The following is a 288,358-nucleotide window of genomic DNA, read 5'->3' on the forward strand; positions in this document are numbered from 1 at the left end:
TTTGTGAACTTCTGTTATGAGGGATATGACACACTGAAAGGCACCAAAGGGAGACATCTATCAAAATGATGCCTAAAGAGGAAGGAACTTCCAAGGGAAATGGTTTCTGTTCAAACTCTCCATCTGTACTTGGGAAAAATATAGCAAACAAACTCAAGCTCATGATACTTGCTCCTCAATGAGGTCCAGGTAGTAGCACCAGGGGCAGTAAGTCCTCACCCTGGGGTAATTATGACAGTGGTTGTCATTGTTTTTGTTGGTTTGCACACCTTCCCTCGGAGAGCAGTATGACGCAGTGGAAGGATTCGCAAGCTGATTAACAGACTGATTGGCTGCAACATGAACTCTACTTTCATGGCAGCAACCGTCTCCATGCCAGCTGATAGGGTGGTTAGTTCTATGCAGGAGGAAAGTTTTATGGGCTTCTCCATATCCACATGAGGGGGCAGGGGGTGGGGGTTGGGCTGCACCCAGCACACACACACACACACACACACACACACCCAACACACACACACCCAACAAACACAGACACACACACCCAACACACATAGACACACACACACACCCAGCACACACACACACACACACACAAACACACACATACACACACATCATCATCATCATCATAGGCAGTCCCTTGGAATCGAGTAAGACTTGCTTCCACTCCTAAAGTGAGTCCTTTGGTGGCTGAACAATCCAATGCGAGAGCCACAGACCCTGTCACAGGTGGGACAGACATTCGTCGGGGGAAGGAGGGTGGGCTGGGACTGATTTGCCGCACGCTCCTTCCGCTGCCTGCGCCTGACCTCTTCACGCTACTGGCGTTGAGATTCGAAGAGCTCTTTCTCTTTCGAGGGCGGTCTTCGGCCAGAGTCTCCCAGATGTCAGTGGTGATGCCTCACTTTACCAGGTAGGCTTTGAGGGTGTCCTTGTAACGTTTCCACTTTCCACCTTTACCTCGTTTGCTGTGAAGGAGCTCCGCATAGAGCAATTGCTTAGGGAGTCTCTTGTCTGGTATGCGAACTATGTGGCCTGCCCACTGAAGCTGGTCGAGTGTGGTCAGTGCTTCAATGCTGGGGATGTTAGCCTGGGCGAGGACACTGATGTTGGCCTGTCCTCCCAGAGGATTTGCAGGATCTTGTAGAGACATCGTTGGTGATATATCTCCAGCGACTTGAGGTGTCTTCTGCACATCGTCCATGGCCTCTGATACATATAGGAGGGCGGGTATTACTACAGCCCTGTAGACCATGAGCTTGGTGGTAGATTTGAGGGACTGATTTTTGAACACTCTTTTTGATACGTACTTACTATACAGTATAAATGCACACGAGGCCCATGCTTGAGAGAAGGTCAGTCTGTTCTTTATTCCATAGCACTCAAGTGATGGAAGTGGGTGGAGCTTGCCCTTTTATATCTGAAGGTCCAGGTTAGGAGTGTCTCCCACAAGTTCACCACCTAGTGGTCATTGTTCTCACAGTGTACAACTTAGGTCAGATTATACATGGGTTACAATGCTGGTTGAATACATGACACTTTTCCTCAGGCGGCCAAAGGCTGCACTGACGCACTGGAGGTGATGTTGAATCTCCGCATCAATGTCTGCCTTTGTTGACAAAGGCTCCCGAGGTATGGGAAGTGGTCCACGTTGTCGAGGGCCGCGCCGTGGATCTTGGTGTCTGGGGGACAGTGCTGTGCGGCGAGGACAGGCTGGCGGAGGACCTTTGTCTTATGGATGTTTAGCGTAAGGCCTATGCTTTCGTATGCCTCAGTAAATACATCGACTATGTCCTGGGGTTCAGCTTCAGAATCTGCACAGACGCAGGCATCGTCTGCGTACTGTCGCTCAACGACAGAGGTTGAGGTGATCTTGGACCTGGCCTGGAGGCAGCGAAAGTTAAACAGCTTCCCACTGGTTCTGTAGTTAATTCCACTCCAGCGGGGGAACTTGTTGACTGTGAGGTGGAGCATGGCAGCGAGGAAGATTAAGAAGAGGGTTGGAGCGATGACGCAGCCCTGTTTGACCCCGGTCCGGACGTGGATTGGGTCTGTAATGGAACCGTTGGTAAGGATCACGGCCTGCATGTCGTCGTGGAACAGGCGAAGGATGTTGACAAACTTTTGGGGCCATCCAAAACTGAGGAGAAGGCTCCATAAGCCTTCAAGGTTGACAATGTCAAAGGCCATTGTAAGATCGAAAAAGGCCATGTATAAAGGCTGGCCCTGCTCCCTGCATTTTTCCTGCACCGCACTAAAAACAATATAACAAGTAACGCTATAAATAGATTTGTAGATCTGTTTACAATTATGGACAGACAAAAATTGAAAATAAAATATTAAAATTGTTCTGTGTTTTATACAGTTATTATACAGTTATCTATTAAATAATAATTTTGAGCTAAAAATAATGCTTGTGATTAGTAATTTTTCTGTCATTGAAGAGCATTGATATTTCTACTAGGGCTGGAGGGGAGTTTTAGGAGGCATTTTGATGCTTAGCATGGGCTCTTCCAAACCTTGCCAAGAACAATATCTGTCTGAACAACCATAATCAAAGCTCCTGCAGTGTGTGTGTGTGTGTGTGTGTGTGTGTGTGTGTGCGCCTATGTCTTCTTATCACTGTGTTTTTCCTTAGTGCTTCTACAATGTGATACTTCAGGCCTTTATGACAGCAGTACTGGAGGCAAAATTGCCCTCCGCACTGTCTTGGGCGGATAATTAGAATAATTTGAATTATTACGGCGGGAGGCAGGGTAAGTGGTGGGAAATTGGGCTCTTTAAATCAACAAATGCCTCCCAGCGCTTTTGCGCACTGTTGGAGGTGGTTAGCGGAGCAAGGTCGGGGCAGGAGCGGTGCGGTGTCCATCACTTAAAGGGGAGGGATGCTGAGATGCCTAATGAGGCCTCCCTGTCACCCATTGTGCCACCAAGGAGGCATTTGTCTGGGCCAGTGGTCCAGCAGCCAAGAAGGTGTGCCAGGCTACCTGTTGGCGGCCCGGCCGAACCAGCGGCCGCCATTGTTGGGCCGACTCAGGAGTCAACCAACAATTAAAACAAAATGGTGGCCACATTGGTACGCCTTCCCCTTTAAGGATGGCTGCACCGCCCGGCCACCGGCAGCTTCGTGCCCCTCGCCAACTGTGCTCCCATGGGGCAATTCCCCTGCGGGGTGCAAAAAAGGATCGGTGCAGGGCAAGGTGGTAAGGGGTCGGCATGTACGGTGGTGACATCATTGGCCTGGGGCGCTAATCGCGGGGCACGGTGCAAGTGACACAGCGCCCCCCCCAAACCTCCAGAGCAATTTCCCCGGAGGTGCTATTGACACCGTCCCCTGGGCAATAACCTCATTGCATCCCATTAGTGCTCCAAGAGATGCTAATGGGCCTATAAAAAAGGCTAATGTCGCCCCTTCAGGGCAGAAGCCTGGATCGGCCTTAGAGGCTCTGTCATGAGACATAGAAACATAGAAACATAGAAACTAGGTGCAGGAGCAGGCCATTCAGCCCTTCTAGCCTGCACCGCCATTCAATGAGTTCATGGCTGAACATGAAACTTCAGTTCCCCCTTCCTGCTTTCTCACCATACCCCTTGATCCCCCGAGTAGTAAGGACTTCATCTAACTCCCTTTTGAATATATTCAGTGAATTGGCCTCAACTACTTTCTGTGGTAGAGAATTCCACAGGTTCACCACTCTCTGGGTGAAGAAGTTTCTCCTCATCTCGGTCCTAAATGGCTTAGCCCTTATCCTTAGACTGTGCCCCTGGTTCTGGACTTCCCCAACATTGGGAACATTCTTCCTGCATCTAACCTGTCTAAACCCGTCAGAATTTTAAACGTTTCTATGAGGTCCCCTCTCATTCTTCTGAACTCCAGTGAATACAAGCCCAGTTGATCCAGTCTTTCTTGATAGGTCAGTCCCACCATCCCGGGAATCAGTCTGGTGAATCTTCGCTGCACTCCCTCAATAGCAAGAATGTCCTTCCTCAAGTTAGGAGACCAAAACTGTACACAATACTCCAGGTGTGGCCTCACCAAGGCCCTGTACAACTGTAGCAACACCTCCCTGCCCCTGTACTCAAATCCCCTCGCTATGAAGGCCAACATGCCATTTGCTTTCTTAACCGCCTGCTGTACCTGCATACCAACCTTCAATGACTGATGTACCATGACACCCAGGTCTCGTTGCACCTTCCCTTTTCCTAATCTGTCACCATTCAGATAATAATCTGTCTCTCTGTTTTTACCACCAAAGTGGATAACCTCACATTTATCCACATTATACTTCATCTGCCATGCATTTGCCCACTCACCTAACCTATCCAAGTCACTCTGCAGCCTCATAGCATCCTCCTCGCAGCTCACATTGCCACCCAACTTAGTGTCATCCGCAAATTTGGAGATACTACATTTAATCCCCTCGTCTAAATCATTAATGTACAATGTAAACAGCTGGGGCCCCAGCACAGAACCTTGTGGTACCCCACTAGTCACTGCCTGCCATTCTGAAAAGTACCCATTTACTCCTACTCTTTGCTTCATCTGCTGCAGATCTATCTGGGGCTGTTGCATGTTCCCGAATGGACTACAGTGCTGCAAAGCCATCCACCACAGTAGCACACAGCACACATACAAGAATTGGAGTCATCCACTCTCTCGCTATCACCTGCAGTACAATCTCTGGCATATACAATTGATGCATTGCAAAGCATCCTTCTTTTAAAAGCAGGACTCATGGAATCTGCATCCCAACTCTGGCTCCTCAACTCTGGCTCCTCAACCTGAGATCAGCAATGTCTTCCTCTTTACCCCAGCAGCTTCAGCTCACTCATGCTCACTGTGTTTTACCTAGTGCACTTCCCTCTACCTCACTCTCACATTTCCCTGGGTGCATGTCTCTGGGCTGAAGGCTGGGGGAGACTTTTGGTGATGGCAAGTGCCCTTAGGTACTACCATTGCTGGATGCAACATGGGCCGCTGTTTCTTCCTCTGCTTTGAGTACATCTAGAGAGGGAAACGACGAGAAGATGTTTGATGGATTACCGAGGAACAGAGCTTGCATGTCACATTCAATATAAGGAGCGACATGAAAGCTCCATGATATCATTTGCTGACAGGCAATGGAGGGTACAGTGGAATGAGAAGGAAGAAATGCAGAAGTTCACCGCAGATCTACAGCTGGCACCTACCCTCTTATTTCCTCTTCTCAGACTTGCACTGTGGCCTTCCTTCCCAGGATCCAATGAGCTTCACTCGTAGGGAGTGATACCGTGGAATGAGGGGTCGTCCACCACCAATCGCTCTCTGATATTATGGATTATTTTGCCCTTGAAAAGGAATTCAAAAAGGAAGAAAAAAAAGACTTGCATTTATATAGCGCCTTTCACGACCACCGGACATCTCAAAGCACTTTACATCCAATGAAGTACTTTTGGAGTGTAGTCACTGTAATGTGTGCCAACATGTGCAGAGCAAACTCCCACAAACAGCAATGTCATAATGACCAGATAATCTGTTTTCGTTATGTTGATTGAAGGATAAATATTGGCCAGCACACCAGGAATAACTCCCCTGCTATTCTTCAAAATAGTGCTATGGGATCTTTTACATCTACCAGAGAGAGCAGATGGGGCCTTGGTTTAACATCTCATCTGAAGGACAGCACCTTGGCACTCCCTCAGCACTGCACTGTCAGTCTAGATTTATGTGCTCAAGTACCTGGAATGGGACTTGAGCCCACAACCTTTTAACTCACATACAAGTGTGTTACGCACTGAGCCACAGTTAGCTTTGGATGCCAGACGATAAAGTACAACCCAGGTGTCAGTGTGTAGGCCACAAGAGTTGTGATGACAGATGCAAGCAATTTCATTCCCCGTAAGGCTTTTAGTGGGGTGCTTGCATGTATGGCTGAGAGAGAAGGAAAACTTCCAAGTAAGGTTGGGGGCATAAAGGGCACAGTGCAACCTGAGGGTACGTATTCAAGGACTTTAGCCTGGCATAACCAGGCCACACTGCACAATAACAAGCCACAATCTGTGCCAAAGGGTCGTTCCAATAGAAGGCAGGTTTGCTGATCAGGCTGTGGTGTTCAAAACAAAACCAGGGTTTGGAACTTGAGACATTTCAACAAAATAGTGGTAGAGCTAGTATACCAAAAACAGTTACTAAACATAGCTGACGCCATTCCGTTCACAGACACCGGGGTGAGCAATACTAAGGGATGACTGCTACATTTTTATTGGCCAAATATTTTTGAGGACGTTGCGTACTGCTGTAAAAAGTGTGAGCTGTGCCAGAGAATGGACACGGTCCTTGACCATAAAAGGGTGGAGGTTAGATATTGTGTGTCATAATTTAAAAAGAGGACAATGATACCAATTTCACTGAGAATCTTAAAAAAAATGATGAAAGCTGACATTACATTTTTAGGATGATTTCCTGACGCAAAACCTGGGTCACCTTCCAACTTCCGAAATTGGAGTGTTCCGTGGATGCCCCGGAAGAGATTGCATGGTTGGCTCCAAGTGAACACATGGGGGCAGTGACGTCTGTTTACTTACACTCAGGCTTCAGGCAGCATTAAGTTAGTGTTAAAACTAAATGAACACCACTTTAATTTTCAGGTGTATTTAAGCGGGCGAGGATCCATTATGCTTTATCCTGGTTCAGTTTTCCATTGTCGCTTCTGGTGGACGGTGGGACTGCCTGGCCGAAAACAGGACGATAATGGTGTGGTGCCATAAAGGGCTGAATCTTCCTCTGCGATCCCAGCCAAAATTGTCAAAAAGATAAAAGATTTCATGGCACGCACAATGCTGCTATAGCTTTCAATCGAAAAAAAAAGGACTTGCATTTATATAGTGCCTTTCATGACCTCGGGACATAGAAACATAGAAACATAGAAAATAGGTGCAGGAGTAGGCCATTTGGCCCTTCGAGCCTACACCACCATTCAATAAGATAATGGCTGATCATTCCTTCAGTACCCCTTTCCTGCTTTCTCTCCATGCCCCTTGATCCCTTTAGCCATAAGGGCCATATCTAACTCCCTCTTGAATATATCCAATGAACTGGCATCAACAACTCTCTGCGGCAGGGACTTCCACAGGTTAGCAACTCTCTGAGTGAAGAAGTTTCTCCTCGTCTCAGTCCTAAATGATCTACCACTTATCCTAAGACTCTTTCCCCTGGTTCTGGCCTTCTGGGATTTAATAATGGGAAATGTGGAAATGGCTGAGACCTTAAACAATTATTTTGCTTCGGTCTTCACAGTGGAAGACACAAAGACCATGCCAAAAATTGCTGGTCACGGGAATGTAGGAAGGGAGGACCTTGAGACAATCACTATCACTAGGGGGGTAGTGCTGGACAGGCTAATGGGACTCAAGGTAGACAAGTCCCCTGGTTCTGATGAAATGCATCCCAGGGTATTAAAAGAGATGGCGGAAGTTATAGCAGATGCATTCGTTATAATCTACCAAAATTCTCTGGATTCTGGGGAGGTGCCATCGGATTGGAAAGCAGCAAATGTAACGCCTCTGTTTAAAAAAGGGGGGCAGACAAAAGGCAGGTAACTGTAGGCTGGTTAGTTTAACATCTGTAGTGGGGAAAATGCTCGAAGCTATCATTAAGGAAGAAATAGCGGGACATCTAGATAGGAATAGTGCAATCAAACAGACGCAACATGGATTCATGAAGGGGAAATCATGTTTAACTAATTTACTGGAATTCTTTGAGGATATAACGAGCATGGTGGATAGAGGTGTACCGATGGATGTGGTGTATTTAGATTTCCAAAAGGCATTCGATAAGGTGCCACACAAAAGGTTACTGCAGAAGATAAAGGTACGCGGAGTCAGAGGAAATGTATTAGCATGGTTCGAGAATTGGCTGGCTAACAGAAAGCAGAGAGTCGGGATAAATGGGTCCTTTTCGGATTGGAAATCGGTGGTTAGTGGTGTGCCACAGGGATTGGTGCTGGGACCACAACTGTTTACAATATACATAGATGACCTGGAAGAGGGGACAGAGTGTAGTGTAACAAAATTTGCAGATGACACAAAGATTAGTGGGAAAGCGGGTTGTGTAGAGGACACAGAGAGGCTGCAAATAGATTTAGATAGGTTAAGCGAATGGGCTAAGGTTTGGCAGATGGAATACAATGTCGGAAAATGTGAGGTTATCCACCTTGGGGAAAAAAACAGTAAAAGGGAATATTATTTGAATGGGGAGTACAGAGGGACCTGGGGGTCCTTGTGCATGAATCCCAAAAGGTTAGTTTGCAGGTGCAGCAGGTAATCAGGAAGGCGAATGGAATGTTGGCCTTCATTGCGAGAGGGATGGAGGACAAAAGCAGGGAGGTCCTGCTGCAACTGTACAGGGTATTGGTGAGGCCGCACCTGGAGTACTGCGTGCAGTTTTGGTCACCTTACTTAAGGAAGGATATACTAGCTTTGGAAGGGGTACAGAGACGATTCACTAGGCTGATTCCGGAGATGAGGGGGTTACCTTATGATGATAGATTGAGTAGACTGGGTCTTTACTAGTTGGAGTTCGGAAGGATGAGGGGTGATCTTATAGAAACATTTAAAATAATGAAGGGGATAGACAGGATAGAGGCAGAGAGGTTGTTTCCACTGGTTGGGGAGACTAGAACTAGGGGGCACAGCCTCAAAATACGGGGGAGTCAATTTAAAACCGAGTTGAGAAGGAATTTCTTCTTCCAGAGGATTGTGAATCTGTGGAATTCTTTGCCCAAGGAAGCAGTTGAGGCTAGCTCATTGAATATATTCAAATCACAGATAGATAGATTTTTAACTAATAAGGGAATTAAGGGTTATGGGGAGCGGGCGGGTAAGTGGAGCTGAGTCCACGGCCAGATCAGCCGTGATCTTGTTGGGTGGCGGAGCAGGCTCGAGGGGCTAGATGGCCTACTCCTGTTCCTAATTCTTATGTTCTTATTAATATTGGGGAAGTCCAGAACCAGCGGTCACAGTCTAAGGATAAGGGGTAAGCCATTTAGGACCGAGATGAGGAGAAACTTCTTCACCCAGAGAGTGGTGAACCTGTGGAATTCTCTACCACAGAAAGTTGTTGAGGCCAATTCACTAAGTATACTCAAAAAGGAGTTAGATCTAGTCCTTACTACTAGGGGGATCAAGGGGTATGGCGAGAAAGCAGGAATGGGGTATTGAAGTTGCATGTTCAGCCATGAACTCATTGAATGGCGGTGCAGGCTCGAAGGGCCGAGTGGCCTACTCCTGCACCTATTTTCTAGGTTTCTATGTTTCCCCAACATCGGGAACATTCTTCCCACATCTAACCTGTCCAGTCCCATCAGAATCTCATATGTTTCTATGAGATCCTCTCTCATCCTTCTAAACTCCAGTGTATAAAGGCCCAGTTGTTCCAATCTCTCCTCATATGTCAATCGAGCCATCCCTGGAATCAGTCTGGTGAATCTTCGCTGCGCTCCCTCAATAGCAAGAACGTCCTTCCTCAGATTAGAAAACCAAAACTGAACACAATATTCTAGGTGGGGCCTCACCATGCCCTGTACAACTGCAGTAAGACTTCCCTGCTCCTATACTCAAATCCCCTTGCTATGAAGGCCAACATACCATTTGCCTTCTTCATCGCCTGCTGTACCTGCATTCCAACTTTCAATGACTGATGAACCATGACACCCAGGTCTCGCTGCACCTCCCCTTTTCCTAATCTTCCGCCATTCAGATAATATTCTGCCTTCGTGTTTTTGCTCCCAAAGTGGATAACCTCACATTTATCTATATTATACTGCATCTGCCATGTATTTGCCCACTCGCCTAACTTGTCCAAGTCACCCAGCAGCCTCTTAGCGTCCTCCTCACAGCTCACACTGCCACCCAGTTTAGTGTCATCTGCAAACTTGGAGATATTACACTCAATTCCATCATCTAAATCACTAATATATATTGTAAAGAGCTGGAGTCCCAGCACTGAGCCCTGCGGCACTCCACTAGTCACTGCCTGTCATTTTGAAAAGGACCCGTTTATCCCGACTCTCTGCTTCCTGTCTGCCAACCAGTTCTTTATCCACGTCAGTACATTACCCCCAATACCATGTGCTTTGATTTTGCACACCAATCTCTTGTGTGGGACCTTGTAAAAAGCGTTTTTAAAGTCCAAATACACCACATTCACTGGTTCTCCCTCGTCCACTCTACTAGTTACATCCTCAACAAATTCCAGAAGATTTGTCAAGCATGATTTCCCTTTCATAAGTCCATGCTGACTTGGACCAATCCTATCAGTGCTTTCCAAATGTGCTGCTATTTCATCCTTAATGATTGATTCCAACATTTTCCCCACGACTGATGTCAGGCTAACCGGCCTATAATTACCCGTTTTCTCTCTCCCTTCTTTTTTAAAAAGTGGTGTTACATTAGCAACCCTCCAGTCCATAGGAACTGATCCAAAGTCGATAGACTGTTGGAAAATTATCACCAATGCATCCACTATTTCTAGGGCCTTAATACTCTGGGATGTAGACTATCAGGCCCTGGGGATTTATCGGCCTTCAATCCCGTCAATTTCCCTAACACAATTTCCCGCCTAATAAGGATATCCTTCAGTTCCTCCTTCTCACTAGACCCTCGGTCCCCTAGTACATCCGGAAGGTTTTTTGTGTCTTCCTTTCTGAAGACAGAACCGAAGTACTTGTTCAATTGGTCTGCCATTTCTTTGTTCCCCATTATAAATTCACCCGAATCCGACTGTAAGGGACCTACGTTTGTCTTCACTAATCTTTTTCTTCTCACATATCTATAGAAGCTTTTGCTGTCAGTTTTTACGTTTCCAGCAAGCTTTCTTTCGTACTCTATTTCCCCCCTCTTAATTAAACCCTTTGTCCTCCTCTGCTGAATTCTAAATTTCTCCCAGTCCTCCGGTTTGCTGCTTTTTCTGGCTAATTTGTACGCCTCTTCCTTGGATTTAACACTATCCTTAATTTCCCTTGTTAGCCACGGTTGAGCCACCTTCCTCGTTTTATTTTTACTCCAGACAGGGATGTATAATTGTTGAAGTTCGTTCATATGATCTTTAAAGGTTTGCCATTGCCTATCCATCGTCAACCCTTTAAGTATCATTTGCCAGTCTAATCTAGTCAATTCGCACCTCATCTCATCAAAGTTACCTTTCCTTAAGTTCACGACCCTAGTTTCTGAATTAACTTTGTCACTCTCCATCTTAATAAATAATTCTACCATATTATGGTCACTCTTCCCCAAGGGGCCTCGCACAACAAGATTACTAATTAGTCCCTTCTCATTACACATCACCCTGTCTAGGATGGCCAGCTCTCTGGTTGGTTCCTCGACATATTGGTCTAGAAAACCATCCCTAATACACTCCAGGAAATCCTCCTCCACCACATTGCTACCAGTTACGTTAGCCCAATCAATATGCAGATTAAAGTCACCCATGATTACTGCTGTACCTTTATTGCACACATCCCTTATTTCTTGTTTGATGCTGTCCCCAACCTCACTCCTACTATTTGGTGGCCTGTACACAACTCCCACTAGCATTTTCTGCCCTTTGGTACTCCGTAGCTTCACCCATACTGATTCCACATCATCTAAGCTAATGTCCTTCCTTACAATTGCATTAACTTCCTCTTTAACCAGCAACGCCACCCCGCCTCCTTTTCCTTTCTGTCTATCCTTCCTAAATGCTGAATACCCCTGGATGTTGAGTTCCCAGCCTTGGTCACCCTGGAGCCATGTCTCCGTGATGCCAATGACATCGTATCCGTTAACTGCTATCTGCGCAGTTAATTCGTCCACCTTATTCCGAATACTCCTCGCATTGAGGCACAGAGCCTTCAGGCTTGTCTTTTTAACACACTTTGACCCTTTAGAATTTTGCTGTAAAGTGGCCATTTTTGTTTTTTGCCTTGGGTTTCTCTGCCCTCTGCTTTTACTATTCTCATCTTTTGCTTCTGTCTCCATTTTATTTCCCTCTGTCTCCCTGCATTGGTTCCCATCCCCCTGCCATGTTAGTTTAACTCCTCCCCAACAGCACTAGCAAACACTCCCCCTGGGACATTGGTTCCGGTGCTGCCCAGGTGCAGACCGTCCGGTTTGTACTGGTCCCACCTCCCCCAGAACCGGTTCCAATGCCCCAGGAATTTGAATCCCTCCCTGCTGCACCACTGCTCAAGCCACGTATTCATCTGAGCTATCCTGCGATTCCTACTCTGACTAGCACGTGGCCCTGGTTGCAATCCTGAAATTATTACTTTTGAGGTCCTACTTTTTAATTTAGCTCCGAGCTCCCTAAATTCATCTCGTAGGACCTCATCCCGTTTTTTACCTATATCGTTGGTACCTATATGCACCACGACAACTGGCTGTTCACCATCCCTTTTTAGAATGTCCTGCACCCGCTCTGAGACATCCTTGACCCTTGCACCAGGGAGGCAATATACCATCCTGGCGTCTCGGTTGCGGCCGCAGAAACTTCTATCTATTCCCCTTACAATTGAATCGCCTATCACTATTGCTCTCCCACTCTTTTTCCTGCCCTCCTGTGCAGCAGAGCCACCCACGGTGCCATGGACTTGGCTGCTGCTGCTCTCCCCTGATGAGTCATCCCCCTCAACAGTACCCAAAGCGGTGTATCTGTTTTGCAGGGGGATGACCGCAGGGGACCCCTGCACTACCTTCCTTGCACTGCTCTTCCTGTTGGTCTTCCATTCCCTATCTGGCTGTGTACCCTTTTCCTGCAGTAAGACCGACTCACTAAACATGCTATTCACGTCATTCTCAGCATTGTGGATGCTCCTGAGTTCACCCACCCGCAGCTCCAGTGCCGCAATGCGGTCCGTCAGGAGCTGGAGGTGGATACACTTCCCGCACACTTGTCGTCAGGGACACCGGAAGCGTCCCTGAGTTCTCACATAGTACAGGAGGAGCACAACACGTTTCCGAGCTGTCCTGCCATGACTTAACCCTTAGATACACTTCATTTGGGACGTCCCAAAGCGCTTTACAGCCAATGAAGTACTTTAAAAGTGTAGTCACTGTTGTAATGTCAGAAACACAGCAGGCAATTCGCACACAGCAAGGCCCCACAAACAGCAATGTGATAATCTTTTTTGAATAATGGTAGTTGATGGATAAATATTGGTCAGGACTCTGGCATTAACTCCCTCTGATCTTCCTGAAAATAGTGCCATGGATCTTTTACGTCCACCTGAGAGAGCAGACAGGACCTCAGCTTAACATCTCATCTGAAAGACAGCACCTCTGACACTGCAACACTCCCTCAGCACTGCACTGGAGAGTCAGCCTAGATTTTGTGCCCAAGTCTCAGGAGCGGGTCTTGGACCCACAACCTTCTGATTCAGGAGTGAGAGCGCTGCTCACTGAGCCAATCTATATTCCTGCTTTGCTTGTCTATCCTCCTCTGGGTTTCTCTGAACTATACATCATTCTCAACATGACCTTCTCCCAAGCCCTCAGCCATATGTACCATCCGGAGTAGACGTGTAAAACTCAACAAACATCAATTAATTTCCTCCCTATCGGTTAAGAAGTGCCCAGCTGTCATTTTCACTGCCTCTCCCAAATGACTCATTCTGGATTAGAACCTACCTGTACAGAACTGTTATTGAGAAGACACGCTTCTCAAATATTGAATACTTATATCTCTGTAATGTTAGCAAATATAGTGGTTGCAAAGCTTAGAAATTATACTTTAAAATCAAGCTGTCAATGTTCCCAGCAAAATGATCCCATTACCCTTCGGAGACTGGGTACACTGCACAATCTGAATGTAACTAACAGCTTTTGCAAGTTTGAGGCCTTCAAGGGAAAATATTAATAAAGGCATTAAAAGACCCCAAAGAAATGGATAAATTGTGGAAAAATGCAATTTTGTTTAAACTTTATTTTGGACATAAACGTTTTAGTCGAAGAAAAAATGTTGGTAGGAAGCATTTTAAGCAATCTGCAGGGAAAATATAATAAAGTGACACCTTGTGGCCAGTGCTTGTAATTACAGTGACAATCAGGATCCAGGTTATACATTATAAATTAAAATTAAAATTATAGATATAATAATAACAAAGTTGATACAAAAATGGGACACATGAAGTAAGGTTTTTTTTTAGTAGAAAGTGTGGTCAGACACATAAGATTTTTAATATCTATAAGGGATGATAATGTTTCTATTCTGTGGTTTTCAAAAGGGAATTGGATAAGTATCTGAAGGAAAAAATATTTGCAGGGCTACGGGGAAAGGACGGGGGAGTGGGACTAACTGAGGTGCTCTTGCAGAGAGCCGACATGGGCTCGACGGGCTGAATGGCCTCCTTCTGTGCTGCAACCATTCTATGATTCTATTATTCTCCCAGAGTGTACAACAAATTAAAATGGTGCAAAACCAATTTCCTGTAAACTGATAAGATACAAAAGTTAAATATTTTCAAAATGACATATATTTGCATCAATGCCACCAGCGCTTGAATTAAAACCAAAATGGTGTCCAAGTTGGAAGAAACGGTTTGTAGATTTGCTTCACATCGATTGGACAAGTTGTACAGTTGAAGTGTGATGAGCTTACATAGACTGTTTCCATTATAAATGTGGACATAGGAAGTTAGGATGGATAAAGTCAACACAAAAGCCTGACAAAAATTGTCACAACAGGAAATGGTATTTAATAGACAGGAAGAAGGTGCAGCAGTAAGACTTTGAATAACATAGATAGAAAGATAGACTAGCATTGCTCATGTAGGTCAGATATCTCTGTCAGTGTGAAGAAAACAAGAAACACAGAGCTTTGCAGGCACAATATTGAACAATCACAACAGAAGAAACAGAATAGAAAGACTAGAAAGGATCCTGGGAGATGTTAAGTGGCTTTCTGACATTTTACACACTGTAAATAGCCACCAGACACAATGGTATGAAACTAATTATTTATTTTCCAAAAATGTAAAAAAAAGGAGCCCTGAGCACAATTAAGGCAACAAACTGTAAAAATCTGAGCAGGAGAAATGCAATTAATTCGGATTCTAAAGCCTCTCTGTAAGACTCCAATTATTTGCCTGAAGATTTTTTTTGTTGCACACTACAAGCAGCCAAGAGACAAGGCATTCCGCTATTTATTTAGTTCTCAAGAAGCGCTGAGCAGATTTAAGACACCAGACTGTAAGCTCTGAGTAGAAGAAACATATTAAAAAGGATTTAAAAGCTCAATGTGCTTTTTATAGTCTGGAAGCAGGCAAAGAAGCTGAAGGCAATGAAAGAAATGTAGCAGCACCACCTACTGTTGGAGGAGTGCTTTAAGTCAAGGAAAGGTGTGATAAGAACATAAGTGTTATGAATGGAGAAAGAGTCAGACTGAATACTGTGAGCTCAAAGTAAAGTGTGACCTTAGTCTTTTATTGCAGGTCCCCAGATGCCTCTCCAACCTGTGAGGCCTCCTTAAATACCTGTGCTCCCAAGAGATTATGGGATCCCTTGGGACTCCAGGGGATGAGCCCTCTGGTGGCTGTACAGAGTATATACAAGTTTACATATATAACAATAAGAACATAAGAAATAAGAACAGGAGTAGGCCATACGGCCTCTCGAGCCTGCTCCGCCATTCAATGAGATCATGGCTGATCTGATCATGGACTCAGCTCCACTTCCCCGCCCGCTCCCCATAACCCCTTATCCCCTTATCGTTTAAGAAACTGTCTATTTCTGTCTATTGAGCAGACTTTATAGCCCCATTAAATGTGGTGTAAGCAAATCTTCTGACTCGAAAATCAAAACAATCCTGTGCCAGTCCTATATGCTGCCTTAATTCCAACCAGACCATCAGGTTATGGGTTGGCTACTGGGCGACAAAGATTATCCCCTTCAGACTTGGCTCATGCCTACTGTTAGGACCCTGGGCACTGCTGCAGAGCTGGCCTACAATGGAAGTCATGCTGCCGCCGGAAATGTCATCGAGCATACAGTCAGCATTCCACTGCCTTGACCATTCGGGAGGAGCTTTTCAGTAATAGTACAATATGAGCGGGTATCCAGATGTGTGGCTTTCTGTTGCATGCTGTATAACTTTGCTATCATGAGGGACCAACCCTTACCACTACCTATGCAGCAAGAAGTGCAACAGGAGGAAAAGGAGCAAGAGGAGGGGCCACATAAACAACAACAACTGGTATTTATATAGCGACTTTAACATAGTAAAACATTAAAGAGGAGGAAGAGCAGGAGTGGCATCGACCACCAGTGCCCCTAGCTGCCAGAGCTCTCAGGGAGCAGCTCAGCCAAGAGCACTTCACCAATACACCAGCAGTCCCGCAATCCCATCATCACCATACTTACTACCATATCCGATTGCCTTCAGTCAGTCCAGCCTTATGGGTCTTGAATATAAATATAACATCAAATCCAGAACAGTAAAACCTTACTCAATAACTTAACTAATATTTGCATAACAATTAACTTACTGAATAACTGTGTAACTTGTGCAAACCCTTAGTTCCTGCCTTCTGTGCTCGTTTACTGATCCTGCTGCTTCTATGAAGTTTACCCCCAGTGGATACAGCTTGGGAGGTGAAAGACTTCTGAGCTTCCATTGAGGACACTTCTGATGGCCATGGTGAGTGACCGCGAGCAGCTCAGGGCTTGGAGAGGCTGATTGCAGCATCATGGCTGTGGGCCGGGGCAATCTGGTCCAGCTGGCTGTGTGGCAGTGACAAGGGCACTGGCGGAGTGGGTGGCGAGGGCACAGGCATGCTGTTGCCCTGAGAAAGAACAGCAGGTGCCTCTCCATGGAGCCAATGCCACTCTGCTAGGGCGGCACCTCAGCACTCCTACGGCTCTGCACGATGAACGGAACGCAGAAATGATGTGATGCTCCGAAAGCCCCTGTCAACGCTGGCCCCCCAGTGACAAAATTGCAGCTATTTGACATTCCATGGAAGAGCATGTTGGAACCAATGTTCCCGTCGAGCTGCGCAGCCTCTGCAAGGCCTCACGCTGGCCGCTCACCGGCTTCTCCATTGTAGATACCGAGCATGCGCAAAAATTTGAATGGGCCGCACATTGGGGGACGCGGGCCACGCAGGAGGCAGAGCAGCTAACGGAGGACATTGGTTGGAACTGGACTCTTATGTAGAGTCTTATCCCCCTGCCCTACCTCCTGCACACTTGTGTTCACTAATTCACCATGTGGAGACCCCTCCTCTAATATACCCTCTAAAGTACTTGTAGTGCCAATGTCTGTGCTGCTGCTTGCTATGGGCAGAGTGAGTGATGCTGCATCTCCAGGAAGGCTGTCCCCTTTTCCTGAAGTGCCACAGTTGTCTCAATATTTGCAGCACTTGGAATGAAACAAGGGTTATGTTTTATTATGAAGGGAGAGCAGAGAGAGGAGAGTGGCTGCTGAAAAAATCTGCGGTTTGTCATGCAGCGTGCATAACAACAATGTAGTGAAATATCCCAAAGCGCTTCACAGGTGTTTTTGCGATAAAAATTTGACACCAAGTCGCATAAGTAGAAATTAGCGCAGGTGACCGAAAGCTTGGTCAAAGAAGTATGTTTTAAGGAGCGTCTTGAAGGAGGAAAGAGAGGTGGAGAGACGGAAAAGTTTAGGCAGGGAGTTCCAGAGCTTGGGGCCTAGTCAACAGAAGGCACGGCCACCAATGGTTGAGCGATTATAATCAGGATGTTCAGGAGGGCAGAATTAGAGGACCGCAGATAATTTGGAGGAGGTAGGGTGAGATAGAAGTAAGAAGGGAAAAGAAGAGGCTGCAGAGATAGTGGAGGCATTAGTTGTAATCTACCAAAATTCCCTGGATTCTGCGTCAGTCCCAGCGGATTGGAAAACCGCAAATGTAACGCCCCTATTTAAAAAAGGAGGCAGACAAAAAGCAGGAACTATAGACCAGTTAGCCTAACATCTGTCATTGAGAAAATGCTGGGGTCCATTATTAAGGAAGCAGTAGCGGGACATTTGGAAAGGCATGATTCAATCAAGCAGAGTCAGCATGGTTTTATGAAAGGGAAACCATGTTTGACAAATTTACTGGAGTTCTTTGAGGATGTAATGAGCAGGGTGGATAAGGGAGAACCAGTTGATGTGGTGTATTTGTATTTCCAGAAGACATTCAATAAGGTGCCACATAAAAGATTACTGCACAAGATAAAAGTTCATGGGATTGGGGGTAATATATTAGCATGGATAGAAGATTGGCTAACTAACAGAAAACAGAGAGCCGGGATAAATGGGTCATTTTCCGGTTGGCAAACAGTAACTAGTGGGGTGCCTCAGGGATCGGTGCTGGGTCCTCAACTATTTACAATCTATATTAATAACTTGGATGAAGAGACTGAGTGTAATGTAGCCAAGTTTGCTGATGATACAAAGATGGGTGGGAAAGCAAATTGTGAGGAGGACACAAAAAAATCTGCAAAGGGATATAGACAGGCTAAGTGAGTGGGCAAAAATTTGGCAGATGGAGTAGAATGTGGGAAAATGTGAGATTATCCACTTTAGCAGAAAAAAATAGAAAAGCAAATTATAATTTAAATGGAGAAACATTGCAAAGTGCTGCAGTACAGAGGGACCTGGGGGCCCTTGTGCATGAAACAAAAAAGTTAGTATGCAGGTACAGCAAGTAATAAGGAAAGCAAATGGAATGTTGGCCTTTATTGCAAGGGGGATAGAGTATAAAAGCAGAGAAGTCCTGCTACAACTGTACAGGGTATTGGTAAGGCCACACCTAGAGTACTGTGTACAGTTTTGGTCTCCATATTTAAGGAAGGATATACTTGCATTGGAGGCTGTTCAGAGCAGGTTCACGAGGTTGATTCCGGAGATGAGGGGGTTGACTTATGACGATAGGTTGAGTAGGTTGGGCATATACACAACGGAGTTCAGAAGAATGAGAGGTGATCTTATCGAAACATATAAGATAATGAGGGGCTCGACAAGGTGGATGCAGAGAGGATATTTCCACTCATAGGGGAAACTAAAACTAGGGGACATAGTCTCAGAATAAGGGGCCACCCATTTAAAACTGAGATGAGGTGGAATTTCTTCTCTCAGAGGTTGTAAATCTATGGAGTTCTCTGCCCCAGAGCTGTGGAGGCTGGGTCATTGAATATATTTAAGATGGAGATAGATAGATTTTTGATAAGGGAGTAAAGGGTTATGGGGAGTGGGCGGGGAAGGGAGCTGAGTCCATGATCAGATCAGCCATGATCTTATTGAATGGTGAAGCAGGCTCGAGGGGCCAAATGGCCTACTCCTGCTCCTATTTCTTGTGCTCTTATGTAACAACATGAACCAGTTATAAATGTTAGAGGGTGTTAGAGGGCACCCCAATATTTGCAAGCAAAACAAGAATAAACAGTTGAAAGTGCAGAACTTCAGTGAATTCTGCAATAAAAAAAATCGATATGCATTCCGTGATACATCGTGAGGGTTACCAATGCAATCTGTGTTTGAAACACACAGCAGGTCAGTTAGCATCTGTGGAGAGAACAGACAGGTTAATGTTTTGCAGGCGGATCCTTCTTCAAAAATTAAACATAAGAGGCGTACAGGCATATTGATACAATCAGTAAAAGAGAAGAATGAAAAAACATATGTAAAACACCCACAAACAGGGAGGGGCTCCTGAGTGGAATGAAATAGCAGATTATCTCCGTCAAGTAACACATAAAGAAATGAAGGCCTAGAGATTCGTTTGGGCAGTTCAGCACGAATGTGGCGCAGAGAACAATTGCTGCGTCAGAACCTGCTGGGTGACCCCAGGCAGCTCGCTGGCGAAGACCTCTGCAATTTCAGGATGAGGTAGCGGCCCACAGGTAAATCTTAAATGGGGGGGAGCGATCGGAAGGCTTGGGCAGGGGGGAAATGCAAGGGGGTAATTTGGATGACCTGGAGGGAGATCGATCGGGGGAGGCGGTTTGTGGTCAATTGTGACGTCAAGATGAGGGTGGATTGGGATGGGGGTAGATCAGGACATTGGGGTGAGGGCCGGGGTGGGGTGATCGGGACATCCCATTTCAACCCATTGTTTTCACATCCTTAACTTCCTCTCCCACAGTGGTTGCCTCCACAAGCAAGCAGCCATGACAGGAGAATCACATCAGTCCCATGAACCTGTTGTAGCACAGGAGCAACCTGCTATCGCTCAGGACACTGCCCCTCATCTTATACCTAGGAGAAGCACAAGGATAGGTGAAAGAAAGCCATGTGTTGCCACCCAGGTGTTAGGAAAGAGTATGTTGGTTTGTGTTCATTGAACCTTATTGTAGCAAAATAGAATGAGCATTGTCATTGTCATTAGATTCATGGAGGAAAGGATGTCCTTATTTGGTGTTGACATTCAATCAGGTCATCATTATTGGTGTAGGGGTGAAGAAGCCTGATATGTTGTAACATTTACATAGTCATAAACAATCTGTACATTCGGGGAGTGGAAGCTTTTTCTGTTGAGGGAATTGACTGTAAGAGCTTGTAACGCAATTTGGGTGGCATCTATTGTACCCTAGACCTTGGGAAAGCGAGCAACCCTATGAAACGGAATGGTCCTAACTTGCAGTTGTCTTGCTGTGATGCCAAACACAAAGAATTCTTCCAGCTTTCCTTAAAAGTACGTCAGTCATCTGATCAATACAAGCTGGTTCTTCACCCTGGCTGGTATTCAGCGATCCCCCTTGGCTGCCTGATATAACCTGTGCTGTAAAAGATGGGGGCAGTTGTCAGCTTCATAGCCACAGGTAGAGTAAAGTGGCCAGGTGGCTGTGACTTTAGGTCCTCATGCAGTAACTGGCACAGCTCCATTATTGGTGAAGCGCAGTCTTTTAACATACATCAAAGGTCCTCATAGGACATGTGTTGTCTGTATATTTTGGGGAGGATCATTTCTGATGGGACGCTCTCCTTGAGTGCTGCCTCACTTTCCTTCCCCCGCCTCTCCTGCTCCTCAATAATGACATGCAAAGGTATTGCCATGGGAAACGCCATATCTGCTCCTGAGAAGGCTCGCTGTGGGTGGAAGGGGTCAATATCTCCTGGTGTTATCACGTTCCTACAGGTTTTATAAGCTCAATGCAAAAAGGAATGCTCTAAAATGCCATTCCCAGGTGCGGTAATCGCTACTCAAGCTTCCAGTAGCCTCCATACTTAAAACATTTCTCATTTCCACCTATCTCAGATGACCTGGCAACAGTTGCACCTTGTATTTCTCATCCCAACTCTCCCATAGTGTAACTCCAGGAACTTTGAAGTGGCAGTGCCTCCGGCTATCACTTTAATATATGATGATTAGGTGGCCAGAGTCTTGTTGGTGTGGGGTGGGGGATACTGCAGAAAGGGTCAACTCCCACTGGAACATTTTGGAGGAGGATCAGTTCCAAAATACAGGAAACAGCTTGTGCTTCAATGTGCCGGCCAGTTTTTATAAATACTGCACACTCTACAGCTGGATTGTTAATTTTTCATCATTTATATCAGTTAAGTGGCTTATTAGCTGATTGAGAAGTGGTGAAGAATCATTATTACAGGTGTGTACTTTTTATTGTTTCTGGTACAAAAGCATATTACATGAAATCCTGTTTAAAAATTATACGGACCGGCCATTTTGTTATTGGGTTCTGAATCAACATACAACAGTGACAGGCAGGAAAAGACCACCTGGTTCACCCAGCCTGTCCCACACAACTGCAATGCCTTGTGCATCATAATACATACATTCCTCACCACACCTGCAAGCCATGTTATCTCCTGGCAGAGGCAGAAAATCTGATCAAATCCAGGCCAATTTGGGGAAAAAATGTGGAAAATTCCTCTCCAACCCCTTTAGGCAATCAAAATTAGTCCAGGGAACCATTCTGTCCCTGATTAATATGATACAGTACCAACCTTTTATATAAGGTGATCTTCATCTTCGCCAGAAGAGATCCAAATCTCGATTGAAAGAATTCTGCGAATCAGCGATTACCACACGAGACGGCAGCCTGTTCCACAGGTCCATTATTCTCTTGGAAAGGAACCACCTCTGAATATCTAACCTAGTTCTGGCCTTACATAACTTGGGATTGTGACCACTGGTCCTCCCGAACCTACTGAGTTGAAACAAAGTGTCAATTCGAACACAATCTACTCCCTTCATCATCTTATAAACCTCAATCAAATCACCCCTGACTCTAGGCTTCTCAAAGTGTAGAGTCTCAGTACTTTGAGCCTATTTTAGATGCTTTAAACTGGCTATTAATCTAGTCCACCTATTCTGCAATAAAAAGGGGTTGTTGTCTACACAGAGGATTACAGCACATGTTGGAAACATGGTTTAGAAAAGAATCATGTTGTGTGACAAGTAGTTTATTTTTTCAAAAAAAAATTGCTCTCCTGTTACATTTTTTTACATATATATATATACTTTGAACAAGTTTTGAAATAAAACAAATTATTGCCATTAGAGTTGGAAGCACTGTCTGTGGTTGAGTAATGCTTGTTACGAGTGATGTCAAGGTCCCATTGCTACGACACTTGCTCATACTACAAACAATTGGCAGAGCCACATATATGTTGTATAAAAGTGGTTGATTAATTCTGGATATTTTTGTAATTCATTCAGTTGATATTCATATAGTGCACAACAGCAGTGTGGAAAAACGCTTTAATGGATTGCAATCAATTTTAATTTTTTTCACTGCTACTTGAAAGTTACTTTTAAACTAATATAATTTATTTTAAAATGTACTACTTCACATATGTGCTAGCTCACCTTAACATTTCTGTATATTATGTCAATGGAAAAATATAATCTGTTCCCTTATTTTGAGATTTCAGTGTCTCTTTTTGAATAAACAGCTGTTCCCCTCTTTTCATATTGCGATAATTTATCTTTATGATCATCTGGCTACAGTACACCATGATAAATGGCTTGTTTGCAGAGTTGGTGAGGCATCCTGTGCATTGTAGATAGGTACATAAAATCCCATGCCTTGCACAGACTCAGCTTCATCAAGACAGTAAGATTTTTTTTGACGTGAAAATCTTTGTATATTCAAAAGCATTAGTATTTGTCTTAAATGAATTAATTCCTTTTTCTGTGTTTGAGATAGCTATTACTTCCTGGGGTAAATTATAACAATGCCATTAGACAAGGCTATTCAGCTTTGAATTTATTTGCTTATTAAAGCATATTGTACTGTGCGTGTAATTTGTATATTATGATTGTTATAAAAAGATGTAGATGGAAAGAAGTACACATAATTGCTTTAGTAATAGAGTTTTTTGATGAATTGGGAAATAAGTGTTTTTTTAGCTTGTGTGAAATGATGCGGAGAACTACAGGAACATTTAGCAGGTCATTACTCATGACATAATAATATCTTTGCAAGGACATCCTTTACAAAACACAATAAAAACATTCAGCAAAACAAAATTACAACAACGGCATAGTATCATTTTTTTCTTTTTTTTGTAAGCAAAAGTGATTGTGATGTAAAAGAGAAAGTCCCAAACAACATGTTTTTCATATATATATAAAAAAACAAAATGTTCATAAATCAGTTTCTTTTTAAAATTAAAATACAAAGTCGCTTCAAAGAAGGCGTATAAAGAAATAATGTACAGCCACCTTAGTATCTGATAACAGGGCAATAATGCAATATGGGCAAACCCGAGTAGTTGTCCACTTAATTGCCTATTGAAGGAGCTGCACATTCAGGTGAAGATCCAAACAGGATTTGATTATATACTATCGTATGTGAAATGATCCATCAACATAATCCATAGAAATATCTGAATTATGTTTCCAAACAATGTTTCCAATATTAAAGAATGATTTAAATATTCCATTTCTCACAGAAAAGAACTACAAATTTTCATAGGCACATATAACTGATTGGCTGGGAGTGTTTCGAACAAAGGTCAAATACTCGCTTGACACAACTCCATTAGACCACTGTGTATTAATAAGTTGAGCACTCAGCATGTTTGAATTTTAAAGACCATGTTCAGCCAACTGGTGATAGGGTCATGGGTAAATAAACCGGCAAGAAATTGCTGGGCATTTATGTGTTATGTGCTGCATATGTGGCATTAAGAAACATTCTTCTCATTTGTCAATGCCAATGGTAAAACACCTGAGTGGAATGTCTAGAGAATGGATGGGAGTGAAATTGGACCTTGCTTTGGCTGTTTTTTGGGCTTGAGACGGGTCCACAAACTACCAATTTTGTTGCCAATTGCACAGAAAGTGCATTGATCGGCATATTGGTTAGGGGTCCCTTAGTTGTTCTGGATACCTACCTGAAACGAGTGCTGGATTCATTGCCCATGCAATGACGGGCCTAACAACCGTTTTAGGCCCCTTTGCTAAATTGGGTCATGTCTGACTGCAACAACTGTGCTGCAGACAGTTTTCTTATGCCTTGAAGCAGCCAAACCAGCAGTCAAAAGGGCCGCTGGAACTATAAAGGGATTTTACTTGCCTGAATGTGGAGTCGGAGGAACAGGAATGATTTCACCTGGTCCTCTTGCATATCCGTTTCAGAGTGTCAGTCCTTTCTGCCACTGAGTTTATACCCGAGCTTAGATATGAACCAATTTCTACCACCAATATGTCAAAAAACTTTCAGCAAATCAAGTAGGTAACAATGCATTTCGATGGGCCATACCAGTCAAAGGACTGAAAGACTATTTACAGCATGCAACTCTTATCTGAGCCATCAGTGAAGATGAATTCATACTAATAATATTGAGTATGCTTATTATAACATTATAAACAGAAGTTTGTATGATTTAAATGATCAATCAGCTTATTGACTATGAAAACTTGTAATCAATGAACCCCTAGTTAATATGTAGGATCCATAACATTGAGTTTCAAACTCTTGACTCAAATCATCTTCATATTGAACTTCCTTGCACCTCCTTGTCCGCCACTCACTGCTGGGCCATCAACCTTCCGAAATGAGTATTCAACTGAGAAATTGTTTTTGTGATGCCCTCTTCCTCTGCTCCACACAAAAAGAAGCAGAAAGCAGAACAGCACCACCCCTAGAAAGGTGATGCAGCCCATTGCTGTGGACACCAGGATGGTTTTCAGGTCAAGTGTAAACTTCAGGAATACCTGCGTGTCGTTGAACGCAGTATCGTTGAACTCTGTTAGGTATGCAGTCCTGTTCGCATACAGGGCTCCATCTGAAGGGTATCCCTTCACGGTCAGCACTGCAAAAGAGGTGTCGTTTCCCCCAGCGTTGCTAGCTATGCAAATGTGGGTGCCGCTATCGTGGACTTGCACAAACCGGATCTCCAGAGTGCCTCCAGGCAGGATTGTCATTCTGCCGATACTTTTACTTGTGATCATCCTCCGTTGAGGAGAGACCCACATTATAACTGGAGCCGGCTCGCCATCAGCTCGGCAGGTAAAATAGACAGTCTGTCCTTCGCCAGCTGTGATGCGTTGTGGCTTTCTGTCCCGTATTTTGGGCTTTTGGCATGTAAAGTAGTCATGGAGGGCAGAGTCCTCGAAGACTTTTAACTCGTTGCCCTGAATATCTGCTGGAGTAGCGCAAACTGGCTGATTGTCATCAAAACTGAGTGTCTTTCTCTTCTGCAAAAGCCACAGAAGGCGGCAATCGCAGGAGAGGGGGTTATTATCCAAGCGCAGTACTGCCAAGTTGCTTATGGATTGTAAAGCATTTTCTTCCAGTGTCACCAAGAAATTGTTGGAAATATTTAACACTTTTAATTGCCTCAGTCCAAGAAAGGCATGCGGTTCTATTGTAGTAAGCAGGGTGCTAACCATGTACAACTGTTGAAGTCGTATTAAATCACGAAACGAGCCAGATTCAATGGTGGTTATAGGATTATAAGACAGATTCAACAATTTGAGATAGACCAAATTTCTGAAGGCTCCAGAGGGCACTGAAGAAAGATTTGTGCTAGTTATGGAGAGATATGTGAGGTTCAGCCCGTACAATGTTGTTGGGGTAATGGTCTCCAGCAGTGGCCAGGAGTCAATCTCCAGTTCTTTCAAGTTGTACAGTTTTCGAAAGTTCTGTTCTTCCAGAAAGCTGATGCTAAGGTAACGCAGCCGAAGTGTACTCAGGTTTTGGAGATAGGAAAGGGATTCTGCAGAAATTGAGGTCAGGTTGCATTTCTCAATGGTAAGCTGTTCGAGGCCAAGTAACCCGCTGAAGGCCCGCTGTGAGATATAAACAAGATCATTGTCTCCAACTTCTAGATGCTTCAAGTTCCTCAAATCCTGGAACATATAATCTAGTAGAATCACAATTTTGTTTTCACTAAGATCCAGGCGTGTTAAGTTGGTCAGCCTTGTGAAGACTCCGGTGGGAATCAGTTTTAGCTGGTTGCTGCGCAGCTGTAAGGACCTCAAGTTGAATAAATTGTTGAACGCTCCGGGTTCAACACTTGTGATTATGTTTTCGCTGAGATCAATTTCTTCCAGAAGGGGAAATGTTGCCAAATCCCCAGAACTGATGCATCGAAGTCTATTTTTGCTCAGATCAAGAATCTTTGTTTCTATGGGAATGCCTTCTGGAATTGCAGTCAGACGTTTCCTGTGGCAGACCACTGATTTAATTTGGGCAGCACACTCACACCGAGCTGGGCAGCTGACTGTTGATCTTGTAACGAGAACCATCAGGGTCAGACCCAGAAACTGTTGCCAGCATGATGACATTGTGTAAATCATGATGTTACTGATACAGTCTGTCATTCTCCCATGCACCTGCATTAGAAAACAAAAAAAGACATTAGAATAATTCATGCTGGATCTTAAAGGTAGCTTGGATATAATAGTTGAAGTAGTTAAAGTAACATGTACATGTCATAACTTTTCTGATTTCAGTTATGTGCTTCTTTAAAATGGAAGTTTTATCATACATCTATTTAATATATTAAGGCTGGGATTATCGTCCCTGTAGTCGGGCAGAACTTCGGCCCACCCTCCGACACTCACGGAACCTCCAACTCAGATTCCAGGGTCAGGATTGCTCCGGTTTAAATGGTAGGATTCTGGCCATTGTCCGGCTGTGAAACACTGCAGCACCACGAGAAGGTGGCCGGGTGATTAAAAGCACAACAGTGCCCGGAATTTTTAAAACATTCGTTCACGGGATGTGGGCGTCGCTGGCAATGCCAGCATTTATTGCCCATCCCTAATTGCCCTTGAGAAAGTGGTTCTTGAACCGCTGCAGTATACTTCTTTGTAGCGGTTTGGCACAACTGAGGGGCTTGCTAGGTCATTTCAGAGGGTGGTTATGAGTCAACCACATTGCTGTGGGTTTGGTGTCACCTATAGGCCAAACCGGGTAAGGATGACAGATTTCCTTCCCAAAAGGACATTAGTGGACCAGATGGGTTTTTACGACAATCAGGTAATTTCATGGTCACCATTACTGACACGAGCTTTTTTTATTCCGGCTTTATTTAATTTGCTGAATTTAAATTCCCCAGCTGCCATGGTGGGATTTGAACTCACGTCTCTGGATCATTAGTCCAGGCCTCTGCATTACTAGCTTAGTAACATAACCACTATGTTACCTTACCCAAAATGGGAAAATTGGCATCCTGGCAAGCTTAAGACTACACAGAAAGGTAAGTGGGTGCCAGCAGGGAGGGAGTTAAACCTTGCGCGGAAGTTTTAAGCTCGAAGGTATGCTTACCATTATACTTGCCTTTCAATCCTTCAAACACTAGATGGCACTGCTGCTCCTGCAAGCTCCATTTTCCAGGTAGCACTGCCGGTAAGCTTTATTAATTTAATATTTATTTTTTTCCCCTTCCTGGGTCAGTGTACCCTGCAGGTAATTTATAAAACATATAATTTTATTTAATTTGTTGTCAATGTCAGGTTCGTGTGATGTTAATTTTAAATGTGTTTAAATTAATTGAAACTGATGCTATTGACTTCAGCAGCCTTGAGGATCTCCATTTTCCACCTGCATAAACCAGGCGGGTAGGCAATAAAAATGGCTCTGGTTACTTTTCCTGCCGGAAAACCGTCCTGATCCCGTCTTCACTGATTTTAACTAACGCATCCAGACAGGTGGCAAAGCAGCCCACCCTAAGCCAGTGGGGTCCTAATTCACATATGCTAATCGGGATCTGAAGCCATCTCTGGGCCCGACGGTGATTTTAATTTTGACCAGAACAGGGTCAACCTTTCCCCCACACAACCGCCCCCCAGCAGGAGGCCAGGGTGAAAAGGATTGGGAAGCTGAAGAGGTCCGAGAAATAAGTTTTGTTTTAAACTTTCCTTTGTGCAGCTAGGCAGAGCAGGATTATTTGAAAGTAGGATTAATAGGGTGGTGGTTAAGTATACAACCACAATGGATATTTCTATACCAAATGCTCCTCATGTTAATGAATTCTACTGAATATTTTAAAATTCTTATTGTTGTTTTCAAATCCCTCCATGGCCTCGCCCCTCACTATCTCTGTAATCTCCTGCAGCCCCACAACCCCCCAAGCTGTCTGTGCTCCTTTAATTCCAGCCTCTTGAGTATCCCTGATTTTAATCGCTCAACCATTGGTGGCCGTGCTTTCACCTGCCAAGGCCCTAAGCTCTGGAAATCCCTCCCTAAACCTCTCCGCCTCTCTACCTCTCTTTCTTCCTTTAAGATGATCCTTAAAACTTAACTCTTTGAGCAAGCTTTTGGTCATCTGCTCTAATTCCTCATGTGGCTCGGTGTCAAATTTTGTTTTATAATGCTCCTGTGGAGCGCTTTGGGACATTTTACTACGTTAAAGACGAGATATATATAAAAGTTGTTGTTGTAAATCTGTATTATGGCATTGGAGTTAGAATGGGCACTCTGCCATTACACAGGGAAATGTCCCATCATGGTGATAAAATGGGATGTTTGTTACACACCAGATATGCAAAAGAGAATATTGCATCAACAGCAACATATCCCCCTCTCAGAGCCCTACTTAAAACACCACGAACGTCTATATATTCCAATTGCACAATATATCCTTTCAGCATTGTTTTGAACTAAGAATAGCTCTGGGGACCATTTGCAGTGATAATGGATGTGTGACTGGATGCCAAAAATTAGAATGGGGTTTGTAACCAGAAAAATAAAACAGCAGATGTATGTACAATCAAAAACTGTAAACGGTATTATAATTACTTCATTATTACACAGACAGGTAAAGTGCTTTTAATGTTACTCCATTAAGGAGCCCTGGAGGAAATAAAATCCCTTGGGGTAGATCTTGACTTTGTGTGTGATAATGTAAAACGGGTGAGGTGAGTCAGCAGCTGGTTTTACATCTCTCCCGACTGACTTCAATGGACATCAGAATCAGGAGAGATGTAAAACGGATGACTGACTCTCTGTCACCCGTTATACACAATTGCACAAGGTCAAAATAACCCCCTTCCTTCAAAGACTTGCATTTTTGAATTATTTCTATGGATATGCATGTGGGAGAAATAGCAAGATAAACGCAGAGGTATGCATTCCTCTGTTTGCGATTTCTAGGAAACTCGTCAGAGCATTCTAAAAAGAAATAGTAATTAGAGGAAATGTTTTCCCATTAAACTTAAATCTGTGCACTATTGAAAGGAAAAATCTGTCTGTTGTAGAAATATAGAAACATAGAAAATAGGTGCGGAAGTAGGCCATTCAGCCCTTCGAGCCTGCACCACCATTCAATATGATCATGACTGATCATGTACTTCAGTACCCCATTCCAGCTTTCTCTCCATACCCCTTGATTCCTTTAGCCATAAGGGCCACATCTAACTCCCTTTTGAATATATCTAATGAACTCGCCTCAACAACTGTTGCCACAATAACTGTTACTATATTGAATATCAGCGCAATGCTGAACGTTACCATGTTTCACACACTCCTTCTGCAACTGTAATATTGGTTTCCATGATCATTGCAGATGGTTATCAAATGCTTCTGTAACCCCAGCAGTCCTATTAACTGAATAGTATAGAAGCCTTTGAGGGGAAGCTAGACAAGCATGCGAGGGAGAAGGAAATAGAGGGTTATGCTGATAGATTTAGATGTTGAAAGATGGGAGAAGGCTTGAGTGGAGTATAAACGGCGCCATGGACTGGTTGGGCTGAATGGCCTGTTTCTGTGCCGTGTATCCTATGTAAAAAGCATTATCTGTGATGCAGTGCAGGATATTGTTTTGAAAACTGTGAGTACTGAACAATACAGACAGGGGAAGGGCCAGATATGATTCCCGGTCCGAGTTAGCCAACCTGAGCCAAGTAGTACTTGGGGCCGAGGAGCACTGTAATTGGACTTTCTGCCAAGGTTGCCATGGGATTTTACATAAGAACATAAGAAATAGGAGCAGGAGTAGGCCATTTGGCCCCTCGAACCTGCTCCACCATTCAATAAGATCACGGCTGAATTGATCTTGGCCTCAACTCTACTTCCCTGCCCATTTCCCATAACCCTTGACTCCCTGCATCGCTAATTTTGCTTCTGATTGCTATCCCTAGTGGAAGGTAACAATTGGATGGGTCTCGGCAGTGCTGTGCCCCATGGTATTCGCTAGGGTTGTAAATTTTGCACAGGTTGCAAGCATTGCACAGAATTCAAAATGTTCTACAAAGTCAGTAGCATCCTGTAAAAATTATCAGTCTCTTAAAATAAATGCAAAAAGTGTATAAAATCCATTGTTGAATTTCCTGCCCCCTCAACTTCATAGACAATGTCTCGGCTCAGATCTAAAGAATAGCCATTTGATAGTAATCCACGGGTTTCTGGCAGCAGTGAAGCAATGGCCCAGTACAAGTCACTCAAGCAAGATGGAGCAATGGTTGAAAATTGGAGGAAGAAAAGAATTTCAAAAATATTACAATCATGGAATTATTCGATGAGTCACAGTACACTCACATTGCCAGAGTAGGTTGTGCTTGAGCTCTGGCAAAAGACCACCATCCTACGTGTCATATGTTTGCCATGAGTCTTGACTACACAATGATTGGCCTGGAGTTTCCACAAGGTTGCACTCTTTTTTTCAGTGCACTCTGCCCGAAATCGGCCAAACCAGCGCAAAGGATTACGGAATTTTAAGCGCAAATTCCGTTCAGCGCAAATCGAGTTTCCGGGATCTTTTGCGCTAGTTTAAAAAAACATGGCGCTGGAAGCCAGCCCTGCCCACAGAACTGGCCATGCCCACCGGGACAAATTAATCACCATTGTGAGTTTCCGCTAACTGTGCCCATTTGCGGGCCTTCGAGGCGGTTCTTAAAATTAAGCTTTTTTTTTCGGCGCAATGACACTAATAGGCACTTTTTGAAAGCTTTAAAAAACTGTTTATTAAGAAACTGACTACGCAGGCTCGAGGGGTCAAATGGCCGACTCCTGATCCTATTTCTTATGTTCTTATGTTCTTATACACCAATGTAACTAGTAAATGGTTCTATATAGTTTCTTAAAATCATTTTCAGTTATTTCAAATCCAGTTACTCACAGGTGGTGAACTAGGCACTCGGACTAAAAATGCTTATTTTTTGTGATAAACCCATTTTAAGCTGTATTAATAAAGGTGCACCAGGTTACTGCTCTTAAATACATCAAGGAATATTTTTAATGCAAATGTTAAAAATTTTAAATTATGTTCCAAAACTCTGCCTGATTGTATTGGTTCATTGCAGGATTTATATTTGGTGATATGCAAATGAGTTTGAGCCGAAACTTGAGAAAATAAAAACACTTTCCAAAACTCACGCAATATTGAATTTTACCTGGATCGCCGATTCCACCCAGAGCGGAAACTCTGGGCCAGTACCTTAAATGCAATACCTGGAAATAATGATGGACAAAAGTTGCTGCTTTCCTAAAAATGTTCATGTCACAAGACTTGTCAGTAACGGTCACAGGGTCATTTCTGGGTTGCTAAGCTCATTTGCTGAAACGTGTTCAATTTATTTTTGAGTGGCTGGTGAAATCAACTGCCGAACTGATAAGGAAAATGAAACAGTATGACAAAATCACTAAACGCGATTGCTGTGTGTGATACTAGCAAACAAATTTTTAGCAAATCCGTCTCTGCTCCTATAATGGAGGTGTTATCAAATTTAAAATCACAAGTTAACTAACCCCCAAATTTAACTAACGGAAAGAGCGGGTTATGCATTTGTTTTTTCGTAGTAATTTCCAGGTTTTTGGTACCAAAAGGAAATTCCAATCACTTGAATAATCATTGTAGATAAATAATAGAATTCTTATCTTTAAATGGAACACACGTTAATTCTTTTATAATACAGGAAATTTGCCAGTACAAACCTTTAGAAAATTGCACCTTGATACTATTAACTAAAACCATAAATAGTCTGGTTACAGAGGTAGAGCAGCGGTAAAGAAGCAAATTCTAAAGTATAAACATTTGTACTAAATATCTTATTTGCATTGATGATTATAATTCTTAAAAGCATCTAACTGTATTGAAGTACTATGTGGGAGAAATTTCCTAGCGTTCTGTTTGGGACCGGTAACCCAGTCGGAGAGGGACTTCCTGCGCCCGGCGCACAAGTCCAGCCCCGGCTGCAAAATTGGGGTTACCGCACCTCACAGGAAGTGGAGCACAATGTCACGCACTCCACTTCCTGTTGGGGCGGTATCCAGGCCGCTACTCGGATGGGATTGACAGCATGATGTGGCCTCTCTGCATAATACTGACACATTTCAATACACCTCCCCTTTCATTAAAGGGGGAAGATGCTGAGAACTCTGCAGGGCCTCTGATGGCCTCCATTGGGCTACCGCGGTGCCGTGGTACTGTGGCCGCAGCCCGGCACCGACACAGAGAGCCGGGCTGCATGATGGCGGTCCGGACCACGCCACCGACCATCAAGATGAGCTGACCGGTGAGTCGACCAAAACAATAAAATGGCGACGCGCACACCTCCCCGTGAGCAGAGGTTGGCCTGGTTTGCGACTTGCGAGGCTGGCAAATTTCCGCCGTGGGTCAGAAAAGGGTCGCCACGTGGTGCAAAGGGGTCAGCGCGCATGGTGATGACGTCATTGCCGGTTGCGCAGTGGCCCGGGGCGCCATCAGCAGGGCGCCGCACTACCGTACTCGTGCCTCCGCTAACTCCTGCACAATTTAGCGGGAGCCGGTAGCTCCCCCCCCCAGGCGAAAACAGGTTCGTGCCCCATTAGCGCTGCGGAGGCACTAATGGGAGGTGCACAACGGGGGAATTTCACCCTCTGCATCTGGATAAGGGAGAACCAGTAGATGTGGTGTATTTGGATTTCCAGAAGGCATTCGATAAGGTGCCACATAAAAGATTTCTGCACAAGATAAAAGTTCACGGGGTTGAGGCTAATATATTAGCATGGATAGAGGATTGACTGACCAACAGAGAGTCAGGATAAATGGGTCATTTTCCGGTTAGCAAACAGTAACTACTGGGGTGCCACAGGGATCAGTGCTGGGGCCTCAACTATTTACAATCTATATTAGTGACTTGGATGAAGGGACCGAGTAATGTATCCAAGTTTGCTGATGATACAAAGATGGATGGGAAAGCAAATAGTGAGGAGGACACAGAAAATCTGCAAAGGGATATAGACAGGCTAAGTGAGTGGGCAAAGATTTGGCAGATGGCGTATAATGTGGGAAAATGTGAGGTTATCCACTTTAGCAGAAAAAATAGAAAAGCAAATTATAATTTAAATGGAGAAAAATTGGAAAGTGCTGCAGTACAGAGGGACCTGGGGGTGCAGGTACAACAAGTAATCTGGAAGGCAAATGGAATGTTGGCCTTTATAGCAAGGGGGATAGAGTATAAAAGCAAAGAAGTCCTGCTACAACTATACAGGATATTGGTAAGGCCACACCTAGAGTACTGTGTACAGTTTTGGTCTCTGTATTTAAGGAAAGATATACTTGCATTGAAGGCTGAGTAGGTTGAGCCTATACACATTGGAGTTGAGAAGAATGAGAGGTGATCTTATCGAAACATATAAGATAATGAGGGGGCTCGACAAGGTGGATGCAGAGAGGATATTTCCACTCATCGGGGAAACTAAAACTAGGGGACATAGTCTCAGAATAAAGGACCACCCATTTAAAACTGAGATAAGTAGATATTTCTTCTATCAGAGGGTTGTAAATCTATGGAATTCTCTGCTCCAGAGCTGTGTAGGCTGGGTCATTGAATATATTTAAGGTGGAGATAGATAGATTTTTGAGCAATAATGGAATAAAGAGTTATGGAGCGTGGGCAGGGAAGTGGAGCTGAATCCATGATCAGATCAGCCATGATATTAAATGGTGGAGCAGGCTCAAGGGGCCAAATGGCCTACTCCTGCTCCTATTTGTTGTGTTCTTATGTAGGTGGATGTAAAAGATCCCATGGCACTATTTTGAAATAGGAGAGTTATTCCCGGTGTCCTGGCCAATATTTATCCCTCAATCAACATCACTAAAAGTACAGATTATCTGGTCATTATCACATTGCTGTTTGTGGGAGCTAGCTGTGTGCAAATTGATTGTTGTGTTTCCTACATTACAACAGTGACTACACTTCAAAAGTACTTCATTGGCTGTAAAGCGCTTTGACACATCCTGTTGTTGTAAAACGCGCTATATAAATGCAGGTCTTCCTTTCTGTGGATGAAGAAGGGTGGATGGAGCATAAACACTGGCATGGATCTGTTGGGACGAATGACCTGTTTCTGTGCTGTAAATACGATGCAATGATTTATCGATCTGTTTTTTAAAAACTGTTATAGATATTGCTTCCACCACTGCCCTTTGGTATCATCTTATGAAGCTGAAAATAAACTAGTCCATTTGTACTATGTGGAACAGAAAGGGTAATTATTGGCAGAGAGAAAAATATCTATTTTAGTGCATTCTCCTCCATTGACTGCACTGCCTGTCCTTTGCAAATGTCACCAGCTAACTTTAATTTGTTAAATGTTTCCTATATATAAACTCCATTTTTCATTTTTCTGCCTGTCACACACAGCCGAGTCTAAATTAAAGTCGTTCAGTGTCATGATTGATTGTTGTAACTTCCATTCAGACATGACAGATTTAGTAGTTCAAGTTTTTACCGGGTATCGTTCAAGATCCAGGAAAGGAAGACGTGTTGCTAGAAATGAATAGAGCAGATGATCCTCTGCGGTTATGTCAGCTGCCTGACGTATCTGCAGTGAGTTGGAGAGGAAAATAAGGCGAGGAGACATTCTCCCCACCGCTCAAGGGCATTCCCATGATTTCCCACCAGACGTAATGTCGAGAATATATATCCACCAAAATATGGGCAGATGGAATGAGATACAAACGACTGTAATATGTCCTGTGTACTTTGCAAATCACAACGTAATTTGAAAAAAAAACTTAAGGTGGGAAAGAATTGGTCACTTTAATTAATTTAAAATTCAGAACATCTTACATATCGTAATTACCTAGAATCATAGAAATGTACAACACAAAAGGAGGCCATTCGGCCCATCGTGTCTGTGCCGGCTGAAAAAGAGTTCTCCAGCCTAATCCCACCTTCCAGCTCTTGGTCCGTAGCCCTATAGGCCACAACACTTCAAGTGCACATAGAAACATAGAAATTAACAGCGCAGAAGGAGGCCATTTCGGCCCATCATGTCCGCACCGGCGGACAAAGAGCCACACGACCCTTGGTCAGCAGTTCTTAAGGTTACATATAAACCTATGAACAATGGCGGAAAGGCAAAGAACACCAAAGGGCAAAAAACGCTAGTGGGAGTTGTGTACAGACCTCCAAACAGTAGTAGTGATGTTGGGGAGGGCATCAAACAGGAAATTATGGGTGCATGCAATAAGGGTGCAGCAGTTATAATGGGTGACTTTAATATGCACATAGATTGGGCTAACCAAACAGGAAGCAATACGGTGGAGGAGGATTTCCTGGAGTGCATAAGGGATGGTTTTCTAGACCAATATGTCGAGGAACCAACTAGGGGAGAGGCCATCTTAGACTGGGTGTTGTGTAATGAGAGAGGATTAATTAGCAATCTCGTTGTGCAAGGCTCCTTGGGGAAGAGTGACCATAATATGGTGGAATTCTGCATTAGGATGGAGAATGAAACAGTTAATTCAGAGACCATGGTCCAGAACTTAAAGAAGGGTAACTTTGAAGGTATGAGGCGTGAATTGGCTAGGATTGATTGGCGAATGATACTTGAGGGGTTGACTGTGGATGGGCAATGGCAGACATTTAGAGACCGCATGGATGAACTACAACAATTGTACATTCCTGTCTGGCGTAAAAATAAAAAAGCGAAGGTGGCTCAACCGTGGCTATCAAGGGAAATCAGGGATAGTATTAAAGCCAAGGAAGTGGCAGACAAATTGGCCAGAAATAGCAGCGAACCCGGAGACTGGGAGAAATTTAGAACTCAGCAGAGGAGGACAAAGGGTTTGATTAGAGCAGGGAAAATGGAGTACGAGAAGAAGCTTGCAGGGAACATTAAGATTGATTGCAAAAGTTTCTATAGATATGCAAAGAGAAAAAGGTTAGTAAAGACAAATGTAGGTCCCCTGCAGTCAGAATCAGGGGAAGTCATAACGGGGAACAAAGAAATGGCGGACCAATTGAACAAGTACTTTGGTTCAGTATTCACTAAGGAGGACACTAACAACATTCCGGATATAAAAAGGGTCAGAGGGTCTCGTAAGGAGGAGGAACTGAGGGAAATCCTTATTAGTCGGGAAATTGTGTTGGGGAAATTGATGGGATTGAAGGCCGATAAATCTCCAGGTCCTGATGGACTGCATCCCAGAGTACTTAAGGAGGTGGCCTTGGAAATAGCAGATGCATTGACAGTCATTTTCCAACATTCCATAGACTCTGGATCAGTTCCTATCGAGTGGAGGGTAGCCAATGTAACCCCACTTTTTAAAAAAGGAGGGAGAGAGAAAACAGGGAATTATAGACCGGTCAGCCTGACATCGGTAGTGGGTAAGATGATGGAATCAATTATTAAGGATGTCATAGCAGCGCATTTGGAAAGAGCTGACATGATAGATTCAAGTCAGCATGGATTTGTGAAAGGGAAATCATGCTTGACAAATCTTCTGGAATTTTTTGAGGATGTTTCCAGTAGAGTGGACAAGGGAGAACCATTTGATGTGGTATATTTGGACTTTCAGAAGGCTTTCGACAAGGTTCCACACAAGAGATTAATGTGCAAAGTTAAAGCACATGGGATTGGGGGTAGTGTGCTGACATGGATTGAGAACTGGTTGTCAGACAGGAAGCAAAGAGTAGGAGTAAATGGGTAATTTTCAGAATGGCAGGCGGTGACTAGTGGGGTACCGCAAGGTTCTGTGCTGGGGCCCCAGCTGTTTACACTGTATATTAATGATTTAGACGAGGGGATTAAATGTAGTATCTCCAATTTTGTGGATGACACTAAGTTAGGTGGCAGTGTGAGCTGCGAGGAGGATGCTATGAGGCTGCAGAGCGACTTGGATAGGTTAGGTGAGTGGGCAAATGCATGGCAGATGAAGTATAATGTGGATAAATGTGAGGTTATCCACTTTGGTGGTAAAAACAGAGAGACAGACTATTATCTGAATGGGGAGGTTCAACGAGACCTGGGTGTCATGGTACATCAGTCATTGAAGGTTGGCATGCAGGTACAGCAGGCGGTTAAGAAAGCAAATGGCATGTTGGCCTTCATAGCGAGGGGATTTGAGTACAGGGGCAGGGAGGTGTTGCTACAGTTGTACAGGGCCTTGGTGAGGCCACACCTGGAGTATTGTGTACAGTTTTGGTCTCCTAACCTGAGGAAGGACATTCTTGTTATTGAGGGAATGCAGCGAAGGTTCGCCAGACTGATTCCCAGGATGGCGGGACTGACCTATCAAGAAAGACTGAATCAACTGGGCTTGTGTTCACTGGAGTTCAGAGGAATGAGAGGGGCCCTTATGGAAATGTTTAGAATTTTGATGGGTTTAGACAGGTTAGATGCAGGAAGAATGTTCACAATGTTGGGGAAGTCCAGAACCAGGGGTCACGGTCTAGGGATAGGGGGTAGGCCATTTGGGACCGAGATGAGGAGAAACTTCTTCGCCCAGGGAGTGGTGAACCTGTGGAATTCTCTACCACAGAAAGTTGTTGAGGCCAATTCACTAAATATATTCAAAAAGGAGTTAGATGTAGTCCTTACTACTAAGGGGATCAAGGAGTATGGCAAGAAAGCAGGAATGGGGTACTGAAGTTGCATGTTCAGCCATGAACTCATTGAATGGCGGTGCAGGCTAGAAGGGCCGAATGGCCTACTCCTGCACCTATTTTCTATGTTTCTATGTTTCTAGTCCAACCAATCCGCCTCACCAAAATTGCGACACCCCTTATACTAAAACATTCTACACTCCACCTAAAGTACTTTTTAAATGTGCTGAGAATTTCTGCCTCTACCACCTTTTCAGGCAGTGCGTTCCAGACCCCCACCACCCTCTGGGTCAAACAAGTTCTCCTCAACTCCCCTCTAATCCTTCTACCAATTACTTTAAATCTATGGCCCCTGGTTATTGACCTCTCTGATAAGAGAAATAGGTCCTTCCCATTCACTCTATCTAGGCCCCTCATAATTTTATACACCTCAATTAAGTCTCCCTTTGGCCTCCTCTGTACCAAAGAAAATGAATTGAAGGTGGTCAGTAAATCGTGTTAGCAATGTAATGAAATTGTTTGTTAAATATAATGAGAGGTTTTGATGCTTTTACATTTGTGTGCTGACCGCCATTGTTCTCGGTGAAATATTGAAACCTCCTGTGGATTTTAACCACGGGAATCAAAATAAAGCCAGCCCATGGACTCATTGTCGGAACCTGATTTTATCAGTCTTTCCTATGTTGGGCCTGCTACTATTTCAACAAAAATCCTGATGCCCTTATTGTTTCCACCAAAAACTGCAGTGTGCACTAGCTACAAGGTGCACTGCAGCAACTCGCCAAGGCTTCTTTGGCAGCACCTTCCATGACTGCCAGCACCTGGAAGGACAAGGGCAGCAGGTGCATGGGAACATCACCTTCAAGCTCCTCTCCAAGTCACACACCATCACAACTTGGACACATAGTGCCATTCCTTCACTGTCGCTGGCTCCAAAATCCTGGAACATTCTACCTCACAGCATTGTGGGAGTATTTTCACCACATGGTTTGCAGTGGTTCAAGAAGAAATCTCACCACCACCTTCTCGAGAGCGACTAGGACTGACCAATAAAATGTTGGCCTTGCCAGCGACGCCCACATCCTGAGAATGAATACAAAATAAAAAGGCATCCAACTTATACTTTAGGACTAACTTCTTTTTCTGATTGTTCTTACCCAGTTAGTTGCCATCAAATGTGTGCTTATTGCCCTGCCGGTCTTCAAACTCTCGTCTGTGAGTCTAAGGGGAAGAAAGAAGGCAGCGGCAAGGGGATTATGAGCTCATCCGATCTATACTGGGGTTAGGCATACCACAAGCTGTGCGCAAAGTGTCTTCAAAATTTTGTATTCTATATTTTTCTGTATTTGTTGACTTAATTAGCAAGTTATTTCTGCAACTAAAATGTTCTAATTTTAAAAAATCTGTAATGTTGTCTTTTGAGTAGACGTTTAGAACTAAGGGTAGGAGGTCCCCAGGACTGCCAATATTTATAAGAGGCTTCTCACTCAGAATATGTTGAAAACCACTGTTGAGCGGTCTCATAAATTTGATGGTCCGTGCAGCAGAGCTGGTCTCCACTCGTCTTGATTAATCCTTGCCTCTGTCAAGTCCGTGTGGTGGCTGGTGTGCAACGGCCACCATACGCTAAAAGATTCTATACACAGGCAACTTCCACCCTTCAACATGTAGTTCACGACCTGGAATATTAGGTCCTTCATTGAAACACTTGTGAACTTATCCCTTTGTAGCGTGGAAGCAAGTCATCCTCGATACGAGGGACCGCCTATGATGATGATGAAACTTGATGGATGCTCTAGATTGTGATTCACCAGTTCCAGGCTTGTCAATCAAATCTAATGCTGCTTTACAATTTCTTGTCGACAAAATGGCAAAGATGCAATTTTTATCGTACAAGGAAGTTAATGAACTGTTGAAGATAAGCTCAGTTCTGGTTAGGTGTGACAGAGCCATATCTCTTCATGTTAGCTGAGTGTGTTATCCTGATTTTGTGAGCATCACTCATTCCAACATATTATGGAGGTATTGGTACAGAAATTGCGGTTGGAGGCTTCGACCTGAAAAATATCTATGAACTTACCTGGTGGTCTGGGAGGTTCGGAGACTTAGGTGCTTCACACGCGTCCCTGGGATCACGTGGGCCGGCCCAACCAATCAACGCAGGGGTATTCCCATTCATACTTATGGTGATTCCGTACAAGTATGAATGGCAATACCCCCCAAAATACAGAAACACTTAAAATAAATAAAATAAAAACATTACATATTTAAAATTAATCAAAATGGAATTTATTTAATTAAAACAAAAATTTTATTTTTTGAAAAATAAATACATATTTTAAAGGGTTTAAAAATAAACATATCTTACTTCACAGGTTTTTAAATGTTTAAATTATTGAATAAAATGTATTTTTCTGTCCTTTAAAAGTCTTACACTGTTAAAAGCAGGCCTTACGCCTGCTTTTATCATTCGTAATAATTTCACAGGCATTCGCTGGGCACAGAGGCCCTTTTCTTCCGAATGCGTGCAATCTGTCAGACGATTCTTGACAGATCGCAAGTTTCAGGATTAGGCGCATGCGCTGCGCTTGCCTAAACGTGGAACTTGCGGGGCCCCTACGAGCACGTGCACACCACGTACGTGCCCATAGGGGCCACGAATTCAAGGCCAGTATACTTTTAGAAGTAAGGCCTTATACATACAAAATTTAAAACGTTGTTGAGCTAATGGTCTCTATTTTTCAAGAATAGTTTGAACATGTTGATGAAGTATAAAGTACGACTACTACTAAACTCCCCTTCGTCAGCTCAGCAGTGACGATGGGGCCGAGACATATATAAGTTGGGCTTTGCAGTGTGTTTTTTGCTCTCCTTTTTGCAATCTGCTTGAAACATAGACATAGAAACATGGAAAATAGGTGCAGGAGTAGGCCATTCGGCCTTTCGAGCCTGCACCACCATTCAAGATGATCATGGCTGATTATGCAACTTCAGCACCCCATTCCTGCTTTCACTCCATACCCCTTGGATCCCTTTAGTTGTAAGGGTCACATCAACTCCCTTTTGAATATATCTAACGAACTGGCCTCAACAACTTTCCACAGGTTCACAATTCTCTGAGTGAAGAGGTTTCTTCTCATCTCAGTCCTAAATGGCTTACCCCTTATCCTTAGGCTGTGAACCCTGGTTCTGGACTTCCCCAACATCGGGAACATTCTTCCTGCATCTAACCTGTCCAATCCCGTCAGAATTTTATATGTTTCTATGAGATCCCCTCTCATTCTTCTAAATTCCAGTGAATATAAGCCTAGTCGATCCAGTCTTTCTTCATATGTCAGTTCTGCCATCCCGGGAATCAGTCTGGTGAACCCTTGCTGCACTCCCTCAATAGCAAGAATGTCCTTCCTCAGATTAGGAGACCAAAACTGTACACAATATTCAAGGTGTGGCCTCACCAAGGCCCTGGGAAGAAACACGGTTGTGTCATGTTACCTCCACCATACCCTCCACTAGGCACGGTGCCAGAAGTGCTATATATGGCACTTATTTGCCATCTTACAGAAAAATAAATGTCATTCAACAGAAAGTTGATTTAAAATTTAACCTTTCCTTTCTGGTTTGTTAGACCACTGGAAGACTGCAATCTTTCCTGAATCCCAACCTACGTCGATCTTGTTTGACCATGTCAGTTGAATGTTTTTTCCCTGAGGACTTTTTCAAGGCTGCACAAATGATGAAGCTTCACAATTTATCCTGAGCATTAAGCGGCCACAAGAAAAATGGATAATCTATTTTTAGCTCAGCAGCTGTCAGGATGATGTAAATTCACTGCAGGGGAACATGAGCTCAATTTTATTTTCTCTATCAGTATTAACTTTAAATTAAGTCAATAGAACAGTGAGACAATGTTTTATAGCGGACTAAGCTGTATGCTGAGCTCAATTGCTCTCCATAAAGTAAGATCGATGTATGATGTTCTGAAATTTGATATGATAGCTCTGCCTAATCCTGAATCTATTTTATGAAATCAAAATTAGATTAGAATTACCGCTACATAACATTATCCGCTAATGCCTTCTGGGCCCCAAATTTATTTTTGTCAATAAAAGTAGCAGTTGGTACAGATCAATGGTCAGAAAACGTAGTTTGAAACAAAATAGCACACTAAACAAAATATAGCTCATATCGGCCCACCGGGAAATTAATCTTCGAAACACTTTTTATCCAACTTGTCCAGGTTTTTTGAATATTAATATTAATTGCCCTGTAATGATCCTGAGGGCCTTGGCTAATATATAATATGGTGTACAAACCATATTTCAATTTTCATTTGGAATTTAAATATGTAATTCTATTGGAATTCTAAATGAAGGTTGCCATAATGATATCTGTCTGCCCGAATTCTGCTTAATGTAATGTATGCTGTATTCTCATGTTTGGGCAGGTATTGGCTGTTATGATTCGGGCAGTATCCAATTACGTGTCCCATGCAAAGGATGACTTCCACAGGTAGGTCCACGCTTCCTATGAACTGAATTGCGCAAAGCATTCTGGGAGGGAATGTGTTTAGGGTAAACTTATATCCTCTGGGTCTTTCGGAAAAATAACACTGACAGACTGCGACCCAGATATTTACAGGAAGATGGGGAGGGAGCAGGGGTTAAATGTGGCCAGGACCACCATGATAATTAGGTTATCCCGGAAACATGTTACTGGACAGTAATCCAGGGTACAGTAATGTGGGGGTGATGTTACTGGACAGTAATCCAGGGTACAGTATGTCATGTTTGGACATCCCGGGAACATGGTGGTCCTGGCCATGTTTAATGGCAGTACTTAATTAGCAATTTTTTATTCTAATTCCCGCCCGGCTGGCCAGCAGGAAGCCAGCAGTAGAAAGCTGCAGCCGGGGACCATTGGGGACAGACTCCGGTAACTGGGAAAGTTTGGGGTTGATATTGGGAGGGCAGAGATGGTCGGACGGGCAATTGGGAGTGATGGGTGACTGGGAGAGATCACGGGGCTGGAGATGGGGGCAACTGATCTCAGTGGATGATTTGCGTGAGAGGAGGGTGAGAAGCACTCCTGCTCCTCCTGGCCCACAAAGAGTGTACTAAAAGGCACTTACCTGCTGGATTCAGTTGCTCCCTTTAGCTACATGGGTTTCCTGAACCTCGAGAGACCCATGCAGGAGGCGTTAAATTCAAATTGCTGCTCCATGTATCAGGAACAGAGTGTTATATACTAAAAAATACAGACCCACTTTTCCTGAGCGGGTTACTCAGACGTCTCAAAACCCGTCGTGGTTAAAGCAAAAGCAGAGAGTTCCCGCCAGATTGGGGTTAGGTTTTGCCAATTTAAGCCCCCTGACCCTGTTCTGTCCATTGTGTGTTTTGGGGGGGGAGGGGGCAGGGGTTAAAATCGACCCCTGTATGTGTCAAATAGTGCCAAGTTGTGGCTCAGTGGATAGCACACTCACCTCTGAGTAAGAAGGTTGTGGGTTCAAGTCCCACTCCAGGGACCTGAGCACATAAATCTAGGCTGACACTCCAGTGCAGTATTAGCGGAGTGCTGCACTGTCAGAGGTGCCGTCTTTTGGATGAGACTTTAAACCGAGGCCATGTTTGCTCTCTCAGGTCGACGTAAAAGATCCCATGGCACTATTTCGAAGAAAATCAGGGGAGTTATTCCCGGTGTCCTGGTTTAATATTTATCTCTCAATCAACATAACAAAAAACAGTTTATCTGGTTATTATCATATTGCTGTTTATGGGAGCTTGCTTGCGCGCAAAGTTGGCTGCCGCATTTCCTACATTACAACAATGACTACACTCCAAACGTACTTCCTTGGCTGTAAAGCGCTTTGAGACAACCGGTGGTGGTGAACGGCGCTATATATGAATTGAGTTAATGAAGAAATAAAATTAAAAGCCAAAACCATGAAGACATCTCAAAGTCCCTGAACTTATCTGTGATAACACATAACGTAGTCTTATATTGCCATTTCTGCATTGTCGCTGGGTAAATATCCTGGAAGTTCCTACTTCACACCATCACCACATGCACTGCAGTAATTCAAGGAGAACGCCCAGCACTGCATTCTTGGGGTCACTAGGATGGACAATAAATGTAGCCAGCAATGCCCAATCCTGAGACCAAATTAAAAAGGACTAGAACCTGAAACGTGATGTTCATATGTGAAATTTGGTATTCACAAAGTGTTCCTGATAGCCACACCATTGACAAACTGGAGGTAGGTATAGCAGCCTATGTTATATCTGCTGCCTGCTTTGAAATTCGAATGAAGACAAAAATATGACAAAAAGAAGTCTTCTACAATTAAATATAGCTGTTGGTTGCAAGCAGGTTCTGCAGCACAGAAGCTTTCTGACTGATCTTACTTCTCCTGAGAGCAAATTTCAAAGGTCATGGATAGATGAAACCCATTTAATGCTTCAGTGATCACCATTAACAGCGCCAGGAAGGCTAGAAGCAATGAAGGTAATTTAAATTTTTGGCGATAGTGTAAAATAGGCGAGATGGAATCGGCTGCTGGTTATAAGAGATGTTTAAAGGGAAGCCAATCCAATATTGCCAGTTTTACTCCATCATTAAAAATTAAATGAATCATTTCTCCCTTGCTGCATTGCCATAAAACTAAAGAGAACTTTATAATCTAGAGGACGCCGCTGATTATGAACTGGATTCAATGAATATTGGAGCTTTGCATAGACAAAAGACAAACATAATTTGATGCTCTTGAACCAAGTTTTCAGGGAATGTCGGAACTGCTAGTAATCAGCTGGTATCATTTCTCAATTAATTGTTAGAAGGCTCCTGTCATCCGCATACTAGACAGTCAAGAATTGGAGCTTAAGTCAATCCTGGTTCAATTGAAGTACTGATTACATAGGTTTTTATTACATTTTTGTTTCATCTGAGTGCAATGGCGTCAAACACCTTAAGAAACTACTACCGCTTTTTGATGACATTTTCTTTGTGGCATTGGGACTCAAAAGATTTCTTGCAAAATACAGCTCAGTTGGAGCGGCAGAGTGAGAGGGGCCAAAAGGCCTCTGGCCACCTGAAAGCCAGAATGGCCGTCGACTCTCTGCGGAGGGGCTGCCATTTTGTAAATTGCCCTACCTCAGGTTTGGAGCGGTGTCCGGTCTCACCGCAACGTGCACACGCCGACCCCTTTTCGACTGGCGGACACACCCTCATGAAATTACCCCTCGGGAAATTGCCCCATCGCAGTTCGGTGCCACTGACAGCTTTTGCTCTCGATACACACTCTGTAGCTTGTTGGTGGGCTGCCCTTAAAGGGGAGGGTGCACTGCCGTGGCCACCTTGATAATTTTTTTTGCTGGCCGACTGCCAGGTCGGCCCGACAATTATGCTCCCGGCAGGCAGCCTGGCACACCCTCTTGGGTGCCAGGCTGCGAGCCCAGCCAAAAACCCCCTGGTGGCCCAGTGTACCTAACTTAAAAGTATGTAGAGCTCGCAGCTCGCAGCGGCTCTCCCCTTTAACTGAAGGGGAGAGACGTTGTGAAGCGTTAGTGCGACGCGGATGTCTGTGTCGTGCTGATGACTGGTCGGAGCGGTGGACCCACTGCAAGGGCACTCCCGCCCCTCAGCCGCCACGACATCTGCCCCGGAGTCTATTAGCTTTGTTTGGAGTTAACGTTACTTTGGTCCCTGGCTCATCGATACACAAAACTGATCCAAGTCACATTCAACTTAGTGGTGTGGTGTCCCACAAGGATCAGTGCTGGGACCACTGCTGTTCACAATTTACATCAACAATTTAGACTTTGGAATCAAAAACACAATTTCTAAATTTGTGGTTGACACCAAATTTGGGGGGTTGGGGGGGGGGTGCGGGGTAGTCAATACTGAGGAGGACTGCAATAAATTACAGGCCGACATTAATAAACTTGCAGAATGGGCATATCATTGGAAAATGAAGTTCAACACAGATAAATGTGAGCTATTACATTTTGGTAGGAAGAATAGGGAGGTCACTTATTACTTGGAGTGTACGAGTCTGGGTAGGGTAAAGGAACAAAGGGATCTCGGAGTACAAATACACAACTCACTAAAAGTTGTGACATAGGTTAGCAAGGCCTTAAAAAAAGCGAACCAAGCACTTGGGTTTATTTTTAGAGGTATAGAATTGAAAATTAGGGAAGTTATGCTAAACCTGTATCAAAACTTGCTTCAACCACACTTAGAATACTGCGTACAGTTCTGGTTATAAAAATATAGAGGCACTGGAGAGGGCGCAGAGAAGATTTACAAGGATGATACCAGAAATGCGAGAGTATACATATCAGGAAAGGATGAACAGGCTGGGTTTCTTTTCTCCTTAAAAATAAGACTGAGAGGTGACCTAATAGAGGTCTTTAAAATTATGAAAGGTTTTGATAGAGTGGTTACGTAATGTTTTCACTTGTGGGGAAAAGCATAACTAGAGGCCATCCATATAAGACGGTCACCAAGAAATCCAATAGAAGAAAATTCTTTACCCAAAGAGTGGTGAGAATATGGAACTCGCTATGACAGGGAATGTATAGATGCATTTAAGGGGAGGCTAGACAAGCGGATGAGGGAGAAGGGAACAGAGGTTAATGCTGATAGATTTAGATGAGGAAAGACAGGAGGAGGCTCAAGTGGAGCATAAATGCCGGCATAGACTAGGACCACTAGAGGGCGTAACTGGTGGAGACCGGGGTTTCCTGTCCCTGTGGCAGAGACTGTCCACCAGAGGGCACTGTGGAGGGAGACCATAGGTGTGCAGGGCCCAGTATAAAAGGCTGCTCACTATGCTTGTGCCCCACTCTGGAGTTACGAATAAAGGACCAAGGTCACTACAGTTTGAGTACAACACATTACCTCATGTTCATTCATAATTGCATTACAGACATAACAGTTTGGATACTGTGCCACACATTATTGGAAGGCTTGGATTAGCAGACAAGCTCCTGGGGTGGACTGAAAATTGACTAAACCAGAGAAAGCAAAGCGTGGTTGTGAATGGAGCTGTGTTGACAGGCAAGAGATCAGCAGCTGGAGAATAGTGCTGGGGCCATTGCTGTTTATAGCATGTATAAATGATTTAGAATTGGGGAGTTTAAATTTGCAGATGACATCAAATTAGGAGACAGGCTTCAAACAATAGGGAAAAGGGAAAACAAATATAAAGAGATCTGGGTGGGTTGCAAATTGCTTTTAACATGGACAAATGCAAGGTAATGGGACTAGGGAAAGGAAATAAACAGAGGGGATATAAACTAAAATGGCTGTAGCGCGAGAGACACAGAACAGGAGAGAATGGAGGAATTAGTGGATAGCTCACTGAAACCAGTAGAGCAGTGTGTGGCAGTACTAAGGAAAGCTAACCGGATCTTGAGACATGTAGCCAGAAGGATGGAACACAAATCCCAAGAGGCGATAATGAGTCTACAAGGCATTTGCATAGCTACATCTGGAATACATCTGGAATACAGTGGCCGATTCTGATCGATGTACTATAACAAAGATATCCAAACATGGAAGTAGTATGGAAAAGGTAAACAAACTGATAACTAGCTTGAGGCTAGTTGTCTAAAGAGAGGTCGAATAGTCTGGGATTGTATACTCTGGAGAAGTAAAGGTGCAGCGAAATTATTCTTCAAATACTCAAGATTCTTAATGGAACAAATAAATGGAACCCCGAGACAGCCACAAACTCCAGAGTCAGAGGGCATGAACTGCAATCTCTTTTTTGATCTTAATGGGGGTGAAATTCGATTTGGGCGGGGAAGCAAAGCGGGCGGTTTCGCAACTGGTGGCCATTATTCATCTGGTACAATATTCATGCCCATTGACTTCAATGGAACTGAATATTGGGTGGGGACTGTAACTAGCGGCAGACGCGATGCCATCTATTTTGCAACCCCTCCCAAGTCAAATTTAACCCCCATCGAACAAAGTCCTTCACCGTGTTCCTTGTAGACTAGTTATACTACATGGTGGGGCCACTCCACTCCGAGTGGACCTTAGTTGGCAGTGTGATTGTGCCATCTACCCAATGTCTTTAGCAAGAGTCCCAAGCCATTTTGATGGATGGGCCTCATTTACCCATTGATAAGCTGCAGGTATTGCATCATCACTAACAGGCAGCCCGCCCATTAGGTGGACGGGTGGGGTGGGGGGGGGGCAGGAATTTATAATGGAAAAATGTTGACATGAATTTCTGCAAATGTAGGATTATTCAATATTACATAAAATGGGTAGGTGGAGAAGCAACATATAAATGGATCGAATTTTATCAGATCTGACTGGCTCCCTTTATGGTCGTTCATTGGTTAATTATTTTAGTTAATGGATATGTTTTCAAGAAACAGAAACTTTTTTTTAAACAGATCATGGTTTAGAATGCTTGGGGCCAAAATTGCCTCTTTCCTTAAGGAAATTGGCAGACGCGCTGCGGAATGGAGTGGCCGCCGACCTTTGGTGGAATGCCCGCTGCTAGCCCAATTACACTCCCGAGTTTTCCTGGCGGTGCCCCGATACCCCCCCTTACCGCTCCCCTGCTGCCGATCGCCGTTAAACATGTCATCACCATGCGCACCACCTGTCTAACCCCCCGACGGCGACATTCCCCTCGGAAAATCTTTGGCCTGCCAAGCGGTGCCAAAACAAGCTTTTCCCTGGGGCTCCAGTGAGGCTGAGGCCTTTTGCAGCAACAGTGCGGCTTCCCTTAAAGGGGAGAGCTCTCTGTTGCTGCCGTAATTTTTTTATTTGTCGGCCGACTGTCAGGTCAGCCTGACAATTATGTCCCCGGGTTCGGCCGGGCTGCCAACAGGCGGCCCCCTCTTGGCTGGCCCGGCCGAAACCTTCCCCGGTGGCCCAGTGGCCCAGAGTTTAAAAAGTGCGGAGGCTCTCCCCTTTAAGTAAAGGAGAGAGCTGTGGTGACGCGGCGCCTTGATCATGTCATTGCGCCAATGAATATGCACCGTCCCCAATTTCAACCCCTCAGTTGCTGTCACCGCCCCGTTTTTGCCCCTCAGGTGTAGTCACTGCCCTCGGTATGACCAACTTCCGGATCAGAACAAAAAAAAAACAAAGAGCGCAATTTCCCGAAAGAATGGACTTGAACCACAGCTGCAGTAACAAAACATCGAAGCGGGGGGGTGGGGGCAATTTGTACCCTCTTGTTTTTTTTGTGATTTGAGCTACTTAGCATGTGTATTCGACTTTATAGTCCCCACCCAGAACCAACAAAGCCCCTCACTACTGGCAGGGTCTCTTAAAATCAGCGCCCAAGTTTTGCTCTGCTAATATTACCACCAGTAATTTGTAGCCTTTAGTATTTACACGCTACAATAACTGATTGCATGGTGTCCCTGGGCTAATAGGGCAATTGTCAGTTTTCTTTAATCTGCTTGCTATGAACCAATAATGATCCTATCGAAACACCAGAATAGTAATGAACAGAGTAAAGATCCTTGAGAACTGTTACTTACTATTTGAGCGTAACTGACATGTCCGTTGTACCCCATTAGTGGACGGAATCCGCATTGTGATTCTGGGAGGAGCTCTTCAGCCACAGGGAGAAGGCGGTTGAGGCGGATTCTAGCGACGACTTTCCCAGTGGCCGACGACAGGGAGATTCCTCTGTAGTTGCCGCAGTCGGACTTGTCCACCTTTTAAAGATGGTCACGATTACTGCATCTGAGATCTCCCGGCATGCTCTCCTCCTTCCAGATGAGAGAGATGAGGTCATGCATTCGCGCCAATATTGTCTCTCCGCCATACTTTAGTGCCTCAGCGGGGATTCCATCCGCCCCCGTTGCCTTGTTGTTCTTGAGCTGACGGATGGCCTTTTCTACCTCGTGCGGTGTTGGGGTTTCACTGAGGTGGTGATGGGTAGCATGCTGCGGGATGGAGTTGAGGACACTCGTGTCAAAGGTAGAGTCTTGATTAAGGAGATCTTTGAAGTGCTCCTTCTAGCGGGCCCTGACTGCCTCGGTGTCCTTGATGAGTGTCTCCCCATTCTTGGTCAGCAGTGGAGTGCAGGCTGCAGTGATACCGCCCTCCGATATGGCTCAGAGACGTGGACCATATACAGTAGACACCGCAAATCTCTTGAGAAATACCACCAATGCTGTCTCCGCAAGATCCTACAAATCCCCTGGGAGGATAGACACCCAAACGTCAGTGTTTTAGTTCAGGCCAACATCCCCAGCATCGAAGCACTGACCACACTTGACCAGCTCCGTTGGGCGGGCCACATCATCCGCATGCCTGACACAATACTCCCAAAGCAAGTGCTCGACTTGGAACTCCTACACAGCAAGCGATCCCCAGGTGGGCAGAGGAAACGTTTTAAGGACACTCTCAAAGCCTCCTTGATAAAGTGCAACATCCCCACCGACACCTGGGAATCCCTGGCCAATGACTGCCCCAAGTAGAGGAAGTGTATCCGGGAGGGTGCTGAGCACCTCGAGTCTCATCGCCAAGAGCATGCAGAAATCAAGCGCAAGCAGCGGAAGGAGCGTGCGGCAAACCAGACTCCCCACCCACCCTTCCCTTCAACCACTGTCTGTCCCACCTGTGACAGAGACTGTAATTCCCGTATTGGAATATACAGTCAGCTGAGAATTCACTTTTAGAGTGGAAGCAATTTGTGAAAGGGAAATCATGCTTGACAAATCTTCTGGAATTTTTTGAGGATGTTTCCAGTAAAGTGGACAAAGGAGAACCAGTTGATGTGGTATATTTGGACTTTCAGAAGGCTTTTGACAAGATCCCACACAGGAGATTAATGTGCAAAGTTAGAGCAAATGGGATTGGGGGTAGTGTGCTGACGTGGATTGAGAACTGGTTGTCAGACAGGAAGCAAAGAGTAGGAGTAAATGGGTACTTTTCAGAATGGCAGGCAGTGACTAGTGGGGTACCGCAGGGTTCTGTGCTGGGGCCCCAGCTGTTTACATTGTACATTAATGATTTAGACGAGGGGATTAAACGTAGTATCTCCAAATTTGCGGATGACACTAAGTTGGGTGGCAGTGTGAGCTGCGAGGAGGATGCTATGAGGTTGCAGAGTGACTTGGATAGGTTAGGTGAGTGGGCAAATGCGTGGCAGATGAAGTATAATGTGGATAAATGTGAGGTTATCCACTTTGGTGGTAAAAACAGAGAGACAGACTATTATCTGAATGGTGACAGATTAGGAAAAGGGGAGGTGCAACGAGACCTGGGTGTCATGGTACATCAGTCACTGAAGGTTGGCATGCAGGTACAGCAGGCGGTTAAGAAAACAAATGGCATGTTGGCCTTCATAGCGAGGGGATTTGAGTACAGGGGCAGGGAGGTGTTGCTACAGTTGTACAGGGCCTTGGTGAGGCCACACCTGGAGTATTGTGTACAGTTTTGGTCTCCTAACTTGAGGAAGGACATTCTTGCTATTGAGGGAGTGCAGCGAAGATTCACCAGACTGATTCCCGGGATGGTGGGACTGACCTATCAAGAAAGACTGGATCAACTGGGCTTGTATTCACTGGAGTTCAGAAGAGTGAGAGGAGACCTCATAGAAACGTTTAAAATTCTGACGGGTTTGGATGCAGGAAGAATGTTCCCAATGTTGGGGAAGTCCAGAACCATGGGTCACAGTCTAAGGATAAGGGGTAAGCCATTTAGGACCGAGATGAGGAGAAACTTCTTCACCCAGAGAGAGAATTCTCTACCACAGAAAGTAGTTGAGGCCAATTCACTAAATATATTCAAAAGGGAGTTAGATGAAGTCCTTAATACTCGGGGGATCAAGGGGTATGGCGAGAAAGCAAGAAGGGGGTACTGAAGTTTCATGTTCAGCCATGAACTCATTGAATGGCGGTGCAGGCTAGAAGGGCTGAATGGCCTGCTCCTGCACCTATTTTCTATGTTTCCATGTTTTTTTCCCTCGATTTCGAAGGACTGCCTATGATGATGATGATAACTGACAGAAGCATAAAGCTTATCTGGATAGATAGAGGACAATGTTAGGTGTCACTTTGATAATCTTGGATGGCTGCCTTTCTTTTAAAAATTGTTTTACACTGGCCTACATTAACTTTGTTTTAAATACTGCTTTGAGGAGGAATTTTCATTGCTCTTTGGACTACAAGTTTTCTTGTGACTGGATTTTAATTTGCTCTCTCTCTCTCTCTATATATATAAATATATATATATATCTATACTATATATATATATTATTCACAGTTGATAACTACACATCTCCAACAGTTATAATTCACACAGTGAAAATTAAATGACAAGTATCCACCAATTTGGGTTATCAAAAAAAGGAAAATGCTCATCTTTGAGAGGGACAAACATTACATTGCACTCATTTATGCATAAATTAAATTCTCTGCCAAGCAAAGAAAGAACTTGGGGCTAGAACCTCCCCTGAGATCGCTGCTGCCGGATTCTGAGCAGTACGTCTTTTGAACCGCCAGAATACCGCTGCTGTGCGCTCATGCGATTTTCGGTGGTTGAGTCTCGGTGGTGGCGATGTGTTGCAGTAGCGGGCTGGAGCGAGCTGTGGTGAAGTGCCTGAAAGTGGCGATCTGCCAACTCTGGAAAACACGCGATTTTTCTTCTCTGTGCATGCGCAGGCATTCTCCCGTGATTCGGGGTCAAAGGTGATCCTGCGCATATGCAGAGAACACTGAGAGAGTGGTGGACATTTTGCAAGTGCAGAGGTGGGTCAATCTGAGAGAGTGAGGAGTTGTTGAATAATGTGTATAAAATGATTTTGAGGAATATATTCACTATTAATTGATAATATAATATCACTGTTAATAATAGTACATCATAAAAAATAATACTAATAATAAATAATAAATAATAATTTAAATTTAAATATATAAATCAGTATAAATAAGCTGGAAAATCAAGCCATGGAAATGGAGAGGGAGGTAGGTGGGAGGAGGAGGGCAGTTAGTTTCTGCAAAAAGCCCAGGAATCGTTGGTCCATGAAGTGGAGGCCCGCTGGGATCAGCTAACACGGGGTGGGCGAGAGAAACTGTCACCATTCGTGTATCAAAGGTTATGGCGAGAGATCGCTGAGGCGGTGTCCTCTGTTGCGCCCGTGATGCAGGGGCCGAACCAGTGCTGCAAACGGTGGAATGTCATCGTTGGGTCAGCGAGCGTAAGTAATAACTTTTATCATGCATTGACGATTTACTCTTAAGTAGTGCCACGTTTTATTATGCTGTAAAGCTTGGTGACATTTTTTATTACCCATCATCGATCTCATTTTGTTAGTCCTCTGTATTTTCATGTGTTCATCGTGCAACCCTTGCGTGCTAACAGAACTTAAATGGCGCACTCGCTGACAAAAAGACTGGGGACGGTTAATTGAGGATGTGCACCGATATATGTATGTGTGTATGTATGTATGTATGTATGTGTGTGTGTATGTATGTATGTGTGTGCTCTGTATTAGTAGCTGTGAAATTAGTTGACACACTTTTGTCACCTTTGCAGAAAAAATTAGCCGGCAATAGGGCGGAGCTCCGCAAAACGGGCGGTGGTCTGCCAAAAACTATTCCCTTAACAGACCGAGAGGAATGCGCTGCAGCCCTGACGGGAGCGTATGATCTCACCGCCAAGTGTGTTGGCGCCAAACCAATTTTCCCGGAGGGTAAGTCTGCATGATCCCTGGACTGTACTGTGGTCATGTAATTCAATCTTATGGCAATATAATGTAGAATGTAATGCAATGCTGGGAGCAAGAAATGTCGTTAGTTCTGAAATTATTTTTTTGGGTTGATCACACTCTGCTATTTGGAAAGCAAACTGTTTCGGACTCGAGTTTTGTTATGTCAGGTAGTTTCTGTCTACTTTGCTTATGATAGTTTCATGTAATGATTCTCAGTAATATATGGTTGTTCTCCACATAAGCCTGCGCAAAGCGAATTGCTCTCATGTTACCTCTGACCCCTCCCCTCCCCTGTCGCCAACCATTTATGTTATGTTTTTACAGTTGCACAAGTGGAGCCGCCTGCCCCTCCCAGAGAGAGGTCATTGAAAGGAATAAGGAATGAAGAGATGGTGGTGGAAGAGACGGAAGAGATGGTGCTGCAGGAGCAGGAGGAGAACAGTCCTGAAAACTTTGTCACGGTGGTGGTGCAGGAGGAGGGAGGGGTGGCGGGTCTTCAAGGGTCCTTTCTACCTGCGGCCATCGGTTCCTCGTCGGAATACAACTTTCCTGGATTCCGGTCCGAGGAAGCGGGACCAAGCGGCATGCAATGGCGCACACCGACCCCCATGCTGAATCCGCGGCGGCTGATCCGGAAAGGTGGGAACGCTGCGAGACAGGCAGGTGCAAGTCTGGACATGGTGGGACTGTCCAGGATGTGCATCGACTTGAGTCGAGAGCTCCTCCAGGCCATTGCTGGGTTGTCCTCAAACATCGCGGCTTTAGCAGCCCGTCAATCGGAGGACATGGCAGAGCTGATTGCCGTGGTGAGGAAGAACACCTGGACCGCCAACGCCAATGCTATGCGGCAATCGACGGTCGTGGGATATGGTACTGCACCCCAAGGTGCCATACCACTAATGATGACAGCACCTGATCGTCGGGAGGAACTAGTTTCTTACGACTTTGAAGATGGGTCCTCAGCACCCCCATCTTTTCCAGAGCCCCCACAAATAGCGCTGCCATTGTCGCCCCCCCCCCTCAGCAGTCACGCTCAAGGTGCTCTGCTGGTGCATGACGTACTGGTCATGATGTGGGCAGGGCGGGGGTATTGTTAACGGGAGGAGGAGGAGGGGGTCAGGGCCAAGGGTCAGGGGGAGATTGGGGAGGAAAGGCGTTGGGAAAGGTGGTCGCAGGTAGAATCGTGGGAGGGTGCAGGGATGGTTTGAGTGTTGTTTATACTGTTGTTGATGTTGTTGATAATGTTTTGTTTCATTCAGAAGAATGATGTTATTTTATTAAACTTTAACAATGTAATAAAATATAATAGAAATTACAACTTTTATGAAAAAAAATGATTCAACTAAACCATTCTTGTACTGTGTCTCACTCATTTCTGGGAAGGGGAAAATATGTCCCATATGACAACTTTTAGGAAACACAACTTTAAATGTGTGATTGCTGATGTCCCTGGTAACTACTGTTTAGGATTTACTGTTTGCCACATCTTAAGTTTTTAATGCATCTATTAGAAACCAACCCAGCAGTGGGGGTAAACAATCCAATATACAACGTAAAATGTGGGAAAAATGCAATAGTCAGTGAAAATTTGCAACGAGAAAATATAGTTTATTATACTTTGGATGTGTCCCTTTCACTGGAACTAAAAACTGAAAAATAAGTTTAAAAAACTTTCTTTCTTTCATAAGGTGTAGCATTTTCTGGTAATCATCTGCAGATTGTCATTTGTTAAATCTGCAGTGATTTAACAATTTGTCAAGGCTTCAACTCGTGTCCAGTAACTTCCCCCACACTCAACAATGCTCAAATAGCCTGTCAACACTGACCATCGAGGCTCACACATCAGAATGTCCTCTTGGCTGAGGCAGTAGATGGTTCACTGTACCCGTGGGGTCATACTCCAGCAAGATTCAACATTTTCCGAACATAAAAGGGGGTTTGGGGGGGTGGGGGTTGGTGGGAGGGGGGTCGTGGAGGGGAGTGCGTGGAAATATTTTGAAGCAGTGGAATTTTACTGATTGAGACATTAATGTTCTCTGAATTGTGAGTGAATAGTAACAGTTGGGAACCCTGCAAAAGCAAAGGAGGGTTTCTATAAGATTTCAGGGTAATAATACATGTTTGAAAGCACTGCAAAATAAAACAAGAGACAGGAAACAATTTGAAGAAGCCAGAAATTTAAACCTCGCTTGCAATATTTTCTAGGAGGCCTCGAGATTGCTGGGCTGACTGATTATTGTTTGTTTCTCATTAAATGCTCCTGTTTCTTCTTGTCCTCCTTCAATGTACATTGGAAATGAAAGAGAAACTAAAAATGCAGCCATTTCCGCCACAGAGAAAAAACAAACAAAATGGAGGCATAACGCTGGGCCCAAGTAAAGTAAATACCTAAAAAATGGGCGTTTTCGATCCTGAGCGATAATGGGCGGTAGCAGGCGATAAAAACATTTTTGTGGAAATTTGCGCTGCAGGGGAATTTTGGTCGATTTTTGGGCGGGAAACATGGGCGGGCGATATGTAGCAACGCCAGTGGTAATGGTAGGCCGAAATTATGGCCAGCAATAATCGGGAGTAAAACAGGCATCAAACGGATGGTACAGGATGGTAACTGGGCGATTCCAGGGGAAATTCTAGCCCTTTGATTTATATGTCCCCTTTCACATCCTGAGGACATCCAAAAAATGCTTCCCAGCCAATTAATTATTTTTTTGATGTGCAGTCGCTGTTGTTATTTACACAAAGTTGGCAGCCAATCTGTGATCAGCACCAGCCCACAAATAACAAATATGATAAATAACCAGTTTTACTAATAGTGGTTGAGGCATCAATGTTTTCCAGGACACCAGGCGAACTCCTTGTTCTTCTTCCAATAGTAGCAGGAGATCTTTTACATCCGCCTGAACAGGCAGCTGGAGCCTCAGTTTAATGCCTCATTCAAAAAGATAGCACTTCCAGCAATACAACGCTCATGTTTATCTCATTTGCATTGTGCTGAAATCCATCAAGCTCAATTTGAAAAATTCTCATCAAAGAACAACGGTAATCTACTGTGAACGATATGTGTTTTCAAACTTATTATTTTCCGGATCTCTTTGGCCGGCACACTAAATGGGCAGCTCACGATGAGCATTGATCTAGTCTTGTCCATTTGGCTGCACATGGGAAGTTCTGTTTAGGCTCTCCCACAATAATACAGCTCAACTGACCAATTTGAGGCATCACATATTAAAGCACCAATTCTCAATGCTACTACATCACCCATAAGCGGATAATTTAGATTGAAAGCATAAATAAAATAACTTGAAATGTAGAATGAAAGTTCTAATATTGGCCCGTAAAGGCGTCGCCGTTGACCTCGAAGAAAGCTGCCCACAGAGATGATCTCTGTGGCGAAAACTTGAGGCTTCTCGACGTGTAATTGAAGTAGCACTCGGAATATGGGATTCCTGGAGCGATGCTGCCATGACATCATCAAGCTGTTTAAGCAGCCAATCACGTTAAGGAATTCTCACAGGCAGCAAATCAGGAAATAAAAAGCAGCTTTTATCCGTACTTTTAAAAAATGCTACAGAGGGTGAAATAAAGATTGGGACTTTCACATGGTGAAGGGGGTGCAAAATTCACAAGAACCTCCCCCACCCCATCCCCGCAGAGTTTGGGCTCATTCAAAAGGAAATTTAATTTGGGACTATCTACCCAAAAGTTTGGAACCCTAAAGTGCTTATGGAAGAAACTACGAATTTGAATCGAATTTTGGACTTTTACAAAACAAATTCAAGGCTGTGTCGGGCCTAAAGAACTGACAGGAGACAACCTGATTAGCGAGACTACCTGGGTGTGAGGACTAAAGTAACCTGTCTGGAGAAATGGGTATTCGAGAATCCTTCTCCACAAGAGACATTAACATTACAACATGACCCAGAGATAGCTAATCATCAACTTGAAACTGGAAAACCATTTCAGCATATGCATCACAAAGAGGCCCAAGCCAGCCTGTATGTGAAAAACTAAGCATAAAGGGACATTGCAAATACCAAGCTAATATTTCGATCAGGAAACAGTTTTCGAACATCAACCCCCCCCTAAACATATCAACTTTTAACGAGCCCGCCAAAATATTACAAAGAAGAGTCAAGCCCACCAAATTTAAACAAAGAATTCTGAACTGATTTGGCACCAAGATTAGAACCACTGAAATCATATAACTGGCCCCCTGTTTCAACAGAGGGTATGCCATATTACACCAGGTGCTCTACTGCGAGTATGCCATCAAGACAATGAGAGAAACCAACACAACAGTTGTAAACTAACTTCTCCAGCCTCGAAGTCCTTAAGTCCTGAAGGAAGGAAGAACATCACCACCGCAGCAGCAATCGACCACAACCAACGTGGTATCAACGAAAACCACCGCGATCGACCAAACTCGAAACAAAACTCCAATGGGGAAAAACGAAGAATCGAAAAGTTTCCACTCTACAATCTAATCCTGACCTACTAATGGGTAAAACATTACCTAAAAGACTGTAGAATCTTATTTCTAACGAAGAAAACCGGGTACTTACCCCATAGATCCAAAAAGCGCCTTACCGCATCAGCGGACTCAACCCAACTGAAGATTGCGCAGCAAGAAATCTTCTCCAACACTCGGGTTACGGCAAGCAGACCCTACCACATCCAGTGAACCCCGAAACCGCGATCTACTGCTAACTGTCAAAAGGATTGGTAGCAGAGTCCCTGCCTGCCCTGGAGTCCAACCTAGCTAGAATTAAGTATTGGGAGGTGGGAGGTGTAATTCTACTGTAACCACCTTTGAATGAAATATGTTATTCTCTATTAGAGTCATTATAAGCTATTGTAACCCCCTCTGAGTGTGTAAGGTATTGTTCTTTAATAAGTTTGAATAAGTTTTGATATTGTACTTTCTTATTAGAATAATTCTAAGTTTGTAATTTCTTGACTGTAATAAAATCAAAGTTCTTTTGCATCAAACCAGTGTCCTTTGCACTTTGTCATATCCCCCAAATAAATCCAGAGTCTAGAACCCAAGGGAGTGGGAGCGATTCGAACTGCTCAAGTTGGTCAGAAGGGAACCTGACCCCCTCATAGAGACCACCCCTTACAATGGGGATAAGGTAGAAGCTGAACTATCATGAACAAACTTTTAAAAAAAAGATTTAAAAAAATGTGATTTTATCATAATGAAGAAATTTGGCATTCCACAAATATAAAAATTAATTTTTCAGGGTCAGACCAGTTGTTTAGCAGTCAATATGCTGTTAAATCCCTAGTGACACCTATTTCAACAAGGCTGACATTTAATGGGGTATTTAACAGCGATAATTAGGCGGAAAAGCTCAATATTTTGTCAGTTCCACTGATTTCACTGCTTGCCGGGTTTTGGTTGGAGGACAGGGGGTCTACAAGGAAGCCAGTGTCAGGGCAATGTATGACTGACTGCGACTTCAGGATTCCACGTTTAGATGCGCGTGTGCTATATCCTGAAGTTGCGTCAGTTTCAGAGGAGTAATGACAACGAGCGCCGACAATTCCCCGTCATTGCCCACCCAAAATCCGGGCAAAAATTGTGGCAAAAAATGAAGCTTTTTGTTTAGCTTTGTCAAAGTTCCTTTGATTCAATCGCTAGTCAAAGAAGTTTAAAAACCTGCTACAGCCAGAATCTTATCTCAAGCTTAACTCAAAACAAATGTTGCAAGTTTTGTTGGTGAGAGCGAGCACCCAACCTGCTTTCTTCCGTTATGTGTGTGACAGCCAGTTTTTTTGAATGTGGTTGACAGTGATTGGTAACTGCTTTCTGGGATATTTTAAGGTCTGCAGCAGTTTAAATCTGAGAAAGTCAGTTTGGAATTTCCAAGAAATGTCAGACGCAACTTTCAACGTCGGTAGGGGCGTAAAACGGGCGGAATCGGATCAGCCGCCCGTTATACACCTTGCCTGATTTTCATTTCCTTTGACTTCAACAGAGATAAGAGAAGCACTGATACTGGAGCTAAGAAAACAGCACTTACACACATCAACACACATAAACGTGGGTCTGCAGCACACATGTCGCACAAGACACAAGGATATTTATATGGAGGACACAAAAGGGAGCTGACATGTACAGATTAAAACAGGCCCACAAATTGTGCATACACAGGACTCACTGTGAGCAATGCCACACGAATTTACCAGTATACATCTAAAATCTTTGCGATAGTGATGCCGCCAGTTCATTGAAATCAATAGATAATGCTGTAACAATAACTATAACATCTGCTATTTTTAATTCCTCCACATTCCTGCTATTCTTGATTGCTCTAGAAGTGATATTGTAAACTCTTTCAACCTGTCCAAAAAAAACACTCATAACTTGGCCTGAAAATTGCGGTCAAAGGTTTTCGGCAGGCGAGTGCCTCCGAGCAAACTTTTTTTCCCAAAAGTGGTCTTGGAGGAACGTATACTCCCGGTACGAAGCCTAGATGCACAGCCTAGCGCAGAGGCCCTCGCATCCCAGGAAGGTAAACGCAACCTGGGATCATGTGGACCTGGACCACAAATGAACATGGAGTATTTTCATTGATAGTAATAGGAGCTCGGTTTGTATAAGCTCCCATTACTATCAATGAGAATATCGGCCAAAACACAGAAACACAACACAATAAATAAAAAAAAACCCTCACATATTTAAAATTAATTGAAATTGAATTTAATTAAATGTTTTAGAAAAAAAAATCTTAAAATGTTTTTTAATATGTTTTAATAGAGTTAAAAATAAATTTACCTTAATGGACAGGGTTTTTAATATAAAAATGTGTGATACAATTTAATTTTTCTGAGTTTTAAAACTCTTAGGCTGGTAAAAGCAGGCTATGTACCTGTTTTTACCAGGCGTAAGAGTTTGAAGGACATTTGCTGGGCATGAGTTGGGCAAATAGCCCAAATATCTGCGTGCGGATGTCCTTCTCCCGGGGATTTGTGCGATCTGTCAAAAGACAATTTGACAGATCGCAAATGCCGGTCCTCGGTGCGTGCACATTGCGGGCTGAAAACTGGCACTTGTGGGCCTCTTCGGGCGCGTGCCCACCCGGAGAAGCCGCAATTTACAGACCAACATATCCTCCAACTAACTGTGAGCACCACGACAGGAGATCACCATAACTATTATATTCTAATATTAGCCATTCCCTTTATCTATTCAAACATCTTGCTGCTGTACTATCGTCTTCACACCACGTACCACTCATTATGCACGAGTTAGAAGGATCCCATCTTTCGTTTCATTATCACCTCCTTTTGGCCTGCACCATCATCACCTTTGTCATTGAATCCCTCCATGGCCATCGCAGACCTCTCCTGTTGGTTCTTTGCCTGCCCACTCTTCCTTGGCTCTGTTCCTCTCTAACAGCATCCAATTCTGATGTAAAGTCATCACCCTGAAACTTTAAATTCTGTTTCTCTCTCCACAGATGCTGCCTGACCTACTGAGTGTTTCCAGCATTTTCTGTTTTTATTTCAGATTTCCACCATCCACACACAGTATTTTTCTTTTTATCACATTGCTGTGTGTGGGAGCTTGCTGTGCGCAATTGGCTGCCACGTTTCCCACATTACAACAGTGACTACACTCCAAAAGTACTTCATTGGCTGCAAAGCGCTTTGGAAACATCTGGTGGTTGTGACAGGCGCTATATAAATGCAAGGCTTTCTTTTTTTTGGTTCAAAAGTAATCCTTATTGTTTCACTTCAGAATATGGGTCATACAACTGTTTCAGCAACAGAAAAGGAAATCTATTTCAGTTAACAAAGACAGGAATCAAGCATCAATCCTTGAAGACAGCACAAGGCTATCATTAGCATTAAATTAACTTTGTGTTATAAAGGTCAGTTTAATTCCCAAAGTGGATGAGTTCAGATTCAGCTGCAAGTTTCAATGCTAAAGTTGTCAGATAGTTGAAGAATATATTTTTTCCATGTTGACTCAATAAATGGCCGATATGTCATCACAGGCTTGCTACCAGTATACCAAATCTGGCTGCCAAGATTGACAATAGAATGATACAGAATCATAGAATGATACAGCACAGAAGGAAGCCATTTGGCCCATCATGCCTGTGCCCACAATGCCGGTGTCTATGCTTCACGTGAGACTCCTCCCACCCGACTTCACCTCATCCCATCAGCATACCCTTCTATTCCATTCTCCCTCATGTATTTAGCCAGCTTCTCCTTAAATGCATCTAGGCTATTTGCCTCAATGGCGGCAAATGCGGTCGCAAGTTCCACATTTTAACATCCCTCTGGGTAAAGAAGTTTATCCTGAATTCCCTATTCGAGTGTGAATGTCAAATTACTATAGGTAGTGTGTTCTGTTGTGATAATGTCTAGAGTGAAACCTGCAATCTGCATAAGCAAGGAAATTATTAATCACTAATGCTCCAGAGCACACTTACTGGACTGAGCAATTATCCCCTTAATGAGAATGTAACAATGCATGTATTCTCTGAGGGATTTAGAGATAATTCTCTTACTGGTACTTTCTAAATAATTTAATTTTACTATGAGAAGCTCATGCAGGTCCAACAGATAATGCATGACCTGCCTCTCTCCATAACGATATTGAAATAATGTTCAGGAATCCACAATATTTTGTGAGTTATTTAATTTCATTGATGTGGGGAATAAACACTGATGAAATGAAGTAATTATTTGTTTAGTCTCCATTGACAAGAATTATAAAGATGACTTTCTTCTCCCCCAGCCCCGTGCTGGGTGTTAGACAGGTGCAGTATGCCCAAAGTGCACTGCGCCTGTGATGGTCTCAGTCAGTGTGCTTTAGCATGGCCTTAATTAACACAGTTTTGTCCCTGGTTGGTCCTGGTCCTGAGAACCGGAGAACAGCAGCCAGAAGGCCCTGTGGCCTGAAGATCCTGTTGGGAAAATAAGATAAGTAACTTACTTGCTGCTTCTGTCCTTGTGCTGCTCAGAACCTCCGATCAGAGGATGATCCTGGTGCAAGAGCCACCACCAGCTTTTCTGTAGGTACAAACCTGGCAGTTATGTTCAGCTCATGCCCATCGTGGAATTGCATCACTGACCTCATTAAAGTTGGGAGAGGCAGGGGAAGGACCTCCAGCACCGGGCCTTTGATGGTGTGACGAACACCTACAGTGCTTCTCTGATGGAGACCTCATAAGCACAAGCCAAAGCTAACTAGCCTGGGAGGGGTTGCAGTATGTTCCTTCCCACCCCAGAGAGTAATCTAATAATAATCTAAAATAATTTTCTGGACCCACTGGTGGGGCTCACTTCTACCTTTCAGTTTTGTGCAGTTTTGGTCTAATCTGAGGAAGGACGTGTTTGCTATTGAGGGAGTACAGCGAAGGTTCACCAGACTGATTCCTGGGATGGCAGGACTGACATATGAAGAAAGATTGGATCAGTTACGCTTATACTAACTGGAATTTAAAAGAATGAGAGGGGATCTCATAGAAGCATATAAAATTATGACTGGACTGGACTGGTTAGATGCAGGAATAATGTTCCCGATGTTGGGGAAGTCCAGAACCAGGGGTCACAGTCTAAGGATAAGGGGTAAGCCATTTAGGACTGAGATGAGGAGAAACTTTTTCACCCAGAGAGTGGTGAACCTGTGGAATTCTCTACCACAGAAGGTTGTTGAGTCCAGTTCAATGCCAGGGTTGGCAAGGATACAGACCTCTGGGGGGGCGTGATTGGCAGAGAGGGGGTAGGGAAAGCCAACTCCAGTGGTACCCTACTCCTGACAAAATGTCTCGAGCACGAACTTATCATCACCAACACCTTGTTCCGCCAGAGGGACAAATACAAGGCATCGTGGCAACACCCTCGGTCCAAGCACTGGCACCTGCTCGACTATGTCATCACCTGAGCCAGGGATCCCAAGGATGTGCACATCATCCCGCGCCATGACAGGAGCCAATGACTGCTGGACAGACCACCGCCTAATTCTATCCATCATCGACATCAACATAGCCCCAAAGCATAGAGGGCAGCAGAAGCATTGCCGCAAAAAAGTCAATGCTGGAGCACTTAAGCATCCAGCTAAGAGAGCCCTATACAGCCAGCGCCTCACAACTAACCTGGCGTGCCTTGACAACCCCGAGACGCAGAATGCCCACAGCGCTTGATCTGCCCTCGAGGCTTCCATAACCAGTGCCTGAAAAGAGACACTCGGTTACTCAACCAGGAAACACCAGGACTGGTTTGATGAGAATGATCAGGAGATCCAAGAGCTAATAGATCGCAAGCACAGGGCGAGGGTCTAGGGAGCGTCCTCCTCCGTTTTGGATGCCCCCAAAAGTTCGGTACTATCCTCCGCCTGCTCTACGATGACATGCAGGCCGTGATCCTTACCAACAGATCCATCACAGAACCAATCCATGTCCGGACTGGGGTCAAACAGGGCTGCGTCATCGTCCCAACCCTCTTCTCAATCTTTATCGCCGCCATACTCCACCTCACAGTCAACAACCTCCCCGCTGGAGTGGAACTAAACGTACAGAGGCTGAACTCCAGGACATAATCAACGTATTTACTGAGGCGTACGAAAGCATGGACCTTACGCTAAACATCCGTAAGACAAAGGTCCTCCACCAGCCTGTCCTCACAGCACTGCCCCCTAGTCATCAAGATCCATGGCGCGGCCCTGGACACCGTGGACCACTTCCCATATCTCGGGAGCTTCCTATCAGTAAGAGCAGGCATCGACGACGAGATCCAACACCGCCTCCAGTGCGCCAGTGCAGCCTTCGGTCGCCTGAGGAAAAGAGTGTTTGAAGACCAGGCCCTCAAGACTACCACCAAGCTCATGGTATATAGGGCTGTAGTAATACCTGCCCTCCTGTTTGCTCAGAGACATGGACCATGTACAGCAGACACCTCAAGTTGCTGGAGAAATATCACCAACGATGTCTCCGCAAGATCCTACAAATCTCCTGGGAGGACAGGCGCACCAACATCAGCATCCTAATTCAGGCTAACATCCTCAGCATTGAAGCACTGATCACACTTGATCAGCTCTGCTGGGCAGGCCACATAGTTCGCATGCCAGACACGAGACTCCCAAAGCAAGTGCTCTACTCGGAGCTCCTTCACGGCAAATGAGCCAAAGGTGGGCAGCGGAAACGCTACAAGGACACCCTCAAAGCCTCTCTGATAAAGTGCGACATCCCCACTGACGCCTGGGAGTCCCTGGCCCAAGACCGTCTTAAGTGGAGGAAGTGCATCCGAGAGGGCGCTGAGCACCTCGAGTATCAACGCCGAGAGCATGCAGAAATCAAGCGCAGACAGCAGCAAACCAGTCCCACCCACCTCTTCCCTCAATGACTATCTGTTCCACCTGTGACAGAGTCTGTGGCTCTCGTATTGGACTGTTCAGCCACCAAAGAACTCACTTCAGGAGTGGAAGCAAGTCTTCCTCGATTCCGAGGGACTGCCTATGATGATGATGATGATGATGATGATGAGTAAGCAAAAAATCGAGAGGTTTATGAGTTTATACAGTACAGTAAATATACCAGTTTGAAGCAACTGCCTTGAGGATTTTGCCTTTTTGGTACAATAAACAGATACCATTATGTGAACTTTGATAGCAGAGATTTAATAATGCAAAAAAAGTCATTTTATATCTGCACAGCAAGAGAATATGAACTGATGTATTATCCATCTTATTATAGAAAGAAATGAACTGCCTTCATCGGTTGAACAATGATAATTAGGCCTCACCTTCCCTAAATTTGTTTCCACACCAATGACCATTTATATACTTAGAAAGATTTGATAGGCAGTGAACAATTCAGCCTAAATGATAAGGCCAAAGAAACATATAATTAGTAATTTTAAAAGGACAACTATTACAAGGATTTTAATTAAATCATTTTAGTGATTTCATTTCTACTATCCCTAAGCATTGTAATGGCAACCTTCAAAACTAATAGGTTTCAATTCCAGTCATTATAGCAGATAAGAAGTGCCATCGTGCTTGTTTAGTGTAACTGTCACAAAGTAATTAATAATTATGCTAATATACAATACAATGCAACCATCTTTCAGGTAGGTTTCACATTCATCATATCACTTTCTGCAGATCTAATAGTTTTCATGATATATAATTATCAAATGAGGGAAAACTAGACAATGCAATTGTCCTAGATTCGATGAATTAGAAGGTATTGATAGGCCATGATAATATGATATAAGTATTCTTGCTGTATAAATAATGGAGTAGCTCCATTATAAGACAAATGATAAACTGCAGGATGGCCCTACCTTGGGGTCCTGTGCAAGGCTAATCAGTTTTTGTAACTCTCTCTTTGGAACAATACAAAATCCACGCACGTTGTGGTTGTGTGTGGCTCCTTATTTTGAGGAATTCTAAGTATCTGTACAGTTCTTTAGGTCTTTGTGACCTTTTAGACTTGCAACTTTAATGACAGTAACATGATTGCATCAATAACCATCTCATAATAATAGTCAGCACATACGAAGGAGAAGTTCTCCAACACCAACTTCATACAAGTTGTTTCCACCATTTCAGAACCATTACATAGCTTACACTCAAATTTCTTGGAATTATAGCTAATAACTGTGGTTCAGCACTGAGAGGAACATTTAAAAGGCTTTTTGATCAGCAGGAAAAACAAACATATTTTTTGGTATACTTTTTGGTCCGGGGATACTTGACGATCGCGCACACCAAAAATGTTTAGGAATAAACAAATAACAAACCTAATTACAATGAAGTCTAAAATATTATATATCTGCACTGGTATATAAATGATCTTACTATACGAGGACCTTCGCACCATTTTCACAATCACAGCAGCATAAAGTCAGCGTGAAATTCTGAATCGAGAACTGTAGAATCTGAAACAACCTCATCTGTGTTGTCTTCTGTGATGGCCGCGATTTGGCCAACAGTGGTGAGACTGGTGTGGCGTGTGGGGAACGCACCACTGGCTCCTTTCCGCCCTCGCAACATGATCTTCGGTTGATGGGGCTTGTTAAGCCCGCCCTGCGAGGGTCCCGGACAATTAACAGGAACTGGGTCTGATGACGTCAATTTAATGACGCGTCATCAGTCAGTTTCCCTAAAGAGATCATGGTCAGCTTTTTTTTGACAGTTGTTCTGTCAGTGTTCTACAGCATTTTTGGAAAACGGTAAGTGGAGAGGTTAAATCCTTTTAAATAGCTTTATCTATTACCTCTTAAGCATCTTAATTGACTGGCCCGCTGCTTGGTGTCGGGTCTGCGATCCGCACCCAGACCTGACAGTTGAGAAACTGACACGGAGGCGGGTTCAGAACACACTACCGCCCCGCTTTCAATCAGGGCCATTTTGATAGCAGGCCCGCCTCCAAACCCATAATCGCAGGGCTGGGAAGATTCCGGACAAACGTAGTGGTCTAGTTTTCAGTGTAACACACCATCCCATAATTCCACACCTGTCATGACCTGGTGATTTGCATGAAAATAGCCATTTGTACCTACCTACTAACATGATTCCTCACGTTAATGGGCAGTACATTAATATGTACAATTCACGTCACGCGTAAGTCACCTGACCATTTTTAATTGGCCACCCGCCCAGCTTCCGCCGGGTGAGTAGGGTTAAAATTGCCCTTTCTGTGTTTAATTAAATCTCTTTTCTTTTAAAGTAAAGATACAATACTTCAATAAATGCTATTGTTTATTGCGATATGACACTTTCATAGGGAGGATTTTGTTTGTTTGCTATTGACAGCAAAGACAAAAATTAGATCTTTATAAACATTTTTACAATTTTGTTACAAGTAGCCAGCAGAGGAAATCTCCCCCTAAATATCTGTGGCTTCAGCACTTTTCCACCTTAGCTTTGGAACTTTGAAAGCAGTGTTAATCACATGGCGCATCAGAGTTCTGTGCATCATAAGAACATAAGAACATAAGAAATAGGAACAGGAGTAGGCCATACAGCGCCTCGAGCCTGCTCCGCCATTCAATAAGATCATGGCTGATCTGATCATGGACTCAGCTCCACTTTCCCGCCCGCTCCCCATAACCCCTTATCCCGTTATTGTTTAAGAAACTGTCTATTTCTGTCTTAAATTTATTTAATGTCCCAGCTTCCACAGCTCTCTGAGGCAGTGAATTCAACAGATTTACAACCTTCTGAGAGAAGAAATTTCTCCTCATCTCTGTTTTAAATGGGCGGCCCCTTACTCTAAGATCCTGCTTTCTAGTTCTAGTCTCCCCCATCAGTGGAAACATCCTCTCTGTATCGGGAAACATCCTCTCTGCATCCACCTTGTCAAGCCCCCTCACAATCTTATACGTTTCGATAAGATCACCTCTCATTTTCCTGAACTCCAATGAGTAGAGGCCCAAACTACTCAACCTTTCCTCATAAGTTAACCCCCTCATCCCGGGAATCAAACTAGTGAACCTTCTCTGAACTTCCTCCAAAGCAAGTATTTCCTTTTGTAAATATGGAAACCAAAACTGCATGCAGTATTCCAGGTGTTGCCTCACCAATACCTTATATAGCTGTAGTAAGACTTCCCTGCTTTTATACTCCATGCCCTTTGCAATAAAGGCCAAGATACCATTGGCCTTCCTGATCACTTGCTGTACATGCATACTATCCTTTTATGTTTCATGCACAAGTATCCCCAGGTCCCACTGTACTGCAGCACTTTGCAATCTTTCTCCATTTAAATAATAACTTGCTCTTTGATTATTTTCTGCCAAAGTGCATGACCTCACACTTTCCAACATTATACTCCATCTGCCAAATTTTTGCCCACTCACTTAGCCTGTCTATGTCCTTTTGCAGATGTTTTGTGTCCTCCTCACACATTGCTTTACCTATCATCTTTGTATCATCAGCAAACTTGGCTATGTTAAACTCAGTCCTTTCTTCCAAGTCGTTAATATTGATTGTAAATAGTTGGGGTCCCAGCACTGATCCATGCGGCACCCCACTAGTTACTGGTTTCCAACCAGAGAATGAACCATTTATCCCAACTCTAAGTTCTCTGTTAGTTAGCCAATCCTCTATCCATGCTAATATATTACTCCCAACCCCGTGAACTTTTATTTTGTGCAGTAATCTTTTATGTGGCACCTTGTCAAATGTCTTCTGGAAGTCCAAATGCACCACATCCACTGGTTCCCCTTTATCCACTCTGTTCATTACATCCTCAAAGAACTCCAGCAAATTTGTCAAACATGACTTCCCATTAATAAATCCACGCTGACTCTGCCTGACCGAATTCTGCTTTTCCAAATGTCCTGCTACTGCTTCTTTAATAATGGACTCCAACATTTTCCCAACCACAGATGTTAGGCTAACTGGTCTATAGTTTTCCTGCTTATTGTCTGCCTCTTTTTTTAAATAGCGGCGTTAAATTTGCAGTTTTCCAATCTGCAGGGACCTCCCCAGAATCCAGGGAATTTTGATAAATTACAACCAATGCATCCACAATCCCTGCCGCTACTTCTCTTTAGACCCTAGGATTCAAGCCATCATGTCCAGGGAATTTATCTGCCTTCAGTCCCATTATCTTACTAAGTACCACCTCCTTAGTGATTGTGATTGTGTTAAGTTCCTTTCCCCCTATAGCCCCTAGACTATACACTGTCGGAATATTGTTAGTGTCCTCTACTGTAAAGACTGATACAAAATATTTGTTCAGAGTTTCTGCCATCTCCATGTTCCCCATTACTAATTCCCCGGTCTCGTCTTCTAAGGAACCAACATTTACTTTAGCCACCCTTTTCCTTTTTATATACCTATAGAAACTCTTGCTATCTGTTTTTATACTTTGTGCTAGTTTACTTTCATAGTCTATCTTCCCTTTCCTAATCATTTTTTTAGTCGTTCTTTGCTGGCTTTTAAAAGCTTCCCAATCTTCTGTCCTCCCATTAGTTTTGGTCACTTTGTGTGCCCTTGTTTTTAATTGGATACCATCCTTTATTTCTTAAGTTAGCCACGGATGGCTATCTTTTCTCTTACACCCTTTCCTTCGCACTGGAATATATTTTTCTTGAGAGTTGTGAAATATCTCCTTAAATGTACACCACTGTTCATCAACTGTCCTACACTTTAATCTATTTTCCCAGTCTATTTTGCCAACTCTGCCCTCATACCGTCATAGTCTCCTTTATTTAAGCTTAGTACGCTGGTTTGAGATCCAACTTTCTCACCCTCCATCTGAATTTGAAATTCAATCATGCTATGATCACTCATTCTGAGGGGATCCTTTACTAAGAGATTGTTTGTTAATCCTGTCTCATTACGCAGGACCAGATCTAAGAGAGCCTGCCCCCTGGTTGGTTCCGTTACGTACTGCTCAAGGAACCCGTCCCTTATGTACGCTATGAACTCTTCCTCAAGACTACCCTGATCAATTTGATTTGTCCAATCAATATGGAGTTAAAATCACCCATGATTATTGCTGTTCCCTTTTTACAAGCCCCCACTATTTCCTGGTTTATGCTGCGACCAACAGATTTGCTACTGTTAGGGGGCCTATAAACTATGCCCACGTGACTTTTTCCCCTTATTGTTCCTTATCTCCACCCAAACTGGTTCAACACCCTTATCATTTGAGCCAATATCGTTTCTTACTATTGCAGTGATTCCATCCTTTATCAATAGAGCTACCCCACCTCCTTTTCCTTTCTGTCTATCCTTCCGGATTATCAAGTACCCCAGAATATTTAATTCCCAGTCCTGGTCACCTTGCAACCACGTCTCTGTAATGGCTATCAGATCATACCCATTTGTCTCAATTTGTGCCGTCAACTCATCTATCTTGTTACAAATGCTACGTGCATTTAGACAAAGTGCCTTCAAGTTTGTTTTTTTACCCTTTTTTCCTGCTTGTTTCCTCTCTCTTTCAAACTCACTTTCTTTATTTTTGCTTTCTAATTCCAGCTTTTCTCCCCTCCCTACTGAATCTAGTTTCAGGTTCCCATCCCCCTGCCAAGCTAGTTTAAACCCTCCCCAACAGCAACCCCCCCCACCCCCTCCGCGAGGATATTAATCCCAGCTCTGTTGAGGTGCAACCTGTCTGGCTTGTACAGGTCCTACCTCCCACAGAAGCAGTCCCAATGCCTCAGGAAACTAAAGCCCTCCCACCTGCACCATCTCTCCAGCCATGTATTCATCTGCTCTATCCTCCTATTTCTGTACTCACTAGCTCGTGGCACTGGGAGTAATCTGGAGATTACTACCTTTGAGGTCCTGCTTATTAACCTCTCTCCTAGCTCCCCAAACTCTGCCTGCAGGACCTCATCCCTCTTCCTACCTATGTCATTTGTACTGATGTGGACCACGACCTCTGGCTGTTCTCCCTCTCCCTCCCAGAATGTCCTGTAGCCGCTCAGTGACATCCTTGACCCCGGCACCAGGGATGCAACAAACCATCCTGGAGTCACGTCTGCGGCCGCAGAAACGCCTATCTACTCCCCTGACTATTGAATCCCCTACCACTGTAGCTCTTCCATTCTTCTTCCTCCCCCGCCCCCCGTGCAGCTGAGCCACCCGTGGTGCCGTGGACTTGGCTCTGGCTGCACTCCCCAGAGCCACCATCGCCCCCAACGGTACTCAGAACAGAGTACTGGTTGGAAAGCACGATGGACTCAGTGGACTCCTGCACTACCTGCATTGTCCTCCTCTTCTGTCTGACGGTCACCCACTCCCTCTCTGCCTGCACACTCTTAAGCTGTGGGGGGACCGCCTCTAGAAACGTGTTATCCACGTTTCTCTCAGTCTCGCGGATGCACCGCAGTGACCCCAGCTGCTGCTCAAGCTCCGAAACACGGAACTCGAGTTGGTGCAGCTGAAGACATCTCCCGCACACGTGGTCGCCCTGACTGCGCGAAGCACCAGGGACTTCCCACATGCCACAGGATGTGCAATCCACGGGACTGAGCTGTCCTGCCATCCCTCTAGTTACACTCGGAACTGTCGAGTAGAACTAAATTCTAAACCTTAGCACAACACATCCAGCCGCTACTCAGCAAACAGCCGATTTAATTAACTGGCACTCCTTAGATAATAAAGATCACATCGTGCTGTCTCAGATTATATTGATTGTATTGGTAGGTGATTAAGTCACGTATCAGTGGCAGGCAGGTTGGAATTCAATCTTTGGTCCAGCAACGATTACTCTGTAGATCCTGTTCCACTGATAGTCTTGTTTTTGTAGTTCAGTAAACTAAGATACGTGACTTGGTATTGACTTTGGTTTTCTGAAAAAGACTTTTGGAACTTTTCACTGTCTATTCAGCCAGCCCATTAAGATTGAAGGTCGAGTTCTGAACTGGCTTTATGTATGTGAACCCTGTTTGCTACCAAACTTGCTGCCTTGGTTTGGGAGCCATGCTGGCGTGTCAATCTCAGAAATTCCATGTCAGGCAACCATTGACTTAATGCGAGTTATTACCGCATCACTTTTGGTGTTGCTGAACTGAACCAACTCAAAATACCAGCATAACTAATCAACGACTGAGAAGTACCCCTTGTTGTTCAATGCGAACATTGGAACCTAAGAAAGGAATTTCTTCAAAATTAGAGATTTTATGTAATCGTACAGCTCCTCGTACATTTGCACAAATGGTTAAATATTTTGCCCACAAAGAGGGAAAGAGAGAGATAACCAACAGTATGCAGAGGAAAGGATGTTCTATGAATTGCACAGATCAGTGTGCAAAAACGCTAAAGTTATTCACAACATTTATTGGTAACTTGTAGTAAAGAGTACTTAAATAACATTAGAACCTGGTCAGATGTTGAAAGCCTTTTTCCTTTGACTTACAAAAAGTGTCTTTCATTTTAACTTACGGTACAGAATTCCCTTTAGCCCTTAGGTAACTGGCAACAGCAACAACAACCTATATTTATATTGTGCAGATAACACAGAAAAATATACCAAGGCCCTTTACAGAAAACAAGCTGTCCTTAAGCAAGAGTTAAGAGAGCTGACCAAAAGCATTGTCAAATAGATAGGTTTTGAAAAGGCATTTAAAGGAGGGGAGAGAGGAATTGAGGTGGTGGGCTTTAGGGAGTTCCAGAAAAGCTCTCCTCGACAGTTGCAAGCTCTGCCACTGGTGGCAGGGTGGTGGGAGAAGGTAATGTGCAGGAAGCCAGATTGGAGGCTCACAGGGCTTGGGATGTTGCACCATGGAAACGGTCACGGAACTAGGGAAGGATGAATTTGTAGATAGCAAACGAGGGCGTTGAAATTGCTGCATTGAAGACAGGGGTCTTGTATAGACTAGTAGTTACTGGCAGTAATGGGCAAGTGGCACTTAGTGTGGTACAGGATGCAAATGACAGAATTTTGAATTCATGTCACTTGGATCTTGGCATGTTGATGTGGAGGGTTTTTGAGAAATCAGTTCTGGAGGTGACTAAAGCATGGATAGTGGGTCCAAGGTTGGGGTAGAGGCAGGCGCTTTACAGAGGTCATTGGCGCAGAATTTCCTGGAACTTTTTGTCGTACCTTTGGCATAAGAGTGGCAGTGCAGATGTTTTTTCTGAGGACGTTCATGGGTAACTAATTAATGTCGGTTTTACGCTGAAACATTGGCACATGCAAATTTCTTCGAGCGTTTGCTCCGCTTAGAATCATAGAAAAGTTACGACGCGGAAGGAGGCCATTCGGCCTATCGTGTCCGTGCCGGTGTTTCTGAGATATGTTTGCTGAAACCCTCTCATTTGCATAGCTTCTCCTCATGCAAAAGACCAGCTCATGCGAGGTTCTTGCGTTGATGCCCAATAATTTAGGTGTAGCACAATCAGAGGTCACCTGATATCAGCGTAACTAAGAGCAATGGAGGTTGATAATGATCTCCTTCATGATTTTTGTTTTGAAATTCTCTTACTGGTGCCAGTCAGAGAAATTCAAAACAAAAGTGCATTTAGTCTCAGTGCACCTGAAAGTTTTCAGATCCCTCGCCCCCACGTGTTCAGAAGGTCGAAGCAGCTGGATGGTCTTCCCACTGGGGATAGCCCTGCTCGACATAAAAGTGGAAGAGAAAAAGGAGCAGTAAAGGCAAGGGGTCCTACGAGTGAGACATTATGGGAGATGGCAGCAGCCCAGTCTCTATTGGGAATGGTGCTTGGGAACACCATCACCTCCAGGTTCCCCTCCAAGTCACACACCATCCTGACTTGGAACTTTATTGTCGTTCCTTCATTGTCACAGGGTCAAAATCCTGGAACTCTCTCCCTAACAGCACTGTGGGAGTACCTTCACCACAAAAACTGCAGTGGTTTAAGGCGGCGGCTCACCATCATTTTCTCAAGGGCAATTAGGGATGGGCAATAAATGCTGGCTTTGCCAGTGACGGCCACATCCCATGAGCGAATAAAAAAAAAAGTACCCTTTAGTGTCGAGGTTTCATTTCTGCTGGTTTTACCATGGTTTTGATGTTCGGTTGTCGGTAAATGTTAGTTCCCGTTGGCAAGTTTGACGTAGAAACCGGCATAAATTTCTGTGTAAGTACGATCCAGGAAATTCCCGGCCATTGAAATATCTAAAAAACGTGAATTGTGCATTGAGTATCATCTGTACTCCTTGCACCTTAATAGGTGTGTCCATGGATCCACAATTGCAATTCCCGGCTTTATTTCCCTTTCACTTGCAGATGCTTGGATTTAACCCGAGCTGTAACAGATGACAAATGGCTTGAAATGTACGCGTGATGTGCAGCATCACATTAATTTGCAATAAACACAGCTTTTCAAGTCAATGCTGATTGCACGTTGGTTTGCAATCAGTCACACAGCCATATGAACAGACAAGACCAGTCAGTGCATCAGATTGTTGCTCATTCACTATCATCCAGTGACGTTGCTGAGCCTTTGATCCGCAGTCTTGAATATTATAAAACTACATTGAGTGGCAAGAGTTAGTAGTTAATCTAAATCAAAACCTATGAGTTTCTATGCTAGCCTATTGCAAATCATCATGTGCAGATGAGATCTGTGGCGTTGGATCAAGGCAATTTAGATCCCGTTCAATGAATTGATTTCTATTCCCCATATAAATGGATTTTAGTGACTGCTCCATTTGCTCGTTTTTTTGAGTAATGTGTGTCATTACATTTTGAGCTTTTGGGCACCAAGGAAATTGAATGGAAAAACAGCAAGCTCTCTGATGATGTGCTGTCAGGTTTTGATGAATATGCATCATGATCAAGACAAATTACAACAATGAAACCGCCACCTGCAATGTTGTTTGTATTTGCACCTGTCATATTCTTTAAAAACTCTGCTCTGCCTGGCAGCTTTACTGTGAACTTGGGAAATATTTCCGGGACTAACCCTAGTTCTAGATCGTATATTGGAAAATAAGTATAAAACTGCTTCTCTCTGGATAGAAGGCTGTCGTTAAAATAAAACGGCTATACTGCCCCCAGTGCAATGAAACATTTTATACATTTACAAGCAAAAGTACCTGGACTGGCCAATTATAGTGAGCTTTATATTTGTACAGAATGTAATGAAAATGTAACCACTAACAAAGAGTACTATAGTCTCAAATACTGTCTCATAAAATGTAGTTTTCCATTTCACTGTTTATTTTAAACTTGAACAGTAATAAAGATTTCTACATGATGTGTAGTTTTCTATTTTTTTTTAAATCAGAGGATATCTACCAATATATGCATTGTGTGGCAGATTGTCAATCTGTTGCCTTTATTGTCCGAGAATATTACATTTTTTTGAATGTAAAAGCAAAATAGGCCTAAGTTCCGGGGCCGGGGGGGCGGGGGGGTGGGCGGTGGGTTAGTGGAGGGAGGGAGGGCAGAGAACTAGTGGAGTCAGAATTTGGGATGGAACGTCGATCGGCTGGATATCTGCCCCTTGCAAAGTGCCCCCTAAATTCCAGTTGAGGAGGTGGGAACAGATGCGTCTTCACTCACCCAAGGGGTGTGTCTGGAGGTGTTTCTGAGCTATTTGGGAATTTCTCTACTTATGCCTGCATTATGTCCACAAACATTATTAGGGGCATAGTGGTTATATTACTAGACTAGTGTTCCAGAAACCTGAACTAATGATCCAGAAACATGAGTTCAAATCCCAACTACTGCAGCTAGGGAATTTAAATTCAATTAAGTAAATCTGGAATAAAAAGCTATTATCAGTCACGATGACTACTCGATTGTCGTAAAAACCCATCTTGTTCACTAATGTCCTTTAGGGAAGGAAATCTGTCATTCTTAAACCTGGCCTATATGTGCCTCCATCCTGCCTTATATGTGACTCCAGACCCACAGCAATGTGGTTGAATCTTAACTGCCTGTCAAGCCATTCAGTTGTATTCTAAAAGGCGGCTCTCCACCACCTTCTCAAGGGCAATTAAGAATGGGCAATAAATGCTGGCCTTGATAACAACACCCACATCCTGAACATGAATAAAAAACTCTTGCCTCTCTGAAAATGGCAATGGGGGGTCTCAGGAGCTTTCAATTTTGTTTAACACCATTGACATCTGATGCTTGCTTTTATTCAGGCAAAGATCTTCAACTGTGTCAGCATCTTCATTCCTCAATTTCAATCCTTAGTACCTCATCAGACAAACATTTTAATTTTGCATTTCATATTTTTTAAATCCATTCTTTTTACTCAGTGGAAAGGAAAACCAGAGGAAGAATGCCGCTTTCACGGAGTCGGCTTCGCCATCAAAAATGAGCTGGTCGACCATCTCAAAGACTCCTCCTGCGGGGTTAACAAACGCCTCATGACTCACCGACTCACCCTATCCCAGAACCAATGCACCACAGTCATCAGTATGTACGCCCCAACACTCGATGCAACAGATGAGACCAAAGAGGGTTTTTATTCCAACCTCGAAACATGCCTGTCCCGCATCCCCGCGGGCAACAAATTGATCCTCCTAGGTGACTTCATCACCAGGGTCGACAAAGACACAGACCTCTGGGGAGGTGTGATTGGCAGAGAGTGGGTAGGGAAAGCCAACTCCAGCGATACCCTACTCCTGACAAAATGTCTTGAACATGAACTCCTCATCACCAACACCCTGTTCCGCCAGAGGGACAAATACAAGGCATCGTGGCAACACCCTCGCTCCAAACACTGGCACCTGCTCAACTATGTCATCATCCGAACCAGGGATCGCAAGGATGTGCGCATCACCCGCGCCATGACAGGAGCTGATGACTGCTGGACGGACCACTGCCTAATCCGATCCATCATCGACATCAACATAGCCCCAAAGCGGAGGGTCAGCATAAGCAGTGCCGCAAAAAAGTCAATGCCGGAGCACTTAAAGACCCAGCTAAGAGAGCCCTATACAGCCAGCGCCTCACAGCTAACCTGGCGTGCCTTGATGACCCTCTGATGCTGAATGCCCACAGCACTTGGTCTGCCCTCCAGGCCTCCATAACCAATGCCTGTGAAGAGACACTTGGTCACTCAACCAGAAAACTCCAGGACTGATTTGACGAAAATGATCAGGAGATCCAAGAGCTAATAGATCGTAAGCACAGAGCTTTCTGGGCCTTAAGCAACAACTCAACTCGGGAGAAGCAAAGCAATATTACAGACAGCTCAAGGTTGAGGTCCAACAAAAAACCCGGGACCTAAAGAACAGGTGGTGGATGGAGAAAGAACAGGAGATACAACAACTGGCCGACAGCCACGATATGCAAGGATTCTTCATCGCAGTCAAGAACACCTACGGTCCAAACTCCCAAGGCCCCACCTCACTGCTGGCCAAGAACGGGGAAACATTCATTAAGGACACCGAGGCTGTCAGGGCCCGTTGGAAGGAGCACTTCGAAGATCTCAATTGAGACTCTGCCCTTGACTCGAGTGTTCTTGACTCGATCCCGCAGCATGCGACCCGCCACCACCTCAGTGAAATCCCAACATTGCACGAGGTAGAAAAAGCCATAAAACAGCTCAAGAACAACAAGGCTATGGGAGCAGATGGAATCCCTGCTGAGGCACTAATGTAAGGCGGAGAGGCGCTGTTGGCGCGGATACATGACCTCATCTCTCTCAACTGGAGGGAGAAGAGCATATCGGGATATCTCAGAGATGCAGTGATTGTGACCATCTTTAAAAAAGGGAACGTCCGAATGCGGCAAGTACAGAGGAATCTCCCTGCGATCAGTCATTGGGAAAGTTGTCGCTAGAGTTCTCCTCAACCCTCTTCTCCCTGTGGCCAAGGAGCTCCTCCCGGAATCACAGTGCGGATTTCATCCCCTACAGGGCACAATGGACATGATCTTTGCAGCGCGACAGCTGCAGGACAAATGCAGGGAGCAGCGGCAGCCCTTATACATGGCCTTCTTTGACCTTACAAAGGCCTTTGACACTGTCAACCGCAGGGGTTCATGGAGCGTCCTCCTCCGTTTTGGATGCCCCCAAAAGTTTCTCAACATCCTTCGCCTGCTCCACGACGACATGCAGGCTGTGATCCTTACCAGCGGTTCCATTCCAGACCCAATCCATGTCCGGACTGGAGTCAAACAGGGCTGTGTCATCGCTCCAATCCTCTTCTCAATCTTCCTCGCTGCCATGCTCCACCTCACAGCCAACAAATTCTCCGCTGGAGTGGAACTAAACTACGGAACCAGTGGGAAGCTGTTTAACCTACGCCGCCTCCAGGCCAGGTCCATATCACCCCAACCTCTGTCATTAAACTACAGTACGCAGACAACGCCTGCATCTGCGCACATTCTGAGGTTGAACTCTAGGATATAGTCGATGTATTTACTCAGGCATATGAAAGCATGGGCCTTACGCTAAGCATCCGTAAGACAAAGGTCCTCCACCAGCCTGTCCTCACCGCACAGCACTGTCCCCCAGTCATCAAGATCCACGGCGCGGCCCTCAACAACGTGGACCATTTCCCATACCCTGCGAGCCTCTTGTCAACAAAAGCAGACATTGATGTGGAGATTCAACACCGCCTCCAGTGCGCCAGTACAGCCTTCGGTCACTTGAGGAAAAGAGTGTTCGAAGACCAGGCCCTCAAATCTACCACCAAGCTCATGGTCTACAGGGCTCTAGTAATACCCACCTTTCTGATGGCTCAGAGGCATGGATGATGTACAGAAGACACCTCAAGGCACTGGAGATATATCACCAACGATGTCTCTGCAAGATCCTGCAAATCCCCTGGGAGGACAGGCGCACCAACATGTTCTCATTCAGGCTAACATCACCAGCATTGAAGCACTGACCACACTCGATCAGCTTCGCTGGGCAGGCCACATAGTTCGTATGCCAGACACGAGACTCCCAAAGCAAGTGCTCTATATGGAGTCCTTCATGGCAAATGAGCCAAAGGTGGGCAGCGGAAATGTTACAAGGGACATCCTCAAAGCCTCCCTGATAAAATGCGACATCACCACTGACACCTGGGAGTCCCTGGCCCAAGACCGCCCTAAGTGGAGGAAGTGCATCCGGGAGGGCGTTGAGCACTTCGAGTCTCAACGCCGAGAGCGTGCAGAGATCAAGCACAGGCAGCGAAAGGAGCGTGCGGCAAACCAGTCCCACCCACCCCTTCCCTCAACGACTGTCTGTCCCACCTGTGACAGGGTCTGTGGTTCTCGTATTGGACTGTTCATCCACCAAAGAACTCACTTCAGGAGTGGAAGCAAGTCTTCCTCGATTCCGAGGGACTGCCATTGATGATGATGATGGTACAGTGGTGTAATACGATAAATATTTGCGGCTGCACTGCCAGATAATGGATTTTGCCCTCATCTTTCATGCAATATCAGTTTGCTTGACCTCAACCTGTGAGGTCATATATCATCGTCTATATATTTCTATTTTCAATTTAAAAAGGAGGGCTCCAAATTGCTATACTCAAATTGGTGTAAAAACACCCCAATCATGGAGTGTGGGGTACAGATAGACACATTACACAGCCAGGCCTGGTCCCCATCTCTTTCATTGCCTGTCCGAATCCGTGGTGCATTTGGTGGGTGGGCAGGAATATTAAGACGCCATGCAAATAAGGAAATGCATCATGTGGCATAGTACTTGCCAGTCATGTACTGGGTACAAAGGACATGGGGTCTTTACATCCACCTGAGAGAGCAGACAGGGCCTCAGTTTGACATCTCAACTGAAAGATGGCATCTCCAACAGTGCAGCTCTCCCTCAGCACTGCACTTGAGTGTGAGCCTAGATTTAAGTGCTCAAGTCCCTGAGTGGGACTTGAACCCACAACCTTCTGACTAAGCGGTGAGTGTGCTATCCACTGAGCCACAGCTGACACATTATAGAATCATTATAATCATGTTCTTTTATTAGACCAGTGATTACCTATATGACTGCTGCATGCGCTAAAGGTGATACTGGGTGGATTTTTTTCCTTCCCATCAAACTCCCCTGCTCTCTGAATACATTTCACCAAGGTACAAAAGAAGGTTTATCTGCTCCATCCTAAGAAACTGTTTTATTCCAAGAAAAGCTGGAAGATGCTTTTGCCATGACTGAAAAGAGGAAATGAACTCTTTGTGTAATGCTTCGAGATCCTCCATATAGTTTTGCAGTCCTCTGTGGTGTTTGCTTAATACCCTTACTTTTGTAAATCATCTAACTGTAAACTGATTTGATCAGTCATTTTAGACTGATTTGATATTTTGATATTTGATATTTTGATATTTCCAGCCTTCTGAATTGAGAGGCAATGTATTGTGAAGACTACCTGAATTCTAATGTGCTGTGTTACCACTAAGTAACATTGTTATCCATAGGCTAGCTATCGTTAGACATGCACTTGGGGAATAGCATGGCCTGCTCAAGGACAGTCTGGTACAACCATTGAAAACAGAATGGTGTGTAACCGGCCTGAACCATAATGTTCACCGACTCTGCTGAAGAATATGACTCATGTTAGATATGCAAGGGTAGTAGGAGCTATCAGATGTGTTGACTGAATGAGCATGTGACTATAGACAGCAAGTGATGACAGGCTATTTATTTCTGGACAGCATCACAGCTATCCCTTTCTCTTCTTGACCAATATGCACATTTTTTCCTTCCTTCACTTAAGTGAAGTTAGCCCTTTTTTTAAGGAAGGGCAGATTTTGTCTATAACCTGCTCCTGCTTTTTCAATTATTGAATTTATTGGCATTGTGGACAAGGTAAATGAAATTCTCAGCACATCTTTCGATTTTGAAAACGCTTTTGTAAAGGTTCAACATTAACAATTAATAAGTGACGTAAGGAGTAACGGAATAGGAGGTCATTATAGACTGATGACTGTAAATATAATGGGGAGGGGGGTGTCTTATCCTTTGTGGCAGTCTGCATAATACATATTCCCCCTAGTGATCAAACCTTAGTATGTCTTTGACATCTCCAAGAATCAAATCATGTGGGGAAAAATGTGTGCGTGCTAACAGAATTGCCTGTGTCACCAGCAACTCAAGTTAACGGCCACTGAAAACGGCTACTGGTGAAAGATTCGCACTGGGGGTTGCTGTTGTGGAGCACAGTGCTAACTTACTATGCAACGCCCTCCTGGTGGTGTTAATGGAGGCGTCCAACCCGAAGTTTCCATCCACAGTCGGCGTTTCACTACTGACAGCCTCTAGGAGTATGGCTGTGGAGATCGCAAGGCATTGTGGGCAACTAAAGGAGCTATGAATTAAAGGGGCAATACATTCAGAACTATTAAAAATTATAATACAGTGAAAAAATGCAGCGGTCAGCCCTTACTGCCTTTCAATAAATAAATTACCATTAAAAAGAAGTCCCAAATAGTATTCTTCTGTTCTTAAAGCTGAATTCGCTTCCGAACCTCAAAAAATGGGAAAAGTGCTTCAGCATTAACACAAATGGCTCAGCAAGCCAGGGAAGGGGCACCCAGGATCACGCACGCAGCACTCCAGCTTTGTGCTGGGGGTCAATACTGCAAGAGATGTCTTCTACCCACAGGGGCCAGGAGGCCCTCCACCAAGACCAATGTGGGACCACATCACTGAGGCCGTCATTGACATCAGTGTCACCCCCAACACCTGACTCCACTGCACAAAGCAGCTTCATGACCTCAATGGTCAAGGTCAGTGAATGCATCTTCAAAAGCCGTCTCCTACCAACTGCATCACTAACCTCGCATACTGCTCATTGCATGACCCCCCCATCCCAGTCATCACCTACCAATAATCTGTACCAATCACGAGGCACATCTGACATTTCGAGCCTCACCGAACCCACTTGGATGAGGCAGTGCTGGCCATTCTTGGCAGGGGCATGGCTGAGCCCTTGGCCAGCAGTGGGTCCGAAAGGATACAAGATACTGATTTCCTCATATGTTATCCTCCTTCTGGCATGCACCTCTTCCTTTCCCACCTTCCCCTCACCACAACTCCACCTTTGTGCCTTCCTCATTTCAAACACCCAAGAAATGCAGCCTGTCCAGCTCATGATTGACCAAGAAGAGGGAGAGGCGAGTGAAGAAGAAGAAGATGACAATTGATTTGACACTGCCAGCCGCCAGGTCCTCAAGGTCGACCAGCAAGGCCATTTGCAGTGTCCCCCACTGAAAGTCAGCAGCCTTCCACCAGCCATGCTGCAGCCACTGGAGTATCACTAAAGAAAGACAGACTTGCCTTTATATAGCCCCTTTAACTCACCGGACATCCCAAAGCGCTTTACAGCCAATGAAGTACTTTTTGGAGTGCAGTCACTGTTGTAATGTGGGAAACATGGCAGCCAATTTGCACACAGCAAGCTCACACATAGCAATATGATAATGACCAGATAATCTGTTTTTTTGTAATGTTGATCATTGCGTGACATTAGTAGGATAGGCAAAGGCACACACAGGACAGTCACTAAGAGAATGCATAAGGGTGATGAGTTGATTCTTGAGGTCATATTGGATGGATAGATGTATAAAGTTGGATTGGAAACTTTGCTTTGTGGTGGCTTTTATTTTAGCATTGTGGCCAAGAGGACACTGTGATGGTCAGTAACTGATGGCAGGCAAGATGTGGGACTAATGTTGAAAGGGGAATTGGGGTTGTGGTTACTAGATGATTCCATCCCGGATATCCCAACCACAAAAGGTCTGTCTGGGATGCATCCTTCCGTCTACTTCCTCCTCTTTTGCTTCTTCCTCTTCCCTCTGTGAACGGATACTGTAAATCTGAAATGACGGCATAAAATGCTAGAAATACTCAGCAGCTCAGGCGGCACCTCGAACTGAGACGTGAACTCTGTTTCTCTCTCCATGGATGTTGCCTGATCTGTTCAGCATTTGTAGCATTTTCTGTTTTCTCAGAGGCCTTCCTTTACCATCCAAAGCCTTCAAAGCATCCAGCTTACACACTTAAAAAAACTATGTAACATGTATTGCATCAAGTCACCACTTCAATAAAATCAAAAAAAAACCAGTCCAAAACATTAAATGCAAACTTACCTGAAAGATGTGTGTGTCCTTTTAAGAGATGCTGATAATGTCTCTTCATATGCTGGGCTTCCCTGGCGTGGTGATGACCCAGCACTGAACTCAGTACTAGTGTCGAAGTTGGCCGTGGTGACGTTAAGTCAGTGTTGCATGCCAACCGATGTCACTAATCTGCCAGGTTGTTATTTGCAGGGCGCTAATACTTACCGGCAGCGCTATGAGGAGGACCAAGATAGAGGACGCTGTGGGACCTGCCACCCACTGGCAAAAACTTTCGCCATTTTTTGATGGTAACGGGTGGCGTAAAGCCCCTGAACCTTTCGCCATTGGACTTTCTGTAGCCTTAGCTTGAGTTTGAATAAACCCGTATGCTTATTTTTTAGCCCATCTTCTGAATTATATATGAAGATAATACAAAAAAATATTTTGTGATGACAGAAAAATCAGCACAGCTTAATCAAATCTTTTTACATCCAATAGTGTTCAACTTCTCTTTTCACCTATTTTGAGGATTCTTGTTTGGAACAAATCGAACAATTCTCCAAATGGTTCCAAAAAGGACCGCGAGGTTTAGGTGTAATATACAAGAATGGCAGGGATGAAAAAAACCTGCAAATTTGTATTAAGAACAGCAAACAGTAGCAATACATGAGAGATCTACCAACAACTGAAAATAAAAAGGTAAGTTACAACTGTGCTGGTGTTGAATCCTTAACTCTTAAACATAATCACACGAGGCACGTACTGCAGACACAGTCACTCTGTGACCTTCACCTTTATTACCTGGACCAAGGAGTGCTGGCCCTGCGAGGGACCTCCCCTTATATACCTGAATCTCCAGGTAAGGAGTGTCTCCCACAAGTACACCCCCTGTGGTCAAGGTGTGCATTTCTAGTAAGTATGTACAGTATGTAGTGATTACACAAGGGTTACAAGTGTATAAGGGTTACAGTAGTATGCTGGTTACATACATGACAGCTGGCATCAATCACAGAGGGTCAGTTAATGGATTTAGCAGCCTGTTAACATGTTTCTTCACAAAGCTGAAATACAGACAGAATGGGGATGTTGGGCAAAGTGGTCAACCAATCAGTGTTTGTTTTCTCCACTGTAGAGAAGAACCCACTGTGAGCAGCAAATACAGCGCCTGTTGCCCTGGATAATGATGCGACAAGTGGGATTGGAACAGCTGTTCCATCTGCTGTAGTTACATGGTAAAGTGACTTGGGAGAGACAGCCAGGCATGGGGGTGATGGAAGATAGAATGAGGATATCCCAACAGGAGAGATGCATGTGGTGGTTCATGATAGAGAGGATGGGTTGCACAGAATGGCAAGAGCAGTGGTCAGGGTAATATTGAACAGCACATAGATATGGTTGATTAAAATGTTTGTGAAAAATGAATGCAAGAAACCCAACTGTTTGTCAACACTTCAAACTGAATCCTTTCAATGTGAAGCAATTTGGGACATCTTGAGGATATGAAAGTCTTTCTTTATAATGAAAGACTTGCTTTTATATAGTGACTTTCATGACCACCGAATGTTCCAAAGTGCTTTACAGCCAATGAAATTTGTTTTGGAGTGTAGTCACTGTTGTAATATAGGAAACACAGCAGCCAATTTGCACACAGCAAGCTTCCACAAACAGCAATGTGATAATGACCAGATAATTTGTTTCAGTGATGTTGATTGAAGGATAAATATTAGCTAGGACACCAGGGATAACACCCCTGCTCTTCTTTGGAATAGTGCCATGGGATCTTTTACATCCACCAGAGAGAGCAGACGGGTTAACATCTCATCCAAAAAACAATACCGCCAACAGTGCAGCACTGCGTTGGAGTGTCAGCCTGGATTTTTGCACTTAAGTCTCTGGAGTGGGATTTGAACCCACATCCTTCTGACTTAGAGGCAAGTGTGCTACATACTTTACATAAATGTGAGTTCTTTCTTATCATGTACCATGTGAGAGGTTCTGGATTCTCAACAGTGGTCAATATTAACTGAGCTCTTCTTACCTGAAGCTAATAATGCATATGAAAATAAAGTTTTAAAATATTTATATTCTCTTTGCATGCCACAGAAAATCTCAAATAGTGTCACAGGTGGCTAAGGTAACTTTGATGTATGACCGTATCTGCTTAGGAACTAATTAAAGCTATTTGTTTTTACAGTGAACTGTGACCAATTGGCAAATAAATGCATACAGGACAAAAGAATTAGTGGCTACTTCATTTTCACCTTATAAATTATTCTGTAAGACTGCATGAATAGATTCATGCTTTCACATTGCATGCCATGAAATGTTTGTACCATCAGGTAATGGACAATATATAATTGTGCCAAATAATGTTAGAACAAAGGACGTAATATTAGCAGGGGAAACTAAATCTGCAATTCTTCTGAAAAATGTATCCAACCATAACCCTTGCTAAAGCTACATAATTATTTTTCAGATAGGCACTATAACTTGTCCTCCTCCCTCCCCCCTGCCCCATCCGGCCCAAAATGTCATCTTGTCTTTCCCCTCCTCTCCAGCACTGTCACCCTTTTTGCAGAAGCTGCCAGTTCCAGAAAGCTTCATCATGTCCAGAGGATTTGGTAGCTGGTTTCTTTAGCTGCTTGAACCAATTTAATGTGGGGAATTAAAAACATTTTGGAATGATGTAAAAGGCTGCACCATAGCTGAAGGGTTATAAAGATGTCGTAAACTATGGAAGAGAAACTTGAATATTTTATATAAGTACTCAGAAAAAGGTCGATTATGTAATACACTTTCTGAAATCTATGATTTATTTTACTAACATAGATATTAGAGGTACTGACATGATGTGGCAAATTGAACCACCAGCCTTTCTTATTTGGGGCCTGGTTTTGAATACAGCCTGGACTAATGAGATGAAAAGATTCTTATTTCTTCAATGAGTATTAACCCAATGCCTGTGGGTCTGATTCCACAAAACATACATAGCCACTTGGCATTGCATTACAGCCTCACTCAGAGCCTGGAAGATTGGTTGGTGAGGAAGAGAGAAGAGTAGTAGCCATGTTCAGCCAGGCCCACTCTTCTGAGGTTGTTTTGAGGTACATTGGAGTGACAGGTTTAGTCTGCATCTAACCCAAGCTATAGCAAATCTACAAGTGGTTGATTCTGGTACAACGTACAAAATGTAGAGGTATGAGCACAAATTCAAGACTGCTGCATTTCCAGAGCTCAAAGGGAATGCGGTCGGAGATAGGGCTTCATGCTCTGATGCTGATCCTTGGAACTGAGCTCCCATCAAGCGCAGCTACTCGCTGGGAGTGCGGGAACTCTGAATTTAGAAATTAATAATCTTCTGTTACGTTTCATTGACATTTGTAACTGCCACTGCCTTTTATGCAAATAATTATTCACTATTTTGTCAGTGAGTTGCAAATGTAATTTTAAATTAATAGGAAGGCGTTTTTAATTAGAAAATAAATTACGCGAGCACTCTTTATTCCACTTCCCCAACCCACGGGGAGGAATTCCCTTCTCACTGCCAGTCCAGGGTCTGCTTTGCAGTAGAAGTGGACTCTGATGCACGTGGCAATTTCTGATCTGGATAAAAAGGATTGGAAGATGAAAATTTCCATGAGCAATGCACAGCAGAAATTTTACTCCCAGAGCGAGGCAACAGTCTCAGAGATGAACTGTAGACAATACTGGAAGTGGGAAGAACATTGGGGAGTCGAGTCTCCCAGCGTGAGCTCTGATTGCAATGCTCAATTTGCCACCTGAAAGGGCTAAAAAGTGCGCATAGTTGTACATGTTCCCCTGTCAATATCAGAGCACCTTCCAAACCCTTCCTCACACTCTCCCCATCTAAGCCCCCACCTCCCCCTTCCCAGTCGAGCTGATTAATCATCATTCACTGCCAGGCTCAGCGCAGCACCTGCCTAATGCTGTTGCTTCTCCCTCGGTCCATACTTTGTGCCGTGAGTTGAAATTCCTAACCTAGCGTGTTCTTAGGATGTGGGCAACACTAAAAAACCTAGTTATTGTGCAACCCTACGTTAAGAGTCAACCCCAGATTTTCCGGGGCCTATGACTGTGCACGCACCGCAAGTTGCAGGTTTTTGCGTGTGCTGCGCATGCACGAAAACCCGGAACTCGTGGTCTGTAAAGTTCCAGCTTGACAAATGGACATTCAGTGATGTGTGGGCCTGTTTGCCCAACTACTGCCCAGCGAATGCCTGTGAAACTCCTACACCTGGTAAAAGCAGGCAGAAGGCCTTCTTTTACCAGCATACAAGTTCAAATAAATATTAAAATATTTTTTTAAAATTATTTAAACATAAAAGAACCTTTAAAATTAGTTTGGATTATTTTTGGCCCCTTTAAAACATTTACATTTATTTTACATAAAATTACATTTTTGTTTTAAATGTTTAATTAAATTGTATTTTAATTAATTTTGAACATGTAATGAATACTTTTTATTTAACTGGTGTGTTTGTTATGCTTATGGGGATTCCGTACATAAATGGAATCCTCTTAAACATAATGAAGAACCCGCTCTTTGATTGGTTGGGCCGGTACATGTGATCCCTGGTACGTTTGCGAACTGTGTGCGTCCCTGGGATGCATGAGCCTGTACGCAGCGTAGAGGCTCAGGAGCGCAAGTGTCCGAACCTCCAGGACCATCGGGTAGGTTCGTACTTGTCTTGCGGTTCTAAGGCATCTGACCTCAAATTCTGGCTCTTTGTGTCAGACTGGGGTCGTGTGTGTAGGCCAGAACAGGTCGGGATTGTAAAGTCCTTACACAATACCACAAATCCACACGAGGCACATTCTATGGACAAGGTCACTCCATGACCTGAGCCTTTATTCACAGGACCAAGAAGTGATGACCCTGCATGGGACCTCCCTTTATATACCTGGATGACCAGGTGAGGAGTGTCTCCCACAAGTTCACCCCCTGTGGTCAAGGTGTGCATTTCTTACGCATATACAGTATTGCAGTGTTGTTACATAAAGGTTACATACATGACATCACCTCCCCCTCAACATCTTATTGGGATCATAGGTTAAGTCTCTCGGGTGGTCTGCACTCTCTCGTGGAGCGCCACAGTTGGGGCTCGGTTGTTGAGCCTTGGTATGCGTCTCTGTCATCTGTGGTGATTCCGGCCTGTCTGGGCTGACCGCAGGGACTGTGCATGCTGCTGAATGTTCTTGTTGCTCGTTCACTGGCGGTGGTGTGAATACCATCTCATGATCTTCCTCAGATTCCTCAGTGTCCATGCTGAATCTTTTTTTTTAAACTTGGTCCAGATGCTTGCGACATATCTGCCCATTGTTAAGTTTAACCACTATGACCCTGTTCCCCTTTTTGTCTATTACAGTACTCTCAAGCCATTTGGGCTCCAAAGCGTGATTGAGAACAAATACGGGGTCATCAATTTCTATACATCTCCCCCTTGAGTTTCGGTCATGGTATTCGTTTTGGGACTGGCACTTGCCCTCAACAATGTCGGACAGGACTGGATGAATGAGGGAAAGCCGAGTTTTGAGTGTTCGTTTCATGAGTAGCTCTGCGGGCGGGACCCCCGTGAGCGAGTGCGGTCGGGACCTATAGGCCAGCAGGAGGCAGGATAGGCGGCATTGAAGGGAGGGTCCTTGAATCCGGAGCATGCCTTGTTTTATGATTTGGACCGCACGTTCCGCCTAGCCATTGGAGGCCGGCTTGAACGGTGCTGTCCTGACATGATTAATGCCTTTACCCGACATGAACTCCCGGAATTCGTAGCTTGTGAAACATGGGCCATTGTCGCTTACAAGGATGTCCGGAAAGCCGTGGGTCGCAAAGACCGCACGCAGACTCTCCACGGTGGTGGATGTCGTGCACAAATTCAAAATGATGCACTCGATCCATTTTGAGTACGCATCAACCACAATGAGAAACATTTTTCCCATGAACGGGCCCGCGTAGTCAACATGAATGCGTGACCATGGCCTGATGGGCCAGGGCCACGGGCTGAGTGGGGCCTCCCTGGGGGCATTACCTAGCTGGGCACACGTCGTGAACTGTGAACACAGTGTTCCAGGTCTGAATCAATTCCCAGCCACCACACATGTGACCGGGCAATGGCCTTCATCAGCACAATACCTGGGTGCTCATTGTGGAGTTCCCTGATGAATGCTTCCCTGCCTCTCTGGGGCATGACTACCTGGCTGCCCCATAGTAGGCAGTTGGCTTGGATGGAGAGCTCATCCATCCGTCTGTGAAACGGTCTGACCTCCTCAGGGCTTGCTCCGTGTGCAGGCGTCCAATCCCCAGTCAGGACACATTTCTTAATCAAGGATAGGAGGGGACCATGAGATGGTCATGGCATTGACAGCCATGACCATCTCAGCACTTTGCTCTGCTGCCCCCTCAGTGGTGGCCAGTGGAAGCCTGCTGAGCGCGTTAGTGCAGTTTTCGGTGCCGGGCCGGTGCCGGATGGTGTAGTCATATGCAGCGAGTGTGAGAGCCCATCGCTGTATGCGAGCTGACGCATTGGCATTGATGGCCTTGCTGTCTGACAGCAGGGATGTTAACGGCTTGTGGTCCGTTTCTAATTCGAACCTCCTGCCAAAAAGTAACTGATGCAAATTTTTCACCCCATAGACACATGCGAGTGCCTCCTTCTCAACCATCCCATATCCCCGTTCAGCTTGAGAGCGCGACCTGGAGGCATAAGCGACAGGTTGTAGTTGGGCCTCAGCGTTACCCTGCTGCAACACGCACCCAACCCCATAGGACGATGCATCACATGTCAGAACCAATTTCTTATGGGGGTCGTACAGGATCAACAACTTATTTGAACAAAGTAGGTTTCGCGCCCGATTAAAAGCCTGTTCCTGACAGTCCCCCCAAAACCAATTGCAACCCTTACGCAGGAGCACGTGTAGCGGCTCCAACAATGTGCTTAAGTTCGGCAGAAAGTTCCCGAAACAGTTCAAGAGTCCCAGAAATGAACGCAACTCCGATGTGTTGCAGGGCCTGGGCACTCGTCGAATCGCCTCCGTTTTGGGTTTGGTAGGCCAAATCCTGTCTGCAGCAATTCTCCTGCCCAGAAACTTGACCTCGGGAGCCAAAAACACACATTTAGACTTCTTGAGTCGCAGGCCTACCCGGTCCAGTCGGCGTAGCAGCTCCTCCAGGTTGTGGAGATGTTCCTCGGTGTCACGACTAGTGATGAGGATGTTGTCCTGAAATATGATTGTTCCGGGAATGGATTTGAGCAGGCTTTCCACGTTCCTTTGAAAAACCGCGGCCACTAATCGAATGCCAAACAGACACCTGTTGTAAACAACAGTCCCTTGTGCGTGGTGATGTTGGTCAGTAGTTTAGATTCATCGGCCAGTTCTTGGGTCATGTCGGCTGAAGTGAGGTCCAGCTTGGTAAACAGCTTGCTGCCTGCCAGCGTGGCAAAAAGGTCCTCCACTCTCGGTAGCGGGTATTGATCTTGTAGGGACACCCGGTTGATAGTGGCCTTGTAGTCGCCACAGATCCTGACCGAGCCATCCGCTTTTAGGACCGGAACGATGGGGCTCGCCCAGTCGCTGAATTCAACGGGCGAGATGATGCCCTCTCTCAGCAACCGGCCCAACTCACTCTCAATTTTCTCCCGCATCACATACGGCACAGCCATGGCTTTGTGGTGCACTGGTCTGGCGTCCGGGGTGATGCGTATCACTACTTTGGTACCTTTGAACGTCCCGACGCCAGGTTGAAATAGTGATTCAAATTGCTGTAGGACCTGTGAGCATGAACTTTGCACCACAGATGACATGGCGTGCATATCCCCCCCCATTTCCAGTTCATCTCAGCTAACCAGCTCCTCCACAACAGTGCGGGACCATTGCCCGGGACAATCCAGAGCGGCAGCCGGTTCACTGATCCATTGTGTGTGACCGCCAACATTGCACTGCCTAGCACTGGAATGATTTATTTGGTGTACATCCGTAATTGCGTCTCAATGCGTTCTAGTTTGGGTCTGCTGGCTTTGAGTGGCCACAGCTTTGCGAATTGTTGAACACTCATGAGTGACTGGCTGGCCCCAGTGTCCAGCTCCATGCGTACAGGGATGCCGTTTAATAGGACTTTCATCATCATAGGTGGCGTTTTGGTATATGAGCTGTGAATGTTTGCCACATGAACACGCTGAACTTCAGCATCCATTGATTTTCCCCAAGCATCATTCTGCCTCGCAGACCCCTCATCTGGTTCATCTGCCTCGTATATTAGCCTGGTTACAGGCTTTCTGCACATTCTGGCTAAATGGCCACTGAAGTTACAATTTCTGCAGACGAACTGTTGAAACCTGCAAGTCCTGGCAGCATGTCTGCCCCCACACCTCCAGCATGAACTGAGATTCCCATTGTTGTGGACAAAAGAGCTGTTACAAGGCATTTCTCACTGATTGTCCCTTTGACTGCTCGAGCACCCCGTTAGTGGATGTCAATGACCTCATCCTGGGCCGCATTGTCCACTGGGAGGGCGTAAATGTCCGTTCAGCCTGCCATTGTCTCTGTTGGAGACTTACTCTTGGGTCTATTGCTGCCTGCGGTGTCTTGAACTGCCCTTGCCTGCCTGTGGGGCTCTGTGTCGCATTTATGATATTGACTCCCTGATCCATCGCCACGTTGGAGGCAGAATTGCGCGTGAATATTATCTTGGTTTCCTCCTCCCCCGCCATAAAGGTCTGAGCCATCAACGCCGCCGCTTCCAAGGTCAAGTCCTTGGTCTCAATTAGCTTTCTGAAAATCTCAGCATGACCGATGCCCTCAATAAAGAAATCCCTTAACATCTCCCCCCTGCAGGCGTCTGTGAACTTACAGAGGCTGGCAAAGCGCCGGAGGTCCGCAGCGAAATCCGGTACGCTCTGTCCTTCCTGACGTCGGTGGGTATAGAATCTGTGTCGGGCCATGTGTACGCTGCTCGCCGGTTTGAGGTGCTCACCGATTAGAGTGCTGAGCTCTTCAAAGGTTTTGTCCGTCGGCTTCTCGGGTGCTAGCAGATCTTTCATGAGCGCGTAAGTCTTAGGTCCACAGCTGGTCAGCAGATGAGCCCTTCACTTGTTGGCCGCTGCGTCTCCCAGCTAGTCCCTCGTGACAAAACTCTGCTGGAGCCTTTCAATGAAATCGTCCCAGTCCTCACCAACACAGTACCATTCATCTGTACTGCTGGTGGCCATTCTCGTGGATCGTTGATTCCCGTTTCTCGTCGCCAATGTAAAGTCCTTACACAATACCACAAATCCACACGAGGCACATTCTATGGACAAGGTCACTCCATGACCTGAACCTTTATTCAAGAAGTGATGACCCTGCGTGGGACCTCCCTTTATATACCTGGATGACCAGGTGAGGAGTGTCTCCCACAAGTTCACCCCCTGTGGTCAAGGTGTGCATTTCTTACATATATACAATAATGCAGTGTTGCTACATAAAGGTTACATACATGACAGGGGTGGTAGGTTCTCTTCCCTGAAGGACATAAGTGAACCAGTTTTTACAACAATCCAGCAGTTTTTATGGTAATTTTCTGTTGCTAGTTCGCAAATGACCAGATTTGTCAAATTCAATTACATAATTTGCCATGGTGGGATTTGAATCGCAACCTCTGGGTTACCAGTTCAATAGCATAACCACTCGGCTAATGCAACACAGAGCTAGTGCCAAAAGCCAGGCAGCAGCTGGGATCTGCATTCAGACAATCATCAAGAGTTAAGGGGCAGCAAATTGGCTGCTGGATTGTAAACCTTCCAATTTTCCACCCTTAGGGATAAAAGGTATGTCGATTTGTTTAAAGTGCTTATTACAAAAATACCCTTATGTTGGATTATGGCATGCCATTTTAATATTTGCTACCAAAATACAACAGCAGAGGGTGCTCTTCTGAAGTTGGAACCAAGGCACATTTTTGGGATAGAGTAGGGGAAGTTATACCTGGACTGCCAGTGCTCGATTCCAACTGTTTCATGTCTGTAACATGCACCGTGTCCAAAGTAGAAACATGTTCAGTGATAGTTGTTGGCTTGTGTGGATACAGATCAAAAAAGCCAGCTTTCATTCGACTTCATGGGGCCGAAATTCAGCCTCTTGCCGTCGGAAAGTGGCAGCCACGCGGTGGATTCGAGTAGCCACCGATTTGCGGTCGAATGGCCGGCGCCAGCGAAATTCACCTAGTTGATTTTTCCAGCGGTCCCCACTTCCCCCCGCTGCAGCTGACCCCTTCTACGTGCAGCATCAAAGAGCGCACCGCCGATCTACCGCACCGCTATCGAAATTCAGCATTAAAAATCTTTAGGCCGCCGAGCGGTGACCCCGACAGCTTTTTCTGTCGGTTCACTGTCTTTGCAACGTGTGCGACATGGCGGTGCGGCGGTTATTCAAGGGGAGGCGCACTGCCGTGGCCGCTATTTTATTTATTTTGTCGGCCGACTGCTAGGTCGGGCCGCCAATTATGCCCCCGGGCATCCCTCTTGGGTGCCAGGCTGCTGGCCAGGCCGAATCCCTCCCTGGTGGCCCAGTGGACCTACCGTATATACTCGCGTATCCTACGATCTCACGTATCATGCGACCCCTAAATTTCCGGCCCCAAAACATGATTTTATCATATATCTCATGTATCATGCGAGTCACTTTTTTGAGATACCAGATGCCACTAGGCTAGGCTTTCAAACAAGTTTAACAAGTACCCAACACGTAACAAGTACCCTAACACATAACAACGATCGAATACAGACCTTAACAACCGAATCATGAAACATCGAGTGGATTCTGTTGTGAAAGCTGTTCGCGAATCGAACACTGATATAGCAATCATTCCAGCTGGCTAGACGAGCGTCGTTCAGCCACTTGACGTATCCATTAATAAGCCATTTAAAGACAATATAAGAAAGAAATGGAATGACTGGATGATGGAAGGAGAGAAATCATTGACGAAGGGAGGGAATATGAAGGCTCCGGATTTGCCTCGACTGTGTTTGCGGGTAAAAGAAGCATGGGCTGAGATAGATGGAGATTTGATTGTTAAAGCCTCTAATAATGCAGCAAACTTCAGAGGGAGTTGTGGGTGGCGATCTCTAGACCACAGCAAAGATACAGTACAAGTGACAATAGAGGCTGCAATCCAGCCCAGGAGATACCTGCCGAGATTCAGCGTGGATACGGTCTGCTTAACAGCCTAATCTTGGCCAGCACTTCACACCCGCAAATTTTGTATCTCGCGTATCATGCGACCCCCCAAATTTAGGTTACAATTTAGGTCTTCAAAAGTCGCATGATACGCGAGTATATACGGTAACTAAAATAATCGCAGAGCTTGCAGCGGCCCTCCCCTTTAAGTGGAGGGGAGCGATGTGGTGACGCAAATGCGTTATGACATCATCAGCGCCAGGCTGATAACTGACAGTGCGGAGACTCAGTCCCGCCTCCACTTCCGCCCCTCTAGCGTGCTCATCACTGCACTTCCGCCCTCATTATGACCGACTTCCGGTCCGCTCCAAAAAACAATGCCAAAGAGCTGAATTTCGTGCAGGAGGCCACCTCATCCGCCGCGGCGGTGAAAACACATCAACAGGCCCAGGTGCGACCTGTTTCGGGCAGCGCAGAATTTCTACCCTCATGAGTTTCATACCACCTGACAATATTAACCCTGTTTCTATTAGTTTGTTGTTTGGAAACATTATTGATCTTTAAAGAATGATGAGTTATTTTAATAGCTTTTCAACATTCTTCCTGAATTTTTCAATGTGATGCCAGACAGTGTGTTACTGATTAACTGCCTGGGCATGTAAGCTACAGGCCAGCTGTAACCCACCTGATTTTCATTCCAGTGTCACTCAACTCCTTGACGATTGCTAAGGAAGTGTCATAATCCCACGGGATCCCAGTGATCGCTGCACCAGTTCAGACTGGAGAGCTGAATCATCCGATAGTTTCTATGTTGGAAATATTTTCTGGGACCAGATTTTGTTGGACCGGAAAATGGATTTTTACCAGTATACAATATCACTTGTCCAAAGCCCATTTGGGGAGAAAATCCACTCCAATATCTCTCGGGATCATTTGTCTTCTGCCATTTTTACAGTAAATTTTATAACGTATTTCAATAGTTTGGCATGGCCTGCAGTTTCTGCATGATTTTCGCCCAGATATCAGCTTAATCTGGGCGTAATAAAATGAAATAGCGCAAAAGGTCACGGAATTTTAAGCGTAATTGAGTTGCGCCTATATCCGCTTTACGCTGCAGTACCCATGATCTTTTACACTGGTTCAAAAGTCCTTTCACCCAAAGCAGTCCTCGCCCACAAAACTGGCCATGCCCCCCCCCACTCCCAGGTCAGAAAGGCTAGCTTTCACAATTGTGCTCGTTGGGAGGTGTTCATCACATTGTGCCAAAAAGAATCCAGCCTTAATCACCTGACCAGCAGTCAATTAAAGCCAAATAAAAAGTAAGACCTTGGGTTCATTCTTGCCCTGTTTGAGTGCGGTAACTTTTGACAGCTGGGAAACTTAGCACCAGGCGCTAATACTTCCCAACTTTCAAAAAATTCGCTTTAGCGCTCCAGGAGGGAAGTGGGGCTTCAAATCAACTGCTCCACTTCCTTCTTGGAGCGTTAAAGGATGCGGGCGGGGCAGAAACCTCAGCAGCGTGCACACTGGGCCGAGCAGCACTGCTGCGTACAAAGGGCCCTTCCCTCCTTTAAAGGGAAGGGCCATTGCTGCAGGCTCTGCAATTTAAAAGGCACCTACCTGGACCACCAAGGCTGCAGTGAACCTGCGCGATCAGCCCGGTACACAAGCAGAGTGCCGGGCTGAACAATCGTGGGCAGGAATCCGTGAAGAAAACAGCATCAACAAAGGTAAGGTTTTTTTTTTACTTACCTCAGCCACCTCGCCTTTACTCATCGCCCCGGTAGCGGCCGCCCACCCAATCTACGCCTCCTGCAGCTGCCGGTGTTTTCGTCAGGCGCTGCTGCAGGGGGTGAAAGTGAATTTTGGGTCCGGGGTGCTAACGGGACGATGCACACGGTAATGACTTCACGATCTCCGGGCTCAGGAGATTGGGGTGCAACACTGTAGTGCCGCCGCTAAACTCCCGCCCAATATGGCAGGAGACGTTGTCAGTGGATGCTAACGAGAGGCGCAAATGCACTCAATTTCTCCCCCAAGAGTATTAAATTAGTCAATTGATCTGCTCTGCTGCAGATCAATTAGTTATAAAGGTTGAAGAATAGTAATCCCACTCCTCTTTGTGATGCTGGAGGATGCCCTGTGCCAGGCATGAATTGATTACAATTGATTACGCTGCTCAATTGCGCTGATTCATGGGAGATTTTACATTCAGGCTTATGCTAATAAGTTTATGCAAAAAACCTCACCACAGCAAAACTGGTGCAGTGTCCAGTGCATTCTGGGAGTGGATTTTGCCAATAGCGCCCCTAGAGGAAACTCCATGTCTTACAATTCGCAGAAATTTTCAACGGTGTCTGATGTTCTCGGAGACTATGTAAGTTTTCCTGGTGAAAAGGATACCAGAACAGCAGGTAAAGTAAATAAATGCCTATTAAATTAAAGGGTTAATAATCTTAGCATTTCAGTGCCATTGAACTATTTAATGTTATACAACCTGCAAACCCAAAATATTACAAGTGTTTTGACTTGTTTTCTGATCAATGGTATGGAACCATATTGATTCCATTGTTTTATCTTCATTCATCTCTTCTGCAGCCATTCCAATGTTAATATAAGGTACACTGTATTCTTGTGATGCTGATACAAATAGCAACTGGTAAAACTCCACATGAAATAAAGCAGGATTGTTGATTGGATGTGAAACATAATCGCCATAGATATTCTGGAATCAGTAGAATGGAACTAAGCCCTGGAATCACTAATGCTGTTTGCAGCAGACGAATGCTTAATGTGATATTCATTTGTCCGCCATTTTAATGTAAGCATTAACCCCATAGTAGAGTAATGTCATATGAACACATTAAATGTTTGATTGCTAATATTAACAGCAATTTCTAGTCTTAAATATTGATCATAAACACAATAGGGCTACATCATTATAATACACCAAGAAAAGCATGCTTTTATTTGGAGTGTTCATTTAAAGTTACCATTTGCTCAGGTATTAATTTCTTTCATGTACAAGTTAAAAGAATTGATGGTTTATGAGGACTGTTTAGACAAAGATTATTAGGGTAAACATTGTGGTCCTAGTGTTACAAGCAGTGAGTGCAAAGCCCACCAGATTCCCTCTGGGCTGAGCTCCTGGGATCGGGACTAATTACTATTGGACCTGGCCCAGGTCTCACCCAACCTTACAGCTCTTTCACTGCTTTGTATGCATGCACATACTCCATCGAGGCACACACTCAGCTGTCATTTACAATAAACACACTCACATCTTCAAAAGGCTGAACGCATATATAAAATCTTTGTAATACAACCTGCAATTTGATTAAACAAGTTTAAAATAATGAAGGGACTAGACTGTCTTTGTACAGAGAGATTATTTCAGGTCGATAGGTTCGAGAGAACTACTGTTGTGCGTATGGGTTATGCACAGGTGGAACGCAGTTAGATGTCAGGAGGTTCTTCTTTGTCCAGAGGATCGTCGATTTATAGAACGAGTTGATAACCAGTGCACTGAGTGCAGATTGGCTGCATACCTTGAGAGTTCGACCGTTTCCTAGCTGGATCGGAAATCAAAGCCTACAAAAGGTAGGTGAGATACTAAGCAACGTAAAACATGGTCAATGTGGTCTCCGGGACTGGTTTTTATTTCCTTAGGAGAGTGAAGGGAACTTTCCCAGATTTGTTTCTCCCTAAATTGGCCATAGGTTGAAAACAATATTTGTTATTGCCTGTCCCAGGACTGCTGCCTGTCCCAGGACTGCTGTTTGGGCCTGGCTCAATGGACCAGCTGTTTTTTTTCCTGTCCGTCATCTCTATGTTTCATATGCAACTTAGCCACATGATGCCCGAACACACAGGAATGGTTGCACAATGGCCACGTGCCTGCCATCAATGACCCATAAACAATGCAATGAGATTGAGCAGTGCCAGGTTGCTGTTGTTAGTCAGTGGAAAGGGATGCTCTCAAGAGTAAAATTCAAGCGCTAGGAATAAAGACCAAAAGTCTCAACAGTAAAACTTTGCTCAGGTGAGTGGAACATGACATTTTTCTTACTCATTCCCTCACTTTCCTGATCCAGAATTAGTCACCATGGGGCAGTACTGTAAAACCGGCTAATGGTTGGCAACAAATTGCTGATGCTCAGCTATCAGACTATCTATGTAGGCAGGCCCTGTGAGGCCTGAATCCATGGACTCAGCAGTTGCTGGAGCCCTCGAACCATTTCAGCCCATCATGTCTACACCAGCACTTAGTTGAGGAGCTCATTGGGCTCAGCCACCTCCTCCTTGAGCACTGAGAGAAGCATATTTTACAATGCTGGGTAGCAGGTTGCATCTCCTCCAATTCCACCTACACATGTCCCTCCTCGCTCATTCTCTATGCTTCACTAAGTTCTCTCTCCTTTAATTCACCAATCTGGCCCCCAATAGCACAGGTATCTGCAGTTGTGCTTGCCACTGTGGAAGTGAGTGGTGCAGGCTGCTGTGAGATACTTATCATACAATCATAGAAATATACAGCACGGAAGGAGGCCATTTCGGCCCATCGTGTCCACGCTGGCACTTGGTTGAAGAGCTCATTGGGCTCAGCCACCTCCTCCTTGAGCATTGAGAGAAGCATATTTTACAATGCTGATAGTAAGGCAGCCTTTGAAATAGACACTGTTTTGCTGCAGTTTTGCAGTGTGTTTCTGTGAGTGACTGATTGAATATGGAGATCATAAAAATGAAGGAAGAAACTATCTGTCAGCTTGGACAGGCTTCCAACCTCCCCAAAACATTCCATGCCCAAATCTCCAGAGCCCTCACCTCAAAGGAGTTACGGGTCACACGCACACCTTAGTTAACCCCTGCTTGCCTGCATGTGCTGATTATGTATGACTTTTGACAGCACATAGGTAGAAAAGGAATATATTTTGGAATAACAAATGTGAAATATGAATGTTACCCAAGTGCCCAGACCAGCAGCCACTGTATGTGAGGGACATGCAGCATGGAGGTCCCTTCATTGGGCAGCATGCTTGGTGTTGGTTAATTGCTATATTTCACAGGTATGCCAATGCATTTAGAAAGTGTTTCCTTTTAATCCTTTTTCACCACTCTCCAAAACGTCCTCCCTAAATCTCTCTTCGCCACTCCAATTTTAAAAGCCTTCTTAAAATCCATGATTTTGACTAAGCTTTTGGTCACCTCTCTTAACTCTCCCACCATGGGGCAGTGTCCATTCTATTTTAATTTTCCCTCTGTACAGCACTTTGGGATGTTTGTCTATAAGAAAGACATGACACAGTTGTTGTAACTGTAGAGTTGCTAGAAGTCTCTTTCTGTGATGCTTGCAGTGAAACGCTATTAAGGCGCTTTGTGTAACATTGACAGATTATACAAAACGTGAGCACACTTACCTTGGCAGCTATCTTCCTCACTTGCTTCCAGATTCATGCCATGGCTGAAAAAGCATTGAATGTCTGTGCCACTTTCCTCCAGGCTGCTCTGATAGTAATCTTGACTAGATGGTGCCCCTCTCCAAAAAATATCCACTCTTCTCTGTAATCCTTCCTGCAGAAACAACTGCAAAGCAGTATCTTGGTATGGTGCTGTTCTGCTATGTTTCAAATTTGGAGCCAAATCCTCATGATGGATGATCCCAGCATTTTGAGAGAGATTGTTGACAGATATTCCACCTTGAGCCCTGCACGCTCTCAGTGCATCATGCAGTGTGCGGTGGGAGTGTGGATCATTTATTTCAATCAATTGACCATTTTATAACGCAAGGTCAGCAATGTGCACAACAGGCCCAAGCAACAGTAGTGGCAGTGCTTCTGCACTGGGATTGCATATAGTGAGACTTTGCTGTTCTTTGACAGGAACTTTATAATATTGTACTCCACTCACCTCAGCAACCTTTTCTTTCTGTATAGACAATTAATAAAACATAATAATGGCCCGGAATTTTCAGTCAGCGGCGAAGCAAAGGCGCTCGCCACTGGCCCTGAGGAAAGCTGCCCACAGAGATATCTGTGGTGAGAGGTTTGCTTTTTTCAATGTTCAATTGATTTCAGCGCTCCGTAGTGGGAATCCCTAGTGCAATGCTGCTGTGACGTCAACAAGCAGCCAATCACATTACAGAATTCTCACAGACATGAAACCAAGAAATGAGATGCTGCTTTTATCCAGACTTTAAAAAAATGTTAGAGAGAACGTAATAATTGTTATGTCTGTAATGTACCTATGAATGATTCCACAAGGCAATGTGTTGTACTCAAACTGTAGTGACCTTGGTCCTTTACTCATAACTCCAGAGTGAGGCAGCCACATGGTGGCTCCCCTTTTATACAGCCCCTGCCACCAGGGCAGGAAACCCCAGTCTCCACCAGTTGCACCCTCTATCTACATGTATATACACAGTGTAAACCTTATTGACAGTACATCAGGTAAACAAGTCTTATGCAACTATACAGTGACTACACAGAGAGTATATCTATAGACTGCATATATAACAATAATTAAGATTGTGAATCGCACATGGGGATAAGATAGAAGCTGAAATATGACCAAACTTAAAAAAAAAACTGTATGAGTATTCCAAAGGTCTGAAAGAATAACCAAGTGAGCATATCTCTCTGGTTATCTGGCCATTCATCCATTTGCTGTCTGTGGGACCTTGCTGTATGCAAATTGTCTGCTGTGTCTACACAACAACAGTGGCTACACTTCAAAAATAATTCATTGGATGGAACCAGACTGAGGAATCCAGAGAATCTGATAAGCCACTTATATAAATGCAAGCCTGACATCGGTAGTGGGTAAAATGATGGAATCAATTATTAAGGATGTCATAGCAGCGCATTTGGAAAGAGGTGACATGATAGGTCCAAGTCAGCATGGATTTGTGAAAGGAAAATCATGCTTGACAAATCTTCTGGAATTTTTTGAGGATGTTTCCAGTAGAGTGGACAAGGGAGAACCAGTTGATGTGGTGTATTTGGACTTTCAGAAGGCTTTCGACAAGGTCCCACACAAGAGATTAATGTGCAAAGTTAAAGCACATGGGATTGGGGGTAGTGTGCTGACGTGGATTGAGAACTGGTTGTCAGACAGGAAGCAAAGAGTAGGAGTAAATGGGTACTTTTCAGAATGGCAGGCGGTGACTCGTGGGGTACCACAAGGTTCTGTGCTGGGGCCCCAGCTGTTTATATTGTACATTAATGATTTAGACGAGGGGATTAAATGTAGTATCTCCAAATTTGCAGATGACACTAAGTTGGGTGGCAGTGTGAGCTGCGAGGAGGATGCTATGAGGCTGCAGAGTGACTTGGATAGGTTAGGTGAGTGGGCAAATGCATGGCAGATGAAGTATAATGTGGATAAATGTGAGGTTATCACTTTGGTGGTAAAAACAGAGAGAAAGACTATTATGTGAATGGTGACAGATTAGGAAAAGGGGAGGTGCAACGAGACCTGGGTGTCATGGTACATCAGTCATTGAAGATTGGCATGCAGGTACAGCAGGCTTAAGAAAGCAAATGGCATGTTGGCCTTCATAGCAAGGGGATTTGAGTACAGGGGCAGGGAGTTGTTACTACAGTTGTACAGGGCCTTGGTGAGGCCACACCTGGAGTATTGTGTACAGTTTTGGTCTCCTAACTTGAGGAAGGACATTCTTGCTATTGAGGGAGTGCAGCGAAGGTTCACCAGACTGATTCCCGGGATGGCGGGACTGACATATCAAGAAAGACTGGATCAACTGGGCTTGTATTCACTGGAGTTCAGAAGAATGAGAGGGGATCTCATGGAAACGTTTAAAATTCTGATGGGTTTAGACAGGTTAGATGCAGGAAGCATGTTCCCAATGTTGGGGAAGTCCAGAACCAGGGGTCACAGTCTAAGGATAAGGGATAAGCCATTTAGGACCGAGATGAGGAGAAACTTCTTCACCCAGAGAGTGGTGAACCTGTGGAATTCTCTACCACAGAAAGTTGTTGAGGCCAATTCACTAAATATATTCAAAAAGGAGTTAGATGTAGTCCTTACTACTAGGGGGATCAAGGGGTATGGCGAGAAAACAGGAATGGGGTACTGAAGTTGCATGTTCAGCCATGAACTCATTGAATGGTGGTGCAGGCTCGAAGGGCCGAATGGCCTACTCCTGCACCTATTTTCTATGTTTCTATGTTTCTATTTATTTAATATAAAGTTTAGTATTTAGTTTAGCAATACAAATGGTTTAATTAAATACACTTGAGCCAGAAAAGCTATGTAAATATTTAATTAATCTTTTAAACTCTGCAAGAAAGTTGCCTGCCATGTCACTGCTACTTCCAGAGAACAATACCACGTTGCAACTCCATCTGACTTTCAATTACAGATTCAGTGTGGATGTCTCAACTTGCCCTAAAATGTACAGAGCTCATTTAAATCCGACTTCAACAGGGTCCAAAGGAACTGACATGACCACTAATAAAGGGTTTGAAAATGATTGTGTTAAAAGGCAGCAGATGAGAGACAGACTGCCAAGCACAGAGAGGAAGTGTAGAGAATGTTTGTTGATAACGAGAGGCCTACTTTGCAATAATGTAAATTGAGTTGCATGGCTATTTTTGAAGTGACTGAAGCATTATCATCAGCAGCAGCAGCAGCAGCAATGAATGAGCGAAACATTCTTCTGCAGTTTTTCTCTGCCTCCTGTTATTGGATAGTGATCATTGTCAGTCTTCTTTCAATGACAATAATTGATGGGTCATTTGTCGCCGCAATTGTAAATGGTGAAATAGTGTCACTAACGGTGTAAAAGCAGTGAGGACAGAATGGATTTGAGGAAGATCCCAAGTGTGAACATTTGGTCCACGGTGAATTAGCTGATCACTGCAGGGCAGTAAAGGTTCTACGGTTGGCCTCAGTGCCCCTAGGCTAAGGATGGGAAAATTGCCCAGAGTTCCTAATACTGACTGCTATGGAGCCTCGAGGGTGAGATATTGGAGGGTGCTCATCGCACCAAAAGCATCAATGCCTCAAGAAGAGAAAAGGAGAGGAGTGGAGAGAAAGTTTTTGAGAATAAAGTGAGAATGGATCTGTTTCATAAATTTTGACTTAAAAAATACCTTCTGATTTGTGTACTATTTTACACAGATTCATTTATGATAAAAGAGCTTCTTAAAGTGTATTGCGTGGTTAACTGTCTAATTCAATTCCTACTCTGTAATAAAAAGACACATAATTTGAACTGTAGCAGCAAAAATTTCTTATCCAGGTATTTCCAAGAGTTTATATTTATACATCAAATTATATATAAAAGGTAGCTACTATATATTTCTAATTCAATTTGGCATTTAAACAGTGTGTAGAGTCAATGCTGCAGATATGCTCAAGTAGGCGATGCATCCATGACAAACAAATAAGGGGGATTGTAGCACAAATACAAGATATTTATGGACATTTTAATTATTATATTAAAGTATGAATTTAAAATTTAACATCCTGGCGCTAAATTGTTTTTCATTTTTGACTAACACCGAGCTCGATCTATTAATGCACGAGGGATTTGAAACTATAAAATAACACCAGAATATTATACTACATTGGTTCGTAGGATTAGAATTGCTTTTTATGCTTAATGATGCATAATTTATTAGGGAGAAGGCACAGGGCAGTTAATAAGAACATAATAAGAACATAAGAAATAGGAGCAGGAGTAGGCCATACGGCCCCTCGAGCCTGTTCCACCATTTAATACGATCATGGCTGATCCAATCATGGACTCAGGTCCACTTCCCTGCCCGCTCCCCATAACCCCTTATCCCCTTATCGTTTGAGAAACTGTCTATTTTTGTCTTAAATTTATTCAATGTCCCAGCTTCCAAAGCTCTCTGAGGCAGCGAATTCCACAGATTTACAACCTACTGAGAGAAGAAATTTCTCCTCATCTCTGTTTTAAATGGGCGGCCTCTTATTCTAAGATCATGCCCTCTAGTTCTAGTCTCCCCCATCAGTGGAAACATCCTCTCTGCATCTACCTTGTCAAGCCCCCTCATAATCTTATACGTTTTGATAAGATCACCTCTCATTCTCCTGAACTCCAATGAGTAGAGGCCCAACCTACTCAACCTTTCCTCATAAGTCAACCCCCTCATCCCCGGAATCAACCTAGTGAACCTTCTCTGAACTGCCTCCAAAGCAAGTATATTCTTTCGTAAACGTGGAAACCAAAACTGCACGCAGCATTCCAGGTGTGGCCTCACCAATACCTTGTATTGCTGTAGCAAGACTTCCCTGCTTTTATATTCCATCCCCTTTGCAATAAAGGCCAAGATACCAATGGCCTTCCTGATCACTTGCTGTACCTGCATACTATCCTTTTGTGTTTAATGCACAATTACCCCCAGGTCCCGCTGTACTGTGGCACTTTGCAATCTTTCTCCATTTAAATAATAACTTGCTTTTTGATTTTTTTCTGCCAAAGTGCATGACCTCACACTTCCCAACATTATTTTCCATCTGCCAAATTTTTGCCCATTCACTTAGCATGTCTATGTCCTTTTGCAGATTTTTTGTGCCCTCCTCACACATTGCTTTTCCTCCCATCTTTGTATCGTCAGCAAACTTGGCTACGTTATACTCAGTCTCTTCTTTAAAGTTGTTTATATAGATTGTAAATAGTTGGGGTCCCAGCACTGATCCCTGTGGCACCCCACTAGTTATTGGTTGCCAACCAGAGAATGAACCATTTATCCCGACTCTCTGTTTTCTTTTTTAGTTAGCCAATCCTCTATCCATGCTACTATATTACCCCCAACCCCACGAACTTTTATCTTGTGCAGTAACCTTTTATGTAGCACCTTGTCAAATGCCTTCTGGAAGTCCAAATACACCAAATCCACTGGTTCCCCTTTATTCACCCTGTTCGTTACATCTTCAAAGAACTCCAGCAAATTTGTCAAACATGACTTCCCCTTCATAACTCCATGCTGACTCTGCCTGACCAAATTTTGCTTTTCCAAATGTCCTGCTACTGCTTCTTTAATAATGGACTCCAACATTTTCCCAACCACAGATGTTAGGCTAACTGGTCTATAGTTTCCTGCTTTTTGTCTGCCTCCTTTTTTAAATAGGGCGTTACATTTGCAGTTTTCCAATCTGCTGGGACCTCCTCAGAATCCAGGGAATTTTGGTAAATTACAACCAATGCATCCACAATCCCGGCCGCTACTTCTCTTAAGACCCTAGGATGCAAGCCATCAGATCCAGGGGATTTATCTGCCTTTAGTCCCATTATCTTACTGAGTACCACCTCCTTAGTGATTGTGCTTGTGTTACGTTCCTCCCCCCCCTATAGCCCTTAGACTATCCACTGTCGGAATATTGTTAGTGTCCTCTACTGTAAAGACTGATACAAAATATGCAAATATTTTGCCAAATGTACTGTGGGGGTTTCATACTGTAACATGGAAGTTTAGGGACAATGCTATCACCTGCAACAAAAATGTTACTTAATTAAAATAATATTGAACAGAAATTAGTTGTAATAACATTTGAAATGTGATTGTCTCTGAGTTTCGCTAGTTGGTAAAAATGAACTCTCTGTTGCTTTGAGAAATTTCAACTCAATTGCTTGTTGAGTGTAAAATTCATCATTCCTCAATGTTCTATAGCACATTAAATGTTGGTGTTCACAAGGATTTAGGTGTCCTTGTACTGGAAACACAAAGTTAGCATGCAGGTACAGCAAGCAATTAGGAAGGGAAATGAAACGTTGACCTTTATTGCAAGGAATACAAGAGCAAAGAAGTCTTTCTATAATTGGACAGGGCTTTGGTGAGAACATACCTGGGGTACTGTGCACAGTTTTGCTCTTCTTATCTGAGGAAGGATATTCTTGCTTTAGAGGCAGTGCAATTAAGGCTCACAAGTTTGAAATGAGGAGAGATTGAGCCTATACTCTGATGTTTAGAAAAATGAGAGGTGATCACATTGAAACATATAAGATTCTGGAGAATTGACAGTGTAGATGCTGAGAGGTTGTTTCTCCTGGCTGGAGAGTCAAGAACTAGGGGCATAGTCTCAGGATAAGGAGTTGGCCATTTAAGCCTGAAATGAGGAGGAATTTTTTCTCTCAGAGAGTTGTGAATCTTTGGAATTTTCTACCCCAAAGGGCTGTGGATGCTGAGCTATTGAGTATGTTCAAGGCTGAGATAGATAGATTTTTGGACTCTAGGGGAATCAAGGGATTATGGGGATCGGGTGGGAAAGTGGAGTTGAGGTTGAAGATCAGCCATGATCATATTGACTGGTGGAGCAGGTTCGATGGGCTGTATGGCCTACTCCTGCTCCTAATTCTTATGTTATATTTTAACATTTTATAGTTACTTACTGTGAAATATTATGCATTCAAAATACAGTGCACGGCAGTTAATGAACACTCTGCTTTACTTATTAAAAAAACTGTCTTAGCATCGGTGCCGTATAAAAAAAATCATAACAGCAATAATTTCACATTCAAAAGGACGTCTCAGAGCCAGACAGGTGGATAGCAAGCAGGACTTTAGGGAAGGAGACCAAAAGCACAGTCACAAAAATGGGAAGCTCAGCCTTTTGTGGACTTCTGAGGAGGTGGGAATGTGACGAGACAGAATTTTCCTTGACCAGCTGGTGATCTTGTCCCTAATCTCAAGATTGAGGTGATTGAGATATTCGAAGCATCTGTCCAGTGTCTGTAACGGACTCTGTTAACGGAGGGAACCATCCCGCTGAGGAGGCAAAACTCAGAGCAGCATCCTGTCCCTCGGAGGGGGCACCCGAGATCTTTGTTAGGCCAAAGACTTAAAGAAGAAGGGAACAACAAATCTTCATTCCTCAGAGGGATTGGAGGGGCAGAATTTGTTTAATGTAATTGATCCCTCTGGGATAGATTGGCTTTAGTTCTTTACTTCTTTCAGGCTGTCGGGGAGCCCAGAATGAAATTGACATCTGATTTCAGCATGTGTCAGATCGGCTAGATTTATCCCAGGTGAGCTGCAGCCTGGGACTGCCCCCAGCCACACCCTCAAAGGTGTAAAGGGATTGGACTTAAGGGGATAGAAATTTACATGGGCCAGTTTACAGGCCCAGAATCAGTGCTACACTGGCAGCGTGGGTTCAATTAGCAGACTAAATTGGTAAGGGGTGCTCATTATTGTGCAGGTTGATTGCGCTCGGCCTACTGTTGATTAGAAGCTTGCCTAATGAGGAACTTGAATATCCATCCTCCCCGATGGTATTTGAAGGCAGCCTTTTGGGTGCAGGCAATCAGAAAGCAATTCAGGAAATGTCAGGCAACGGGGAAGCTTAAGGGCTTCTTGGATGCAGCACTAGATATCCTGGTGGACGAGGAGGGCAGGAAGAGGGATACCCTTTTCACACCAAGCAGCAGGAAGTTATCCCATTAAGTTGCTCGGTAGCGTGGGCACAGGTGGCAAAGCGTGTCAGTGGCAGGAGCATCAGTCCCAAGACATTGCTGCATTGCAGGAAGAAGTTCAATGACCTGACCAGGGTTGGTAATATAAAACTCCTAACTCCAATCTTGCATCACTCTCCCCAATTGAGTCCTCCCCCCAAATGAGGAGTAAATATAGAAACTTGTTGGGATGGGCTGTGTCAAGGGCATGGCGAGTGGCGAGACTGAAAGATACATCCTGCAGGGCTATTGGCTATCTTACACTCTGTCCCTTCTCACTGAAATCTAAAATGTAATCTAAATATATAACCGAGAAAATACATCACATTTGAGTATGCAACATACTAAACCGACCACCATTTCATCAAAAGCTACCACTTCCCAGGCTCTTCAATCTTTCCTTACAGCTCAGATGCCTTAAAGTAGGTATCAGTTCAATTGTCCTTTTCTGCACTGCCTCTGTTGCCTGGATAGCCTTGCTGTAGTGCAGTGACCAGAACTGTACACAGTACCCCAGGTATAACATTATGAGTGCCTCACACAGACTCATTATCACCTACTAGGATCTGTGTTTCTGTGCTCTATCCTCTAGCTGTATATCCCAAGATCCAATTAACTTTCCTTGCCCCAGTGCACACTGTGCTGTTGGTTTCAGTAACCTATCAAGCAATACCCCATGAATGATCCATCTCTTATGTCATGCCCTGTAGACTAGAGATATTCAATCAGTATTCAAACAGATTATTTATCTTCCCTAGTCGCATTACCTTGCATTATCCATAATAAAAGCCGTTTGACAATCCTCAATTTAATTTTGATGACGTGCGGAATTATGACAAACTTCCTCACAAAATTATGTTTTTCTTCCTCTGTGGATGAAACTAATATTTATTTAAAAAAACTTCAAAAAGTAACTTTGGATATTAGCCTCTGTAGTTTTTAACACCATCAAGCACACTGGAGGTCATAGATATATGTTGGAAAGTCCATCACTCAATTAACTAGCAACAGAAAGGTGAAACTCTCGGTGTTCCTATGAGTAATTAAACAAGATGCCTATAAATTTTAAAGGTACATATGTGCAGCTTAAATTCCACAAGGTTCCACTACCGTGCATGAAAGATGTGCAGCCTGCAATAACATCTCCTTTGTATTTTGGCTCACTTATTTGTTCTGTGGTTTTGATCGAAGACCAAGACCCCAGCTAGAGTATGAGCTTTCACATCAGCTGTAATTATGCTGTCACATTGCTACAAATCATATTTATTATTTTGTTGGAAGAAATGTTTTCTTGGCCGACCTATACTTTCACTACAGGGATTGGAACGAAGAATATAATTCATGTCTTGATTTTATCTCTGATTGGTTGCTTGCAGTATTAGTCAAGATGTTTCCATTATTTATTTAAGACTCTGGGAAAGGCTGGAAGATTTGCTTATTAAGGAGCATAATTTCCTGGAATGGAATTTTACAACCTTGGAGAGCTGTTTCAGTATTCCTGTGTTTATCCCCCGGAGCCAATTAAAATTTCATTTGGAGCTAAAAAACAACACAACAGTTTGATTTCCTCAGCTCAGATATTGTTCCTCATGTTGTCCACTGTTGATAAACTTCTATTCATTTGACTGAACGCTGACATTAGTGTCAATCTCTCAGTCAATACCGTGCTCTTGCAGTTCCTTTACAGTTTTGCCAACTATAGGCTGTGCTCTGGTTTTGCTAGTTAGGGACTAAAAATCATCAGGGTAATCATTGAGGAGAAGATTTGAATTTCTTTGTGGAGTGATGTAAATTGCCATCTTTACTAATTATCAGATATTCGTACTCAGATTTCAATGTTTACTCATTAATTCAGGGATTATATAAATACAAGTTGTTGTTGTTGTATTATTTCCTATTTGTAGTTTATTTTACATTTGGAATCGAAACATTAGAGTCGAGTGGAATATAATGTTTATGCCACAAGTAACTACATTATTGTGCCTGACAGGGTCACAGGTGGGCTAAACATTGGATTAACTTGATCCAAATGTAATAATTCTGACTTAGCACCAAAACACAAAGGAGGAACTCAAACTGAGATCAATGTGACTGGCAGTCTAATCCCCCATGAGCACTTCCCTCTGGTTCTGGCCTTTCCTGTTAGTTATAATAATTTTGCTCTAATATTTTTTTGGCAGGGACTTAATTCAACACTTGGTGTGATAGCTAGGAATTTGAATGGGCCTGGGCCTAAATCCCAAACACAGCAGAGCACAGGCAAAACTACCGTCAAATATGAAACGATAGTAGGTTACGTAGTATGTTTGGTTCATTAATGCCATTACATTCTTTGTACCACAACACCAATACCAGAGATCCTAGACTGGTACCATCAAAGACCAGTTGCTCACCCTGATGGGTACTGAAAGATATTTTTAGTTTTCCAATTACAGTCACCGTTTCTACAAAAAGATTGATTTTTCTTTAATTTAGTATTAAACTCAACAAAGTTTTGTAACAAAAAATGAGAGATATCTCTTGTCTGAAGCATTGTTCCAGTCACAATGCCAGTGATGTTTCCTTACTGTGGCGGTGAATTTCCATATGATGAGTTGCTGCCGCGGTTACGCTCATGGAAAATAATTACTCCCGCTGATGGTCTGGGGAGACATTTGCACGGGAGTTTCCGAGTTCCGCTCATTTCCATATCTATTGGAATAGTGATTTTTTTTCATATCTTTCATATTTATTTGTGTACAAAGTCCATATAAGATTCAAAAGAAACTACCGTGGTCTGAAAAGCAAATATAAACTGAAGCTGTAGCCAGAGCTGATGGAATACACCTTACATTGTCTTGCTATCACTGGAATGTCACCGCTTTGATAGTAGGTGTAGACTCCTTTTTAAAAAATAAAAATCAGTGATTTGAAGTCTTGGTTATTAAAGGGAAAATTAAACCAAGATTATAATTACAAGCAGGAAGGTCCCTTTCTGCTGCAGTCCCTTTGTGTTTGTGTCTGGTTGGAAATGTTTCCAGGAATATGCACTGGGCGATTTGAGATCCAGCTGTTCACCAGTGCATCTTTTTGTCTCGATGAGGTTTACAAAAAAAGACAGGACATCAAATAACTACACCAAATTGATTTTGGTGTAGATCCCAGGAAGAGCTGCACCTTATAATTATCGTGGGTAGACTGAGAGTGTAAAAGTAGGAAACTTTTGGCCCCAAAGTATGGCCCCAAGTTTCCACATGATTTGCTCCTGATTTTTAGGAGCAACTGGAGTATCTTAGAAATCGGAATTCTCCACATTTAGTTTCCTCCAGTTCTAGTCAGGTAGAACAGTTTCACTTTGGAACAGAATTTTATTTTCAAAAGGGGGCGTGTCCGGCCACTGACGCCTGATTTCAAAGTTTCGTGAGTGAAAACGTACTCCAAACTAACTTAGAATGGAGTAAGTGAAGATTTTTGTACGCTTGAAAAAACCTTGTCTACACTTTGAAAAAATCAGGTGCAGGTTACAAATTAGGCGTAGGGAACGAGGTGGGGGGAGGGGCGTGGAAGGGAAGTCATTAAATTCTACAATCAATCCTTAGTTATACTTATACAAATATTATACAAATAAATCCAACCTGAACAAAAATTTATAAGCAAAGAAAAGATTAAATAAACCATGTTCCTACCTGTGTGAAAGTGCTTCAGGCAGGCCTTTCAGACAGCGGTGTGGCGTCAGTGTCTCGACGGCAGCGGCAGCAAGCAGCCTTCGAGCTGAGCTGCAGTGCTTGAGGCAGGCCTTTCATGTTGGAGACAGGCAGCGGTGTGGCATCAGTGTCTTGTCTCGACGGCAGCGGCAGGCAGCAAGCAGCCTTCGAGCTGAGCTGCGGTGCTTGAGGCAGGCCTTCATTCCCCGCGAAGATGCAGCACCCGGACGGACTTGAGGCCATTCGGCCATGGGATTGCAGCGGCGTCAGTGGCTGGCCGGGAGCCGAAGAATGAACACAGGACACATGCAGCTGCAGATTTAAAATTCTTTAAGCCGTTCGGCCACGCTTATGGGGCGGCGTCAGTGGCTCGAAGGCAGCCGAAGAATCAGGAGTGGACATGAGGCCATTCGGCCATGGGATTGCAGCGGCGTCAGTGGCTGGTCGGGAGCCGAAGAAAGAACAGCAGCAGCCTTCGAGCTGTGAGGAGGACTGACTGAGGCCATTTGGACAGGGAGAGGCAGCCACATCGACATCTTTATATTTAAATTTGCAGAATGGGTGCACCACATATTATGCAATGGTTTGCTTCCTCATGCAAGAAATTCTTTGTTCTTGGTGGAAGTTGATCCATTGCAAAGTTGAATTGGCACTTTTATTTCTCCAAACACACAGTCCTTAATTTGCAGGCACCGGTTCTGCAAGTTTAGCAGTGAAAAGCTGAACTCACTGATTTCAGCAGGTGATTTATTCAGCAGTGCTGCTAAAAGCACTCCCTCACACACAGAAATATCAAGAAAATTAAAATACAAGCCTTTGCAGGGGTCCAAGAAACAAATCTTCACTTTTTCTGCAGCACTTTTAAAAATGGCCAAGTGCCAATGTTTACTTCAGACTGCGCGTGCGCGAATGCTCCAACGCGCACGCGCAGGGTTGCCGGCACCAAGAAGCCTCATTTCAATTGTACCCGCCCCCTCCTACTTACAAAATCGGCGCGAGTGGTAGGCTCCGCCCCCTGTGCGCCACATCAAGCAGACAATACCGCACTTTTTTTCCGGCGCCGTTTTCGGCGCAAAAAACAGGCGCCCAGCTCTGAGGTGCGCCTTTTTCGCCGCGTGTGGAAACTTGGGACCATAGAGCTGCAGCTCCATGGCCCATGCTGTCATTTTTGAAGTGAAGACACTCAGGACTCAGTGGGCAGATTGTGGCAAAGGCCAAATGTTCAAAAGAGCTCAAGGTTTAATGGTGATAAACCGGCAGAAAAGGATTCTGCCTTATATTCTTGCCACAAAAATATACTTGCCCTGATTATGCAACTGAAATATGCAGCATGGATTATAAAATGCACCCTGTTGAACAGAAATGTGTTTAATGCTATTAGAAAGAGTTTCAACAAGTCAAAAATGCAGGGAACAAGTAATATGAGAAAATAATATAAAGCAATGGGAACAATGCAAGTATTCAGAGATAGGAATTAAATAATAATATCTACAGATTCATATCCCATAGTACTGTAGCTTTTTTTTTAAGGTACAAGAACAAGATCATCTTTTGAATTCACTTCTGCTGTAGGCAAAGTTGACACACTGGGCCCTTGTGAAAGGCCAGCTCGAATTAAATTGATTAGAGTTAAGAAGAAAGCTAAAGTTACGGCACATAAAACACTTGTCATTTAATACCAGGTATGCATTTGTTCATCACAGACTGCTTCAGGCAGGTGAAATACAAACCACAGAGAAAACACTATCAGCTATTCTTATTCAGCTATTCTGTGATCGCTAAGCATGAGCAATTTTGTTGACACAGTAAATAGGGTTTATATTACAGTATACTGGATCCTAACTGGGCTGAATGCCAAAAAATCTTCACACTCTTTTACGCATGATGTACAGAGAGCGTAGATGTGTTTGAAAACATGCTCTGGTTTGGATTAGTAAAATTCATTTGTATCCAAGTACCTTTTGATGGTATTGGGATAAAACAGTCACACCTGTATTTCATTTTGTGTTCCACTTTTTCTCATTAATTCCTTAAGTTTCTCTATTTCATACACCTTTCCTGACAGAGACGAATAGAGAGACAGGCCTTTGCCAACATTGTTCTCTAACCAGCTGCCAGCAAATGCAAGGCACAACTCATGGTGACTGCACTCTTTTATTATTGAGTTCCATGTAGGGAAGCAGCTGATCTGCATTTAGCCCAACCCTACAATATATGGCTGAGATTAGGCACTCATCAAATGGCAGAAACAGCCCATGTGGTATCATTGCACCAAAGAGCTGACCACATATCTGTGCACATTTATATCTGTGTAACAATTTAGAATGGAAAACCTTTCTTCGTTGCACTCAATGACAACTTCTAGAGTCCTTAGTAGGCATATAGGGGGCAATTTTTATGTTGCATGGATATCAGGATGGCCACAACGCCTGCCGGATGATGTTGGCTGAAGGCTGGAATCACTTAAGGAAGACACAAAGACGGCAAAATTTGCACCGTTTGTACCTCCCATTAGCGCCCACCGGGGCACTAACGGAGCGCAAACGATTTCTCGCTGGGAGGGGCGCACCTGCAAAATTGCGCGGGAGTTAGCGGAGGTGCAAGCCGGCAGTGGCCCTTTCCCGCCGGTAGTGCCGGGCCGCTACGTCTCCGACAATGATGACCTCATCGCCGTGCGCAGTGACCTGTTTTTGTTCAGCAGCAGAAATTGGGTAGCGCCACGTGAGCGATGTCAGCGCCAGCTTCGTGGGTCGCAAACTGGGCCGCTCTCTGATTGCGGGGTAAAAAGTAAAGGGGAGGTCCGACCTTCCGTTGTCTATTGCGCGGGGTCCGTGCCACGATGGTGCGGTTACGGCACCCCGCATCCCCGGTGGCCTAGCGGAGGCCCCTCGCCCCACTGCAGAGGTCGCAGTATGCCCGCCCCTTTAACGGAAGGGGAAGGTCCTGTGTTCGTGCTAACGTTACATGGAGAGGCCGCATTGTGCTGCAACATTTGTGCGCTTACTGCCCCAGTCCCGCTCCCGAAAGGAAGTGGAGCACCCGACACATTGCGCTCCACTTCCTCTCGGGGGTGGTAACCCCAATTTCACAGCCGGGGCGGGACTTCTGCACCGAGCGCAGGAAGTCCACTTCGCCTCGGTTACCGCCCCCAAACCGGGTGATACCGAATTTTGCCCCGAAAGAGGCTGCAAAGGGATATAGCCAGGTTAAGTGAGTGGGCAATAAGGTGGCAGATGGAGTATAATGTGAGGAAATGAGCGGCCATTCACTTTGATAAGAAGAATAGAAAAACAGAATATTTTTAAAATGGTGAACAACTGTTAAATGTTGGTGTTCAGAGAGATTTAGGTGTCCTCGTACAGGAAACACAGAAAGTTAGCATGCAGGTACAGTAAGCAATTAAGAAGGCAAATGGCATGTTGGCCTTTATTGCAAGGGGGTTGGAATACATGAGTAAGGAAGTCTTACTACAATTCTACAAGGCTTTGGTGAGTCACACGTGAAGGGCTGTGCACAGTTTTGGTCTCCTTATCTGAGGAAGGACATGCATTTGAGGTGCTGGAACAAAGGTTCACTAGAATGATTCCTAGGATGAGAAGGTCATCCTATGAGGAGAGATTGAGTAAGTTGGGCCTATACTCTCTGGAGTTTAGAAGAATGAGAGGTGACCTCATTGAAACATACAAGATTCTGACGGGGATTGACAGGGTAGATGCTGAGAGGTTGTTCCCTTGGCTGGAAGGTCTGGAACGGGGGGGTGGAGGGGGAGGAGGGCATAGTCTCAGGATAAGGGGTCAGCCATTTCTTCCCTCACAGGTTTGTGAGTCTTTGGAATTCTCTACCCCAAAGAGCTGAGTATGTTGAATTGTTGAGTTTATTCAAGGCTGAGATAGTTAGATTTCTGGACTCTAGGGGAATCAAGGGATATAGAGATCGGGCAGGAAAGTGTTGAGGTTTAAGATTAGCCATAATCTTATTGAATGGTGAAGCAGGCTTGAGGGGCCATATAGCCTACTTCTGCTCCTAATTCTAATGTAGTTATGTTCTGATTTTCATGGTTGGGCCTCATTTTAATATCAGGGTATTAAATACAATGGTATTCGTGCTCCCAATAGGCAACTCCACCATTGGGTGGGGGCTAATTCCAGTGAGGCTGCCGCTATTTAAAGGCAGTCTACACCGCTTAAAGGAGAGGTACACATTTTATATGGAGAACACTGCTGCTAGTTTTTCAAACTCACTGAGGCATTCCTGTACTCTCCCCCAGCCCGACAACGGTCCAAGATATCTGTGCTCGTCTAATTCTGCCCTCTTGAGCGTCCCTGATTTGAATCGTGCCATCATTGGCGGCCGTGCCTTCAGCCGCCAAGGCCTTAGGCTCTGGAATTCCCTCCTTAAACCTCTCCGCCTCTCTACTTCCCTTTCCTCCTTTAAGATGCTCCTTAAAACCTACTTCATCTAATATCTCATGTGGTTCAGTGTCAAATTTTGTTTGATAATGCTCCTTTGAAGCGCCTTGGGACGATTTACTATGTTAAAGGCGCAATATAATGACAAGTTGTTGTTGTTGTAGCCAGGACTCCAGGTTGTCAAAAGGATTCGCAGGAAGGAGTTCCTCTTACCCAATGATGGGCATCAGGTGCCCAGACAAACAGTGCAGCAGCAGCAGGACGAGGTGGCTGCCAATATCAATGCAAGCAGCACTGAATACGTACATCCACGGAAAATGCAATAGTGGTGCTATGATGCTAGGATTCTATCTGAGAAGAAGCTCAATTGATGATATCTAGTTACTTGAACATTATTACCACTTTCAATACAACAACAACAGCTTGAATTTATATAGCGCCTTTAATGTGGTGAAACGTACCAAGGCACTTCACAGGAGGACTATGTGATAAAAAAGAAAAGTTCCTGTGGTCACTACCTGTAGCAACTTCATAAGTCATTTGCTAGTTGCAGAAACATTGGAAGCACATTCAGAAATCTGTTTGTTGTTGTTCATTTGATTCTAACTTGAGTCTGGATTTGCTCCAAACTAAAAGCTGCAATATAAACAGTGCTGTTGGCGTGAGTGAAGTGGAATGAAGCCACAGTGTACCGTGATTCCGGCTTGTGGTGAACTGTTACTATTTACATTGAAGCAGATTTGAAGAAAGGTTGTTGTATGAACCATTTGTGTTATGACATCTGTAGCCATTCACCGTTTATGGAACAACCTGAGCTTTTAGTTGTAAATAATGAGCTAATAGGGTGACTTCTTCATGAAGTTCACAGAGTACACGACAGTTATAAAAGGAGGATGACATTTCTCTGCAATGAATACAATTCTGGAGAAAACTGAGCAGAGAAATACCACAGAATACTACGGAACTAAGATTCACTGATGATTCTGTAGAAGTGCTGCTGGGTGGAGTATGCAAAGGAAGGTGGCAGTGTTTGGCATCTAAAGGCACATTCCACAAAGTAGAGTGCATGGGAGGAGCTGGGGTTACACTTTAATGCTGCATCAACTACCCAGAAGTAGTGAGGAAAAAGTTCAGAAACCATACCAGATTAGATGGTGTTTGTAGTCACTCTGATTCAACAACAAACCAGAAAGCATTTTCAATTTCGATAACATGCACACTCAGGCAAGGTATCATTACCTCATACCAAGTAGCTGGGCAAAGTATGCAAGAGCAGGGACATGCTGACTGGACGACTTGCTCCATCCATTTTCTCTTGCTACAAAATGAAGGTATAAACAAATTACATTTCTCAGCTTGCACGAGTGGTTGAGGTGCTTTGAAAGGTGTCAATAACTTACTAGAGGGCTCTGAACTTTGTACTTTCTGAATAGATGCTTTGACACACTCTGAAGTGGAATGAATGTTGGTGTTGTGAGAGTCACTTGATTGATTGACAGTTATGCTGAACTCTGAGCAAGATTTCCTTTGTAATGATATCGAATGATGATTCGCCTACTTATCTCTGATTGGAAGCAAATCCTCCATGATCCAGGAAAAGCCAGGACACTTCCACTTAAATAATGGCAGCAACAATGTCTGTGTGACGCTTTAATTTTCAATCATCCATGCAACTTACTGTTAATATCTGGTCTGAATGGGCAGAAGTATCACTGGTCAAGCTCACTGAATGAACCTACTGCTAAGAACAAGTGGCACTGAGTAACGTGGGCATAGAGCGTGGATCACATGATTGCAACTAGTGAGTTTTAAGTGGTATCCATGCCCAATTCCCTGCCTAAACCATGCACCCACAACTTGCCAATTGGAAAAAACCCCTGATATATTTTCGCTGTATTTTCAGGTTACGAGAATACATGTTCAATCATTCTGAACGGTTGGTAAAATTAATATTTCTGGGAGAAAATAATCATTTTGCTATTTTTTAAATTGATAGTAGCACCAAAGCCTCCAGCTTTATGCAAGAATAAGTGTCCAACAATAAATCATTTGAAAGTTAATGTCAGTCAGTAGTTTGAGACTAATTGGTTGCGTTTCATCATCATGACTTAAATTGGGGCGAACTTGGCATGCTGTGCACCCGTTAACACCTCCAGGTTTTTCCAAAATTGCGCGTGAGTTAGCGGAGGTGCAAAACTGGCAGCGCCCTGCCCCCGCTGGGTAGTGCCCGGCCCGCTGCACCTCTGGTGATGACGTCATCGGCATGCGTGGCAACTACCTTTTCGCCCCACGGCAGAAATTGGGCAGTGCCTCGTGAGACTGCCGTGTGTGATGTCAGCGCCAGTCTCGCGCTCCGCTCGCGGGGCGAACGGTAAAGGGGAGGTGCGCGGCACCATTTTCATTTTTCGGCCGACTTACTGGGCGGTTTTCCGCGGGGTCCGTGGCATGACGGTGCAGCCCCGCACTCTGCTTTGGCACCGGGCTGCGGCCACGGCACCCCGCATCTCCGGTGGCGTAGCGGAGGCTCTTCGAGACCCCTGCTGAGCACACAGCGTGCCCTCCCCTTTAATGGAAGGGGAGAGCCCTGTGAATCCGCTTCAAATTGTGCGCGCTTAGCGCTCCTGAGCCGGCCCTGAGAGGAAGTGGAACACCTGACATTGCTCTCCGCTTCATCTCAGGGGCGGTGAACCCAATTTAGGTCGTGGGACGGGACTTTTGCGCCGGGCGCAGGGAGTCCCGCCTCCCAAACAGGGAGCTCCTGAATTTTGCCCCCAAAGTGATGGATTTTACTGAACCTGCCTGGACAGGATCTGGGTGAGACTTCCACCTGTTGCCATGATCCTGGCCTACTTGTCAGGACACCAGAGAAGAACTACTGGTCTCATCTGCCATATAGATCCATGTCCTTAAAACATTTTCACAAACGGGGATAATTTATCCTGTTTGCTAATGTTAACAGAAAGGTCAGCATGAGTGTAAAGTGGTGGCCTTTCTGTTATTAATGAACAGAGCAATAAATCCCCACAATTATTATTAAAGCTGTTTTATATCCCATTTCTGCCCTAAGGTCATACTGAAAATAGAAAAGTCAAAAAAGCAATGATAATCATTCCATGTCATAAATGATAAAAAAAAAGGTCAATTCCCAACATTTTAAAAAATAATTGTGAAATCAATCAAACTTGTCTTAAATCTCATTGAGTTTTCGCATATTTTTCTGATTCATACCACCAATAGGTGATATTAATAATTTAGATTTAAATAGCGCTAGTTTACAAAGGTTATCAAATGAATAAACATGTAGTTTATTTTTTAGCTCAATCTTGAGCACACTTATTCTAAAATTAGGAACATCCATGTTAGTTCAATTTAGCAGTGCTCTTTTAATAGCAATGTGTGCTTTTAAAAAAAATTAGATCCTTTTTTATATTTTATTTCCTATTTTTCCTCACTTTTCTCCTGTTCTCTCACAGTGATGACCTTGTATTGGGAAACAGTTCCATGGCATCTCATCTGTTAATTATGTGTGAACCTAAGCAGAGTGTGCCCATCGGCTATTTTACATTGGAGAGTCCTCACTCAATGTCCTCACTTGCATTCTTTCTTCCAGGAATTTAGGAATGGGAATTCTGGCAGATTTCTTTCTCCCTCCCTAACCTGGAGATGCTTAACCAGATTTTACTGCGACTTTGAGATACGTTAACACTTCACTTAAAATTGAGCTATGAGGGAGCTCCCTGTATTAACATTTCCAGGCTGTGTCGCTTTGGTGCATCTCCTGGCATTACATGATGGAGCAACAACAATTGTATTTATATAGGGCCTTTAACATAGTGAAATGTTCCAAGGTGCTTCACAGGAGTATTATGAGATGAAAAAACTTTTAGTTGAACACTAAAGCATCTGCAAAATGGTCCAACTGTCAAATGACAATGGTCAGATTTCAGATCCAGTAAGAACTGCTTGGCTGAACGATGTAACATGGTCAAGGAGACGAGCAAGAATAACTTTTAGAAGAGATCTGAAAGCGAGAAGAGGCGCTATTAGAAATGACTTACTAATGGAGACGAATGATTGCATTGTGTGCCCAAGATGAGCGATCGTTACTGTATGTTCAAGTAAGGGCATTTAACTGTTTATTATACCAACGTAGTCAATTCTCCTTGAATCTGGGTCCAAGCGTGGGCATAACACGCATAGCCATGTGTACAGCGTTTAACAAATAAGGAAAAATGATGTGTTGACTGTTAGTACTCAACAGAGATGTGGTTCGTTGAATATTACTTGATGGTTTTGCAGATAATACAAATTACATAATGACCTTAATACAAAAGCAAAGTACTGCGGATGCTGGAAATCTGAAATAAAAACAATAACTGCTGAAAATAATCAGCAGGTCAGAGAGCATCTGTGGAGAAAGAAACAAAGTTAAAGTTTCAGGTCGATGACCTTCCATCACAACTGGAAAAAGTTAGCGATGTAACAGATTTTAAGCAAGTACAGAGTCAGGGAAAGGGGGGGAGGGGAGGAAAGAACAAAAGGGAAGGTCTGTGATAGGCGGGCAGGAGAGATTAAATGACAAAAGTGATAATGATGCAAGGCAAAAGTCCATGGTAATGGGACAAGTAAAAAAACAAACGTTTTTCTGGAGGAGGTGTACATGGAGCGGTGGTTATGATCTGAAATTGTTGAACTCGATGTTGAGTACAGAAGGCTGCAAAGTGCTTAATCGAAAGATGAGGTGCTGTTCCTCGAGCTTGCATTAAGGTTCATTATAACAGTGTAAGAAGCCAAGGTAAGAGAAGTCAAAGTGTGAGTGGGGTGGAGAATTAAAATGACAGGCGACTGGAAGCACATGGTTACGCTTTCGTATTGAACAGAGGTGTTCCGCAAAGTGATCACCCAATCTGCGTTTGGTCTCCCCAGTGGAGAGGAGACCGCATCGTGAGACAAAAAATGTTGTCTCAATACTCCTGTGAAGTGCCTTGGGACGTTTCAAGTCATTAAAGGCGCTATCAAAATACAAGTTGTTGTTGTGAGCAGCAAATACAGTATACTAAATTGAAAGAAGTACAGGTAAATTGCTGCTTTGCCTGGAAGGAGTATTTGGGGCCTTGGACAGTGGGAAGGGAGGAAGTAAAAGGACAGCTGTTGCGTCTCCTGTGCTTGCACGTGAAGGTGCCGTGGGAAGGGGAGGGGTGTTGGGGGTGACTGTGGAATGGACTAGGGTGTCGCGGAGGGAACAGTTGCTTCGGAAGGCTGAAAGAGGAAGGGATGGGAAGATGTGTTTGGTGGTGGAATCATGCTGGAGGTGGTGGAAATGGTGAAGGATGGTCCGGTGAATGTGGAGGCTGGTGGGCTGGAAGGTGAGGTCAAGGGGAACCCTATCGTGGTTCTGAGAGGGAGGAGAAGGGGTGAGAGCAGAGGTGTGGGAAATGGGACAGACATAGTCGAAGGACCTGTCAACCATGGTAGTGGGAAATCCCTGGTTAAGGAAAAAGGAAGCTATATCGGAATACTGGCATAGAAGGTGGCATTGTCAGAATAGATGCAACAGAGACAGTGAAACAGGGAGAATGGAATAGACGTCTTACAGGAAGCGGGGTGGGAGGAAGTGCAGTCAAGGTACCTGAGGGAGTCGGTGGGCTTATAGTAAATATTGGTCGACAGCCTATCCCAGAAATGGAGATAGATAAGTCGAGGAAGGGAAGGGAAGAGTCAGAGATGGACCATGTGAAGGCATGGGTAGGGTGGAAATTGGAAGCAAAGTTGATTACATTTTCCAGTTCTGGGTGAGAGCAGGAAACAGCACCAATACAGTCATTAATGTAATGCAAAAAGAGGAGAGGGTGGGAGGGGACCTGAGTAGGACTAGAACAAAAAATGTTCCACATATACCACAAAAAGGCAGGCATAGCTATAACCCACATAGATTCCCAAAGCAAAACCTTTTATTTGGAGGAAGCAAGTGGAGTCAAAGGAGGAGTTGTTCAATGTGAGAACAAGTTCGGCCAGGCGGAGGAGGGTGATGATGGATGGGGACTGGTTGGGCCTCTGCTCGAGGAAGAAGCGGAGCGCCCACATGCCGTCCTGGTGGTGGATGGAGGTGTGGAGGGATTGGACGTCCATAGTGAAAAGGTGACGCTTAGGCCCAGGAAACCGGCAGCTGTTAAAGTGGCGGAGAGCGTCAGAAGAGTCGCGGATGTCGGTGGGAAGAGACTGGACAAGGGGAGAAAAAAGTCACGAGAGGAAGAAATCAGTTCCATGTGACAAGAACAAGCTGAAACAATGGATCTACCAGGGCAGTCCTGTTTGTGGCACGTGGGAAGGAGGTAGAAACGGGCTGTGCAGGGTTGGGGGACTATGAGGTTGGAGGCCATGGAGGGAAGATCTCCAGAGGAGATGAGGTCAGTGACAGTCTGGGAAATGATGGCTTGATGTTTGGTGGTGGGATCATGGTCCAGGGGAAGGGGTAGGAGGATGTTTCAGAGTTGTTGTCTCCGCACTTCTGCTCTCACCCCTCACCCCACCTCCCCAAGAACACGACAGGGTTCCCCTTGTTCCTCACCTTCCAGCCCACCTGCCTTTATATTCACCAGATCATCCTCCACCATTTCCGCCACCTCTACTGTGATGCCACCACCAAACACATCTTCCCTTCCCTTCCCGTTTCAGCATTCCGAAGGGACTGTTCCCTCCGCGACACCCTGGTCCATTCCACAGTCACCCCCAACACCCCTCCCCTTTCCACGGTACCTTTACGTGCAAGTGCAGGAGCTGCAACAGCTGCTCTTTTACCTCCTCCCTTCCCACTATCCAGGGCCCCAAACATTCCTTCCAGGTGAAACAGTGATTTACTTGTACTTCTTTCAATTTAGTATACTGTATTCACTGCACACGATGTGGTCTCCTCTACACTGGGGAGACCAAGCATAGATTGGGCGATCGCTTTGCAGAATACCTCTGATCAGTACGCAAGCATGACCCTGTGCTTCTGGTCACCTGTCATTTTAATTCTCCATCTCACTCCCACTCTGACCTCGGCCTCCTACATTGTTCTAATGAAGCTCAACGTAAGCTCGCAGAACAGCACCTCATCTTTCGATTAGGCACTTTATAGCCTTCTGTACTCAACACTTGCCATTTATACTTTTTCTAGACCCATCCCCTTTTGCCTTGCACCATCACCCCTTTTATCATTTAATCTCTACTGCCTTCCACCCTATCACAGACCTTCCCTTTTGCTACTTCCTCCTCTCCCCCTTTCCCTGCCTCTGTACTTGTTTTAAACCTGTTACATCTCTAACTTTCTCCAGTTCTAATGAAATGTCATCGACCTGAAACACGAACTTTGTTTCCTTCTCCACAGATGCTGTCTGACCTGCTGAGTATTTCCAGTATTTTCTGTTTTTATTCAATAATGACCATTATGAGCCTTTTTATACAGTTTTTACTCAGACTTCATTCATATATCATCTGTTACATCCTCAAGTCATACAAGAGGACTTCACAGCCAATGACAAACTTTCTTGAAGTGTACTCACTTTGTGAAAAAGGCAGAATCAATCTGCACACAGTGCAATCCCATGACTAGCTTGTGAGATAAATAACCAGCTTGCTGAGCGATGAATGTTGGCCAAGTCACCAAGGGAAATCCCTGCTCTTCCTAGAAAATGTCTCTCAGCAACTTCTGCATCTACCCAAACAATTGGAAAGGGCCCAAGGTTAACATCCCATCCAGAATGCAGCACTCCCTCAGTATTACATTGAAGTATTAGGTGCTCAAGCTCTGGGGCGTCAAACTGATATTTAAAGAGAGATTTTTTTTAAGTTAGTAAATAGAAATGTAATTAATTCATGAAATTGTAATAGGCTAAAATGTACATCTTATGCAACTGAATATTTTGAAATGGTAAGGTTCTCTGATTTTACTAATAATTGCCTTCCAGAGGAAACTTCTAAATAAAAATAAAAACAGAAAACGCTGGAAATACTTATCAGGCCAGGCAGCCTCCGATCCGCAAGAACTGTATGCACTTACCTGGTGAGTCCGTACCTTTGGACTAAGGCCCATGTATCCCAGGGGTGCATGCTGTTCGCAAGCGTCCCTGGGATCACGTGAGCCAGGCCAACCAATCACAAAGGGGATTCCCATTATGGTTATGGGGATTCTATTTACGTACGGAATCCTCATAAGCAGAATAGGAATCCATAAAAAGTACACTTTCACACACCTTCATAAAAATAAATCACCAGATAGTTAAAATTAATTAAAATACAATTAATTAAATATTTAAAACAAAAATGTAATGTTTTGAAAAATAAATGTAAACATTTTTAAAGGAGCCAAAAATAACCTCAACTAATTTTAAAGTTTATTGAATGTTTAAATGATTAAAAAAAATATAGATTTTAATTATTTATTTAAACACATACCCATGTAAAATAAGGCCCTTCACCTGCTTTTACCAGGCGTGGCAGTTTCATGGGCATTCTCTGGGCAATGGTTGGGCAAGTAACCCAATGTCGGCCAGCGAATGTCCATTTTCTGCTCATGTGGATGAGCTGTCAAGCTGAAACTTGACATATCGCAAATTCTGGGTTTTCACACATGCGCATCGCATGCGGAAAAACTTGTGGAGCACTTACGCGGTCATAGGTCCTGTAAGATCAGGCCAACGTTTCAGGTCGCTGACCTTTCTTCAGAATTCTAAATAATCTACTTTGCAGCTGGTCAACTCAAAAGAAGGAAGTTATGCCAATTAAACTAATTGTTTTGGGCACCAGTATGCCTAAAGAGGTGAAAGGTTAAATTTGCTCTGACCTTCCTGGCCCTACACTGCAAATCACCTCCTTGGTGACAGACTTGGAATTAGTTACTGTGAAGGAAGTCATCTCTGGAAAACATTCCTTGACAGAGTTTGATTGGCAATATCCAGGAATGCTGCTATAGAGAAAATGTAGCTTTACTGGACAGTCTGTGATGTGTACTGTACTTGACATTCTGAGCTGTGTCTTTTTCTCTCTCTCGCCAGAAGTAACAAGGTATTAAGTGCATGTATTGATTTGAGGCCAAGACATAGTCTGGGAATTTCCTCAGTGGAGGAGTTTCCACTGCACTTCTGTTAAAGTTATGATAATAGGAGTGAGAGCAGCTCAGAGTGTAAGAATAAAAGTGTTTAGTAATGATAAAATTGATTCTATATATATATATACATGTTAAAAGTGTAGATTATATGAAAAGACAAGTTTGAAGAGACAAAATGGATACCTTCCCCAAGTTCATGTCTCCTGGCTGGGCAGAGCTCAAGTTACAAAGGAAGCATGGCTTTGAAACTCACCAAACTAGAAAGAATAGAAACATAGAAAATAGGTGCAGGAGTAGGCCATACGGCCCTTTGAGCCTGCACCACCATTCAATAAGATCATGGCTGATCATTCCCTCAGTATCCCTTTCCTGCTTTCTCTCCATACCCCTTGATCCCCTTAGCCGTAAGGGCCATATCTAACTCCCTCTTGAATATATCCAATGAACTGGCATCAACAACTCTCTGCGGCAAGGAATTCCACAGGTTAACAACTCTCTGAGTGAAGAAGTTTCTCCTCATCTCAGTCCTAAATGGCCTACCCCTTATCCTAAGACTGTGTCCCCTGCTTCTGGACTTCCCCAACATCGGGAACATTCTACCCGCATCTAACCTGTCCCGTCCCGTCAGAATCTTACATGTTTCTATGAGATCCCCTCTCATCCTTCTAAACTCCAGTGTATAAAGGCCCAGTCGATCCAGTCTCTCCTCATATGTCAGTCCTGCCATCCCGGGAATCAGTCTGGTGAACCTTCGCTGCACTCCCTCAATAACAAGAATGTCCTTCCTCAGATTAGGAGACCAAAACTGAACACAATATTCCAGATGAGGCCTCATCAAGGCCCTGTACAACTGCAGTAAGACCTCCCTGCTCCTATACTCAAATCTCCTAGCTATGAAGGCCAACATACCATTTGCCTTCTTCACCGCCTGCTGTACCTGTATGCCAACTTTCAATGATGTTAATTGGGAAGTCATTAACCTAATCAAGGAATGGCACCGGCCTTCCAGACAGACACATGTATGAGGAGAAGCCAATCAGGAATGGCCCTGGAACCAAGACCCAATCCTGAGGCTTTCTGAGAAACTATGGCCTTGAGGGGTATAAAAGCTGAAGCCAAAGATTGCTCTCTCTTCTCCTTAGCACATGGCAAAGCAGGAACCTCCCTCCACAGCAGAAGTAAGGACGAATGCCATGGGCTTGTGCTTTGCCAGAGGGAAGTAAAGTATACTTTTTTATACCTTTTTTAATTGTAATATCATTGTATCTGTTGTAAATAAGTAGAGTCCGTAGGATACTAACAGACAGCTATTGTGTTCGATAGACTATTTGCATGTGTGTGTGTTTAATAAACTTATTCCAAATTGTTTTAAAAGAATTGATCTTGCTGTCAATTTAATGCCAGAGATTTAGAAATGTTACATGAGGAAACTCCCAGAGTTTCAGAACAGAGAATGTATATTGATAGCAATATGTGGCTTTGCAACAAAATTGTATTCCTGCCAGTAACTTAAGATGTGCATGTAACAGTTCCATGTGATACTGAACAGAGCTCAATCAAACACGCCTAATTTGTTTATATGGCTGAGATTGCCCGTGCCCGATATATCTGAGTGATTTTGCAGCACGGCATGCAGCCTAGGATTTACTGAATGATGATCTAGCATTTTGTATCTAAATAAAATGCTTTTGTTTCAACCGAACTATGCAGCATTCTATTTAATGTCCATGTCAACGCCACAGTCACAGAATAAGGGGTCGGCCATTTAGGACTGAGATGAGGAGAAATTTCTTCACTCAAGGGGTTGTGAATCTTTGGAATTCTCTGCCGCAAAGAGCCGTGGATGCTCAGTCGTTCTGTATATTTAAGTCAGAGGTTTATCATTTTTTTAGGAACTAAAGGGATATGGGGATAGTGCAGGAAGGTGGCGATGAGGTAGAATATCAGCCATGATCTTGTTGAATGGTAGAGCAGGCTCGAGGGGCCAAATGGCCTACTCCTGTTCTTATTTCTTATGTTCTTCTTTTCAAGCTTGGTTACAAGAAAGGGAGTTCAGCGATGCAGTAGGCATTAAGAGTACCTCTGTTACTGATTTGTGCTCCAAATTTTCTTGGGGCCAACAATGCACCTGGAGCAGATTTCCAGCAGGCAGAACATAACATAAGCGGAAAATGGAGTGGGACCCAGTAACATCAAATCTCCACTGCTCCCATCTCCTGAGGTTCAAGTGAACTGGATGCTGGTAAGATAATGGCAACTAGTCAGTAGAGCAGTACAGGGGTGTTCTAGGCCATGGTCATGGCTTGGTATTCTCCAGGTAATAGGCTTTCAAATTTAAATCAAACTTCTGCTAAAGGAATCCGATCTTACAATTAACTGAATGTTTATGTTCGTCCTGCTGGATTTCTCGCCATGTAGCTTTCAAATACTATGGCCCAGATCTTGCGGTGGTAATGACAGTGAAACGGTCAGCATTCGCCGTCATTACCCCTCTGAAACTGACTGCAACTTCAGGATTTAGCGCTTGCGCATCTAAACGTGGAAATCCTGATGTTGCGGTCAGTCATTCCTTGCTCCACCACAGGGTGCGCTGTGGAACGCCCCATAACCAGCAATCAGTGAAATCGCTTCAACTGACGCAAATTTCCCATTTTCCGCCCTAATATCATTGTTAAACACCCCAGAAAGAGTTAAGACTTGTTGGAATAGGTGTAACATGGATTTTGACAGCGTATTGAGTGCTGAATATCCGTCCTGGCCCTGAAAAACTAATTTCACATTTGCGGAATGTCAAATTTCTCCACTGACAAAAATTACTAGATTTTTAAAATAATAAAAAATATATATATTTTTTTAAGTTTGTTTATGCTATTTCAGTTTCTACATTAATCCCATGTAAATGTCCCAATCTTTATTTCGCTCTGTCATTTTTTTAAATATCAGTGCTTTTTATTTCTTGCTTTGCTGTCTGTGAGAATTTTTCATTGTGATTGGCAGGTGATGAAATCACTGCTAATTTATGCTGGGGATTTTGTTTTTACAGCGCTACAATCAACTTAAGGTTGAGAAAGCTAGAGCTTAATTTTCGCCACCATTGGGCGCTGCTTTTTTGGCGTCTGCTGATTTTTTTTGGAGCAATTGTGAATTTGCAACTTTCCTCAAAGTTTGTATGCTGGTGGTGACTGTCAGCGCCGAATCGTTCGGCGTAGGTCTGGGTGAAAACTGATTTCCGTGCCATTTTTGGCCCTTTAAACGATTTTCGCCAACACCAATTTTTTTAAGGACGGCATAGAGTGGTCTTAAGTACTGATCAGAAAAACCCCACGTTAACTTAAGGAAATCGGCACGGAGTGTATTTCTGTGTTTATAGAGCGAGGGAAGAACACAATTTAAAACACAAATTCACGATGATCTTTGTAGAGGGAACTTGGAAAATAACTCAAAGTTAATTTTTCCCACAGAATGTTAGAAATTTAATTTTTTCCACATAATGTTTAGAACATGAGAATGTTATGTGAGAAGGCAAATTGCGACTCCACCCCACCACCAGAATCTCTGCTCACGGGGCTCCAGGCACGGGTCGGAGGAGTGCCGGTCGGCGGTAGGATCGCTCCCTCGGCCAGACACAAGCACAGGAGCTCGCCACTTGGATTCCTCCCCCCCCACCAACCACCTCCCCGGGCTTCCTTCCAAGCTGAGCACCGATCTCCTGTGTTTCGGAGCGGCTGAGGGAGCGATCCTGTCGGCCGACATTCCGACTTGTGCCCCGAGCCCGGTGAGCATCGGAGACGGCACTAAAGTTTTGTGCACAACTGCAAACGTACACGTTTTGCCCAAAGTTATCATTAAAGTGGCATAAATCATTGTGCGTCACATCTCCATAGAAACAGAGCCTAGTGTTGCGCATGCACAGACCAGGTTCACAAGCTCTTGATCCAGACCAGGAAGTTAACTGTGCATGCACGGGCACACTCATCATGTGGAAAAAGTGATTTTTTTTTTCCGGCGCATGCTCAGAGACCTTTTGGCGCACACTTGAAGCTCCGCCTCCAGGCTTAACTTTGGGTATTGCAGCGCCAAAATGAAATTTTACTTTGATGAAAATTGCAACTTTTTCCCGGCGCAATCGGGCACAAAAGAATTGGCCGTTAATCGTCCTGGGTGCCAAGAATCAGCAGAGAGGAAAATTGAGCCCATAATGTTTACACCAGAGAAATCGCGAGATCTTTGCGGATAGCTTTTTCGACTTCAGCGGCAATCGCTGCCACTTTACCGCTGACTGCAAATTTTGGACCAATATTTTGCTCCCACTGAACCTCAATGGGTGCCCAAGATCTGATAACATATAGAATGGCACTCAGAAAATAAAATAATAATTGCAATAGTTGCTCCGATCACTTTCAAACCTAATTCTTGTTTTCCCTTGTAACATAAAGTTTAGTGGAAATTTACAAATTAAATTGTTTGCCCATATAATGAGTGGAAACAAAATAGAAACCAGATTTTATGAATGAATGGATTTTATTTCAGTTCCCTTTCTCACATTATTAGGAAAGGGATTGTTTCATGGCCTCAGCTGCATTGTTCCAGAGTGAACTAGTAGCAGGAACATAGATCCAAAATACAGGCGTCATTCTGCGTATTGTGATAATTCACTAATGATCTAAAAAACTGCAGGCAAATTACAAATATTGGTAAATGAGTTAGAGAGGGCAATTCAATCTTTATTTGAGTTTTACAGACTAATGAGAAAAAAAACAAGGTGAATCACAATAATAATCAATTTATGTTTCCTGCATCTCAGAACCATAGCTAAAACTACCAACTACTGTCTGAATCTCAAGCCTGTGCTTACAGGATGTGAAATGAATACAGATGATGTGCTTATGCAATTTGACACATTTAACACTTTAGCAATTGAAAAAAATACTTAGGTTTGTAAAAAATGGAAACATGCTTCGAATCAAATTCCAAAAAATAACCATTCAAAAAAACAATGCTGAATATTAACATTTACAGTGCAGATGAAGTGTGTTTATCTATATTCGGGGTAGCACACACAGATGCATGACCATGGGGCAATGATGTAATTGCAGATCATCTTCAGCTATATCCGTCCTGATGTAAACAGATGGTGAGCATCCGCAGAGACTGATGCTTTAACTGGTCAGCATTTCCAAATGGGATGGATTCCAATTGTCATTTATCCCCCCCTTCATGTTCAAGTGACTTCACTTTTAAATATAATTGTGGAGAATGGAGCTTGAGATAAAAGAAAATCTACAAATGAATGGTCTTGACTCTGAATGATATGTACTTCCACATTTCAGCACGGCAGTTAATAAGCAGCATTTCCTTACATTGCCTACACTCTCATGTTCTGCAAAATAAACTAAGCTTTGCATTGGAAATGCAGATTAGGTATTTTATTGGTAGCGCAATCATCTCTTTGACCTACTTCATTCATGACAGGCTGGTCGTGTCCTAACTATAATTGCAAAATATTTCACCTCTGCATTATTACTGTGAACAAGCCTATGCTCACTGACACAAACTCATCTTGACTATCTATTCCACGGCATAAGTATTTTGTGGTTGGTATTGCACTTTGCTGTACTTACTTGTACTATTAAACGTTTTTCTGCTTTTTACTTACAATTATCTCATTATCTTCTAAGGTAGACATATTATCATCAATCTGCAGCTTTCGTGACAATGCTACACTTGTCATCAGCCACTGCATTAAGTCCTATTTTGCCCTTGCTAATACTACAAGCCAGACTGACTGTTTTCCTACCACTGCTGCATATTTAATCTCTGAAATGAAAAGTATGGAGGATTATTCTTGATTATAAAGGTCAACATAAAGCAACACGAGTCCCTGTTTAACATAACTTTAGCTACTGCAAAAATTGTTTTAATTTTATATGTGGTATTATGTAAAGAAAGGCTAAAAGACATGTAAATGCTGCATTGGATGCTTTATAATAGTTCCAGAAACCCATAAAAATAGATACTGTCCTTGTAAGGTACAGATTACATTAAATCTTTCTAATTAAACCACGGTTTAAGAGATCAGATAATTAGATTGTGTTATTGAAGAAGGAAAGTGTATTATGTATGTATTGTTACATACCCATTACAGAGTGCAAATGTTATTTTGAGTTGAGTTTCGATTTCCTGTTTTGCAAGAAATATAAAAGACAGTGTTAATAATTTGAATTCAAAAGAGAACATGAAAACATTGCTAAATGAAAAGGCTTTCAATCAATAGGGAGAAGACAAGTCTCTTTGCCATCCTCGATCTGAATTTCCTGGAAAGAATTTTCCAAAAATAAGCTTCAAGTAAATGTCACTTCATACTTGATAGAATTTTACTGCTACGTGTAATTTGCTGAAGATAACTCGTTATATAATAACGTGTTTTAAAAAAAATTAAAAAAAATTTGTTTCACACCAATAACTGGAACAATATTGCAAGGATCCTCAAAGAACTGAAAATAAAATCGGAAACAGGAGCCAACATTCTTCAGAGTAGGAGATGCTGTCTGAGCAAAGGCCTTGACTTTTCTAAGGAAGTGACGACCCAATTTGACAATGAAAAGTTGGGATGTGACTTTTGTCAGCTATGACATCTTGAAGACCAGATGCATGTTTTGCCTAGACTAGGATATTATTTATGATAAACATACCTAACATGTATGGGTTTGCTTATTACTGATTTATGCTAACATAGACACTTACAGCATAGATGGAGGCCATTCGACCCATTCATCATCATCATCATAGAAACATAGAAAATAGGTGCAGGAGTAGGCCATTCGGCCCTTCTACCCTGCACCACCATTCAATAAGATCATGGCTGATCATTCCCTCAGTACCCCTTTCCTGCTTTCTCTCCATACCCCTTGATCCCCTTAGCTATAAGGGCCATAACTAACTCCCTCTTGAATATCTCCAATGAACTGACATCAACAAATCTCTGCGGTAGGGAATTCCACAGGTTAACAACTCTGAGTGAGGAAGTTTCTCCTCATCTCAGTCCTAAATGGCCTACCACTTATCTTAAGACTATGTCCCCTGGTCCCTCGGAATCGAGGAAGACTTGCTTCCATTCTTAACATGAGTTCTTAGGTGGTTGTACAGAGAGCCACAGTCTCTGTCACAGGTGGGACAGATAGTCGTTGAGGGAAGGGGTGGGGAGTCTGGTTTGCCGCATGCTCTTTCCGCTGCCTGCGCTTGATTTCTGCATGCTCTCGGCAACAAGACTCGAGGTGCTCAGCGCCCACCCAGATGCTCTTCCTCCACTTCGGGCGGTCTTTGGCCAGGGACTCCCAGGTGTCGGTGGGGATATTGCACTTTATCAGGGAGGCTTTGAGGGTGTCCTTGTAATGTTTCCGCTGCCCACCTTTGGCCCGTTTGCTGTGAAGGATTTCCGAGTAGAGCTTTGGGAGTCTTGTGTCTGGCATGTGAACTATGTGGCCTGCCCAGCGGAGCTGATCGAGTGTGGTCAGTGCTTCAATGCTGGGGATGTTGGCATGGTCGAGGACGCTAACATTGGTGCATCTGTCCTCCCAAGGGATTTGGAGGACATTATGCCTGTGCTGACTCTTTGAAAGAGCAATCGTGCATAGTCCCATACCCCCGCTTTTTGTCCGTAACTCTAAGTTCCTCATCCTCAACAACCTGTGCAACTCCCATTTTAAAATTATTTATAAAATCAGCTTCCACCACCTTTTTGAGGTAAAGCGTCCAAATCCCGACAACTCTCGGCGTGAAAACACTTCTCCTAATCTTCTGTCTAGATCTTTTGCCAATGATAAAGTTATGACCTCTGGTATTGACCCACTTACTAGAAGGGCTAGTTTTTCCTCTACTTTATCAAAATCTCTCATCATTTTGAAAACCTCTATTAGATCATCGCTTAACCTTCTCTATTCCAAGGAGAACATTCCTAACTTTTCCAACCTCTCCTCATAACAAGTCCCTCATTCCTGGTAAACCTCCTCTGTACCGTTTCTAAAGCCTGTGCATCTTTCCTGAAGTGCGGTGCCCAGGATTGTACATAATACTCCAGCTGAGACCTAACCAGTGACTTAAGGTTGTAGCATAATCTCTTTGCTTTTATATTCTATGCCTCTATTTATAAACCCAAGTAATCCATATGCTTTTTTAACCACCTTATCAACTTGCCCTGCCACCTTTAAGGATTTGTGTATATGCACACCAAGGTCTCTCTGCTCATCTACACTTTTCAAAAACATGCCATTTATAGTCAGCTGTCTTTCCATATTAGTCCTCCCAGATGGGGCCTTGCAGGTCAGGGCCATAAAAGAAGCAGCCTGCGGTGGCCCTGGAGCAGCATGGCAGCTCCGACCTGTTAGAGACCATCAGCGGCAGGATGGGGCTATTGCAAGGTACAGCGCGAGCTGGTCCGAGAGGGCAATGGCTGTGAAGAGGGCGACTAGATTGGACATCACCATAACCCAGGTCAGTGATTGGTGCATAGGCAGGTACAGCAGGAGCGGCGAGGTTGGGCGAAGGAGCGGCGAGAGATTGCAGAGTGACGTGATTGGGGCCCAGGAGAGGCAAGGGCCCAGGGGCAGCACGGGCCAGCCCACACTGCGATATGTGTGCGCACTAGGTTCGTGCAGCAGAGCTGGTCTCCAGTCATCTTGGTTAATCCTTGCCAGTGGACCAAGACCTAGCTATGTCACCACATGTTAAAAAAATTCCTGCACAGGCATCTTCCACCCTTCAAGATGTAGTTCTGGACCTGGAATATTAGATCCTTCATTGAAACACTTGTGAACTCATCCCTTTTTGGCATGGAAGCAAGTCATCCTCGTTTCGAGGGACCACCTAAGAAGTCCTCCCGAAGTATATCACTTCAGATATCTCTGCATTGAACTCCATCTGCCATGCATCTGCCCATTTCAGCATCCTGTCTACGTCATCCTGAAGTTTAAAACTATCCTCATCACTATCTCAAAAGCAAAATACTACGGATGCTGGAATCTGGAATAAAACAGAAAATGCTGGAAATCTCAGCAGGTCAGGCAGCATCTGTGGAGAGGGAAACAGAGTTAACGTTTCGTGTCTGCTTCCTCTCCACAGATGCTGCCTGACCTGCTGAGATTTCCAGCAATTTCTGTTTTTACTCATCACTATCACATTGGCAAGTTTCATATCATCTGCAAACTTTAGAATGCTGCTCCCTACACCCGAGTCTAGGGGTTTATAAAAACTGAATGGAATAATGGACCCAAAAATGACCCTTAGGAAACACTACTGCAAACCACCTCCCAGTATGAAAAACATCCATCCACCCTCTGCTTTCAGTCACCGATTCCGTATCCATACAGCCACTTTCCCCTTAATTCCATGGGATTCAATCTTCTTAACAAGTCTCCTATGTGGCACTTTGTCGAATGCCTTCTGAAAGTCAATATATGCAACATTAACTGATCAAACATCTGTTACCTCATCAAAAGAATTAAATCAAGTTGGTCAGACACAATTTGCCATTAACAAATCCATGCTGGCTCCCGTTGATTAACCCATGCCTTTCCAAATGAAAGTTTATTTTGTCCCTGATAATGGTTTCCAACAACTTCCCCACCACCGATGTTATTCTGACAGATATCCATTGCTTTATGCTGTGTAAGTACTTCCCAGGGGAAAATTCATCAAACCTCATGAATTCCCAGCTACACTAAATCACTAATTAGCATCATAATACCAAAATTAGTCAACAAAGAATTTCAGTCAAGTGTGATCATTATATACTTGCATTTCTCAAAAATCTAGCAGAAGGGTAAAACAACATTTCTTTCAACAGGCAAGCAAAGATGTGCTTGCTTTATTTAATTAATGCCACATTATAGTTCTAGACACCTTCACATTTCTCCTTTAGGAAATGGCGCTTCTTCAACTAGATACCATCTCACTTCTTGTTGGAAGAAAATATGACATCATTAGAGCTCCTTCAACTAAAAATACACATTCATTTTGAATCAGAATAGCTATTACTGCTGGCAACAAATTTAATGAGGTCAATCCATTCAAGAATTAGATGAGTGACATTCTACTTCAAAACATTTGTCAGATTCAGGTTATTATTGTGACTTTTGTTTACTATAAACTTCTGGTTTAACAACAACTTCAGTTCATAAAGACAACTGAGCTAAATTCAAAGCAGCGCATCTGCTGACATCAGTGTGACCTTTTTTGGGTGATCATGGCCTTTCTTAAACTCATCTGATTTGCCTCAATACATGAATAATTTTAACTCACATTTTCTCCTGCTTCTTCCGAAGGTGTTGCCTTCTTGCTGGGGAATGATTCCACAAGCAGTCGCCCACATTGGGACGTTGCCCTGATGTCCATTATTGATGTACTTACCTTGAGAAAGAATATTGGTAGGCTATTGGACTGTGAAGACCACAGCCAAGCCTTTTACTGTCCTCAAATGCGATCCACAAACACGCTCTTCCAGGAAGGGTCACTAGATAGTGATAGGATTTTGTCTTCCTAACCCATGGCTGCCAAGGCTCTTTGTAACACATTTGCCACTGCCCTGATTCAGATAAGCTACATTACAAGAGTGAATACAATACAAAAGTACTTCATTGACTGTAAAGCATTTTAGGATGTCCTGAGGTTGTGGAAGGCACTATATAAATGCAAGTTTTTTTTTCTATATCTTTACTACAGATTACGTGATGTTCTTTATACAAGCCACCCAATAAAAACAAAAGAATGAGAAAAATTATACTGTGATGCCTGACAAAGAAGAATCATTCCAATTGGTTGATCACTTTATGCTGGTTTCCAACATAAATTAAAAACATGGCAACATTCAATCAGGAAGTTTCCAAGGAAAAGCTCAAGTTGTCAACATTTGATCACCATTCCATCATTGAAATTCATTCATAGAACACTTTGGGCTGAATTTTTAGCTCATTTGTGCCTCACAGTTAGTGCCCAAGCGGGGCGTTAAATGCTGTTTTTGGGCATTATGCCAGTGTCCAGGATTTAGCACCGGGGCAGAAGATTCAGTTATTGGTTTGCGCCAGCGCAAAAACTTACCGCCCCGCCCTCCGTTTTTAGCGTGATGATGACATCAATCGTCGTGCAACGCTGCACTAGCACCCCGAATGGAACATTTGGCCTTAACGCCTCATTTAACGCCCGCCCCAAGAAACACCTGAAAAAAACAGGCAGTCCCAGGGTGTGGCAGACGGTATTGGAAGCATTTTTAAATGGAGGGATGAGGATCCTCCATCGCAGGTCATAGTGACCACAACGGTTGCGCACATAATGCTGTGTGAAGCTCCAACTGACAAACTTCACTATTATCTGCCATTACAGTGCCCTTACAACTTCAGTGAGAGAATTTAATGGGGGCATTACAAGTTCGCCAGCGTATCATGCTCCATACTATTGTCAGGTGTCAAGCTAGAGGCAGGTCTCTTGGCCATGTTGGCCCACGAATGCTGAGAGGCCGAAGACGTCTGGGGAGGTGGGCTTACCACCACCCCCCCCCCCCCCCCGCTCCCCCACAGACAGGTTTACAGGCACCAACGCTCAGACCTCCAGCTCTCTGAGGAACAGTGTGTGAGAAGGCTGCGCTTCCGAAAGGAAGTACTGACAGAGATATGCCATCTCCTACAGGCAGACCAATGCCTGGACTACTCTGGAGGCAGCCTTCAATATTTCCCTCAATGGGTATCCGAATTCATTGTGGTGTGCTGCATGTTGCATAGCTTGGCGATTACGAGGGACCAGACATTGCCTGTGGGGATTGCATGTCACCTCACGAGGAGGAGGACGATGAAGAGGAACCTGGCGAGGCCTCCATTGGATAGCCACCCCATCAACAGGGGAGGCAGTGTAGAGATGTTACCAGACCAAGAGTTGCACTTCACCAGCTCGTAATGGACCGGCTCTCCTAAATGGAGGAAACTGAGGGATGGAGCTCATACTGGACACACTGGGCCCAAGTTTCCACATGATTTGCGCCTGATTTTTATTAGGAGCAACTGGTGGAGAACGGACTATCTTAGAAATCGCAATTCTCCACAGTTTTTTTTCTGCAGTTCTAGTCAGGTAGAACAGTTCTACTTTGGAACAGAATTTTTTCTTCAGCCACTGACGCCTGATTTGAAAGTTTCCACAGTGAAAACGTACTCCAAACTAAAGTAGAATGGAGCAAGTGAAGATTTTTGTAGAACTGAAAAAACCTGTTCTACACATTAAAAAATCAGGCGCAGGTTACAAATTAGGCGTCCAGAACGAGGTGGGGGGGGGGGGGCGGGAAGTCATTAAATTCTACAATAAATCCTTATTTATACTTCTACAAATATTATACAAATAAATCCAACCTGAATAAACATTTATAAGCAAAGAAAAGATTAAATAAACCATCTTCCTACCTGTGTGAAAGTGCTTCAGCCAGGGAGAATTCTGCAGCCGTTCGTTGCCGCTGAGCGGGGGGGGGGGGGTGGGAGGAGAAAGCGGTTTGTTGCCGCGGAGGGGAGGGAGGGAGGGGAAGGAGACAGCGGGTTGTTGTTGTGGAAGGGAGGGAGGGTAAGGAGACAGCCGTTTGTTGCCGCGGAGGGGAGGGAGGGGAAGGAGACAGTGAGAAGGGTAGCCTCAGTGCTGATGTGCTGATGGCAATGTGCTTTTATTAAAAAATGTTCAAAAATTAAACAGCTACAAAGAACTACAAAAATGGCCGAGTGCCAATTTTTTTTTCACACTGAGCATGCGCGAACGCTCCAACGCGCACGCGCAGCGTTGCCGGCAGGAAAAAAACTAATTTAAATAGTACCCGCCCCCTCCCACTTACAAAATTGGCGCGAGTGTAGGCTCCGCCCCCCTGGGCGCCGCGCCAAACAGACAAGGAGCTGCAAAGCGCTCGAGAATAGCGCGTTTTTTTTTTCTGCCGCCGTTTTAGGCGCGAAAAACGGGCGCCCAGCTCGGAGGGGCGCCCGTTTTTTATCCTGTGGAAACTTAGGCCCACTATGTGCCCCTTTAAAGACACATCTCCGGTGAACATTGGAAAGATGCACAAGAACAAGACACCAATGGCAAATGATGAGTCATAACTTTTACTGCAACAAAGTCACAAAAACACCCCCACCAAAATAAAATCATACAATATACGACGTTATGTTGCAGGGCACTAAACAACAATAAAACTTCTTTACCCCCCACAAGTTTCGGCTCGGGTGCACAAAATCCGTTGTGTAACACCTGACTTAACACCAATGCGCCTCCAACTTACATTTTCACCAAAACTTGCAGTCGGAGGCACAAACTATTTTCAGGCGCCAACTTTAATGCCCCGCCGTGATTAACGCCCCGAAATCGAAAAAGCCCAAAATCCAGCCCTTTGTTCCATTTGACTAATGCAATAACAATATACAGAAATAAAGTAAATGAGTTGACGGCACAAATCATTACAAATGGGTATGATTTGGTGGCCATTACAGAAACTTGGTTGCAGGGTGGCCAAGACTGGGAATTAAACACACAGGGGTATCTGACAATTCGGAAAGATAGACAAGAAGGGAAAGGAGGTGGGGTAGCTCTGTTAATAAAGGATGATACCAGGGCAGTTGTGAGAGACGATATTGGCTCTAATGAACAAAATGTTGAATCATTGTGGGTGGAGATTAGAGATAGTAAGGGGAAAAAGTCACTGGTGGGCGTAGTTTATAGGCCCCCAAATAATAACTTCTCGGTGGGGCGGGCAATAATAAAGGGAATAATGGAGGCATGTGAAAAAGGAACGGCAGTAATCATGGGGGATTTTAACCGACATATCGATTGGTCAAATCAAATCGCATGGGGTAGCCTTCAGGAGGAATTCATAGAATGCATACGGGATTGTTTCTTAGAACAGTATGTTACAGAACCTACAAGGGAGCAAGCTATCTTAGATCTGGTCCTGTGTAATGAGACAGGAATAATAAACGATCTCCTAGTAAAAGATCCTCTCGGAATGAGTGATCACGGTATGGTTGAATTTGTAATACAGATTGAGGGTGAGGAAGTAGTGTCTCAAACGAGCGTACTATGCTTAAACAAAGGGGACTACAGTGGGATGAGGGCAGAGTTGGCTAAAGTAGACTGGAAACACAGACTAAACGGTGGCACAATTGAGGAACAGTGGAGGACTTTTAAGGAGCTCTTTCATAGTGCTCAACAAAAATATATTCCAGTGAAAAAGGGCGGTAAGAGAAGGGATAACCAGCCGTGGATAACCAAGGAAATAAAGGAGAGTATCAAATTAAAAACCAATGCATATAAGGTGGCCAAGGTTAGTGGGAAACTAGAAGATTGGGAAAATTTTAAATGACAGCAAAGAATGACTAAGAAAGCAATAAAGAAAGGAAAGAAAGATTACGAGGGTAAACTTGCGCAAAACATAAGAGATAGTAAAAGCTTTTACCGATATATAAAACGGAAAAGAGTGACTAAAGTAAATGAAGATGAGAAGGGGAATTTAATAATATAAGAACATAAGAATTATGAACAGGAGTAGGCCATCTAGCCCCTCGAGCCTGCTCCGCCATTCAACAAGATCATGGCTGATCTGGCCATGGACTCAGCTCCACTTACCCGCCCGCTCCCCGTAACCCTTAATTCCCTTATTGGTTAAAAATCTATCTGTGATTTGAATACATTCAATGAGCTAGCCTCAACTGCTTCCTTGGGCAGAGAATTCCACAGATTCACAACCCTCTGGGAGAAGAAATTCCTTCTCAACTCGGTTTTAAATTGGCTCCCCCATATTTTGAGGCTGTGCCATCTAGTTCTAGTCTCCCCGACCAGTGGAAACAACCTCTCTGTCTCTATCTTGTCTATCCCTTTCATTATTTTAAATGTTTCTGTAAGATCACCCCTCATCCTTCTGAACTCCAACGAGTAATGACCCAGTCTACTCAATCTATCATCATAAGGTAACCCCCTCATTTCTGGAATCAGCCTAGTGAATCGTCTCTGTACCCCCTCCAAAGCTAGTATATCCTTCCTTAAGTAAGGTGACCAAAACTGCACTCAGTACTCCAGGTGCGGCCTCACCAATACCTTATACAGTTGCAGCAGGACCTCCCTGCTTTTGTACTCCATTCCTCTCGCAATGAAAGCCAACATTCCATTCGCCTTCCTCATTACCTGCTGCACCTGCAAACTAACTTTTTGGACAAGGACCCCCAGGTCCCTCTGCACCGCAACATGTTATAATTTCTCCCCATTCAAATAATATTCCCTTTTATTGTTTTTTTTTCCATGGTGGATGACCTCAGATTTTCCGACATTGTATTCCATCTGCCAAACCTTTGCCCATTCGCTTAACCTATCTAAATCTCTTTGCAGCCTCTCTGTGTCCTCTACACAACCTGCTTTTCCACTAACCTTTGTGTCATCTGCAAATTTTGTTGCACTACACTCTGTCCCCTCTTCCAGGTCATCTATGTATATTGTAAACAGTTGTGGTCCCAGCACCGATCCCTGTGGCACACCACTAACCACCGATTGCCAACCCAAAAAGGACCCATTTATCCCGACTCTCTGCTTTCTGTTAGCCAGTCAATTCTCTATCCATGCTAATACATTTCCTCTGACTCTGCATAACTTTATCTTCTGCAGTAACCTTTTATGTGGCACCTTATCGAAAGCCTTTTGGAAATCTAAATACACCACATCCATTGGTATACCTCTATCCACCATGCTTGTGATATCCTCAAAGAATTCCAGTAAATTAGTTAAACATGATTTCCCCTTCTTGAATCCATGTTGTGTCTGCTTAATTGCACTATTCCTATCAAGATGTCCCGCTATTTCTTCCTTCATGATAGCTTCAAGCATTTTCCCCACTACAGATGTTAAACTAACCAGCCTATAGTTACCTGCCTTTTGTCTGCCCCCTTTTTTAAACAGAAGTGTTACATTAGCTGCTTTCCAATCCGCTGGTACCTCTCCAGAATCCAGAGAATTTTGGTAGATTATAACGAATGTATCTGCTATAACTTCCGCCATCTCTTTTAATACCATGGGATGCATTTCATCAGGACCAGGGGACTTGTCTACCTTGAGTCCCATTAGCCTGTCCAGCACTACCCCCCTAGTGATAGTGATTATCTCAAGGTCCTCCCTTCCCACATTCCTGTGACCAGCAATTTATGGCATGGGAAATGTGGAAATGGCTGAGACCTTAAACAATTATTTTACTTCGGTCTTCACAGTGGAAGACACAAAAACCATGCCAAAAATTGCTGGTCATGGGAATGTGGGAAGGGAGGACCTTGAGACAATCACTATCACTAGGGGGTAGTGCTAGACAGGCTAATGGGACTCAAGGTAGACAAGTCCCCTGGTCCTGATGAAATGCATCCCAGGGTATTAAAAGAGATGGCAGAAGTTATAGCAGATGCATTTGTTATAATCTACCAAAATTCTCTGGACTCTGGAGAGGTACCAGCGGATTGGAAAGCAGCTAATGTAATGCCTCTGTTTAAAAAAGGGGGCAGACAAAAGGCAGGTAACTATACGTCGGTTAGTTTAACATCTGTAGTGGGGAAAATGCTTGAAGCTATCATTAAGGAAGAAATAGCGGGACATCTAGATCGGAATAGTGCAATCAAGCAGACGCAACATGGATTCATGAAGGGGAAATCATGTTTAACTAATTTACTGGAATTCTTTTGAGGATATCACGAGCATGGTGGATAGAGGTGTACCGATGGATGTGGTGTATTTAGATTTCCAAAAGGCATTCGATAAGGTGCCACACAAAAGGTTACTGCAGAAGATAAAGGTACGCGGAGTCAGTGGAAATGTATTAGCATGGATCGAGAATTGGCTGGCTAACAGAAAGCAGAGAGTCGGGATAAATGGGTCCTTTTTGGGTTGGAAATCAGTGGTTAGTGGTGTGCCACAGGGATTGGTGCTGGGACCACAACTGTTTACAATATCATAGATTACCTGGAAGAGGGGACAGAGTGTAGTGTAACAAAATTTGCAGATGACACAAAGATTAGTGGGAAAGCAGGTTGTGTAGAGGACACAGAGAGGCTGCAAAGAGATTTAGATAGGTTAAGCGAATGGGCTAAGGTTTGGCAGATGGAATACAATGTCGGAAAATCTGAGGTCATCCACCTTGGAAAAAAAAACAGTAAAAGGGAATATTATTTGAATGGGGAGAAATTACAACATGCTGCGGTACAGAGGGACCTGGGGGTCCTTGTGCATAAATCCCAAAAAGTTAGTTTGCAGGTGCAGCAGGTAATGAGGAAGTCAAATGGAATGTTGGCCTTCATTGCGAGAGGGATGGAGTACAAAAGCAGGGAGGTCCTGCTGCAACTGTATAGGGTATTGGTGAGGCCGCACCTGGAGTTCTGCGTGCAGTTTTGGTCACCTTACTTAAGGAAGGATATTCTAGCTTTGGAGGGGGTACAGAGACGATTCACTAGGCTGATTCCGGAGATGAGGGGGTTACCTTATGATAGATTGAGTAGACTGGGTCTTTACTCGTTGGAGTTCAGAAGGATGAGGGGTGATCTTACAGAAACATTTAAAATAATGAAAGGGATAGACAAGATAGAGGCAGAGAGGTTGTTTCCACTGGTCGGGGAAACTAGAACTAGGGGGCATAGCCTCAAAATACGGGGGGCCAATTTAAAACCGAGTTGAGAAGGAATAATTTCTTCCAGAGGGTTGTGAATCTGTGGAATTCTCTGCCCAAGGAAGCAGTTGAGGCTAGCTCATTGAATGTATTCAAATCACAGATAGATTTTTAACCATTAAGTGTTATGGGGAGCGGGCGGGTAAGTGGAGCCGAGTCCACGGCCAGATCAGCCATGATCTTGTTGAATGGCGGAGCAGGCTCGAGGGGCTAGATGGCCTACTCCTGTTCCTAATTCTTATGTTCTTAGGTCCAAGTTGTTTATTTTTACATATCACTTCCACAGGATGTCCCAAACTGCTTCACAGCTAGTGAAGTCCTGTTGAAGTGCAATCACTGTTGTAAGGCAGGGAAATACATACAGCGTTTACTTTACAAGGCCATTACTGAAGGCGCAGAAACTATTCACTTGGGAGAGTGATAAATAATGTCTCATTACTGGATTTTACAATTTTCCATTCCAAAACTTATGCAAATGGGGGATGAAGGCACTGTTTATGCTCATTTGTAAATGTGGTAAGCCTCTGCACTGGATTCACAATAAGGACTGTATACATATCATGTGAAGACAAATCCCATCTCCTTCTGCACTCCACTTACATTAATCAGAAATCGACAAAGTACTGCATGGTATGAAGACACAAGCAAAATCATTTTGAAGAATGAAGAATTGTTAGTAATTAAATGACTGCTTTGCACCAAGTCCTAATGCAAGGAAATAGTAGTTGTTGAGACACACAACTTATTTTTTCAAACGTTTGTTATATTTATATTATGATCAACTGATTATTAGCTGAATTTTAATAAATGATATCAATCACTGACCTTTCAAGTATTAAATCTTTTCAGCTTTCAGATATACATACTGTTTTCCTTAAAATATTGGCTGAAGTTATTCAGTGCAAATTTTAAATGCTGAATATAATTTCAGCATAGTTGAAGAAATTAGCAGTTGCTTCATTTCAGTGCTCTTGAATGAAACAAAAGTGTAATCTTGCCATACATTTGATTTTTTTGTGCCATTACGTGTCTTACAAAAGCAGTTCTGCTCAAACCCCAAGGTGATAGCACATTTAATTAGTTAAATGATGGATGGGAACTTGCCGATGTTTTAAACACCAGCAGGAGACCTGCCTGACATGACAGCAACCCAGATTTTAAAATCGCTCATTAAGACCTCCAAGAGATGCATCAAATATCAGCAGCGAAATGCCAACTGTGTTCGAAAGCGTGGTAAGGACTTACTGACTAATTTAAATGTGGGCAGCAGGATGTGAAAGAAGCTATCTGATAGAGAGCATGTATCCCGAATACTGTCTTATCTGCTTGGCACATCGAATGAATAGGTTCACACTGGGATATGGTTCAAGGCCTTCCAGGAGAGTTCATTTTGGTAAAAGAAACATTCCTCTCTACTTGTGAAGAAAAAATAAAAAAAAGAGTTAAACTTTAGTTTTAACTTGCGTCGGGTCAAAATGGTCATGTGCCTGTTTTGCTAAAGTACTTTTTAGGTTAGAGGTCACAAACAGAAATCATAATTCACCATTTGCACCTGCCTATCATGCTGAAAATAAGACAGTGGGCAGAGGAAAATTGTAAAAATAAATTCTCCTCACTGCCAGCCCTAGGCCCAGCTGACTTGATTTGTAAGCTGGCATTGAGATGGGCAACCAGTGCTACCCCCAGCAACAAGTAAGAGCCCTTATTTCAATACTGAAATTGAGATTCTACGCCGATTGTAAGATCCTGATACAGTTTTCAGGTCCCAATGGGTGGAGTGCGTGCTCCATGATCTGCTTATTGGTACAGGCTGCTTTGGAAAGAGCATGGGAAAGTTTTCCAAATGATTTTTGAGGGGCCATGAGGAGCATTCATGCCTCACATTCCGGCCTGCTGCAAGTCCTTCCGTGCCTCTCTCCCCAGGATTACTTCCCCCCCCCCCCCCACTTTAAGCGCAAACTTCCACATTGGCTCCATGGAGGTGCTCAATGATTTATTGAACACCCTCACCCTCCACCCCCCATTAAGGAGCTGCCTATCAGCACTCACTGAATACCGGTGGCTTGCTGACATCATGTGGATAAGGCCTGACTGTGAAATGGTTCGGGTCTCCCACTCGTGCCATCAGGTAGACCCACCCCAGGCATGCCCACCACCCAACCAATGTGGAGCACAGTTGTAAATTGCCCTTATAGAGTTTACATAAGAACATAAGAAATAGGAGCAGGAGTAGGCCAGTAGGCCATTTGACTCCTTGAGCCTGCTCCACCATTTAATGAGATCATGGCTGATCTGATCATGGACTCAGCTACACATCCCTGCCCGCTCCCCATAACCCTTTATTCCCTTATCGCTCAAAAATCTGTCTATCTCCGCCTTAAATATATTCAATGACGCAGCCTTTACAGCTCTCTGGGCAGAGAATTCTATAGATTTACAACCCTCATCTGAATTTTAAATGGGCGACCCCTTATTTTGAGACTATGCCCCCTAGTTTTAGTTTCCCATATGTGGAAATATCCTCTCTGCATCCACCTTGTCGAGCCCCTTCATTATCATATATGTTTCGATAAGATCACCTCTCATTCTTCTGAACTCCAATGCGTATAGGACTAATCTACTCAACCTATCTTCATACGACAATCCCGTCATCTCAGGAATTAACCCAGTGAACCTTCTCTGAATAGCATCCAATGCAAGTATATCCTTCCTTAAATATGGAGACCAAAACTGTACGCAGTACTTTAGGTGTGGCCTCACCAATATCTCCTGTACACTTGTAGCAGGACCTCTCTGCTTTTATACTCTATCCCCCTTGCAATAAAGGCCAACATTCCATTTGCCTTCCTGATTACTTGCTGTACCTGCATATTCACTTTTTGTGTTTCATGCACGAGGACCCCCACAGAGGTATTTTAACAATACTTTTGCAATTTTTCTCCACTTAAATTATAATTTGCTTTTATATTTTTTCTGCCAAAGTAGATAACCTCACATTTTCCCACATTGTACTCCATCTGCCAAATTTTTGACCACTCACTTAGCCTGTCTATATCCCTTTGCAGATTTTGTGTGTCCTCCTCACAATTTGCTTTCCCACCCATTTTTGTATCTTCAGCGAACTTGGTTACATTACACTCTGTTCCTTCATCCAAGTCATTGATATAGATTGTAAATAGTTGAGGCCCCAGCACCGATCCCTACAGCATCCCACTAGTTACTGTTTTCCAACCGGAATATGACCTGTTAATCCTGACTCTCTGTTTTCTATTAGTTAGCCAATCCTCTATCCATGCTAGTATATTACCCTCAACCCCGTGAACTATTATCTTGTGCAGTAACCTTTTATGTGGCACCTTATCGAATGCCTTCTGGAAATTCAAATACACTACATCCACTGGTTCTCCCTTATCCACCCTGCTCGTTACATCCTCAAAGAACTCCAGCAAATTTGTCAAATACGATTTCCCTTTCATAAAACCATGCTGATTCTGCTTGATTGAATTATGATTTTCCAAATGTCCTGTTACAGCTTCCTTAATAATGGACTCCAGCATTTTCCCAATGATAGATGTTAGACTAACTGGTCTATAGTTTCCTGCTTTCTGTCTGCCTCCTTTTTTAAACTATATGCAGTACTCTAGGTGTGGTCTCACCAATATACCATGTACAGATTTAGCAGGACTTATCTGCTTTTATACTCTATCCCCCAGGTCCCTCTGTACTGCATTTGCGGTTTTCTAATCTGCTGCGACCTCCCTAGAATCCAGGGGATTTTGGTAGATTACAACCATTAGAAAATAGTTGCAGGAGTAGGCCATTCGGCCCTTCGAGCCTGCACCGCCATTCAATGAGTTCATGGCTGAACATGCAACTTCAGTACCCCATTCCTGCTTTCTCGCCATACCCCTTGATCCCCCTAGTAGTAAGGACTACATCAAACTCCTTTTTGAATATATTTAGTGAATTGGCCTCAACAACTCTGTGGTAGAGAATTCCACAGGTTCACCACTCTCTGGGTGAAGAGGTTTCTCCTCAATAGCTTACCCCTTATTCTTAGACTGTGACCCCTGGTTCTGGACTTCCCCAACATTGGGAACATTCTACCTGTATCTAACCTGTCTAAACCCGTCAGAATTTTAAACGTTTCTATGAGATCCCCTCTCATTCTTCTGAACTTCAGTGAATACAAGCCCAGTTGATCCAGTCTTTCTTGATATGTCAGTCCCGCCTTCCCGGGAATCAGTCTGGTGAACCTTCGCTGCACTCCTTCAATAGCAAGAATGTCCTTCCTCAAGTTAGGAGACCAAAACTGTACACAATACTCCAGGTGTGGCCTCACCAAGGCCATATACAACTGTAGCAACACCTCCCTGCCTCTGTACTCAAATCCCCTCGCTATGAAGGCCAACATGCCATTTGCTTTCTTAACCGCCTGCTGTACCTGCATGCCAACCTTCAATGACTGATGTACCATGACACCCAGGTCTCGTTGCACCTCCCCTTTTCCTAATCTGTCACTATTCAGATAATAGTCTGTCTCTCTGTTTTTACCACCAAAGTGGACAACCTCACATTTATCCACACTATACTTCATCTGCCATGCATTTGCCCACTCACCTAACCTATCCAAGTCACTCTGCAGCCTCATAGCATCCTCCTCGCAGCTCACTGCCACCCAACTTAGTGTCATCCGCAAATTTGGAGATACTACATTTAATCCCCTCATCTAAATCATTAATGTACAATGTAAACAGCTGGGGCCCCAGCACAGAACCTTGCGGTACCCCATTGCAAGCACTATCTCTGCAGCCACTTCTTTTAGGACCCTAGGATGTAAGACATTAGGTCCGGGGGAATTGTCCACCTTTTGTCCCATTATTTTACCATGTACTACTTCTTTAGTGATTGTTTTAAGTTCCTCCCGCCCTATAGCCCCTTGATTATCCACTATTGGGATGTTTTACATCACAGAAGGAGCTCATTTAGCCCATCATGCCTGTGCTGGCTCTTGGAGAGCTGTCAAGATTGTTTCATTTCCCTGCCTTTTCTGCATATCATTTTACATTTTCCTTTTTAAATAATGTACCCGCTTCTCTTTTAAAAGCTGTTTGGATTCTGTTTCCACCACTGTCTCTGTAAAGTCATTCTGTCTCCTAACAACTGACTGCAAATTCTCCTAACCTACCCCTTTTGATGTCAGACTTGGCTTAATGGTAGCACTCTTACCTCCCAATCAGTGGTTCAAGCAGCACACCCGACACTTTGGTACCCTGCCTGGACTCATCTTTTGTTTCTTTCGGATGAGACGTTAAACCGAGGCCCCGTCTGCTCTCCCAAGTGGATGCTAAAAATCCCACAGCACTATTTCGAAGAAGAGCAGGGGAGTTATCCCCGGTATCCTGGCCTATATGTGTCCCTCAATCAACGTCACAAAAAAAACAGATTATCTGGTCATTATCACATTGCTGTTTGTGGGAGCTTGCAAATTGGCTGCCGCATTTCTCACATTACAACAGTGACTACACTCCAAAAAGTACTTCATTGGCTGTAAAGCGCTTTGAGACGTCCGGTGGTTGTGAAAGGCGTGATATAAATCCAAGTCTTTCTTTCTATTACTGAGGGAATGCTGCACTGTCAGAGGTGCCATCTTTCAGTTGAGACACACCTGCCTTCTCAAGTGGATGTAAAATTCGAAAAAGAACAGATGAATTCTCCGAGTGTCCATCAACCATAATCACCACAAAAAAACAGATTATCTAGTGCACAAATTGGCTGCAGCATTTCCCTACATTACAACAGTGATTACACTTTAAAAATACTTCATTGGCTGTGAAGCGTTTTGGGATGTCCTAGGTTGGCGAAAGGCGCTATATCGTGGAATCATAGTTGGTTACAGCACGGAAGAAGGTCATTCAGCCTGTCGAGCCCATGCCGGCTCTCTGCAAGAGCACTTCAGCTAGTTTCACACCCCTACTCTGTTCTTGTAGTCCTGAATTTAAAACAAATCTAACTCCCTTTTGAAGGCCACGATTGAATCTATCCCCACCATCCTTTCAGGCAATGCATTCCAGATCCTAACCACTCGGTGTGTATAAATGGACATTTTTTTTTCTAACAATGCTATGCTCTGAGGAAATTCTCAGCCTATGCCTTCAATTAGTTTAGGTTTTGTGCATTTACTCACATGTCCCAATGTTGTACTTAGGTTGTAAATCAGTGCCATATGAAATGTTGCTAGGACTTTCAACACCCAAGCCATTATCCTGATCCACCTAAATGACATATCCTTTACTATAAACTTATAGTTGCAATTATGAGTAAAAAATTATATGCATTACCTGACATCTCTCAATAATGAACGGCATCTATCTTTTAGACGTTCAGTTGTTCAGTGTCTGTAGATTGCTTCAAATTATATATTCTTCTCCTCACAGCATTCTGCTTCGCTATAGAATCTGGTGCGATCGACAATAATAATCATACCACCTACACTTTCCCCTCAGGTTCAGAATCAGGTTCGTTAATGAACACTATGAACTACACGCACCCAGAGCAGATCCCTTAGGTACTGCACTAGCTTGTTAAGTTTACTGGTTGCATATTGTCAATTTGCATCAACTGAAAGGCATAGCCATTCCAAAGGACATATGTAGATTGAAATACTGAATTACTGAAATGCAGTGTGTAAGGCTCAAGTGCCTTTGTATTTTAAGATGTGTAGTATATATTGATATCAGCAATTAGAAGATGGGAAAATATCAATGATATTGATTGCTGTTATCTGAAATTGAAAATATCAGAATTGAATTAAATGTAGCATTAATGTGATATATTCAATTTGTAATAAGATTTGACTTTGTTTTGAACATTGAATCAAAGATCCAGTATTGACAGTGGATTCCCATTCAGAAGGCTCAAGTTAGAATTCTAACCTTGACTGTCATTCACACTCAGATAACCTCTATCAGCTAGTTTAAAAGAAAAAATTCTAAGCTGGACCTTTGGATTATGGGGCACCCCCTATGATTAATATGGAAAAATGCGAACGATGGCCACTGAGAATTCTGAGGCTTGGAACAGCTCATCTTCTTCTGGCTGTAGGATGACATTGTGAAAGTGGGATTATGTTTTTGGAAGGGCATCAAACTTATTAAACATCCAAAAAAACAAATTCAATACCACTTTAATTAGCTGCTCCAAAACACAGGTTCCAGCTAGGTTTTGAATGCGACCCATATAACAAGATAAATGAAGCCTTCCCTGTCCCTGTGCGGTTAATATCGGAGATGATATACTCATCAGCATTCTGCACAACGCACAAAGCACATCTTAATCTGAAATCGATCGAGGCCTCAGCAAGGTGTACTCGACTAGCTTGCAAATGAAGGGTGAGTCAGGAAGCAATGTAAACTTCAAAAAAACAACAGCCTGGAAATTGCGGAGTGCGATATCAGAACATGAACACAGCAGTTTCATATCACATTACTTTGTGAGCCATTTTAGCAGAGATTTTAACAAGTATAAAATAAACACCTCAGTGTGATAGCAACAATATAAAACAGTGGATGTATGAATTTATTTAGCATTCGAATGCTAATACTACATGTAGGCCTAGAAATTCAGGAATTGGGAGTGGGGGGAGGATTGAAGGGCAAGTACCCTGCTCAAGAATGGTGAGGTCTAGGGCTCCCGAGATTTTGGGCCTCGGACCATATCACCATAGAGCTGGCGGGGGGTGTGGCAATATCCACAGGCCAAGACTGGAGGAAGCGCAAAGAAAGTTTGGGCCAGTGTCAAGGTACCTGGAGTAACGGGGGCCAGGGGAGGGAGATGGGGGCTCAGGGGGCCTGGTGTCCACGATCGGGTGCCTCTCACCAAATCCCACTCCCCGATCATCCCTGTCTTCACTGACCTATATTGGCTCACAGTCTCCAGGTGCCTCAAATTTAAAATTATTTAGTTTAAATCCATTGTTGGCCTCACCCGTGTGTGCAACCTTCTCCAGCCCTACACCCTCCCTCTTAACTCTCCGATCCTCGTGCAGAAACCTGCACCACGAATGAACTAGTTTTGCTTCCGTCAGTCTTTTGAAGAACCTACTCCAACCTGACTGAGGCAGTTCCAATGCACTGTGACACCCTAATCGTTAACCAGTCTTTTCCTTTCCGATACTAATTGTCTTACTGTTCATTTCTGACATTATTGTTTCTTATTTCTAGCATTGTCATTTATCCTTTAAGTCAAGACAGATCATACTGATTAAAAAATGGCCGTAATTTCCCCCTAAAAACCGGGTGTGTTTGGAGCGTGGGGGCAGTTACATTGTTTAAAATGGGATTCCCGACCTGATCCCGCCTCCAACCCGTCCACTTCTGGTTTTGCCAGAGGCGGGACGGCGGACAGTCAGCCAACCCGCTGCCCGGGGGCGCTACCTTAATTTAAATATTATAACGAGACTGGAAGCTTCATTTTTCACCTCCATTTTGAATTTAACTGCCTGTGGATGGGTTTCACACTTTTCGTGAAACCTGGCAGTTAAACCTGGCGGAGACTGGACTGCTGCACCCAGGAGGTAAGTGGCTTTATACCTACCTCCTGGGTCCAGGGCCCCTGCCTAAACCACCTCCCACGATTGGACACCCCCTCACAAGGCCTCCAATCATGTCCCCAGGCCTCCAATCCCCACCAAGAGGCCTGCCCCTCCCCAGCGTAGCGATGATGCTGAGACTGGTCACAATCTTCTAGTAGCCAGCCCCCGATCCTCTCTCCCACCACCTCCCGATGCTGAACTTTGATCCTACCCACTACCCGACCCCCAATGGCTGATGCCAGCCCACTCCCACAATTCCTGATGTCGACCCCCTGCTCGACCCCTCGCATCTGCGGCTTACCTGTCCGCAACCAGCCAAACTCCCAATCTGGCTGGCTGCAGGCGGGAATCCGAGGCCTCACATGCAAATCAGGTTGTGCTGTTAAAGTCGGCAGCATCTGCTGGAAACCTGACTTCCTGGGTTTCCCGCCCGCCTCAGAGGCCCCCCCCGCCCCTGACCCGCCTCCCTGGAGAAGGTTCCAGCTAATGTATTCCTCCAACTCAAAGATCAAGCACCACAGTATCCACAGTCCTCATTTTCTTCTGCACGTTCACGTTACAAAAAGAATGACCCATTTTAAAACAGTTTTCACTGGCAGGTCTCAATGACAAGAGTATATCATTTAAAAACTCCCAAAGGTACATAAGCTGACTATTATCATTTGAATTACAAACATGACTGCCCAGCAATGAGACTTCTTACACAGAGCTAAATTTTCTCTCAAGCCGGAGAGGTGACAAGATTTTTCCTAGTTTACATTGAAATCAATAGAATTGGCAGTGCTAAGCATCTCTTTAACAATCATTTCAAGACGAACTATGTTCGAAAACATTCGGGGCCTGAAACTATGCACTAGCATAGCGACAAATGGTTTCACATCTCACAAAATGGCAGAGACAGGAATTTCAGATGAATGTATTGGCGTGCGTATGTTAAATTGAGCTATTTCATATAAACAGAGCATTCTCAAATTGACTCCCACAACTATTAGCCAAGAGTATTTTTTGACCACACTGTATTCGCCTGGAATTCGCTGCAACGGTGATATTGGCGACAAGCGCCACAAGTCAGACCTATGTGCTCCCCTCTACTCCAGTGACGAGTTCACACCACAATTTGCGGAAAAAACAATTAGAATACGCCACAGCAGGAGATCAGGAGCGGCGCGGCCAATCTCTGATACACATCCAAGCTATCGGGGCCTGACACAGACAGGAACAACAGGTTATTTAATAGGGCCGTGTTTAGGGGCAACGGCTCCGATCTGAGTCACAGTATGTTCGCACAGAATGTTCAGGTCTCGTTTCATTTGATTGAATTTGTACTGAAACAGGATAAATATATAAATCAGCATTAAAAAGGGACCCATAAGTCTCCTGAACTGCGTGTGAAACTATCCATATTTCATTACCTGGTTCAATCCTTGCTTAATGCACTAGCTTAATAATATCAGCTGTGGGAAAATCAGTATATGCCTGGCTGTCAAAACATTTACTTTATTACTTAATTGAGGTTTAAGATTTCAAAGATGTCCCAAGAACAAGGCAATAAAAATGTTATCCGCAGGCAACCTGCTGAGCGATTGAATACTTTACTGATTCTCAGCCCTCCAGCGCCATTCTGTAACGGTCTAAGTGGCTGTGGCGATCACAGTGCCACTATTTCAGCAAACTCGATCTCGTCATTCATTTTGCAGGTGGGTGACGGAGTTATGATAATTAGCTGTTCATCTTTTTTTGATAATCGTATCTGTGAGCAGCGCAAAAGTCCCAGCAAACTATGGCATGGGGTACGTAATGGCATAAGTCACTCCCGCCGTAATTTCCTGCAATTCCTGCAGCATATTAATGGCATACACCGTAGATGCACCGTAATGTGGCTCAGGTTTCAGCAAATTGAGGCCCATTGTTTTCTGTTCTGAATTTGTAACAAATTCCAGTCTCTGTAAAAGATGTGGGGGGGAGAAATTGCGCTGCGTCCCGTTTGGGGCGATAACCTTTGCGGGAGCGCAGAAGTATCACCGGGCACTACGTAAGTGAAGCTGACGCGAACGTCCGGTTTAGTGCTCCATGAGGGAAGTGGAGTGCTAAATCAAGCGCTACTCCTTCGCTCGGAGTGCTAAAGTGGAAAGAGGGGCAGTAGTGGCAGAGCGCTGCACAATGTTGAGTGCAGCACTGCTGGGATCCGAGGGTCCTTCCCTCCCTTAAAAAGAAGGGCCGTTGCTGCAGGCTCTGCAGGAAATGGTGTCCCTCCTCGCCAACGGCAGCCGCAATCCACGACAATTGGCCTCAAGCACTCTAACAGAGCGCAGGGCTGATCAATCGCAGTGCAGTAAAAGGGTGAAAAAATAACCTAAGGGGTGAAAACAAATGTTTTACTTACCCAAGCAGCCTTGCCTTTAAACACCGCTCCCCAAGCGCCCGGGCTCCCTTACATCGCCTCCTGCAGCTGCCGGTGTTGACGCCCGGCGATGCCGCAGGGGGCGGAACCAAAGTTCAGATCCGGGGCGCTGCGCAGCCGGATGATGTCACGATCCCCAGGGCGCAGGAGATCATGGTGCTAGGGGTTATCGCCGCCGCAAACCTTCATGGCAAGTTCGCGAGCATCTCACCGCGGCCGGTCACAGAGCCAGTAGCGACCCGTTATCGCCACCCGGAGGCGCGAACGGGAAGCGCAAAGGAGGCCAATTCTAGCCGTGATATCGTATAGTTCATTATTTCATCACTGTCTATGCAAGGTCAGAATAACTGGTTTCAGCTTATAATCAACTACTTTTGAGATAGATCTGAGTGCATGATGAATCTTGTTGATACTAACTGCATACTTTTATAGAATGGTCAGTAATTGCACCTAAATCCTTTTCCTCCTTTAACAAAGACATCACATCCATCCTGTTCATGTTTCATAGAAACATAGAAAATAGGTGCAGGAGTAGGCCATTCAGTCCTTCGAGCCTGCACTGCCATTCAATAAAATCATGGCTGATCATTACTTCAGTACCCCTTTCCTGCTTTCTCTCCATATCGCTCAATCCCCTTAACTGTAAGGGCCATATCTAACTTCCTCTTGAATATATCCAATCAACTGGCATCAACAACTCTCTGCAGTAGGGAATTCCACAGGTCAACAACTCTGAGTGAAGAAGTATCTCCTCATCTCAGTCCTAAATGGCCTACCCCTTATCCTAAGACTATGTCCCCTGGTTCTGGACTTCCCCCGCACCTAATCTTATATGTTTCTATGAGATCCCCTCTCACCCTTCTAAACGCCAGTGAACAAAGGCCCAGTTGATCCAGTCTCTCCTCATATGACAGCCCAACCATCCCTGGAATCAGTCTGATGAACCTTCGCTGCACTCCCTCAATAGCAAGAACGTCCTTCCTCAGACTAGGAGACCAAAACTGAACACAATATTCCAGGTGAGGCCTCACTAAGGCCCTGTACAACTGCAGTAAGACCTCCCTGCTCCTATATTCAAATCCCCTAGCTATGAAGGCCAACATACCATTTGCCTTCTTTACCGCCTGCTGTACCTGCGTGCCCACTTTCAGTGACTGATGAACCATGACACCCAGGTCTCGTTGCACCTCCCCTTTTCCTAGTCTGCCGCCATTCAGATAATATTCTGCCTTCGTGTTTTTGCCCCCAAAATGGATAACCTCACATTTATCCACATTATACTGCGTCTGCCATGCATTTGCCCACTCACTTAACCTGTCCAAGTCACCCTGCAGCCTCTTAGCGTCCTCCTCACAGCTCTCACCGCCATCCAGTTTAGTGTCATCCGCAAATTTGGAGATATTACACTCTATTCCTTCATCCAAATCGTTAATGTATATTGTAAATAGCTGGGGTCCCAGCACTGAGTCCTGCGGCACCCCACTAGTAACTGCCTGCCATTCTGAAAAGGTCCCGTTTATCCCAACTCTCTGCTTCCTGTCTGCCAACCAGTTCTCTATCCATGTCTGTATATTACCCCCAATACCATGCGCTTTGATTTTGTACACCAATCTCTTGTGCGGGACCTTGTCAAAAGCCTTTTGAAAGTCCAAATACACTACATCCACTATGCAATATTTTATACTTAACAACATTAAATCCATCTGCCATTCCTTATAGTTACTTGACTGAGGTTTCCATAAATGCTCTCATTCTTACTTGTACTTCTCAACTGGCTGTAGCTTGGTGGTATCAGCTGATTTTGTAATAATGCAAGGATAACCCTTCCCCATATTATTTCTGTGTGGGTGAAGAGCAGGAGATCACAAACAAACCCCTGCAGAACTCCGCTAGTCATTGTGCACAGACAGTACATTTATCATCATTTTCTGATTTCTGTTGGTGAGCAATTTTCAATCTAGTTAACTATTTTGTCAATAATTCCACGAGTCATAAGGTAGTTTGAGTAGATAGTAGGCCATGTCCTGTGTGTATAGAATACAGGTTGAACCTCTCTTATCCGGGACTCCCTTATCCGGCACCACCCCTCGTTCGGGACCATTCCCAGCCGCCGGGTGGCGCATGCGCAGAATGCAACCGTCAAAATCCTACTCACCAATATAATCTTTCTCCTCAATCGGCTGCCTCCTCCTCGTTGCCCTGCTGGAACTCCTGCAGCCACAGTCCTCGGGCCGACTGCACCTCCCCACAGCGCTCCCTCCAGGGGGGTCGGGCCGACTCTTCGGAGCCCGCCGGCTCTTTGAGGCCCCCTGCACACTGATTGGCTGACTGACTGACTAATGGTCCAGCCAATCAGCGCACACACATACTTACCCCAGCAACAGCACTTAAAGGCACGGTCCACCCAAACACGTGACCACTCCTCATCCGGCAAAATCCCTCATTTGGGACAGGTCAGGTCCTGAGCGTGCCGGATAAGGAAGGTTCAATCTGCATACTCGTGGAACTTCTGATATTTGGCCTAAATAAATCAGTGGTGCTGAACCAACCTTTGCCTTTCCTCATCCCACATATACACAGACTAGATCGTATTTCTACCATATACATTCAAGGTTAATAAGAGACATGGAGTTTCTGTAATAATCAAGTTTTTAAGATTCTGTAATAATCAAGTTTTTAAATCTCCAATGGCAGCTGGTAATTATTTTGCCATTCACACCCTACCTAGACTAACCTTTTTCTAACTTCTGCCATTACCATTTCAAGTCGGCCCATCATCACTTTTTTTCTCTCTCATCGCTCCTGTCTTCCACCCTATCACAGACCTTCATTTTTGTTCTTTCTTCCCTTCCACCTTTCAGTGCTTCTTAAGAATCTGTTCTTTTTGAACATTCACCAGTTCTGATGAAGGATCATCGACCTGAAACATTACCTCTGTTTTTCTCTCCACAGATGCTGCCTAACCTGTTAAGATTTCCAGCATTTTCTGTTTTTATTATTAATAAGAGGCAACTTAAGCTGACTCTGAACCACCTCACGTACTAATCCAGAATATTTTAATAATTATTCTCTGAACCAATTAGTATGGAGCCCTAGGACAAGCCAAGAAAAGTGAGTTAATTATTTCCTGCTGGAGTAATGCAAGATAAAGCCACACATAGATATTGTAACTTCACTAAATTTAATACAGATCTACTCTAATAGTCTCTTACAATAAACCCTTGTTCTATTGAAAGTGTTTGGTTAGGTCATTTGGTAGAATCAGTATTTCTTTAAACACAAATTGAAAATAGGTATTGAACTTACAGGAGGAAAATTATCAGTATCACATTGCAAAGATTCTTCCAGCAGTTAGAGGAATTTAATTTAGGTGAAGATTGTAAACCTGACAGAGTATTTAAATTATTTATCAATGGCATCACACAGTGCTTCAGCCATAGCGATAATAATATAATTTAGATAGCTGGATCATTCAATTTATCTATCACCTGGTTCATTGGTAGATCGACTTTATTGCACAGGCTGTTTGACTTCTTCCTCAATATTCCTCACGGAAACGCATGTAGTGAGTCATCATCTGTGTCGCCACCTAGCTCAGCTCCTGGCTCAGCTACCCAACAAACCTGTCATATTCATGCTGTTGCGCTTTAGTGTCACACTGTGCTTGGAGACATCAGATTAAATAACGTATCAATACATGAAATAAGTTTTACTTCCTCTTGATTTAATGTAGAGTCTCTATCAACCTTCCAACTTCAGCTCTTAAGCTCTTTATGTTTGAAACACCCTGCGGCCTGATCGCATGCTGTTTCTGCTTGATCTAGCTTAACTCTTTCACTGATCAGGTTACTGTGAAGAGCGCAGGCCTCTGGTTTCTGCTGGTTCTAGGTGTGGTTGGTCTTTCTCTGGTCTGGTCTGACCTCTCGAGCTTTGACTTTATGCTATAGCTTCTTCCTGCACTTAACTTCTTTGAACATTGGGATTGTTCCATTTATACCTTAATATTCATCGACAACCCCCTTTACTGGATTCAAACCCTTAATGTCCAGTTAACAAGGGTTAATTGGGACATGTAAATCCCTTCCGGTGTTCAAATTTAGTTTGATCAAATCTGTCAGAAATTAGTTATAGCGCTTAAACCTGAGACTTGGACCACAAACTAGCTTTCATGTGCCATTCGCAAATCATTTCTGAGGTTGCTTGACTAGTTTTATAAACAAAGTGACCCATCCATAAACTCCCAGGCTGTCCAGGGGAATAGTTTTACGATATAGCACTGCTCCTGCACTCAGCCATTTGGTGGCTGTATGTGAAAAGCCTCTGTCGCTTTGCTTTCTCATGGAGCTGTTTTCCAGAATTTCGTTTTCCCAGAATTCTATATGTGGTACAAGATGCTGCATTTTCCCAGGATTCATTGCTGTGGCTTGGGCACCCACTTTGCTAGAAGCCTTAATTATCCTTAGAAGCCCTAACCAAGATGATACCAGAGAGGTACCAGCGATTCTTTTCATTAGAACAAAGTTGAGTTATGAAGATAACAGAGAGGTGTTCAAAATTATGAATAGTGAGTTGGCAACTAGCGGGATTACATTTTATCTCCAAAAGAATGAAGGAAGAGGTTAGTATTGTTCTTTTTGCGGAGAGTTGATAAGATTTGGAGGCCTTATTAGAAACAATGGGAAAGTAGTATTTATAATACCTCTAAAAAGGAAGTGAATACATTTTGAAAAGGAAGTATTTAAAAGGGTGCAGGAAAAAAGGCAGGGGAATGGAGATAGCTGTTTCAGAGTGACAGCATGGGGGGCAATGGGATAAATGGCCATCTTCTGTGCTGTAAAACTTAATGATTCAATGTCAAAGAGTTTCTGAAAATTCAAATTTAGCAGATTGGATTGCAGTCATGTGCCAATTCAAATCGCTCCTTAAAGAATTATGTGACACTTTCTTCTGCTTCTAATCCACGCTGATTATTCTTTATGCCATTTGTATTCTTCAAATAAACATTGATATTATCCTAAAGAATACACTTGAGCATTTTTTTTCAAACATAGACGTTTGAGCTTAATGGTCTATAATTCCCAACTTCCTTTTTTGTTCTTTGGAATAACATACTATAATTCAGGCTTTCTCCCAATACATATTCACAGCAAAAAGGTGGTTTCCATAAGTATATCCACCGCTTCTATAGACGGAAACATGCAACCTTATGCATGCAGTGAAGAGTAACGTGTGCCACAGGACCAACAGTTACACTTTTACATGGTATTTGACATCATAGGCTATGTGGGATGCTCATCACATTTTTCATTCCATTCCGAAGTCATTAAAGACCAGGCTATTACCAGCATAACACTTACATAATACTTAAACATTCAAAACAGGAAAATAAAATCTTCAAGGATAATCTCCCACTCTTAATATAATTGTCTGGGATTCAAAAGGTTTCCTCTGCGTGGATTCTTCACAATAATTAGCTACAATTGCTATATGTGCTAAGTTCCAAACAACTGTCCTCCTTTGAAATTACCTTCAGCGCAAACTCACACGCATTAAAATCACAATGTAATTTCTGATGAAATTAACTTATGAAAATGCACAATATTAACAAGAGAAACTAGTTAGGCTAGATATATGGATATTATTTTTCTCCCCAAACACAGAAGACAAAAGGGGGGCTAAATGGGATAGCCCCGAAAACAGGCGTGGAGATCGTGATGCGCAATTATCGTGCTGCCTGCTCATTAGCATGATTTCTGCATGCAGCCAGCACTAACCACGCTGTTGATTGGCTGCAGAAATCAGCAGGGGACCCAAAATCGATACTTGCCAGCACCACTTAAAGCTAGCCTGCACTGCTTAAAGTTAGCCTGCACCTGTTAAAGAGGAGGTGCACTGTGGCCGGAGCAGGTGCTGAGAGTCATGTGTGAGCTGTATCCAACCTGGGAAAATCAGAATATTGGCTGAACATCAGAGACAGCGAGCACCCAGGTTTTCTGACGCTGCACAGGAGGTCTTGGTGGAGGAGATGAAAAGGAGGAGAGAGATCCTGTATCCACAGGAGGCCCTCCAGACACATGGTGAAAAGGCAGTAGGAGCAGACAGCCACGGAGATCAATGCCAGGAGTTTAGCCCCGAGGAACTGGATGCATTGTCACAAGAAGTTTAATTACCTCACACAAGTGATCAAGATCAGTGAATGCATCTTAAAATGCCATCATACCAATTGGACCACTAGCCTCAGCCACTGCTCAAATCATCACACCCCATTACTCACCTACCAACAATCGCTATCAATCAGGGCTCTTACCTACATGCGTATGCTTCACCTCACCCTCACACATTTAGCACTGTTACAAGCCTCACACCCACATCTCACAGCGTGTACACACTGCCAGCTATTCAATCATGACAGCCACATCGCACAAACATATTGCTGGATACTCACTGACACACTCCCCTCTCTCTTGTAGGAGAAAGTGGCACATAACCAAAGGCAGCAGGAACTAACCAGAGAGGAAGAGGCTATAATCCCCCCCCACCGCCCCCCACCCCACAAGGAGGCGACGATGCCGACCTTTATTGTGGGCAGTTGGAGGGCCATTGCTGAGGCCATGGCCAGAGGCAGGGCTAATACCTAAACCACAACTAGCTAAAGTCAATTCTAAATTAATATTATTCCATCTAAAATCCTATCAAAAGTGATATACTGCAGAACCATTCCTGATTGAACTACAGTTAGAACTTTGTTTCATACAATTCTGGTCCTCAGGTAGCTCTTATATTTATCTAGTCCTGGCCATATTCTACCCTACGTAAACTAGAGGTGATCTAAAACTCGGCTGCCTATGTCCTAACTCGCACCAAGTTCCGCTCAGCCATCGCCCGTGTTTGCTGACCTACATTGGCTCCCAGTTAAATAACGCCTCGATTTTAAAATTCTCATCCTTATTTTCATATCCCTCCATGGCCTCGCCCCTCCCTAGCTCTATAATCTCCTCCAGCCCCGCAAGCCGCCGAGATGTCTGCGCTCCTCTAATTCTGTCGTCTTGAGCATCACTGATTATAATCGCTCAACCATTGGTGGCCATGCCTTCTGTTGCCTCATCCCCAAGCTCTGGAATTCCCTGCCTAAACCTCCCTGCCTCTCTATCTCTCTTTCCTCCTTCAAGAAGCTCCTTAAAACATACCTCCTTGACCAAACTTCCTGCACTCATTTTTACTTGTGTGGCTCGGTGTCACATTTTTTATCTCATAATACTTCTGTGAAGCACCTTGGGACGTTTCATTATGTTAAAGGTGCTATATAAATACAAGTTGTTGTTGTTGTGAAGGTCCTTTCACCAACTTAGTTGGGCCAAAACGAGAAGAAACACTCAAGGACCTAGTTAGCAGAAGACTGGTTAGTCATCTTTATTACTGGTAACAAACCGTCTCAATTTCAGATGGAAATGCAACGTTTTGTAAGGTTATTTTAAGCAATAAATCTGTGCAAACCTCTAGTGTGACATTTTCTGATCGTCAGATAGAATATGCTTAAAGTGCTAGCTTATGATTTAGTGGGTATTCCAAACTATGTTTTTCTCTTTTCTCCATCTCTCCTTGAAAGCATCGATTCCTTGCTGGTTACAGTACCATGGATGCTCGACACCTTCTGCTACCAAGTGGCTATTATTCATGTATGTGTCTTGACAATGATTGTTGTGGGGCATCACAACCGAACTTGAACCTGTTCTGTTTTTTATCAGCGTCTTTGCATGTGCATATCTAACAGATGTCACTGGTAGAGATCAGCACTGAGAACACAGGCTCATTTTCCCCTAATCTAGAGGTACTGAGGCCAATGTTTCCACCACTGCTGCCAGCTGAGATCAGGTAAGTCCACTGAATGGTGATCGAACCTGGGGCATTTCTGGTCTTGATGTTGCAGTTGGCTTAGTGGACATCATGCTTGCCTTGAAGTCAGATGGTTGTGAGTTTAAGCCCCATGACAGGTTTTTGAACTTATAAACTAGTCCGATAATCCAGTGCAATACGGAAGCAGTGCTGAATTTCCAGGATGTTGTTCTACATTTGAGATGCTCAGTTGTGTGCTACCTGTTGATGTGAACGTTAAAGATTTCCACGGACATATTCAAAGAGCAGGGAGTTCTTCCCTGGCCAACAATCCTCTCTCAATCAATACCACCAAAGTAAACAGTATCTGGCAAGTCAATTCCGTCTTCTTTATGGCATGTAGTGAGGCTAGTTGGCTGGAATTCAAAAGTAATTCATTGTGTGTGATGCACTCTAAAACATGTTGACACGATAAAACACTCTAGCAGTAAATTTACGAGCCCGAGATGCTGGCAAAAAGCTTTACCCGCCGGCCATGACTTTCAGAAAACAGATGCATGCTATTCTTACCTTCTGGTCATTAATGGTCAGCTGGATGGACTTGTAAAATTATTTCTCATGTAAATTCAACATAAATTTTTATTATAGATCATCTATTGACTGGATAATGCTGATCAGCACACAACACGTTATTCTAGGTATCTCTTACTTCACTAATACCATGAAGCCTTCAAGAGAAAAGTCAACTTGAAGAGATCAACACTCTTTCTCATCTTAGTTATGTTTTGTTCTTGTTCATATAATTTTCAACATTTTTTAACCAGTTTTAATTAAAAAACATTTTTTTAAAGAATTTTGATTATGCCATCAAAATTGAAAATTTGTTTAATTGACTGTTTATAATGTAAAACATGATTTGTTTTTTATGCCAAGATCAACTATTGAATATTTAACTTGCTCAAAATAAACTTAAATTCATTCAGGTGTCCTGGGTAAGGGCTCCCCTATCACATCTGAGAGATCAGTTGCTCGCTATTCTTACAGCAATGGTAGGAAGTAGGATTGTACTCCTGATTCCCTTTTTGTAAGCCTGTCCCTTCCTCTAAAAGGAGCGTGCTGTGATGTTTGTGAGGGAATCAGTTTGATAAGCCACCAGGAAAAGGGTTCACAACCAATACAACACCCTAATCCTGAAGTGTGTGACACCACTGTACTAATATGTCAAAAACAATGTCTATCCGATATAAATTACTGAACTTCAAAATGTGGAATGTTGGAACATTTTGTAGGCTAAAATGCAATATAAATATTAAGGAAAAAACAACATGCTGATTTTATCAACTGATGTTCCTGCAAATTCCATGCTTTAAAACATGTATGATTGTACAATGTTCTGAAATTCTGATTTTGTTTCCCTTTTGAACAGTTTGGAAGAACATAGGAACAGGAGTTGGCCATTCAGCCCCTCGAGCCTGTTCTATCATTCAATGAGATCATGGCTGATCTGTACTTCAACTCCATTTACCCACGTTTGACCCACATCCTTTGATACCCATACCTAACAAAAATCGATTGAAAATTGGAGTGAGTTCCAGATTCCCATTACATTTAATGTGGAAAAAGCGCTTCCTGATTTCACTCCTAAAAGGTCAAATTTTAAGATTATGCCTTCTACATTCTCTCACCGGAAGAAATTATTTATTTTTATTTACCCTATCAAATCCCTTTATCATTTTAGACACATTATTAGATCACTCCTCGACCTTCTAAATTCAAAAGGAATACAAGCCAGGTTTATGCAACCTATCCTCATAATTTAACACTTTGAGCCCTGGTATCATTCTGGTGAATCTGCACTATATCCCTTTCAAGGCCAATATATCTTTACAGAGGTTCCTAACTCAGGGACCGAAATTGGTGGCCTTACCACCCACTGCCGCCGAGTTTTTTCGCTGCTCTCCCCTCGGTGACAGATTCTTCCAGGTCTACATCCGGCGGGATGGGAGTACCACTGGGAACCGCCCACTTACGCTCGCTGACGGCCTCTGGCAGCCAAGTCACGTAAGTGACCTCCCGCCCGCCGAGCTGCCATTTTGGTACGGGTGGGAGTCAGCGGCAGCAGGGGGAAGGACCGTTGTGTGGAAGCAGGTTTAATCCTGATGGCAAGTAAGAAGATCTGCAAAAAAAGGTGAGTGATAATTTTTTTACTTAATTTTTTTCAGCATTTAACCTGTATGGGGTCCCCTGAAGGTGTTATGGTATTTTTTTTTTTATTGTGAATATTTTTATTTTTCAGTGTTCCCCACTCCTTGGGCCTGACTCAATCCTCAGCGGCACTTTGGCGAAGAACTAATTTGCCGCCGAGATTGAGAGCTCCCGCATGCTGCCGCCCAGATTGATGGCGTAAGCAGTTATTTGGCCGCTGGGCGGTACTGCCATCTCTTTTAGAGGGATCTTCCTGGCAAAGTACCGCCCGGTCTCTCGGCAGCCATTGGCTGTCGTTTGGGCGGCACTTGGGCGAGCCTTGACTTCCACCAAGTTCGGGCCCTCAGTGTTTCATGTTTCCTTTTTGCACCTCTATTATTTTCTTTGTGTCTCCTGTTGCTGGATTTCCATTTTACCTTGCCTTTTCTCTCAGTTTGATACTATCACTTACTTAATTTCTTGACCATGGTTGCTTAACTACACAGGTGGAAACTTTGCCTTTTAGGCATATGTACTGGTTTTGTACCATACCAAACACTTCTTTCAATAATTCCCACCGTTTGGGCTGTATTTTTGCCATCATTCTGCGCTGTTTTTTTGGCCTACGCTGTTTTTTTTTTGGAGCAGACTAAAATCTGCAAGTTTCGCCAAAGTTTCTGTGCCATCCCAAAGTACTCGCGTCCGATTTTTTTGGTTCCTGATTTTTTAACGTCACTGGGAGCAGAACCTGCCTAGTGCGCCACTTCTGGCCATTTAAGCAAGTTTGGTCAAGTATGATTTTTTTCAAAAACAGCGCACTGCAACCTTCTGAAAAACCTTACCTACACTTAAGAAGATCGGTGTAGAGAAGAGAAAATTGACGCAGAGAACAGAAAATCAGCGTAGAGAAGACGCCATTATTTTAGTGGAACTAAAGACATGGCACCGGGGGCAGTGGGCCTTTCGGATTGGGATTGCAGCGGCACCGGCACTGTAGAGGTGAAAAATCTCTCTAAATGCTAAAAAGGAATAAAGGAATTTCATATTGTTTCATATATTGAGATTTCAGTCTGTTGTCACAAGTCTCAATTAGTGATCTATTTTACAATGGGGAAATGCTTTGTTTGTGCCTCAGCCCTACAGAGCGTCCCTCGTTACCCTGGCAACCTCAGTTTTTCGGCGCAGACCTTAAACTCCACTCACAGAGCTTAGGGACAATCTGCACCGCTCCAAAATGAAAGGTTATGCCGGCGAAACTTGCAACTTTTTTTTTGGCGCAATCGAGCCAATAAAAAAAAAATCGGACGTACCTCTACAACTGTGCCAAAAAAAGTCCATGTGGAATTTTGGGCCCTTTATCTGTAGGTTTACCCATTAGCAGTTCAGTCCAGTTTACTGTGAACAATTTATTTCTCATCTCATCAAAGCTTGGTTTACTTAATTTTAAAACCTTGGTTTGTGACTCTCCCTTCTCCCTCTCAAACCTAATATCAAATTCTATCATATTACAGTCAATGTTCCCATTAAATTTCTTTTCTGTGTGGTACCTTTAAATCTGCTGCCCGGTATCTGAGAGGGAACAGCTTGTGAGTGGCCTGCGCGGCATCTTCCCGATTGCTACGTGATCGCGCACAGCTTAGAGGGAACATTGAATACAGTCACTATTTGCAAGATGTTCCCTTGCATCTTTCAACTAATGACCATAATATGATTGAATTGTGAATTCTCTCTGGTTCATTACTCATCACTAAATCGAGAGGATGTCTCCAGGTGGGGCAATTGGCCTGGATCCCCAAAGACAGGCAAGATTTAAAAAAATATATATCCTGATTGGCCCCTTACACTGGGTGCTGAAGAGAACATGGCTGGAGACTAGGGGGAGAGTGCTGGGTAAACAGCCCCAATGGCAGACAGGTGCGTGAATTGGGGGATGGATGGTGAAGACAAGCATCGGTCTGTGGCCATAGTGTCTCTTGCACCCGACTGGCCCATGCGAATGAGGTGCCCTCCCATTGACCCTCAGGGGTTAGCGCGAAGGGCATTGATGGGCGTGAGCCTGGCGCGAGCGCTGCAATCAAGTCCTAAGGATTTTTGGGCCATTAGTCTCTCATCCTGTAACATTTTAAGCTGCTCCTGGGCATGGCCAAGGTTGCCATTAACCAGTCCAGGCAGCGGGCTGTTGAGGGGGTCGTTCAGCCCCCCTCTTCCGCGGGTACGTTCGAGCCAGGGTGTCCCTGGAGATGGAGCACGCAGTGTCCACCGGTATGCTCACGGCCTTCTGCGAGAGGTGGGACTGGAGTGCATCATCACCTCCGGCAACCAAATTTTAATTTGATTTTATTTATGTCTAAAGTTTAATTTGTTCATTTGTCGGTTTTGGTGCCCCTTTAATAAGGGGGCATTTGATTTACAGGTTCAACTAAAATAGTTGTAACATTTTAAGCTTGTAACTTTGCCTGGTATAAAGACTGAAAGAATGTTTAAAAAAAAGTCCTGAAAGGAGGTCACTGATGTGACCTCAAGTTGAAGTCTGGAGCCAGAGACCTCAGCTTTCTACCAATGAGATTCATGTACTTATTCACAGATGTGAGCTTATTGAACAAATGGTGCCTTCCTTCAATGAAAATTTACGAATGTTTCTCAGTGTGGATTATTGATTTTGTTCAAAAACGCATTGCTGGTTATTGAATTATTTGAGAGAAGGGATTAAAAATAAGAAAAACAAGATTAAAAGGATTAATAATTCTATAAGCAGTGGTCTATAACCATTTTTTAGTCTCCCTTGAATTTATAATCATTATATTGTGTCAACAGATAAAGCTTGTATCAATTTAGACTACTTTTTATAAAGTGACAACTATGTCCTATTTATAAACACAGCTCTGAAACAGATGTTAAGGATACATTTACATCTTTTGCCCCTTTAAGAGACATGTGATTATTCAGATAAGATGTAAGCATGAATTAATTTGCATACAGGTGTGGTCTCAGTGACATTGGTTTCTCCCGGGAGATGCCAATCTTCCATCACTCCAATCCTGGACTGGTCATGAAATGGCAAAAGTGACAGCTGACCATCTTGCTTTTTTGACAAGATCACAAACTGAGTTTTGTTTTTTGACAAGGTTATTACATCTTCTCAGTTCCACACCATTATAATCCTTTGACCCCTTGCTCTGGTATGAATTGTCCCAATGACATTTAATTTGGGTCAGATCATTCCTTCATTGATTTCAGAAATGTTTCAATTTCCCATCTGCTTTATAATATGTCGATATCTTGAACTTGCCCTCGGGTTTTTATTCTGATCAATGTGTATCAATAATACATTAACACAAGGTCTAACTTCTGATTTTAGGAGGCTGATCTTCCTGACCTCTTCCAACTCTCCACTTCTCCCTGCCTCAGTGCTGGACAGGTGAAATGCATCAGAAGTGTTCCATGTCTGTTTAGACTCCACAGTGCACAAAGACCTATTGGGAAGGTTTAAGAGAAAGGTAGCCTTGTTGACTGCCCCCCTCTGACCTTCCACTCTGATGGGGCCCCAAGTCCAGGAGCCTATTGTCAGATTATCTGGGTGCCCTTGGACTTTAGACTTTAGACAAAAGCACAGGAGAGTGAGGTCTCTTGTCTCATTTCATGGGAACACTTGGCCTGAGCCCAGAATTGCTCCCTCAGGGAAGCTTTGGTGATCCCAGGCCAGCAAAGGGGAGGTGGAGATGTAGTATTCTGGATGTCCATCATATTTCCTGTCATTAGTGCCCAGGAGTATGCATTTTCCAGACACGACTGACAGAAAAATCAGCCCTTATGGTTCTGTAGAGCAAAACGATTAATTAATGATTTATTTTAATTGATGTTAAATACTCATAGCACAATTACTACTTGACAATACATGCTGGATGTTGAAACACATCAACAAACATTTCTTTTCAATTTATTTTCTCATCTGCCATTAAAAATGTTCACTATGGCAGATGAAGTATAATGTGGATAAATGTGAGGTTATCCACTTTGGTGGTAAAAACAGAGAGACAGACTATTATCTGAATGGTGACAGATTAGGAAAAGGGGAGGTGCAAAGAGACCTGGGTGTCATGGTACATCAGTCATTGAAGGTTGGCATGCAGGTGCAGCAGGCGGTTAAGAAAGCAAATGGCATGTTGGCCTTCATAGCAAAGGGATTTGAGTACAGGGGCAGGGAGGTGTTGCTACAGTTGTACAGGGCATTGGTGAGGCCACACCTGGAGTATTGTGTACAGTTTTGGTCTCCTAACCTGAGGAAGGACATTCTTGCTATTGAGGGAGTGCAGCGAAGGTTCACCAGACTGATTCCCGGGATGGCGGGACTGACCTATCAAGAAAGACTGGATCAACTGGGCTTGTATTCACTGGAGTTCAGAAGAATGAGAGGGGACCTCATAGAAACATTTAAAATTCTGACAGGGTTAGACAGGTTAGATGCAGGAAGAATGTTCCCAATGTTGGGGAAGTCCAGAACCAGAGGTCACAGTCTAAGGATAAGGGGTAAGCCATTTAGGACCGAGATGCGGAGGAACTTCTTCACCCAGAGAGTGGTGAACCTGTGGAATTCTCTACCACAGAAAGTTGTTGAGGCCAATTCACTAAATATATTCAAAAAGGAGTTAGATGAGGTCCTTACTACTAGGGGGATCAAGGGGTATGGCGAGAAAGCAGGAATGGGGTACTGAAGTTGAATGTTCAGCCATGAACTCATTGAATGGCGGTGCAGGCTAGAAGGGCCGAATGGCCTACTCCTGCACCTATTTTCTATGTTTCTATGTTTCTATGTTTCTATGGCCGACGCCTATTTAGAAATCTGCTCCTTATCTTTTTGATTATTGTTATGTATGTATGTAAACCTTACCAAAATGTAAGATTTGCCACCAGGGGGCACACCTGTGGGAGACCTAAGGGTCACCTGTGCACCCTGGGGCAAGCAGGTATAAAAGGTGATTCACTATGCTGCTTCCCCACTCTGGAGTCTGAATAAAGAGACCAAGGTCAGTTTGAGCTTGCGACATAGTCCTGTGGATTTATTCTGAACATAACACTTATAACCTTTCAATTTTCCTCTTGTGGTGAGGTAATTTAATGAATCCTAGCAACAGATTGGCAGGTCATTAGATGGCGTCTGTAGACAAGTACATTTGACACTCATAGGTCCCTAACCAGCATGTACGAAAGATAAATTTCAACCCCTGGTAATGAATATGGCTTTTATGAAAAGTGCCCCAGTGATTACTGGAAAAGCTTTTCTGATTTGGGTAGTTTAAAACATTATCAAATTAATTGGAAAATAACTGCAGAAAACCCAAACCATTTGCTGCAGAGTTACGTTGGGAGTTGCAGTCCTTATTTGGCAAGTGGTTATGAAAAGCAGTGTGATGGTACAGTGCACCCTTTATACATTGTAATTATTTGTTGCGTTTGCATCATCTTTCCTTTATACTTTCTGTTCTTACAATTATGTAATTTGCTAATTGCTAATGAAAAACAGTCTCATGAGCTATACTTTGATCATTTTAAAATAGTTTCAGAAATTGATTCTGTTAATGACTGGTAAGCTCGATGGTAAATATCTGAGATGCCTAACAAACCTAATTGAATTTTTTGAGGAAGTAACTAAAGTAGTAGACAGGAGAATGTCTGTCTATATATGTAGTTTATATGGACCTCCAGAAGGCATTCGATAAGGTTCTATATAAGAGACTGTTGGCTAAAATTAAAGCTTATGCAATTGAAGACAAATTATTGACCTGGTTAGAAGATAGGTTAGGTGGTAGAAAACAGAGAGTTGGGATAAAGGCTATGTACTCAAACTGGAAGGAAGTGACTCGTGGCGTCCCACAAGGATCTGTGCTGGGGCCTCAGCTTTTCACTATGGCCTAGAAATTGGAGGTGTTAGCGCCATTAGGTATGGCCAGTGGGTTCTGTGGCGGCTGCCATTTTCAGCAGGTTGGAAGCGCTGCCATTGCCTGTGCTCACAGTGCACCACAGATTCTCCGCTCCGCTGATGTAAATTAGCAGCCAGCGCCAAAATACCAGTGCTGCCTGCACTCTTTCTGCAGGTGGCCGTTAGCGGCAGGATTCTGGGCTACTCAGATTTCTAGGCCTAATGACTTGGATAACTTAACATAAAGCCATATATCCAAGTTTTCCAATGACGCAAAGATAGGTGGCTTAGTAAGTAGTGTTGATGGAAGCATAAAATTACAAAGTGACATTGATAAATTAAGTGAGTGGGCAAAACTGTGGCAGATGGATTTCAATGTGAGGTCATCCATTTTGGACCTAAGAAAGATAGATCCGAGTATTTTATGGATGGTGAAAAGCTGGGAACAGTGAGGTACAGAGAGATTTAGGAGCCCAAGTACACAGATCACTAAAATGTAATGGTCAGGTGCAAAAAAATAATCAAAAAAGCTAATGGAATGTTAGCCTTTATAACTAGAGGGTTAGAATATAAAGGGGAGCACATTTTCCTGCAGCTATACAAAGCCCTAGTTAGACCACATCAGGAGTACTTGTGCATAGTTCTGGGAACCACACCTTGGAAAGTGTCATGTATTCAATTATCATTGTAACCCATGTATAAGCTGACCGAAGTTATACACCTTGAGAACATTGTTGGTGTTGATGGTGATTGGGACGACTTTATTGAGAGACTACAGCAAAGTTTTGTCACTAAGGAATGGTTGGGATAGGATTCGGCCGACAAACGCAGGGCTCATCTCCTGACGGTTTGTGGATCCAGAACGTACTCCCTGATGAAGGACCTCCTAGCGCCAGAGAAGCCGGCGGACAAGACGTTCAAAGAGCTCAGTAAGTTGATCAGGCAACACCTTAAATCGGCGAGCAGCATGCACATGGTGAGACACCGGTTTTACATGCATTGGCGGCGAGAAGGGCAAAGCGTTCCAGACTTCGTGGCAGACCTCCGGCGACTGGCGAGCCTATGTAAGTTCCCAGATGCATGCAGAGCGGAGATGCTGCGAGACTTTTTTATTGAGGGCATCGGGCACGCTGTGGTTTTCAGGAAACTGATTGAGACCAAAGACTTGACCTTGGAAGCGGCGGCTCTGATAGCCCAGACATTTATCTCAAGGGAGGAAGAGACCAGAATGATGTATGACAAAAATCTTGGCTCAAATGCGGCAAACGACCAGGGAGTCAACATTGTTAACACGGCACACAGTTCTCTAGGCAGACAAGGGCAATCGGACATGGCCCAGCGTGTAGTCGAACCCAAAGGGGAAATTCAACAGAGACAATGGCTATTTGAACGGCGATTCATGCCATCGCAATGGACAATGCGGCCAATAATGGGGCCATCAACACCTGTTAATGGTGCGCTTAAAGACAGTTACAGAGATAGTCAGGGATGATCGACTGGTAATGGACCTTTTGTTTTCAACAACGGGGCCTCCAGCTCATGCTGGAGGTGTGGAGGCAAACACCCAGCCAGAGCTTGCATATATCACTAATATACCTGCAGAAACTGCAACGTCAGTGGTCACTTGGAGCATATGTGCAGGAAGCATGCAGCCAGATTGATGTATGAGGAGGACGGGCCCGATGTAAGCCCTATGAGGCCAAATGAATACTGGGGGAAATTGCTGGAAGCTGAAGTTCAGCGAGTTCATGTGGAGCACATATACAGTTCATATACCAGGACGTCACCGATAATGATGAAAGTGCTCCTCAATGGCATCCCAGTATTAATGGAGCTAGACACAGGGGCCAGCCAGTCCCTGATGAGTATCAAACAGTTTGAAAGGTTGTGGGTGTCCAAGGCCAGGAGGCCAAAATTATTGCCGATTGACGCACAGCTACGGACATATACAAAGGAGATCATTCCGGTGCTAGGCAGCGCCACAGTAGTCGTGACCAACAAAGATTTGGAGAACAGGTTGCCACTCTGGATTGTCCCGGGGGACGGTCCCGCACTACTGGGGAGGATTTGGCTTGCTGTCTTGAACTTGAAATGGGGCGATGTCAATGCAATTTCTTCTGTGGAGCGAGTATAATGCTCACAGGTCCTGGACAAATTTGACTCATTATTTCAACCCGGCATCGGCACTTTCATGGGGGCCAAGGTAGTGATTCACATAAACCCGGACGCCAGGCCAGTACAGCACAAGGCCAGAGCGGTGCCGTACGTGATGCGGGAAAAGATAGAATGCGAACTGGACCGCCTGCTGAGGGAAGACATCATCTCGCCAGTCAAATTCAGTGACTGGGCGAGCCCGATCGTGCCAGTGCTCAAGGCGGAAGGGTCGGTCAGGATATGTGGTGATTACAAGGCCACCATCAATTGGGTGTCACTCCAAGACCAGTACCCGCTACCGAGAGCGGAGGACTACTTTGCGACGCTATTCGGTGGCAAACTTTTTTCAAAATTGGACCTGACCTCAGCTTACATGACCCAGGAGCTGGCGAATGAGTCGAAGAAGCTGACCACCATCACGACACACAAGGGGTTGTTTGAGTATAACAGATTCCTTCGGCCGCCGCGATCTTTCAGCAAAATATGGAAAGCCTCCACAAGTCGATTCCAAGGACAGTGGTTTTTCAAGACGATATCCTCATCACGGGTCGTGATACTGAAGAACACCTCCACAAGCTGGAGGAGGTGCTACACAGACTGGACCAGGTAGGGCTGCGACTGAAAAAGGCGAAGTGCGTCTTCTTAGCTCCAGAGGTAGAATTCCTGGGGAGGATGGTAGCAGCAAATGGGATCAGACCTACTGCGTCCAAAACAGAAGCGATCCAGAGAGCACCCAGACCCCGTAACACGACAGAGCTGCGTTCGTTCCTGGGGCTCCTGAACTATTTTGGTAACTTTCTTTCAAAATTGAGCACGCTGTTAGAGCTGCTAGACATGCTCCTACGCAAAGGTCGCGATTGGGTCTGGGGGGACAGCCAGGAAAGGGCTTTTGATAGAGCACGCAATTTGTTATGCTCCAACAAACTGTTAACGTTATATGACCCTTGTAAGAAACTTGTTTTAACGTGCGATGCGTCGTCCTATGGGGTCGGGTGTGTGTTGCAGCATGTGAATGCCAATGATCAGTTGCAGCCGGTAGCTTATGCCTCCAGAAGTCTGTCCCAGGCAGAAAGGGGCTACGGGATGGTAGAAAAGGAAGCGCTAGCATGTGTATATGCAGTAAAAAAAATGCACCAGTACCTGTTTGGCAGGAAATTTGAGCTAGAGACAGATCACAAACCCCTAACGTCCCTTTTGGCTGACAACAAGGCCATAAATGCGAATGCATCGGCCTACATACAGAGGTGGGCACTCACGTTATCCGCTCATGACTACACAATTCAGCACAAACCGGGCACTGAAAACTGCGCCGATGCACTCAGCAGGCTCCCACTAGCCACCACTGAGGGGGCAACTGAGCATGATACTGAAATGGTCATGGTTGTTGAAGCTTTCGAAAGCGAAGGCTCACCTGTGACAGCCCGTCAGATTAAAGTCTGGACAAATAAAGACCCGCTATTGTCTTTAGTTAAGAAATGTGGCCTGAATGGGGACTGGGCAGCCACGTACGGGGCATGCCCTGAGGAATTTAAACTGTTTCATAGGCGCAAGGATGAACTCTCGATTCAGGCCGATTGCCTACTGTGGGGAAACCGAGTAGTCATGCCCCAGATGGGCAGAGAGGTGTTTATCAGAGAACTTCACAATGAGCACCCGGGCATTGTCATGATGAAGGCAATTGCCAGGTCACACATTTGGTGACCAGGGATAGATTCAGACCTGGATCTTTGTGTTTGCAGGTGCAACACGTATGCTCAGCTGGGCAACGCACCCAGGGAAGACCCCCTTAGCCCCTGGTCCTGGCCCGCCAAGCCTTGGTCACGCATTCATGTGGACTACGCAGGTCCTTTCATGGGAAAATTGTTTTTGGTTGTAGTAGACGCCTACTCCAAATGGATTGAGTGTGTCATTTTAAATTCAAGCACATCCTCTGCCACGGTAAAAAGTCTACGGGCAATGTTCGCCGCCCATGGTCTACCGGACGTCTTGGTCAGCGACAATGGCCCGTGCTTCACAAGCACTGAATTCCAGGACTTCATGGCAGGCAATAGAATCAACCATGTCAGAACGGCACCGTTCAAGCCGGCCTCAAAAGGCCAGGCGGAACAAGCAGAGCAGATAATCAAACAGGGGATGCTCAGAATCTAAGGGGGTTCCCTACAAAGCAGCTTATCACGCCTCCTGTAGGCCAATAGATCCCGACCACACTCGCTCACAGGGGTTCCACCTGCAGAGCTGCTAATGAAAAGGACATTCAAAACCAGGTTATCCCTTATACACCCCACTATGAAAGAAATTGTTGAGAGCAGGCGTCAGTCACAATGTGACTACCATGACAGGAATGCGAGGGCGCGATGTATTGATGTCAATGACCCTGTTTTTGTCCTTAATTACGCTGCAGGGCCCAAATGGCTTATAGGCACTGTGATTGCCAAAGAGGGGAATAGGGTTTTGGTCGTTAAACTTACCAATGGACAAATCTGCCGCAAACATGTGGATCAAACTAAAAGGAGGTTCAGCAACCCCATAGAAGAAGCAGAGGAAGAACACGACGTAGAGTTTACTCCACCACAGGTGACCGAACACCGGAACCAAGTGGAGGAGAGCCCAGTCACTGTGGGCAGTCCGGACAGGCCTGAGGCACCGCAAACAGCAGACACTCAGGCCAGCGCCCAACAACCGGAGCCCCAACTCAGGCGCTCCACAAGGGAGTGTAAACCACCAGAGAGACTTAACCTGTGATCCCAATAAGATTTTGGGGGGGGGAGGTGATGTCATGTATTCAACTGTCATTGTAACCCATGTATAAGCTGACCTAAGTTGTGCACCTTGAGAACATTGACCACAAGGGGGTGAACTTGTGGGAGACACTCCTAACCTGGACTTTCAGGTATAAAAGGGGAAGCTCCAACCACCTTCATCACTTGAGGTATTGGTAATAAAGGTAACTGGTCACAGAGTGACCTTCTCTCAAGTATGGGCCTCGTGTGCATTTATACTGAAAAGTAAGGACATATCAGAAAGGATATATTGGCCTTGGCAGGAATGCAGCAGGGATTCACCAGAATGTTACCAGAGCTCCATGGGTTAAATTATGAGGAGAGATTACATGAACAAGGCCTATATTCCCTGGAATATAGATGGTCAAGGGATGATTTGATTGACAATTCCAGGATTTTGGAAGGAATTGAGAGGGTAGGTGGAGAGAAACTTTTTCCACTGGGGGAAGGGACCAGGACAAGAATCCTAACTTTCAAGTCAGAGTCAGCCCATTCAGGAGTGAAGTTAGGAAACACTGCTTCATGCAAAAGGTGGTAGAAGTGTAGAACTATCTCCCACCAAAAGCAGTAAATGCCAGCTCTATAATTTTTAATCTGAGATCAATAGATCTTTGCTAGCCAAGGGATATGGAGCCAAGGCAGGTGGATGGAATTAAAATATGGATCAGCCATGATCTCAATGACTAGCAGTACAGACTTGAGGGGCTGAATGATTTACTCCTGTTCCTATGTTCCTAATTTATGCAACTTTCTCGCTCTGTAACAGCAGTAGAGTTCGTTATGAACATTAGAACTAATTTGTTATAGGAAACCTCTAAGTGGCTTGACCAGAATTTTAGAATCTAAATGGGGTGGAAGAGCAAATGGATCTAGTGGTACACATTCACAAATCATTAAAAGTTGCAACATAAATTAACAAGACCATAAAAATGCAAACCAAGCACTCGGGTTCATTTCTAGAGGAATAGAATTGAAAAGCAAGGAAGTTATGTTAAGCTTGTACAGAATCTTGGTTAGATCACACTTGGGGCCCAAAATTCATCAACACATCGCCCGCTTACCGCCCAAAAATGCAATTTTGGTGAAAAAGCACCTACATGCCAATGACATATTGCCCGGCGGAAAATTCATCATTGACATTCCGCCGGGCAGTATGCACACCACCCGCCCATGCAGACCAGCGACATACCGCCCAAATATGCAAAATTCATGACATACCACCGACATACCGCTAGAAATGCATACTGTCCTGGAGAAAGTGCTTTTAAGTGGATCTTAAGTGCGCGGTATGTGCACAGAGCTGACAGGTTTGTTTGATATTACACAGATCTTTATAGTTCTCCACAGTTTCATATATGTTTAAATGGATTGTAATATTTTCTAGTGTTAGGTAATAATATAAATGGTCTAATAAAGCCTTATTTATTCCTTTATTAATGAACTATAATAAAAATGTTATTAGTCTCCCTCACCCCCCAGTCTATCTCTCTCTCCCACACCCTAGTCTCTCTCTTACCCCCAGTCTCTCTCTCACTGCTCCCTCCCAGTCTCTCTCTCACCCACCCCCCCACCCCAGTCTCTCTCACCCCCTCTGGTCTTTCCCCCTCTCTCACCACCCCGATCTCTCTCACCACCCCCCCCCCCCAGTCTCTCACCCCCTCTGGTCTTTCCCCCTCTCCCACCCCCCGTCTCTCTCACCACCCTGAGTCATCACTTCCCCCCACACAGCGATCCCCCCTCCTCCCCCCACAGCACTCTCAGGCGGTCTCTGGCCTCTCGTCGGTGCCTCTCCGGGGGGTCGGAGTTTAACGGCCTTGCGCGCATGCACACAACTCGGAAGCCGAAGATTCCTGAGCCAAAAGACCTCCTCCACCGCACACCACTCCACCCACTGCACTCCACTCAGCTTACCGCCGAGAAAAGTGGGATGAAATTCCCGCCCACTCGGCCCCAGTGGTACCGGGCAGTAAAAAATGACGCGGGGACCGGGGACAGGCAGACCTTGTGTTTCACCAATTTCGGCCCCAGAAGTATACAGTTCAGGTCACCGTATTACAAAAAGGATATAGAGGCACTGGAGAAGGTGCAAAAAAGAACAACAAGGATGATACCAGAATTGAGAGGTTATAACTCTCAGGAAAGACTGAATAGGCTGGAGCTTCCTTCTCCAGATAAGAGCAGGCTGAGGGGTGACCTTATAAAAGGTCTTTAAAATTCTGAAGTGTTTGGTAGAGTCGATGATGTTTCCACTTGTGTGGGGGGGGAGGAGGGGGTGTGGGGTAATCCAAAATTAGGGTACAAAAATATAAAATAGTCATTAATACATCCAATAAAGAATTCAGGAGAGACTTCATTACTCAGAGTGTTTAGAATGTGTAACTTGTTACCACATGGAGTAGTTGAGTTGAATAGGGAAAGCAGGATAAGTGCATGAGGAAGAAATGAATAGAAGGTTGTGCAGATAGGGGGAGATGAAGTAGGGTGGGAGGGGGCTCGTGTGGAGCATAAATACCAGTACAGACCAGTCGGGCTGAGTGGCCAGTTTCTGTATGTAATTCTATGGCTTCTAATTCAAATGGAACATTTTCAGGTATGTTCATGATATATATTACAGTTATCCTGCTTGAAGTGGGACAGTATCAAGTGCATTTTAACAGAAATGTGAATGGTTGAAAAGAGCAAACAATACAATCAATTCTTTACAATCAGTAGAATTGGAAAGATGGTACAGCAGGTTGCCCGAGTGCTTCATAAACTTAAGAAAACTCTATTCTGCAACTGCCGCTCATACAAGTCAATAACAGAGTCTTTTCCAAGAAGTAACTTAAGTGCCACTATGATGTTGGATCGGCAAAGTTTGTACAATTCTGGTGGTGCGACAGACTTTACCCCTGCACCATAAGAATTGCAATATAACTGAGACAGTGTGAGCAAGGGAAACTCTGATTTTCACTGTCTCTGCTGGGCACGAATTGTGGGGTATTGCTCCGGAAATTGCGGTGCTGAGCTTACTGCCCTGTTCCCGCTCCGTCCACTGCCATTTTGGTTGGGGGTCTTCACATGGGCCCAGGCAACTGCTTATTTCAGGTCGGAACTTACATTTAATATACAATTTTGATGTACTAGTAAAGGGAGTATGTACTGTGCAGACTATGCCCTTTGATACTCGACACTGAGTGGCTTAACCAGCAGTCCTTAAAGGGATCAGGTAAGTTTCTGTGTATTTTTTTTCATTAAAATTAATTTTGTACAGCCAAGAGGAGCATAAAAGATGCCAATGGTATGCTCAAAAATTATCCTGGTGACCAAATGGTCCTCATATTTGCATTCCCTTGATATCCATGGTTGTCAGAGTGGTGTCATGAGTCAGGGTAGAAAGTGGTAGTCTAGGTCTCCTAGAAACCAGCCTTCCATTCTGCGTTTTCTGTCAAATAACCCAAGTACATAGGATTATCTTTAAAGTAATCTTATCTTATTGGGCACTGACCAACTGCACATTGATAGAGATGGTGCCTTGCAGTTCATGAAGACTATGACATTATGTTCAGGGGACCAGATGGCCACATGGGAGCCAGCAATAAACATACTGGACTTTGACAATTCCTGTGAAATAGGAACATTAAAGTCCCACCTCATTCTGCTGCTTGTTTTCCATGGGGAAAATGATGCCCATGGTGTTTGCCCTGGTTAATTATACAGTGATCTGCTTCACGCCTCTGTGCACTGCAGATTGACAAATGCTGCAGATGCCCCTGCAGTAGCTTGTGAAGAACTGGAGACATAAATGTTCAAGGCTGTAATGGCTTTCGCTGCCACGGGCAGTACAGTGCTGTCTTTATGGTCAATTATGTTTGCAGATCAGATTGCAGCAGATGGCAGAGCTCAGGCCCTGGTAAAGCCGAGGCTATGAAGACTGTTGTCCTCAGGAAGGTGGCTGTGCCTGGGTCGTCTTCTTCCAACCAAAAAACTCAAACACAGGGCAACATCCAAAACAATTCCTATATATTCAGGATTTAGAGGGTAATTTTAACTTGAGGTGCTGGGTGGGAAGCTGACACGATCAGATTGGCTGTCCATTTTACATCCTGCCTGCTTTAGCCTTCCAGTGAACTCAATGAAAAGTAAAATTGGGCAGTGTGTAAAACAGGCAGCCATTCTGAGCAGATCATTTTTCCTCTGGGCATTTTTCACTTAAAATGACCCTTATAGATTGTAGCAATTAAACAATTCACTTACTGAAAGGCCAGAGTATTACTGGCCTTTATTAACTATTTTATCTAGGCAAGCTGAATGAACAGAGACAGATTCAAGAAGCCCCATAAGCATTCCATCTAATTAATGTGAAGTTTACCATTTCAAAATGACTTTTGTGCATTCTCACGTGCCACGTGCTAGTCAGAGTAGGAATAGCAGGATAGTTCAGATGAATACGTGGTGCAAGGGGGAGAGATTTAAATTCCTGGGACATTGGAACCGGTTCTGGGGGAGGTGGGACCAGTATAAACTTGACAGTCTGCATCTGGGCAGGACAGAAACCGATGTCCTAGGTGGAGTGTTTGCTAGTGCTGTTGGGGAGGGTTTAAACTAATATGGCAGGGGGATGGGAATCTACGCAGGGAGGCAGAGGGAAGTAAAAAGGGGGCAAAAGCAAAAGGTAGGAAGGAGAAAAACAAGAGTGGAGGGCAGAGAAATCAAGAGCAAAAATCAAAAAGGGCCACATTACAACATAGTTCTAAAAGGACAAAGAGTTTTAAAAAAACAAGCCTGAAGGCTCTGAGTCTCAATGCGAGGAGCATTTGTAATAAGGTAGATGAATTAACTGCACAGATAGCTGTTAACGGATATGATGTAATTGGGATTATAGAGACATGGCTCCAGGGTAACCAAGACTGGGAACTCAACATCCAGAGGTATTCAATATTCAGGAAGGATAGACAGGAAGGAAAAGGAGGTGGGGTAGCGTTACTGGTTGAAGAAGAGATTAACACAATAGTAGGGAAGGACATTAGCTTGGATGATGTGGAATCTATATGGGTAGAGCTGCAAAACACCAAAGGGCAGAAAACGTTCGCGGGAGTTGTGTACAGACCACCAAACAGTAGTAGGGAGGTTGGGGATGGCATCAAACAGGAAATTAGGGACGTGTGCAATAAGGGTACAGCAGTTATCATGGGTGACTTTAATCTACATATAGATTGGGCTAACCAAGCTAGTAGCAATACTGTGGAGGAGGATTTCCTGGAGTGTATAAGGGATGGTTTCCTCGACCAATATGTCGAGGAACCAACTAGAGAGCAGGCCATCCTATACTGGGTCTTGTGTAATGAGAGAGGATTAATTAGCAATCTGGTCGTTCGAGGCCCCTTGGGGAACATAAGAACATAAGAACATAAGAATTAGGAACAGGAGTAGGCCATCTAGCCCTTCGAGCCTGCTCCGCCATTCAAAAAGATCATGGCTGATCTGGCCGTGGACTCAGCTCCACTTACCCGCCCGCTCCCCATACCCCTTAATTCCCTTATTAGGGAAGAGTGACAATAATATGGTAGAATTCTTCATTAAAGTGGAGAGTGCCACAATTAATTCAGAGACTAGGGTCCTAAACTTAAAGAAGGGTAACTTCAATGGTATGAGACGTGAATTATACTTAAAGGGCTAAGAGTGGATAGGCAATGGCAGACATTTAAACATCACATGGATGAACTACAACAATTGTACATCCCTGTCTGGCATAAAAATAAAAAGGGGAAGGTGGCTCAACCATGGCTAACAATGGAAATTAGGGATAGTGTTAAATCCAAGGAAGAGGCATATAAATTGGCCAGAAAAAGCAGCAAACCTGAAGACTGGGAGAAATTTAGAATTCAGCAGAGGAGGACGAAGGGTTTAATTAGGAGGGGGAAAATAGAGTATGAGAGTAAGCTCGCAGGGAACATAAAAACTGACTGCAAAAGCTTCTATAGATATGTGAAGAGAAAAAGATTAGTGACGACAAATGTAGGTTCTTTGCAGTCAGATTCAGGTGAATTTATAATGGGGAACAAAGAAATGGCGGACCAATTGAACAAATACTTTGGTTCTGTCTTCACTAAGGAAGACACAAATAACCTTCTGGAAATACTAGGGGACCAAGGGTCTAGCGAGAAGGAGGAACTGAAGGTAATCCTTATTAGTCAGGAAATTGTGTTAGGGTAATTGATGGGATTGAAGGCCGATAAATCTCCAGGGCCTGATAGTCTGCATCCCAGAGCCCAGAGTACATAAGGAAGTGGTCCTAGAAATAGTGGATGCATTGGTAGTCATTTTCCAACATTCTATAGACTCTGGATCAGTTCCTATGGATTGGAGAATAGCTAATGTAACCCCACTTTTTAAAAAAGGAGGGAGAGAGAAAACAGGGAATTATAGACTGGTTAGCCTGACATCGGTAGTGAGGAAAATGTTGAAATCAATTATTAAAGATGTAATAGCGCATTTGGAAAGCAGTGACAGGATCGGTCCAAGTCAGCATGGATTTATTAAAGGGAAATCATGCTTGACAAATCTTCTGGAATTTTTTGAGGATGTAACTAGTAGAGTGGACAACAGAGAACCAGTGGATGTGGTGTATCTGGACTTTCAAAAGGCTTTTGACAAGGTCCCACACAAGAGATTAGTGTGCAAAATGAAAGCACATGGTATTGGGGGTAATGTTTTGACATGGAAAGAGAACTGATTGGCAGATAGGAAGCAAAGAATAGGAATAAACGGGTCCTTTTCAGAATGGCAAGCAGTGATTAGTGGGGTACCGCAAGGTTCAGTGCTGGCACCCCAGCTATTTACAATTTACATTAACAATTTAGACAAAGGAATTGAATGTAATATTTGCAAGTTTGCAGACGCCACTAAACTGGGTGGCAGTGTGAGCTGTGAGGAGGATGCTAAGAGGCTGCAGGTTGACTTGGACAGGTTAGGTGAGTGGGCAAATGCATGACAGATGCAGTATAATGTGGATAAATGTGAGGTTATCCACTTTGGTGGCAAAAACACGAAGGCAGAATATTATCTGAATGGTGACAGATTAGTAAAAGAGGAGGTGCAATGAGACCTGGGTGTCAAGGTACATCAGTCATTGAAAGTTGGCATGCAGGTGCAGCAGGCGGTGAAGAAGGCAAATGGCATGTTGGCCTTCATAGCGAGAGGATTTGAGTATAGGAGCAGGGAGGTCTTACTGCAATTATACAGGGCCTTGGTGAGGCCATACCTTGAATATTGTGTACAGTTTTGGTCTCCTAATCTGAGGAAGGACATTCTTGCTATTGAGGGAGTGCAGCGAAGGTTCATCAGACTGATGCCTGGGATGGCAAGACTTACATATGAAGAAAGACTGGATTGACTAGGCTTATATTCACTGGAATTTGGAAGAATGAGAGGGGATCTCATAGAAACATATAAAATTCTGACAGGATTGGACAGGTTAGATGCAGGAAGAATGTTCCCGATGTTGGGGAAGTCCAGAACCAGGGGTCACAGTCTTAGGATCAGGGGTAAGCCATTTAGGACCGAGATGAGGAGAAACTTCTTCACTCAGAGAATTATGAACCTCTGGAATTCTCTACCACAGAAAGTTGTTGAGGCCAGTTCATTAGATATATTCAAAAGGGAATTAGATGTGGGTCTTACGGCTAAAGGGATCAAGGGATATGGAGAGAAAGCAGGAATGGGATACTGAAGTTGCATGATCAGCCATGATCATATTGAATGGTGATGCAGGCTCGAAGGGTCGAATGGCCTACTCTTGCACCTATTTTCTATGTTTCTATGTTTCTCACAACACCTTAATCGCACTGCCATTGAAAAAAGTTCTCTCCAAAGCAGTATCAATGGTTTTGATAGACTGGGTAGAGTGAGAATGTTTCCACTTGTGGGGAAGATGATATATTGATGTCCTCTGGTTAAGATAGTCACCAAGAAATCCAATAGGGAATTCAGAAGAAACTTCTTCACCCAAAAAGAGTGGTGTGAATGTGGAACTTGCTACCACAGGGAGTGGTTGAAGCGAATAGTATAGATGCTTTTAAGGGGAGGCTAAACAAGCATATGCGGGAGAAGGGAATAGAAGGTTATGCTGATAGATTTAGATGAGGAAAGATGGGAGGAGGCTCGAGTGGAGCATAAACACTGGCATGGACTGGTTGGGCCGAATGGCCTGTTTCTGTGCCATATACCTTATCTAATCCTATTGGCTGTGTGGTTGATAAAGTAGAAGAAAGTTGTAGTCTTCCTGAAGATATCAATGAACTGGTCAGGTGAGCAAACTGGTGACAAATGGAATTCAATCTGGAGTAATGTGAGTTAATGCATTTGGGGAGGGCCAACAAGGCAAGGGAATACACATTAAATGGTAGGACACAGAGGTGTGGAGGAACAAAGGGACCTTGGAGTGAATATCCACAGATCCTTGAAGGTAGCAGGCCAGGTAGATAAGGTGGTTAAGAAGGCATACGGAATACATGCCTTTATTAGCCGAGGCGTAGAATTCAAGAGCAAGGAGGTTAGGTGTAACTGTATAAAATACTGGTTAGGCCACAGCTAGAATACTGCGTGCAGTTCTGGTCACCGCATTACAGGAAAGATGTGATTGCACTAGAGATGGTACAGAGGAGATTTACGAGGATGTTGCCTGGACTGGAAAATTTAGCTATGAGGAAAGACTGGATAGGCTGGGTTTGTTTTCTTCGGAACAGAGGAGGCTGAAGGGAGACCTTATTGAGATGTATACAATTATGAGGGGCCTAGATAGAATGGATAGGAAGGGCCTAATTCCCTTCGCAGAGGGGTCAACAACCAGGGGGCATAGATTTAAAGTAATTGGTAGGAGGTTTAGAGGGGATTTGAGGGGAAATGTTTTCACCCAGAGGATGGTGGGGGTATGGAACTCACTGCTTGAAAGGGTGGTAATGGCAGAAACTTTCACCATGTTTAAAACGTATTTGGATATGCACTTAAAAGTACCGTAAGCTACAAGGCTACGGACCAAGCGCTGGAAAGTGGAAAGCTGGATAGCTCTTTTTTCGGCCTGCGCGGACAAGATGGCCTCCTTCTTGTTATGTATGTAGACATTGTAATTGTGTAAGACTTGCCACCAGAGGGCGCAACTGTTGGAGGCTCAAAGATCACCTGCACACCTCGTGCAAGGGAGTATAAAAGGTTGTCTGCCATGCTGCTTAGGCACTCTGGTGTTGTATTAAAGAGACTAAGTTCACATCAGTTTTAGCTCACAGTACTCAGTGTTGCGGAGTTCTTCCGTGCTTAACAATTGGCGACATGTAAAAGATTACGAACTTTCAAGTGGTTATGGCTGTCATTGGTATTTTAGAGAGATTTGTCGAGGGTGATGATTGGGAAGCCTTCATTGAGCATCTTGACGAGTATTTCGTGGTCAACGAGCTGGATGCGGATGATATATTGATCAAGCGCAGCACGATTCTCCTCATCGTGTGTGGGTCCACAATATACGGCCTCATCAAGAATCTGCTAGCACCGGAGAAACCAGTGGAGAAGACATATACAGAGTTGTGTACGCTGGTTCGGAACCACCTGAAGCCGAAGGAGAGTGTCTTAATGGCCAGGTATCGCTTCTACACGCACCACCACTCCGAGGGCCAGGATGTGGCGAGTTATGTCATCGACCTGCGACGCCTTGCAGGAACTTGCGAACTTCCTGGATTTTTGGAGGAAATGCTGCGCGATTTTTTGTGTGCTGGGCATAGGCCACGAGGTCATCCTTTGCAAGCTGCTGTCCGCTGAATCCCTAGACCTGAGCAAGGCCATCACGATAGCCCAGGAATTCAGATCCACGAGCAATAATACCAGACAGATATCTTCCCAGCATCGAAGCTCACCGGCAAGTACTGTGCATAAAATAACGTTGCTAGGATGCAGAACTGCATATGGCACGCCTGCAACTGCAAGACTTAGGATGACTCAGAGTCCGCCATCGGGCGTGAATACAAATCCATTACCACCACGTTGGCGCTGCGGGGGTAGAAACATAGAAACATAGAAAATAGATGCAGGAGTAGGCCATTCGGCCCTTCGATCTTGCACCACCATTCCATAAGATCATGGCTGATCATTCACCTCAGTACCATTTTCCCCATTTCTCTCCATACCCCTTGATCCCTTTAGCCGTAAGGGCCATATCTAACTCCCTCTTGAATATATCCAATGAACTGGCATCAACAACTCTCTGCGGTAGAGAATTCCACAGGTTAACAACTTTCTGAGTGAAGAAGTTTCTCCTCATCTCAGTCCTAAATGGCTTACCCCTTATCCTTAGGCTGTGACCCCTGGTTCTGGACTTCCCCAACATCGGGAACATTCTTCCTGCATCTAACCTGTCCAGTCCCGTCAGAATTTTATGTTTCTATGAGATCCCCTCTCATCCTTCTAAACTCCAGTGAATACAGGCCCAGTCGATCCAGTCCTCATATGTCAGTCCTGCCATCCCGGGAATCAGTCTGGTGAACCTTCGCTGCACTCCCTCAATAGCAAGAACATCCTTCCTCAGACTAGGAGACCAAAACTGAACACAATATTCCAGGTGAGGCCTCACCAAGGCCCTGTACAACCACAGTAAGACCTCCCTGCTCCTATACTCAAATCCCCTAGCTATGAAGGCCAACATACCATTTGCCTTCTTCACCGCCTGTTGTACCTGCATGCCAACTTTCAATGACTGATGTACAATGACACCCAGGTCTCGTTGCACCTCCCCTTTTCCTAATCTGCCGCCATTCGTGTTTTTGCCACCAAAGTAGATATCCTCACATTTATCCACATTATACTGCATTTGCCATATGTTTGCCAACTCACCTGTCCAAGTCAACCTGCAGCCTCTTAGCATCCTCCTCACAGCTCACCCCACCACCCAGCTTAGTGTCATCTGCAAACTTGGAGATATTACACTCAATTCCTTCATCCAAATCATTGATGTATATTGTAAATAGCTGGGGTCCCAGCACTGAGCCCTGTGGCACCCCACTAGTCACTGCCTGCCATTCTGAAAAGTACCCGTTAATCCTGACTCTCTGCTTCCTGTCTGCCAACCAGTTCTCTATCCACGCCAGTACACTACTCCCAAAACCATGTGCTTTAATTTTGCATACCAATCTCTTGTGGGGGACCTTGTCAAAAGCCTTTTGACAGTCCAAATACACCACATCCACTGGTTCTCCCTTGTCCACTTGATTAGTTACATCCTCAAAAAATTCTAGAAGATTTGTCAAGCGTGATTTCCCTTTCATAAATCCATGCCCTGTCACTGCTTTCCAAATGCGCTGCTATTTCACCTTTAGTAATTGATTCCAACGTTTTCCCCACTACTGATGTCAGGCTAACTGGTCTATAATTCCCCGTTTTCTCTCTCCCTCCTTTTTTAAAAAGTGGTGTTACATTAGCTACCCTCCAGTCCATAGGAACTGATCCAGAGTCTATAGACTGTTGGAAAATGATCACCAATACATCCACTGTTTCTAGGGCTACTTCCTTAAGTACTTTGGGATGCAGACCCTGGGGCTTTATCGGCCTTCAATCCCATCAATTTCCCCAACACAATTTCCTGCCTAATAAGGATTTCCTTCAGTTCCTCCATCTCCCTAGTCCCTCGGTCCCCTAGTATTTCTGGAAGGCTATTTGTGTCTTCCTTCATGAAGACAGAACCAAAATATTTGTTCAACAGGTCTGCCATTTCTTTGTAATCATTGAGCCCATCAATGTCGATTCAAGCACTACGTGTGCAAAGGCTGTGAAACAATGGGGCACCTCCAGCGAATGTGCAAGAATGCTGTGACTCACCACGTGGCGGAGTCGGCAGACGATGATCGATCCGGCGCGGATCACGCAGAACAAACAAGAGAGGCAACTCAACCCGAGGAAGAAGTGTATGGGGTTCACACCTTCACCACCAAGAGCCCTCCTATTATGCTGAAAGTCAAATTGAACAGTATTCCGGTATCAATGGAGCTGGACACGGGGACGAGTCAGTCAATTATGAGCCAGAAGACTTTTGAGAAATGGTGGGGCAACAAGGCACAAAGGCCCAAACTGAGCCCGATTCAGACAAAGCTGCGCATCTACACCAAAGAGCTTATACCAGTCATTGGCAGTGCAGCAGTTAAGGTATCGTACGATGGAGTTGTACATGATTTATCACTGTTGGATTGTACCAGGCAATGGCCCACACCATTCGGCAGAAGCTGGCTGGGAAAGATTAGATGGAACTGGGACGACATCAAAGCACTATCTTCAGTGGATGATGCCTCGTGTGCCCAAGCACTGAGCAAGTTTCCGTCGCTATTTGAACCAAGCATTGGCAACTTCACAGGTGCCAAGGTGCAGATCCATCTATTGCCCATTCATCACAAGGCTCAAGCGGTTCCATATATGATGAGGGAGAAAGTCGAGATCGAACTGGACACACTTCAATGAGAGGGAATCATATCGCCAGTCGAGTTCAACGAGTGGGCCAGTCGGATTGTTCCGTTGTTGAAAAGCAATGGCACGGTCAGAATCTGTGGAGACTACAAAGTAACGATGAACAGAGTCTCGTCACAGGACCAGTACCCGCTACCCAAGGCGGATGACCTGTTCGCAACTTTAGCAGGGGGGAAGTCGTTCACCAAGTTGGACCTAACCTCCGCCTACATGATACAGGAGCTGGCTGAATCTTCAAAAAGATTGACGTGCATCAACACGCACAAAGGACTGTTTATATACCACAGGTGCCCTTTTGGGATTCGCTCGGCTGCTGCCATCTTCCAGAGGAACATGGAGAGTTTGCTGAAATCGGTTCCGTGCACCGTTGTATTTCAAGACGACATCCTGATCACCGGTCGTGACATCACCGAACACCTGCACAACCTGGAAGAGGTTCTAAGTCGATTAGACAGAGTGGGACTCAGGCTGAAATGCTCCAAGTGTTTTTTCCTGGCGCCAGAGGTCAAATTTTTGGGGAGAAAAATTGCAGCAGACGTCATCAGACCCACGGACTCAAAGACAGAAGCCACCAAGAATGCACCCAAACCACAGAATGTGACAGAGCTGCGTTCATTCCTGGGACTCCTCAACTATTTTGGTAACTTTCTACTCAGGTTAAGCACTTTGCCGGAACCGTTGCACATGTTGCTACACAAGGGTGACGACTGGGTTTAGGGTAAATCTCAAGAGACAGCCTTTGAGAAGGCCAGAAACCTACTTTGTTCTAATAAGTTACTTGTATTGTACGACCCGTGTAAACGATTAGTGCTAGCTTGTGATGCATCTTCGTATAGGGTCGGCTGTGTGTTACAGCAAACCAATGTATCGGGCAAACTTCAACTGGTTGCATATGCATCTAGAAGTCTGTCTAAGGCTGAAAGAGCCTACAGTATGGTCGAGAAAGAGGCATTAGCATGTGTATATGGTGTTAAGAAAATGCACCAATACCTATTTGGACTTCGGTTGGAGCTTGAAACCAACCACAAACCATTCACTTTGCTGTTTTCAGAAAGCAAAGGTATAAACACTAATGCTTCGTCCCGCATCCAAAGATGGGGACTAACATTGTCCCACTATGTCTATGTTATCCGCCACAGACCAGGCACGGAGAACTGTGCTGATGCCCTCAGTCGGTTACCATTGCCCACTACCGGGGTGGAAATGGCGCAGCCCGCAGACTTGCTTCTGGTCATGGATGCTTTTGAGAGCGAGGGGTCACCCGTCACTGCTCACCAGATCAGTACCTGGACCAGCCAGGATCCTGTGCTATCACTTGTAAAAAGTTGCGTCCTCAATGGGAGCTGATCGGCCGTTCCCGGGGAAATGCAAGATGAAATTAAGCCGTTTCACCGACGCAAAAATGAAATGTCCATCCAGTCGGATTGTCTCTTATGGGGTAATCGCGTGGTTTTGCCAAAGAAAGGCAGGGAAATGTTTATACGCGACCTACACAATACCCACCCAGGCATAGTCATGATGAAGGCTACAGCTAGGTCGCATGTTTGGTGGCCCGGCATTGACTCGGACTTAGAGTCATGCGTACACCAGTGCAACACGTGCTCACAATTGAGCAATGCACCAAGGGAGGCTTCATTGAGTCTGTGGTCATGGCCCTCCAAACCGTGGTCCAGGATCCACGTAGATTTTGCTGGCCCCTTTATTGGAAAGATGTTTTTAGTTGTAGTAGACGCTTACTCTAAATGAATTGAATGCGTAATGATGTCATCCAGCACATCCACTGCCACCATTGAAAGCCTCCAGGCTATGTTTGCCACCCATGGCTTGCCCGATGTCCTTGTCAGTGACAACGGACCGTGTTTCACCAGCTCGGAATTCAACGAGTTTATGACCCGCAATGGCATCAAGTAAGTCAGGTCTGTCCCGTTAAAGCCCGCATCCAACGGTCAAGCGGGCAGTCCAAACTATCAAGCAGAGCTTGAAATGCGTGACCGAATGCTCCTTGCAGACCCACTTGTCTCGGGTTCTGCTCAGCTACTGGACGCGACCCCACTTGCTCACTGGGGTTTCCCCTGCAGAATTGTTAATGAAGAGAGCACTCAAACCAGTCTCTCCCTAGTCCACCCAGATCTAAATGATCATGTAGAAACCCGGCGTCACTGACAAAACATGTATCACGATCGCGCGGCTAAATCGCGATACATTGATGTTAATGACCCTGTGTTTGTCCTTAATTACGGTCGTGGTCCTAAATGTGTTGCTGGCACTGTCTTGGCCAAGGAGGGGAAGAGTGTGTTTATAGTCAAACTATTGAATGGACAAACGTGCAGAAAGCATTTGGATCAGACAAAACTGCGGTTCACTGACAACCAGCGACAACCTGAAGAGGACATCACCATCATCGATCCACCAACACACACCCAACCAGCAATCGATCTTGTCAATCAAGAGGACGAACCCACCATTCCCAACAGTCCTGTCAGACCAGCCGCGCCGCAGTGCAGCAATGGTCCGACCAACTCACCCATGCCAGAGTTTGAACTCAGACGATCAACCAGGGAGCGTAGGGCCCCGGATCGTCTCAACTTGTAAATAATTTGAATCAAAGACTTTGGAGGGGGAGTGATGTTATGTATGTAAACATTGTAACTGTGCAAGACTTGCCACCAGAGGGCGCAACTGTTGGAGGCCCAAGGGTCACCTGAACACCTCGTGCAAGGGAGTATAAAAGGTTGTCTGCCATGCTGCTTAGGCACTCTGGAGTTGTATTAAAGAGACTAAGGTCACATCAATTTTAGCTCACAGTACTCAGTCTTGTGGAGTTACTTAACACTTCTGTGCTGTACATTTCTATGGTTCTACGTAATCCTATGTAATCCTATAAGAAGAAATAATTGGGAATGATTACTAAATAAGCTTTTAAATGTTTAAAGTGTTCTGACATTCACTTACTGCTGTTAACTAAATGGCGCTATTTTTGAAGGGCAATTCAAAATGCTGCAGTGTGCAAACACAGAGCACTGCAATTTGACACACTGGGTGAATGTTGACCCACAAATTCAGCTTGTATACTGCTGAAGCAGGTCAACAGCTGCGTGGGAAGGATGAAGAGGCCCGCCAGGTAAGTCAACTCATTTCCTTTGTGGGGCGGGAAGAGCGTCTGTCGGCAGAGGAGGGTCGGATGGCCAATCTTCCCCTGCTGGCCGGCGGCTGTTCTCTGGCCTCCGGAACTCCATTCCTGGCGGACAGTGGACTAGTGGCATTTAAATTGAGGCCCGGTGTCTGAAATTGTTGTGGCCTCCAGCTTTCTCTGGCAGCCATGAAATTAACTCATCAGAGTGACTTCCCACCGGAAACCCGCTCCGAGTTAAAGTCCACCCCAGAGACTTAAGCTGCTTCTTGTTATTAGATAAAGGATTCTGGGAGAAACTTACAGGACTGATTCTTCTCCAGAATCATTCATTACAAGGCATTTAGGCTCATTGCACCTGTGCAAGGGCTCTCTGAAAAGGCTATCCATGTATTCCTATTCCACCAATCCTGTTCGCAACCATGGTGTCATATTGGACCCTGAAGTGAGCTTCTGACCACATATCCATAGCAAAACTAAGACCGCCTATTTCTACCTCTGTAACATCGCCCGTCGCCTACCTCAGCTCATGTGTTGCTGAAGCCCTAATTCATGTCTTTGTTATCTCTAGATTTGACTATTCCAATGCACTCCTGACCAGCCTCCCAAGTTCTACCCTCCATAAACTTGAGGTCATCCAAATCTTGGCTGCCTGTGTCGTAACTCGCACCAAGTCCCACTCACCCATCACCCCTGTCCTCGCTGACCTACATTGGCTCCCGGTTAAGCAACGCCTCGATTTTAAAATTCTCATCCTGGTTTTCAAATCCCTCCATGGCCTCACCCCTAGCTATCTCTGTAATCCCCTCCAGCCCCACAAACCCCCGAGATGTCTGCGTTCCTCTAATTCTGCCTTCTTGAGCATCCCCAATTGTAATCGCTCAAGCATTGGTGGTTGTGCCTACTGTTGCCTAGGCCCCAAGCTCTGGAATTCCCTGCCTAAACCTCTCTGCCTCTCTTTTCTCCTTCAAGACCTACCTCTTTGACCAAGAAGCTGCCCTACTTTTGCCTTATGCGGCTCAGTGTCAAATTTTTATCTCATAATATTCCTGTGAAGCGCCTTGCACCATTTCACTACATTAAAGGTGCTATATAAATCCAAGTTGTTGTTGTTTTGTCAGACCTTTTCTAAAGAAAAAATGTAAATAATTATCATTTTCCCTTTTAACAGATATTCTGGTTTCTACACCATCTTCGTTTCTGGTCGGACATTCCAAGTCTGAACAAACAACTGTGTAAAAAAAAAAGTCCCCTAAACTCTCTCTCTCTCTTCTTTTGGTGATGCTTTTAAGTTTATGTCTTCTAGTTACCAGAGGAAGATTTTTTCCCCCAATTCACTTTATGAAAATCCTGTGTAATTCTGAACACCTCTTTATCACATCTCTTCCAAACCAATTTTCTTCTATTGAAAAAGTCTCCAGTTGCTCAAATATCCCCTCATATTTAAAGCCTTTCATCCCTGGGTTTAAAATCACAACACTACATGCCATGGTTGGTTGACAGATAAGAATGAGCATGCTGCATTTTTCAAGAATGTATCAATTAGATTAAACTCAATGAAGAGTAGGAGAAGAGAGGCTGTGTTTAATGATTGTTTCATCCGAGGCAGCAAAGTAGGTCATGCAATGCTATAGGCCTGTATTCCATTTCATTCATTATTCCTTAAAGTTCTATAATAAAGCAGCCCCTATGTAAAAGGTATAGCCGAAATCTGCTTCTGATTATTTTATCATTTAAACATTTCTTTCAGGAACGGTGCACTGTTACTATTAATGCAGTTCGCAAAAGCAAAGCAACACATTTACAGCCAAGTGATAAGTGACTGTTACTCATTACAAGCCTGCAAACCCTCTGGCTTCTTTAATGACAGCAATTTAATATTAATGATATTCTAAATCCTCTTAATTTAAATCAGGAAATTGAACTAAAAGATTTTATAAATCTATAATCATGACTCACACAAGTTAATCGTTTTGTTGCTTCTCGCACAAAATGTCTGCCATAATACTTTAATGTTGCAAAAAAAATGAATTAAATTGCATTAAAGCAAAAACAGATGGAAATAATTTATGCCCAATAGCCATACCAACTTTTTTTTTTAGGTACACTTTGTGCATTTTCAAGGGATCACTGAGAGGAGTTGCCGTTATTAGATTGCTTGAAAACTTTTTTTGCTGTCTAAGGAAAGCTGGTTAAGCTTTAAAATATCTGTTAAGAGTGTGCGAATACACTCGGTTTATAAATCTGCACTTCTACCTTAATCGCGGACACCAGCAGGGTTCAGCGAACCCAGATGCAAAGCAAGTGCTGTAAATCGAATCTCTTTCTTTACAAACCAGCACCACTAAGAATTTAATTTGCGATCAGCTAACCAGTTTCAGGAAGCACAGCTGTATATGGATAATTTTAGACACAGGACCATAGACACAAATAACAAAAGGAGCTGAGTTGCTGAGATTGACGTCGGGAAACCTACAGAATGAGGTTTAACCTTGAATGACAACATGAAGTGAGGGTTGTTTCCGAGATGGTTGTTGATAGGTAATGTTTTAAGAATATGCCTATAACCCCACATTGCAAATGTTAAGCTTCCTTCAATGAAGGAAGACATTGGATTTTTAAATTTATGGCTGATATGCAATCTGAATAATAAATAATCAAACTGCTCAAGGTACAGAAGTGTTCACTCTTACTCTGGTTTAAATTCCTGCTGTGAAACTTGCCGTGTGGCCACACCAACTTATCTAGTAAAAACTTCGGGAGTTGGTTACTCTGAACAGATTTCAGAATAACATTTCCATCAGAGCTGCCTGGGCCTTGAAATAGGGGGTGGAGGGTAACACAGGAGGCTGGCAGAAGTGCCTGATGTGATCCACCCACTGATTTCAGCTGGGAATCAACAGCAGTGCCCACATCTGGCATGTAAATCTACTCACAGCCTGAAGATAACAGTTTCACCAATGGGAGGAAGGGCAGCGCCAGACTATAAAAGCAGCAAGTAAAAAAGAAACAAAAAGAATTGGCTTAAAAGAGGAAGAATATATTGGGATAATTAATTTAGAAAATAAGGAGTAGGAATGTGGGATGTTCACATTCTAACCTGTACAGATATAGCCCTGATAGGTGGGTATGAATGCACCGGGGAGAGGAGGAAAGATTTTCATTGCCCTCATAATCATCAGGAAAAACTTACCGCCCCATTCCTGCTCCGACCGATGTGATCCTGAAAAGGGGCCTACTGTTAGGTGGCCAGAAGGCTCGCCTGCTTTAGACAGTAGGCCTATTAATATGCAAATTAGGGTCCTACAATGTACATAGAATCCTGATTGCCATTTAGGGCGACATGGATAATGTGGGCCACTGCCACCCTGGGCTCCCGTCCCCTGCCGTGATCGCTCGCCCTCTCCTGGACCTAACTTGCTGCCAGCTGGGACGGGGTACCCATCGGCAGCATGGTAACGAGGCACGACCTTCAAATTAGACGGGGCCTCCCACTAGCATTATTTGGGGGGGTCCGATGGTTGAAATCTAACCCGCCATATGGTGTACCTGTGGGACGGAAGACTAGATATGGATGTAGATGATCAAATATTCCCGAACAATACAGGAAAATGATTTCCTCTGGAGCGTGTTAATGACATCGTAAACATAGCAGGGAATTCCTAGACTTGCTACTAGTAAAATTGATTTAGTAGAAATAGAAGTACATAAAACTACATAAAATGCAGTGCACAGAAGAATGTCATTCGGCCATGATCTTATTGAATGGCGGTGCAGGCTCGAAGGGCCGAATGGCCTACTCCTGCACCTATTTTCTATGTTTCTGTGCCAGTGTTTGTGCTCCACACGAGCCTCCTCCCACCCCTCTTCAAAATAATGATCAGAGCAAATCTTTCCTCTTGATTCTGGAGTTGTTGGAACTATAGTTTGTGAACTGCAACTGGTCAGAGCTGAATAATGTAGATTAGAATGTTACACTGACATTCTGGCAGCTTGTTCAATTCTCTTTGGGGCTCAGGGAGAAATTTCAGAGTTTTATTTCTTGGAAGTTTTCTTAGTTATTTACTTCCCTCAGGAGATTGAATTAATTGTTGCAATGACAGAGCAACTTGAATATGGTCTGTTGGGAGAAATTAGCTAAATAATCCATTAGGGCTTCTTGTTCCATACAGCACGATGCTTTTTTAGCAAGCTATTACACTCATTTTTCTGACAGTTGTATCATTCTGATAATTGTTATCATAAAATGTTTACATTTTGCTGAATCATTCAACTAAACCCAATGGGGTGTTAAATGACAAATCAAAGTGCTGGTAAAGTCTGACGAATAATGATATACCACTGGCTCATATCTTTACACTTTTAGATTTCAATTCTCAAGAGATGCCAGATCCAACCTGCAGATATATTTGTGATGAATTTTGCACAAGTTTGAAGCCAGCTGCTTAGTGAAGGTGCTACCAGTGTACAACTGCCAGCTCCACTTCAATAAGCCGAGGACACAGATCTTTCACACTGATGGAAGCTTGCCAATTTGTTAGTCACCAATCCCAAACAGGATTGAAGACCCCTGACCTGTATTAGAGGAGTTCTGAATGAAAGTATGCAGCAAAGTTTCCCCAGTGACCTGGTGATTAAAGTCCCAATATAGTACTAAGCCACATTGAATTTGTAGCTCGATTCATGGTCTTTGTTGAGTAAGCTGATCTCAAACTAGCCAGCAATAAGCTAGGACTCAGCACTCCAGGTTAGCAAGAGGAAAAGTCAGATCATCCCATTCCTGATTGCTAACCAGTGCCTCCTGCAGGAAATAAAGTGTACATGCATCAGGTGAGGACAGGGATTAGGCTAGGCTATGAAACCCTCTATAGTTACATTTTATGCCAGCCATTATTGTATAAGCACACACAAAGAGAATACTCACTCTAACAAGTTAATAGTGGCACCCATTGAACCATACTCCAGCAAGTCAGTACTTCAGGAGTGGAAGGGATTTTTAAAAACATAGCATATAGATAGTCACAGCTGCTTAGAGACTAGAAATTGCTGTCAGCTTTTGAACATTTAACAATCTCATACCAACCTCTCCCCGCTATTTAATGGAGTTGATAACACTTTTATTTTTATTTTTTTATCCAATTTAATGGAGGTGTTAAAGTCTTTATTTAATTCCTCTCTCCTCTATTTTAATGGAAGTATTAAACCATTGATTTTATTTGCTCACTCTGTTATTTTAATGGAGTTGTTAACCTATTTATTTTAAGCGGGTAAATGCTTCTATTAAAATAGAGAGAACAATTTTGATAGGAGTGTGTTACGTATTCACATGATAAAATTGGTGACAGTAAGTTATACCCTCTGTTATCTTGCTATTGGAATGTTTTACTGCCACACAATATGTAAAAAAGAACAAATATTGCCTTAATTGACTTGGTTTGTCTGGTGAGGCAATAACGCCTGCTGTGAGGATGTGCGATCGTCAGTTTGAAGTATCAGAAGGATGTCCAATAAGCTGTTCACAACCAGCCTAAAACAATCAATACTTGAATTTCTTTCCCGGCTGTTGAGAGCTACAAAGTGAAACCAATCTCAGCAGCCTCAGTTTAATTTCCCGTGGACACAATTTCGTACATTGAAATGATCCTCATTCATCATTACTGGTTGTTCACTGTCCAATATTGACATCAAAGTAATATGGCACAACATAATGGAAAATGTATAAAACGCATGGTATTTTAGGCAGGGGGTGGGACACTCATTGGGTTGGTCCTGGTGAGTTGAGAAGTTAGGTTGTATTTTCTAATATTGAAATCTATTATCTTAAAGAGGACACACAGTGGGTGTGAAATTGGACTTGAGCAATAGTGCAAAATGAGGAATAGCGAATCAGCAGGCAGTTTTATACTTTGCTTAGTTTTCTTTTACATTGAAGGAGGGTAAAATGGGCTGCCAATTCGCTATTGCCTGATTTGTGGTACTGACCACGACCAATTTCATTCCCTGTGTGTTATAAAGAGGAACATTACCTTTCATTATTTTTTTAAAAGTCACATTTTTTGGAGGAGCACAATCTCGCAGCTGGTGGAGTGAACCATATGTCGCTGCGTTGTATAATCTGCTTTCCAAGGTTGCATCCTTTCACCACCACCTACCATTGCTGCTTCATCCTAAAGTGAATTCTGGATAGGATGGACTCATGGATTTTATCTACATGTAATTGTTACATAATGACAAACTTAAAGCAGACTAATATGCTGGCACAGGGTAGTCCCATCAGCACATTGAGAAAACTGGTTTAGAACCTGAACCTAAGATTTGTTTGTTTTTCACTAAAATTGAGAGAAAAGTATGTTATTTTGGAAAAGAATCACAGGTAAAATGATTGCATACTATTTAGTATCAAGTTATAATACTTGAGATAAACAAATTTAAACAAATAAAAATGAGTAAAGTTCTAAGTACTGTAAATACACACATTTCAAATATTATTTGCTTGTGTATTTACTGGTTGGCACTTAAAGCCTAAAATAAGGTCCAGTGTTAATGTGACACTGCCATCAAGCTATCTGCCAACAACTGGATGCTGAGCAAATGGAACCCTTTGCGATTCCTATACGCTAAGGCTGCAACGACCTGCTTGACGCACTGCTGTATGGATATCCGACTAATCTGGCAAATGTCTCCAATAGACCTGACTGGGTCTGATAACGTAATTCCTGTGCTGCCTGCAAGTGGATGCCAAATGCCAGAGGTACAATTGCACCTCCTGTTCTTCCGTCTGGAGGAGCTCTCCTTCCTCTGCCAAATTCAGGTCAGCCATTGGTCCACCCAATGAAATGCCCACGCTGAGTAGCTGCAGCTGGCAACTGGTGACAGTAAGAATGCTGCTGTCGGACCTATGCACCAAAGGAGTGGCGAGTGGCGAACAGCAAAAAAAAAACAGGAACAACAAGCAACAGGAAAAAGTCAACATCAACCATGAAACACAAAGTTCAGTTTGTCTTGTCAAGAACAGCAGGAAAAATTTCTCTCAAAAATCAATCAAGCTAACTTGAAGTATCAGAGTTCAGCAGCATACAGCTGGGAGGGCTCCCGATGCAGTTTTAATAAAGTATTCAATGAACAAACAACTGCACTGCCAATGGCCACAGGGAATTTGTTGTGAATACTGATAATTATCTATTTGCATAACTTTGGTGGCTTGAATAAGGCCAATGCACGCATATTGCACCATCTATAAAACTTCTCTCATGAAATCAGGAGGTCAGGAAGAGTGTACTGGGACCTACCTAACCTGATTTTACAGACCTCGACTGCTGCAGGCAGGGGTCACTCTCTGAACTTGGCCTTGGGACTTGGCCCTGGTATGTTCACTGCAACAATACCCACAGCTAGTTCACCTGGGTATGTCAGACCCATTGAAATGTAGGGCTAATTTCAACCTAACCCACCCAGCGAGAAATTGACAGGATCAGGTTGGCCTTGGCCACCGAGTTTTACACGCTGCTCGATTTTATTCTCTGCTGACTTCAACAGAAAGTAACATCGGTTGGCCGGTTGAATCCTGTCAGGCAGGTTAGGTTGAAATGACTTTGAAATCACTGGGATGGAAATGGGGCAGATTGCATAATGGGCAGGTGATCTGCTCCACCAGGTTACCACCCAGGCACTGAAGTGAGCTGAGGAGTTTCAGGATGATTTTATTGAGGTGTTTAAAATTATGAAGGGATGGGACAGGGTAAATAGAAACGCACTTTTCCTAATGATTGAGTGGTCTGGAACTGGGAGCACAGATACAAGATTAAATGCGAGCCATTTAGGAGAGAGAGCAGGAGGGTTGTAAGGCTGAACTATTAGTGATTGAAGCAGTGACCATGTCAACATTTAAGAATAGATTAGAAAAGTGATTGATGGAAGGGATATGGGAACATCGGATTCGGACTACTGCTTCTGTGGAGAATAAATACCAACATGGACTAGTTGGGCTGAATGGTCTGTTGCCATGTTGCACTTTTGAAGTGAGGGAGAGTCATGGGCTAAAGGTGTGCAATGTTGCATAGTTGAAAGAAGTGATCTTGGTTCAAGATCAGAGGAGGAGAAGAACAATACAGGTTTCTGCATATCCACACTTATCCTGAAGTGACAGGCAGGAAGATTGATGAAGTTAAGGGTGAGGTGAGAGCTGAGGAGATTGAATTAAACTGAGAGGCATGTAGGTTCTGGCAGGAGCTGAAGGAGATGACTTTGGTTTTCTAAACATTAAGCTTAAGGAGATTTTAACTCATCTAGTCCTTAACATCAAACAGTTGGAGTTACAAGTTAAAGCGTTGGTGGTACTTCTCCAGTGCTTTGAGATGTCTGCTGTATATGGTCCACGTCTCTGAGCCATATAGGAGGGCGGGTAGACCATAAGCTTGGTGCCAGATTTGAGGTCCTGGTCTTCAACCATCTCTTCCTCAGGCAACTGAAGGCTGTGCTGGCATACTGGAGACTGTGTTGGACCTTGTCATCAATGTCTGCCCTTGCTGATAATAAGCTCCCGAGGTATGGAAAATATTCCACGTTGTTCAAAGCAAGCAAGCCCCAGGTGGGCAGAGGAAAGGTTTCAAAGACACCCTCAAAGCCTCCTTGATAAAGTGCAACATCCCCACCAGCACCTGGGAATCTCTGGCCCAAGACCGCCCAAAATGAAGGAAGAACATCCGGGAGGATGCTGAGCATCTCGAGTCTCGAGAGCATGCAGAAATCAAGTGCAGACAGCGGAAGGAGCGTGCGGCAAACCAGACTCCCCACCCACCCTTTCCTTCAACGATTGTCTGTCCTAACTGTGAGAGAGACTGTAATTCCCGTCTTGGACTGTACAGCCACCTGAGAACTCACTTTTAGAGTGGAAGCAAGTCTTCCTCGATTTCGAGGGACTGCCTATGATGATGAAAAGTTAAAGGCAAGAGCCTTGTAGCTGATAGAGTAGGAGTGGTGGAGCTGGGGGTCATCAGCATAACTATCATCCGTGCTTACAGCAGATGTCATAATGGATAGCATGTAACTGAAGAGAGGAGGAGAAAGTGTTCAAAGACTTGTTGTCCATTTGCAGAGGCAGCCCAAGCATTGGCTCAGATTCAAGTAGAGATATCAACTTCAAGTTAGTATTGAGTACAATTTTCCAATAGGCCTTTTAGCTCCTCCTAAAGTTGTCTCACCTAAAGTGAGCTGTGGCTTTATTTCAATATTATAATGCATTTAAAGGAAGCCAGCATGATTTTCTTCCTGTTTGGGCTGGGATTGTGCCAGGTATTACTTTTTCCCATCTTAGTTGGACCTAAGTGATGCTTGTTGCAAGTGTATTTTCTGGTCCTGACTTTAAGAGGTGGAACACTTGCAGACTTCCCATTGGGCTGAACTCCTTGGAAGCTCCGGCATCAGCCTGATGAATTATTAACCCAGGAACATTTGGCCTGGGGCTGGGAGTGTCCGCTCACGGGAGTAGACACAATATTGTGTGCGACATCAGTTTTTAAAAGACTAAGGGATGAAATTGCGTATTGCCCCGTTTAGGGGTGTTAACCTTGGCAAGGCAGGACTTCCTGCACCCGACGCAGAAGTTCCGACCCGGCAGCGAAATTAGGGAGGAGTGCTGGGCGGCACCATCGTGGCACGGAGCCCGAAAACAAAATAACAGAAGGCCGGACCAGTAAGTCAGCCGACAGGACAAAATGGCGCCATGCACATCCTCTTTAAATTTCGCCCCGCGAGCGTTGTGCGGTCCGGTTCGCAACCCGCGAGGTTGGCGCTGACATCGCCCGCAGTGGCCTCGTGGGGCACTGCCCAATTTCCGCCACGGTGCAAAAACGGGACGCTTCACATTGCGATGGCGCCATCGCCAGAGGTGCAGCGGCCTGGGCGCTGTTGGCGGGAGCGGGGCACCGCTGGTTTTGTGCCTCTGCTAACTCCCGCGCAATTTCACAAGAGCTGGCAGCGACACCCCTCCCTCCAGGCAAGAAATCGATTGCGTCCTGTTAGCGCCAAACCAATGCAAATTTCTCCTCCTAAAAGTTAAGAGCTACTTAAAGGTGCGTGGAGGAGGAAGAAAATTGTCGCAGCCTTTGAAATAGCTATGTAGGGCAAAACAAATATCGTCACAAACCAGTGGCTGGCAAAATAAATACACAAGCCGGAAATGGGCAAGTGATGCTGCAGTGCAGCAGCTGAATTATCTGTTTGCTGGTTGTCGAAGTGGGAACGCTGCTTCCTGGAATGCGTGCAAAGACATCAACACTGTTTGGCATTCAAAGGCATGCTTCCCAGAACACAGTAACGCATCGTGCTTGGTTAGAGGTGGCAGGCAAGGTCAATGCTGTGCATGTTGCTGAAAGCCCAGAGATACACTTCCAATATTGGAAGCTCTGTGCCAGAAGCATTAAAGAAAATTTACCCCTTCGCTCTCAAAAGAACTGGACATGGACAGGATTTATGCATGTGCAGCTTAAAAGTTTTGCTTGCTACATTATGCTTCTGACCATGGACATTCCAGGACATTTCAACTTAAAACTATCTTCAGACTCTAGATGGTCAGCGTGTTGACAGTGAATGGCTGAGCCATACAGGCCAGGAGGGTCCCAGATTCAATCTAATTTCAGCCAGGCAGGCAATAGGAGTGCTACAATTCACCTAAGGACTCCTGGTTTGAAGTAAAGATTAGAGGTTAGAGGTAAATCAGCTATAAATCCAACTCCTGGTTTTTCACTGACCCTGCTAGAAGTGGGCGTGTGGCTGTTGAGTTTAGCATTATTGAGCTTGATTGTGACAATTCCTGTAGTCAGATAGCTTGTCAACACTCGTTGTTGAAGCTTACCCATGAATAATGGCTGCCTATGTGATATACAAGGGGGTGTCTGGCATCTACGCAACCATACCATAGTGAGAATCAAATATTTGTAGAAGGGAAAATTGACAAAAGGAAAAATTGTAGGTTCAATGTTTTTTCTTATTTGTTTCATGCATGTTTCCAAACAATGCTAATGTTGGCAGCATACCATTATAAAACACTGTGTTCTGAAAAGATTTTGTATCAAATTATTAAATATCTAAAATTACATAGTAAAAGGAATTTTTGAGGACTACATTATCAGTATTTTAATTGGCCTGGTTAGGATTACATTAACTGAATGACCATACAACACACATTGAAATAGATTGCATGATGGGTAACACAGCCAGTATATAAATAATACATCACTACACAACACAGTCAATTGACAAACCATGCTTTAATTAGCATCGGTTTAATCAGGATGCATTTGCTCCTCTTTTAAGATCTTCACCTTGTAGGTCAGACTGTACAAGGTTTCAGGGTTTTAAGGACTGACACATTAAGTAGGCGTCATCTTAGATCAGATGATAGCATTCCTGCCTCTGAGTAAGAAGGTTGTGGCTTCTATCTAGCACTTGAGCTCATAATTTAGGTTAGATGTAGCATTGAATGAGTGCTGCATTGTCAGAGATGTTGTCCTGCAGATGACTTATTAAACTATTTCGGTGAATGTTAAAGATCCTATGGTACTATTTGAAGAAGAGCAGGGAATTCTCCTGTTGTCAGAGCAAACATTCTTCCCTTAACCAAAACCATTAAAAAAAAACACAGATTGATTGGTTGGTCATGTCACTGCTGTTTGTGGTATCTTGTTTGCTGCTACATTTGCCTTTATAACAATGTCAGCAGTTCATAAAGTAATTCCTATGAAGAATTTTAGCTGTTTCTCAGAGATGTGATAATACGCGATATAAATGTAAGTGACTCTATAAGTGGATATCCAACATCAATGACACTAACATTCATTTATACAGGTACGAAACCATGAACTATTTCGAGAGCCCTTAATTTATATTAAGCTAAGTACTTAAAAAACACAGGCAATAGGATCAATAAGAATCCACGGATAATTTCACAAAAGACCTTGGTCTAGAAATGTGGGTTGCTTGTGGCTCCCCTTGGGGACACTAACGGGACGCAAACATCTTTTTGCCCGGGCGTGGTGCCGCTAACAACTCCCGTTAAATTCACGTGTTTAGCGGCAGCGGTAACCCGTTGTGCCCCGCCCCGCCAGCGATGACGACGTCATCACCATGCACAGTGCCCCGTTTTGGGCTGCAGCCCGCTACTTAAAGGGGAGGTGGCGGCATGTTAAAAAAGGGGGCGCTGCGATCGCGGGATCCATGCTGCGACCGTTTAGCCTGGCACTCTGCTTGAATGCTGGACTGTTGGGCCATGGAAGCCCGTTTCTCAACTGCAAAGTTTGCAGCTTGGCCCTTCCCTTTAGTGAAGGGAAGAGTGACTCCGACACAGCAGCGCTATGCGGCCCAGTGCGTAGCGCTGCGTCCCGCTCCCGAGCCGTCCCAGAAAGGAAATGGAGCGCGATATTTTGCGGGTAACCAGAATTCTTCGAGTGGGGCGGGACTTCCACGCCTGGCCCAGATGTCCCGTCTCACGGACCTAAACGGGGCTCAAACTGTTACAGCCTCAGATCATTTACATACTGTATAAGGGGTGGTATATTTATCTATAACCCCCCCCTTATATATAAATGATCTAAGGCTGTAATAGTTCGAGCAAAAAAGAACATAACATTCTATCACATCACTTCCACAAAAGTGGTTTTCTGTGATTTTCTTCACCTGAGTATTGCAACAAGGGAAATAATATCAAACCATAGAGCATTTAATTGCAAGATAACAGATACTTTGGCTACAGTGCATCAAGTTCAGAATACAGTGCAAACCACGATTGAACTTCAGGTGGGCTAGAATTGCATCTACGTTTAGAAACATGCAAACTAATTTTGACATCGATTCAGGCACCTGTTATACATTTTGCGTAAATCAGGTAGAGATGTATAACGGGCGGTGAATCATATCATTCGTTTTACAGTATCACACTAAGTAAAAATTACCCCCGGTGCATGTCTAATGGTAGTGAGGGCATAGCAGTGAGCAACCGAGTATATCTCAACAGTGAGAAGCAACTGACATAATGTTATATTTAGATTTTGTCTCAAACATTATACAGCAGTCCTCAAAGGGTTAAATACTATCCAGTGCATCAACATTCAACAGAAAACAGAGTCGAGATAAATGGTTCATTCTCAGGTTGGCAATCCGTAACTAGTAGGGTGCCACAGGGATCAGTTCTGGGGCCTCAACTATATACAATCTATATTAACGACTTGGATGAAGGGACTGAGTGTAACGTAGCCAAGTTGGCTGACGGTACAAAGATGGGAGGAAAAGCAATGTGTGAGGAGGACACAAAAAAAACTACAAAAGGACATAGACAGACTAAGTGAGTGGGCAAAAATTTGATAGATGGAGTATAATGTTGGAAAGTGTGAGGTTATGCACTTTGGCAGAAAAAAATCATTGAGCAAGTTATTATTTAGATGGAGAAAAATTGCAAAGTGCTGCAGTACAGCGGGACCTGGGGGTCCTGGGACATGAAACACAAAAGGATAGTATGCAGGTGCAGCAAGTGATCAGGAAGGCCAATGGAATCTTGGCCTTTATTGCAAAGGGGATGGAGTATAAAAGCAGGGATGTCTTGCTACAGTTATACAGGGTATTGGTGAGGCCACACCTAGAATATTGTGCACAGTTTTGGTTTCCATATTTAAAAAAGGATATATTTGCTTTGGAGGCAGTTCAGAAAAGGTTCACTAGGTTGATTCCGGTGATGAGGGGGTTGACTTATGAGGAAAGGTTGAGTAGGTTGAGCCTCTGCTCATTGGAATTCAGAAGAATGAGAGGTGATCTTATCGAAACGTATAAGATTATGAGGGGGCTTGACAAGGTGGATATAGAGAGGATGCTTCCACTGATAGGGGAGACTAGAACTAGGGGGCATAATCATAGAATAAGGGGCCACCCATTTAAAACGGAGATGAGGAGGAATTTCTTCTCTCAGAGGGTGGTAAATCTGTGGAATTCGCTGCCTCAGAGAGCTGTGGAAGCTGGGTCATTGAATAAATTTAAGACCTAGATAGACAGTTTCTTAACCAAGAAGGGAATAAGGGGCTATGGGGAGCAGGCAGGGAAGTGGAGCTGAGTCCATGATCGGAGTAGCCATGATCGTATTAAATGGTGGAGCAGGCTTGAGGGGCCGTATGGCCTACTCCTGTTCCTATTTCTTTTGTTTTTATTGGAGGAAATAAAATTTCACAGCCTCACAAAGAATTTGAAAAAGTTGGCTATACTTGTATGTCAAATTGTGTGTGAAATATATAAATCATAATTTGAAGCTAATATATTAGATTAAGGCAGGTTGCAGGGAAGGATGAATATTAACAGAACAAAGAGATGTCAGTCATATTGTATTCCTAACACAGATGAGACTGCACACAGGGAGGTTAAAGTAACAGTGACCTCAGTCTTTAATAAGACACTCCAGAGTGAGGAACAGGCCTTAGGGGCTGGCTTATATACATTGCTCCCAAGGGATGCTGGGATCCCTTGGGACTTCAGGGGATGAGCACCCTGGTGGCGGAACATGGAAGTGTATGCTTTACAGATACACAACATCACTCCCCCCGCAAAGTCAAAGTGAAAACTATTTACAAGGTGAGGTGGTCGGGAGCCTTTCTTTCCCTGGTGGACCGCCTCGGTACAAATGTCTGTTCTGGTGTGTTGGCTGTGCCCTCGCTGGGCTGGCGTGCTGTTGGCCTTGCAGGGCTGCTAGGTGAGCCTGGCCTTGCTGGGCTGTTGGGTGTGATGGGTTCGATTTCCTGGTCCGGCGCGGTGTCGTTGATCCTCCGGGTGTATGTTGTGGGCTCAAAACAGGTGGTGTCTGCTGTGGGTTGTTCAGTGCAATCTGTGAACCGCAGCCTCGTTTGGTCCAGGTGCTTTCTGCAAATTTGTCCATTGTCTAGTTTGACTACAAATATCCTATTCTCTTCTTTAGCTATCACCGTGCCCGCGATCCACTTGGGACCATGTCCATAGTTTAGCACATACACAGGGTCATTCAAATCAATTTCCCATGACACAGTGGCGTGATCATCGTTTACATTTTGTTGCTGCTGCCTGCTCTCTACCTCATCATGCAGGTTGGGGTGAACCAGCAAGAGACTGGTTTTAAGTGTCCTTTTCATGAGTAGCTCAGCCGGGGGCACCCCTGTGAGCGAGTGGGGTCTCGTGCAGTAGCGGAGCAGTACTCGGGACAGGCGGGTTTGGAGTGAGCCTTCTGTGACTCATTTAAGGCTCTGTTTGATGGTTTGTACAGCCCGGTCTGCCTGCCCATTGGAGGCTGGTTTAAACAGGGCCGAGGTGACATGTTTGATCCCATTGCGGATCATGAATTCTTTGAATTCGGCACTGGTGAAACATGGCCCGTTGTCACTGACCAGTGTGTCAGGCAGGCCATGGGTGGCAAACATGGCCCTCAGGCTTTCAATGGTGGTGGTGGCAGTGCTTCCCGACATTATTTCACATTCAATCCATTTTGAAAAAGCATCCACCATCACCAGGAACATTTTACCGAGAAACAGGCCCGCATAGTCGACATGGATCCTCGACCATGGTCTGGAGGGCCAGGACCACAAACTTAGTGGTACCTCTCTGGGCGCGTTGCTCAACTGAGCACATACGCTGCATTGCCGTACGCAGGATTCTAAGTCAGAGTCGATACCGGGCCACCGCACGTGGGATCTGGCTATCACTTTCATCATTACTATACCTAGGTGTGTGCTGTGGAGATCCGAGATGAACGTCTCCCTGCCCCTTTTTGGTAGCACTACGCGGTTACCCCACAACAGGCAATCTGCCTGAATGGACAGCTCATCCTTTCGCCACTGGAATGGCTTGATTGGCTCTTGCATTTCAACGGGAATGCTGGCCCAGCTCCCATGCAGTACACAGTTTTTTTACTAGGGACAGCAGAGGATCTTGGCTGGTCCAAGTCCTAATCTGGCATGCTTCCATGACCATCAAAATGTCTGCAGGCTGCACCACAATCAACAAGTTTGCAGGCTGCGCCATTTCCACCCCCATGGTGGGCAATGGTAGCCGACTGAGAGCATCCGCACAGTTCTCGGTGCCTGGCCTGTGGCGGATGGTATAGTTTTACGCTGATAGCGCGAGTGCCCACCTTTGTATGCGGGCTGAGGCATTAGTATTTATCCCCTTGTTTTCAGCGAACAGGGATGTGAGGGGCCTGTGATCGGTTTCCAGCTCAAATTTGAGGCTAAACAGGTACTGATGCATTTTCTTTACCCCAAACACACATGCTAATGCCTCTTTCTCAATCATCCTGTAGGTTTTTTCGGCCTTAGACAAGCTCCTGGAAGCATAGGCGACAGGTTACAACTTCCTCCAGGTTTTGTAGATTTTCGGTGGTGTCCCGACCCGTGACCAATATGTCTTCCTGAAAGACCACTGTGTGTGGTACCGACTTGAGTCGGCTCTCCATGTTTCTCTGGAAGATCGCTGCAGCCGACCGAATTCCAAATGGGCATCTGTTGTAAATGAACAGTCCCTTGTGCGTGTTGATGCAGGTGAGGCCCTTCGAAGACTCCTCCAGCTCCTGCGTCATGTAGGCCGAAGTCAGGTCAAGCTTGCTGAACGTCTTGCCTCATGCCAGCGTCGCAAAGAAGTCGTCTGCCTTAGATAGCGGGTATTGGTCCTGTAGCGAGAAACGATTAATAGTTACTTTAGAATCGCCGCAAATCCTGACTGTGCCATCACTTTTGAGTACTGGAACAATCGGGCTGGCCCACTCGCTGAATTCCACTGGGGAGATGATGCCCTCGCGTTGCAGCCTGTCCAGCTCGATTTCCACTCTCTCCCTCATTATGTGAGGTACCGCTCACGCCTTGTGTTGAATGGGTCGTGCCTCTGGGACCAAGTGGATCCGCACCTTCACCCCGGAAAAGTTTCTATGCCTGGCTCAAAAAGGGAAGGAAATTTGTTAAGAACCTGGGTACATGAGACCTCATCAACATGTGATAACGCTCGGATGTCATCCCAGTTCCAGCGGATTTTGCCCAACCAGCTCCTTCCAAGCAATGTGGGGCCATTGCCTGGGACAATCCAGAATGGCAGTTCGTGCACCGTGCCCTCATAGGTGACCTTGACCATGGTGCTGCCCAAGATAGTGATAAGCTCTTTGGTGTACGTTCTCAGTTTTGTGTGGATGGGGCTCAGGGCTGGTCTGAATGACTTGTTGCACCATAGTCTCTCAAACATCATTTTACTCATGATGGATTGGCTAGCGCCAGTGTCCAGTTCCATGGCTACGGGTAATTTTATGTTTAGCATTATAGGTGGACATTTCGTCGAAAATGTGTGCACCCCGTGTACTTCAGCATCTGCCTCCTCTCTCTGAGGTTCGAAATTGCTTTGATCCACCATGGACCGATCTTCCTCTGCCACGTGGTGGTTAGCAGATTTCGCAGAGCTTGCAGCTCGTTTGCAAGCTCGTTGGAGGTGCCCCATTGTTCCACAGCTCTTGCAAACATACCCTTTGAAGCGGCATGAATAGGCTGAATGGAAGCCTCCACAACGCCAACAAGGTGTGAATTGCCTTACATTGATCTTTTGTTGCGGACTCAGTCATCTGGGTCACCTGAGGCCTGCTGGCAGTTGCAGACTCGTGGGTTCTGCCCTGTACATTTCTGCTCGCAAACACAGTTCCAGTTAATTTATGAACATTGCTTGCACTTGTGTGTTGAGAAATTTGTTTGGCATTATCACTGGTGGACATAAATGCCTGTGCTATCGCAATGGCCTTATTGAGGATCGGTGTCTCTACAGTCAAAAGTTTTCATAGGATGGTCTTGTGGCCAATGCCCAGTACAAAAAAGTCTCTGAGCATTTGCTCCAGATAGCCATCAAACTCACATTGTCCTTCAAGTCGCCTTAGCTCGGTGACGTAGCTCACCACTTCCTGACCTTCAGATCGCTGGCACATGTAGAACCGATAACACGCCATCAGCACGCTCTCCCTCGGGTTAAGATGCTCCCGAACCAGTGTACACAGCTCCTCATATGACTTATCTGTAGGTTTCACCGGAGCCAGAGGATTCTTCATGAGGCTGTAGGTTGGTGCTCCACAGACTGAGGAGGACCGCTCTCCTTTTTGCAGCGCTTCCTTCTCTGTCCGGCTCGTTGGCTACAAAGTACTGATCTAGCCGTTAGACATAGTCTTCCCAGTCCTCACCCTCTGAGTACTTTTCCAGGATGCCCACAGCTTGCTGCATCTTTGCATTGGATTTGTATTCTTGTCGCCAGTTATTGTGTTCCTAACACAGATGAGGCTGTACACAGGGAGGTTAAAGTAACAGTGACCTCAGTCTTTAATAAGACACTCCAGAGTGAGGAACAGGCCTTAGGGGCTGGCCTATATACAGTGCTCCCAAGTGATGCTGGTATCCCTTGGCACTTCAGGGGATGAGCACTCTGGTGGCGGAACATGGAAGTGCATACTTTACAGATACACAGCAAGTAGTTTATTTTAAACACTGTTAATAAGAACTCTGCTTCCATCAAAAGCTGTTCAAGAAACTGAATGAAGTTCACTGAAACTCTTGAGAGCAGTACTTAATTTAGGAGGCATGGATTTTTTAGAATGCTTAAAAGGTGAGCAAGGTGCGGTTTGGGAGGGAAACCTTTGTAGAAAGCTCAGAGTGAGACTCGGCCCATTTTAACTCTGAATACTGCAGCAAGGTCTCTCCCGTGAATTGGGAGGGAAGTCCGAGAATGCCGGGGACCCAAGGAAATGTTGGCTGGCATGAAGTTAGTTGCCAATAGATGGGTAGAGGCCCAAGAACTCCTTGCGGAGCCCAGGGTAGCACTTCTGCTCCTCATCCACTGAAAACTACAATTTACAAACTTGCCTTGACCTCTTCTGGCCACTCCGCTGACTCCTGCCAGGTAATGATGTCAACTTTGGCTTCTTGTGGGCCTGCCGAATGTTTCAGTTAAATGGTATCACACCGTCAATTTCACCATCGAGTTGTGAAACCGCAATGTAACTTAGTGCCCTCGCCAGTCTGGGGCGGGAGCCTCGTCAATACCTGTTTTAAGGTGACTGCTGATGGTGGGGAGTGGGATTACGCCGGATCGCAGCACGAGCCCATCCGCCACCTTAATACCCAACCCTCATCGCTCCTGGTGCACGGGACGGGGGGTTTAAATCAACTCCAGTCTCTTTCTCATTCAGTCCGAGTGGCAACTGCAATGTCACTGACTGGCATTTTAAAATCATGGCAGTGTACCATGTTGATCGGTGAAGTAATTGTGAGCAAATGCATTTTTGCTGTGTGATATTGGTAATAAATGCATTAAGATTTGTACAAAAAATCTCTGTTCGCTATTTAAACAAACCGTCCAGTGAACTTAAAATAAGCAGCATTGAGTGAGATCCACTATTGGGAAAAAATAAGTAAAATTATTTTGTTTCATATTTCTTACCAAAAAGAGCATGTAGTTGGAGGGGATTGGGAACTGAATCCATAATAGTTTTTTAAAAAGGGGATTCATATTTGAAAGATAAATACAATGAAAAGCAGATGGGGGAAGGGCAAGTAGTTTGGGACTGGGTGGATCGTTCTTACAGAGAGCCAGCATGGGCAGGATGGGCCAAATGGATACATTGTGTGCTGTAAAATTCCATGATTCTTTTCTACGAATCATAAGCCTACACGGAACTAATCAGAAACATCAGAGGTGAGTCAACAGTGAACCAAGCTTGCAGATGAGCCTACACTGATTTAGACATAAACAATGTTCTAGATGTAGTTTTATGATTCCAATGCTGTGTTGATCCCTCGAGCCTCTGTTTATTTTTTCTGGGCTTTGAAGCTGAGCCTGGCTTGCTTCCATTTTGCCCAAACCCCGTCTCCGGTCTCAATGTCAACATCCCTGAAAACAAAATCGTATCTCCTCAGCCCTGGACTTGATTTCAATGCGGCATGACAGCTGGAACTGAAATATTCCTGTGCAGTGCAGATAAACTCCTGCAGCTGAAACATTCAGCTTGAATACACCTATAGCCAGAGCTGATCTTTCACTTGGAAAACATATTCACCGGAAATAAAAATCTATCAACGTTACCTTTCAGCTTCTTTAGGCTGTTCAATATATTTAGATTCGTAATGAATCTGTAACAGTGCTGAGAGGATATCTAAAGCTTAATCGATCATAGGTGAAGATGATCCTTTTCTAATTTAATCTTGTTGGAGGGCTCTGGTGTGAGCGGAGTAATTTACAGACTATGGGCTCAATTTTGCCCAAGCACGTTTTCTGGTGTATTGCCAGAGTTACACCCGTTTTTCTAGGCCGGAAATGTGCCAGAAATATTTTGCTAAATTTTCCATGATAGATAATTCAAATTTGACGCGGCGCAGCGAGTCCAGTCGCCTTGGGGCAGTGGAACCTGCTGCCTGCGCAAAAAAAACGATGCCGCTCCTTCTGCGCAGGCGTGACAAAGAAATTACATTTTTGACATTATATCAATGGACGCGCATGCGCAGTACAGCTTTGGGTTGGCAATCGGCCAGTTTTAAAGAGCCAGTTGTGTGAGAAGGATTGCTGTGCGAGAGCATTAGAAAAATCGGATCTGCAGCAATACAAGATGCAACGCAGTGCAAGGACCAAGAGTTTCTAACAGGATGAAGTGGAGACACTGGTTACTGTGATTGAGGCCAGATGGCATGAGCTGGACATCAGCATAGGTCTCATAAAAGTTCTACCCAAAGAAATGAAGAAACGCTGGAACCAAGTTGCAGAAGATTACTGCGCAGTGGTGACCACCACGAGATCTGGAGGCCAGTGTAAAAAGGAATGGCAGGACCTTGGTCAAATAATTAGTGTAAGTAATATTTTCATTTATTCAATGGAATTGCAATTGTAAATGTGACCAGCTGTATATGTCCCACCCAGCAGAAAGACACCCTCTCTACAAAGTTGCATTTTCATCTTTGCAGAGGAAGGTGGCACATAATAAAAGGAAGAACTTGAACAGGAGGTGGCCCGGCAAATCTGCAGCCACTGACACCCTTGGAAGAGAGGGTTACTGCTTTGATGGGTCTTGCTGGAGAAAAGCAATCAGTACTGCACAAGCTAGGCCCACACTCGAGGGAGAGGGTAAGTCCTGAAAGTTCCACAGTCTGGCTTTGCTAAATGTTTCTGGGGATGTCGCCATCAGCTACGCTTCAGTTAATGCAATGTGCTATCAATCATCGTGGTCCTTCAAATCAGCTGCTGCCTGCGCTGTGTGAGCCTACTCATGCCACCCACCCTGCCCCCTCCTCTGCTGCTAACCATTTTTTCTGTGGTCTATTATCTTTTGCAGAACTCGAGGCCAACCCTGACGATGCAGAATAAGATTCAGACAAGGACATGCCAGACCAAGAGCATGGGGGTGAGGGGGAGGGAGAAGGGGGGGGGGGATGTAGATGGATGAAGCCCCCACTGTTTTACTAACTTTGGTGGAGGTGCAGATGCCTCCCACTGAGGTGCCAGCCCCTTCCGTGACTAGTGGTTTGAGTGTTGGTGGGACATTCCATGGTTTCCTAACGTCTGAGGCTGCGGATTCCAATGGTGTGGTGCAACGAGGCACACCCAGGGCCCCATCATCCCAGGCTGCGGGTCCCAGTGGTGGGGTGTGAGCCACAATCGTGGGGAGGAAGGGAAGGAGAGCTCGACAGTGCTCTCCTGAGGTGCAGGACCTAACAGATGTGGTTCAGATGAGGGCAATGAATGGGGAGAGCATTGACCTTATGCGATCACTCCTGGACATCATCAGTGGGGTAGGTGATGAGGTAGCGGGACTGTCGGGAGAAGTAACAACAATCTCACGAGAAATGGGAATGTTGTCCGGGACCATGAGTGAGGGAATGTCACAGGTAGCTGACGCACTGTCAGTGAACATCAGGGAGGGAATGTCGGAGATGGTGCAAACACTATCACTGAACATGAGGGAGGGAATGACACAGGTAGTTGAGGCAGTTTTGCTCAACATGAGGGAGTGAATGTTGTAGGTCGTTGAGACACTGTCAGAGCGCATGAGGAACGACATGTTGGAGGTAGCTGCTGCAATAAAGGAACTTGCCCAGACTCCATGCCCATTGACAGAATCAACTGCCACTCCCACTCCAATCCCAAGAGCAGCCTCTGAAGAGCCCCAAGCTGGGCCCTCCACATTGCCGCCTGCCGCCCCCTCCCCCCAACAGGTGCGCACTACGCGAGATCTTAGAAAGAATAAGCTTGGTACCAACCCCACAAACGCAGCGCCACCGCCTGTGGGCAGGGGTGGTGGAGTCACCAAGAGCAAGCACGGCGGGCGGTCTTAAAATAAGGTGGAGGAGAGATGGGTGCAGTCTTTCTTTGCTGCTGCTGTTATTATTGTTACTGTTGTTCTCAAATTAAAACATTTTTGTAAGTTATGTAAATTTACAAGTTCAAAAGTTAGTAAGTGATCTTAAAGTTTGTAACTGATCGTAACTGAAAACTTTAAAGTTTGATACAAGAATAATTTTATTAAAGTTAAGTTAAGTACAAAGAACTGTTAAATTTTTGAATAAAATATATTTTACATTAAATCAGAATCATTTCCATTATTTTTTCGATTATTAACACAACTTTTGAAGTAAACAAGAATCATTTCCATCGTTTGTTCCATTAACACAACACAACATTACGGAACAGGTCCAAACAGTAAACATGGTCCATGTGGAATAGTTGTCGCTGAGCCTTCAGGCAGAAAAGCGTTCACGGATGAGCTGCTGGCGCAAGGCTCGCGCAATCGTTAAAGGGGCACGATGGCCTGTCCTCCTCCGCCGTTGTGCTTTGGGTTCAAGTACTTGCATGGCTTCCTCGTCCTTGTCCTCCTGCTCATCATTTGCATCTTCCTCAGCCACTCTCACCTCAGGTGGATCTTCTACTATCATCTGCTGCTGCCTCATGATGGCTACATTATGCAGCATGCAGCACACAACAGGGAACTGACCGACAATCTCAGGGGAGTATTGCAAGTAGCCTCCGGAATGGTCCAGGCATCGGAAATGCTGTTTCAAGATGCCAATGGTCCTCTCTATGATGCTGCGCATCGTAATATGCGACATGTTATATTCCCAGTCAGCTTCTGTCTAGGTTACATATAGTGGTGTCATGAGCCAGGTGGCGAGGCCGTACCCTTTGTCTCCAAGTATCCGGCTCTGCCCTTATGGGTGCTGCTGAAATATGACATATAACGCTCTCGTGTAGGATGAATGCATCATGGGTGTTCCCAGGGTATCTTGCATCGACTGACATGATGCGATGCATGTCGTCACACATGAGCTGTACATTAATGGAGTGGAAGCCTTTTCTGTTCCTATACATCTTGGAATCATCCAAAGGTGCTCATGAGGTGATGTGGGTACAATCAATGCAGTCCTGTACCTTTGGGAAGCCAGCAATCCTAGAGAAGCCCACAGCCCAGTCATGCATTGCTTGGTCGGTCGTAGGGAACTTTATGTAGTCATTCCTCCACGCATATACTGCAGCTGTCATCTATCGAATGCAGACATGTGTTGCATGTTGAGAAATGGCGCACACATCCCCAGTTGTAGCTTGAAATGATCCGGAGGCATAGAATGAAAGTGCAGCTGTAACCTTCACTTCAACTGCCAAAGCAGTCCTCCTGACGCTTCTAGGTTGCAGGCCTGCTTTCACCAACTCACAGATCTCAATTACAACTTCTTTGCAGAAACGCAGCCTTCTGACACAGTCTGCATCACTCAGGTGCAGGTACAAACGCCTGTCTCGATCTACCCAACGTGGGTAAGGCCTCCTGCCCAGCACCCTACGGGCTCTGATGTTCCTCATGCGATGAAGTTGAATCAATTGTCTTCTACATAGTACCATCATGCAGTAGGCTTGCGCAAGGTATGGCATTGTCAATATTGCCCCCATAGTTAAATTTTACCTTTGCAAGAAACTCAAAACAACAGGAAGGCTGGCAGGACAGGTTCTTTCCCGAAGGTCTGTATGGGTGGACCACACCCAAGGTCTTGTGACTTCTCCTTCCTTCCCCCCCTCCCCCCAACTAATTGCAGTCTTGTGACTTCTCCCTTTCTCCCCTCTCCCCCAAACTCATTGCAATCTTGTACCGAGTGCAGCAGCCTTCCGAACGTCACCTCTCCTCCCCCCCTCACCTCCCCGGGCTTGTTTTCCAGCCGAGCCCTGAACCCGTATCTGGGCATGGGGCCGATTCTGATGGTCGATGCTATGACCCTCCTCCAGCCTTACTTGAATATGTTTGGTGGTGGCGTGTGAGTAAAATAAAATTAAAACTTCAGAAATCCAAGAAACTTCCATGTACTCCATTGAAAGGTAAAATAAGTTAAACTCTATTATGGATATTTTAAGTGTTAGAGACTCCCTCCAAATACTTTGATGAAAAACAATGCCGTCTTTCAGTGCCATCTTTCAATGTGCACTGCTTTATGTTAACTCAGCAGAAGGTTTTTCGGGAGTGGCCAGACACGCCGACCAAGGATAAAACATTTTTGGGCAAACTGCGAAAAATGCTGAAAACTGCCGCAGACATGAGGGAATGTGAGTAGCAGCTCTAATTTAAACATATTACAAATTAAATCTTATCCATGAGATAAAACATTTCTTAGTATTACGTCTGTCGAACCATTACAAAAAACATGCCTTATGTAAACTTACAGGGAATCTGATTGATTCCACAAAGGGACTGTAATACATTTTTATCACTTAAATGCGATTTTCTTCTCTATGGAAATTGTTCAGATACAACAAAAGCAGCCAGGTAATAAAATGCCTTTTAAGGGCTTGTTAACTTCATGTCAGGAAAGTGAGTGTTGAGAATTATCCACAGAAACTGAATTACCAACGTGGATAAAATTGGAGGAGACCGATCCTCTCGTCTACTGGGACCTGAGGTATCTAGAGCTAGGGACATAGTTTCAGAATAAGGGGCCGCCCATTCAAAACTGAGAGGAGGAGGAATTTATTCTCTCAGAGGGTTGTAAATCTGTGGAATTCTCTGCCCGAGAGGGCTGTGGAGGCTGGGTCATTGAATGTATTTAAGGTGGAGATAGACAGATTTTTGAACGATTAGAGAATAAGGGGTTATGGGGAGCGGGCAGGGAAGTGGAGCCGATTCCATGATCAGATCAACCATGATCTTATTAAATGGCGGAGCAGGCTACTCCTGGCCTACTTCTGCTCCTATTTCTTATGTTTTATGTTCTGTCATTCATTTGCCAACAAAGATGTGGCTGCAAGTCTCAGTAGCTTTAGTCAATTTTAGCACAACACTTGACTGTTTGACTGTGTTGAAGTGTTGACTGACCGTTTTCAGCTATCATCTCAACCTTTAGCAGCCCGCAACTCCCCAATACCATTACATATTTCATTCTGTCACGACCACTCTCAGCAAAAGTCCAATGTCAAACATACATTCCTAACGTCAGACCATTGAACCCCCAATGTCAGTCCATTCACCTCCAATGTCAGTCCATTCACCCCAATGTCAGACCATTCACCCCCAATGTCAGACCATTCACCCCCAATGTCAGACCATTCTGTATGTAGGCTGTGACCTACTTACACTAGCAAATTTTAAAATAATCAGTTTCTAGGCCAGGCATTTTTTTCTAACTGCTGCATCTGATATTTTTAGACAAGCAGTGTACCAACTGTGAGAAAACATTAACAATTAAAAAGGCAAAGGGAGCTTGAAAGTAGGATTTTGAAGGGATATGAAAACCAATTCAATGCCGTGTAATATTGTAACCGCTGACATGAAAATAACAATGCAAAAAGCCATGGGGGTGCAGCACATTAGAACGCACTGAGATGGAATTCGATTTGGATTCTTTTATCGATATACCAACCCAGTTACCAGTCTGTGTAATGAGTTCTATCAGTTCTGTGTTAAAGAATAAATAGCACTTCTCTCCATCTCACCTCAATCTTCTACAATTCCTACCAGTGATGTTAGAGGAATTTGTTGCTCATAGAATGAGTTTATAGTTGATTAATCAGCTCCCCCTGTGAGAGGTTATGTAGACAAATAATAAAATAAGTGAAAAGGTTGAGGGGTAAAATAAAGAGGCACATTTTCAGCCCCCTCCTTACGCTGCCTCAAGGCTGGATGGGAATATCCCCATATGCTTCATTAGCATAACTCAGCTGCTCCCTCAGCCCTAAGCAAGTCTCAGAGAGCAAGGGGTGGTGACCTGCCAAAACAAGTGTCCAGGCATTTTTTTCCCAATGAAACGTGTGCTCCCAGGGGTAGCTTCAGAAAAATTACCTTTCTCTTCTTTGTTTGTTGGCAGACTATTAAGCGGCACAGATGTGATGTGATGAGGTCTGTTGCCTCATTCACACAATACTTAAAAGATAAAAAATATTGTGTAACAAACATTATAAAATCAAACCCTTATTTTTAAAAAGGCTATTTTTTTAAATCTCCAGTTACTGTGGACAGTGTCCTGTTGTAAAATATACAGAGGCTTCATGGTCCACAACAGAATGACACACACCACAACTACAGTCATGAAGAAGAAAAGTGAGAACATGCTACAAACATATTCACAGCATATCAATAGCCCAGATTTTGTGGTAAAAATAACAGGGAGCTATCAGCACTCATTGCTATTACAGAGTAAATCGGACAGCCATGCGCAGTTAAACATGGAACACAAGAAATAGGAGCAGGAGTAGGCCATTTGACCCCTCGAGCCTGCTCCGCCATTTAATAAGGTTATGGCTGATCTGATCATCAACTCAGCTCCACTTCCCCGCCCACTCCCCATAAAACTTTATTCCATTATCGTTCAATAATCTGTCTATCTCCGCCTTAAATATATTCAATGACCCAGCTTCCACAGCTCTCCGGGACAGAGAATTCCACAGATTTACAACCCTCAGAGAAGAAATTCCTCCTCATTTCAGTTTTAAATGGGCGGCCCCTTATTCTGAGATTATGCCCCCTAGTTTTAGTTTCCCCTATGGGTGGAAATATCCTCACTGCATCCAACTTATTGTCGAGCCCTCTCATTATCTTATATGTTTCGATAAGATCACTTCTCATTCTTCTGAACTCCAATGAGTATAGGCCCAACCTACTCAACCTATCTTCATCAGTCAACCCCCTCATTTCCGGAATCAACCTGGTGAACCTTCTCTGAACAGCCTCCAATGCAAATATATCCTTCCTTAAATACGGAGACCAAAACTGCACGCAGTACTCCAGCTGTGGCCTCACCAATATCCTGTACAGTTGTAGCAGGACTTCTCTGCTTTTATACTCCATCCCCCTTGCAATAAAGGCCAACATTCTATTTGCCTTCCTGCTTACTTGCTGTACCTGCATACTAACTTTTTGTGTTTCATGCACAAGGACACCCAAGTGCCTCTGTACTGAAGCACTTTTCAATTTTTCTCCACTTAAATTATAATTTGCTTTTCTATTTTTTCTGCCAAAATGGATAACCTCACATTTTCCTACATTATACTAAATCTGCCAAATTTTTGCCCACTCACTTAGCCTGTCTATATCCCTTTGCAGATTTTGTGTGTCCTCCTCACAATTTGCTTTCTGATCCATCTTTGTATCATCAGCAAACTTGGCTACATTACACTCGGTCGCTTCATCCAAGTCATTAATATAGATTGTAAATAGTTGAAGTCCCAGCACCGATCCCTGCGGCACCCCATTAGTTACTGTTTACCAAGCAGAAAATGACCCGTTTATCCCGACTCAGTTTTCTATTAGTTAGCCAATCCTCTATCCATGCTAATATATTATCCCCAACCCTGTGAACTTTTATCTGGTGCAGTAACCTTTTATGTGGCACCTTATCTAATGCCTTCTGGAAGTCCAAATACACCACATCCACTGGTTTCCCTTTCTCCGCCCTGCTCATTACATCCTCAAAGAACTCCAGCAAATTTGTCAAACATGATTTCTAAGCTTTTCCAAATGTCCCGCTATTGCTTCCTAAATAATGGACTCCAGCATTTTCCAATGACTGATGTTAGGCTAATCGGTCTATAGTTTCCTGCTTTCTGTCTGCCTCCTTTTTTAAATAGGGGCATTACATTTGCAGTTTTCCAATCCACTGGGATCTCCCTAGAATCCAGGGAATTTTGGTAGATTTTAACCAATGCATCCACCATCTCTGCAGCCACTTCTTTTAGGACCCTAGGATGCAAGCCATCAGGTCCAGGGGACTTGTCCGCCTTTAGTCCCATTATTTTACCAAGTACTACTTCTTTAGTGATAGTGATTGTATTAAGTTCCTCCCTTCCTATAGCCCCTATGGAAATCAGGACACTGCTGTCTGAAATGCCCTGCCCCTCCAGAAGCTTCACTGTACAGGTGCCTCGCCCAGAGACTCAACATTGAAACACATGGAGCACCTGAAGTTGCTGTACTTACCCACTAGATATCCACTAAACATGCCAGAAAAAGCTAGGGCTTGTCCATTCCAGTATGAGTATTTTTAATTTATCTATTCCTGCGATGTGGGTGTCACTGGCAACACCAGCATTTATTGCCCATTCTTAATCGCCCTTGAGAGTGTGGTGGTGAAACGCCTTCTTGCACTGCTGCAGTCCGTGTGGTAAAGGTACTCCCACAGTGCTGTTAGGGAGGGAGTTTCAGGATTTTGACCCAGCGACTATGAAAGAAAGGTGATATATTTCCAAGTCAGGATGGTGTATAACTTGAAGGGGAACTTGCAGGTGATGGTGTTCCCATGCACCTGCTGCCCTTGTCCTTCTAGGTGGTAGAGGTCACAGGTTTGGAAGGTGCTGCCAAAAAAGCTTTGGCGAGTTGCTGCAGTTCATCTTGCAGATGGTACATACTGTGGCCACGGTACGCCGGTGGTGGAGGGAGTGAATGTTTAAGGTGGTGAATGGGGTGCCAATCAAGCAGGCTGCTTTGCCCTGTGTTGAGCTTCTTGAGTGTTGTTGGAGCTGCACTCAACCAGGCAAGTGGAGAGTATTCCATTACCCTCCTGATTTGCGCCTTGTGGATGGTGGAAAGGCTTTGGAGAGTCAGGAGGTGAGACACTTGCCACAGAATGCCCAGTCCCTGACATGCTCTTGTAGCCACAGTATTTATGTGTGATATATTTAATATTGTGTTAAGTCTTAATTACTGTCAATAAACCTCTGTTGCACTGAAAGTTAAAGTTTGCAAATGTGAAGTCTCATTCCTTCAGATTTTAATTATTATTGGAGATTTAAAAAAAATAAACACATGTAAATAACATTTCTTTTTTACTTTTACTTTCTGACTCTTTCTCTCTCTCGTAATCCGATCTTTCTTTTTCTCTATTTCACGTTCTGTACATGATTTGACATCAAATTAAATATTCGAACTAACACTGTGCTGCTCATTAACCATTCTTCAATCTGATTGGTTAAGCAGATACACAGTTGCTTTTCCTGTTCACACAGGTCCCAGGTCCCCTGTGGAGGGGGCCGCGCCAAAATTGATTCATAATTATCGCAAATTCCAGTGCAAAAGCCCATAGCAAGGCTGTGGGCAAATGCAAGTGAAATGAACGGCAAGCGCTGTTTGTTCACCTGACCGTAACATCTGGACAATAATTTTTCCAGTTTAAAAGTGCCAAAATATTTAAGAAAGTTAATTCCTGGAATTGTAATTTTTTTTAATGATATGGAGAAATTACAGACTTCTATGTTTCATCAGCACGGTACTGTGCATACCTTCTCACGTAGAAACAGCGCATGTCACAAATTGCTGATTATAAACATTACAGCCAATCAAGTACTTTTGGAATGCCGTCACTGTTGTAATGTAGGAAACGAGACATCCAATTTGCGCACAGCAAGCTCCCACAAACAGCAATGTGGTAATGACAAGATAATCAGTTTTTGTTATAGAAAATAGGAAGGAGTAGGCCATTCGGCCCTTCGAGCCTGCACCGCCATTCAATGAGTTGATGGCTGAACATGCAACTTCAGTACCCCATTCCTGCTTTCTCGCCATACCCCTTGATGATAAATATTGACCAGGACACCGGGGACAACTCCCCTGCTCTTCTTCGAAATAGTGACAAGGAATCCTTCACATCCACGTAAGAGGGCAGACGGGGCCTCGGGTTAACGTGTCATCCGATAGACGGCACCTCCAACAGTGCAGCACTCCCTCAGCACTGCATTGGAGTGTCAGCCTAGATTTGTTTTGTGCTCAAGTCCCTGGAGTGGGAATTGACCCACAACCTTTTGACTCAGAGGCAAGTATGCTACTAACTGAGCCACAGGTAGGCACTTTACAACCTTTAAGACTCAACATTGATTTCAACATTGCAGATCACAAACCTCTGCTTCCCTTTTTTCAGACAGCATGTGCTGGTAATGATTCTGCTTCTGTCACTTCAGTCCCTCTGGACCCATCTTTTGTATCTTTACTTGTCCCATTACCATCCCCTTTTGCCGTGCACCATCATCTGTTTTGTCATTTGACCACTCCTGCCTTCCAGCCTATCACAAACCTTCCCTTTTGTCCTTCCCTCCCCTCGACTCCCCTTTCGTTGCCTCTGTGCTTGCTTAAAACCTATTACATTACATCGCTAACTTTTTCCAGTTTGGATGAAAGGTCATTGACCTGAAACGTTAACTCTGGTTCTCTCTCCACAGATGCTGCCTGATGTGTTGACTTTTTCCAGCATTTTCTACTTTTATTAATTATAGCAGTGTTGGACAGGTCCACTCTACCCTAACACTGAATACCCCCACCCTACCCTAACACTGAACACCCCACCCTACCCTGACACCGAACACCACACCCTACCCTAACACTGAATACCCCCATCTTACCCTAACACTGAATACCCCTGCCCTACCCTAACACTGAATACCCCCACCCTACCCTAACACTGAACACCCCACCCTACCCTAACACTGAATACCCCTGCCCTACCCTAACACTGCATACCCCTGCCCTACCCTAACACTGAACACCCCACCCTACCCTAACACTGAACACCACACCCTACCCTAACACTGAATACCCCCATCTTACCCTGACACTGAATACCCCCATCCTACCCTGACACTGAATACCCCAACCCTACCCTAACACTGAATACCCCCGCCCTACCCTAACACTGAATACCCCTGCCCTACCCTAACACTGAATACCCCCACCCTACCCTAACACTGAATACCCCACCCTACCCTAACACTGAACACCCCCACCCTACCCTAACACTGAATACCCCCACCCTACCCTAACACTGAACACCCCACCCTACCCTAACACTGAATACCCCCACCCTACCCTAACACTGAATACCCCACCCTACCCTAACACTGAACACCCCACCCTACCCAAACACTGAATACCCCACCCTACCCTAACGCTGAACACCCCACCCTACCCTGACACCGAACACCCCATCCTAACACCGAACACCCCACCCTACCCTAACACTGAACACCCCACCCTACCCTAACACTGAATACCCCCACCCTACCCTGACACTGAATACCCCCACCCTACCCTAACACTGAACACCCCACCCTACCCAAACACTGAATACCCCACCCTACCCTAACACTGAACACCCCACCCTACCCTGACACCGAACACCCCATCCTAACACCGAACACCCCACCCTACCCTAACACTGAATACCCCCACCCTACCCTAACACTGAATACCCCACCCTACCCTAACACTGAACACCCCCACCCTACCCTAACACTGAACACCCCACCCTACCCTGACACCGAACACCCCATCCTAACACCGAACACCCCACCCTACCCTAACACTGAATACCCCCACCCTACCCTAACACTGAATACCCCCACCCTACCCTAACACTGAATACCCCACCCTACCCTAACACTGAACACCCCCACCCTACCCTGACACCGAACACCCCACCCTACCCTAACACCGAACACCCCACCCTACCCTAACACTGAACACCCCACCCTACCCTAACACTGAATACCTCCATCCTACCCTGACACTGAATACCCCCACCCTACCCTAACACTGAACACCCCACCCTACCCTAACACTGAATACCCCCACCCTACCCGAACACTGAACACCCCACCCTACCCTAACACTGAATACCCCACCCTACCCTAACACTGAACACCCCACCCTACCCTGACACTGAATACCCCCACCCTACCCGAACAATGAACACCCCACCCTACCCTAACACTGAATACCCCACCCTACCCTAACACTGAACACCCCACCCTACCCTAACACCGAATACCCCCACCCTACCCTAACACTGAATACCCCACCCTACCCTAACACTGAACACCCCACCCTACCCTGACACTGAATACCCCCACCCTACCCGAACAATGAACACCCCACCCTACCCTAACACTGAATACCCCACCCTACCCTAACACTGAACACCCCACCCTACCCTAACACCGAATACCCCCACCCTACCCTAACACTGAACACCCCCACCCTACCCTAACACTGAATACCCCCATCCTACCCTGACACTGAATACCCCCACCCTACCCTAACACTGAACACCCCACCCTACCCTAACACTGAATACCCCCCACCCTACCCTAACACTGAACACCCCACCCTACCCTAACACTGAATACCCCCATCCTACCCTGACACTGAATACCCCCACCCTACCCTAACACTGAACACCCTCACCCTACCCTAACACTGAATACCCCCATCCTACCCTGACACTGAACACCCCCACCCTACCCTGACACTGAACACCCCACCCTACCCTGACACTAGCAGCATTGGATGCACCCACCCTACCTGTGCAACATTTTCTGCATTTCAGTTGAGGTCAAGAGACCAGCAGAGCATTTTGGTGCAGAAAAGTGGAGGGTGGCAACAGTGGAACTTCTGCAACAAATAGGATTTAACTTAACCTTAGCAAGATTGTTGCAATGAAAATATTTCTAAAAGTTCTGCTAAATCTTATGCTAATTCAGAGCTGGTGAAGCAACAACTGCGGCTAATTGAAATTTCTGTTTGGTTTAAAACCAGAGCAGGGAACATGGCAAGGCCTAATTAGGAGCAATATCTTGATCTGTTGAACCATGTCGACTTTTGTCCTTTCCAAAATATTTCAGAACTATTAGAATGTAATCATCACTCTTTAATAAGGTACATTCTTATTTGCCAGAATTCCAGATTACTTTGACTTTTACAAGTTTTTGATTTTCTGGTCAAATCTTAGTTATAAAATCTAGTCAATAATGAATATTACTCTTAGCCGCCCGCATCTAATCTTAAACATAAATACTGTGGCTACCAGAGCAGGTCAGAGGCTGGGTATTCTGCGGCGAGTGTCTCACCTCCTGACTCCCCAAAGCCTTTCCACCATCTACAAGGCACACGTCAGGAATGTGATGGATTACTCTCCACTTGCCTGGATGAGTGAAGCTCCAACAACACTCAAGAGGCTTGACACCATCCAGGACAAAGCAGCCTGATTGATTGGCACCCCATCCACCTCATTGAACATTCACTCTCTCCACCACTGGCACACAGTAGCTACAGTGTGTACCATCTACAAGATGCACTGCAGCAACTCGCCAAGGCTTCTTCGACAACACCTCCCAAACCTGCGACCTCTACCACCTAGAAGGTCAAGGACAGCAGCCTCATGGGAACAGCACCAGCTCCAAGTTCCCCTTCAACTTACACACCATCCAGAGTTGGAAATATATTGTTGTTCCTTCTTAGTCGTTGGGTCAAAATTCTGGAACTCCCTCCCTAACACCACAAGGACTGCAGCGGTTCAAGAAGGTGGCTCACCATCACCTTCTCAAGGGCAACTAGGGATGGGCAATAAATGCTGGCCTTGCCCGGGACACCACATCCTGGAACAAATAATTTTTTTTAAATTGTAAAGCGCCCCACGTTATTTTCAATCTTACTTAGACCAGTTTATGTTTCCTAAATGATCTGAGTGCTCACAAAGTCTGATTAGAATGAGAATGTCGAGGGAAAGTCACTTGGTTCAAATACCTTTCTATTGCTACATTTAAAGATTTATTCCTTTAATTGTTCATTTTAAATATTATAAAAAATAATGAATCACTTCGTCATCTGAACAGATTGCTGAATGTATTTTTAAAAGCTACAGAACTGACATGGCAGCTCACTCTGGGGTAACTATCCAGCCTCAGTGAGGAGCTTCACATGTGGACAGAAAGCGCAGGATAAGTGCTCCACACCAACCTCTGACACGAGCAGCCGGCAGGCGAGATTCCCCAATGTCAGAAAATGATCCCTTTTGTGAACGCAGGGCGAGAATTTGATAGAATGCATTTTGACCACCTTGGGGATTGCACTACAACACACTGCTACCATTAAAGTTGTGCTTGGACACTACAGTTGGATAGACCACGGAGTATTATCTTTCTGCCACTAAAGATATTCGAAATGAGTGTATACATCTTGAAGAGGGTTCGACAATATTTTTCCAAATGAATCGTAGCTTAGCTTCATCACAGGAAAACCTGTAGTAACCTTGGGCTCAATTTTCCCCAGTAATTTGCGCTGTTTTTTTTGGAGCAGGCTGCTCTTTTTGGCCTAAGTTGAAAAACCACAGTTTCCCCAATCAATTTGCACCAGCGTAATTCAGTTAGTTAGGATTTTTTTAGGTCAGTTTCTTTTTCAGCCAAAGGGGCCGTAACCAGCCACCTACGTCAATTCTGGCCACTTAGTGAACTTTGGCCAGCTGAGAGTTACTCCAGTTGTGCTTAGGCCAGCGTATGTGGCCTCTGTAGAAAAACCTTCCAAAGATTAAGGAAATCAGCGCAGCAGATGCCCGGACACACAAAGAATTGAAAAATACATAGCAGCGACTTACCTCCAACCCCGCCCAAAGACTGTCCGGTCCCATTCTCGGTCCCCGAGAGAGAGAGCGAGAGAGAGAGAACGAGATGCTTCACTTTGCAGCCTCAGCTTGCATTGTGTCCCTGGTTACCATGGCAGCCTGATCTTATTGGCGCAGATCAAGGCTCCACCCCCAAAACTAAAGGTCGGGTTACACCACGCCAATATGAAGAAATCCAACGGGGAAACTTAGAATATTTATTTTTGGCGTACTTAGACCCCAAAAAATCAAGCGTAACTCTTTAAGTATGCCAAAAAAAATGCTTTGGGGAAAATTGAGCCCCTTTTCAATATAAAATGTGTTTGTAATCAATCTTCATACACATGTGTGTAGATACATACACATCTACCATGTTGTGTCCTGTTATTTCACTCCTTTATCCCAGAGTTGAGTATAATCTGGAACATGGACTCCTCACTTCTGTTGTCACTGCCACTCCATAATCAACTGACCAACAAATGGTCTGCAGGGAGTGACTGGTCGGTCCTCTTCGTATTTCCTCCCTGCTGCGATAGAATGCTCTGCTCCCGTGCTGTGCTGCACCGAACAGTGAGCCTTTTCTTCGGTATGTAATGCCATGCGGGCATTGGAGCCTGGTGCTCTAATCTAGGATCAGTACTCAAACTATGTCAGTGGATTATCAGCTGCAAATTGATTTTTTCTCCGATGCTGTGCGTGTGTACATAAGTCAGTCTGTGATTTCACATATTTCTGGCATCCCAGCACTGTGCCCAGAGCCCTTTTCCTTTGCCGAGATGGTGGAGGTTGTTAACACTGTTTGGCAGGCAAAATAAACAGTCCGCCAAAGAAGCAGCTGTAGTAAATGAAAGAGTATAGACTTGACTCTTTGTTAACTCCCATATGTATTTTGTGAGATTTATACTGACAATCATACAATGTGGGTGACGTTAAAGTTGGCGGGGGCGAAAAATTGGCGTTAGGAGATGGGCCACCCGTTATACACCATGCATGATTTTACTTTCCAATGACTTCACTGGCATGGTATAATCGGGCGGGGTGTATAACGGGCGGCTGATCCAATACCACCCGTTTTACGCACCCGCTGAAAGTTACTCCCAATGACACCGGACAGGTTTCAGTTCTGTGGGTATAAACTCACCCAGATCTGGTACCCACCTCTAAGCAAGCAGGCAGTAACCAATTGACAACCACTTTACAACCATCTGGCACAGGATATGCAAAATTGATTAGTGTCAATTCTCAGCTATTTTGTTCAATTTTGTTGGTTTCCTTTGGACTGAGGAGGGTCACTTTCATTTCACTGAAACATAACTGGACAAAAAAAACAAATGATTTTATAAGTTAGATTCAGAAGAGCTGATCACTGCAGTCTAATCACAACAACCACCAAACTATAGCTTGCACACTAAAGGCAAGGCATTTATTCCTGATTTAAAGATGTAGGGTATGGCGCAGGACAAAAATCTTCATTTTCTAAATGTTTTGTCCCCTTCAGATCCCCAACTCCTTGCCACTTCTCTACCTTCTTAAATTTCCTTCAGTCATATATCCCAGCACACCAATGCACCACCAGTGGCCGTTCATTCAGTCACTTTGGGCCCCACCCTCTGGAACCGAGGCGGAAAAAATTCCGTTGCGCCCTGTTTGGTGCGGTATCATCGCTGGCACAGCGGAGCGGGACGCTACAGGTTACCGCTACCGCTGAACTCCTGTAGAATTTAACGGGAGTCATTAGTGGTCCTGCGCCTGGGCAAAAAGTCATTTGCACCCCATTAGTTAATGGGAGGCGCAAACGTCCCAAATTTCTCGGCCTCAGTATCTCCACCTTGTCACTTCCATCCCTAGCTTTAGAAAAAACCTCCTTCAAGCTCTTCTGTTTGACCGTGCTGTTTCTTCTCATGACCCCTGCTGACCCTCTTCAGTTTTTTCTCCCGTGCGCCTATCCACCACTCTGGTGCCCTAAGTTGTCGCTTCATAACTAACGAGTGCGAAATGTAAGTTGTTGGATTAAAAAAAACACAACGGTGGAGATTTTGAGGCTTCCCGCCTGGCATAAATGCGGTAAAAGTGCCCTGAAAACCGTGGGGAAAAACTTAGTGCCCCATTGCTGCCATCGTTGTGACCACTGCTATTTGTCCAGGGTCCTCGGAGTAAGCGGTCCGGTTAACCGCCTGAAACAAGCACCCAGCTAACTTATGTTGAAAATAAGGTCATATGATGCCAGTAAGATTCTCCCAATGACATTTAAGGATTCAACTGGCCAGAGCTGTGCCCACTGCACCCAGTACCAGCTGGTGGTCCATCAGGGAAACATAAACACTGAACTTCCTGAAAAGAAATTTGAAATTCATTTGAGTGTTGATGTTGGTTCCCCACTCAACACGCTGCAATTAAATAACTAACAGAATAATTCAGGAAAAAAGAACACAGGTTTGAATATGGCTCCAGCAACTAACTCCGCTTTCCATAAACACTAACGCCTCACATTGAAAAGGCCCAAAGTAATGGCCCCTATGTTTCTGGGAGATGACAGGCTACAAATGCTGGAAGCCCCTGCATCGATGAGACTTCTCCCCAGAAGCGGTCTCACCATTGAGGTTCCTTCAGATATGCACACACGTGCACACACACACATTACTTGCTTGCTGAAATATTCAAGACATGTGGGAAGCTGGTGGGTGCAGCCGGCATTATGTTTTAAACATAGATCTTAATTTCATTCTCCTTTATTGAGGACAATTTACAAAATGAAATTACTTTCTCTTTGCTGGAATACTCATTCTGAATCCAAGCCACTTAAGTGCTTGTTTTTTTCCCCGAACAGATAAATCTTTCTGCGCTTGACAGGGTTTGATATACTTTTGTTTTTTTTGGTAATATGTCTCCTACTGAAAATCTGTGGCAATTTCCGTTGGAAGTTCTAACCCTGCAGCCTAAAAATAACGACATAGATGCAGAAAATATGAGGCAGTCAAGTGAGACGGTGAGATGGAGGATGGGGCACGAAAGCCAATACTTTTAGATTTCCAGGTGGAAATGGATATTGTTGCAACGTTTAGCATTTTTAACAAATTAATCTTTTACAATTACTTTTGCAATCAATTCCTAAAACTGGTTTTCATTCAGCCGGTTGAATCATTTCAGAAGGGAGAAGGAAGGATTTTCTATTCAGTCGGAGGGTGAAAGAGGAGAAATGATGTCTGCATCCTGAGGGAGTTCTACATTTACTTTATTTGTGTTGTGTGAAACTCATCATGCTGAGTGCATGGGGTAGGATGTTAGGGGGAGAAATTGGCCTCCTTTGTGTCTCCCATTAGCGCCTCAGGGGAGAGCAATAACGGCTTTCCAATTGAGTACGGCAAAAGTATCGATGCCCACGAACTTCCCTTGTAGGTTAGTGCTGGCAGTAAATCTTAACGCCACAATCTCCTGTGCCCCGGACATCGTGACATCATCTGATGCACAGCGCCCCGTTACCGCCCCGGATGCGAACTTCGGTTCTGCCCCCTGCAGCATCGCGGGCATCCACAACAGCAGTTTCAGGAGGCATTGTGAGCAGGCCGGCCGCTTGGGGAGCGCTACTTAAAGGCATTGGTGCCCAGGTAGGCCAACATTACATTCTGAGCCCTCCGTGCTGCTTTTTGCATGTTTCCCCGGGTGCACCCCTAAATTCTCGTACAGTGCATGGGGCAGCTCTTCGTGGATCGCAGGTCCCAGTGTCCACCATTCCCAGGCTTACCTTCAAAGCACGTTAGCAATGGCCCTTCCCTTTAAGGGAGGGAAGGAGCCTGTGACTCTGGCAGCACTGCATGGGACATTATGCAGTGCTCTGCCGCTACCGCCCCGCTTGCTCCATTTAGCGCTCCAAGGGAAGTGGTAGCACTTGATTTAGCGTTCCACTTCCCTCCTGGAGCGCTAAACCGGAAGTTTGCGTCTGCTGGAATTGGGTAGCTCCTGCAAAAGTTATCGCTCCAAAGGGGGCGCTACGCAATTTTTAGCCCTAAGTTTCTTATACTGTATAATGATATAGCCTGTACTGCAGTCTGATCATTCCAATACAGCATGGGGTCGATTTTAACTTGCTGAAGTAGGCAGTAACAGGGTAGTAATGGCCGAAAAATGGGGTCAGCCGACATACCGCCCCGTTACCGCTGACAAATGGCCCACTGCCTCTTTCAGAGGAGCCTATCAATGGGCGGCCAAAGCACCTGCCTCTTCAGGTAGTAGGCCCCGTTTAATATGCAAATCGGTTGTCTCTGCCAATCGAGCAGAAGAATCCCTGCAAAGGTTTAAATTATTTTTGTGGGGCCAGGAGGAGCACGAGTGTTCCATCAGCACCCCACATATCTCATCTAGGCTGATGCCGCCCTGGGCTCCCCACCTCCGTAATCGCCTTCCCCCCCGGCCCCCCATCCATCCACCGGTTCAGTGGTTTCTGGTCCACTCGATATTGGGACCGCCTGAAGCCTTCGAACTGCAGGCGTCAAATGGCCGTCCTGTCGCAGACCGCTGGTTAAATGAGGCGTGGGCCTTAAAATATCTCCGGCTTCATCGTCCCCAGCACGGGCCGGCTGCCAGCTCATTCTGCCAGTTAGCCGCCCAACAGTTTATTACTACACCCATATCTGCTAACTCACCATGAGCAATGCCACGGGAAATCCACCAGGTGTACTTACTAAATTGCCCAACTGCCCACTGGCCACGAGGCCCACCTGATGTGGTTTTCAGGCGAGTCCGCAAATGGCCCGTGAGGGGAACCACCCAAAAGAAGTAGAAGCCTTCTTGACTAAAGAATCACGCCTCAGAACAGCTTGCAATCTCCTACCCATGTTTTTTATTCAACATTTACGTGGATTGTAGAAGCCTATATGGAATTTTCAGTTCCAATGGGCGGAGTGTGCAGAGCCAGAGCATTATCTGCCCATTGAGCATCCTAAGTAGCGGTTCCCAAAAGGACTATGCAGGACGATCACAAGACAGCTGCTAAAACGTTTCGGTGTATTTTTATGCTACACCTGGCTCGCCATTTCACCCTTTAACAGTTGACATCTGGTTTGGTTCAGCGACGGAACCGTTGGATTTCCTGATTGGCAAGCTGCCTGTCTGTGCAAGCTCAGAACTGGTCCTGGCCTCATGCTCCTGTTGTCGGGTTGTCTGTTGTGTGTATTGTTGTATGGGCAATGCAATCACTCTGCCCATCGCCTGCCTGATATGGGAAAATGTTGCAAATCGCCCCCAAGGTGGCTTCGGCTGCCACTGGCTGTGGAAACATTGCTCTAGTTGTTTCAAGCCCCGAGACCTGAATCTGAATGGTTGAAGAATCATTCTGAACATATTATTGAAAGATAGTTTTCAAAAGTAGATGTGATTACTGAAATTCCAATAAATGAATTAAGTGATGTGCCAAATAGGTAAGAAATCGATTTTAAGTCCCTGAAGTGTACAGCTCCTTTTTTTAGGAACAATGGAAGAATGGTGTTATAGTAAAACTACAACTGGGATCACAAGGTAATCCTGAACATCCATTCACATATGTGAAACTGAGATATGAGACATGAGTGATAACATCTTTCAGGATGACAGCAGGGGAACTGCTTTCAGGCATGTTGGTCCATGGCTGAGCATGCAGAAATCATGGAAGTGGGAAACCAACCCACGCAACCTGCCCACACAGTGGATTAACAGATTAAATCCCATCCTCTGCTGAAACTTGCTCCAGACAGCAATGTTGTTGATCTCGGCAAAGGTGGGAGCTGAGTAACAAATTGGAGAGAAAGGTAAAACAAAATGGTGGCTGTGGTCTCTCTGTGCTTCCTAGTGGCTAAAGCAGGAACTGCATTGATAGGACCAATAAATTAGGGTAGATTAGATAACTCTCTTAGTCAGAGAGATCTTTGGTAGGAAACATACAAAAAAAAGAGTAAAAATAATATAAAAGTACATGAAGAATACAATTGCTACATCAAAAGATTGCTTTCATTCAATGATCTTGATTTTTCCCAGGAGTTATTGATAATAGCACATGCATACTACTACCTGTATATACAATATATTCAAACACCTTTAAGAAACAGAGCAGCTGATACACTCAGACATATTGAACAAGTGTACTCAGGCATGATCAAAGTTATCCATTTATTAGATGTTAAATTCCATAATAGAAAATAGGAAACTGTTAAACCTGTAGTCTGTTCATTCACAAATTCCATGTACAAATAAACCAGGTTGTTGATTTAAAATTGATCTCATCTCACTAGAATATTTTTCAGTCCATCTTCCGAAAAGATAGGGGAATGCTAATGTTGGTGAGTACAAGACCATAGTATCCAATACACAGAATGAGGCATCCTACTGTTACAGTCCCCAGCTCATGCAATCATTTAACGAGATATTGAGTTGTAAACATATTGATGAGTGGATAGTGACGGGGAGTCCACTTACAGGAGTGACCAGTGATGTTGTACCCAGGAGGATATCTAGTGCTGACCAAACATTTGTAACAATGTTTTTCTCTATACCTAAGCCCCCAACTCCGTCCATCTCCCCACCTGCTTGTTCAGGCTGAACCCAACTATGCATAACCTCTGTGTCCTGTTTGACCCTGAGCTGAACTTCAAACCCTACCTAGCCATCACTAAGATTACCCATTACCTACTGTTGCAACATTACTTTCCCTGGGCCTAGTTCACCTCCACTGCCACTAAAATGTTTGTCACACCATTGACACGTCTGGACTCAATTGCTTCAACACTTTCCTTGTCGTTTTCCTGAGTTCTGCCTTTACGAAATGTAATTTGTTTGAAAATCTGCCATTTTCATCCTACCCGCAAGTCCCACTTCCTTTTCATGCATTCATTGGCTCCCCAGCCCTAATTCGTTGATTTCAAAATCTTTCTCCCTCTTCTACATTCCACGTTTGGCTTCGCTTCTCCCTATTTCTGAAACCTCTGCATTTCAAACTCCACCTCCTTCTTTATCTCCGCTCTGTTAATTCCATCTTCAGTCACAGAACATTCAGATGCCTTGACCCCACAGTTTGGAAAGCTCGCCCTTGCCACTTCTCTATCTTTTTAACAATCCTTATCAAATGACATTATGTGTGATTGCGACTATGGTAAACTATCCTACCTCATCCTTCTCGACCTGTCTGCAACCTTTGAAATGGTTGACCATACCATCTTCCTCCAACGCCTCTCCTCAGCTGTCCAACTGGGTGGGACTTCACTCGCCTGGTTCCATTCTTATCTATCCAGACACAGCTAGAGAATCTCCTGCAATGACTTCTCTTCCCATTCCTGCATTGTTACCTCTGGCGTTCCTTAAGGATCTATCCTTGGCCTGCTATCTATTTCTCATCTACATGCTATCCCTCGGCAACATCATCAGAAAACTCGGCAGGTTCCACATGTACGCTGACGACACCCAGCTCTACCTCACCACCACCTCTCTCGACCCCTCCGTTTCCTCTGATTTGTCACACTGCTTGACCGACGTCCAGTATTGGATGAGTAGAAATTTCCTCCAATTAAATATTGGAAAGTCCGAAGCCATTGTCTTCAGTCCCCACCACAAACTGCGTTCCTTACCCACCGACTCCATCCCTCTCACTGGTCACTGTCTGAGGCTGAACCAGACTGCTCGCAACCTGGGCATCCTATTTGACCCTGTGCTGAGTTTCAAATCCCATATCCCCTCTATCACCAAGACTGCCTACTTCCACCTCCGTAACATCATCTGTCTCTTTCCCTACCACAGCTCATCCATTGCTGAAACCGTTATCCATCCCTTTATGTCAAATTTTTATCTCATAATACCCCTGTGAAGTATCTTGGGACGTTTCATTATGTTAAAGGCGCTATATAAATAGAAGTTGTTGTTGTTGTTTATTACATAGAAAACATAGAAACATAGAAAATAGGTGCAGGACTAGGCTATTTGGCCCTTCGAGCCTGCACCACTATTCAATAAGATCATGGCTGATCATTCACCTCAGTACCCCTTTCCTGCTTTCTCTCCATACCCCTTGATCCCTTTAGCCATAAGGGTCATATCTAACTCCCTCCTGAATATATCCAATGAACTGGCATCATTACTGATAGACTCTACAATTCCAATGCTCTCCAGGCAGGTTGCCCACCTTGCACCCTCATTAAACCTAAAATATCTGGAGGCGGGGGTGGGGGTGTTTGCCACTGTAAAGCATTTTGGGATGTTTTATTGTGCCATATAAAATGTGTTATACAAGTGCAAGTATGCCAGACACACCCTGTCAAAAACAAAAATGACTGCTTCTTCAGTAGTTCAATATTCTATTGCAATATTCTGCCTGCCACTCTGCCACATTCTTCAGTTAAAATGTACATTACAACTGCACCAAATGTGGGAACTCGAAGGCTGACAAATCTGGCATAAGGCATGTTAATTGCCAAAGAGCAACAGGTGTATAAAGGACCCCAGCAAAAATGATCCCAAGTGTAAAGGGGATGAGCCTCTGGGACAGATTAGGACAGATTAAGCTGTACAGTCTAGAGAGCAGATTAAGAGGGATCTCATCGAAGAATATAAAGTATTAAATTGTATGGCAAAAAATTAAGCCAAAAGTTAAGTGGGGTCAGTAGGGCATAGGAGATACATTTCTATTACAGTAATGAAAAGTAAATTTAAAAATAAAAAGAAATAGATATTTTCCCATAAGGACGATTAATGTTTGAAATAATCAACCAGGTAAGATTGCAGAGGCAAAGATATTGAACCCATTCAAAATATCGGTTGGTGCGAAGCAGTGAGCTTGAATATTGGAGGGACAAGTTTCAATGGGCTTAATGGCCTTTTCTTATGTTCATGTGGAACTATGTGGGGAAATCCAATGCTGCCCCAGTTTTCACACTGGCAGTGACATTTGATTTTGTACAAACACATCATTTGGAACGAACAGATTTCTGTTTATGTTGAGACAGCAACTCAGTTTGTCTGAAAAATACAACTCAAAAAATGGACTCTTTCCTGCTGAAAGCATCTTCCATTTGTTTGAGCACTTCAGGACAGTGATTGCAAATCAGCTAAACCAGGCACAGAATTTAATATTTAAATTGGTTCATTATTTTGTGCAGTAGCATATTCGGTGAAAATATGATTCATGTACAGAAGTGCACATTTGGGGCCAATGGATTGGTTTATGCCTCTGAAGAAGAAAATTATGGCTAATGTTATCTAAAAGTAGATTAATTTTAAACTGCATTTGGCTTCCTTCTGACGGAGGGAATCATTTAATTTCAAAATACAAAATATTTGTGGCTCAATTATACATGTAATTTTCATTGTAGTATTCTCTGATTAATATTTTCAAATTAAATAGACCACACTTTGGATGTTATTTTCAAAGCTCCCTTTTAAAATAAAATGTATGATGGCAGAAGATGACTTCAGAACACATTATGTGCTTATCGAACGTCTGCAAGTGTGACAAGTGAAGCTTCCCACATGAAATTTTGCCATCGCTGGCTCATTTTTTTAATGTGTTGTGAGTGGTTGAGGACAATTGAATCACTTTTTTCGTTTGTATATCTTTGTGTCGCTAAAGAACCCCCTCCCCCGCTCAAAATGTAGCCAGAAAAAATAACTTGGAGGAAGCAGCTCCTGGAAGGACTGACCCATTATTTAATGAAGGCGAGTTCTGGATTTAAACAGTCTGGAATTTAGACCTTTTCAGTGACATTAAGCATTGTTGAAGAAATATTGTGAAGAAGGAAAGATATAAATTAATGTAATCTTTCTCTTCTTAAGTGCATCAGCTGTGGCTCAGTGGGTAGCACACTTGCCTCTGAGTCAGAGAGTTGTGGGTTCAAATCCCATCCCATTACACATAAATCCAGGCTGACACTCCAATGCAGTGCTAAGGGAGCGCTACACTGTCGGAGGTACCGTCTTTCGGATGAGACGTTAAACCGTGGCCCCGTCTGTCCTCTCATGTGGACATAAAAGATCCCATGGCATTATTCCGAAAAAGAGCAGGGAATGTATCCTGGGTGTGCTGGCCAATATTTATCCCTCAATCAACATAACCAAAAAACAGTTTATCTGGTCATTATCACATCGCTGTTTGTGCACAAATTGGCTGCTGCATTTCCCACATTACAAGAGTGACTACACTCCAAAAGTACTTCATTGGCTGTAAAGCGCCTTGAGACGTTGGTGGCCATGAAAGGCGCTATATAAATGCAAGTCTTTCTTATTCCTTGGGTTTTGGGTCCTCACTATGATGCCCAAGCCCCAAAACTGATGGGTCAAACTGTTTATTGAACAGCTGTGGGTAAGCCTGCTGTATTCAATCCCTGTTAAGCTTTGAAAGCTATTAAATATTTGTATTCATTTTGCTCAGAAACTTGTATTTTGTACTTGCAGTCATGAAGGAATTATAAGATAGATATTATTTACAGCTGTATCTCGAGTTGAAATAAATGCTTAGATAAAGCAGAAGGTTTACTATAGCTCCTGGCCTGGAGTTCCTGCTCGATTGCGCTGGTCTTTTTTGGGCGCAATTCACCCGATATCGGCGTAACCGCCGCAAAAGATCGCGGAATTTTAAGCGCAAATTGCGTTCAGCACAACGCGAGTTTTTGTGATCTTTTGCGTTAGTTTTAAAAACATCTGCTAGCAACCGACCCTGCCCACAAAGCTGGCCATGCCCCAGGGTGAATTAATCACCATTGGGGGGGCTCCGCGAATTGCATTTGTTTGCGGCCCTTCGAGGAGGCTCCAAAAGCTTGGCTGGATCTTTTGGGTGCAAGGACACCAATACGTGCATTTTAAAAGGTTTTGAATTACATTTTTTGAACTGACTACTGTACTCTAATTTAACTAGAACATGGTTTTGGGTTACTCACAGGTGGTGGATTGACACTGATTTAAAATGCTTATTTTCATGTTAAATCCATTTTAGGGTGCATTAATTAAACTTTACCAATTTACCACTCTTAAACACATCAAGAAATATTTTTAAAGCATATATTTTTTTTAAATAATGTGTTAAAACACTGCCCGATTGCGCTGGTTTACGGCAGATTTTGTTTTAGGCGATCTGCAAATGAGAATGAACGCAATTTTATACACAATTTGTGCCGGACTTGCCGATTATGTCCAAAGCAGAAACCCCCATGTGTTTTTGCTTGTGTAATAGAAGTCAAGTAAATGTTTAATCCAATCTATTTACATGACCTTCTTCCCATTCTATATTTCCAGTATTGTGGTATATATAGATATATCAATGTTTCCAGTATTGCAGCATACGTTATAGTATTACGAGCTAAAGAAATGTTATGATAGACTTTGTTAAAATGAAAATACCAAGGGGGCGAAATTGGCCCTTTTTTGCACCCAGTTAGCACCTCCTCAGGACGCTAATGGGGCACAATGCAGTTTCCGCCTGCGGGAGTGGGGAGCAACCGTCTCCTGGGAAATTGCCGTGGAGGTTTGGTAGGTGCTGTCGCAGCAGCGCCGCACCCCACGTCTAGCGCCATGGGACGGTTCACAACCGCCAATTACGTCATCGCCATGTGCGCCGACCTCTCACCACCCGGCGCCGGCCCCTTACCGTCTCGCAGATCAGGAATCTGGCTGACCTTCGCTCCCGGGGCGTTGTTTAAAGGGGAGGCCTGCAGCGCCCCGGGCCGCCATCTTTGTTGTTCGGCCGATTCTTGGGTCGGCCCGACCAAGGCGGCCCTAGCGTGGACCAAGCCGCTATCATGCAGCCCCATACTCCACTGGCCCAGTCTCATATTACCCTGTTGATCCAGTGACGGCCACCAAAGGGCCATGCAGAGTGCACAGCAGCCCTCCCCTTTAATGGAAGGGGAGGGGTGTCATAGCTCGTCAGCGCTTCGTGGAGCATCCATGTAGCGCTGACTTCAGTGCCGTGTTGCCACCTCGGGAGCACCCCTCAAAGGAAGTGGAGCGCCGGAAACAGCGCTCCGCTTCCGAGGGGCGGAAGGCCCAATTCTGCGTCGGGTGCGGGACTTCCGGGCCGGGCGATAAATGTCCCGGCCTCGGAAGGTTACCGCCACTAATCGGGCCGAGGGGCAATTTCGTCCCCCCCAAGTGTTTTCACACGACATCAAAATCTATTAAAAGGGGTGCTATTTGGTTCTGGTGGTATCAGCAGTCTTCATTCTTTAGTGGACTTTGCCAGCATCTTACTAGCGTTCTGAAAATCTCTATATTTGGCAAACTTTTAATAAAACAATTTACTTTGGAGAATTTTGTAGAGAATTCTCAAAAAAATGACATACACTGCAATTTTTTAAATATAGCCAATTCATATAAGTTAATATTGATATTAATATCGAGTTATACCGCACAGGTATCAATCTAACTGATGTTAGTAAGTTGAACCCCTATAACCAGTATCAGAAAATATAAAAGAATTCCAATTTATCATCTGTCTTCCTGATGCATGGTTCATCTTGCTGTTTTACTCGTGAGATTATTTGGATTCCTTTTTGATCTAGAATGACTGAAAGTACTAGTTGAGCAATCTATGACAGCTCAGAAGGCAGTGTGTCAGCAGATGTATTCAATGTCCAAACATGCACTGCAGCTATGCAAGACAAACAATATCACACACAGTCATCAATCCTGGTATATGTCACTTAAAACATTATTGGCAAAAACTATTTGACTTCATTAATAGCTTGTAGTTAAACATTAAATGTGTTTACAGATGAAAGTAATTTAATTCACAAAAACTGTGCCAGAAATTAAATGTAAACCTTTAAATTCAAATTAACAATCCAAACACGTGAAATGTGTTGGACTATCAATCTTATTTAACTTACAGAAAACAGTTAAAACATAACTTTATACAGGGGCAGGAAAAACTTAAGGAAATGTTAGCAATTTTTAAATCAAAGATATGTAATACAATAATTAATATAATTCTATATATTTCTGATGAATGAATACAACATTATTTGATAGATTAATAAAGTACAGCTAAATTATTCAATAATTTTAAATTCAAATCAAAATGTTAGGTGAGACCAATCAAAAGTAATAATTTCAATTTAATAAAGGGTTTCAGTATTACAATGCAAAAACTACATGTGAAACAAGTTTATCTTTTGTGAAACTGCGGGAAGATTTTGAAAAAGCACTCTTTCAAAAATAAAAATACCACAACAACCTTTTTTAAAACAAGGAAGTACTTGGTTTTCCTGTTGGAAGGCAATTGGTTGCACTGGGCAGCTAGATTTAATTTTGAATTCAGGATAACAGAAGGTTGCAACACTTGACCACAATCTGAAATATTGTAGTTTCAGATGGATTGCTGAATGTCAGCCTTGGTGCAATAATAACAGTCATATGCAGAATGCTATGGGCTGCAGATTCAGTTGTAATATTCTGGAAGTGACAGGAATTTGGAATTCTATAACATACTACGCACTGTCCAGTTTTTCTCTGTTGATGTTTGGCAGTGATATAACTCTCGTACAGTACATTGAATGTGCAGCATTAAAATCACACAGCTGAAAGACATGTTTTCACCTACTTGTCTGCATGCCTGTTTATCTAGAAGGATACACTGGGAAACAGAAACAGCTATAATCATTAACACTGTATTGTAAGTGAATAGAAATGATGAAGTAATATTTATCAAAGCAACATATCACTTACCTAGGTTTGTATTTATCCTCACATTCCATACCATAATCGTAGAGTAGCTTAGTAGCAGCTGAAGCTTTGGTCTAAGCTGGTGACCAGAAGCACAGACTGTGAAAGACCTGTGGTAAGACACTGAATAAAATAAAATCTGAATAGAATGCCTGTAAGATACTTTTCATGCTTTTCTACAGTCCAGCCAGCTCACAGTGCCTTGTGCTATTTTGGGAATGGAGATATATTTTGCTCATTCCTCTTTCCTTTGGGGACAGCTTATAGAAGAGCTTGTGTCCCAGAATCAACCTTCACTTCATCTGCTGTTAATGATCTGCTTCGAGCCAGAACTTCAATGTTAAAAGCTCTGTGGCAAGCATAGTTCTGTCAGAGGTGCTTATAGAACTATTTGTCACTCATTGCAGGCAAATGTCCCTGCCCTTTGCAATTAATACCGCAATGGAAAAAAAAATCATTCTATATATTAAGATCCACAAGCCTTTAGGGGTTTGCTTTAATGGTCTACTGTTATAATTTGCGAGAGATCTTCGCAGGCAGCCACAGTAAATGACAAAGGCAGTTCTAGTTGCCTGTATGTCACATACGCTGTCTGTGCTGCCTTGTTTGGTATCCTTCCACTGCTGTAAAAATTCCTGGTCCTCTGCCAAAGTTATTCTACGGACAGCGAATAAGCAGTGAGCATAACAGACAGACACATAGCTGCTGGTAATTTGAACAAAGACATCGCATTTAGCTGGAAGATGTTGTTTTGTTTTTAATCATTTTGGTGTTTCTATAGAGTTGAGTTGGTTTAATTGATTGTCAGATGTAGGACTGGGACAAAATATAATTCTCTCTTTTATATTTTATCCTTTGTGTGAGAAATATTTTGAAGTCTCCTTTGCCCATAATTAGCCTAAAGGAAACAAACAGAAAGGTCTTTTATCACAAGTTTGCACAATTTATGTTATCCCACAGTAACAACTGCAATCAAAACATAATTTATCTAAATACATGATTTGAATACATTTTCTGCATTGAACATTACCACAGAAATACATTACAAACTTTTTGAAATTTATATACTAAAATAATTCTGTTAATTAACCATTTAATAATCACCAGTTGATCTGTGGTTTTGCTCACGGACAAAAATAAATTATGTCTCTCTTCTTGTAACTACCTTATCTCACACTTTCTAAATCTTTTTGTCTCCCTCTCTGTCATGTATCTCACACTACTGTACATAACTGTATCTTACCATGCTATACATGACTGTAACTAGAGATGACCTGTAACCACAGGCTTACCTTACCACCAGGGGTGCACTTGCAGGAGACACTGGATACTTGTCCCAGACAGGTATATAAGCACAGGTCTCAGGCAAGTGTGGCATTCGAGAGTTGTGTAATAAAGGTGCAGGTCCTGAGTGACCTTGACTTCAGCATGTGCCTCGTGTGAGTCTGTACTGCAGGGACAGGACTTTACACTCTCGGTATTTGTCTTCCATTCTTTTTCTCCCACTTTCTCTCTTTCTATACCTCCCAGACATTGTTGTTTCTAAATTTATTTGTCGCTGATGTTTTCCTTAATTGTTTCTGCCTCTTCCTCAATTATCTCCTCCCCTGTCTCTTCAGGATGTCTCCCATTCTCTCTGTAACTCTCAGGCTATTCCAATGCTCTCCTGATTGGTCTCCCACCTTGCAGCCTCCGTACACTTGATCTCCTCCAAAACTCTGCTGCCCATATCCTAACGCGCAACAAGTCCCATTCACCCATCACCCTTGTGTTCACTGATCTACATTAGCTCCCGGTCCAGCAACAATGTGATTTAAACATTTTCATCCTTTTTTTCAAATCCCTCCATGGTTTTGCCCCTCTCTATCTCTGTAACCTCCTCCAGTCCTACAACTCTTCGAGTTCACTGCGCTTCCCCAATCCTGGCCTCTTGCACATCCCCAATTTTCATCACTTCACCATTGACTGCCTTGCCTTCAGGTCCTTCGGTCCTAAGCTCTGGAATTCTCTCCCTAAACCTCACTGCTTCTTCCTCCTCGTTTAAGATGCTCTTAAAACCTACCTCTTAACCAAGCTTTTAGTCACCTGTTCTAATATCTCCTTATGTGACTCAATGTCAAATTTTGTTTGATAATGCTCCTGTGAACTGCCTTGGGATGGTTTAATACGTTAGAAATGCTATATAAATGTTGTTGTTTAGACACTTTGGCCTCGAAATTCATTTTCCCCCAAAAACGGAATGTGTGATCACCCCATGCCCGTTCAAAGGAATGCAGGCAGCATGCAAACTTTGTGCTGCCTGCTGATTAGCATGATTGCAGCATTCAGCCCCGTGCTGAACATGCTGCTGAGTGACTGAACGTTTAGCAGGGGGCCCCAAATTTGTGCAAGACTAGCACCAATTAAAGCTAGCCAGCATCTTTTAAAGGCAGTCTGCACCTCTTAAAGTGCAGGTGCATTCTGCCTGCAGCAGCTCATTGAACTTGCTGGAGAAGAGTGAGAGAGGAGGAAAAAACAAAAATGATGTCACAACAGGGGAGAGAGTGTGCGTCAAGGTTCTCTGATGCAGCACTGGATGCCAAGGTGCAGGAAAGAGGTGCTGTTTTCACAGGGGGTCAGGAAACGCTCCAGGTAACAATGTAAAGTCCAATGGGAACAGATAGCCACTGTGGTGAATGAAAGTAGTTTAGCACCGAGGATCTGGATGTTGTACAAGAAGTTTAATAATGTCACACGAGTGGTCAAGGTCAGTGAATTCATCCTCAAATGCCATATCCCACCATCTGCACCACTAGCCTTACACACTGCTCAATGCATCCATCACTCACCAACCAACAATCTCCACCAAGTACAATTCATACCTCATATTCATGGCTTCACCGCACCCTCACACACTTACCACTATTTCAAGCAGCACACCCACAGCTTGCACACATTGTCAGCTATTCAACCATGACAGGCAAACATATTGCACCACACTCACTGACACACTTCCCTTTCTCTTGCAGGAAAAAATGTCTTACAACCAGCACCAGCAGAACCTAAACGCCAGGGGACAGGCACGCCTAACCTGACCCCTCCCCATGGAGGAGATGGCACTGTCCATTCTTGGGAGGGGCATCGTTGAGCCCGTGGCCAGCAGCGGGGCTGAATAAATACAAAATGCTGATATCCTCATATGTAATCCTCCTTATCACACCCTACTTCCCCCTCATTCCACAATCCCTTCTGATTTACAAGCTGCACATGGTGTAAATATTCCCCTCTTGCTGCTCCCCCCCCTTCCTCTCACCACAACCTTACCCTTGCACCTTTCTCGTTTCAGAGACCCAAGAAATCCAACCTGGCCAGCCAGTGGTGCAAGAAGGATAATGATGATGAAGAAACACCATCATTCGATTGGACACTCGCAGCCACCAGCTCAGATACTGCGCAGAGCTTAGAGGGTAGCTTAGAAGCAGGATCTGCAGAGCTTAGAGGGTAGCTTAGAAGCAGGATCTGCATCTGGTGAGTCATGGATCTCGAGTGGCCTGCAGCCAGGGCAGGGGGAAAGGGTAGCGCAGAAACCAGTTTCCCGGAGGGCGAAGTCACACACACAAGTTCTGCTCTCAGATGAGGACTTTGATGGGATGGTCTACAGAAAAACGTTGATGGCTATGCACAACAAAATGCTTGGTGCGTTGACAGGCCTGCCAGAAAATAAAAGTCAAGGAGCATGAAGGAGTTTAGCACCAACCTTGCACAATGGTTTGCATAGATCTTGGAGTCCATCCTTTCCAGCATGGAAGTGATGGGCAACTCCATTAGCGCACTTGTGGACCCAACCATGATGCAGAATCTGATGGCCAATGTCTCAGCTTCCATTGCAGCACAAGCAGAAGCCACCCAATGTCTGAGTGCTGCAGTGTAAGCTCAGACTGCTGCCAATGTGGCTGTGTTTACTAGTGTGGAAAGGGACCTGCAGGATGTCACAACAATCCGTCCTCCAACAGACGGCTAGGAATGCAGAGGTGCCACCCCAGGGGAGTGGCAGCAGCTCCGTGGAGCAAGAACCTGCAGTCCTCTCTCAGGATGACAGTATGTATCCTCCCAGCCACTGCCACTCCTCCAGTGCCCTTGGTGTTCCCCGCTAGCCAACCAGACAGCTGCGGACTACACCTGCCGAGGCGGTGCAGTCCGCAGCTGGGCTACCTTCTAAACCCAGAGTTACTCGAAGTCATCCTGCAAGACCATCTGCAGACTCCCTGACCAAAAATCAGCAGCCTTCCACCAGCATGTTGCAGCTATTGGGGTAGCACTTTGTAGGAGCACTAGGCCAGGCAAAAGCACACTGAAGACAAGCACTAAGGGAATGCGCAAGGGACGGTTAGTTGACTTTATTATGTAATATTGGATGAATTGATGTATTGGAATGGATTGGAATGTTGCTTTTGTGGTGGCTTTTACTTCAGCATTGTGGTGACGAGGACACTGTGATGGTCAGTAACAGAGGGAAGGTAAGATGTGGGCTATTGTTTGAATGGGAATTGGGGCTGCGTTCACCAGTACCGCAGTCGGATGAGCCGATCACGAACAGCCCAGGCAGAAAGGGGCTGTCTGGGTTGCCTCCTCCTCTTCCATTTCTTCCTCTATCACTTCTGCCTCTTCCATTTCCTTCTGCTCCTCAGCTGGGCACATATTGGGTGCAGGCCATCGCACTGCTAAATTTATATGCTTTGCACCCATTTTACTCCTGAAAAGCAGCAACGCATACCAATTTCTACCCCAAAATGTTTAAGTGCAAAGAAAGGTAATTATTATCTAGAAATCTTTCATCTAGCTCATGTCTGTCACACTTTAAAGTATCACATTTGTAAAGTGTAACACCTGAAAGTATCACCTGTGCAAAGGGTGCAGGCTGCAATTTGCTACAGCAGGGCATCTCACGGCATGCCCACTAAGTTAAATGTCTTCCTGCACCCATCAGCTCAAAAATGTATTGCCCTGTTTGTTGCTGTAAGTATGAGCGGGTAACGTCACAGCGAAGGCAACAGGGCATCTGGGACCTTAGTGAACAGAGGGACCAATTGTGTATCTCCTTAACCAATGAGATTTAAAGATTGAGAAATAAACAGAGATGGACTGAGAAGGCGGTGAATTAGAGTGGGTGAATTCAATGTCAAATCAGATACAGAGAGAAATAAAAAGAGGGAAAGAAAGTTTAAGACAGATAGAGAAAAAGACAGAAAAGAAAAGTAAGAGATGTTAATTTAAAATTTGATGTTTTTAAAATCTCCAACAACAATTCACGACCTGAAGGAATGAGACTCCACAGTTCAAATTGTTGATTTTCTGGGCCAGAGAGGTTGATTAGCAGTCATTACCAATTATCACATCATTAAAAGGGTACTTACGCTATTATTTACTAGAGTTACCACGGGCAATTAATGTGCACATGCATGGAGAGGTTGAGGGCGAGCTGTCATGTTTGTACGCTAATGACAAATCAACCAGCAACTTGTGGCAATTCGCAATCTTCCTCGCCACAAATTGCTGGCCGATTTGCACATTAATAATGGTGTGCACTGTTCACACAGCATTATGTTTTTTCAGCAAATTCTAGCCCAATATCATATGTACAAAAGCAAAATACTGCAGATGCTGGAATCTGAAATAAAAACCGAAAATGTTGGAAATCTCACCAGGTCAGGCAGCATCTGTGTAGAGAAACAGAGTTAAAGTTTTGGGTCGATGACCCTTCATCATATGTACACCTGATTGGTTCAAATATCATGTTCATTAAAAAGCAACAAATCACAGTTGAACAAGGAAGGAAACTACCAACAAACAAGTAACATGCAGATACAAAAACAACCAATCATCAAACATCTAACAGTAAAACAGTAAAACAACTGGGAAGGAAAACAACGGAATCAATCAAATAATTTAAAATATTTTATGAAAATGCTTTCAGCAGCCATCTTGTTTTGTCCATAACTTAATACTAAATTAACGGGGTGAATTTCTGTGGGGATTCTCCTGCCATAATTTCAATATAGATTGGTGAGAAATGGTGTAAAAAGCCATTTACACCTTTTCTTCAAGGTTTCAGCTAATCTTCCATGGAAATTATAGTGGGAAATTGGAAGAATCCCTATGGAGATTCTAGAATTCATGCGCTGTCCTCCAACTACTTCTGTGTGCAGCCCATATCCCATGCTATCCCTAAGCACTCTATAATTGCTGCAGGCACTGGTTATGGAGGCCTGGAGGGCAGACCAAGTGCTGTGGGTATTCTGCGTCTCAGGGTCATCAAGGCACGGCAGGTTAGCTGTGAGGCGCTGACTGTATAAGGCTCTCTTAGCTGGGTCTTTAAGTGCCCTGGCATTGACACGAGACTCCCAAAGCAAGCGCTCCACTCGGAACTCCTTCACGGCAAACGAGCCAAAGGTGGGCAGAGGAAACGTTACAGGGACACCCTCAAAGCCTTCCTGAAAAAGTGCAACATCCCCACTGACACCTGGGAGTCCCTGGCCAAAGATCACCCTAAGTGGAGGAAGTGCATCCGGGACGGCGCTGAGCACCTCGCGTCTCAACGCTGAGAGCATGCAGAAATCAAGCGCAGGCAGCAGAAAGAGCGTGCGGAAAACCTGTCCCACCCACCCTTTCCCTCAACGACTATCTGTCCCACCTGTTACGGGAACTGTGGCTCTCGTATTCGACTGTTCAGCCACCTAAGGACTCATTTTAAGAGTGGAAGCAAGTCTTCCTCGATGCCGAGGAACTGCCTATGATGATGATGATAATTGCTGCAATTACAATTGTACTCTTCATCGTGTGTAAAGCATGTCACTTTAGATATTTCAGTCCACTGATGTGGACCCTATTTAGCTGCAGTACAATAAAAAAAGACATATTTCTATGAGTCATACATTAATGCCATTATTGACAAATGGGTATCTGATACATCTTTTCACAGTACTTCCATGTGTTGCTGCTTTGCATTGTGCAGTTGCTTTAGTCATTGTTTCCAGTTAGGATTCTTTCTGCTCTGTAATGTTATTCTCTGAGTCAGAAGAATTCTAGCCCCACTCCAGAGACTTGAAAACATAAGGCTGACACTTCAGTGCAGAACTGAGTGTCTGAAGTGCCATCTTTCAGATGAGAAGTTAAATCAAAGCCCTACCTGCCCTCACAGGTGCAGATAAAAGATGCCAGGGCATTATTCAAAGCGAAGGGAGTTCTCCCCAGTGCCCTGGCCAATATTTATTCCTCAACCAAAGCCTACAACAATTCATTAATTTAATTGCAGTTTGTGGGACCTTGCTGTGGACAAATTGGAAGCCATGTTTCTTACTTTACAACAATGACTCCACTTCAAAAGTACTTCATTGGCTGGGCAGTAAAGCACTTTGGGACATCCCATAATATAAAGGAAAATGTTGGCGTAATCACAACATAGGAGTGGTGTGGCACGGTTTATTTGTGAGGAAATTCGTGTGTAACTGATTTATGTTGGTTTTATGCTGAAACATTGCTACACACGAATTGACTTGATCGTTGGAGATATGTTCGACTGAAATCATCTGCCACTCATTTACATAGCTCCTTCCCATACAAAAAACTAGTTCATGCAAGTTTCCTGAATTTATACCGCTGGCATAGATTTACGGACAATAATTTAGGTGCAGCACAACCAGAGGTCAACTGATATCAACATAATTGAGATCTTTGGAGGTTAATGTGTTTTTTAAAACAAGATTTTAAAAAAAAACCTTCATACTGAGTCTCGATGCAGCTGAGATTTTTCGGATACCTATTCCCATCCTACACATTGAGAAGGATTAAGCAACTAGAATGGCCTTTCCGATAGGTATACCCTTGGAAATCATGGAACAGGAAATTTGCTGACAAGGCAAGATTGGGAGTTTAGCAAAGGGTGAGATGAACTTTAAAAGACTTCAGGAAGATAAAGACAGGTTAATGGAATGGGCAGACAGGTGGCAGATGCAATTTAATGCAGTGATGTAATCCATTTTGGGAGGAAAAGTAATGAATATGAAGATGTTGCTGGTTGTGGGGAAATGGAGAGATCTAGGGGTGCAAATGCATAACTTGTTAAAAATGCAAGTACCGTACAGTTGAATAATGCTGATAGCTTTGTGGAGGTTTTATATTGGAGCATAGAGTACAAGAACAAAGAGATCAAGATAAATTCATACAAATCAATGGTTAGGTCATAAAGTACTGTCTACAGTTTTAAGCACCTCATTACAGGAAAAGCATTAAAACCATAGAGAGCATGATATATAGATTCACTTAAATGATACCGTGGATGAAAAATTATAGTAATGAAGAGAGGCTGGAGATACTGATACCCTTTCTCCTGGTACACAGAAAGCTAAGAGTAGATTTAATAGAGGTTTCTTTTTAAAATTATGAATGGTTTTGATATGGTAAATAGGAAAAGACTATTTCCTTTGATTGGGGAGTCAGTGACAAGAGGCCATCAATTTAAAATTGTCATTAGGATAATGGGGAAAGCAGTTTGGAAACTTCTGCAGTGTTGTTGGAGAATGGAATATTTTAGCACAGGAAGTGGTTGAGGTCAAGTCAACTGCAACTTCTAAGGGAAGAATAAATTAGGCTGACCATATGTCTCTGTTTTCCAGGGACAATCCCCGGATGGGATATTAGAAATTCAGCAGGTTTACCACTGTTTTACCACCATAGCGGAGCAGAAAAAGTGATGTTTTTTGGCGTTGAAAAGATTTAGCACCATTTCGTAAAATTCAGCAGCAGTTTTGCGTCGGAGATAAAAATGATCACCTGCCCGGTTTTTTTGTTGTGCAATGCTCCGCTATTGCTGTATTTGGAAATTTCACCAATCGCCATTTTTATCGCCCGCCCGAAAAAATCAAGTCTTACCAGGTCGGACTCACGTCACACCCGGTGCTAACGACGCCTTCTTGAAAAACGGAGCAAGAGTTCAGTGCATAAAAGGATTTGGAAGGAAGGCTGTGTTTTGCACATTGAGCTTTTTGTGAGTTTATACTTCATTTTTAAGGACATTTAAAAGAATGCGGGCTATACTATCTCTGCCATTATTGCTGGCTGCTTTTCCTATGCAGCATAGAGCTGGAAGAAGGCTTATTCAAGAGCATTTTGAGTGTAATCAAAGAGCTCGCAGATGTATGGGGAGGAGGCCTTACCCCCCAACGAGTTTACAGGGGACAGCGCTCATACCTGCACCTGTCTGAGGCACAGTGCATTTGAAGGCTGTGCTTCCGAAAAGAGGTGGTCACAGAGATATACCAGCTCATAAAGGCAGACCTACAGCCAACAAGCATGAGGAGGATTGCACTGCCCGTCGAGGTGAAGGTGACTGCAGCACTTGCCTTCTACGCCTCCAGCTTCTTTCAGGCATCAGCAGAGGATATATGCTCCATCTCGCAGCACGCTACACATTGCTACATTCGCCAGGTGACTACTGCACTGTACACACGGAGGATGGACTTCATGCAGTTCCCAATGACCAGGGAGGCACAGAATGAGAGGGCTATAGGTTTTGTACGAATTGCTGGATTCCCCAAGGTACAGGCTGCCATTGACTGTACCCACATCTCCCTGCGAGCACCTTTAGAGAATCCAGAGGTTTACCGAAACCAAAAGGGATTCCACTCGCTGAACGTACAGATCGTCTGCGACCATACTCAGCGTATCATGGCAGTAAATGCCTAATTTCCAGGGAGTATCCATGATGCTTTCATCTTGTGTGAGAGCAGTGTCTCATACCTGTTTGAGTGTCAGCCACAAGGCTAGAGCTGGATGCTGGGGGAACAAAGGTTACGGCCTCGCCACCTGGCTCATTACCCCGCTCCAGAACCCTCAGACACAATCCGAGCATCACTATAATGACAGCCATATAGTCACACACAACATCATCGAACAGACAATTGGAGTGCTCAAGCAGCGCTTCTGATGTCTGGACCATTCTGGAGGCTGCCTGCAATACTCCCCTCAGCAGGCCATTATGGTGTGCTGCATGCTCCACAACTTAGCCATCATGAGGGGACAGGATTTGCCAGCGGGGACTGCAGGATCACCTCAGGAGAGAGGGCGAGGGGGAGGAGGAGGAGGAGGATGATGAGGTCGAGGAGCCTGGCGATCAACCTATGCCACCACCCCCACTACCACAGAGGAGGCCTCGTGGAGCTTTCGCCATTGCATTAGCCTTACGTCACAGCTCATAATTCAATGCTTTGCTGAATGGCATGTCGACCGCCCACCCTATACTCTATCCCATCATGTTGACTATTCCCCCTCTTACTCTGCAAATGAGACACTGCGCAAGAACGGTTAAGGTGAAAAAAACAATTCATAAAAAATTACATTTACGAAGCATTTTTGGATATATGAAACTTTGTAAAATTTTAATTCTGGGACTTCAATAAAATTTTAACTTAGACAGCAATGATAAAACTTTAAAAACTTTTATAAAACACCAAAACAACAGCAAAACAACAAAAGAACAAAGGAGCAAAGGAACAACCCCTGCACCAAACAAACAACTTCCCCCCATCCCCCCCTCGTTAACCCTCCCCCCCTCCGATTGTTATCCTTGCCCCTATCTCTACCCAAGCTGGGCCCAAGACATGTTGCAGCAATGCGCGCAGGGTGCCGCTGTTGTTGGGGGAGAGACCCCCTGGAGAAGCTCAGGCTATGGAAGGCCCGGCTTCTGAATGGACAGCATGTTTCTCAGCCTCACCACTCACTGGTGCTGTCGGTCTGGGTGGCATGACATTGGGGATGTCAAGTCCTGACTCTAATGTACTGACTCACACGAGACACATGCTGAAGTCAGGGTCACTCAGGACCTGCACCTTTAATTCCAGCTCTCCAGTGCTGCACTTGCCCGAGACCTCCCTTTATATACCACAGTGGGACAGGTATGGAGTGTCTCCTGCAAGTGCACCCCTGTTGGTAAGGTATGCTTATTGTTGCAGGTCATATCCAGTTACAGTCACGTATAGCATGGTAAGATACAGCTATATACAGTAATGTGAGATACATGACAGGGGACTAGAGCGCCAAAAGTCGAGACCATCAATTGCCGAATGGCAGTGACAGCCTGGATGTTCTCCCTTGTTCCATGGGCTGGGTTTGGGCAATGTGATGTACCGTCTGTGGGCTAGGGTTCGGGCAATGTGATGCCCTCCTTCATGTCCTCAGATAGTGCGGCAATGTTGCTGGAGAATCCACCCAAGATGTCGAGGACCTGTCGGCTGAGCTGGCTGCTCTCCCAAGACAGTCTCACCAAATCTAGGTGTGCATCTGCCTGTCTTTCAGCAGACCGGCTTTGCCAACTCAGCCTCCGCAGAGACGGTATATGGGACTCAACCCTGGGTATACTTCCCTGCACACCACTTGGACTCGGGACCTTGGATGGGGGAAAAGCCCGAGAATGCTCTGAACTAGTTGCCAAAGCTAAAAGAGTTGGTGCCTGCGTGGGCCCCACCACACCCATCTCCCCCCCCCCCGAATTAGTTGTTCCGCCCTCCTCCTCCTCCCCCCATGGAGGTTACTCGGCATGGCTCACATCTGTCTCGTCCACCCCCGCAGGATCGGCCATGGTGGGGGCTTCCACTGCAGGGTATGATGCCTCAGAATCCTCATCTGCAAATCAGAACACAACAGATGACTGGTTAGCAACAGGGGAGGGGGCAGGGTTACTTGAGTAAGGACACATACACAGGCTCATTTGAAGAACTACCGCTACTGTATTATATGTCGTTGACAGACACTGCATCATATTGCCCGAACCCTAGCCCACAGACAGTACATCATATTGCCCGAACCCTAGCCCACGGACAGTACATCATATTGCCCGAACCCTAGCCCACAGACAGTACATCACATTGTCCGAACCCTAGCCCACAGACAGTACATCAGATTGCCCAAACCCTAGCCCACAGACACTGCATCATATTGCCCGAACCCTAGCCCACAGACAGTACATCATATTGCCCGAACCCTAGCCCACGGACAGTACATCATATTGCCCGAACCCTAGCCCACAGACAGTACATCACATTGTCCGAACCCTAGCCCACAGACAGTACATCAGATTGCCCAAACCCTAGCCCACAGACATTGCCCGAACCCAACCTGTGGATATTGCAGAACTTACCTTCACTTGAAAACGAGGGCTCAGCACCCCCATGGGTAGTTGACCTTGGTGAGGCACCAACCAGACCTGCCACCCACTCCTCGAGGTCGGTGAGTGGGATTATCTGGGATGGAACGCCGCCTGTGCGCCGCTGCTCCCCGCGGTTCTCAGACAACTTTCCCTGCAAAGGTGAGATGGGACTGTGAGATGGTGTGTAAAGGCACTGCCCACCCCCCTCCCTCTCTCTCACAACTTTCCCTGCAAAGATGACAATACAAATGGTTACCAGAGGGACCTTCAGCTCTTATGGCACACACAGAGTCATCAAAGCACTTAAACCATACAGTGTGCATTTAACACAGTCCTCTGTTTAATGGCCCTGGTAGTTCATGAGGAAGACATCGAAGTGCAGAAACATCTTTTAAGATGTCAAAAAACAGTCTTAATTCGTGTGACGATCATTCTTGGCAAATAAGGTTCAACACTAAGCCTACTGATACCAACATGTGTCACATTTGCAATTTAAGTAATGGGAGTGCATCAATAAAAATATTACTTGCTCTGACAACCCTGCAGTGATCATTCCACCTTTTTCTACATTGCTGGTGGTCCCTCCTTATGGAATCGACGGAGGAAACGTCCTCAGCCACACTCTACCAGACTCTTCTTACAGTGGCTGGGGGGAGATTAAGAACATAAGAACATGAGAAATAGGAGCACGAGTAGGCCATTAGGCTCCTTGAGCCTGCTCTGCCATTTAATAAGATCGTGGCTGATCTGATCATGGATTCAGCTCTACTTCCCTGCCCGCTCCCCATAACCCTTTATTCCCTTATCTCTCAAAAATCTGTCTATCTCCGCCTTAAATATATTCAATGATCCAGCCTCCACAGCTCTCTGGGCAGAGAATTCCATAGATTTACAACTCTCAAGAGAAGAAATTCCCCCTTATCGGTTTTAAATGGGCGGCCCCTTATTCTGAGACCATGTGCCCTAGACTTAGTTTCTCCTATGTGGAAATATCCTCCCTGCATCTACCTTGTCGAGCCCCCTCATAATCATATATGTTTCAATAAGATCTCTCTCATTCTTCTGAACTCCAACGAGTATAGGCCCAACCTACTCAACCTATCGTCATAAGTCAACCCCCTCATCTCCGGAATCAACCCAGTGAACCTTCTCTGAACAGCCTCCAATGCAAGTATATCCTTCCTTAAATACGGAGACCAAAACTGTATGCAGTACTCCAGGTGTGGTCTCACCAATACCCTATACAGTTACAGCAGGATCTCTCTGCTTTTATACTGTATCCCCCTTGCAATAAAAGCCAACATTCCATTTGCCTTCCTGATTACTTGCTGTACCTGCATACTCACTTTTTGTGTTTCATGCACAAGGACCCCCAGGTCCCTCTGTACTGCAGCACTTTGCAATTTTTCTCCATTTAAATTATAATTTGCTTTTCTATTTTTTTCTGCCAAAGTGGATAACCTCACATTTTCCCACATTATACTCCATCTGCCAAATTTTTGTCCACTCACTTAGTCTGTCTATATCCCTTTGCAGATTGTGTGTATCCTCCTCACAATTTTGCTTTCCCACCCATCTTTGTATCAACAGCAAACTTGGCTACAGTACACTCGGTCCCTTCATCCAAGTCATTAATATAGATTGTCAATAGTTGAGGCCCCAGCACCGATCCCTGTGGCACCCCACTAGTTACTGTTTGCCAACCGGAAAATTACCCATTTATTCCGACACTCTGTTTTCTGTTAGTTAGCCAATCCTCTATCCATGCTAATATATTACCCCCAACCCTGTGATCTACCCTTCTTATTAACCTCCCCCCATCTGCTTTCTGTTGCAGTAATGACGGCCTCATTGGCATCTGCAGTAAACTTTCTGGCCCTCTTCCTGCTGAGTTCGCCTTGCATTTTCGATTTTCCTTGGTCTTGTTTTAAAATGCTTTTTGAAAAATGGCTGAAACTGCGCATGCGTGACTGACAGCTGATCAGAATCGCAGGAAAAAAAACGGAAGAAAAAAATCGAGGGAAAAAAAATTGAGCATGGGCAGAAGGTCAGTTTTTCTTTAAGATCGGTAGATTCGGCTCCAGCGGATAAATTCAGTTGTTGCTATGTCGGAATTTACCGCAATTACTTTCGCCGTTCAACGTTTGCCGAATTTTGCGACCTATAGTGATAGCGGTATTCCGGCATTTAAAAAAAAACGCCGCCAATTAGAATCCAAAAAAATGGTCATAGCGCTAATTGCCAAATTTCTAGCCCAGTTACTGTGTCCCTGGACAAACAATAACCCTGGAAGAATCCCCGGTTCATGAAATTTGTCCCCGAATAGCCTAACTTTTAATTTCTTGTGCTCGAATATAACGTACAAGACACTGTACCGTTCACCCCAACGTGATTACACGTTTCCTGCCCGGGCGCCCCATCAATCGTGCCCACCGGGAGCACCAACTACTTGGGAGGCCAGTCCTGAGGCGAGCTCGGCGGAGCAAGGGGATGGTCTCTTGGTCCATAGCATCGAAGGGTGGGCATGCGTCACCAGCAAGTTTGGCTGCGCTCCCGACCCAGCCGCGCTCTGCAACCCAGCCCCCCCCCCCCACTTTTTCCCCTCACTCTTCCTTCCCTACGGGATGTACCAGTTTGAATCGCAGGCGGTCGCAAGCAGATTGGTCGGTGGGCTTCTGATTTAGCCATTCCCCCAACCTCCCTACAATTCAAAATGGTCGCAATTTGGAAGCTGATTGGGCGTAACCATCCTCGATCGACCAATGATTTTAATATATGACTTGTTTATTTTGGGGGGAAAAACGGTCAGTGATGCCCGAGCACAGGTGAAAAGGACAAAAAGACAGGTGTCAGCAAGAGTATAGACATTGGGTATTAAAATCTGACCTTCCTAAACAATGTTACTGTAATGTTTATCGGAATGAACTTCAATAGTGCGATGCCACATCCATGATAATTATATGCACATTTGTTTTACATTTGTAGTGTATAGGTGCAACTGTTAAAATACAGGCTGCCAAAAAATTTAGCCTCGCTATGCTGCGCAACCTACATTTTCTATCCTGGTTACATTGCTGTGCTCCTACCTATGTGTCCCCGGATTCAGTTTAGAAAATATGGTCACCCTAGAGGAAGTACACATTTGAAGTAGAGCAAGATAGGAGGCTATAGGGTGAATGTAGGGCAATGGAATTAGTTATGGATGGTTCTAGCCAAGAGTATATTGTAAAATTATAGACTCCCAATCCATGATTTTCTGTCCATTCGCCTAGAAGCAGAATGTTTAACCCCATAAATGGGCAAAATGACCTTCTATGCCATAACCTTGTATGTTTCTATGAGAAAACTCTCTACTAGCAGAGGTTGGAGAAGAAAATGATTTTGGAGTGATCATTGATCATACCCTGAACACATCTGGCCAATGTGACGCAACTACCAATAAGGCAAACAAGGTACGGCATTGCGCATGGGAGGGAATCGATTGCAAGCCACAATAAGTTATATTGGCATCAGTAGTGAGGCCAGTCCTGGAGTGTGGTGTACAGCTTCGGTCGTCCTCTCTGAAAAAGAATGGGATTTACAAATTCTGCTTCTACCCTAATAGGCAGAAAATCATGACCTGGGAGAATACAATTTCACAATGAGCAATCCAGTCAAGTGCCAAGAGCGCAGAAGTGGAATTTTTATCCTGCTGGGAGATATATTAAAAATAGTTCTGTGAAGAATGAACAGGATGATTCCTGGCCATAATGGGACTAAGTTACGAACAATGGCACAAGTGAGTAAACTGATTTTTACTGGAGAACAATTGGGCTAATTTTCTCTCTTGTTGACTATGGATGGACAGAAAACCTAGGCCAGGAAGACTGAGAGGAGATATACCAGAAGTCTTTAAAATAACGAAAGGTACAGTTTAAAATTGAGCAACCAGCTATTTAACATGGACAATGAGCATGTGTCGAGAGAAAACAGGTACAGAATTTACAAGCCTTAATCAAAGTTCAAAATTAGAAAAACAATCTTTTCCACAGGACAGTGGATGTATGGGTCAGGCTCACAGGGAACGAGCTGATATCAGGTCAGTGATACCTTTAAAATGGTATCACTGACCTGATTTGCCATCTTGATCCTATTAATAGCAGTATAATTTAATTTAAATTCAACTTATACCATCTTGCATGGTTCCCTACCTCTCTCATGTGGCATGCTCCCAACCCTTATTAAAATAAGCTTTACATTAATGGTTGCTGACTGCTTTGCTTAACTTGGAGAATATTTGCTACAAAACTGATCTACAACATCAACTATTTGAAATACAATTGGCTGAGGAGGATCAGCAAGAATTGGAAAGGACAACTGGTTAGGTCAAGTGCACACATTGAGTCTTGCTAGATCCAACTTGTTTGGTCTATTGCTCCAAGCAGAGCTAACTGGTAATGACTGAAGAGTGGTGATTGAGGAGATGAAGCTAAGCCAGAGGCTGCAAAAAACCGCAACCCCCCTCTGCAATGAAAACTTGCAGACATGAACAAATATCCATATAGTGCTCCCAGTGGTCCTGAAGATTAACATAGCTGTGAATTTCTATGTGCCAAGATCTTTCCAGGCAAACATTGATGATATATGGAGGCCAAAATTGCCCCTTCCCTTAAGGCCTGTTACTGCCGGAACTTGGCGGCCACGCTGCGGAGTGCAACGGCCGTCGATCTTTCATGTAATAGCCGCCATTTTTAAATTCCACTCCTGCACTTTCCTGGCGGTGACCCATTCCCCCTCTACTGCTCCGCTGCTGCCGATCCGTTCTAAGTGCGTCATAAGAGTGCGCACCGTCGATATCGCCCCCCCCCCACACTCGATGGGGAAATTCCACTGAAAAAATCTTGCTCCCGCTGTGCAGTGCTAAAAACTGCTTTTTTCTGCCGGTGCAGTGAGGCTGTAGTCCTTGTAAAATGGCGTTGTGGCTCCCATTAAAGGGGAGCCGTCATCATGTTTTTTTTTGTCGGCCGACTGCCATGTCAGGCCGACAATTATGTCCCCCCCCCCCACCCCCGAGTTCGGTCGGGCTGCCAACATGATGCCAGGCCGCTGGCCCGGCCGAAACCCACCCTGGTGGCTCAGTGGATTGAACTTAAACAATCGCGCAAGCTCTCCCCTTTCGGTGAAGGGGAGAGTTCTGGTGACGTGGTACCATGATGACAGCATCAGCGCTACGCTGATGACTGACCGTGGCGGCCACTCCGCCCGCCCCCAACTTCCACCCCTCTAGAGTGCGAACTTCTGCTTACCGCTGCATATCCGCCCCCATTATGACCGACTTCTGGCCCGCCCAAAAAAAGCCAAAGAACGGAATTTCGCTCAAGAGGCCACTGCATCTACCGTGCTGGTAAAATCAACAGAAACAGGGCAGGTTTGCCCCGTTTCTAGCGGTGGGCAATTTTGGCCCCATGATATCAGTCAACTAACTGTGCTTATTGTGCAGAGCCAACAAATTCATTACTTTCCAAACGGACCAACAGCACCAGTATAATAGAGCAGTACATGTCTAGAGATTAGCATTCTGAAGACTCACCGATTGTATGCATGTTACCATTTGGACTCTTGTACGCAATGCAAAGCCCTAGCTGAACTATAAATGCGTTTATAGGATCAATATGCCACTGGTACATGACACTGGCACAGAAACATGCAGATAAATGGTTGGAGTACTCTTACCGATCCGACGTTCAAAGGACATGGGCGGGTGTCGGCCACAGATAGTCCCTCTCATGCCCCCGCTGCCACCACCATTATCTCCCCACCCAATTAGCTCCCCTTTCTCGGTCACACCCTTTCCAGACCTGATCACGCCCCTTTTTGGTCACCCCCTTTCCTGAGACAATCACTCCCCTTTCCCGGTCAACCCGTTTCCTAAGCCAATTGTGCCGCTTCCCAGTCACCCCCTTTCCGGACCCAATTGGTCCCCTTCCCGGTCGGTCCCCTTCCCGACCTGATCGTCTCCACTTTAATCACTTATCTGCTGGTGTTGTAGCGGCCCAATCTTCAATTCCACTGGTAGTGAGGCACGAGACCCAATAAATCAGGGGTTCTGATAATAGAATACTGGGATCCTGATGTACAGCTTTAGACTGATCCAGGGTCTCGAGAGTAATTGCCATCTCCTACATTATGCATAACTCATAACTTTGTGATGCAGAAAAGCCTCAGCATGGAAGAAATAGTAGAGAATGCTGAAGCAGCAGCATAGCAGGAGACCAAGGGGAAGAATGAGAATAATAAATTTGCAGAGACAGCAGTGAAACAAAGAAGAATGGTGTTGGTCTGGCTGCCAGGTCCTGCCTGCTTCTATGTCACTTTTGCAGGATCTACCATTTTCATGAGAACCAGCTGTTTAATCCCAGCAGCACCAGTATAATAGAACAACACGGGTCGAGAGTTCAGCTCTGCTGCTGGTGACTTCCTCAACATATTGACTCATGTATTCTGAGAGCTGGAGAATGGACATCCGTGAGGTCTGTGAATCTTTGGCTTGGGGTCATATCCATTCTCCAAGAATGTTGAGACTAGCAAATAAAGTATCTCTGTTAGATTTTAAGGCCTCTATAGCAGCATTGCGAGCATTCAAAATAGATGCTTCTTGCTGTGCCCATCACCTGCACCTGAGGATTCCATTGCCAATGTAACAGAAATTGCCATGTGCTCCAAGATAGACTGCCATGCAGACAACCAACTGTGCATGATTGTCCAGGTAATTAATTCCTCCACAATTCTCCCAAGACCTTGTGATGTGTTCCACGGACATAAGTGACTCATGAAAATGATGCTGCGCAGACAGCAATCTCGGTTTGTAAACAGGTCCTGTGAGGTCTGAATTTCCAGAGACTACAGCGAAACCAGTCAGCATTCTGGGCTTCTGGCCAAAAGGTGACTGGCCTTATGTAGTCAGCATCACTTGCTCTCCCTGCCTCTGAACTAGGACGCTTCCAGTGTCCCCTCATCAAACTCACTGTTTACATTTTTTGGGACGTGTGCAGTTTATGACGGAATTGCAAGATGCATGAATGAGGTGATTGCGACAGGGTTCTGTGAAGTGCCGACTTGCTCGCAGGAATTGGCTTTTGCTTCTCTCTGTTCCTCCAATTTTGTGAAGAGAGCGCCTCTGGCTTTGCCGTCAACTACTCCCCGTTATCCATGCCAATTATTTGAAGAGGGGAAGGATTTGTATTTACCAGGTGCACCACCAGCATGCACTGGTCATGCCAGTTGAAAACCATCTTGTCCTGCATATATATAATATAAATATATAAATATATAAATTAAGGTTTCAATGACACACTGGATGCTTTCTATGAATACGCATCACCCCGTTCAATTCATTTCCGAGCATTAATTGTCGAACTCCCCCTTTTGAAATTCTGCTTTACACACAGGTTTCCTTAAGACTTACATTTTTCCTAAAAATAATATTGCCATTCATACTAATCATTGCATCATAGAAATTACTGAAAGTGGTCATTTGGCTCATTATGTCTGTGCTTGTACTGGGCCTTCAACTGAAGGTCTCTACTCTAACCCCATTTCTTTGACCTTTCCCCAGAGGGCTTTAAACTAATGAAAGGGGGTGGGAGGATTCAGGAAAAGGGAATTCAAAAGCAGTAAGAGAAATGTCAAGGCTGTAGAGCAGAGTAGCGATTTGGGTAAAAATAAGCAGAGTGGGTCAGGAAGGGACAGAGAGCTTAACAAAGGCATTAGTGACTAAGTGACATCAGGGAAAAGTAGAAAATAGTTCAAGTTAAAGGCACTATATCTGAATGCATGAAGCATTTGCAACAAAGTAGATGAATTAATAGCATGGGTAGAAATAAATGGGTTTGATCTAATAGCCATTATGGAAACGTGGCTGCAGAGTGACCAAGGGCTGGGAACTAAATATTCCAGCATATTTGACTTTTAGAAGAGATAGGTAAAATGGAAAAGGAGGGGTAGCCCTAATAAGAAAAGATTGGATAAAGACAGCAGAGAGAAAGGATCTTAGCTCAGAAAGTCAAGAAGTAGAATCAGTTTGGGGCAGCTAAGAAACAACAAGGGGCAGAAAACACTGGTGGGAATAGTTTATAGGCCCCCAGTGAGCTGGGAGCTAAATTAAAAAGTAGGACCTCAAAAGTAGTAATCTCAGGATTGCTAGCAGTGCCATGTGCTAGTCAGAGTAGGAATCGCAGGAAAGCTCAGATGAATATGTGACTTGAGGAGTGGTGCAGAAGGGAGGGATTCAAATTCCTGGGACATTGGAACCGGTTCTGGGGGAGGTGGGACCAGTACAAACCGGACGGTCTGCACCTGGGCAGAACTGGAACCAATGTCCTAGGGGGAGTGTTTGCTAGTGCTGTTGGGGAGGGGTTAAACTAATATGGCAGGGGGATGGGAACCTATGCAAGGAGACAGAGGGAAGTAGAGTGGGGGCAGAAGCAAAAGATAGAAAGAAGAAAAGTAAAAATGGAGGGCAGAGAAACCCAAGGCAAAAAGTAAAAAGGGCCACGTTACAGCAAAATCCTAAAGGGGCAAAGGGTGTTAAAAAGACAAGCCTGAAGGCTCTGTGCCTCAATGCAAGGAGTATTCGGAATAAGGTGGACGAAATAACTGCGCAGACAGCAGTTAACGGATATGATGTAATTGGCATCACGGAGACATGGCTCCAGGGTGACCAAGGCTGGAAACTCAACATCCAGGGGTATTCAACATTTATGAAGGATAGACAGAAAGGAAAAGGAGGTGGGGTGATGTTGCTGGTTAAAGAGGAAATTAATGCAATAGTAAGGAAGGACATTAGCTTGGATGATGATGAATCTGTATGGATGGAGCTACGGAGTACCAAAGGGCAGAAAACGCCAGTGGGAGTTGTGTACAGACCACCAAACAGTAGTAATGAGGTTGGAGACAGCATCAAACAAGAAATTAGGGATGCGTGCAATAAAGGTACAGCAATTATCATGGGCGACTTTAATCTACATATAGATTGGGCTAACCAAACTGGTAGCAATGCGGTGGAGGAAGATATCCTGGAGTGTATTAGGGATGGTTTTTTAGACTAATATATCGAGGAACCAACTAGCGGGCTGGCCATCCTAGACTGAATGATGTGTAATGAGAAAGGACTAATTAACAATCTTGTTGTGCGAGGCCCCTTGGGGAAGAGTGAGCATAATATGGTAGAATTCTTTATTAAGATGGAGAGTGACACAGTTAATTCAGAGACTAGGGTCCTGAATTTAAGGAAAGGTAACTTCGATGGTATGAGACGTGAATTGGCTAGAATAGACTGGCGAGTGATACTTAAAGGGTTGACGGTGGATAGGCAATGGCAAACATTTAAAGATCACATGGATGAACTTCATCAATTGTACATCCCTGTCTGGAGTAAAAATAAAACGGGGAAGGTGGCTCAACCGTGGCTAACAAGGGAAATTAAGGATAGTGTTAAATCCAAGAGGCATATAAATTGGCCAGAAAAAGCAGCAAACCTGAGGACTGGGAGAATTTTGTAATACAGCAGAGGAGGACAAAGGCTTTAATTAGGAGGGGGAAAATAAATTAATGGAGAAGAAGCTTGCTGAGAACATTAAAACTGACTGCAAAAGCTTCTATAGATATGTGAAGAGAAAAAGATTAGTGAAAACAAACATAGGTCCCTTGCAGTCAGATTCAGGTGAATTTATAATGGAGAACAAAGAAATAGCGAACCAGTTAAACAAGTACTTTGGTTCTATCTTCACGAAGGAAGACACAAATAACCTTTCGGAAATGCTAGGGAACTGAAGGAAATCCTTATTAGGCAGGAAATTGTGTTAGGGAAATTGATGGGATTGAAGGCCGATAAGTCCCCGAGGCCTGATAGTCTGCATCCAAGAGTACTTAAGGAAGTAGCACTAGAAATAGTGGATGCATTGGTGATCATTTTCCAACATTCTCTCGACTCTGGATCAGTTCCTATGGACTGGAGGGTAGCTAATGTAACACCACTTTTAAGAAAGGAGGGAGAGAGAAAACGGGTAATTATAGACCGGTTAGCCTGACATCAGTAGTGGAGAAAATGTTGGAATCAATCATTAAAGATGAAATAGCAGCACATTTGGAAAGCAGTGACGGGATTAGTCCAAGTCAGCATGGATTTATGAAAGGGAAATCATGCTTGATAAATCTTCTAGAATTTTTTGAGGATGTAACTAGTAGAGTGGACAAGGGAGAACCAGTGAATGTGGTGTATTTGGACTTTCAAAAGGCTTTTGACAAGGTCCCACACAAGAGATTTTTGTGCAAAATTAAAGCACATGGTATTAGGGTAATGTACTGACGTGGATAGAGAATTGGTTGGCAGACAGGAAGCAGAGTCGGGATAAACGGGTCTTTTTCAGAATGACAGGCAGTGACTAGTGGGGTGCCACAGGGCTCAGTGCTGGGACCCCAGCTATTTACAATATACATCAATGATTTGGATGAGGGAATTGAGTGTAATATCTCCAAGTTTGCAGATGACACTAAGCTGGGTGGCGGTGTGAGCTGTGAGGAGGATACTAAAAGGCTGCAGGGTGACTTGGATAGGTTAGGTGAGTGGGCAAACTCATGGCAGATGCAGTATAATGTGGATAAATGTGAGGTTATCCACTTTGGTGGCAAAAACACGAAGGCAGAATATTATCTGAATGGTGGCAGATTAGGAAAAGGGAAGGTGCAACGAGACCTGGGTGCCATGGTACATCAGTCATTGAAAGTTGGCATGCAGGTACAGCAGACGGTGAAGAAGGCAAATGGAATGTTAGCCTTCATAGCTAGGGGATTTGAGTATAGGAGCAGAGAGGTCTTACTGCAGTTGTACAGGAGGGCCTTAGTGAGGCCTCACCTGGAATATTGTGTTCAGATTTGGTCTCCTAATCTGAGGAAGTACGTTCTTGCTATTGAGGGAGTGCAGCGAAGGTTCACCAGACTGATTCCCGGGATGGAGGACTGACATATGAGGAGAGACTGGATCGCCTGGGCCTGCATTCACTGGAGTTTAGAAGGATGAGAAGGGATCTCATAGAAACATATAAAATTCTAACGGGACTGGACAGGTTAGATGCAGGAAGAATGTTCCTGATGTTGGGGAAGTACAGAACCAGTGGACATAGTCTAAGGGTAAGCGATAAGCCATTTAGGACTGAGATGAGGAGAAACTGTGGAATTCCCTACCGCAGAGAGTTGTTGATGCCAGTTCATTGAATATATTCAAGAGGGAGTTAGATGTGGCCCTTACGGCTAAAGGGATCAAGGGATATGGAGAGAAAGCAGGAAAGGGGTACTGAGGTGAATGATCAGCCATGATCTTATTGAATGGTGGTGCAGGCTCGAAGGGCCGAATGGCCTACTCATGCACCGATTTTCTATGTTTCTATGTTTCAAACAGTAGTTTTAGTGTCGGGCACAGTATAAATCAGGAAATTAGAGGTGCATGCAATGAGGTAATACAGTAATCATGGGGACTTTAATCTACATATAGACTGGGCAACCCAAATTTGCAGTAATGGTGTGGAGGACAAGTTCATGGATTGTATTCAAGATTGTTTTCTAGATCAGTATGTTGAGGAACCAACTATTTTAGATCTAGTATACAATGAGAAAGGATTAGTTAATAACCTTACAGAAAAAGAGCCTCTGGGAAAGAGATCATAAAATGCTAGAATTTTAGAATTTTATATTGAGTTTGAGAGTGCTTTAGTTAAATCTAAAACTAAGGTCTTAAATCTGAACAAAACAAACTGTGGGTATGAATGGCGAGTTGGCTAAGATAGGTTGGGAACTAGATTGAAAAATATGATGGCAGATAAGCAATGGCAAACATTTAAAGAATTAATTCATAATTCAGATCAAGTATGCATTCCCAAAGGAATAAAAACCCCATCAGATTAGTAGACCAAATGTGGCTAACAAGAGAAGTTAAAGATAGTATTAGATTAAAAGAAGAGGCTTATAATGCTACCAAAACATCTAGTAAGTTGGCGATGGGGAGGACTTTAGAATTCAGCAAAGAATGGCAAAGAAATTAATAAAGAAAGAGAAAAGAGAATATTATAGTAAACTAGCAAGAGACATAAAAACAGATTGTAAAAGCTTCTATAGATATGGAAAAAGGAAGAGATTAGCGAAAGTAAACGTCGGTCCTTTGGAGGCAGCGACAGGAGAAATTATAGTGGGGAATAAGGAAATGGCAGGGACATTAAACAAATACATTGTGTCTGTCTTCAGAAGACACAGATAACATTCCAGAAAAAGTGGGGAACCAAGGGTCTAGTGAGAATGACAAACTTAGTTCGTATTAGTAAAGATATTGTACTGGAGAAATTAATGGGACTAAAAGTCGACAAATCTCCTGGACTTGATGGCCTACATTCTAGGGTTTTAAAAGAGATAGCTACAGAGATATGGATTCATTGGTTTTGTTCTTCCAGAATTCCCTAGATTCTAGAATGATCCCTGTGTATTGTAAGGTAGAAAATGTAACCCTGCTATTCAAGAAAGCAGGCAGAGAGAAAAGAAGGAACTATAGACCAGGTACCCTGACTTCAGCAGTAAGGAAGTTGCTAGAATCAATTATTAAGGAAGTGGTAACAGGGCACTTAGAAAATCACAACACGATTGGGCAGAGTCAACACAGATTTATAAAAGGGAAATCGTATTTGAGTTTTTTTGAGATTGTATCTAGCAAGGTAGATAAGGGGGAACTAGTGGATTTTCAAAAAGGTGCCATACAAGAGGTTATTACACAAATTTAGGACTCATGGGTTTGAGGGTAATATATTAGCATGGATTGAGGATTGGTTAACGGACAGAAAACAGAAAGCAGAAATAACCGGGTAATTTTCAGGTTGGCAGGCTGTGACTAATGGGTACTGCAAGGATCAGTGCTTGGGCCTCAGCTATTTACAATCTATGTCAATGACTTAGATGAGGGAACTGCGTGTAATGTATACAAATTTGCTGATGATACAAAGTTAGGTGAGAAATTAAGCTGTGAGGAAGACGCAAAGAGGCTGGAAGGGGATATAGACTGGTTAAGTGAGTGGGCAAGAAGATGGCAGATGGAATATAACGTGGAGAAGTGTGAAGTTATCCACTTTGGCAGGAAAAATAGAAAAGCAGAATGTTGATATTCAGAGGGACCTGGGTGTCCTTATACATGATTCACAGAAAGTTAACTTGCAGGTACAGCAAGCAATTAGGAAAGCAATTGGTATGTTATTCTCCAATTGCTTTGTAATAAAGTGTCATGTATGTGCAGCCCAAGTACAAAAAGCCAGCCATTTAGTATCTTAGTCACTTTGGGCCTTAATAAAGCAGAGCCAAGGTCATACCTCTTGGAGTTAAACAGTACTCAGTCTAACAGTTATTGCATACACAACATTTGGCGGCGAGGCAACAAGAACCTTTGCATGCAAAAATGAGCACAATTAGATTGATGGAGCGATTTGTGGAAGGAGAAGATTGGGCAGACTTTATGAGCCATTTGAGCCAGTTCTTCGTGGCCAACAAAATAGAGGAGGAGGTCGGCGACGCAGATCGGCGCCGGGCGGTGTTCTTCACGGTTTGCGGTCTAAACATTTATGGTCTGATAAAGAATCTACTCCTGCCTGTGAGTCCAACAGAGAAGACGTATGAAGAATTGTGTACACTGGTACAGGATCACCTTAAGCCAGACGAAGGTATCATCATCTCGAGATACAGATTTTACACGCACGTTCGCTCAGAGGACCAGAATGCGGTGGAATTCGTTGCCGACCTGAGACGTCTAGCAGGACCGTGTAAGTTTGGTACTGTATTGGCAGACATACTGTGGGACTTCTTTGTAATCGGCATCAACCATGAGGTGATCCTGCGTAAATTATTGGCGGTGGAGACGTTGGACTTGAACAGGGCCATCATGATTGCTCAGTCATGCATGACGACGGATAGAAGTCTAAAGCAGACATCAGTGAAAAATCGAAACTCGGCAAGTACTGTAAATATGATTGATTCGGTGTTCAGCAGAGCAACACATGGCAGGGCCTACCCGACTGCGTACGTGAAACCTGTGACTGCCCAAAGTCTGCCAGCGGGAATGCATCCGATTTCTCTGTGTTGGCGTTGTGGGAGAAATCACCGGCACCAGCAGTGCTGATTTAAGCAAAATAGTTGCAAAGGCTGTCTGAGAGTGGGGCATCTCCAGCACAAGTGTCCGCGGATGAGCAAGCGTGCTGCAACACACCACGTGGAGGATGATGTTCAGACTAGCGCAGATCCGGATACGCAAGCAGATATACCAGAGGAGGAAGTGTATGAACTGTACTCGTTCCTAACTAAGAACAAACTGATAATGATCAACATGAAATTTAATGGGGTGCCGGTATCGATGGAACTGGACACGGGAGTGAGTCAATCGATAATGAGCCAGAGGGCATTCGACAAGCTGTGGGATATAAGGCTGTGAGACCCAGGCTGAGTCCAGTCAATGCCAAGTTGCGCACATACACCAAAGAATTCATAACAGTGATTGGCAGTGCCACAATTAAAGTGTTGTATGACGGTGCAATTCACGAGTTCCGCTATGGATTGTCCCAGGCAATGGCCCAACGCTGGTTGGCAGGAACTGGCTTGAAAAAAATCAGATGCAATTGGAACGACATCAAGGCATTGTTGTTGGAGAAAGATACATGTGCCCAAGTACTAGACAAGTTCCCCACGCATCAGCAACTTCACAGGAGACAAAGTGCAGATCCATGTGGACTCGGATGCAAGAGCCGTCCATCATAAAGCTCGGGCAGTTTCGTAGATGATGAGGGAGAAGGTCGAAATTGAACTGGACAGACTCCAGCATGAAGAGATCATATCACCGATTGAATTTAATGAATGGGCCAGCCCCATTGTTCCTGTGCTGAAAAGTGATGGCACAGTCAGAATCTGTGGAGACTACAAGGTTACGATCAACAGGGTTTCAAAACAGGATCAGTACCCGTTAGCGAAGGCTGATGACTTGTTTGCAACGCTAGATGGGGGGGAAGTCATTCACCAAACTGGACTTGATGTCAGCCTACATGGCACGGGAGCTGGTCGAGACATCGAAGAGACTTACGTGCATTAACGCGCGTAAAGGACTGTTTATTTATCACAGGTGCCCTTTTGGAATTCACTCGGCTACAGCAATATTTCAGAGGAACATGGAAAGTCTACTGAAGTCCGTTCCCAGAACTGTCATGTTCCAAGATGACATCCTGATCACAGGTCGTGACTCCGAGGAACATCTAAACAACCTGGAAGAGGTTCTACATCATCTGGACAAAATGGGACTCAGAATGAAACGCTCAAAGTGTGTCTTCATGGCACAGAGGTCGAATTCCTGGGGAGGAAAACTGCTGCTGACGGCATCAGAGCCACAGACGTGAAAACCAAGGCCATCAAGAATGCACCCAAGCAGCAGAATGTGATGGAGCTGCGTTCGTTCCTGGGTCTACTCAACTACTTCGGTAACTTCCTACCTAAATTGAGCACTTTATTAGAACCACTGCACATGCTGCTAAGAAAAGGCGACAACTGGGCGTGGGGTGCGTCTCAAGGCAGAACTTTTGAGAAAGCCACAAATATGCTTTGCTCTAACAAGCTACTGGTATATTATGACCCATGTAAACATTTAGTATTGGCCTGTGATGCTTCTTCATATGGAATTGGTTGCATACTCCAACAACTAATGAGTCGGGTAAACTTCAACCAGTTGCATATGCTTCAAAATGTTTGTCTAAAGCTGAAAGAGCCTACAGCATGGTAGAGAAAGAAGCACTAGCCTGTGTGTATGGGGTTAAAAAGATGCATCAGTACCTGCTTGATCTTCGGTTTGACTGGAGACAGATCACAAGCCGCTCATTTCACTGTTCTCTGAAAACAAAGGTATCAATACCAATGCTTTATCCCGCATCCAGAGATGGGCGCTGACATTATCCACTTATGATTATGCCATTCGCCATAGACCTGGCATCAAGAATTGTGCCGATGCTTTGAGCCGTCTGCCATTGCCCACACCGGAGGTGGAAACACCACAACCGGCGGACCTATTTTTAGTTATGGACACTTTTTAGAGTGAAGGAACCCCTGTCACGGCTCAACAAGTTAAGACCTGGACCAGCCAGGACCCGATTTTATTGGTGGTGAAGAGTTGCATCTTCAAAGGTGATTGATCTGCCATACCCAAGCAAATGTGCGAGGAGACCAAACCTTGCATTCGTCGCAAAGACGAACTGTCTATTCAGTCGGATTGTATACTGTGAGGCAATTGTATTGTTATGCCCAAGAAAGGGAGAGAGAAATTTGTACGTGAGCTACATAGCACACATCCCGGTATTGTAATGATGAAAGCCCTCGCTAGGTCTCAAGTATGGTGGCTGGGAATTGACTCTGAGCTGGAATCATGTTGCATCAGTGCAACACTTGCATGCAGCTCAACAAAGCACCAGCGGAATTGCCGCTGAGTCTGTGGTCGTGGCCATCCAAACCATGGTCCAGGATCCACATAGACTTTGCAGGTCCCTGCCTGGGGAAGATGTTTTTAGTTGTGGTGGATGCATATTCGAAGTGGATAGAGTGTATAATCATGTCATCCAGCACATCCACAGCTACCATTGAGAATCTCAGTGTCATGTTCACGACACATGGTTTGCCTGACATCGTTGTTAACAACAACGGATCGTGCTTCACCAGTCAGGAGTTTCAAGAGTTCATGAAACTCAATGGTATCAAACATGTAAGGTCAGCACCATTCAAACCTGCATCCAATGGGCAAGCAGAATGTGCTGTCCAAATCATAAAGCAGAGTATGAAGCGAGTAATCCAAGGGTCACTGCACACCCACCTGTCATGCATACAGCTGAGTTACAGGACAAGACCACACATGCTTACCAGGGTCTCGCCTGCTGAACTAATGATGAAGAGAGGTCTTAAGACCAAGCTATCTCTTGTACACCCTGACTTGAATAATCACATTGAATATAGAAGATAAAGTCAGCAAGGGTATCACGATCACGCAGCTGTGTCACATGATATTTCTGTAAATGATCCTGTATATGTTCTGAATTATGGTCAGGATCCCAAGTGGATCGCTGGTACTGTCATGGCCGAGGGCAACAGAGTATTTATTGTCAAGCTCAAAAATGGGCAAACACGCAGGAAACATATGGATCAGACAAAGCTGAGGCACACAGACGAACCGGAACAGTCGGAGGAAGAGACAATCGACGACCAACCAATCTATCCCCAGTCATCAGAGGACTCAGTGGTCATCAGTGAATCGGGACTTTCAATCACTGACATGTTCAATGAAAATAGACTTTCAATCCCTGACGTGGTCATTGCCACTCCCACCAGGTCAGCCACCCAGCCACCAGTCACAACAGACTTTGAACACTCACCCAAGGCTGGAGTTGAACTCAGATGGTCAACACGGGAGCATAAAACATCGGACCATCTCAATTTGTAAAAGACTGTGTTAATATCTCAGAGGGGGTTATTGTCATGTATGTACTTTTGGGATCACTAGCCACTAGATGGCATCACTATTAGAGCCCATTGGGCTGCACGCATGTGTGCAGCCCAAGTATAAATGGTCAGCCATTTTGTATATTAGTCACTTTGGGCCTTAATAAAGCAGAGCCAAGGTCATACCTCTTGGAGTTAAACAGTACTCAGTCTAACAGTTATTGCATACACAACATAAAGCCTAAGAGTATAAAGTCTTATTACACTTATATATGGCCTTGGTTAGACCATACTGGAGTACTGTGTACAGTTTTGGTCTCCTTACCTAAAGAAGGATATACTTACCTTAGAGAGGGTGCAACAAAGGTTCACTAGACTGATTTATGGGATGAAAGAATGGTCCTGTGAGGAGAGATCGAGTAGACTAGGCCTATATTGGCTAGAGTTTTGAAGAATGAGAGGTGATATCATTGAAAAATATAACATTCTTAAGGGGCTTCACAGGGTAGGTGCTGGGAGGATGTTTCCCCTGGCTGGGGAGCCTAGAACGAGGGGTCAGAATGTTTAACCCCATAAAGGGGCAGAATTACCTCCTCCTATGCTGTAAACTTGTATGGTTCTATGAAAAAACTCTCCACTAGCAGAGGCTAGAAAAGAAAATGATTTTGGAGTGATCATTGTTCTGTGGAGAATGAACAGGATGATTCCTGGCCATAATGGAACTAAGTTATGAAGAATGGCACAAGTGAGTAAACTGATTTTTAGTGGAGAAAAATTGGGCTAATTTTCTCTTCTGTTGATTATGGATGTGCAGAAAACCTAGGCCAGGAAGACTGAGAGGAGATGTACTAAAAGTACTTAAAATAATGAAAGGTCCTATTTTCTATGTTTCTATGTTTCTATGTACAGTTTAAAGTTGAGCAACCAGGCTATTTAACATGGACAATAAGCATGTGACAAGAGAAAACAGGTACAGAATTTACAAGCCTTAATCAAAGTTCAAAATGAGAAAACCAATCTTTCCCACAGGACAGTGGATGTATGGGTCAGGCTCCCAGGGAATGAGCTGATATCAGTCAGTGATACCTTTAAAATGGAAATTATCAGTGACGCTATTAAAGCCAATGACAATGGTGCTTTAGGTGGCAATCATTTTAGAAGTGCAGAAAGCGGACGTTTATGGCACACTACAAAATGACAGCTTAAATGCAGTGTTTCATCAGTATTATGGTACTGAATCTATGCTTTTGCCTTGTTGAGTCTATTAATAGAACTAGAGGTCACAGTTTCAGAATAAGGTGTCGGCCATTTAGGACTGAGATGAGGAGAAATTTCTACACTCAGAGGGATGTGAATCTGTGGAATTCTCTACCCCAGAGAGCTGTGGATACTCAGCTGTTGAGTATATTCAAGACAGAAATTGAGAGATTTTTGAATAATAAGGGAATCAAGAGAAATGGGGATAGGGTGGAAAAATGGAGTTGAGGTAGATCAGCCATGAGTTTATTGGATGGAGGAGCAGGCTCGAAGGGCTAAATGGCCTATTGCAATTTATGTTCTATATTCTTTAATGTTCGCCTATTGCAAATCTTTATGCAATTCCCTTTTAAATGATGTAGTCTCTGTTTCAATGATCACTTGTGGTAAAGCACTCCATGCTCCAATAGCCCTCTTGGTGGAAAAAAGTTCCAACCTTCCCCTTCATTCTTCTAGTGATTAATCCCGACTCTATGCCCCTTTGCCAACCAGTGGAAACAATCTTTTACTAATCATTCTTCCAAAACATAAATTTGAAAATCTTGATTAGACTTTGCTGTTCCACTGAAAAAAAGCCTCAATTTTTCAAGCCTTTCTTCATAGCTATAACCATACAGTCCTGCCACTATTCTTGTTAATCTATCCCTGAGGCTCCATTCCTTTTAGTGCCATAAGGCTGAGTCTGTGAATATGTGCAGCAAGCGGGAGCTTTACCCACTATTCGTTCTTATTGTAAATCGCTATATGCTGCCCAACATTTTCTATCCAGAGAGATTCCGTCTGAGCACCACAATTAACCAGAGCTTTCCTCTTTAAGTCTGTGATCACTTCCTCAATTAATAAAGTTTTTTTTTCTCCTTTCTCCAATCGCTTCTAAAAACGTTATAGGTTGGAATATTTAGTTCCCAATTTCATCCTAGCTGAAGCCAAGGCTACAACATTATGTGCAAAGTTAAAGCACATGGGATTGGGGGTAGTGTGCTGACGTGGATTGAGAACTGGTTGTCAGACAGGAAGCAAAGAGTAGGAGTAAATGGGTACATTTCAGAATGGCAGGCAGTGACTAGTGAGGTACCGCAAGGTTCTGTGCTGTTTACATTGTACATTAATGATTTAGATGAGGGGATTAAATGTAGTATCTCAAAATTTGCGGATGACACTAAGTTGGGTGGCAGTGTGAGCTGCGAGGAGGATGCTATGAGGCTGCAGAGTGACTTGGATAGGTTAGGTGAGTGGGCAAATGCATGGCAGATGAAGTATAATGTGGATAAATGTGAGGTTATCCACTTTGGTGGTAAAAACAGAGAGACAGACTATTATCTGAATGGTGACAGATTAGGAAAAGGGGAGGTGCAACGAGACCTGGGTGTCATGGTACATCAGTCATTGAAGGTTGGCATGCAGGTACAGCAGGCGGTTAAGAAAGCAAATGGCATGTTGACCTTCATAGCAAGGGGATTTGAGTACAGGGGCAGGGAGGTGTTGCTACAGTTGTACAGGGCCTTGGTGAGGCCACACCTAACCTGAGGAAGGACATTCTTGCTATTGAGGGAGTGCAGCGAAGATTCACCAGACTGATTCCTGGGATGGTGGGACTGACCTATCAAGAAAGACTGGATCAACTGGGCTTGTGTTCACTGGAGTTCAGAAGAATGAGAGGGGACCTCATAGAAACGTTTAAAATTCTGACGGGTTTAGACAGGTTAGATGCAGGAAGAATGTTCCCAATGTTGGGGAAGTCCAGAACCAGGGGTCACAGTCTAAGGATAAGGGGTAAGCCATTTAGGACCGAGATGAGGAGAAACTTCTTCACCCAGAGAGTGGTGAACCTGTGGAATTCTCTACCACAGAAAGTTGTTGAGGCCAATTCACTAAATATATTCAAAAGGGAGTTAGATAAAGTCCTTACTACTAGGGGGATCAAGGGGTATGGCGAGAAAGCAGGAAAGGGGTACTGAAGTTGCATGTTCAGCCATGAACTCATTGAATGGTGGTGCAGGCTAGAAGGGCTGAATGGCCTACTCCTGCACCTATTTTCTATGTTTCTATGTGTCTCCTTCTAATTAATGCCTCTGATTCCTCAGCTTGATTTTTAATGTTTGCCTTCCTTTTTCAGAAATCTTCCCACCTGTTCCATTCTGCCCCTTTGCTAATACCAGGGAGGCAATGTTCAGAAGTTCTGGTCAGCGGTGCAAATCAGGCTGTCTCCCCTTTTTACGGAACCCCTCGCCCATCCACAGGACTGCCACTCACAATTCCTCATGTACCCCTTCCCCTTCTCTCAGCATTCTTTTCAGTCAGCTTCTCATAGCTTAAATCATTAATTTCTCTGATTATCTCCAGGCTATTATTCTATTCTACATCGAATAGCACCTTCATGCCGGTTTTTATAGAGAAGCAGGAACGGATGAGAGGTTCGTCAGAGATGACTTTCTTGCATCAGCACTTGTGGCAGATGTGTTTCATGCATATATTCATAATTTATTGACTTCCCTTAGTGAATTTCTTGAGATCTGTCATCTTATTCCTGACATCCTGCCAGATCTGGCAGGCCTGGAGACAGCATTCACCAGCTCCACGATTTTTATTATGCCGACTGAACGAAGCACTTTGAGGAGGGGAGGAGAGGGGGTGGGGCTGGGTGCTCCTCCGCATTGTAGATGGTCTTTTTTTCTCTTACTCTTTCTAACAGAGCCTCAAGCATCTGGTCATCAAACCAGGCTTTCTGGTGCTGGGTGTACTCTAATTGTGAATTAAGTTGTTTCGGAAATATCTGGATTTTGATGACCCGTACTATTTCAATGTTTGCCATGATTGCCAGCGCTGTTAAAAGGTGCTGACATGATAAATGCTTCTCTTCTTACACTGGATGCTCCATTGTGCCACTATTTTATAGTACTTCAACAGCTCAAGCAATGCTCAGTTAGCTCTTCAATAATGTTCAATCATTTTCAGCCTTTACAATATTTATAATACTGCCACTTTGCAAAATGCTTAAATTGCAGTAACTTTCTTTGATCTTCTCTCCCTAAAAGCATTTATTCTTACCTACTTATAAAATATTTGTTTTGCCCCTCCCAGTGAATTTAGAATATTTGCTCAAGATGCAAGTACTTTATTTATTTGTTTATTCCGACTACCTCTTTCCCTAAAATCACTAGTCCGGATTTTATGGTCGGCGGCATAATTAAAGATGGCGCCTCCGGCATCCGAACCGAATGTGCCCTTAGCTGTTGGTGTCAGACGCTGCACAGTGGCTCACGGATGCCAGGGGTGCACCGTGTTCCTGGGATCATGTGGGCCGATGCTCCAATCAGGAAACAGGTCTCCCATTCTCTTCCACTAGACACTGTGGCATTTTTTCCACGGAGATTAGAGCAGCAATTGTTGATAAAAAATTTTACGCATTTTGTAACATGAACACCTGAAGAAACAGTGAGGGGAGTAAGGGAAGTATATTTTTGATTTTTTTAAATTTGCAAAACTGTCAATTCCCCAAATAGTCTCTCACTCTACCTAGTCTGGATTGACATTCCTTTTATATACTTGACAGAAAGCATCAGATGAAGATTTTTTTATTGACAGGTGTTCTCTTACACTGCAAACAGGCTCCTGTGCCTGTTTGCACCAGCCGTAAAATTTTCATGCATAATTGCTGGCCAGTTGGTGGGCAATTAGCGGATGATCTGTCAAGTCTAAACATGCGGAAATCCCGAATTTCTGCCCATTTCAAAGGCGGTATGATGGCGTTCTCTCAGAGTACGTCATATCGATCGCAAATTCTGCACCTATCTTCTTTTCTCATTTATTTTCATGACTGTAAAATGTATTTCTCCGCCATTTACTTTCCACGCAGAATTTTTCATTTCTTAAAATAATCATTGGCACAACACTACACCAAGCAGCACTTTCCCATCATCAACCTTCAATCATTGTACCTTGAACATTTATAATGGGGTTTGCCTATGTAAACTTATCACACTGTGCAATTGTACAACTTTTTTTCCTTACCTACATATGCTACTCTTTGGCGACATCATTCACAGGCATGGACTCAATTTTCAAATGTATGCTGATGATTCCCAGCTGTACTTCTCGGCCACCAGCTTTAACTCTTCAATCATAGGTCTGCTGACTGTCTGTTCAGCAAACATTAACTCACGGCTGAATAAGAATATTCTTGAACTCATCATCAAAAAGACCAATCTGGTCAACTCCAGCCGAAATATTTGCATCTTTGCCCCCGATTCAGCTCTCTGGCAGCTCATTTGGATGAAGTTTGACAATGTGCACCCTTAGTGTCCTGTTTAACTCTGAGCTGAGCTTAAAACCCCACACTTAGTTGCCATAAAAACCAGCTATTTCTACCTTTCCAAAGTTGCCTATCTTTGTTCCTACTTCACTGAGACATTGTCACTGCCAGACTTGAATTATTCAAAGCTCCCCATGCTGGATGTCCAACTTCAGCCCTTCATAAATTGCAACTTATCCAAAGACCACATTCTCTACATCCTATCCTGCAATATGTCCCACTCCTCTTTCACTCTTGTCCTTGACAACCTTCATTGGCTTCTTGCACCCCAATGCATCAATTTGAACATCCTTATAATTACAAGTCCCTCCATCTGCACAGCCCTCATTACCTTCGCAGCCTAGCTCAGCCCTGTGTTCCTGCACTTGTCTTTCCCTCTTCTGACTACGGCCTCCTTTTCATCTCCACTTCAGCCAAAGAGCTTTCAGTCATCTCAGCTCCACACACTGGAATACTTCCTCTCTAAACCCCTGTACCTTGCTTCTTCTCCCCCCCCCTCCCACAATTACCTATTCAAAACCAACCTCTTTCACCATGCCTTCAATCACTGGTTATTTTAGCCTCTAAAGTGTTTTCGGATGTTTTTGCATTTAAGCTGTTATATAAGGGCATGTTGTTCTTTGGGTTGCTCAATGACATTTATGACATTGCAAAGTCTTTGTATTTTACTAATTTTGATCTAGATTGGGAGACAATGTCCTCTTTATGTCTCAGCTATGTGCACAGCTGTTAATACTACCACTACAATGAAATATGCTGGAAGGATATGTAAATGGAAATTAAATATTCATCCTGCAGCACAGAATTCCGCATCTCACATGGAGCAGAACACATTTTCTGCTCCATAGGATGGCAGTTCATCATCAGTGTCAGCACACATACTAACACTCAAGATTAGAAATTACCGTGAGCAGTTATTCTCTGAACATTTAACACATTCGTATCAAATTCCTCTCTCTGCTATTTCAATGGAAGCATTAATCCAGTTAAAATAAATGATAAATGTTACCATTGTATCATCATCAGACGCACCAACATTAGCGTCCTCGACCAGGCCAACATCCCCAGCATTGAAGCACTGACCACACTTGATCAGCTCCACTGGGCAGGCCACATTGTCCGCATGCCAGACATGAGACTCCCAAAGCAAGCGCTCTACTTGGAACTCCTTCATGGCAAACGAGCCAAGGGTGGACAGAGGAAACGTTACAAGGACACCCTCAAAACCTACCTGATAATGTGCGGCATCCCCACTGACACCTGGGAGTCCCTGGCCAAACACCGCCGAGTGGAGAAAGTGCATCCGGGAGGGCGCTAAGCACCTTGAGTCTCATCGCCAAGAGCATGCACAAAACAAGCACAGGCAGCGGAAGAAACGTGCGGCAAACCTGTCCAACCCTCCCTTACCCTCAATGGCTGTCTGTCCCACCTGTGGCAGGGACTGTGGCTCTCATATTGGACTGTTCAGCCACATCATTGGCAGTCCCTCGGGGTCGAGGATGACTTGCTTCCATACTAAAAATGAGTACTCAGGTAACCGATGAACTCATTTTAAATGGTGGAAGATGCCTGTGCGTGAATTCTTTTAATGTGTGGTGGCTGTTACACACCAGCCACCACACGGGCCTGAATAGGGCAAGGTCTTGGTCCAGTGGCAAGGGACTCCAAGACGTCTGGAGACTAGGCTCCGCCACATGTGCCAATACATACACACAAACTCAAACATACTCCTACTGTCCTCCTTCCCACAGGACCTCTCTCTACGTGGAATTCATAGTACGCAATGTGAGCCTCACGACCTCACAGCCTCGCTATTGGCCCGTGCTGCGCCTTCCCTTGGTCTTCGTCCATGTTGCTCCACCTCTGGGCTCCGACCTCTCCGCTCCTCCGTGCCTCGCCCACCCTCTCCGCTTCCAACCTCCAGACCTCCGCTTCACCCCGCTCCCGGTCTCCGCTCCACCCTGCTCCCGGCCTCCGCCCCACCCTGCTCCAGGCCTCCGCTCCACCCTGCTCCCGGCCTCCGCTCCACCCTGCTCCCGGCCTCCGCTCCACCCTGCTCCCGGCCTCCGCTCCACCCTGCTCCCGGCCTCCGCTCCACCCTGCTCCAGGCCTCCGCTCCACCCTGCTCCCGGCCTCCGCTCCACCCTGCTCCCGGCCTCCGCTCCACCCTGCTCTCGGCCTCCATCATTATAACAGTGCATGCGCCAGCCACCCAACTGTAGGCTGGAGGAAGATTGTGCTAGGCCGCGGTGAAGATTGGGGTGAGATGGGGGTAGATTGAAGTAGGCCCGGGGTGTGGTGGGCGGGGGGGAGAAATGCGGTAGGCTGCGGGGCTGGGGGAATTACAGTAGGTTGGAGTGGGTGGGTCAAGGAAAGAGAGATTGCAGTAGCCCAGGAAGGGAGCTGGGGAGATGGAGGAGAGAAGCTTGCGGTAGGCCGGGGTGGGGTGTGGCTTATGATAGGCCGGAGGGGGAGGATTATGATAGGTTAGAGTTGGCGGGAGAACTGAGGGGTGGAGAGGACGGAGGGGTGGAAAGGATTATGATAGGCTGGGGGTGGGGTTACAGATGGTGGTTGGCCGAAGGAGGGCTGAGGAGGGGGTGGGGAAAGTATTACGGTTGGCCAAAGGGGGGATGGGGGAGGATGTGAATGAATATTGCAGCGGTCACAGTAATGGTGACAAGTCGTTCCCCATTATTTTCAGGGCATTACCATTCTGTTTCTGCCAAGCGGGAGTCCACAAAATCTACCCCATGAATGGTAGCTCTCTCTGCCAAGCCACTTGCTGATGCCCTACTTTTGAGAGCATCAATATCCTTCCCGGCTTTACCTGGGAAAAAAAATTAGTGTTGCTAAAAATCTCTAACCTTCAATTCCATTTCTCAGCAGATATCAGTCCAGCTCCGTTAAAAAGGTACCAATTCAATGCAAGGCAACCTGCAAATGTTCGTTGATGACCTGTCATTACATTTGTGCCATCAACATTGACTCCAATACTGATGCTCCACGATTTGATTGCCTGAAGTTGGATGTTAGAATGTGCTACATTCCAACATTAGGAAAACCAAAGCCACTGTGTGTGTCACTGGCTCCAATTTCTTCAACCCCCGCTAGCTGTTCGGGCTGAATGCAGTAGTACGTAACCGCAATCTTCTGTTTGACCCCGAGTTGAGTTTTCAGCCCCATGTCCAGTCTGTCGAGACTATTTTCTTCCACCTCTTGAACAACGTCTCCTCACGTGCCTTTTTCACCGCTGGACTATCACTAATGCCTAGTGTCACTGATGTCAATTCCACATGCTCCCTTCTGACGTCCATTCTTCAGAAACATCAGCTAATTCAGAACTTAATAGCACAAGTGCCTCTCTTGCACAAAATCCCATCAAGCCCTCCTCCGCTGTCTCCCTGTTCTCCAGAAAATTGATTTCAATATTATCATCCTCGTTGTCAAACCCCACTCTAGCCTCAGCCAAAACTTTCTGGAAAATTTTCTACAGCCATAAGTGCCAACACATTCCATTGGCTGTGGATTACTGTCAGTACTCCATCTCCTCTGTCCCATCAACACCGTCAGCTCTCTGGAATTCTCTTACAAATGCACTTCACCTCACTCCCCCCCTCTTTTCCTCCTAAATACGCGTCTCTTCGACTGAGTCTTTAACCGCTCCCTAAATTCCTTCACTTTCTGCTTGGTGCCCAACTCTTCCTTTTTTGAAGTACTCTGGGATATTCTTTTACATGAGAAGCAGTCGTGAAAATGTATGTTTTTATAGATACTGGATGCCGACACTGACATGAAAAACTATTCTATTTCCTAGTAATATTCCTCACCCTGATAACGCAGACAATCAGTTTAGATAAGATTAATAATTGTACCAGAAAATCCCCAAATAAAACTTCTCCATAATAGCGAGGTAATTATTCTAATCTTCTACGATATTGTGTGACATTTAAATTTTCTTTGACGAAGTACTGGGAAATCCCTAATGTAATGTTCCTATCATACTGTTTGTGCAAGTGACTCTACGAGATAGACTAGGAGTGTGACTATGTAAAACATATTGCAGTCAGTCTACCCTTGTGCAAACTGCCAGCATAAGAGTGAAAGTTGATATGAGCCCGTAGATTATGTGAACTGGAATAATATTCAGTGCAGGCTGAGTGCTCACCTAATTGCACCTCATTAACACAGTGTACAAAGCTGAAAATTCAGTCGCAGGTGGGATATACTGGCTCATGAATGACTCAGATCCCGAGATTTCTTTCATGGAAAGGGATGCGATTAACCAGCTGGTGCAAATGAGAAAAGGGCAATTGCATGTGTAATGTCTCCACCTGTGAGTATGCTCACAGGTATGTAAAGCTGTCTAGTCCTCCGTTTATTTATTGGGGACTTGGCCTGGAGGGTGTTGCACAGGGCAGTCCCGTGCAATACGTTTTCATATCGGTCCATGGACTCCCAGGCCATCTGCAATTTTTGCGGTCTGGAGAAGTCCGTGTTCCTGGTTATGTGCAGTGTGTGAGGTTGCAGCCCCTCTTCCATTATTTGAAGGGGCTGCTCCTCGAGTTTTGGCTGCACTTCAGTCCCACGCTCCTGATCTTTGGGTACCGGTGCGGAGGGGAGTGGGCAGGTCGGAGGGCCTCCTTATAGAACTGCTCCTGGGCCTCGCCAAGGTGGCCATTAACAGGTCCAGGCAGAGGGCAGTTGAGGAGGTTGTTCAGCCCAACTACTTGCCTCTCTTCCAGGACTATGTTCACGCCAGGGTTTCGCTGGAGATGGAGCACGCGGTGTCTACAGGTTCGCTCGCTGCCTTCCGCGAGAGGTGGGCACCGGAGGGACTGGAGTGCATTATTTCAACAGCGAGTAACATTTTAATTTAATTTGATTTGACAAAGTTCCCTTTAATGTTTAATTGTTAATTTGTAGGTTTTGGTGCCCTTAAAAAAGGGGCACTTGATTTTAAGGTTTTACAAAAATAGTTGTACAGATGTTGAGTTGTGAGTGGCTTAGACAGTCACACAATGTTCACAAGACTCAATAAAACCCCAGCCAGTTGGGTTCAGGGGATCCATGATGAGGCAGGTCATTGTGAGCCTGGTTGATGAACTAGTAATGGGTAGTGCGATTGTTAAACCTTTGCTAATAAACTAACTAGTTCTTAATTGCAATGTGTTGCTATGCATTCATAAACAAAGAATCCACGAAGCAAATACATTACAGCATGTAGTGAAAGAAATGAGTTCAAATACCCATCATACGGAGACCTAATCATACTGGTCTCCAAAACTAAGTACAGTGTAAGAAGATTCCAAATACTCCAGCCTGGTCCAAGCAACAAATCCAGTAAACCCTCCGTCTAAGTTCCAAATGCAAATACAAAATGCACAGGTAAAGATTCAGCAGCAGATGTAATAAATCCAAAGCAAAACTGCAGAGATAATGTAATAGATGGAAGCTGAGCTGAATTCCTAATCAGGTTAATGTAATGGAAATATTAATGAAGTACAGATGAAAATGGATGATTTATGTGCAGTTGAAAATGGATGACCTTCAGATAAAAGCAGGAGGACTAAGAATGGAAGTGGAATTTAAACAAGACATGTAGTTAATTAGCAGTGAAGTGACCGAACAACTGCAGAGAATCAAAGACAGACTGCAATGGGTCACCTTCTTATTCACCCAGAGGAAATGATACTCGAAGATTTGTCGGTAATGGGAACAGACATATATATTGTAGCTTTTAGAGAAATTAACATAAAATGGCTGAGACAATATGCATTATGGGAAAGTGTCACCAAGGCAACACTGATAAATCATTCTATGGTTGGCTAACTGAAACTTTTAATGAGATAAGGAGGAAGAATAGGGTTTTCCGGTTATTAACCACAATAAAAGTTTAGCCCAGAGTAAGTAATAGAATAGATTATGATGCGTGATGGCTATACCTATGACTGTAATAGTATAAGAAATAACATAATTAACAGTAGGCAAGTCAGTTTAAGGATAATGAGAGAATTACTGAAGAAAAGCAACTGAATACTGCTAGGCACCAAGGAATGTGTCCTTGTAAATCCAGATGACAAAAGTTCCAGCTGCCTTGTGCTAGTTAACTGCTAGAAGCAAGCCAGAAGTCAAAGAGGAGTCAGGTGACATAGATGCATCATTCCAGGGTGTAATGAGTGATAGCATCCTGGTGCAAGTGTGCAGTTTGGACTTCGGACCCGAGAGATCAACTTCAGGGCATCTAAAGTTCCATCTAGTGAGCTAGGCTGGTATAAGTTACTATGGACACATGGTGCTTTCATGCTTACTATAATTGATATATCAGAATCTTGTATTTCAGAAGTTAAATCATGTATTTTTTAATAAAGTATTAAAGTTGCTGCAATTAGATCCTCAGACTTATTAATTAATATCTCTAAAACTTACACATATCGTTGGCCCAGAATTTGCTGAATAAAATAACAGCATATAAAAGTGTGGAGTCTCATTCCTTCAGGTTGTGAATTATTGTTGGAGATTTTTCTTACTTTTCCTATATGTTTCTCTTTTCCAATCTTTCTTTTTCGTTCTGTACCTGATTTGAGACCCATTCTAATTCACCCTCCTTCTTTGTCCTTCTTCTGTTTATTTCGCAATCCTTTAATCTTATCGGTTAAAGAGATACACTGTATGCCTGTTGTTGACTAGGGTCCCAGATGTCCTGTTGCTCTCGCCATGCCGTTATCAGCTCGCACTCCCAGAAACTTACAGGGCAAAAACTATTTGAGCTGAAGTGTGAATGAACAAGGAGATGCCCCACTCCAGCAAATTCTGGACCAGAGAGTCAAACTGGGCCAGCATTTATGTAGCCAGTGAAGGAACATTGTCCAGCTCTGTCAAGCCCGTGTGGTGGCTGGTGTGCAACAGCCACCACACTTTAAAAAAATCCATGCACAGGCATCTTCCACCCTTCAATATGCAGACCTGGAATATTAGCTCCTTCATTGAAACACCTGTGAATTAATTGAACTCATCCCTTTTTGGCGTGGAAGCAAGTCATCCTCGATTTGAGGGATCACCTAAGAAGAAGGAAGTTTGCCCATCGTATGTTAGACTTGCTCATTTAATTTGCATCAACTTTTGCAATTTGCTGTAAGTGGGAAATTGAAATGCTGCAGCAGGCCTCGACAGAGCATCTTGGACTTGTGTGAACCAATTAGATTGAACAATTGTAAATGAACAGCACAGAGTCAGAGACAGAAAGTGTCAGTTAGAATAGTTAATTCAATCATCAAGTCAGGTACAGAAAGTGAAATTTAAAAAAAAATGATTGAAAAAGAGAGAAAATAAAAGGAAATATATTTTTTTAGATCTCCAACTACCATTAACAGCTGAAGGAATGAGACTTCACACTTGTAAAGCTTAATTTTCAGTGCCAGAGGGGTTATGCAGTAATTCAGACTTATCACTCTGTTAAAACGATACTTAAACTGGAATGGACAAGCCCTAACTTTCTGGGCTGAGTGTAGTTTGTATCTACAGAGCAAGTACAGGAAATCCACACCGTTCAATGCATTGGAGTGGTGGGTTGGATAGCGGGATGCTGTTTTCGTGAAGCTAATGATGGAGCGATGCATGTTGGACAGCAACTTCTGGATTTTTGCATTTAACCACAGATTTCCTGAAGTTGCTGTGCGATTGCCGTATAAATAAGGTGAGCACCATTAGCCTCACCGCTATATTGAAAATAAATTCTGGCCCATTATGTGAACTCCACAGCTATAGCCAGAAGCAACACTGAAATAGTCATACAGGTCGAAGAGAAATGGTCCAGTCATTTAAGCCAGAGGTAAGAAGTCAAGCCAATAAATTCTGATATGCAGGAAGGGCTCCATGGCATTCAAAATTATGTATAGAGACTGCAAAGTTGTTCCCAATACAGGTTGAACCTCCTTTATCCGACACCCTCGGGACCCGGCCTGTGACGAATAAGGAATTTTGCCGAATGAGGGGGGGGGTCAGCGGTCCGAGGTCGGTGGTGGGGGGGATGGGGGTGGGGGGAGGAGGTCGGCGCCCCGGCAGGATGCTATGGAAGTGTCGGCGGGCCATCGGCGGGCTGAGTGTCGGCAGGCCCCCAGCGGGCCGAGTGTCGGCGCAGCTCCAAAGTCGGGGTGGAGGTCAGCCGTGTTCTGCGCATGTGCCCCCGGCCGCTGGAATCATGCCGGACGAGGGGTGGTGCTGGATAAGGGCGGATAAGGAAGGTCCAACTTGTGTAAAATTACTGGGGCCCTGCTCCAAATATATCGAGTGAAATTTCTCAGTCCACATTTCCAGCTGATGGATACAGCTTTTCCACATTTATTATCCATGTACAATGCATGTAAATTAGTATATTGGTATTCAGTCCTTCATATTCCAAATTTTGTGCTAAGTCAACATGTTTAGAGTGGGCATTAAAGGCAAACTGCATTCTCACATGCAGGGTTCTTGAAGGGATGCAGCCATTTTTTATAACAGCAAGTTTACATTAGATTACAGGGTTACTTTCAAAATATTTGAAAACAAAGTGTCAAAAGAGGTATGCCTGAGCAATGAAATGGCACCAGACCTGGACTGCACACAACTGTTATTATGCTATCAAATATGTCGGCATACGAATAAAGTACTGCACATACAGGATCTGGGTCAGCATGGAGACAGTTGTTGATATATAAGTGGACTTGTATTTACTCTGTACAGCCACCAGAGGGCTCATTCCCCGGAGTCGAAGGGATCCCATAATCCCTTGGGAGCACAGGTATTTAAGAAGGCTTCGCAGGTTGGAGAGGCACTCTGGAGACCTGCAATAAAAGACTACGGTCACACTTTACTTTGAGCTCACAGTGTTCAGTCTGACTCTTTCTCTATACACAACAATTGTGGAGCTGTGCCATCTGCTTCAAGGAGATATGCAGACAACTGCATCATCAGGACTATATTGCCAGTGACAGTCAAGATAATCTTCCTCAATTTTTATACTATTGCTCTATCCAAGCTAGCACAGGGGGCAGCCAGTTTGTTGTTCATAGATGTCTTGATGGATGTTGTGTTCTACAAGGCCAACTCTTCCATCTTATTTCCCAGTGAATAGCATCAGCACCATGACCAATTTTGTTGCCTTACTGAGGCTGAGCAGTCCTTGGCTTTCTCTATCTAATTCTCCAACGTATTGAAGCCAGAAAACATAGCCGGTTGTAAAATCTAGTCCAAGGTCTCTTTGGCAGCACTCCAAGCATTACCAAGACATAATCTGACTGTTCTTGGGATCAATGTGACTAGGGGTTTTGCAGAAAATACATCTGAAATTGTTACAGACTCCATCGTAGACTGCACTGCTGAGAAGCCTGACTGCATAAACACAGTTAAAAATTCAAATCACTTTGGGTGTGGCTAACTCAGCCAGAATTTCTCTCTTGTATGCAGGCCCTGTGCTTTTAGTATGGAAAAGTACACTTCAAGATGGCAGGCATAATAATGAATAACATTACCCCTCCAACATATAGGCCGAGACAGTCAGCTACAATGTGCCCGGTTTTTCGGCGCTACAGGTGCAGTTTTGGGTCCAAAATGGCGTCTGAGCTGCACACGCACAATTTTGGTGCAGGCAGTGCCAGGAGCCATCTTGGTAAAGGCCAAATAAGAGGCGTCCTTTATCCTTGTCTGAAACAGGCGTTAGGCATTAACATATGCAAATAAGGGGCTTAACGCCTGCTTTGACTGCCTCTTGCAACTTTGGTTTGTGTCTGAGACAGCCAGCACCAATGCTGATTGCCTCCGGGAAAACCAACACTAAATAGCATGGAGTTAAAAAAAGGTAAGTACTTACCATAATCATCCACACTCCTGGTCCAGAGATCTCTGACCTCACTCCCGACTCCGACCTCCAAGCCCCCACTCCCATATATCACCCCCTCCCTCCCCTATCCCATCCCCATTCCCCCCCAGCTTCCATATCCCCCTGGCCCCTTTCCTCCCATCTCCATCCCCACCGCCAATGCCCCCCATCCCCCATCACCACCCACACCAGATTCCCCAACCACCTAGCTTTCCCCCCCCCCCCAACAGCACTACCAACCCCCCAACAATACTCCAGACCTGTGATCTTTTCCCCTGATCCTTGACATCCCTCCAATCGCACTCCGAGGCTCAACTGTTCGTCCTCCAGACCCGCACAATACTCTTCCTCGTTCACTTATCTGAAAATTAGTGCACGGACCTGTGCGGGCTCCTACCACTGTGCCATCTAGATGATAATGAGGTCCAAGGTCCAAAATCCTGGGCTCCTTGGACCTCCCCTTTTGAGCGTGGGCTGTTTGCACTCTGCAGGTAAGGCAACCAAAAATGGACACTTCCACATTTCTAGACCATAGTATTAAGTATTGCAACAACTGTAAGACATGTTATTATTAGTTCAGTGAAACCATGGTGTACAAGTAATGTATTCCCATTAATGGCAGCTTAAGGGTATGACTTATTCCTATTGTTCATGTTGCCTGGATTTACAATGGAGTTCACAAATCTTCTGCTACTGATCCTTTTCTCAGCAACCCACTGCTCATTTATTTAAAGTATTGCTGAGTGCATTGTTGAACGGACAGTAAACAGCTGATGAACGACTTGCTCAATAGCACCTTAAATAGCTGAGCAGCTCATCAGGTAGGAAAGAGCTGTGTAGAAGATTCGGCGACTACAGCTCACAAGTACAGTAGGAACAGGTCAGGACCATGACCATCAGAAGCCATGAGCATGCCAGCTTTTAAATGCAATGGCACTATATGAGGTTCCATTGCATGAATAATTCATAACCAATTACGCAGACCTTGCTATATTTAATACTGTGAATCTGAGAGCAACAGTTATTAGTTTCTTTGCCCTACTCTCTTGCCACTAGATTTTCTACCACTACAGAATGCACATTATGGTCCTGAAATTCCATGGAATGTCCATTTTTCTCTCGCTGGAACTCGGGCGAGAGACGATACGAATCCCCAGGAGAATGGCCCACACCCAGCTGCACCGGGTTTCTGTCATTGATGAGAATTTCTTCACTGCTTTGTGAGAGATACAACCTCTGTCTGCCCCTTACAAGACCAATGACAGGCAGGTGATGAAGCCAGGGCATGCACGCCCTCAGCAAGGAGATTCCTCCTTCGTAGGCTTATATGGGACCTGGTGTTTGTGTGGCACCCAGTAAGCTGGAGGTATATCGGCTTCCACAATGGAGTACATGGGCCCCACTGGAACGGACAAGGCCACACAAACAGCTTGGTACACTAAAGATAAAGCTTTTTTTAATGAGTGTAGCTAGATGAAACAAAATAGATGAATTAATAGCACAGATAGAAATTAATAGTTTTGATCCAATAGCCATTACAGAGACATGGTTGCAAAGTGGCCAAGGTTGGGAATTAAATATTCCAGGATACTTAATTTTTAGAACAGATCGGCAAAATGGAAAAGGAGAAAGGGGAGAATCAGTCTGGGTGAAGCTAAGAAACAGCAAGGGGCAGAAAACATTGGTGAAAGTTATTTATAGGCCCCCAAACAATAGTTATAATGTAGAGCTGGGTATAAATCAAGAAATTAGAGGTGCACATAACAAGGGTAATACAGTAATCATGGGGAACTTTAATCTACATATAGACTAAGCAAATCAAATTTGCAGCAATAGTGTGGAGGACAAATTCATGGAATGTACACAAGATAGTTTTCTAGATCAGTATGTTGAGGAACCAACTATTTTATTATTGTGTATCTAGCATTGTGCAATGAGAAAGGATTAATTAATATCCTTGTAGTAAAGAGGCCTTTAAGGAAGAGTGATCATAATATGATAGAATTTTATATTGAATTTGAAAGTGATTTAGTTAACAGCTGAAACTAGGATCCTAAATCTAAACAAAACATTTAAAGAATTAACATATAATTTATAATAAATATACATTCCTTTAAGGCACAAAGTGGTCCAACTATGGTTAACAAGAGAAGTTAGAGAGAGTATTAGATCAAAGGAAGAGGCTTATAATGTTGTCAAAAGGAATAGTAAGCCTGAGGAATGGGAGCATTATAAAATTCAGCAAAAGAGGACCAAGAAATTGATAAAGAAAGGAAAAATAGAATGAGAGTAAACAAGCAAGAGACATAAAAACAGACTGTACAAGCTTCTATAGGTTTGTAAAAAGGAAAAGATTAGCAAAAGTAAATATGGGTCCCTTACAGGCTGAGATAGAAGAAATTATAATGGGGAATAAGGAAATAGCAGAGAAATTAAGCAAATATTTAGGTCCCGAACTAAGTTCCGCCCAAGTGCCACCCAAAGGACTGCTGAGATCCTGATGGTACTTTGGGCGGGAGATTTATGGAAAAAGTCCGGGAAAGACTGCCCGGAGGCAAAAAAACAACTTACGCTATGAATCTGGGAGTCAGCGGGCGGGACCTTCCAATATTGCCGCAAAATGCAATCCTCGACAAAGTACCACTGAGGATTGAGTTGGGCCCAGGGAGGGGGAACATAAAATTAAAAATTTTCAAAAAATAAAAAAAAACACTGCAAAACCTTCAGGGGACCCCATCCACCTGAAGCACTGGAAAAAAAATAAAGAAAATAAGTTTAGTAAATTTTTTTGCCGGTCTTCTTACTTACCTTTGAGGTTAGACCTGCCTCCACATGGCGGTCCTTCCCCCTGCTGCAGCAGACTCACACCCGGACCAAACTGTCAGCTCAGCAGGCGGGAGGACACTTACGTCAGTTGCGCACCAGTGGACGGTCCCCAGCGGTCTTCCTTCCCCGCCAGCGGGAGACCTCCTCCAAACTCGCTCGAAGGGGAGACCACCCAGAAACCTCGGCAGCAGTGGGCAGCGAGTGCAGCAAGTTCGGCCCCTTAGTGTCTGTCTTCATGGAAGATGCAAAAAAACTTCCTGGAAATTGTGGAGAACCAAAGGTCTAGTGAGAATGAGCAACTGAAAGAAATTAGTATTAGTAAAAAGAGTAGTACTGGAGCAATTAATTGGACTGAAAATTGATATATCCCCTGGACCTGATGGCCTACATCCTAGGGTTTTGAAAGAGGTGGCTATAGAGATAGCAGATGCATTGGTTGTCATCTTCCCAAATGTTATAGATTCTAGAATGGTTCACACAGATTGGAAGGTAGAAAATGTAATTCCATAATTAAAACTGGGACATACAGACCAGTTAGCCTGACGTCAGCAGTAGGGAAAATGTTAGAATCTATTATTAAGGATATGGTAACAGGTTACTTAGAACATAATAATAGGATTAGGCAGAGTCAACGTGGATTTATGAAAGGGAAATCATGTTGGTCAAATCTGTTAGTTTCTTTGAGGTTGTAACTGGCAGAATAGATAAGGGGGAACCAATGAATGCGGTGTATTTGGATTTTCAGAAGGCGTTCGATAAGGTGCCACACAAGAGATTATTAAACAAAATTAGGGCTCATGGGATTTGGGATAATATACTAGCATTGATTGAGGATTGGTTAACAGACAGAAAACAGAGAGTAGGAATAAACGGGTCACTTTCAGGTTGGCAGGCTGTAACTAGTGGGATACTGCAAGGATCAGTACTTGGGCCCCAGCTATTCGCATTCTATATCAATGATTTGGATGAGGGGACCAAATGTAATATATCCAAGTTTGCTGATGATACAAAGCAAGATGGAATGTAAGTTGTGAGGAGGATGCAAAGAGGCTTCAAGGGGATATAGACAGGCCAAGTGAGTGGGAAAGAACATGGCAAATGGAATATAATGGGGAGAAATGTGAAGTTATCCACTTTGGTAGGAAAAGTAGAAAAGTAGTAATTTTTAAATGGAGAGAGATTGTGAAATGTTGGTGTTGAGAAGGACCTGGGTGTCCTTGTATACAAATCACTGAAAGTTAACATGCAGGTACAGCAAGCAATCAATACATAAGAACATAAGAACATAAGAATTAGGAACAGGAGTAGGCCATCTAGCCCCTCGAGCCTGCTCCGCCATTCAAAAAGATCATGGCTGATCTGGCCGTGGACTCAGCTCCACTTACCCGCCCGCTCCCCATAACCCTTAATTCCCTTATTGGTTAAAAATCTATCTATCTGTGATTTGAATACATTCAATGAGCTAGCCTCAACTGCTTCCTTGGGCAGAGAATTCCATAGATTCACAACCCTCTGGGAGAAGAAATTCCTTATCAACTCGGTTTTAAATTGGCTCCCCCGTATTTTGAGGCTGTGCCTCAATAAAGAAAGC

General features: G+C 44.3%; 1 protein-coding gene across 4 annotated transcripts; it reads right to left on the reverse strand.

Annotated features, from left to right (window-relative positions):
• Positions 1–23,586: 23,586 nt before the first annotated feature.
• LOC139229176 (leucine-rich repeat and immunoglobulin-like domain-containing nogo receptor-interacting protein 3) lies at positions 23,587–238,953 on the reverse strand. Of its 4 annotated transcripts, none has more exons than XM_070860833.1 (2): positions 238,819–238,877; positions 23,587–26,768 (listed from the first exon to the last, which is right to left on the reverse strand). In XM_070860833.1, exon 2 carries the CDS (start codon positions 26,754–26,756, stop codon positions 24,912–24,914), a length of 1,845 nt encoding a protein of 614 aa, XP_070716934.1. In that variant the 5' UTR covers positions 26,757–26,768; positions 238,819–238,877; the 3' UTR covers positions 23,587–24,911. The 4 variants fall into 4 exon arrangements, 2 of the variants coding, with proteins under 2 accessions (XP_070716934.1, XP_070716933.1); XM_070860832.1 differs by lacking the exon at positions 238,819–238,877 and adding an exon at positions 27,706–27,772; XR_011587675.1 differs by lacking the exon at positions 23,587–26,768 and adding an exon at positions 62,842–62,919 and having other exon boundaries at positions 238,819–238,862.
• Positions 238,954–288,358: the final 49,405 nt, after the last annotated feature.

This window comes from Pristiophorus japonicus, chromosome 18 (assembly GCF_044704955.1).
Source record: "Pristiophorus japonicus isolate sPriJap1 chromosome 18, sPriJap1.hap1, whole genome shotgun sequence".
In the NCBI taxonomy this organism is placed as follows: domain Eukaryota; kingdom Metazoa; phylum Chordata; class Chondrichthyes; family Pristiophoridae; genus Pristiophorus; species Pristiophorus japonicus.